This window comes from Neofelis nebulosa, chromosome 1, assembly GCF_028018385.1.
Source record: "Neofelis nebulosa isolate mNeoNeb1 chromosome 1, mNeoNeb1.pri, whole genome shotgun sequence".
NCBI classification, from domain to species: domain Eukaryota; kingdom Metazoa; phylum Chordata; class Mammalia; order Carnivora; family Felidae; genus Neofelis; species Neofelis nebulosa.
The window spans coordinates 44499142-44787499 of NC_080782.1; the positions used below are offsets into that span (position 1 = coordinate 44499142).

The 288358-nt window shown below is 43.3% G+C and overlaps 3 protein-coding genes and 2 long non-coding RNA genes across 8 annotated transcripts; 2 read left to right on the forward strand and 3 right to left on the reverse strand.

Annotated features, from left to right (window-relative positions):
* Positions 1–8444: 8444 nt before the first annotated feature.
* ATOX1 (antioxidant 1 copper chaperone) lies at positions 8445–21548 on the reverse strand. Its single transcript, XM_058720803.1, has 4 exons — positions 21440–21548; positions 14772–14847; positions 10935–11103; positions 8445–8583 (listed from the first exon to the last, which is right to left on the reverse strand). The coding sequence occupies exons 1-3, from the start codon at positions 21443–21445 to the stop codon at positions 10979–10981; spliced, it is 207 nt and encodes a 68-aa protein (XP_058576786.1). The 5' UTR covers positions 21446–21548; the 3' UTR covers positions 8445–8583; positions 10935–10978.
* Positions 21549–26169: 4621 nt separating this feature from the next.
* On the reverse strand, positions 26170–33281 carry LOC131506810 (uncharacterized). The gene is made up of 3 exons (XR_009259153.1): positions 33169–33281; positions 27046–27104; positions 26170–26486 (listed from the first exon to the last, which is right to left on the reverse strand). It is a non-coding gene; the product is annotated as an uncharacterized LOC131506810 (long non-coding RNA).
* Positions 33282–33349: 68 nt separating this feature from the next.
* Positions 33350–70044, forward strand: G3BP1 (G3BP stress granule assembly factor 1). Of its 3 annotated transcripts, XM_058720790.1 has the most exons (13): positions 33749–34138; positions 36785–36897; positions 44513–44625; positions 49921–50002; positions 50466–50639; positions 52365–52455; positions 54113–54206; positions 56396–56597; positions 57848–57949; positions 58573–58684; positions 58890–59018; positions 59705–59814; positions 62942–70044. In XM_058720790.1, the coding sequence occupies exons 3-13, from the start codon at positions 44531–44533 to the stop codon at positions 63146–63148; spliced, it is 1398 nt and encodes a 465-aa protein (XP_058576773.1). In that variant the 5' UTR covers positions 33749–34138; positions 36785–36897; positions 44513–44530; the 3' UTR covers positions 63149–70044. The 3 variants fall into 3 exon arrangements, with proteins under 3 accessions (XP_058576757.1, XP_058576773.1, XP_058576766.1); XM_058720774.1 differs by lacking the exons at positions 33749–34138; positions 36785–36897 and adding an exon at positions 33350–33488; XM_058720783.1 differs by lacking the exon at positions 36785–36897.
* Positions 70045–79971: 9927 nt separating this feature from the next.
* On the forward strand, positions 79972–91620 carry LOC131506821 (uncharacterized). Its single transcript, XR_009259164.1, has 2 exons — positions 79972–80059; positions 91365–91620. It is a non-coding gene; the product is annotated as an uncharacterized LOC131506821 (long non-coding RNA).
* On the reverse strand, positions 83544–168050 carry GLRA1 (glycine receptor alpha 1). 2 transcript variants are annotated; one of them, XM_058720830.1, is made up of 9 exons: positions 167106–168050; positions 133076–133203; positions 127171–127238; positions 106753–106976; positions 103931–104013; positions 101917–102054; positions 99376–99590; positions 90461–90607; positions 83544–84021 (listed from the first exon to the last, which is right to left on the reverse strand). In XM_058720830.1, the coding sequence occupies exons 1-9, from the start codon at positions 167159–167161 to the stop codon at positions 83731–83733; spliced, it is 1350 nt and encodes a 449-aa protein (XP_058576813.1). In that variant the 5' UTR covers positions 167162–168050; the 3' UTR covers positions 83544–83730. The 2 variants fall into 2 exon arrangements, with proteins under 2 accessions (XP_058576813.1, XP_058576804.1); XM_058720821.1 differs by having other exon boundaries at positions 83544–84045.
* Between the last annotated feature and the right edge of the window lie 120308 nt (positions 168051–288358).

The following is a 288358-nucleotide window of genomic DNA, read 5'->3' on the forward strand; positions in this document are numbered from 1 at the left end:
CCATCTCAAATATAGTGATAAGTAAGAAAAAAAAGGCAAGGTGTGGACAGTGTGCCACGTGTGTTCTCATTTTGTAAGTTTTCTCTCTCTCTCTCTCTCTCTCTCTCTCTCTTTTCCCCTAAAGGTCAGAGTGGGGGAGCAGTGGGGGGGGGGGTTTATTCACGTCATAAAGGGAAGTTTGTGACTTTTTGTCTATTTGCGTACCATATCCTAAGAAAATGGCCGGACAGATTTTCACCAAATTTTAAGGATGTGTTTGGGATGGTCTGACTTAAAATTTGGGTTGTTTGGCACCTGGAAATTGCATTCTAGGGAGCCTGAGAAGGACGCTTCAAAGAGCTAAGCAGTCATTCTCCAGAGAAAGCTGACCCTAGTTAATAAGAAAGGCCCACATGAGTCACCAATTGGAAAAGACATGCAAGATGGGTTCAGGTCCACTGACAGAGAAAACAGAGTGGTTTCTAGTGAGTGTCCAAAATCAAGGATCACAAGGTAGACTTTCCAAATGGAAGGCTTCAGTGTGCAGGTCTGCTTCCCACATGGGTAAGATCAGACATCTAGGTGTGTAAGGATGTATGTGTGTATGTATGCTTCCAAGGGGAGCAGCTCTTGCGGATATTACAGCTTGCGTTTGCAGACTGCTCCTGAAAGATGCATATGAAATTGACCACAGCCCACGAGCGTCTCTGAGGAGGATCACAGATATGAAATGAACAGGTATTTATTTTTCATTGCACAGCCTCTTGAACTGTTGGCAATATTTTCCACGGTGGACGTCAAGTCCTTTTTCTTCTAATTTGTGAAATATGGCAAGCGTACAAAGAAAGTATACAGAATAATAAGGTTGATATCTTTGTATCTACCTGCTAGCTTTGACAAATCTTAACATTTTGCCATAGATGGCTGTACTGGACAACCCCACAGCTCCCTTCTTGTGTCTTTCTCCTCTACTTTCACACAGAACACTCTGGACACTTGCGGTCATCAGATGTGTGGGTTTTGTGTGTGGGTTCTTGTTTTTCCCCACAACAAGCAATTCTGTGACACCAGCTGAGTGTCCTAAAATGTAACTCAATTCTGACACTCTCTGGAGACAGCGTCAGATCCCATAGGCCAAGGTCTCAGTCCAACAAGACTCCCCCTACTCAAATGCCAGTCCCAAGTAATAGATCTGTGGTAGACTCCCAGGCTTACCCACAACTTTCACCTGACTTGGCTACAAATTGGAGGTTCTCATTTCTCCCTCCTCTCTAGGTGTGATTATTTATGACAATAGCTCATCGAACTCAGGAAAACACATTTACCAGTTTATTAAAGGAAATGATAAAGGATGCACTTGAAGAGCCAGATGTAGAGATACATACGGTGAGGACAGGGAGAGTCCTGGGTGCAGGAGCTTCTGTCCTTGTGGAGCTGGGGTGCACCACCTTCCTGATACCTGGATGTGTTCACCAACCTGGAAGTTCTCTGAACCCCAACTCTCTTGGATTTTCTTTTTTTAAAAAAATTTATTATTATTATTAGTTATTTTGAGAGCGAGAACAAGCGGAGGAGGGCAGAGAGGGAGGGAAACAGAGAATCCCAAGCAGGCTCCCCACCATCAGCTTGGAGCCCCATATGGGGCTTGAACTCACAAACCACGAGATCATGACCCTGAGCTGAAATCAAGAGTCAGACACTTAACCGACTGAGTCACCCAGGTGCCCCTGTGTACCTTTCATTTCCTTTTCTTATCTTATAGTATTATCAAGAACTTTCTGTACAACGTTGGAAAGCAGTGGTGAGAGGGGACATCCTTATCTCACACCTGATCTTAGTGGGAAAGCTCCAAGTTTCTCACTATTGATTTGCTGTAGGTTTTTTTGTAGATATTATTCATCAGGTGAGCTATTCCCCTCTATTCTAGTTTACTGACAGTTCTTTTTTTTTTTTTTTATCATGAATGGGTTTTGGGTTTTGTCAAATGCTTTTTCTGCATCTACTGATATGATCATGTGATTTTTCTTTTTTAGCCTATTGATATAATAGATTACATTAATTGATTTTCAAATATTGAACCAGCCTTGCATACCTAGAATAAGTCCCACTTGGTTGTGGTGTATAATTCCTTTTAGACATCATTGGCTTTGATTTGCTAGTATTTTGTCAAGGATTTTTGATTCCGTGTTCATAAGAGATGTTGGCCCATAGTTTTCTCTCCTTGTAATGTCTGTCTGGTTTTGGTGTTAGGGTATTGCTGGCCTTATAGTATGAACTAGAAGTATTCCTTCTGTTTTCATCCTCTAAGAGAGATTGTAGAGAATTGGTATAATTCCTTCCTTACATCTTTGATAAAACAACTCATTAATTTTAACAGATAAGAGGATTAGTCTCTGTAGAAAGATGCCCACCATCTACCACTCTTTGTTTTCCTGAAGTATCTGCATGGAACCTTAGATTTCCATAGAACACAGCTTGAGATCACTGATCTAGATCATGAATCAACACATTTTTCTGGAAAGGGCAAGACAGTGAACATTCTAGGCCTTGTGGGTCATATGGTCTCTGTTGCAACTCTTCAACTTGGCCAATACAGTGCAGAAGCAGCCCCAGATAACAGACATTGGAGATGAAGGTGTGGCCAGGAACTATTTAGTGAAAGCAGGTTACAAAACACCACTACTAATAAAATGGCTAATGCTTGTTGAATGGTTTCTACAACCAGCCACTGTAGTAAATGATGTACATGGATTATCTTCCTTCATCGTCAGAACCACTCTGTGATACAAGTGTGATCTCTAATTTACCGATAGGGAAACCATTTATGTTTCCTTATATAGACAGTTGACCTGTGAACAGCTTGGAGGTTGGGGTGCCAACCCCTGCACAGCTGAGAATCTTCCTATAACTTTTGACCCTCCTAAAGCTTTACTAATAGCCAGCTGTTGACCGGAAGGCTTCACCTCTCCCTCTAGCCCTTCTTACCACCTCAATGGCTTTTCTGGCCTCTCTAATTACCAGGAGCATAAAGGGAACCACAGTTCCTGTTTAGAGCAAAAAAGGAGTTAGATACCCACAAACGACTGCCTGGGTTAAGGCTATTTCCAAATTAGACCCTGGGAGGGGCAGTGATCCAGCAGAGTTGGGGCCAGGTCTGCTGTTGGGTGTGACCAGACCAGGCAGGCCCAGCCCTTTTACAGAGTGGTAGGACTCAGGGACACGTCCTCAAAAATGTGAATTTGGGGATGTGGCGGCTGAGGGTCTACTATGCCCTGGGCATTTTGTGCACATTACCTATGAAGTGGGTGCCATCTGGGCCACATCTCCTAGATGAAGGGAGATCGAGTAGCTTGTCCAGATTTCCTCTATTCGAGGAACTCATGCTCTCCCAACTCATTCCAGCTCTTTCCATGCTGAGCCGGGAACCACATGGGCTGGCATAGGATCGGTAGGGTCCAGGGTTCATGTTCTCTTAGCCTCCACTCTCAGGAAGGCATCGATGAAGAGGCTAGTGATCAGGTGGTCTGGTAACTCCAGCTCTGTCCCTGAGGAAAGGTGGAGGAGGGAATTCGGGATACTGATCGTGAAGTAGGCCAGCGAGGAGTGGGAGGGATCAGAAAGGAAAAGCATGTTCTGTCTCTGAGGAGCCACCACAGGGAACGGATAGACTGATGCCCCACATGGCAGGACTAACCAAGCTCCAGTCATGAGAAGTGCCAGGGATGTAAGGGTGGGTTCAACACCAGAATCTTCCCTCACAGGGCTGTCCAGGGCAGAGCAAGCTGCTGGTGGTGCTCCCTCTTAGGGCTGGTGTACACGCTAAGGCCTGGGACCACCCATCAGAGGGAGGGGATGTGGACTTTTGGTTGGATGACCAACCAGGTCTTCTCCTTCCCTAAGATCCTGCAAGGATAACCATAGCCAAGCTGAGCACCTTTGTGTGTGTGCATTACCTCACTTTAAGAAAAAAAGTATTGCTGGGGTGCCTGTGCGGCTCAGTCGGTTGAGGATCTGTCTTTGGCTCAGGTCCTGATCTCACGGTTCATGGGTTCAAGCCCCGCGTCAAGGTCTGTGATGACAGCTCAGAGCCTGGAACCTGCTTCGGATTCTGTGTCTCCCTCTCTCTCTGCCCCTCCCCCGTTTGTGCTCTTTCTCTCTCTCTCTCTCCCTCTCTCTCTCTCTCTCACAAAAATAAATAAAAATATTTTTTAAAAAAGAAAAAGGTATTGTTATTAATTATTTCTATTTTACAGATGAGAAAACCGAAATCCTGGACAGTTAAGCAGCTTGCCCAAGTTCCCAGAGCTGGTAAACAGCCAGGCTGGGACTGAACCCGTTTGTCTATAAAGCCTATGTTCTTTTTCAAGTCTGGGGACCATCATTCAAAAAGGATCAGGATGCCAGGAACCCAAGATAAGCAGACCAATGAGAGCTAGATCCTTATTTCCAGAGACTTTGATATCTTATTTCAAGGCAATCAGGAGATTTGCAGACCCTCCCATCTTAGGTAGCAGATTAAGAAACTCGGCCACTTAAACCAAGTAGCCACAGCCCCTAAGGACATGGAAATCTAAAATCATCTCTACAGACACTCCCCAGAAATTGCAGACTTGAGGTTTTTAAGAGACTGGCACTGATTAAAGGAGAACACAAGAGAGGACCTTGACTCAACCAACCGCTCACAGCATGCTGAGATTTCGTTTTTACTTTGCGTCATCTGACATGGTCAAATCTCTGACACTTTTCAAATTTCAGTTTTCCAACTTCCAATAGCATAACGGTGAAACTTTTCATTCAAACAAAAAGCTGCATTTGTGCAATGCCGTCATCAAGCGTTTGGCATGGGATCATCTTGCTTAAGGCTCACAATAGCCACATGGGGTAGGTACTGTTATGGTTTCCATTCTACAGATGAGGAAACTGAGTTACACAAAAGAATCAGTAGCTTTCCCAATGTTATACGGTTTTTAGGTGGTGGAGGGAGAATTTGAATCTAGATTTGCTGAAGTCCAGAGGATGTAGGAGGAAGCCAAGTTGATAAAACTATGACTTGAGCTCCCTCGGTTTGGGTCTGGGGGTTTTCGGTTGGAAGAGACCTGCCCACTGAGGCTCTCTCTTGTGCACACAGAGCCCTTGGGGAACCTTACCAGCACCAGAGAGCCGTTTAAAAAACTGGAAACAACTCAAATGTCTATCAACAGGTGAACGAATAACCATTCGTGGCTTGTGGTACAGCCCTACAATGGAATGCTTACTACTTGGTGATAAAGAAAAACAAGCTACTGATACCCATAATAACATAGATGAATTTCAAAAAAATCATGTGGAGTGGAAGAAGCCAGACAAAAATGAGTATGTACTATATGATTGCATTTATATAAAAGTCTAGAACATTTAAACTACAGTAATTGTGACAGAAAGCAGAATGGTAGTTGCTTGGGGTGGAGAGAGGGGTGGGGGGGATGGCCAAGGCACCTGAGGAAACTTTCTAAGGTGACATAGTCACTATCGTGGTTGTGGTGATGGTTTCATGAGTGTGTGAAAAAATCAGACATGCAAGGGGCACCTGGGTGGCTCAGTGAGGTAAGCATCCAACTTGAGAATTAAAAAGAAGAAAAGAAAAGAAAAAAAAAAAAGAGGTGAAATAGGGGAATGGGGATTAAAGAGTATACTTTCCGTGATGAAATGAAACGAAATGAAAAAAAAAAAAAGAGAGAGAGCATCCAAATCTTGATTTTAACCCAGGTCACGATCTCACGGTTCATGAGATTGAGCCCCGCACTGGACTCTGCCCTGATGGCAGGGAGCTTGCTTGGGGATTCTCTCTCTCCCTCTCTCTGCCCCTCCCCAACTCTATAAATAAATAAATGAGTGAATGAATTAATAGTTTAAAAAATTATACACTTAGAATGTATGCAATTTATTGAATGGAATTATACCTCGACAACGCTGTTCTTTTAAAACACATTCGAGGGGCGCCTGGGTGGCGCAGTCGGTTAAGCGTCCGACTTCAGCCAGGTCACGATCTCGCGGTCCGTGAGTTCGAGCCCCGCGTCAGGCTCTGGGCTGATGGCTCGGAGCCTGGAGCCTGTTTCCGGTTCTGTGTCTCCCTCTCTCTCTGCCCCTCCCCCGTTCATGCTATGTCTCTCTCTGTCCCAAAAATAAATAAAAAACGTTGAAAAAAAAAAAAAATTTTAAAAAAAATAAAACACATTCGAAAGCAAAAATCTTGTATTTAACAGGAGGCAGAGACAGGGGACTTGCTTGAGCTCACTCAGCATGTGGAGGGGCTCCCTCTGTGGCCCACACCACCATGGGGGTTACAGCCTCGCTCGGGTCCAGCCCCCAGGCTCTGCCTCCAGCACCGCAGCCACAAACGGCTTCTCTGCAACCGTGGGCTCTGTCTGCACTGGACAAACCAAGGCTTTGGCCACAGGATGGGCAGGTTGACGGAGGCAAAGTGGCTGAGAGCTTTACCCCATGGTCCCAGAAACCATGACAATGACAGTTCCTGGGAACCCCCAGGGGTCACTCTAGACTGCCGTACTCACAACCTGGGACCTTGACAAAAATGCAAGCCTGCGGAAAAGGACCAGACTAGGCAACCTTCTCCTCTGAAGGATGAACTCAATGTCAACTGTGCACCTACTGTGTCCCAGTCTGCTTTCTCATGTGGATCAGAGGATGGAGTGACATTAATGTAAAGGCATGGCACTCAGTAAACATCCCCCCAAGGGTACCTATTACACAGCCATCAAATATCCCCAGTGCCTTTTCTGTGCTTGGCCTGATCCTTGAGGGCAGGAAGGACACGTGGACAAAAAGCTTTGTCAAAACACTGAAGCTGGTGGGATAAATGCCGTGAGGGCCAAGAGAAGAAATAAATTACTTCCAGTTGTGGAGAGGTTTCATGGAGGCTGTGGTATGTAAGGGAGGGAAAGGAATTTGTACATGGAGACAGGATGGGGGTGGGGAGGGTGGGGCAGCACAGACGCAAGGGAGACACTTAGGGGACACCTAGGGGACACAGGAGTGGCCCGGGTGCAGCAAGGGCTGCAGGGTCAGGCTCTGGAAGAAGCACCCCAATAGTATGCAGACACATCGGCTCCCCGCTCCCACCCCTGCAGAGGCCCACACTCTGCTGTGTGATTTTACTTGCTCCATGGACGGCCAGCTGGGCTGCTGGTAGGCGTGGCAGCTTCCCCAGCTCCTCTGGAGCCTCAGAGATCGAACCTGAGGGCCTTAGCTGGAAACTGGGTGGGGAAGAACTCCTCCAAGGGCCACTCGTCCTAGGCAGCCACGGCGCCTCAATCCTGGGGTGTTCCCAATGGGCCAGCCAGCCTGAACCTGGTCTCCTGGGAGACCGTGAAAATGGAAAAACCCTCAAGTTCATCCCCCCAGAACCCATAGGATGGGTCTTAAACTCCTGCTGGTCAAGCCCAAATGACACTGCCATCTGGTGGCCAAAGAGCCAGATACCATGAGGGTTGGCAGAGGCCCTGGGCTGAGGGCCACAAAGGCACAAATGGTGGAGACTTGTTTAATAACTGCATAATGGGACCAAAATTTTGCTCTCACACAGTCTAGAGTTGAAACAAAGTCTTATATAAGTCTGGCTACCAAGTTCCCTGAGTTGAAGGCATTATGAGTGTGCAGAGGAGGAAGCTGCCTCTGAGATTAGGTGACCGATCTAAGGTCACAGCTGGGTCTCCTCCATGCGTGCCCCATAAGTGGTTAAAGCCTTTCTCAGCGTGTTACCCAAAACCCTTTCCGAAGGCAAAGGCGGAAAAAACTACTTCCAGGAGATGCCTTTTTCTCTTTCACTTACAATCATATGGTGAAATTTTCCAGAACCTGAACGACATACAGTGGCTTCATCTAGTCCCGAAGGCTAATTAATGGGAGGTGTGCTTGTGTATTCTTAGGTGTCACAAATTTGTTTTCATTTCTAATATGGCACAACGTATAGAGCCAAAAGCTCTCTGAGGAACTCAATAATTTTTAAGAGTCTGAGACGTGTACAGAAATGTATTTTTCTTTTAATAAAATAAAGCTACACACACTAAAACATTCCCTTTGTTTTGACATAATGGCCCAGCTGGGAGGTACCGGAGCTTGGACTCTATCCCAGGCAGTCTGTCTTTAAGCCTCTAGCCACTATTCTAACTGTTTAAGATTTAACATCCTTGAAATGCAATGCACTTAAGGATGGACAGAAGTCTTTCAAAATATTGAAAACAAAGGGAATCACCAATCTGGCCCAACATCTTCACTTTACAGATGAGGAAAAGTGAAGCCCAGAGAGGGGAAGTGACTTGCCAAAGGTCACAGAGCAAAGAATCAGAATCTGCCAGGCCTCTTGCTCCCGGTTGGGAGCTCTTAGAACTCCAACCCAAGAAAGCATTGTAATTACCTTTTCCACAGCATGTGAACGAGTAACATGCAGACATTGCAAGAGACAACACTTCCAACCAAAGTGGCTCGATTTTATTGCAGGGAAGGTAGGGAGGAGCAGAGCAAGTGAGGGTCTCTGTGGGAACCCCCATTGCCGAGTAGGACTGCCAGGCCCCAGGTCTGTCTGGAAGGCAGGAGAGGATCAGCGACCTGGAAGAGAGGAGAAATTAGGTGGGGCAAGAGTGCCATCTGCTGTGCACATGGAGGCATTGCAAAGCAGTAGAGGTTCACTAAGAGGCAGCTGTGGGGGTGCACACCACACCAACTAAGCCTGTTATTCTGGGTTGGCTGGAACCCATTAATCTAGCTCAGCCAATCACCACCGAGGCCTTTCTGGGAAACTTCCAGGGCTGCTGGGATGGAACTCCCTGTCCTGTTTTAATTCACGTTGGGAAGGCAGTGAACAAAATCACAAGCAAACAAATCTGCCAAGGAACAGATAGTCGAGGTGACTTCGTAACCAAGAAATGCTGGGGCGCCTGGGTGGCTCAGTTGGTTGAGCCTCCGACTTCAGCTCAGGTCATGATCTCACGGTTTGTGGGTTCAAGCCCCATGTTGGGCTCTGTGCTGACAGCTCGGAGCCTGGAGCCTGCTTCGGATTCGGTGTCTCCCTCTCTCTCTGCCCCCACCTGGCTCACACACTCTCTCTCTCTCTTTCTCAAAAATAAATAAACATAAAAAATTGTTTAAGAAATTCTCTCCCTGATTCCCAAACCTGGCTTCAAATCCGTCACTGGAGAACCTCTTAAAACAGACTGAGGCAGATGCTGCAGGGATGTGTGGGGCAAAGTTCACCTGACAGGTGATTCTCACCGAGAATCTGTGCATCTGAGTCTTTCCACACTACACGTGTTTGCTCACACACGCCCAGATAAAATTAGCTGCTATCCAGAATTTGCTTCAAAATGGCAGGGGTGGGGGGGGGGGTACAGTTGGTGGAGCATAGCTGAGACAACGATGGCAAGGACTTATAATTGGATCTGGGTGTGGGTAGATAGGGATTCATTTTCCTACTCGTACATTTAAAATTTGCATAATAAAAAAGCAAAGATAAATAAGTTAATTAAAAACTATGAGAATTATTCAGCCACAGAAAGGAATAAAGTACTGATACATGCTAGGGCTCGGATGAATACTGAAAATATTACACTAATGGAAATCGTATGGTTCCCCCCCACTTTATTTATTTATTTATTTATTTATTTATTTTGAGAGAGAGCACACACAGGAGGGGCAGAGAAAGGAGAGAGAGAGAATCCCAAGTAGGCTCTGCACTGTCAGCACAGAGCCTGATGCTGGGCTCCAACTCTCGAACCGCGAGATCATGACCTGGGGCCGAAACCAAGAGTCAAACATCCAACTGACTGAGCCACCCAGAAACCACCCTTCGTATGGTTTCTCTTAAATGATATATCCAGAATAGGCAAATTCACAGAGGCAGAAGGCCGATTAGTGGTTCCCACGGGCTGGGAGAGGGGGCCGTGTAGAGTGACTACTTAATGGGTTTGGGGCGTTTTCCTGGGGTGATAAAGCTTTGAAACCAGAGAGTTGCACAACATCCTGAACACAGTGGATGCCACTAAGTGGTACACTTCAGCGGTGCCCGCGTGGCTCAGGTCCATTGAGCATCTGACTCTTGGTTTCAGCTCAGGTCATTATCTCACATTTCGTGAATTCAAGCCCCGCATCATTGGGCTCTGTGCTGAAAGGTGGAACCTGCTTAAGATTCTCAACCTCTCTCTGCCCCCAGCCCTGTGTGCGCACACGCGCTCTCTCTCCCTCCAATAAAAAATAACTTCTTTTCTGATTTGGGATGCCTTTCATCCTGCCTCTGCCGCGCACCTGTGCGTGGCTGGGATCACGTCACTTTCCCTCTCCAGCCTTGTGTTTCTCAACGGCACTGAGAGCACTGATCCACATCAGGGACGTGGCAATCACTGGAACTGAAACACCAAAGGCACTACCTGGGCAGTGACAGCTAGGGAGGGCTGTGCTGTGGAGGATTCTGAAGCTGTGGCTGGGCACAGAGGGAAGGAGTGTTGGCTCCATAAATCACGTCTATCCTGGTTCCACGGTGAACGGTTCTGGCACAGGGCACGTTACGTGCCTCTCTGCATTGTGTGAAATTAAAGGGGGCATCCAGCTTGGACACGAGGATTGTTTTTGTACTCATCTGGGAAGAGGGCATGGTCAGGAAGCTGACAGCCATTCCGAGTGGGAAGAGAGACCAAGTTGAATTAACTTACCTGGTCAGTGCACAGGAGCATGAGACCCAGGGCACAGGCGTCCTCTCAGATGGGACAGTTTATCAAACCATTGCTCAGAGTCATACACTCTATACTTAAACCCCGCTGATCATGAGATGCACTCCCCAAGTCATAAAAGGGACCCTGGGAGACATCTAACACAGTGCTCTGTGTGCTCTAGGAAGGCTGTGAGGATTCCTGAACTTAGGATTTGCATTAGATAATGAAATATTTTGTACAAGGGGTCTCACCCACCTGCCCCTGTTGGTCCATCTTGGGCCCAGGGGTCCAGGCCCTCATTACTTGGGGCCGAGGTAGGAAACAGCTTTTCCTGTTTTTCCCAGCGTCTCCAGCAGAAGGTCCACGCTGTGCTCAGAGTTGATGCAAACCTTCTTGTTGGGTAGGTCAATGTCAAACTCAACTCCTGCAGGAAGAGGAAGTCGGGGGGTGTGGGGAGGAAGCAGAGATCATCCCAGTCAGAGCAAGAAAGAGTCCAGGCTACAAAATTCTTATTCACAACCGCCTTCCCCTTTCCTCCACACCAGGTGCCAGCAAAATCTTAGGGCCAGAGGACATGTGTTATGCATTTTGGGCCACATGGACTCAGCTGCATATTCTTCTCTGTGTGTATTGCTTTTACAGTCCTTTAAAAATGTAAAAAACCAGGGCACTTGGGTGGCTCAGTCGGTTAAGCATCTAACTCTAGGTTTCAGCTCAGGTCATGTTCTCACAGGTCGTGAGGTCAAGCTCTGCGTCAGGCTCTGCGCTGACAGCACAGAGCCTACCTGGGATTCTCTCTCTCAGAAAAAAAAAAAATAAATAAACTTTAAAAAAATGCAAAAACCATTCAGCTGTATAAAAACAGACTGTTGGCCAGATTTGGCCCATGGGCTATAGTTTGCCAATCCCTACTCTAGATTGGGCTTCTTTCAAGTTTTTTTTCTTCTTTTTAATTTCAAAAGTAAAATACAGGTATGCCTGGGTGGTTCAGTCGGTTAAGTGTCCAACTCTTTTTTTTTCTTTTTTTGTTTTTTTTTCTTTTTAATGTTTTTTTAATTTATTTTTGAAGGAGAGAGAGAGAGAGAGAGACAGAGCATGAGTGAGGGAGGAGCAGAGAGAGAGGGAAACACAGAATTCGAAGCCGGCTCCAGGCTCTATGCTGTCAGCACAGAGCCCGATGCGAGGCTGAAACTCACGAAATGCGAGATCATGACCTGAGCCAAAGTCGGACACTCAACCGACTGAGCCACCCAGGTGCCCCTAAGTGTCCAACTCTTGATGTCAGCTCAAGTCATAATCTCACAGTTTGTGAGATCAAGCCTCATTTTGGGCTCTGCACTTACAGGGTGGAGCCTGCTTGGGATTTTCTCTCACCCTCTCTCTCTGCCCCTCCTCACCCTCTCAAATAAATAAACTAAAAAAATAATAATAATAATAATAATACAGATACACCATTAAAAAAAGGCAAACGTGTCTGAATAAAACTAGAGCGTAAGGCTCCCTACTATCTCCTACCTCCAGAAGTCACTACAAACAGCACGGCATCTACCCAGTCTTTTTTGCAGACAGACAAATGAAAAATAATTCCCCCAAAGGGCATCATACTGTATACACAGGTCTTGCTATATTTCACTTTCCGATGTCCGGGATACCTTGCCCATCTTAGTATACACAGACTTACATCATTTTTTAGCAGCTACACTGCATTCCCTAGTGTGGATGTACCATACACCCACTCGGTCCCCTGCTGAGGGACACTGACATTGCTGCCTCCAATTTTGCACTATTATCACACAATGGCTGCAGTAAACACACTTGAGCATAGCTTATAAAACTTGTCCAACTATTTCTATGCCATGAATTTACAGGATGGAAACTGTGGGGCAACAGACTGGCACGTGTTAAATGTTGATATTGTAAAACCACCCTTCAGAAGGACGGTGCCAATTTCAAGCCACCCACCTCGCCCCCAGAGAAGTACATGGGAGTACCTATAATGTGTTTTGTTGAGACGACAGAATGCAGAGAGAAAGCCCCTGATAGGTTCTAGGCCTGGCTTCATTATTGACTTGTTGGATGGCCACAGGCGGGTCCTGCCCATTAGAGGCCTCAGTCTCCCCATCTGTACATGAAGGAATTGGGGGTGGCCAGCCCCTATGGTCTCTCCGGTTCACATATGCCATTAGTTTGTGAATCCTCAGGCCCAGAACTGTTCATCTAAGACCCCAACTCAGAAAACCCTTCTACCTCACCTCAAGAGGCCACCCAGGAGGGGACAGTAGTGAAAGACAGGGAGAAACCTGTCCCAATTCAAAGGGAGATCCCCAAATGCTTGAAGAGCCTTAAAAAGCCCATGACACAGGATTTTTTTATTCTTATGTTTATTTATTTTTGAGAGAAAGAGAGATAGAGCATGAATAGGGGAGGGGCAGGCAGGGAGGGAGACACAGAATCTGAAGCAGGCTCCAGGCTCTGAGCCGTCAGCACAGAGCCTAACGCGGGGCTTGAACTCACGAACCGTGAGATCATGACCTGAGCTGAAGCTAGACGCTTAACCGACTGAGCCACCCAGGCACAGGATTTTATCATAATGTCTGAATTTGTACTTAATGGATACCAAGGGAGGAAAAAAAAATGCAGTGTGTCCTAGCTACACGCTGGATTTTTGTCTTTCATTTCAGAAGTGTCTACCTCCTCTTTGGAATAAATATTTTGGTGGCATTGTAGACCTGGAGGAAACTCTGGGATCATCTAATCCAGTGGGTTTCAAACTGTTTTCCCTGCAGCCCAGATTCCAGGTCGGGTGTCAAGAGTGACATAGACCCACCCTCCCTTCATCTGGTGTGTGCCTCTTGGTATCCGAGGGGCTTCTGAGCAGTTTCATTCTTAAAATATCCACGGTGAAAGCTGACACAGGCTGACAGGCCCATACCACAGCTGGGGAAACTCAGGCCCCCGGGGAGAAGAGGCCACAGTCACACAAGAAAAGTCAGCAGTCACGTTTTCCCCACTGCTTCAGATGCTTTCAAGCTAAGATTCCAGTTTAGGGGACTCGAAACCAGCCATTGACTCACTTCGGACAAGTCACTTCCCCTCTTGGGCACTGGTGTCAACATCCCCATTCCACAGATGGAAAGGACAGCTCAGAGGAAATGTTCCAAGTGCTAGTGAGAGCACATCCATGTGGAAGCCCTCTGAAAACTGGGTATTATCTAGGGTCATAAAAATGAAAAATCTTATCAAGAAATAAAATAAAACTAATTACCTCATGGAGCCCCAGGGCCAAACCCCAGACCTCTCTGGGCTTCAGTTTCCCCAGCTGAGAACTGAGGAGGCTGGATGAGAATAATCGTTTTCTTTTTTATTTATTTTTTAACGTTTGTTTATTTTGAGACAGAGATAGAACATGAGCGGGGGAGGGGCAGAGAGTGAGGCAGACACAGAATCCAAAGCAGGCCCCAGGCTCTGAGCTGTCAGCGCTGAGCCCAACACGGGGCTCGAACTCAAGGACTGCGAGATCATGGTCTGAGCCAAAGTCGGCCGCTTGCCTGACTGAGCCACCCAGGCGCCTCAAGAGTAATCACTTTCTAAATATGTCCAAAAGGGGTGTGTTAGGAGTTCTGCAATGACTTGAGCCAAAGTTTATTTTTTTTTTAATATTACAATTTTAAAAACGTTAATAGAAAATGACACTCAAATGTATCTTATCAAAAGTTACCACACTGAAGATCACCAACATATTAACTAGTTCTGCCAGGACTCTGAGCTAGATTGTGGGGCCAAATCCCAGCTCTGCCACTTACTGTGTGATCTCAGCCACATTGATTAACCTCTCTGAACTTCAGTTCCTCCTGCTTATAATGGAGATAGTCCAAGAAGCTACCGAAATGGTTGTGGTGACAGGTAGATGACTTGATCCTCAGAAGCCACTAAGCAGAGTATTTGACACATGCTAAGTACTCACTACATCGTAGTTTTACTGTTGCTATCAGCTTCAACTCAAGCTTCTGCCTCACCTCTGCATGCACTTGAGCATGACAGAAGTGCCTCGGTCTCCCCCACCTCGCTCCTAACCCTGGGCCGCTCACTCACCTCCCAGCTTGTTGAGCACCCGACTGACCGCATTGGAGCAGCCTTCACAGGTCATGTCCACAGAGAACTCGTGTTTCTAAAACAGACAAAGGGGACCATGAGCTAAGTCGTGCAGAGTGACCCAGATACCCCAGCAGTGCGCAGGTCCACCCAGAGACCAAGACAAAGGGCAGAGAGGGCAAGATCTGTCATCAGACTCACCAGTGGCCTGGTTCTGAGCCCTTCTAGTAAACTGTAAAGTGGAAGAAGGAAGGGTTTCTCCATCTTACAGGTTGTTGTATTAAATGAGGTAATCCATATAAATCCGTTAGGAGTATCTAGCACACAATGAGTAGAACCACGTGAGAAGCTAGTTTCAAATGCTGGTTTCTAGTCTTACCTTCAAAATCTTGATTCTTGAGTTATGGGGTTGTCTCAAGACATTGATAACTCTGACATGGGGTGGGCCCACGCACTCTGAGCAATGCTGATCTGGTGGTCTTATCTATGCATCGGAAGATCACCTTCTGCATTAGAATCCTTTGAGAACTTCCAAAAACCACCAGTTCTGATCAACAAGTCTGGGCTAGGGCGTCTGTTATGGCTAATCTATGCATCGGAAGATCACCTTCTGCATTAGAATCCTTTGAGAACTTCCAAAAACCACCAGTTCTGATCAACAAGTCTGGGCTAGGGCGTCTGTTATGGCTAATAAGCTTCACTGGTATTCGGATACACAGAGATCACTGTTGTCATCCACATGCCTCACTGCCAGAGGCAGCCCCTGAGTCCTGGGAAGGGAAGGGAAGGGAAGGGATTTGCCTGGGCTCCCAGTGAGTTGGAGGCCGGGCCAGTAAGGGGACTCAGACTCCTGGACTCTTCATACAGGCTCAACATCCTATAGTCTCCAGGGTATCTGACAAACCAAGTGCATGAAGGCAAGCTTTGTTCAGTTCATTGCCGCAATCCAATACTTGAACGGTGAGTGCCTGGCACAGAGTAGGTGCTTGAGTTGAGTGAATGGATGATTGACACGGCTGGTTGAGGGTCTCTGGGTTCTTCCTTTGCTTTCAGACAAGGATTACTTATACCAATACATCCTTTATTTTAAAATCTCTGGAAATAAGATGAGCTTCAGTTCCCAGGTCTAGCACTTACAAGCTGTATGACTAAGTTACTGAACTCCTCTTGCCTTGGTTTCTACATCTACAAAATGGGGATGAGAGTCCCTCTCCAGGTTAGTGAATGGGACAAACATTTTAAGTGTGCTGGCCAGCATCCAAGATGGCTCCAGTGATCTCCAAGTCCTGAGTATTTATGCCCTTGAGAAGTCCCATTCCACTATGTCTCAGGGCTGGGTGTCCAGTAGAATATGGTTGAAGTGATGTTATGTGACTTCTGAGACTAGGTCATAAAAGACATTGTGGCTACTTCCTTGCTCTCTCTCTGGGATCATTCACTCTGGAAGAAGCTGGCCGCGACATCTTTTTTTTTTTTTTTTTTTTTTAATTTTGGGTGTGGGGAGGGGAAGAGAGACAGAAAGTAGGAGAGAATCCTAAGCAGGCTACACACACAGTGCGGAGCCCGACACGGGGTTCGATCTCACTACGGTGAGACCATGACCTGAGCCGAAATCAAGAGTCAGATGCTTAACCCAGGTGCCTCTGGCTGCAAAATCTTAAAGCCCCTCAAGCGACCCTATAGAGAGGTGCTCATGTTGAGGAACTAAGTCTCCAGCCAAAAGCGAGGTGAGGGAGCCATCGTGGAAGCAGATGCTCCTTAAGATGAGTACAGTCTGGGCCAACATCTTCATTACAGTTTCACCAGAGATCCTGAGCCAGGAACACCCCACTGAGCTGCTCCCAGATTCCTGACTCTCAGAAACTATGAATTAATGAACGTTTATTGTTTTAAACTACCAAGGTTTGAGATAATTACTCAGGAGCAACATACAACTAAAACGTGACGTAAAGAGGTTGGAGCCTACCAGTTTCCACGGGGTGAAAAATTAGTGGTTGGATTATTATTTTTAGTTTGTTCCAATCTTTTTTTTTTAACTTCAAAAAAAAATGGCTACATTTTTCATAGAGCACTTCAAAATATTTCAAATTTGTTATCTCAGTTGGAATTCTGGACATATCAATGTTTCTTGCTGGGAGACCCCAGGCAAAAATCCCCGTGCCTTACTGGCCCCAGTCAGGGGTATATAATACCTTATCCATACCAAAAAGGTATTAGCCAACTCAAGTTTTCTCAACCTCCGTGCACACAGGAATCACCTGGGGGCTTGAGGACATGGGACTCTGCAGGTGGCTGCCTCAATCAGCATTGAGGCTCTGGGGTGGGCCCTGGGCCCCTCCATTTTTAACTCACTGGGGGGATACCAGGAGGCAAGACCATACCCCTGCAAAAAATTAGACTAATGGCGGTGCCTAGATGGCTCAGTCTGTTGAGTCTCTGACTTCAGTTCAGGTCATGATGTCATGGTTTGTGGGTTTGAGCCCTGCATTGGGCTCTGTGCTGACAGCTCAGAGCCTGGAGCCTGCTTCAGATTCTGTGTGTGTCTCTCTCTCTCTGCCCTCCTCTGCTTGTGCCTTCTCTCGATCAAAAATAAATAAATTAAAAAAAATTGGATGGGGCGCCTGGGTGACTCAGTTGGTTAAGTGTCCGACATCGGCTCAGGTCATGATCTCGCGGTCCGTGAGTTCGAGCCCCGCGTCGGGCCCCGTGCTGACAGCTCAGAGCCCGGAGCCTGTTTCAGATTTTGTGTCTCCCTCTCTCTGACCCTCCCCCATTCATGCTCTGTCTCTCTCTGTCTCAAAAATCAATAAACGTTAAAAAAAAATTAAAAAAAAAAATTGGACTAATGGCTTCTCAAGCTCTTTCCAAGTCTCAGAACATCTTTGGGTCTGGCTTATCATCATGGGGTCCATGGGAAACTAAGACCAAGAGTTAGGAGTTTGGTTTTCAACTATTTTATTGAGGCCAGATCTGCAAAAACTGCCTTAAAGAAAATGGTCAGTTTTTCTTTTCTTCTAGTTAAACCCCACTCATTCCTTCAGCTTGTTGGAGGACACTATCAGCATGACCTGGGAGCTTGCAAAAACGCAAAATCTTAGGTCCCACCGCAGGCCTCCTGAATCAGAATCTTCATTTTAACAAGACATCCAGGGGGCACCTGGCTGGCTCAGTCGGTGGAATATGCGACTCTTGATCCCGGGGCGGTGAGTTTTGAGCCCCATGTAGGGTTTTACTTTAAAAATAAAAATAAATAAAAATTAAAAAGACACCCAGTTTATTTCTACCCACATTACAGTTTGAGATGCTGTTCTAGAAGGTGGATTGGCAAACTACAGCCTGCCTGTGACCTGGTCTTATGAGGTTTTACTGAAACACAGCTAAGCTCGTTGGTGCACTTTCACATAGGAATGGCAGAGCTGAGTAGTTGCAATGGACCACGTGGTTCATGAAGCCTAAGGCATTTTTTTTTTTATTTAAAAAAATTTGTTTTAACATTTATTTATTTTTTAGAGACAGAGAGAGGCAGAACATGAGCAGGGGAGGGGGAAAGAGAGAGAGAGAGATACAGAATCTGAAGGAAGCTCCAGGCTCTGAGCTGTTAGCACAGAGCCCGACGCGGGGCCCAAACTCACGAACTGCAAGACCATGACCTGAGCCGAAGTCAGACGCTCAACCGACTGAGCCACCCAGGTGCCCCAAGCCTAAAGCATTTTTAAGTGTTTACCTGGCCCTTTAAGAAAAAGTGCGCTGACCCCTGTTCTAGAATAACCATCAGACAATCGATTTATCGATTGGGTATTTACCAATACCCAATCAAAGCTTTAAAGGGTTCACAAGACCAAGATAATACCTAAATCTATTTATTGAGTGCCCATATGTGCCAAATGCTCTTTGTACGGTATCTTGAGTTAGTCCTCGCTCAGCTTGGAAAAGGAGCTAGTCACCCTGTTTTTCTCCTGAAGTTCCCAGGGGTTCACTGAGCTGCCCATGGTCACATGGTAAGTCTGTGCTGAGGCGTGGGATGTGAACCCAGGCTCTCCTGGCTCCAAGGCCATTTTAGCTGTGAAGCAGCCAACACACTGCCAGCTGCCACTCCATGACGGTGACTCTCAGCAGGAGCTCTGGGAGTGGGACACCTTGCGAAAAAGCACAAGTTTATGCTGCCCAAGAACCTAAAGTCAACAAACACGGGCAGCTTTCTGCTGCTGACTACAGAGAGCAGGCCCCCTTTCAGCCTCCACAGTACAGAGGTCAGAAGCCAGAAGGCGGCTTCTGGGTGGCAAATGTTACAATTCAGTGCTCTTCTCCTCTAGTTGGGAGTTGCAAAAGTCGATTTGAGGGTGGGAGAAAAATCTACTTAATGGGCAGAATAATCTATTCTTTACAGAGAAGCCCAAGGCTGGCCGGCCCCCTGTTGCCTCAGTCCCTCAGAGCCTCCCCCCATCACCTCTAAGATGGGTCCTTGAAAGCAATGAAAGAAAGTCTAGTAAACTGTACGACTCCTTAATTGAATCTCAGAACTGGAAGGGCAGGAATGCAGTGGGGTCACATTGTCCAGCCCCCTCCCAGGGAAGAAATTCTTTCTCGAAAATCCAGGCTATTCAGTCTTTGAGCACAATGTCGATAAGCAGTTTACTAACGCTAATATTTGAGTGCAAACTACATGTCGGGCATTGCTCGAAACCCTCTGTGTGCATTACTGTGTTTAATCACCACAATGTTCCCAGGAGATGGCCTCATTATCCCTTCCTGACAGAAGAGGGAGCTTAAGTTCAGACGTTAGGTCACTCACTCAGGATGACACAGCTAGTGAGTAGCAGGGCCTAGACTGAAAATGTCTCTTCCAAGCCTAACCTCTCAACCACTGTGGTCCTTGTTAAGGTGGGGTTAACACTTGCCCGCCTATAGGTCCTACCCTATTTGTCCGATGTCTACACAAGAGCTACCATTTCTTGGGGACTAGCTATGTCCATATTTTATGCTACATATTTTATATTTTACCTGGCATTTTTCCAGGTAATACTAACAATAGTCCTCTGAGATCACGGTTTTTATTCCCATTTTACAGATGAGGAAATCAAGGCACAGAGAGGCAAAGCAACTTGCCTGAGGTCACCCAGTTGACAGGCGAGGGCACAGATTTTTCAGAGGCTTCTGAGATTCCAAGTTTTTGTTGGAGAATCCTCTCGTGTGACACGCTCTTCCCCTCTCAGTTTTGACCACGGATCCCTGAACTAATACCGCCTTCCTTCAGCTGCTCATCTTGTGATATGGTGCCTTCATTCTGATCATCCACTCTGGAGGGTCTTTTGCTTGTCAAAATCCCCAGAAGCGAACCCAGAATAGAGTGATTCTCAAGCTGGCCTTTCCTTCACTGCCAACTGCTACAAAAACCATCACTATCCCAGTCCCAGGGGGATTAATGCTGTCCTCTTAACATTGCTAAAGGCAGATCTGCTCAAGTAGGAGGGCTGATTCTGTCAGGTTCTTTGTCCATACTTTGTGTTGTCTGAGGATTTGTCTCAAGGCACTTGGCAAAACTCTAGGGAAATGACACCTGAGATGTTTGTGGCTTGGCCCAGGGAACTTCTTGCTTACCTGTCAGCTCCCCAAAGCTAGGCTGCTAAGACACAGGGTATCTGTGGGACACATCTGCTATACACTTGAAGCAGAGCCATTAACTAGGCACCCTGGAGGAAATTGGTAAACACCACATGACCCCAACCAGGATCTACAGGATGTAACTGACATCACAGTTTATTCCCAAACCGGTGTGACCACTTTTGTCTGGCACTTCCCAAGTGATCAGGCCGGGAGAGACTGGGAGACTAAAGATAAGGGGCTTAATCCTGGCTCCACCCAACGCCTCCGAGACCTCCCTCCAGTAAGTTACTGGGCTTTTTCTTTTTTTTTTTTTTTATCTGTGAAAGTCCTTAATTCCTTATCTACAAAATGAGGCCTTGAGCAACCACATATGTGCTTTAAGACTGAGTGAACTTCAAAGGCTAAGACCGGCTCATTCCTCCCCAAACTCGGTCATTGAGCAACTGGCAACTTTGAGCAGGTCCCTTAACCTCTCTAGGGCTTGGGGGTTCAGGTTCAGAAAGTGATCCGTAGGAAAGGTTAAAAGCACGGTCTCCATTCAGCGCTGAACTGAAAATCGGCCAGAGTGGGCAGGGGAAGGGAAGGAAACCACGGACCTCTGAAAACCTGCCGCGTCCCGGAGGCCACAGCCACCCTCCCCCTCCCCCCACCATCTTCCCCCCCTCCCCCATTCCCCCTTTCAGGCCAGGTCCGCGGACCCGCACAAGCAGGGTGAAGGCGCAGGGACTAGACGTCCCAGTTCCAGCTCGCCACCCGCTCGGCGACTGTGCCCTTCCCTGGGTCTCAGTTTCCCCATCTATGCAAGGAAGGGCTGGGCTTGTAACCACTGGAGGCCCTGCAGCTCCGATGTCCTGAAGCCTGACTCCTACATAAAACCCCTTTCGGATCGGATTTTCTGGAAGGTCGCAGAAGCTGGGAGTAGATGGGAAGAGAGTGAGAAGAGAGACAATAACTCCGGCTGCGGCCTGAGCCCTTGAAGAGCGACGTGTGGCCGATCGGCGGTGCAGCGGAGGCGCAAGCCGGGGGCCTGGGTCTGCGCGGGGCGGGAGCTAGCAGGCACTTACCGGCATGACTGTGGATGTGGTGGTAGCGACGCCTGGGCTGGCTCTGAGCTCTAGCGCCGCTGTGCTTCCGGGGCTGGGTGCCGAGAAGCACCGCCCCTCACGCGAAACCCCGCCCCCTTCGCCGCGGCCGGCCGTTAGGCCCCGCCTCCCTGGCCGCGCGGGCAGGAGCCGCGGGACCGCCGTTGGCCGCCACTCACCCTTTGAGCGGGCGGGGCTCTGGGATTCCGCACGCTTCTGCAGCCCCCGGGGCCAGCCTGCAACGCCTACAGACCACGTTTAGACCACCTACCTGCTCAGTGTCAGGCCTGTATTAGGGGCTGGGAATACAAGGACCCGGCAGTGAACACGACAAACCCCACACCTCCCTAAAAAGGACAAACATTTCTTTTTTTAAATTTTTTTTTTTCAACGTTTTTTATTTATTTTTGGGACAGAGAGAGACAGAGCATGAACGGGGGAGGGGCAGAGAGAGAGGGAGACACAGAATCGGAAACAGGCTCCAGGCTCCGAGCCATCGGCCCAGAGCCTGACGCGGGGCTCGAACTCACGGACCGCGAGATCGTGACCTGGCTGAAGTCGGACGCTTAACCGACTGCGCCACCCAGGCGCCCCCAAACATTTCTTGACTCAGTCAATATTGAGTTGAGTCCCATCCGTGAGCCAGCACTGTGTGCTAGGTATCCAAGGCGCAGTAGTGAAAGAGACAGCCTGGCAGGGAGCGGAGGAAGCAGGCGATGAAAACGCAGTGTTAAAGGGATGAACGGTACCACGGGTGCAGAGAAAGGATCTCGAACTGGAGCCTGTTGGGGGGGCGGGAGAGGGGTTCTGGCTGACAGTAGGTTTCAGGAGGAGTTAATCTGAGTCAAGGACTGAGAGTACACGTTTATCTGATGAAGGAAGATGAGCTATTTGGGAAGGAGGGAGGCAGAGGGGACAGCAAGTACAGAAGCTGGAAGACAAGAGTGGGCAGGGCTTGAGAGGCAGTTATTCAGACTGAGAGGCAGGGACAAAGAGAGGTGGAGAAATGAAGCGACAAGGATATGAGACCCACAGCCATGGGTGAAGACAGATGGAGGCAGAGATGCTCTAGGACACTAACAGAGAAACAGGCATGGCAAGACTCAGAACTTCAGTCACACACAGCCCTCTGCACACACACAAGCATCGGGGAGACTTCTTGGAATATCCAAGGAATTTGCCAGAGGAGCCCAGTGTGAGTTACTAGTTTCAACGTTTATTTTGAGAGAGAGCGAGAGAGAAAGAGAGCAAGCGCACACAGGTGCACACAAGCAGGGGAGAGGTAGACAGAGAGGGAGAGAGAGAATCCCAAGCAGGCTCTATGCTGTCATTGCAGAGCCCAACTGGGGCTCAATCCCAGAGAGATCACGACCTGAGCTGAAACCAAGAGTCACGTGCTTAACCAACTGAGTCACCCAGCCTCCCCCGGAGTTAGTAGTTTCAAAGCCGTCTCATCAACAGAACTGCTTGGACAGCCTACTAATAACCCAGATTTCTAGGCTTCATCCTAGATTCACTGCCCCTTAATTTCCAGGTATACTTTTAGTACCCCTCCCCCTTTTGGTTTGGGGAACCACTGGTTGAGGAAAACTAAAGTCTTAATACATGAAACGTTTTTGAGAAGGTGTGCTCATAATTTAGTGTCTCACCTCCAACTCATCTTTTTTGGGCTTGCTTTATGAAAATGGATCTGGACCCTTTACATATTTTTTTCCTTTCCCCACTGGCAGGATGTTAAACCTTGTCAGTGAAGGCTCTGGAGAGGCACTGGAAGGGGAAAGGTTTTCCTTCCTGGTTCCAGTGTGTTCACTCACCAGGTCCTTTCAGTGTGTGTGGTTGCCTCATGGCCAGCTTCTGAGGACAGCTTCCTCAGCACCGGACTCCTGCTGTGTAACAGGAATGGGCAGTACCATGAGGCCAGCAGCTTCCCTCAGAATCTGTCCCCCTACAGTGAAGTGCCTCTCTTTGAATAGCTTTTTCCAGTACCCTCGAGGGAAATTTTCCAGCCTAGAGTGTGGCTTTCTAGCAAGTTCCACCTGCATGACATCATAACTACTTCTCTGCCATTCAGTGGGCCACGAGGCCTGGGATCTCAGCCTAGCATGGGGATTGGGGGATTCTCCCTTGGATGCTCTATGTTACTGTCTTGGCCCTACCAGCAGTGGCTGCTCCTTGTACCTGCTGTTTCTATATTCTTCAGAGTTCTCTTTCCTTCTTACAAGCCGATGCCTCATTATCACAGACTCATACTCTTTAAACTCTCCTTGTTCAAATTATGGTGTGGTTTCTCTCTCCTGATTAGACTCACGCTCATACAGGGAGTGGCAACAACCTGCCTACTTTGGTTTAGTTAAGAGGATAACGGATCTATCCTTGGTCTAGGTTCAAGAACATGAAATGGAAGGGATAAATCTAGGCCACTGACTCACACCAGCTCTGAATGAGGAGGTCCACTTCCAGCATGGTGAGTGGTAAAGCATGGAAATTGGAGCCTATGTTAGTCTGCTCAGGCTGCTATAACAAAATATCACAGACTGGGTGGCTTAAACAACACTTATTTCTCAATTCTCATGGCTTTGGAGGCTGGAAAATCCAAGATCAAAGTGCTGGCTGGTTCGGTTCTCAGTGAGATCTCTCTTCCTGGCTTGCAGTGGTTGCATTCTTGCTATGTCCTCACATGGCAGACAGAGCTAGCTCTGGTGTCTCTTCCTCCTTTTATTATTTTTTAAATGTTTATTTTTATTTAGAAAGAGCAAGAAGGCAAGGGGCAGAGAGAGAGGGTAAGAGACCAAGCAGGCTCCGTGCTCAGTGTAGAGGCCACAGGGCTCGATCCCATGACCGTGAGATCATGACCTGAGCCAAAATTAAGAGTTGGGTGCTTGACCAGCTAAGCCACCCAGGTGCCCCTCTTCCTCCTTCCATAAGAGCACCAGCCCTATTGGATTAGTGCTCCATGCTTAGGAGCCCATCTAACCTTTATCAGCTTCTCAAAGGCCCATCTCCAAACACAGTCATTTTGGGGGTTAGGGCCTCTACATGTGAATTTTGGGGGAAGAAATTTCAGTCTAGGCAGACCATACAAAGCCATATAGACCAGAGTTTGAATTTAAGCCCTTTCATTTGCAGCTGTATAACCTTGAGCAGATTTCTTTACCTCTCTAAGCCTTAATACCCTCATTTATAAAACAGGGATAGTTAAGGTGACTTTACAATTTAAGTTTATTTATTTAGAGAAAGAGCATGAGAGCAGGGGAGGAGCAGAGAGAGAGGGAGAGAGAAAATCCCAAGCAGGTTCCGTACTGTCAGTGCAGAGCCCAAAGGGGGACTTGAACTCACCAACCATGAGATCATGACCTGAGCTGAAACCAAGAGTCAGACATTCAACTGACTGAGCCATCCAGATGCCCCAAGTGACTACACAATTTTTTATCCAAACCTTCTGAGAGCGAAAGGGGATACTAGGACTATAGGGCATATACCATGACTGTTCCAGGCAAACTGGGACATATGGGTTCCTCAAAGCAATCTATTTGTGGTATTCTTGGGAAGAATAAGTAGGATTCTGTATGCAAACCCCTAGCACATTACTTGGCACAGGATAGGCATCAAAAACATTAGAATTCTTATAATTGCTGGAATTTCTCCTTGCTTCCCTGGCACTGTCTCTTCCCCTATGGGCAAAATGCTCACCCCTTAGCCCTTCATCTCCTTCCCACCTGCCAGGCATTTCCTTAGGTCCAGTGAAGGCAAGGCTTAAAATCTTGGTAACACTGGGGTCAACTGTGCACTGGGGCTGGGAAAGCAAGATCACTGCAGAGGGGGAAGGGGCAGAGGATATTAAAGGAAAGGCAGAGGAAGACTGAACAGGTTAGAGAATTGAGGAAGAGGGAGGTTAAGCAGAGAGAGCACAATTTAATGACAGGCAACATTATGGAAACTCATCAGATAGGACAAATGAAGGTTGATCAGTGAAGAGGGGAAAATGTACAGGATTATAGTTCTTATATGCAAATATCTGAGTAAATTCCATTTATTTACATACAAATAAGCCTGAAATGCACTGCAGCAAATGTTAATAGAAGTTATCTGGCATGCATGTAGGATTACAGGCAAAATCACAAAATTTGAAAAATTTCAAATAGGGGTGCCTGGGTGGCTCAGTCGGTTGAGCGTCCAGCTTCTGATCCTTTGTCCCTCTCTCTGCCCTAGCAGGGAGGGGCAGAGAGAGAGAGAGGGAGATAGAGGATCCAAAGCTGGCTCTGTGCTGACAGCAGTGAGCCCGATGTGGGGCTTGAACTCACAAACCATGAGATTATGACTTGAGCCAAAGTCGGATGCTCAATTGACTGAGCCACCCAGGTGCCCCTCAAAATATAAACAGTAAAAAAAAAAAAATCCATTTGTAGATTGACATGTAAATGTAGTTATTTCTTTGTTACAAGACCAAGAAAAGCATTTTAAAAAATAACAATTCCAAACAAAGTTTCAAAAAGGAATACATTCAACTATAGTCCTCTTGGAAAGAATATTTTCATTGTATTTTTAAAAGTGAGAGCCAAACACTTTTATACTGTTAATAAAATGTTAAAAAAAGAACAGTGGGTGATCCAGATTTTGAATGTCTGCTGAACAACTGGAAGATCTAGAAACTTATCTGTAACTGGTAAGACAGGCCAGATTAATGCTATTGCAACAAATAATCACAAAACCTCAATGGTTTAAAACAACAGATTTACTTCTTGTTCCTGTCATATGACCATTGCCTGTTGGGCAGTTTGGAGGAATGGCTCTATGCAAATAGTTTTGCTCAGAGACCTAGGTTGAGGGACCCCAAATGGGGTCCCAAATGGATCTTGAATATGGGGGCTAGTGTGCAGAGGGAAGACCTGAGCAAATAATCACAAGCTCCAAAGACTTCTCTTGCTGGAAGAGATATATGTCATTTCCCCTCACATTGTTTTGGCCAAAGCAGGGCCTGTGGTCATGCTGGTCTTTAAAGGGGGCAGGAAAGTACAATCGTGCCGGGCACCTGGAAGGAGGGGAAACAGCTATGTCAGAAAACAACACAATAAAATAAATCATACAAATGAAAAGTACAACATAGGGAATACAGTCAATAATATTGTAATAGTGTTATATGGTAGGTATTTATCGTGATGAGCACTGAGTAATGCATGGAATTGTCGAATCACTGTGTGATATGTCTGAAACAAACATAACATTGCATGTCAACCCTACTTCAATTAAAAAAAAGAACAAAACATACATGGGGCACCTGGCTGGCTCAGTCAGTAGAGTATGCAACTCCTGTTGTGAGTTCAAGCCCCATGTTGAGTGTAGAGGTTACTTAAAAAAATAAATAAAATCTTAAAACAAAAACATAGTCAAACAACCACTAAGGACTCTTTAGATAAGGCACGAGCTCTTTGGGCCACCACGGTCCTCCGCACTCCTTAGTGAACTCCTAGCACTGCAGCCAAAGGTCAGAGGACAACTGTTATGCTGTCCCCTGGTGCCTTTATTCTATGCCAGACTTCTCTGGGGATCAAGGAGTTGAAGTTGTATTTAGTGAGATAATCTAGACAAACCTGTGTTCAATTCCTGGCTATTGAGGGCAATAAACCTCTCTGAACCTCGCTTTCTTTCCCTGTAAGATAAAGATAATAATTAGACCAATCTCATAGCATTATTGTGAGAAATAAGGCAATGTTCATAAAACATTCAGTTCAGTGCCTGGTATATAATAAGCACTCAGAAGCCACTCTTAGGATTATGCCAAGTTAGTTTTTAAATCACATAATACATAGAAAGTTTCTTAATGTAAACATTCAAAAAAATTTGTTTTAAGGTTTTTTTTTATTTTTGAGACAGAGAGAGACAGAGCATGAGCAGGGGAGGGGCAGAGAGAGAGGGAGACACAGAATCTGAAGCAGGCTCCAGGCTCTGAGCTGTCAGCACAGAGCCCGACACGGGGCTCGAACTCGCAAACCATGAGATCATGACCAGAGCCTAAGTCAGATGCTTAGCTGACTGAGCTACCCAGCTGCCCCTATGTAAACATTTTTAAACAATCCAGATAAAGTGAAAGTTTCCTTCAAATCTTTATATTATTGTCTTCCACAGAGGCAGTAACTACTATCAGATTGCTGTGCATTCTTTCTAGACCTTGTTCTGTGGTTTCACAAATGCTGATAAACACATATGCATATATAGGTTTTGGTATATTTTTAAGCATATATACTGTACATAATTTGCAAGATGCTCTTTTTTTTTTAACTTTTTAACGTTTATTTATTCTTTAGAGAGAGAAAGAGACAGAGAGAGAGAGAGAGAGAGAGAGAGACAGAGAATCTAAAGCAGGCCCACACTGTCAGTGCAGAGACCAATGCAGGGCTTGAATTTATAAACCACGAACCATGAGATTGTGACCTGAGCTGAAGTCGGAGGCTCAACCAACTAAGCCACCCAAGTGACCCTGCAAGATGCTCTTTTTAATGAACAACATGCTCTGGGGATTTCTGTTATATGTGTGTAGTCTTGTAATATATATTTAAAAAAAAAAATTTAAATCCTGCAGATTACTAGGATTTCCCATGGATCCCAGAACTCTCAAACCACCTGGAAAGCTGTCTCTGTTGCATTACCTGGTGGCTTGCTTAAGGGCATGAAAGAATATTCCAGCCCTTCAGGGGTGTCTGAGGAGGCCAAACCTCTTTTCCTACTTGGGGCTATATTCTTCTTCCCTGGGCAGTAATGACAAGTAGGTAAATGAACAAGGACTTGAAGTCAGAGTCCTAGTTTCCAGTCCTAGCTGTGAGACCTTGGGCCACTTGTTTACCCTCTCTGAGCCTGTTTCTGAGAAGTGAGAACCGTGGTTGTTGTGAATATTAAATGAGATCATCTTTATAGAGAATATTAGTAAGGTTGCCTGGCTCATGGGCAGCATTCTGTAGAGTTTCAGGAGGTGATATGTTTGCAGAAAGTCAATGTCAAAGAAGGGAGGCATGCATTTCTAAGCCAGTAAAGGGTCTCTTTAGACTTTTATATGGTAAGGAGCAAAAAGAAAAGATGTTAGCAGTCTGGCAGGCAGGCCAATTAAAACATTCAGGCTGGCTTTTCTTTTTCTTTTTTTTAATGTTATTTACTTATTTTGAGAGAGGGAGGTGTGAACGCTGGGGGAGGAACAGAGAAAAGGGGGAAGGAGAGAATCCCAAGCTCCAACTCATGAAGATCGTGACCTGAGCCAAAATCAAGAGTCAGATGCTTAACCAACTGAGCCACCCAGGTGCCCCAGTGACTAATTTTCAAAATCCCTCAAATACCTAAAGGCATAATGTGTGGTATTTTATCCTGTTTTATTTATTTATTTATTTATTTATTTATTTATTTATTTATTTATTTTAAAGATTTTATTTACTTTTTAAAGAGGTATCATTAGTGTACTAGGTTTTTTATTTTTAATGCTTATTTATTTTTGAGAGAGAGAGAGAGAGAAGAGAGAAGATAGAGAGAGAGAGAGAGAGAGAGACAGAGAGAGAACATGAGTGGGGAGGGGCAGAGAGAGGAGACAGAATCAGAAGCAGGCTCCAGGCTCTGAGCTGTCAGCACAGAGCCCGGGTTCAGGGCTCAAACTCACAAACGGTGAGATCATGACCTGAGCTGAAGTCAGAGGCCTAACCGACTGAGCCACCCAGGCGCCCCTAAAGATTTTATTTTTAAGTAATCTCCACACTCAGCGTGGGGCTCAAACTCACAACTCCAAGATCAAGAGTCACATGCACCACCCACTGAACCACCTGGGCACTCCTATTTTATTTTAATTCCAGTGTAATTAACATACAGTGTTACATTAGTTTTGGGTATACAATACAGTGATTCAACAAATCCATATATTACTCAGTGCTCCTCAAGAAAAGTGTACTCTCTTTCCCTGGTTTTTCTTTTCTTTTTTTTTTTTTTAAATAGGCTTCACACCCAGCCTGGGGCCCAATGTGGGGTTTGAACTCATGACCCTGAGATCAAGACCTGAACTGAGATCAAGAGTCGGACGCTTAACCAACTGAGCCACCCAGGTGCCCCAGTAATTTCTGTTTTAAGGATCAAAGTTTCCATATTTGTATTATGGAAAATGTATATGTATTAAAATCTATCCTTAACACTGAATTTCTTTTGAAAAATAATACATGTACATGTTTAAAAAATTGTCAGTACCAAAGGGTACTTTGGATGAATGAAAACTAAGCTGTTCTCCCACCCTGGCCCAAGTTCACCTCGTTAACAATCATTAACAGTTTCTTATGACTCCTTCCAGACATAGACATAACCTGTGCATGTACAGCAAAACCATCCAGATATGTGTAGAGATAAGTAGAGCAATAGAGTATACCTTAATAGAAATAATCGCCCCATGGCATTGGTTCCCCTTCTTTACTCTTTCCATTTTCTGCACTTTGCTTTCTCCATCTACTGGTATCTCTTGGAAATTGCTCTGTGACTGTACACATAGATCTGCCTCATTTTCTCTATGGCTGCTTGACAGTCCACTGTAAGAGTGCATTGTACTGCAGTACTATATCTAACCAGTTCCATATAGCTCTAGATTTGGGTTGTTTCCTCTTTTTCTAGTAGGAGCAGTGCTGCAATCCATGTTATTTCATTAGAGCTTTGTTCGCAGGTGAGAATTTAACAGTGAAAGACACACACAGGCATGTATTTTTAATTGCCCTTCATAAGTGATTAGCTATGTTTGGGAAAAACTGATCCACTTGATATTTTTAGGATCATTCCTTTCCTAATATTCCCTGTTCCCCAACTTCCTCCACCACCACCAGGCTGAGTTTTCTGGGATTTTGCCCATGTTTCTTCTTTCCCTGCTTCTCATAGCTTTGGGGAAAATTGGCAGGAAGAAAGGGTGAGGTAGTGTAGAAGAGGGGTATCCAGCTTTTGCTTGGCAGTGGAAAAAGAAGCAGGAGGCTGGGGACTCTCCCCTAGCTGACTCAGTTGGCCAGATCAGGGTATCTCAGCCTTGGCACTATTGACTTTTTGGTCAGAAAGTCCTTTGTCATGGCAGGGGTGTGGTGGTGGTGGTGGGGTCTCTCTCTTCTGCGTCTATGAATCCCTGGCCTTTGCCCACTGGATGCCAGCCGTCCCTCTACTCGGTTGTAACTAAACCTGTTAAGTCCCCTGGGGGGAAATCTCCTCGGACTCCCTGCCTTGACAGTTCACTGGTGGTAAATCATTCACTGAACATTTACTAAGTATCCAGCACCTGGGGCCTGAGGGTTTCATGATCTGAGTGGGGAGGCTAGCACAGGAGAGTGCCAACTTGCTCTCTCCTTTGGAAGACAGTAACAGCCACTTGAGGGTTCTTGTCTACATTCACCCTCTGGTAATCCGTTTCCTCTTCCTTCCTTCCTACCTCCCGTTACACAACACAGTACATAAATATGGTCTCGTAAAACTTTCACATAATACATTGTCCTCATCGCTCCCAAGCTCGGAGATTCTCTAGGGGCAATAACTATTGTTTTAAATTTAGAACCCTTCCTATGCACTTACATACTGATTTTCACATACAGAAATCAGGAGTTTTGTTTTTTGCTTTGTTTGTTGAACTTGATTTTCTTTCTTTTTTTTTTTCAATTAACAGTCCAAATAACAAATGGAGACCCATCCGTATCTGTGTAATTCTACCTCATTACTTTTTAAACTACTGCATGGTATTCTATATTATGTGCATATCACTAATCACTTTGCCAGTTGATGAGCAATTACATTTTTAGTTTTTAAATATTTTAACAAAGCTGACAATGCTGCAGTTGAACACCGTGGTATAGGCTTCTTTGTTAAAAAAAAGTGGCTATCAACCAAGAAGTGCTATTATTGTTTTGGGTGATACACAATTTTAATAGTGATTGCCAAATAGCCTTACACAAAGAGCAGTTTCACTTAAAATTCCCTCCAAACGTGATTAAGAATAGCCAAGACTGTTATCATAGGCCATCTGGGTTCAATTACAATCTGTAAATTTAAAGTTTTGCAAATCTGCTCTCATTAGCATTTCAATTTGGAGAGTCAATTTGTAAAAGGCAAATCTCTCAGTCCACCCTTTAAGAACTCTTCCAGGGGCTCTTCATTGCCAACAGAATAAACTCCAAACCCTTAGCATAGCTGGCACGATCCGGGCAGAGGGGTGCGGGGGTGGGATGGAATGGGTGGGGTGTTGGAATAGGTGGGTGGGTGTCCTTACTGTAGAAAATTTTAGCAGCTTTTCTCTCTGGGTTAAATTTCATCCGAAGCTTTCTTAGTCCCAGATGCTTGGTTGGGGGCTCCGGGGCCAGCAAAGTGCCCCAGTCTGTTGGATGGGTGACGGAGAACAGAGACGGCATCCAGATCATCTCTGATCCCAGCCCTTAATAGGAACCTCATAAATGCTGAATGAGCTAGGCCGATGCGGCAGTGGGCCCTGGAGGGGGCAGAGGGACGCTCTCACTTGGCTCCTGGGGCGGCCGCGAGTCTCCAGTCTGGGGCCAGACCCTGCTCAGGGAGCGACAGGGGACGCGCCCGGGTCTCAGCAGGCTGCTGCCGGTCCCCTCCACGGAGACGCTCCAGGTGCTCCTTTACCAAATTTTCTGCAAAACTTAACGGGAGACCACATGCCTGGAATGAGAACTGACCGAGGCGTCTGTGTATTGCCTTACAGAATGCTCATGGTGACCAACAGAGGGCCCAATAACACACCGAGGGACGTGGACAGGACCGGGCTGGAGCACCACTTAGCCCCTGAAGTGCTTCGGGCAATCTTTGGGGGGGGTCCGTGTAGGAGTTTGACAAATTACCTTTTAAAGTAGTAACGACACGAAAGAAGCCCCCACAACCCCAGCAATTCGAACACTGAATGGCAATGGGGGTGACGCACAGGATGTTGCACTAAGGACCAAGCCGAGCAGAGACTTTACGGTTCCTTGGCAGCAAGAGAGAGGGAAGACCTCAGCGAACTCCCACGAGCCCGCCATGGGGCCGGCCTGCCGCAGCACTTGCCACGAACAGCAGGGTGGACATCTGTGTTCTCAAACTCGGCAGTTTTCACGGGAGACCTCTTTACACGATCTTAGGTACGCGACGGCCGCTACTTTCCCCTTCGGTGTTCCCTTCACTGTGGTCCAACAATAGTGCTGACTAATGGTGAGAGCCAGCAAGTGCCCTTAGGCGGCCGTATGGAAATAAAAAAGTTGCTATAAGAAGAAAAAACCCAAACAACGGGAACTTTACCACTTGGCTTCCCTGGTACCAAACTGCAGAACAGGCGGGAGAGGGGGCGGGAGAGGGGCCTCAGGGCCAGACCCAACAAGTGAGGGAGAGAAAGGAAAGAGGACGGAAGCGGGGGCCAGAAAGAGCCTCAGGATCTCCCCAGAGGGCACGGAGGCCCTGGGGCTCGGTCTCCTTGGCACAGTCCAACCCCCGCGTCAATCAGCTCCGTCTCGCTTTGTGATTGGCCAGGGGCTCCCTTGGCCTCCCTGGCGCCCACCTCCTAGTTGCTTGGGGTTTACTTCCCCAAAGTACACGGGCCCCACCTTGTGGAGCAACCGCTCCTGCATGGAAAACCGATCTCCGCCCAGGGGAACACATTTTATCGAATGGGAGCGGCCGCACGCACTTATTGGCTACTATGGGTATCGGTTAAAGAACTCCCCACCCTCTTTTTGACGTACCTTTAAGTAATTGGTCTCTCTCAATGCCAATCCGTTACTAGGGAAACGAGATCCTCACAGTCTCATAGGCATGAGTCTAAGCCAATCAAGAGCCACGCCTTCATCCTGAGGCAATACCCAATTGCTGCTCGAAGAGCCCAGAGGACGCAGTCGGGATTGGTCACAAGCCTGCTCGACCTGGCCGCAACAAGTTAGGCTGAGTCGCGGTTATATAGACCGGCGACGGAGCACGCGTGTGTGCGGACGCAGTTGCGTGAGGGGATTTTGCCTTCTGCCGTGCTGTGGAGCAAAGCTTGTTCCTCTCCCGCTCAGCCGCGCAGGTAGTCTGGGGTGTGGGCGGGGCGGGGCGGCCCAGGGACGAAGACGAGCTGGGACGGTCGTGAGAGGGAGGAGAAGTCCGAGCGACGGCGGCGGCCGCGCGAGGCGTGCACACCCCCCCCCCCCCCAAACGGCCGCAGGCGGGCGCACGGGCGCGCGGAGTTTCCCCGCCCCCTCTTCGCCGCGCTCCCACCGGTCGGCGCGCGTGGCCGTGTCCGCGGCCGCCTCGTGCGCGTGCCACGCCCAACGGCCGCGCGGGGCGAGAGCGAGCCGCGGCCGCCGCCCGGGCTCCAGAGCGATCTCGGGGGCCTGGGGCCTCGCGCGGCGGTCTCGCCGGCCTTTCCCGCCCGCCGCCTCCCTCCCGCGCGCCCGCAGAGCCTTCCCTCCCCTGGCGAGGGGCTCCTGTTTGGCCCGGACCCGAGGAGGCTTTTATTTTGGGGCGGGGCGACACGAAAGCGCGATGAGGGTTTTTCCGACTCGGGAAGCAGAAGTGCAGCGCTTCGGCTTCGCAGGGAGTTAAAGGGGGAGCAGCGAATGCATGGATAGTGAGAGGAGATAATAACCCTTGTGTTTTCTAAGCCCCCACTGTGTGCCAGGCACTGTGCTGAGCAACTTGTGTGGCTCTCATGCGCTCCCACGAGGATCCGAGGAGGTAGGTGCGGGGATTTGCCCTATGGCAGTGGATTCGGTGGGCCCGCGGTGGAGAGGCGTGCTCAAAGGCACACAGACGGTAAGAGGCAGGTGCTGGTTGGAACCCGCGGGCCGTCTGACTCCTAGTCCCGCAGCCTCCTTTCGTCCTTGTGCCAGCGCCCTGCGCGGCTCCAGGGCGCCGCTGTCCCCGGAGCCCTGGTCCCTGGGGGCAGCATCAGCCTGGCGAGGCCAACTGCTGCGAAGAGTGCATTGGCGTTTGTACTGGAGCCACTTGTGGGCTTCAGGGAGACGCGGGTTGGAAGTGGGATTATGACAAAGGACACGAGAGGCTTTGGGCTTTCCTTTCTACGTGTATTTGCACGGAGGGACGTGCCGCCCTCCACGCTTCCGGAAAAAGGATAGAATCGAATGAATACGTGCGAATGAACGTGGACAGTGTTCCTCCTCGGATTTGATACTGGTGGTGGGAAAGTCCCGCCAGCAGCCAGTTAGGCTCCGAAATTGGTCTAGACCTTGAAACCTTTTTCTTGTCTTCACCGGGGCAGGCTTTTGAGAAGGACCTTCGGGAGGATCGTTTGACTTCCTCGTTTTGTAGTTGGAGAAAATGCGTGTCAGAGCGATGAGTTTCACATCTCGCCCGCCTGCGTGGGTTGAAATGTGAAGTTGGGACGGAAAGGATGGTGCCCAGTTACAACATAAATTTAACCACTGGAGCTTATTATGCTAGGTGAATTACGGGTGATTGAGAGGTGTTGGAAGTCTTGCCCTTAACGCCAGTCGGGACCTGGCAGTCGGGATCTTCTGCGGATGAAAGCCTCTCTGCATTCAGTTCATGTGTTGAGCGTTTCCTGTTAGGTTCCTGTCTGTATGCTGCAAATACAGAAGAGTCCTTCAAAGACGAGTATAGGTTTGCGATATTTGAAAGGCAGTATGCACCTTGGCTTAATAAAATAGTTGTAGGTCCAGGGGCGCCTGGATGGCTGTTGGTTAAGTGCCCGACTGGACTTGGGCTCAGGTCACGATCTGTTGGTGAGTTGGAGTTCCCCCTCCGGCTCTCTGCGCTGACGGTGCAGAGCCTGCTTGGGATTCTCTCTCTCCCTCTCTGCTCCTCCCCTGCTCGTCCTCACTTTCTCTCTAAACTTAAAAAGTATAGTTGTAGGTTCAGATCATTACTTGACATCACAAATATCTCTACTTGAGAGAAAAAAACTACAATAAAAGTTTTGCGACTAGCTCTTGTGAATTAATTTTGCTTGGAATGGCTTTCAGCCTTCCTTTAGAGCTTTTAGGATTGGTCTTTAAAGAATTTTTTTGTAGTAGGAGGGAATAAGTAATTTACATCCTTGTTAGGAAATTAAAAAACTACAAAGAATCAATATTTGTAAGTGTTTCCATTTCCCAGTACTTTCCATGTTTGTTAACAGAAAGTAGCAATAGATAAATCAAAATACTGTATGGCCAAGTTTTTTGTTGATGTTGCCATAAATAACAGATTGCTTTAGAATGTAACATTGTTTTACTTAGAACTGGCCTTCTCATGTAGCCATTTTAGTTACCTTTATTTAGTTGGGGTTGCCTATTGAGTTAGCATTAGGTTTCAAATGTTAAAACATGACATAGAAACTGTTAATTTTTTAAATCCAGCTGGTGGTATCACTGCTGGGAGTAGAATATATCAGAATGAAATATCCTTATGCATTGAGAGAAACTTTTGTTTCTGTTTCAAGTATTTCTTAACCTGTTCTTTGCCTCAGGCGAATGGTTATCAGTTGGTCAGGAATATGAAAACCGAGGTATTTTACAGATTGGTAGCCTGGTTGATCTCTTGTGCGTGCGTTTATTAGGAACAAACGAAGCAAATTGTGATAATACAAGGCTGGTGAGCCTCCCTTCTTCCCAGCCAAGTCACGTTACTTTTGTTATTAAATCCTGTGTGTCTAAGCTCTTGTGCTTCTAACTGATAGAAAAGTAGGCACTTCTTTGTTCTTTAACTCACATTCAGTTTGCTGTTCTCAGCTGACAGTCTGCTAAGGGTGCATCAGAAGATTTGGTAATGTTTGTTGCTGACCTACTTGCGGTCGTTTTTTCTTTTTTCTTTCCTTGTAATTTACATTATTATTTTGTTCTTTTAGTACTTTGCATAGAAAGTAAAGGGTAGAGGTTAGTTTTAAATTTTTACAGGTTCATGCCTTAAACTTAAATTTTTATAGGTTTACGAATTGTATGTGATTCTTAGGATGGTTGGGGCAATGTTAAAAGATGAAATTTAATATAAAGCCTGAATTTGTGACCAAAACCAATTTTTTCTTTTTGCCAGTTTAATTACCTCCTTGATCGTTCAACATTTTGTAATTAGGTTTTTTTTTTTTTAATGATATTTCAGAATTCACACATGCATTGTGTGTTCTTTTGCAAAGAGAATTGTCAGAGTAAGTAGGTTTAAAAACTGCTTTCCCCCCCTCCCCTGGCTAGTCAGTTAATAGCTAGTAGGAAAAACCTTTAGTTGCAACACTGCCCTTCCAGCCATGTAGTTAAATTTAGATTCAGCAACTGTAATCTCACTTGTAGTTGCTGATCACACTGGTGGTTAACTAGGTTTATTATGTTTTTCAAATCTTAAAAATCACCTGTTTATTTTTTTTTTAAGTATCCTTGGACACCCTGTTTGGCCTGGGTGGGGAAAGCTGAATTGCAAGCCAGGTGATAATGGTGAAGAGCCAGGGTTAATCTGCACATGAAGAGTGGCCTTTATAAAACAAAGTAATTAAGACATTTTTCTCACAGATTGTGGCCTTAGTGTCTTCAGATGAATTGATTTCCCCTTTCATCCTCTGGCAGTTTGTCATGTTGTACTATTGTTCAGCTGCTCAGCTTGTTGTATTTCAGGTATTTAAAAAAGTAAATGCTAGAGATGGTTCAGAGAAAGTGGCTTCCTAGATGGGGCACACTGCAACTCTGGGGATGTTAAATGGCTACTTAACAGCATCATTGTGTATTTGTATAGCCCTTTATATATTCTAAAAGTGCTTTTACATGTCTTAGTAGTCTTATGTTTTTACTTACAAAGGGTCTTGAGGCTCTGAAACCCAAAAAGTTGTCTGTTTTGTAAAGCTTATATGTCTAGCAGTGAACTGTAGAGTGTAGCTATTTCCTTATTCAAAAAAGTTTGTAGGATTCAGAATCTGGAGTCCAAAACCTTTCCAGCCTTTTTTAGGCTATGACTCAAGTATACCCTGTGTTCATGGACTCTCTGAGCCTGCTCTGTGATTTGTGAAATCTAAAAAAAATTCATGTTTTCAGGAATTTCATAGATGAGGCAGTAGTGTTAACCATAAAGTGTTTTTTCACCTCACTGAGAAAGAACGTAGACTGTTGCCCAATTATAAGTCCAGCCGATTAGCTTTTAACTTTGGAGTGGGGAATGGATGGGTATTAAAAAACCAAGAAAAGCTAGTAAATTGTTAGGTTTTTTCAGTTCATTTTGAAGTTTTTCTCTTTTGAGAAAACTTGAGTTTGAGATAGCTAGAAATTGATGTTGAATAAAATACTATTAACGAAATGATTGCCCTTAGATTTCCTTAGTTTTTCCACTAACGTCCTTTATCTGTTCCAGGATCCAATCTAAGATAACACATTGCAGTCTCTTGAGTCTCTCTCTAATCTGTCACAGTTTCTTTTCTTTCTTTGTCTTTTATGACCTTGACACTTGATCTAAATTTGGGTACACTTGGTGTTATAGGTAGACTGAGGTTATGGATTTGGGGGAAGAATACAGAGGTGACTTAGCCTTCTTATCACATCAAGGGGTACATAATGTACTGGTTGAATTTAACCTTGGTCGATTAAGTGGTGTCTACCAGGTTAGGATTTTTCCCCTTGTTTTCTTTGTTAAAAACCAGTCCCCAAGGAAGAGGAGAATCAGAATTTGTGGACATAAATTAGCTATGTATTAAAGCTATTATTGTAATTACTAAATATTTGGGGGGGGAGGGAGACACTTCAAAGTTATGCTAATGTATGTTAGCATATATTAGCTATGTTTCTTAAAGGTTTCTTAAGCATATGTTAATATGTTTCTATGTTTCTTAGCATATGTTAAAATGTTTCTTTAAAGATTCCTTATAGTGTTTATTACTGGATCTTGCTTGTGGCTGTTCTCTTAGTGTAATGGTGATTCTTTATTTCCTTTGTTCCCTCTGTTTGAAATTCTTCTGTAAGGCAGCTTTGTCTCCTTCCCCCTTTATTTTTTTATTGACTTTATTTTCTTACTCATTAAGTTTTTTATTTAGGCATTTATTTTTGTTACTATGGAGCCATGGATATTTTATTCTTTGGTTTGTAATCCAATGTTATCTAAGTTATTTTTGCTTTTTTACTTACTGCTCAAATTGGTGCAGTTTTGGCTCTTGTGTCCTTTTAACATTCCCCTGAGGTTTTTTTTTTTTTAAACATTTTCATTTTTTTAAAAAAAATTTTTAATTGTTTTTGAGAGAGGGAGAGACAGAGCTCAAGCAGGGGAGGGGCAGAGAGAGGGAGACACAGAATCTGAAGCAGGCTCCAGGCTCTGAGCTGTCAGCACAGAGCCCCGAGAGGGGCTCGAACTCATGAACCGAGAGATCATCACCTGAGCCGAAGTCGGATGCTTAACTGATTGAGCCACCCCTTAAAGCATTTTCTTTATTTACCAGTAGTTCAGGCTCACCTTGTATTTTGCCTTTCCCAGCCCTAAAGTCAACCATTTCTCCAAGGAACTATCAGGAAGAATTAAAGGGAGGTGACAGGTGGTAAACGTGTAGAGTTTAGAAAACAGATTGAACAGTAGATCCCGTGATGGTGATACTGCTCTTGCTATGAGTACAGACAGTGGCTTTTGTATTAAAGTTTCTCTGGTTTTGGGAAAACATTTTGGTTTCTCTTAATGCCTTAATTTCAAATGTTTGAATACATAGCATAACCTTGCTACAAAATTTATGATAATTTAATATATATTCATATTAGTGCACACAAACCCTTGGTGTTTTTTTCTTAGTGTTTTTGATAAATTATTAAGATAGGGCAAAAAGACGACTTAAACGTCCTAGTACTTAGAATTGACAGTTAACAATTTGCATCACTTTTTTAAGTAGGACTCCTTGTTTTTTTTCTTTCTCTCTCTCTCTCTCTCTCTCTCTCTCTTTTTGTCTCTTTCTTTCCTTATTTAGAGAGAGCCTGGGGGTGGAGGGGCAAGGAGAGGGGGAGAGAGAATCCCAAGCAGGCATGGAGCTCCATACCATGAACCGTAGATCATGACCTGAGCTGAAATCAAAGAGATGGAAGCTTTACCAACTGAGCCCCCCCAGGTGCCCCCTATGTTTTCTAGAATTTTTATGTAAGCTGTATCATACAATATGTGCTTGTGAAAAAAGTTATATTCTGTAAATACACCACAATGTTATCCATTCACCTGTTGATGGATGTTTGGTTGGTTTCCAGCTTTAGGGTGTTACAAATAAAGCTTTCTAAGAAACTGACTAACTTCTTAAGTGGTTGCACCACTTGACGCTCCCACCAGCAGAATTTTGAGTATATCCTGAGAGTTTCTGTATATCCTGGCCAACCTTGGTCAGCATTTATTTTGGTCGTTCTGACAGGTGTAGTGGTACCTTACTGTGGTTTTAATTTGCATTTCTTTGATTACTAAGGATGTTTAGCATTTTTCATGGGCTCATTTGGCATTCAAATAATTTCTTTGGTGGAGTGTTTTTTCATATCTTTTGCTCATATTTTATGGGATTGTTATTTGGTTACGAGAGTTCTTATAGATAACAAGTTTTCCTATCAGATATATGCTTTGAAATATTTATCCCCCAGTCTAGCTCGTGTTTTCATTCTCTTAAAAGTGTCTTGCAGGGCAGAAAGTTTTAATTTAACAGAATCTACAGTATCAGTGTTCATATAGATTATGTTTTCAGTGTAACTAGAATCTTTGCTCAACCCAAGGTCATGCAGATTTTATAGTTCTAGATTTTACATAAAACCATTTCGAGTAAACTTCATGTGGTGCGTGAAATGAGGTTCATTTTTTCCAATGTATGGATATGCAATTCTTCCACCATTTGTTGAACAGAGTATCCTTTTTCTACCGAATTATCTGCATTTATGTTAAAAATCCCAGTTGTCCCTTTATATGTGGGTATATTTCTTAGCTATTTTGTTCTATGGATCTATTTGTCTGTTTTTACTTCCAGACTATTTTAAAAATAAATATACCAATGCTCTATTCTTTCCATGTCCTTGCAAATGGCAAGATTTCATTCCTTTTGATGGCTGATAATGTTCCATTTTGTGTGTGTGTGTGTGTGTGTGTGTATGTGTATGCACACACCACATCCTTATCCATTCATTAGTCGATGGACATTTGGGCTCTTTCCATAATTTTTTTTATTTTTATTTTGAAAAAGTTTATTGTATATATTTTTTGAGAGAGCGTGTGTGTGCCCACGCAAGTAAGGGAAGGGCAGAGGGAGAGGGAGGGAGAGAACGCTAAGCAGGCTCCACGCTCAGTGCAGGCCCCACAAGGCGCTTAACCAGCTGAGCCACCCACGTACCCTGGCTCTTTCCCTTATTCTGAGTGAAATAAGTCAGTCAAAGACAAATATCGTATGATTTCGTTCAAATGTGAAATTTAAGAAACAAAACAGATGAACGTAGGGGAAGGAAAAATAAGATGAAAGCAGAGGGAAGCAAACCATAAGAGACTTTTAACTATAGAGAACAAACTGAGGCTTGATGGAGGGAGGTGGGTGGGGGATGGTCTAAATGGGTGATGGGCATTAAGGAGGGCACTTGTTGGGATGAGTACTGGGTGTTATGTAAGTGATGAATCATGAAAATACACTTCTGAAACGAATACTACACTATATGTTAACTAACTTGAATTTAAATTAAATCTTGGAAGAAAAAAACGGGAAATGACTGCAGAATACAAATCATGATAAAAACAAAAACAGATGAAGGAAACCAAAAGGGTAGATTGGAGTAAGAGTTATCATAGGTGATGAAGTTATTCCAAAGTACCTCATTTGCAGTCAGACTATAGTTTAAAGCATAAATTAGATAATCAGTTATGCTCCTATGGGTGTATTTTTAAAATTAATTCTACCAAGTAAAAGCATCTGTTTACATAAACTAAGTATCAACAGTTGATGACATAGTTATAGTAAGATTTTTACATATAAGCAGAATAATTTGAATGGTTTTCTTGTCCAAATGGAATTTCTGCTGGGATACTCCATGTATCAGGCTAATTTTTAGGCCTCAAATATTAAAAGAAAATCTGATCCAATGGAAGTAACAAATACTTCAAAGTTAGGACTAAAGTATTTATTGTGTACTGTATATGACAGCATAATGTTAATAAAGCTTTTCATAAGTAGAAAAGCACTATGAACAATATCTAATGTTTTGTGTATACTAAAAACACTTTTAAAAGTTTAAAAGCTATTATACAGTACATATTCAGCAACTGACTTTTCATTTTAACATTGTTTTTGAGATCTATTTCATGCTGACTTTGACCACTATAAATAGGATGACTTTATGTCTTGGTTTCCTAGGGACAGCCCTAATTCACTCCAGTTAACCTGGCATAATTATAAATAGTACTGCTTTTCAATCTTGTCAGTGCCCCATGTGATTATCTTAGATACAGTGTTTGAATGATCTGTATAAACTGCACCCTAATCCATTTCCTGTTTGACAGATAACATAGGTTATTTGTGTTATGTTTCAGAAATAGGGTGGCAGTTAATTTCTCGCTTTATCTCTTGTGCCTATGGGTGTTTCTCTTGTGTATGTGTCTAGAAAAGAATTGCTGGATTCATTGGAGCATTGTTGATTTTATTAGATAACTTCTCCACTGTGGTGGCAGCCATTGACATTTCTTCAGCTTTGCCGGTTCTCTTTTCCCAACTTCTTGACAGTGTTGAACATTGACTGATATTTTAATATTTCAGGGGATCTTCTGTGAGAAGTGATAGGTTTTAATTTGCATTTTATTGGTTACTTAGTTTATCATTTCTTGCCCATTTACTTTCCTGAGAATTGGCTTTTCCATTTCCTTTGCCTGTTTTTCCTCTTGGGTTATTCTTTATTTTAGTGATTTGTATGAGAGTTCCATATGCATTCTTACGCAGATCATAGGATATTTTTCTCTTTTGACTTTGCCTAGAGTAAGCCCTTCCATTAAAAATTCAGGTGGAAGGGCGCTTGGGTGGCTCAGTCAGTTAAGCATCTGACTTCAGCTCAGGTCATGGTCTCACAGCTCATGAGTTCAAGCCCCGCGTTGGGCTCTATGCTGACAGCTCAGAGCCTGTAGCCTGCTTTGGATTCTGTGTCTCCCTCTCTCTGACTCTGTCTCTCTCTTCTCTGTCTCTGTCCCAAAAAGAAATAAAAACATTAAAAAAAAATTTTTTTAAGTGTAGTTGATCTGGTTTACATCAGATCGTAGTAATAGTACCATAGTAATGGGAAATCTTAAAACTTGAAAACCACAAGTTATATGACGTGATCTCACGTCCAACTGTAACTTTGAAGTTCTGAAGAATTTAGGATCAGTAAGAACATCTGAAATTATCTTTTTTTTTTTGTTTTTTTTTGTTTGACTATGATCCAGGGAAAAATATAGCAATTTCTCATTCTGGTTTAGTCTAAGTATATTTGTTTAAGACCTAGGATCCAAATTCTTTTTACTGATATGCTAGTAACCATGCCTACAGGTAAACTACTCTCCAGTATGACTAGGAAGGTATTATGTATTGATCTAGTACCTGTAATCTGGGGAAAATGTGGACTGGCCTTGAACTAATTTCTTAGGTTTCAGTGAAACAGGTAGTAAATTGGACAGATATTCAAGAATAACGCAGGGGTGCCTGTGTGACTGAGTCGAGTGTCTGTCTCTAGGTTTCGGCTCAGTTCATGATCTCACATTCTGCGAGTTTGAGCCCCATGCCCAGCTCTGTGTAGACAGCTTTGGAACCTGCTTGGGATTCTCTCTCTGCCCCTTCCCTGCTTGTGTGCCCATGTGCGCATGCTTGCTCTCGCTCTAGCGCGCGCGCTCTCTCTCTCTCTCTCTCTCTCTCTCTCTCTCAAAATAAACTTTTTAAGATAAAAGGATAATGCAGATGCACTAGATGAAGATAAACATATGTCCACAAATTGTTCAGGAATTAACCAAATTGTTTTGCCTGTCCTTTGAGAAAATTGAAATAAAATGTCTTGCCTTTTTTACTGTAATTGATCTGTACATATGTGTTTGCCTGTATGTTTAATTTGAGGATGATTTTATTCCTCAAATGAAAAGTTGGATTATCTCCTACCAGATATTTTTCCCAAAAAGTTTTATTTTGATAACAATAATTGAGGACTTAGTGTTTGCTGCCTTTCTTAATACTCAAAAGATACTAACTTCGTCATTGTGAGGACTTTGAGGTGGTAGATAATTTTTTTGAGTAAAAAAACCATTTTGTTAGCTCACCCTTTTTCAGATTATATTTGGTTTCATCATGAAATGAACTAAGCATAGCATTTTTAGATTTTTATGGTTTCTCTTAAAGGTACTAGAAGTTTTCCCTGATACTGACTAAAAATGTGATCACATGTGCCTCCTGTATGTCAGAGCTATATTTATCACCCTTGAATCTAGTATTGCAACAAATAAGAATGTGCTAGTAATCTTAGAAGTGGAACACTCTTAATTGGGTTTAGAAATTTAGAGAGGGGTGCCTGGGTGGCTCAGTCGGTTAAGGGTCCGACTTTGGCTCAGGTCATGATCTCACAGTTAGTGAGTTCGAGCCCTGCGTCAGGCTCTGTGCTTACTGCGCGGAGCCTGAAGCCCAGTTTGAGTTCTAGGTCTCCCTGTCTCACTGCCCTTCCTCTGCTCACACTCTCTCTCTCTCTCAGAAATAAACATTAATTCATCAGGCTCTGACAACTCAGAGCCTGGAGCCTGCTGCGGATTCTGTGTCTCCCTCTCTCTGCCTCTACCCCACTTGCACTTTGTCTCTCTCTCAAAACATCAAAAATAAACATTAAAAAAAGTTCAGAGAGATTATGATAAGGTACATGCTGGAAATATGTACCTTTGAAGTTCTTATAACCATTTTAAAGAAATTAATTTTTGAGAATAATAATGAATTCATCAGATTACAATAAACTTGAATAAAAATCTAACCTGGTCTGTGGGGGTTTTATTCTTATGCTTATTTTTTAAAACCAAGAATTGCTAAAGTGTCTTGTCTTTGAGTTGTTTTAGCTAAATAATTCAGTTTTTTCCCCTGCCATTTTTCCCCTGTGTACTTGATCTTTCAAGTTGAACATCTTCAACATTTTTTTCCAGGTTGAATTGACCAAAGCAATGGTTATGGAGAAGCCTAGTCCCCTGCTGGTCGGGCGGGAATTTGTGAGGCAGTATTACACGCTGCTGAACCAGGCCCCAGACATGCTACACAGGTAAAACTTTTTTTTTTTTTTTTTTTTTTAAACCATGCATGATCTAATGTTTTTTAGTATGTAGCTACGTATCCTTCAGAGTCTCTTGTCATGCACTTTGTAGACTTGTTGCATAATATGTGCTTTGTACATAACAGCCAATAAATGATGGCTATTTAAATTTTTAAGTAGAATATACAAGTATAAAGAAATTAGACTAAGTCACCTAAACTTACACATTATCAGAAAAATCATGGCTGAAAATGTAAAAATATGGTATTTATGCTTTTGTTTCTGTTTTTTATGGTGTTTTTTGGTGGTGAATCATGAATATTTTGTAAGAATGTATCAAAGACTATTCCTACAGTAACATTTTTGTGTCCATGTGCTTTTAAAAATTAGGGTAACTTGGAAATGTGGTATAGGCTTGTAAATTAACAGTTTATGAAATAAACACAAAAAGCTCTAGTAAAACCATGTTTACAATTTTTCTTTGTATATGCAAACATTTTTAACATACTGTCTTTTAGTTTTTCACTTGATAATTTGGGGTCATCTCATAAGGGTAGTACATGTATCATATTAATTTTAGTATTCATGTATTTTTTATTTTATAGAGATATATAGCATCTTTTAATCCCCAGTGGTGAATTTGTTGGTTGCTTCCATTATTTCTTCTTACAAACAGTCCAGCATTATACAAAGCTATAAATATACAAGTTGATTTATAGACTTGTTAGAATAATTTCTTACAGATGCCAAAATGTGTGTTTGCTGGACCAGACTATTTCCCTCGTTACTTTGACCAGCTTGCATATTGGATATCACATCCTTATTGGGTGAAAAAGAAAATTTATAAATTTGAGTCCTTGTTGTGAAAATGGAAAATATATATATTTTTGAGAATTTACAATTTTCTGCTTTCACCTGTTTCCTATTGATCTTTATTAAAACCTTTTAGTAAGACATTATTAGGTACTTAACTTTATTTTGCAGGTAAGGATGTAAGCTGTTAAAAATTTGCTGGTGTTGGGGTGCCTGGGTGGCTCATTCGGTTAAGCACCTTTGGCCCAGGTCATGATCTTGTGGTTCATGAGTTCTAGGCCAGCGTCAGGCCCTGTGCTGACAACTCAGAGCCTGGAGCTTGCTTCACAGATTGTGTATCTCCTCTCTCTGCCCCTCCCCTTCTCATTCTCTCTCTCTCTCTCTCTCTCTCTCTCTCTTTCTCTTTCTCTCTCTTTCTCTCTCTCAAAAATAAATAGAAAATTAAAAACAAATCTGGTGTTGACATGACTTAAGTGATTGAACAGGTTTTCACATGTTTTTTTCCCCTTTTTTCTTTTTGTATTTTATGTCAAAATTTGTTTCTGTGTCCTCAGAGATTAGGTAACTTTGGACTTTGAAAAGGAGCAAGGGGTGCCTGGGTGGCTCAGTCAGTTAAGCATCCTACTCTTGATTTCAGCTCAGGTCATGATCTCACAGTTCATCAGTGTCAGCGGGGAGCCTGTTTGGGATTTTTTGCTCTCCCTATCTGCCTCTCCCCTGCTCTTGCTTGCTCTTACTCTCTCAAATTAATACATAAAACTTAGGAGAACTAAGTGAAATTAATATAGTCCTTGTCGATATATTTATTGACTCAAGACCTTTTTTTTTCACATTTTACCTTAAAGTACAACATACATACAAGCGTATCTCATTGTGTTTCACTTTATGGTGCTTTGCAAATACTGTGTTTTTTGGCAGTTATAAGTTTGTGGCAATCTTCAGTCTAGCAAGCTCATTGGTGCCATTTTTCCAGTATTTGCTCATTTTGTGTCTTTGTCAAGATTTTGCTAATTCTCACAGTATTTCAAACTTCATTATTATATTTTTTAATGGTAATCTGTGATCAGTGACCTTTGTTGGTACTATTATAATTGTTTTATGGCATATGCCTATGCATGTAAGACCATGAACTTAATGTTCAATAAATGCTGTATGTCTTCTGACTCTTACACTGATTCATTGTTCCCCATCTCTCTCCCTCTTTGGGCCTTCTATTCTCTGAGACTTAGTGGTATTCAAATTAGGCCAGTTAACTTAACCCTATAATGGCTTTAATTAGGTATTAAGTGGAAGGAAGAGTCACTTGTCTGTCCCTTCACATCAAAAGCCGTAAGTAGCTTGGTAGGGAATGTTGAAAGCTGAGATAGGCCAAAAGCTAGGCCTCTTGGCCTATTAGCTAAATTGTGAGTAAAAAGGAAATGTTTTTGAAATGAAAAGTGCTACTCCAGTGAACACATGCATGATAAGAAAGCAGAGCAGCCTTATTGTGGATATGAGGAACTTTGAGTAGTGGGATGGAAGGTCAAATAAGCCACAACATTCCTTTAATCCAAAGCCTGATCAGAGTAAGGCCCTAACTCTTCAATTCTATGAAAGTTGAGAGAGGTGAGGAAGCCACAGAAGTTTGAAGCTAGTACAAGTTAGTTGATGAGGTTTCAGGAAAGAAGCTGTTTCCGTAACATCAAAGTGCAAGGCGAAGCAGCAGGTGCTGATGTAGAAGCTGCAGCAAGCCATCCAGAAAGTCTAGCTAAGGTAGTTAGTGAAGGTGGGTACACTAAACAACAGATTTTCAATGTGGATGAAACAGCTTTATATTGGACGTGATTCGTGGGAAGGTGTCAAAATATCAAGATGAACAGGAGTTGAGAAGAAGATCCCAGCCCTCGTGGATGACTTTGAGGGGTTCAGGACTTCAGAGGAGGAAGTCACTGCAGGTGTGGTGGAAATATAAAGAGAACTAGAACTAGAAGTGGAGGCTGAAGATGTGACTGAGTTGCTGCAGTCTCATGATAAAACGTTAACAGATGAGGAGTTGCTTCTTAAAGATGAGCAAAGATAGTGTTTTTTAAGATGTTTTAATTAAAAAAAATTTTTTATGTTTATTCATTATTGAGAGACAGAGCATGAGCATGGGGGGGGAGGGGGGGCAGAGAGAGGAGGGACACAGAACCCGAAGCAGGCTCCAGGTTCCGAGCTGTCAGCACAGAGCCCGATGTGGGGCTTGAACTCAACAGCTGTGAGATCATGACCTGAGCCGAAGTTGGATGCTTAACTGAGCCACCCAGGCGCCCCAGAAGTTTTTTTTTTTTTAAGATGGAATCTACTGCTGAAGATGCTGTGAAGATTGTTGGGAGTAACAACAAAAAAGAATATTACATAGACTTGAGTTGATGAAGCAGTGGCTCTCAGGATTTGAGAGGATTGACTCCAATTTCGAAAGTAGTTCCACTGTGGGTAAAATGCTGTCAAACAGTATCACACACTACAGAAAATCCTTAGTGAAAGGAAAAGTTAATTGGTGGAAGAAACTTCATTGTTGTCTTAACTTGAAGAAATTGGCACAGCCACCCCAGTTTTCTGCAACCACCACCCTGGTCAGCAGCCATCCATCGAGGCAAGACCCTCCACCAATAGACAGATTAGGACTCCCTGAAAGTGCAGATGATGGTTAGCATTTTATTTTTTTAAGCAACAAAGTGTTTTTTAATTAAGGTATGTACATTGCTTACATTGCTTACATTGTAGTAGAAATACTGTTGCACGTTTAATAGACAAAGGTGTAGTGTAAACATAATTTTTATATGCACTGGAAAACCAAAAAAGCCTATTTGACTCCATTTATTGCAATATTCTCTTTATTGCACTGATCTGGAACCAAACTCTGATATCTCTGATGTTTGCCTGTAATGAAAAGTGGATTAGCCAGCATTGAACTGATGCACTGGCAGATGTGTAGCCTTTTAATAACTTTAAAATTTGCAGGGTAGACTTAGGGTACCTGTGGGCCCAAAACTGTCCTATTTGAGGGGCCAGAGAGGGACAGAATCAGGATGTAGAATGATATGTATGGGTTCATTTGTGACAAATTGCATATCTGTAGGTAGTATAGGTAGCAAGAAATTCTTTTTTTTTTTTTTTTTTAATTTTTTTTTTTTTAATGTTTATTTATTTTTGAGACAGAGAGAGACAGAGCATGAACGGGGGAGGGGCAGAGAAAGAGGGAGACACAGAATCGGAAGCAGGCTCCAGGCTCTGAGCCATCAGCCCAGAGCCCGGCGCGGGGCTCGAACTCGCGGACTGCGAGATCGTGACCTGGGCTGAAGTCGGACGCTTAACCGACTGAGCCACCCAGGCGCCCCAAGAAATTCTTTTTAATTTGAAAAATTTTTTTTTAATATTTACTAATTTTGAGAGAGAAAGCACAAGCAGGGGAGGGGCAGAGAAAGACAGACAGAATCCCAAGCAGGCTTGGTACCATCAGTGCAGAGCCCGATGGGGGGCTCAAACGCAAGAATTGTGAGATCTGACCTGAGCAGAGATCAAGAGTCAGATGCTTAACTGACTGAGCCACCCAGGCGCCCTGAAATTTTTTTTTTAAGTTTATTTATTTTGAGAAAGAAGATGTGAATGAGCAGGGGAAGGGCAGAGAGAGAGAGAAATCCCAAGGAAGCCCTAGACTATCCGTGCAGATGTGGGGCTCAAACCCATGAACCATGAGATCATGATCTGAGCCGAAATCAAGAGTCCGATGCTCAACTGACTGAGCCACCCAGGCGCCCCAGTTATCAAGAAATTCTAATAGCAGTTATTTCTGGGTTGGGGCACTTTTTGGGATATCTTTGTGTCTGCATCTGGCTTTCCTGATCCAGTATTTTTTTTTTCCCCCCCTGATCCAGTGTTACAATGAAAAAACAAAGCAATTGAGGATATAGGTGAATTCAAGCTATGGGGAATTAAAGTCTGAAGCTCTTAATGCATCAGCAAGAATTGTTAAAAATTACTCTTAAACCTCACCTGCAGGAGTTACTGGTTTTGTTTTTGTTGTTAAATTACTGATTTTTTAATGGAATCCCCTCACATGCATTCTCAGATATAAAAGGTTTAGACTTTGTAAGCTTACAGGAGAGTGTAGATGTCCTCATCTGTATTAAAGCTGCCTGTTTTCTTCTTGAGTGAAAACAGAACTTGTTTTATTCTAAGTAGCCTTCCTGACATGAACTACAAGATCTTTCCCAACACGGTCATCCTACTCTGAAATCTGGAGCTTATGACTTGTAAAGTGTTCTGCCTCATTGACCAAATCTATTTCTATTCAGCAAATGTTGAGTGACATGTAGGGAGTAGATCTATGATTGTATACAAAAATGAAAAAGAAAAACACCTTGTTTCCAAGATTCTGCCAGTGAGGCAAATAGATACCAAACATGAAAAATAAATATCAAGGCTTAGGATGCTTGCACCTGACAAGTAAATTATCTCTCTGTTTTACAGATTTTATGGAAAGAACTCTTCTTATGTCCACGGGGGATTGGATTCAAATGGAAAGCCAGCAGATGCGGTTTATGGACAGAAAGTAAGCATCCCAAGCTTTGTGTAGGCTGTTACACAGCTAGAAAATAACCCATACTGAGGCAGGTACATACATAACAGATTTGCTGATATTTAAAGACGAAGTTTTTCAATTTCTTTTTAGCAGTTTTGGTGTTCAGTACCTATTTGGTAAAGCCACTGAAAAGCTTAGGGTGTCAGATTTCCTTATTTTGAATAATTTGTTCTGAAAATTTTCTGTTAGGAGGTAATTGGTTTTAGCACAGGGATCATTCTCATTTACTGTAAACCTTTTTTAGGTATGTCAATTCAGGACAGTTTTAAAAAGCTCAAGGCGGTCACTGGGGATATCCTGTTCTAAGGCAAATTAGGGTCTGTGTAGTTTGTAATTTAAACATGCAGATTATCTCTACTTGTGTTGTATTAAAAACTTGTTTTTGTTGGAGATTGTAAATTTTAAGTCATTAACTCTTCCCTTGATTCTTTAGGAAATCCATAGGAAAGTCATGTCACAAAACTTTACCAATTGCCACACTAAGATTCGCCATGTTGATGCTCATGCCACTCTGAATGATGGGGTGGTGGTCCAGGTGATGGGGTTGCTCTCCAATAACAACCAGGCTTTGAGGAGATTCATGCAGACATTTGTCCTTGCTCCTGAGGTATGAAGAAACAAACCACGAAAGGTTGTACAAATCTTTTTAGAAAGTATTTATTTTGAAATTTCAAGCTTACAGAAAAGTTGTGATAATAGTACAATACCTCATACATACTCCTTACCTAGAGCCATTGCCCACACTTGCCTGTACATTAGTAATGCTTTTTCTATTTACCTGTCATTTTAATTCAAAACCATTTATAACTAGGTTGGAGACATCATGCCTAGTCATCCTCAGATACTTCAGTGAGCATTTTTCCTAAGCGTTAAGGAATACTCTTTCTTAACTACAGTACCATTATCTATTTGTTTGTTTTTGGCAGAGGGAGCACTTTATAACTTTTGTGGCACAAGATGTTTCAGGCTCAGCCCTAGTCCTAGCCCCAGCCCCAGTTCTAGAATCTGCTGTTTCTTCAGGGAGCCCTGTTTCTTTTCCTGCTTATCATGAAAGGAGCCACGGGTTTATGTTGAAGAGTTTGCACTTGTACTGTCTTCCTGACTGGTGCAGACTGAACAAAGTCAGGAAGCCTATCTGCATACGCATGTGGAAGTGGCTCAATAGGGACCTGCTGATTAGATGTTTTCTTTAGCATTACCCTTAAGATAGTTTTCTGTTCAGGGAGCCTGGGTAGCTCAGTTGGTTAAGTTCCGACTCTTGATTTTGGCTTAGGTCATGATCTCATGGTTCGTGGGTTTGAGCCCTGTGTTGGGCTTCCACGCTCAGCGTGAAGGCTGCTTGGAATATTCTTTCTCTTTCTCTGTCCCCCATAAATAAATAAATGAACGAATGAATGAATGAATAAAAGATAATTTTCTGTTCAGAAATAATGAATCTAAAACCCCTGTCATCTTACTGTTTGAATAATAACTCAGTTGTCTTTTTGAGAAATTAATGTGTTTCATTTTAGTCATGAGTTTTAGAGGATGGCTTAGATTATCTGTAGTATAAAACTTGATGAATTTCTAACTATACAGAGTCATATGGGATATGATTAAGAATTATTTTAAGTTTGCTTAAATTTCCTTTTCCTCTTAAAGACGAAGAATCTAACATTACCTTATATAATGCATTGTTATATGAACTGTCTCATTTAATATCCAAAGCTCCTATGTAGATAGGAGATGTGATACCCCCCCCCCCTTTTTTTTTAAATGTAGATGAAGAGACAGTGTTGGAGCTTGAATAGTTAATGACATAGTTGGATTTACACTCTGGCGTGGTCTTCTAGGCAGACCTTTTCAGCTGTAGCACTGTTGAGTGTTTATATCAATATTCTTGGATACAGATTTAAGGAATTTTAAGTATGTGCTGCAGTTGGTAAAAGTAGTTACTGTTCAGATTTGAGGTGGTGACATGTTACGTACTTTACCAGTATTTGGCTGTCCATCTGGTGGTATTTTAAGGGAGCAATATATTTGAGTGTAGTTTTTAATGGCTATAATGCGGAGCAGGGTTTTTCATTCTTGGTGTTAGTAGCATTTTGGACCAGATAATTCTTTGTTGTGGCTGGCCGTTCTGTGCATTGTAGGATGTTCAGCAGCATCCCTGCCCCCTACTCAAGCAATAGCTTTCAGTTGCACTCTCCCATGTGAAAACTGAAGTATCTTCAGACATTGCCAGATGTGTCTGGGTGGTGCAGTATTGCTCTTAGTAGAGAACCATTGGTGTAGGGTGATTTGGCTTTTGGTGAAAATCTGAATAAATGAAAAGTTTTTGTTGGCATTGCAGGGCTCTGTTGCAAATAAGTTCTACGTTCACAATGATATCTTCAGATACCAAGATGAGGTCTTTGGTGGCTTTGTCACTGAGCCTCAGGAGGGTAAGTTACTTGTCTAAATTTTTTTTTTGATGGTATCAGGTTGACCTGAAGAGAGTATGGGTTTCTTGAGTGTGTTTATTATACTCTGTATTCTTTATTAATAACTTCTAATTGTCAAGACAGGGGAATGTCTGAGTTTTTAACCTACTCGAATCTAACAGGTCAACCTGCTTCATGGAAGACCTAAAACTCCAAAGTCAGTAGTAGGTAATTACTCACTGCAACAATGGTAGATCTCATGAACTGCACGACACCTGCATTGTAGCAGGGTGCATTGCAAGAGTAGAACCCTAAGTTCAAAGATCAAAATCTTTTACAATAGGGAGTAAGTGTGCCTACCCTTTGCTCTGGAGGGAGACGCTTTTCTGAGGCTGCTGTATAAATATTTCTAAAGGATAGTCTGGAGCAAAAGGTAGCGTAGCCATTGCCTTAGTTGTAAGATGTGCAGAAGAAACATGAGAGACACCTGAAGAATGGTCTCTAAACACTAATAATAATTAGTATATCAGTACTTCTTACATGGCTGAAATAAAAATTTAAGTACTGTATATTTATTGTATAATACAACTGCCTTATAGATAAGTACTTTAAGTACTGTTCTCATTTTATAGATGAGGCCGCTGAGACACAGAGCAGTAATTTGCCTGATGTTGTATATAGCTAGTTACGTGGTAGAGCCTGCATTGGATTATGGGCCTCAAAATGGCCTCAGATTCCATGTTCTTATTCTTAACCCAGCCACTACATTAGCCTTAATTCTGTCCTTACAGCTTTTCCCATGATTTTACCAAATTTCTGTGTTTTATTTACTTTCTATATATGTTTTTATTTCATTTTTTCGCTTAAAGTTTTTATTTAATGGCACAAAAACAGACACATAGACCAATGGAATAGAATAGAAACCCCAGAACTAGACCCACAAACGTATGGCCAACTCATCTTTGACAAAGCAGGAAAGAACATCCAGTGGAAAAAAGACAGTCTCTTTAACAAATGGTGCTGGGAGAACTGGACAGCAACATGCAGAAGGTTGAAACTAGACCACTTTCTCACACCATTCACAAAAATTAAAGTTTTTATTTAAATTCCAGTTAACGTGCAGTGTAATATCAATTTCATGTGTACACTGTAGTGATTCCACACTTCCAAATAACGTTAGGTGCTCAGTACAAGTGTACCCCTTAATCCCCATCACCTATTTAACTCATCCCCCCACTCACTACTTTTTTGATGGTGATGAACACTGTAAAAATGAATATAATGTTGACCTTTGAATAATATGAGTGTTGGGGTGCTAACCCCCCCCCCCCCCCCCCCCCCCCCCGCCGGTCAAAAATCTGCATAGAACTTTAGACTCTCTATAAACTTTTTAACTACTAATAGCCTACTGTTGACTGGAAACTACTGATAACATAAGTCGATTAACATGTATTTTGTATGTTAAATGTATTATGTGCTGTATTCTTAAAGTAAGCTAGAGAAAAGGAAATGTTATTAAAATCATAAGGAAGAGAAAATTCATTTACAGTATTGTACTGTATTTAATGAGAAAAATCTACATATAAGTGGACCCACACAGTTGAAACCTGTCTTGTTTAAGGGTCAGTTGTATTTGAGAATTAAGCACAAATTACTTTAAGTTTCTTTACTCATTTAGAATCTGAGGAAGAGGTAGAGGAACCTGAAGAAAGACAGCAGACACCTGAGGTAGTACCTGATGAATCTGGAACTTTCTATGATCAGACTGTCAGGTAAGAAAAACTTTATCTGTCCAGAGCTGCATGAGAACTTGGGTTGTCTAGTCTTTCCCTTTGTTGGAGGGCAGTCGTATATTCTCAGAATTATCTCTGAAAATAACTAGTTTCCTAAAAGAAAGGTTTTGCTTTTGGTATCTCTGAGCTAACAAAAATGTTATAACTTGTTTTAATTCCTATTGCACAATGAGAACTACTTAAATAGTATCCATCAGTTGCTTTTTGGTTTCATTTTTTTCTTGGCCATAAGTGAAAAATAGATTTTGGGATTATTTTTTTTCCTCCAAGATTTTATTTTATTTTTTTTAAATGTTTATTTTTTTTTTTTTTTTGAGAGGGAGAGAGAGAGAGCATAAGCTCAGGGGTCAGGGTGCAGAGAGAGAGGGAGAGAATCCCAAGCAGGTTCCATGCTGTCCGCACAGAGCCCAATGTGGGGCTTGAACCCAGGAACCCTGAGATCATGACCTGAGTTGAAGTCAAGTTGGACGTTTAACTAACTGAGCCACCCAGGTGCCCTCAAAGATTTTATTTTTAAGTAAATCTCCATACCATCATGGGGCTGGAACTCAAAACCTCTGTCAGGAGTCTCATGCTTTACCAACTGAGACAGACAGGTGCCCCTGATTTGGGGGATTTCTTATCAAGTATTTAACACATCAAGGCATTGCATTAAGTGCTTTGTGGGGAATAAATATATTCAAGGACTTATTTAGAGATCAAGCATAAATTGATAGAAATTCAGACATGAATTAAATAGTTTCATTAACTCAGACACTAAATGTGTGACTATATCTTAAACTTTTTTTAATCTGCAACGGAACAGAAATATGATAGGAATAGAAATATTTACTTGTCATCTGATATGAAACTCTTAGTGCTTAAAGGATGTTTTCGTGTTTCTCCAGGTGTGATGACAAACTAACCACATTACTCACCTGGGTTGCAAGTTGAAAAAGATCTGTTGTCCCACCACAAACCTGCCAAATTAGAATTTCAGGGGGAAATCATTTGCAGCATTAACAAACATTCCTTGTGATTTTTCTGGAAGGTTTAAGAAGAAGTCTTCTGAATCATAACTTCTTTCTCCAGAATAACTGGTGTGATTTTTTTTTTTTTAAGTTCTGAGAGGTTTTTTTTGATGTTAAAAACCGCATAATACAAATTTTACCTTGTTAACCATTTTTAAGTGCACTGTGTGGTAATATTTGTTTTTCCTTTTTAAAGTTTATTTTGACAGTGCAAGCCAGGGAGGGAGGGAGGGAGGGAGGGAGGGAGAGAGAGAGAGAGAGAGAGAGAGAAAGAGAAAGAAAGAGAGAGAGAAAGAGAGAGAGAAAGAGAGAGAGAAGAGAGAGAGAAGAGAGAAGAGAGAGAGAGAGAGAGAGAGAGAGAGAGAGAGAGAGAGAGAAAGAGAGAGAGAAAGAGAGAGAGAAAGAGAGAGAGAAAGAGAGAGAGAGAGAGAGAGAGAAAGAGAGAAAGAGAGAAAGAGAAAGAGAGAAAGAGAGAAAGAAGAAAGAAAGAAGAAAGAGAGAAAGAGAGAAAGAAGAAAGAAAGAAAGAAAGAAAGAAAGAAAGAAAGAAAGAAAAGAAAAGAAAGAAAGAAAGAAAGAAAGAAAGAAAGAAAGAAAGAAAGAAAGAAAGAAAAAAAAATCCCAAGCAGGCTCCACTCTGTGAGCACGGAGCCCCATGCAGGGCTCAAACCCACAAAGCCATGAGATCATGATCTGAGCTGAAATCAAGAGTGGGACGCTTAACTGACTGAGCCACCCAGGCGCCGCCCCAGAGTAGTAATGTTAACTATATGCAAATATTTGTACAACAGGTCTCTAGAACTTTTCATCTTGCAAAAGTAAGACTGTAACCTTTGAACAACTCTTTTCCCCTTCCCCACAAGCTGTTAGTCTTTTTGTATGTGTGGTTAGCTAAGTGAATTGTGATAGTTTCAGGATTGTAACAGAAACCATGATTTGGTTCATTTTGATCTGTTTTTGATGTATTTGCTTAGGAGAATTTAGCAAATCTGATTTGCTCATTGAATGCTTTTCTAAGGAGTTGTCTTGTTTTAATACTCAGATCTTTTTTTGGAGACAGGGAGCAATTTTTTGGTTCAGGTCTCTATAGTTAATAAATACTTGGGAGTTTCTTGCTAAATCAGTGGAGGCAGAATGATGTTTCTCAAATTTTCCAAAGCAATGATTTGGAAGAACATTTAGAGGAACCTGTTGCTGAACCAGAGCCTGATCCTGAACCAGAACCGGAACAAGAACCTGTTTCTGAAATCCAAGAGGAAAAGTCTGAGCCAGTGTTGGAAGAAACTGCTCCTGAGGATGCCCAGAAGAGTTCTTCCCCAGCACCTGCAGACATAGCGCAGACAGTACAGGAAGACCTGAGGGTATGTAGTATGTCTTCCTTCTTCCTGTTTCTAGGTGATTTTTAAAAACCTCTCTTCCTTTATAGTACTGTTTGGTGGACTTTATGGGTACGTTTTCATTTGTTCAGGGAAACTTACTACATAATGAGCCATACCTCAGATAGGAATTAAGACGCATATTGTTTTCTGAAAGTAATTCTCCTCCCCACCCAAGGAAACTTGAATACTTATAGACCAGAAATTTCAGGTGCTCTTTTATCACCATATCAACAACCTCACATTTTTTAAATAATTTGTTTCAAAATAATGCTTGTTAAAAACAAGTGATAAAGTACCTTTTAAAAATATATCATGGCACAACAGACTTTTTCCTGCTTTTTTTCTGACTCTAATTGAGGATAACTTTACAGTAGAAGTAGAAACAAATTGCCAAACTACAGCTACTTTTCTAATTAGAATACTTGATTTCAAAGTTCAAAGCTTTTCTGTTACTCCTGAGGCATTTCAGGGTGATGTTAACTGGGATCACAGAACATTTACATTTGGTGTTCTGTGAAGGAATGTGTTTTGTGCTGTATTTATGGGGTCAGGGTTCTTAAGGTTCTTTCTTATATCATTTATTTAATAGTTCAAGCACCTCTGCTGGTCATTGTTTTGGGTGTGGGAGATAGTGGTAAAACAGGTAGGGTTCTTGGTCTCTCCCTAGAGGGCAGTGATTAGGTGAGTAGGAAATGACTTGAGCTTGCAGGGAGAAAAGTAGGTTGGCTGGATTGAGGAGGAATGACTAGTTAGGTGACTGCTATTGTAGCCCTGGAGAGAAATCTTGCCACCTGGGATTAAGCTTGTGGCAGTGAAGGTAGTTAAGTCGTAAATAGTAAGAATTAGGAAGTTTGATACGGATTGAAAAGGTGTTCAAGGGAATTCTAAAGTTGATGTAACAGGGTTGATGTTTGTACCATTAATTGGGAGAATCCTAGAAGGAAGCTGGTTTTGAAGGAGAGAGAATTTTCTTTGATTCACAAACCTGAAATTGAGTGAAAGTAGCTTCTTAGACCTTAAACCTTTTCTTACTTTGCTGATACTTGATGACTAGTCCTAGGGGATTTTAACGCTAAATTTGTAAGTAGGGGAAGAAAAGGAATCTCAAGATACTTAGGAACAACATCCTATCTAATATGAAAATGTGACGCATGTATTATGTACAAGAAATTAAGGACTAATAGCTTTTATATTATTTTGAAAGGGGTAATCAAGTAATGTTGTTCCCTTAGACATTTTCTTGGGCATCTGTGACCAGTAAGAACCTTCCACCCAGTGGAGCTGTTCCCGTTACTGGGATACCACCTCACGTTGTTAAAGTACCAGCTTCGCAGGTGAGTTCCTAAGCTTGTATATTGGGCACATTTACTTGTATTTCATGTAATGTGCTTCACATAGGTTTGGAGAATGTGGGAACTGGTACACAGAGCAGAGAAGAGTACAGGGTGGTTTTTAATAATTTCCTTTTTTGGAGAGCTGTCAGTTTTTATTTTTATTTTTATTAAAACAATTTTTTTTTTTAATGTTTAATTGGTTTCAAGAGAGAAAGAGAGGGAGACACAGAATCTGAAGTAGGCCCAGGCTCTGAGCTGTCAGCACAGAGCCCGATGCAGGGCTTGAACTCACGAACTGCAAGATCATGATCTGAGCCAAAGTTGGATGCTGAAAGTTTATTTTGGGAGAGACAGAGATAGTACAAGTTGGGGAGAGGCAGAGAGGGTGAGAGAGAGAATCTCAAGCAGGCTCCACATTGCCAGCACAGAGCCCAGTGTGGGGCTCAAACCCACAAAGCCGTGAGATCATGACCTGAAACCAAGAGTCGGATGCTTAACCGACTCAGCCACCCAGGCACCCATGTCATTTTCTCTTTAAACCTTACTGTTAACTAAGAAACTTTACAGGAAAAAAGGTAAGCTTGCTTTCTTTTTACACAGAGGTTAACTTATGATTTTTTCAGCCTCGTCCGGAGTCTAAGCCTGAATCTCAGATTCCACCGCAGAGGCCTCAGAGGGATCAAAGAGTGCGAGAACAACGAATAAATATTCCTCCCCAGAGGGGACCTAGACCAAGTAAGAGCTCAGAAGGGTGACTTCTCTGGTTTGGGGGATTTTGAGGTGAGAGCTTATTCTTTAGGGGTGGTTGATATTTTCTACTTTAAAAATAAATTATGGGGCTGATGGAATTACCTGTGTTTGGGGGTGGAGAAAAAAATCATTGAAATAGCCACTGAAAATGTCTTTCTCTTTCATCGCTGCTGTTTTTTGTTTTCTTAAGTCCGTGAGGCTGGTGAGCAAGGTGACGTTGAACCCCGAAGAATTGTGAGACACCCTGATAGTCACCAACTTTTCATTGGCAATCTGCCACATGAAGTGGATAAATCGGAACTTAAAGATTTTTTTCAAAGTAAGTTCCTGAGTTTTTAAAAAAAAAAAAAAAAATTTTTTTTTTTTTAACGTTTATTTATTTTTGAGACAGAGAGAGACAGAGCACGAACGGGGGAGGGTCAGAGGGAGAGGGAGACACAGAATCCGAAACAGGTTCCAGGCTCTGAGCTGTCAGCACAGAGCCCGACGCGGGGCTCGAACTCATGGACCGCGAGATCATGACCTGAGCCGAAGTCGGATGCCCAAATGAGCCAACCAGGCACCCCTAAGTTCCTGAGTTTTAAGTGCTAGATTTACCTAATACATCTATCTGTTGAGATTTAAACAGTAGATTCGTTCATCTAAGTGAATTACATATGTAATTTTAAGTTTTCTAGTGGTTATTTTATTTAATTAATTTTTTTTACTGGTTATATTTTGAAAGGTAAAAAGAAACTGGATAATTTAATTTTAATATTTGATTTAACCCAGTGTATCAAAAACATCATTTCAACGTGTGAAAATAAGAGCTGTTTTACATTTTTCCATATTAAGTCTTTGAAGTCCAGTGTGTTTCACACTTACGGCACTTCTTGTTTTGGATTAGCCACATTACAAGCGGTCTGTAGCCCCATGTTGACTAGCGGCTGTCATTGATTAGTGTGTGTATAATATTTAAAGGAAATGTTCTAAGAAGTTACTTGAGAGTCTTTGTTTCCTTTGCAGGTTATGGGAATGTGGTGGAGCTGCGCATTAACAGTGGCGGGAAATTACCCAATTTTGGTTTTGTTGTGTTTGATGATTCTGAGCCTGTTCAGAAGGTCCTTAGCAACAGGGTAAGCAGTTTTTCATCTTTTTTTTTTTTAAGAATAACTTGGATCTTTGAATATATTCGTTTTACAAATATCTCTTACATGGAAAGTACAATTTATTCCAACACGTTTTGGTAGTGTGTTCCATTGTGATGGGCCATTATTGTTAAAAGACTTGCCTGGGAGTTGAGAGTAACAAAACTTCTTTCTAAATAACTTTATTTTTGAGTCGAATGATGAGAATGAGATAACTAATAGTTACCAGTGCACTGAAATTTATGCAGATTTCTTTCCTTGGTGATTTTTGGTTTAGGAGATGAAATACAGTGTTGCTTTTAACTAAGATAACTTAAGAGCCAATTTTCCCGGGGCAGGTGTGTAGGTTTGGAGTCACCCAGCCTGGAACCAATTTTATTAACAGTACTTCTTCCTACAGGTGCTTTCTAATAATAGAGGGATTTGGTAGATTTGGAATCTTACTACTGTGTGGTTCTTAAGAAACCCTTCCCTTCCTCCACATCTTTCATTAGCACAAAACACTTTCTGGAATAGTAGTAGAGAACAAAAGTATAAATACTGTTAATTTATTGTGATGGGTGTGGGATTTAAAAAAATCTCACTTGAAAAAAAAATTGAGGTGAAATTCATATAACATAAAGTTAATCATTTTAAGTTTGAGAGAGCGCCGGAGGGAGAGGGGCAGAGAGAAAGGGGGAGAGAGCATCCCAAGCAGGCTACCTGATGTCAGCGCAGAGCTCAAAGCCATGAACCCTGAGAGATCATGACCTGAGCCTAAGTCAAGAGTTGGACACTTATCTGACTGAGCCACCCAGGCCTCCCATTATTGTAAAGTATAAAAATTAATGGCTTGTAATACACGATGTGCAGTCATCACCTGTCTGTCTACAAAGCATTTGCATCAAAAGTTGCCCACAACAACTCATCTTTCAGTCTCTGCAGATTAAAACTACACATTGTCTTAACCATGTAATAAAAATCTTATAGGTCATTATTTCCCAGAGGTTCTGTAGAACTTCTGATGTTCTTCAGAATGTTGATTGTTATACTGTCCAGTTTACTGTTGTGGTCATAACATTAAGTGAGCCTTAATCTGCAAATGTGTATTTAATCTTTCAAACTATGTCACCAGTATTTTTATGATGCATCTCCTGCAAAAACACTTAGAAGTAAGGAGAGAACAGTGGCTTTTCTTAGCATAGGCACAGAATACTGAACCTAGAAATGTCCCAGAGTTCTTGTGCATAAATCCATAATTCAGCATGCAGAAGGTCCAGTGCACCTTTGTGGTAGAGCCTTGAATTCATCCTTAGAGGGTAGGATACTCCCAGTGGGCCAAAAGAGGTCAGACCTGATAACTGGCTTTTTAGTTAATTGTCCAAGGTAAGGGGGGTTTGTTTCATTTAATGCACATGGATAAGCCATGGCATCTTTATGCATAAGAACTTTTTGAAATTTTCTCAGAGGCTGTATGTCTGAGACCTTTTTCTCATTCAAATTGCTTCTACCCTTGTGATAACTACCCAGAGATGTCTTCAATCACTGCCTTTTAAAACCTCTCCAACTTCTCTCCTCTTACCTTTTAGACTTTAGTACGGTTTTATTTTCCCCATTGTATGTAGAATATTGCCTGGAACAGTGCATCAGATTCATGTGTGTGAAGTGATTTAATATAGTGTGAATATTAAAACATTACATAAATATATTATTTTAGTGTTAAATATATTTATGAATGTACAAATAGAAATTTATGTATTTAATCAGAATTTTAAATATAAATCAACTCAAAGGGGCCACCCCTCCCCACCCTACCCTTTACGTAGCTTTCCTCATGTGTACTTTCACATCACCCCTTTGTAGTTTGGGAGCTTCAAGTGTAGCTTGTCTTTTGCCCCCTTACTGTATTGGCAGACCTCTGCCATACTCCCTTCAGTAATTTTTTATGAGTACAGAAATAGCTTATGTAAGACTGACCATGGTGTTTGACACGCTGTAGTTTAGCCTCGTGGTTCAAAGCTTTTACTTGCCTGTCAGGATCCCTTCATTTTCTCCTCCTTCCATTGCTCTTTATGTTGTGACCCATTAAGTTCCTGAACATTCCTGGCCCTTAGTTGGCTGGCCTCTAAAGTAGTGTAATGACAGCCCTTGAAGGGTGGTTGTGAGCATTAAATAAATGTGAGGCATATAGAACACTTCTTATCATAGTCAGTACTTTTAGGTATTTGTTTAAAAAAAAATGTCACTGGGGTGTCTGGGTGGCTTAGTTTGTTAAACGTTCGACTCTTATAGCTCAGGTCATGATCTCATGGATCGAGAATTCAAGCCCCATATTGGGCTCCACGCTGATAGCGTGGAAGCCTACTTGGGATTCTCCCTCTCTCCTTTTGCCCCTTCCCCATCTCTCCCTCCCTCTCTTTCTCCCTCTGCCCCCCTCTCAAAAATAAGTAAAAAAAAAAAAAAAAGAAAAGAAAAAGTCACTTAGAAAACCAGTGTGTGCCAATGAGGAGCATAAATTGAATTTGTTGAAATCTCGAGTAACCCTTTGTTTTCTACTTCAGATCTATTGGGCTAAAAGCAAGGCCCAAGATTTAGTGTGGATGTATCTTTTTATTCTTCACTAAGGTCCTCTTTATTATCTTCGGTATTGTCCAAAATTTTGTTAAGGTAAATAGCATTTTGTTACAGTTTTATTTAGATAAATTAATAATGTTTTTGAGATGTATATGTACTTTGCAGAAGTATGTGTAGCCCCATCTTTCCACATTAGGTGATGATAGGGGTTTATTCTAAGCCTTCAAATCCATGGTGAAGGTGGCAATTTTTTTTTTTTTGGCTGTTCTTATTTATATTGTTCTATTTATATAATTCTATGGGAAAATACATTTTGTTCATAGAAGTACAATGAGAGTTACTTGCACTGCTGTGTTGTTTAAATTGTCCTTTTTTTGAACCAGTTTGCATGCCTAGCTCCACCTTTCCATGTTATTTAATGATGTGTTCTGAGCTTGAAATAAAAACTGAGAATGTAGCTGATGTGTAAGTTGCTGCTTCTTTATGATAGCTTTGTTGGTTTTATCTTTGGTAGTTGGTAGCCCATAAGCACTCTTTAAGTCTGCTCTCCTTGTTTCTACAGCCCATCATGTTCAGAGGTGAGGTCCGTCTGAATGTGGAAGAGAAGAAGACTCGAGCTGCCCGGGAAGGGGACCGTCGAGATAACCGCCTGCGGGGACCTGGAGGTCCTCGAGGTGGGCTGGGTGGTGGAATGAGAGGCCCGCCCCGTGGAGGCATGGTGCAGAAACCAGGATTTGGAGTGGGAAGGGGAATTGCCCCAAGGCAGTGAATTGCTCTTCGTTGATCTTCACGCAGCAGTACAAATCTTCTAGCTCCTGCAGAATGGTGAATTTCTTATACCAGCGTTTGGTATCCTGGAGTATGACCCTAGTCTATTATAAACTGCTTAAGTTTGTACAATTTTACTTTTTGTGTTAATGATGTGTGCTCCCTCTCCCTCCCTTCCCTCTCCTCACCTTTTAGTCCTTCACTTCCAATTTTGTGGAATGATATTTTAGGAAAAACAGATTTTTAAAGAAGAGAAAAAGACTGAATTTCCTTGCTTTACTTTTGCATATACAGACTGGATTTTTTTTAACAGCCGTTTCCCCAAAGGAATGTGTCTTACCTTATTACTGACATTTGGTATGTTTCATTCATTGGAATATTTCTTATTTTCTATGTGTTTCAAAAGCCTGTGAGAAACACAGGATTTGATAAACATTTTGAAGGCAGGAAAAATCTAAATTGTTTCTTCTTTGAGAGTCATGACTACCTTCTGGTGTGTAGAAATTGCCATTGGAAAAATTGACAGTTTGATTCTTGCTGGTATGGTTAAAAACTGAATAAAAGGTGTTAGTAGAGTTTTTTTTTTTTCCTTTGGATATATGATCACAAAACAATTATAAACCTACTGTTTTTATCATTTAAATTTAAATTTGTGAGATAGGTTTTAAATGTCTAGGATGCAACTAATTTAGATTTATTTTGAAGTAGGGTTCTTTTATGTTTAATTTGTATTTAAAAAAAAAAAAAACAAACCAAAAAAATGACAAAAAAAGAAACCCCAAAATCCGAAGAACACAAAACCCAGAGCAAAACTGTTGTGCCTTCTATTTATCTTTGATTCCAGCCTTGACAATTGTTTAAAGAAAAATAAAAAAGAAAAAAAAGTCTAGATTTGTTTTACCAGGTGTAGAGTATGTTGGGAATTGAAGAATCCCTCTTTCACCTTGTATGTCTTCTGTTCATTTGTTTTATGCCTTATTCTTAAATTGAGTCTCAAACTGGAATGCCTTTGAGGACAGACATGCTTCTTTAGAGGTCCTTTGACCTAAATAGTCCAGCATTTGTATTTTATTTCGGTATCTATTCAGAATCCTAATCATAGTCCGTAAGAAGGAATATGACTTTAATATTGGACTTTGTGCTTGAGTGTCTGCCAGTTTTTTTCTTAAATCATAGGCATATGGTAAATTTTCTATTTTGTTATGGTTCTCTTTTATTGATGGGCATGCAGTGGGTGTTCCTTGGAAATGGCCAATTTTTATTAAAATATTTCTGGAAGAAAAATTAATCTGGCAATATAGACTAATATTCGTTTTACATAGTATGTTAATTTCTTGAGTGCTGGGTGTGAGGTGGGTGAAGATTTTGTGTACACATTTGTGAAGCAAGCCTTTTTGTGATAACTTGTCCTACTAATCTGAAGGGCAATGAGGTTGTCAAATTTAACTTATTTATTTTCTTAACAGTGTTCAATCCTTAGGACTGTTTGAGGACAGTATATGAGTAGGTATAGGAATGTTTGTTTTGTTGTTACTGGGAAACTCTAGGTTTGCTGAAGGGTGTAGTCTTAAACTAAAATGAAGTTTGATATTATCGGTCCTCAGTACCTCAAATATTTGAAAATTGGGAACATCTCCTTCACATAAAGAAAATTACATAACTGAGTCACATGACTGTTTTTTGGGTCAGTTTAAATAACTATTTGGTAACCACTTCATTTGGGCCAGGCCAGTGATAATTGGAAGACATTCAGCTTGTACTGTTGTAGCTTATATTAAGCCTGTGGTGGAAAGAAAAAAACTTAGCTGGAGATATTTTTGAAAAAAATTTTTAAGTTGTAGTAACTGTAAAGTCATAAATTATGGATAACCTAGAAATCCTTTTTCACAAATAAATGCTAAACCATACATTTCACAATAGGTGTTTTTCCTACTCCATGGTTTAAGGGCACTAACTGGATGCAGTGATTCTCAACTGGGGCTGTTAATACCTCCTAGAGGACATTTGGAAATGGGCGAGATTTTGGGGGGGAGGGGAGAAGAGACATCACACACATCTGGCATTTAGTGGGTGGGGCTGACAACGCTAAATGTTCCATAAAAATGAAGCAACCCCCCATTGAGATCATGGATATTCCTCATTCCCTATAATGCATGGAGGATGGAGGGTGGGGTGGATGAGGACAACTTGAAGACTCGTTCATTTGAAAACTAGTCTTAGATGAATTAAATGAATTATGAAACAGAGATCTCTTTCAGGAATTACATCTGCAGGTAATTAATAATCTCACTTTTCCTTTACCCATGTGTGGGTTTAAAGAAACATTTGGACAGGTAGTAATACTAGGTGCTTTTTGTGACTTGTTGCATAAGCTTAGGAAGAGAAGGGTTGCTTTAGTAATTTCAAGTCCTCAGAATTGGGATGATTGTGGCGTTTTAAGTAGCATTGGACTTTATCAGATTTAGGATCATGGTTAACACTATGAAGAATCCCAATATCATTGTTTACATTATTGCCAATAGAATAAGCACGATACCCTAGATACACATATATTCCCACAGGTAGAAAGTGAAACTAGGTTAGGGCAAGATTGTCTCTAGGCAAGCACCAACTCGTCACATTTAAGCTTTTCGGGTTTTAAAGTACTTTTCTCATCTGTAAGAATGCCCCAATGTACAGTTCTTTTCTATTGAGCTTTAAACCCTTTACCCATGAGTATTTTAGCTAAGTAAGATTAGTTTGGGTCAGTGAGTCTTAGTCTTGTAAGACCTTTTGAAAGCAAGCACATCTTGGGCCTTACAAAAGTACATTGTTTTCTTTTGCTCTTGTATTCCTGTGTTGTCAACTTTGTGAGCTTTTGCTGGGAGCAGTGAAATGGAGAGCCCAAAAATCATTGTTTGGCTTTGGATGGGTAGGTTACTTACCGCAGTATTAGTCTAACTGCACTTTAGTTTCAGATTAGAAAACTAATTTTCACAATTACCCTGTGGATTAGGTGCTATTTTTCCCAAAGTAATAGATGAAGAAGAAATCGCATAGAGCAGTTAAATGACTAGGCCTCTAAGTCATCCAAGTAGCAGGAAGCAGCTTGGCCTCCAAAACTGATGCTTTTTCTCTAGAACCCTAATGCCTACCTATTTTACATTTGAGTGACATATTAAATAAGACATGACCATAATAAGTTACCACAGTACAGAGACCTGAGTCTGTAAAACATTCAGAGAAAGGTTAGCATTACTCTTCTCCATTTCCTTTAAGGTAAACAAGATAAGGAAACATTGATTTTGTAGAGCTACTTTGTTTTACAGACTGTGGTAACAGTAATCATGATTTGTTCTTGGGTTATTTTCTCACCTGAATTTTTGATACACGTAGTATAACCTTGAACCTACATGTGGAAGGTAACAGTAATTTTGTAATACCTTAATCCAGGTGGGTTTATAGCAGTTGTGTTTTGTGCTTGTAACTGCCATCCTCGGATACTTTTCTTCATCCTTTTATTTGAAAATCCTTGTAGAGTTTAATAATTTAGTGGGAAAACGTGGCACTTTATAGAAAGCAATTTGTTAGAATCTATATGGTTGCATTTGTCAAATCTACTGATCTAAAGATAACTTTATATTGAAGTTTTATTTTTGTGCTACTTAAGAGAAATCTCTGCAGGAACTGCGTACAGAGAAGACCTTTGGTTCAGTAGTTATGAACCTTTAAAAAAAGCAACTTCAACTTTTCTTCGAATATGAGGTTTTAGTGAACTGCCTAATATGCCACGGATGGGCAGTGGACAGTTAGAGATAGTCTTCCACAAATGTTTTAGAAACCTTAATGTTTTTAGAGTTTTAGAAACTTAGCAACATTTTGCTAAGTGGGAAGTTGCTGATCAAGTAATGGCCATGTGGCACTAGATAAGTAAGGATTTATGGTTTTAAGATAGTAATATGTTTTAGGATTTGTACTGTGATACTGAGGTTCTGGGGACCATAGGTGGGCTTATGAACTCTTATGAGACTATGTTAAAGGAGAGATGGTAGCACATGTGAGCTGAAACTTATTTACTTCTTAGTGGTTATGTAGCTATTTCAGGATAATGCTGAAATTCATGTGCTTTGCTAATGCTTTCATGAAACGGTCTCATAATGACCTGAATAAAAAGTAAGAAGTTGGTTAGCAGTGGTCTAAAAAAGTCCATAACCAGCTTTGGTTTGATTATACTTCTGTCTTGGCTTAGAATTAAAGTTGTTCACTTTTTGATTATATGACTTGTTTTGAAAACTTGGGACGGTCTCTGCTTCTCCAGTTTCCACTTGAACCCGGTAGCTTTTCTTAGCTCTCTACGAGAGGAAAATAGTATTGGAAATCAATTTCACGGTTACTTCCATAGACCACGTGACCTGGCCAGTTACAGAAATCCATATGAGTACCTTGGAATGTGGCTAGTGTCACAGATTCATAAGGGACTTGCAGTCATCCAGTGTGTCTTTGTCTTTTAAAAAAGCAAATGTTTACCAAAAATTCACTATTGAATTACTTTAACGAGTATTTACTTTTTAGAAACCTGCTTATGGGAAGTTTGCATACATTTCTGGTCGTAAGTTAGAGATGATTATATCTTGTTTAATCTGGATATAAACACTTTCAACTATATGATGTAATTAACTACTTTGGTTACTGATTTTCTCCCCAAGCTTTGATGTCACCTGTTTGAGTTTGGATTTGGTTTAAATTCTTAAATAGTTTTAGGAAATTTTTATGATATCTTATCCCTGATTTTTCCCTTTTAAATGAAGTCGTTATACCAAAAAGCTGGCATACGGAAGTAGCGGAGAAGAACAGGTCTTCCTTTCTCTAAAGATTCAGTGTATGCTTAAGTAGATCATGTAGAACACATCATGTTGAAAATAAATTCATGTAGTTAGATGTTAGATTATGAAGAATGGGTGGAGGTAGAAGTTAGCTGGTGGGATAAGGATCATTGTGATTTGTACGAAAAAATCATAATTTTAAGTGAGACACATCAGAATACTTAAAGTGTTTCTTCCCATTCTGATTATTGCCATAAGAGACAGGAGAGACTCCTAGAATTCTCTGAATCATAGAATGTTATTGCTGGAAAGGACTAAAGTTTGTACAACCTCTTCATTTTTCAAAAGCTAAATGGCTCAGAGAATAGATTATCAGCGCAGAGTCCTACATTGGCTTGTAGAAGTAACATGGATCACCTTGAGGGTCACCACTCTGCCCTAGGTTCACTGAAGGAAGCCAGAGCTGTTAAAGGTCAGGATGTGGGGAGAAAAGGGAAGGAGCCACATTTTATATGCATACTCGGTTGCTTCTGTAGCTCAGTTTTCATACCCACTTTTTCTCAGTTTTCTTCGAACTGTCTTAATGCCCAGTTCTACCAGGGCCTGTTGTCTAAGGACATTATTACCTTGTGCTCCCCTCAGGGATGGGTTTACTACTAGCTGTCAGAAAGCTATTGGGTATCCTAATGTTAATAGCTGAAACTCAGCTGTAATTTTCTCCTGAATCCTTCGGCAGTTTGCGTTCTGTACATTGTGGTGCTTTTCCCACCTTGTATTGTTATAACTGTAAGCTCCTAAGGGGCAGCAATTTGGTCTTAGGCATGTACCCTGTTCAGTGCCTGGCAACGCCACGTACCTGTCAGGGTCCTAATCTTCCTTTGCGGTGATTTCTCCCATTCTTCATGGAGGTGATGCGCCAGCCGTGCTAAACTACTTACGGTTTTTCTAATAAGCCTGGCATTGCTGATTTTCGTGGCTTCAAGTGCCTTCTTTCTTCCCTGAAGATAGATTTGTATCCACATCCCCCTGTCCCCAAAGCTCTTGCCATCGAAATTGCTTTTTTCAAAACCCAGTTCAAGACCATTTTCCTTTTCCCTAAGAGAAAAGATTTGCAACAGGAGTGAGGAACCCCTTTTTTGGGGTCTGGTTTGGCCAGAATTTGAAGTGGGGAGCAAATTCATTCTCATCTCCTTCCCTCCTACGTCGTCCTTCCTGTGTGAGATTCTGTCATTTTTAAAAATGTGTGTTCATGGAGCACTTTTAACCTTTCTCCTCGCTCATATAACTTCCCCTTCAACCTACAATTAGAATGACCTGTATGAGTTTTACTACCATCAGCTCCTCCTTTACTAGACCATAAGCTCCTCGAGGACAAGGACTGGTTCATTATCCCTGTATTTCACCAGAAGGTACAGTGACCTCCATGAAAAGAGTCCTTAAAAGAGGACTCATTGAGTTGAATAAATTAATGTATTTGTTGTTTTTTATTCTCACAAGTAAGGACATGCCTAGAGATAGGACTTAAATTTTTAGGCACTGTCACAATTCATAGTGGAGGGGATTGTTGGGAAATTTTGAGGGGTGGGCACAGGAGGGAGGAAGTCACTGGGGACACTCAGAGGTACTTCCATCCTTGGTCTGGGTGATTAGCCATTTCTTTCTGATTGTGCCCAGTATATCCCAGACACTTTGTTCCTGTGCAGAAGAATTTTATGTGCCAACTTTCATTTCTTTTCCCAGACCTAGTCCATTGTTCTCTCTGTGTCCTCACCCATGCCAAAAGTCTAAGTCCTCTGCCTTTTTTTCTTATTCTAGCTAAGTCCTGTCAGTGCTACCTCAAGGCTTTCACACCTCTTTCCTCCCCACTTAGATGATTTCAGAGGCCTCTCAGCTTCCTTTACCTGTTCTTACCCCCAGCCTACCTTATACACAATATTAGATTCATCTTACTGAAACGTAGCTCTGACCATGTATCCCGTGGATGTGTTCTGTCTCCCCTACTAGACTGTAAGCTCCTTACGGGCAGGGTCTGTGTTGGAGTCATCTTTGTATCTCCCGTAGTACCTATCAATAAATGTTTCTTGAATGAACAACACACAGCCTTGTCTTAGTGAAATGATGTTTTCTAGACTATATGTAGGTTCCTCTCTGGGATAATCACAGTACTTCAAAAGTTTTTTCACAGATAAAGTTGGTTAAATAGTGACAACTATGAGTTGACCACAGAGAAAATTTCAGAAAACTTTTAATTTTTTTCCATTGGAATCAGCGTGGATATGTGTATATGGATGGTTCAATAAATATATTTTTATATACATGTATCACAGAAATTTTACATTACATCTTCAAACTGCAGAAATAGATTTTTTATAAGCCAAAAAATAACTGCCATAACTTTTATGATTCCATGCAAAAAAGGGTGAAGAGTAAGGGGCAAAAGGGAATTGGTTGTTTCAGGTTAAGAGTCCAGTAAGAAGTAAAAATGTTACATTAAGGAAGCGATTGCTTAACACGCTGCTTAAGGTGGTAGCCAGACAAATCCTTAACTGCAGCATTAAGGCCATACCAAGTTTATACATATATACAAAGAAATTTCCATATAAAAGACATACTATCACATTTTCTTCTGGGAAAGGATGAGGAGCTTTGTGAGTAATTCTGACCCAATTTTCCAGGCCAATTAATTGTTTAAGATGCCCCCAGGCTCCTGAAATCTCTTCTACTTTGGCTGTCAGTTGCTTTTATGTGGGCTTGTGACTTTTGTAGTCTTACGTGGAAGTATGAATCATCTTGAACCTCTTCCATTACGGGTGATGAAGCACTTTGTAGCTTAACTAACTCACACTGCCCAGCCCAGCATATTGTACATCTCCCAAAAGTATTGGAATCACAGAATTGTAAATTGTAGTCGTCTTACCTGTATCAGACTCCACAGCCAGTGTTGGCATTGTGACCTGAAGAAATACACGGTGCCTGTCTGTTCTTTGGGGTTAAAATAACTTTGAGTAGTTAAAGTATAATGAACCAAATTGTGAGGTGTCAAGGTAACATACCCTGGACCTGTTGCAAGTTAATGCTTTTATCCCCTGTATGTCGTGACATCCTTAAGTCAGTAGCTACCTTTTTGAAAAAAAAAAAAGGAAATGCAAAATCACTTGCAGAAGAATAACATGGGGTTTGCCCTTCTGTCTGAACATCAAATCAGGCAACTTTTAAGACAAAGGGTACATCTGTTGTGCAAATATCTTAAGTGCGTGAAATGGGGAAAATATAAGGGCAAGTCCTTTGGAGATGACTTCCAGTTAGGCAGAAGTCCTTTGCTTTGGCAAGGTTGGGGTGAGACTCTCGAGAGTGTGCACTCTGGTTCTATTGGCAGAAACTGGCCCACCTTGGTGGATGAATCTTGAGTTAAAGTTACTAAGTCTAAGATAAATTATGTCAATAAAATATACTTTTCCCCAGTGACTGAGCCTTTATTTGATAATAAGTCCCGTGGAATGTTTTCAATCAATCTAATACTGCTTTTTTGTTAATGTTGACGTAGCTGTGAATTGAAAATCCCTAGTGGTCCTGTTTGTCCCCGTTTCTCTGTAGACCATTTTCCAACTATGGCTCCAGCATGTTTACAACAATTATGGCTGCAAGGTAATTGGGTCTCCTCCCATGGGTTCCCTGGGCCAGTCGAGTTTGAGGTGTCTGGAAATGGCTTGTCTTGGGAGAAGACCAAAGAATTGTGATTTGGAAGCACTGGAGTATGTTTGCACACTTAGAAAGTAAGCCCTCACTGTCCTTCCCAGTCATGCCTCAACTGCTCCTGACTGAAAATGCTAGCAATTTCCAACTGATACTTTGCATCAGTTCTAGACAAAGTGATTTTAGCCAACTGGTCAGTTATGATGCCGACCTACACACTGAGACATGGACATCCTTTGTCACTCTTACCTAGAGGGCTGAAAAGTATTAAGCGTCTTGTCTTGGTCACTTTGTGGTTCATTTTGTGCATTTCAGGTCTAATTACAGCAGTTGAAGACCTGTATCGTGTCCAGTTTTTAAAACTTACTTGGAGGCTGCTGAGGTACCTGGTGTATTTGTCTTGAAAGTAGAATTTGGCTGTTTAGCTTTCTTTTTTTCATTCAGGTAGGCATTTTATCTGCATTCAATAGACTAATTAAGCAAGATGCACCCATTGGGGTTTAATTCACTCATCTCACTTTACCATTAGTGCTGAAAATAATGGATTAAGTATTGGAAGGTTGAACCGTGAAAGTATGAAATAATACGAATTTTAAATGTTCTGAGATTAATTGTGGGAACATCAATGTTTCAGCTTTTTACATACCATTCAGGCATGTTGAGCATGGTACACTTTTAAATGAGGTAGAAATACACCTAATGTGGAAAAAATTGAGTTTAGCAAACTACTTACTTGATAGTAATACTTTTGAAGACTTAGAGGGTAGTCTTTGATTTACTAGGGTAAGTTATACTAAACTATTTGCCCACAATATTTTTTCTAATGAATTTGCCTAAGAAAAATTGTTCTGAAAAAAAAAAATCCCACAAACTATTCTTTTTACATACTTCCAGTAGCAATGACTTGATTAAAAACCAGTTACTTTTTTTTTTTTTTTTTCTTTCTGTTCATATTTGGCTTTCCCCCACCTCTATACCCTTTTTTCTTTATGGACATGATCTCATGGTTTGAATAGAGAAGTGCTCTCCAGGTTAGAAGTCATTTCAGGTGCAGCTGAGAATAAAAAGGATACGCTAGACTATATTTTCCTTCTAGGTCAGCTCTGTTTAATATTTCAGACCAACATAAAGGTTATGATATTTGGACCACAAACACTCCTTTAGAAATACCTGCACTGGATTAAGTAACTTTTTCAGAATCACTGTAGAATAGTGAGCTCACTGTAGAACCATGACTTTACTATACCTTTGTTATCCCCCTTCTAGTGCCTACCCAGCACAACTAAATGCTTAATACTTGTTGGGTTGAATTGATGCCCTTGAAGATGTGAATTTCTAGTGGGTACAATAACTGCTTCTGAGATGGAGGAAAAGGTAAGTTCTCCCGAAATAAGTACAGGAAAATCTGACTTAGGCTGGAAATGTCAGCTAATGGAAAGGAGACAGAACGAGCTGTTCTGCCCATGAAGGAATGAATACCTTATTGATTGGTCTTTGAGAATTGCCATACTCAAGAGTCCTGATCCCTTATTCTATATTTAAGGTGGTTACGATATACTCCAAATCATCTTTCCAAACATGTCTCCATTCATTACACTTCAGCCAAACAGATAATCGCTATACCTTGTATATGCCCCTTGGTTTTTACCTCCATATTTTTACTCATGTTGTTCCTTTTGCTGGAAGACTCTCCCCATCTGTCAAAGCCTCATCTCTAAGGTACCACTGTTCAAATGGCCTGTAAGCCTGGAAACATGTTATGGTTTATTCTCTGCCTGCTCTGCGGCGCCCTCCTTTCTCCGTTAACATGTTTTCTGCATTCCACATCAGTGATTATTTTGGCACTTGTAGCATCCCCTCCTATATTGTAAGAAAAGGGGCCGTATTTCCTTCTGATGCTCTGCTTTCAAGGTACACTGCCCTTGCCATAATAGATTTAATAAACAGGTGGATGGATGACAGGCAAATGCAAGGGAGGTTAAAAACAAAGCTGATAGAAAAGTGAAAGAGCGTACATTTTCTAGTCCTGACTGACAATTTTTGAGACCCGTTCCCTGACCTTCCATGTGTAACTCAAACTTTGAAAGGCTGAACTGCTTTCTCCAGGCTGGGACATTGCAAAAAATCATCTAAAGGCAAGTCTGTTGCAGTTGACCTGGACACCCGCTGAATCTGACTTGATGTCACTAGGGTCCATTCAGAATGTTCCTATCCTCACCAGCATTCGGAGCTGCACAGAGGGAGCTGTCCTAGTCCGCAGAGCACTAAGACATTCCTGGCATCACTGCCCTATAGCTCATGGTTCTGTTATGCCAAAGCCCAAGCTTCTGGATACAACTGAAGAGATGTGGATGACGCAAGTGCAACCTAGGAAATGTAGTAAGCAGAGGCCTTGTCCCATGAACTGGTCTGGCTAATTCCTACACATCACCCAGGGGATTCTTAAGTCAGGAACAAAAGGACTTGGAGACAAGCTGCAGCTTCTAAGAGTACTTTGTGTGTGTGTGTGGGGGGGGGGGGCTAGGGAGGTGGGGGGCAGGGTATGTTCATACATTTCCCTGTAATTCCATTGTCACACTTTATTTCCAGAGCCTGGATGGGGGTAAAGGACCATTAGGAGGCCCTCCTTTACTGGGACATCGGTCAGCCTGCCATTTTTAATACATTTGTTGCAATGGTATCTCATATGGAGAGATGCTCCCACTTTACCTGAATACCTGCCTGGAGGAAATGGTTACCTGTGTTAACCCTTTGAAAGGTGGATGAGACTGCAATTGCATAAATCCAGATAGTAAACTGCTGTGGAAAATATTCTTTTGCTTTAGAGTCTGAACTCAAATGTTCTGTTCTCCAGGAGACCTTGGATTGTCCCTGTGAGGTACCATTTCTCTGAATTCTGTCTCTGCCTCCTCCGTCACCATATCATCCTTTGAAAATTATGTATTCATATCCATATCACATCTCACTGCTCTGAATTGTAAGTTCTGTAGTTAGGGATGGCGTTTACCTTTCGTTCCTATGCCTTGGCAATGTTTGTAGTAGGCTCTTAGTTGAGTGAATATTTTAGAGGGATTCTAGACTTAGGAAAGACTTCCAGAATAAGTCTAGTCCTTAACTCTTGATGCTGGCCAAATCCAGGCCATTCCAGCACACAAGTGGTCTCTCATGCAGGACTACAAACGAGGGTGTTTTCACTCTCTTCCAAATGTCATATATTCCCACCCTGCCTTGTTGCTTACTCATTTTATTCTATTCCACAATGCTATACCCAGAAAATGGTACCATATCAAGTCTAAATCCCTCATATGCCCCAAACTGGATTGATTAGTAGACTCTCAACCTCTTAAGGTGGGCTGATAGATTTATATTGTTTCTACCCAAGTTCTTTTTAAAAATTTTTTTTTTTTTTAACGTTTATTTATTTTTGAGACAGAGAGAGACAGAGCATGAACAGGGGAGGGGCAGAGAGAGAGGGAGACACAGAATCCGAAACAGGCTCCAGGCTCTGAGCTGTCAGCACAGAGCCCGACGCGGGGCTCGAACTCACAAACCGCGAGATCATGACCTGAGCTGAAGTCAGACGCTCAACCGACTGAGCCACCCAGGCGCCCCTCTACCCAAGTTCTGAAAAGAAGGTGGCCAAGGATTGTCTGCTTGGTTCTTAATCAAGATGTTTGATTTCTAGCCTAGTAAAGGTAGTATTCCTTGGCATTCAACATGTTACAGGAGCTTAAATTTTTGTGTAGTAGAATGTTACCAAAGTAAAAGGGTCCATACTTTTTTAGCAGCAGTTATAAGATTCATTTAAGTTAAAATGAACTAATAAACACCTGTATGCTTTTTTTTTTAATGACAAAGTAAGTTACCACATCAATGTCTTGATTTTATATTCAATAATTTGGGAAGATAGAGTGTTTTATGGGGAGGGGGGTGGGGACTAAGGTCATCAATAAGGCCAAATAATTTCTTGAAGGTCAAAAACAGGTAAGTGGAAGAGGTAAACACATCATGCCTGTTTCCAAAACTTAGATTCCTGTTGTCTATAGAATCAGGTCCAAACTTTGGCAAGACTTTGACTTGGGCTAATATGGTAAACTTTCCAAGCCTCGGTTTCCTTATGTACAAATTGAGAAGATCAGGGCCATCGTTGAAACTAGATCATGTAATTTAAAGAGACTGACCTAGAGTAGGTGCTCAGTAGCAGTATTGGGATTTGTAGGGTTCATTCACAATCTTACTAGTTTACATGAGTGACAGCTATTTGCAGAGCTATGGTGTGCTTTCTATTTAGGTAATATTCAAATGATACTTGGGCAAAGGGATGCAGATTCTTGATAAGTGAGATCAGCACTAGAGTGTAGGTCCCTTCAGTGGGTGTATAAGCTAGAGGAAGCACAGAGGGGCCAGTCCAGAAGGGTCATAGGCTGCTCTGTTAGGGCAGGTGGATTTGGCCTTTTGGGAGCCAGCTTCAATTCTAAAAGGAAGCTCTTGGCTGCCCTCTTCTGGCGAAAAGAGGAAGAAATAGGAATTTGGGAGAGACGGAGATAGTGACAGTGCTTTACATTGTTTACAGTGGGAGTGGAGTTAATGTGTACTATCTCATTTTATCTAGAAGATGGACGTGTGAGGGGGGCATTATTGTCTCCAAATACATAAAGGAGCTGAGGGGCAGAGAGATAATGGTCTTGCTCAAGATCAGGTGCCTGTGGTAGTTGCGTCTCAGCCTTCTTGGAAGCGAGTACCCTTTCCCCTGCACCAGAAAACCACAAATGGGTATAGAGAGGAAAACTGAGAGGGTAAGATGAAGAGTGGGAAATTCAGTACTCCTGTTGTACAGATAGGAAAACTGAGGGTCGGAGGGGAAAACATGTAAGAATTTTATAGGGACTATATATTAACCACCTAGACTATACAATTACCATTTCCCTGTATTTGTGCTATCACACTTCCATTTTAGAGGTCTTTTAAAATCCCTTATTTGAGTCTTTCAGGGGCAAAGAAGTGGCTTTATGGTGATGGGGGCCAAGGGTAGGAAGTGATTGGGTTACCATATGGTTTCTATTTTATTATGGGAAATCTAAAATTATCTTTTTTAAAAAGCCTGTTAACTCTTAACCTTGGGAACAAGGAAAACGTTTCAGTCTGCAATATTCCCATTAATTCCAGGGCCAGATGAAGACAGAATAGAGATCATTTGTTATAATGTCAACCTATTAATGTTTTGAAGCGATTCCACTGATAGAAAGCATAAATATGTCCTTGCTGGGAAAGATAGGGGCAGTGTTTTCTGATTATAAGCAGTGTTTGTTGGAGCTATGGGAGTGTGGAAGCAATTTCAGAAACATCATTGCCAGGGTGAGGTTTTGTTTGGTGGGGGGCGGGGGGGGATGTGCAATGAGCTTGCCCAACTTCAGCCACACCTGCTGTAATATTTTTTCTTTTTTGTTAGGGTAGCCTAGCTAATGGTATGAATTTAGATGAATGTCTCTAGTGGCCTGGAACAATCCCACTTTTTTCTGCCTGTAACTGCGGCTAGCATAATGTACAAATGGGAAAATATTCTTAAATCTTGCTGGAAGTTTCTCGTTATGATTAAATTGTGTGTGCAGGGAACAGGCTGAGAGGGGACTTGGAGTCATTGCAGTATTTCCCTTGGGGTATTTCACGAGTTCTGCTCTGATTGTGTTTCTCTTTGATTCTTCCAGAGGCTCTGGCGGACAGAGCTCACCTGCCATGGGAAATGGGTTACAGTCTTCATAGGACACACATGCTAAAATACCAGAGTAGAATGTTGTCCTGGCATTTGATGGGATTCTCCGGTGAGAAGCCAGTCTTAGAGGCAAGTCCATCAGTGCCGTGAAATACCTTCACTTTCGTGGCAAACAACAACCACCACAACGAGCCACCAAAAAACTAAGATTGCAACCTCCTTGAGGGCCAAGACTCTCCTCTTAACCTCTCCCCACCTGTCCACCAAAAGGCCTGGGATGGGATTCCAAGCCTGACCGAAAAGGGGGGAATAATGAAATCTTCTCTAACACATGGTATACCCTTTCTTCTTTTCTTTAACCCATGAAAGTATCCAGGGTTTGCCTTTGAGCAATCTCCTTCAACTCCCTCTTTTTACAGGGTAGTGAGCAGGCCTAGAAAGATGAAGTAGCTTACCTGCAGTTTCCATGGTGAGCCTGAGGTGATGCCAGAACAAGGACCCACTTCCTACCGGCCTCTGTCCGCCTCAGAAGGCAGGTGTGTTTAAAGAGGGTACAGGGTTTCTGAAGTTGCTTAAGAAAACAGTGGAATCTGAAGAAAGGCAAGCCAGACACAAGGCAACGCAGGGAAGCATGGAGCAGGGGAAGTATGGGAATGGGAGACCCACTGTGTTTGCATCCATGTGCATCCAGCAAATGTCTTTCCTCCCCACATTAGTTACCTGGTGCTGCTCTGTAGCCGGTTAATGGCCTTATGTAGAACATAATTTTCATCACTGGGTATATTTTTGGCTCGCCATTCTCTAGACTCTGACTTCTCGACCCAATGTTCCAATGGAAATTTTCCAGAGCAGTGAAATTTCAAAACGCACAGGGAAGAGGAAGAATAGAAATCGCAGCCTTAAAACAAATGAGACAGGAGCTGCTACGTCCATTCTAGTCCTCCCCACCCCCACCCCCTCAGAAATAAACCAGCATCTTCTAGAAGAGTTTGGTTTCACCAAATGAGAGGCACAGATGATGAAGCAGAGGAGATGCTGACAGGGAGGCTGTGGGAGGAGGCAGAGAGAGAGTGCGAGAGGGAGAAGTAATGGTCTGGATGCTAACTGAAGAAGCCTTAATGATTCTAGAAATTATTGGGCAATAATATCTACTTCGGAACTCATTTTGCTTTTCTAAAGAATGATAAAGCACCTTAATTATTGCTTTAAATAACCACACAGCTCCATCAAAACAGCATGTAATAGCACCCACATATGAACAAACCTGTCTCCTGCCATTGCTGTCTTTACAGCTTGAGAAATCCCAAAGGAAGCAATGGGATCATAATTTGGTAGTGGCATCATCTAGTCTGGGCCCCCAAGACTCTAGATTACTTAGGTGGGGACGGCAGCATTTCAGGATTTTTCCAAGTTCTTTATTTGAATTTCAACCTATCTAACGATATTCCTTATTCATTGGGATTTCAGGATACTGTGAAACCAAAGCCTTTCCAACGTGTACTGTTCCTTACACAGATACAAGTCGTTGGGCAAGCCAGCTCAAACAAAACAAGGCACGTTTCTTTTAATCCTTCCTTTGGTCAGCGTGAGCTCCTATTTCTGGCTTGTAGAGCTACAGGAAAACAGAAGGGTTCTCAATTCAAATTTCTGAAGCTGGTTTCTCAGAGAAAGGGCTTAGTGGAGGAAAAAAAGATAAATTATATTTTAGGAACATGGTTTCTACTTGCTTGTTTATAGTAAGCTTGTTTTGGTGTCATCGGTTCCTGAATTAAGGATGCTTTATCTTGGAGGGTAGAGGGCCATTCAGCCTTCCTCAGCAGATCTTACCAGCCCTCAATGCAAGCTTTCTAGTCAATCTGGGAAACCTAGCCTGTAGAGAAAACCCCATCTTGCCCACCTCTTCAGAGTTGGGGCAGAGGGCAGGCAGAATGTGCAGAAGGTGCTTGTTTTTGAATAAATCCGATAGCTTCCAGAGTGGTCGGGCCGGGCCGGGATTCTGTCCCCGGGCCGGGATTCCAGCCAGAATGGGGACAAGTAGACCTCAGCTCTCGACCCCAGTCCTCCAGCTGACACAAATGGTACCACCACCAAGCCCTTTGCCTACGAGCTTCTTCTACTAAGGAGGCAGTTGCCGCAGACAGAAGGATGGCTCCCTTCAATTTCAGTGTGTTGCAATTAACTAAGGAATGTAATTTTCACAAAAGACTGATTTATCAGTGATGGTAACAGCTTAGCTGGGACACTAATCTGCTCTGCAATCTAATATCATGGAGGCCCACAAAACAAAATCTCTTTTTAATGATGCCCATAAAAATGTGTACTTTGAAGGAAAGTAACCAACTCCTGTCATATTCATTTGTTTTCTCCCTAGTATGAAAACATAGTCTATGAAAAATATTGATAGGCTTCTTAGAGGGATACATTTCTTATTTATTGACAGTTTAGAAGAAGAAATAATCTGGATTAAATGACTGTCTTTTATCTCTCTCTCCCTCCCTCCCTCCCTCCCTCCCTCCCTCCCTCCCTCTCTCTCTCTCTCTCTCTCTCTCTCACACACACACACACACCCTACCACATCTTTATATTCACTCCTGTCCTTGGGTTACTCTCTATAGCCTTAGCCCAGCACGGACTCTTGAAAGTTTGAAAAGACCAGAGGTTGGCAGAGATGAGCCATTTCTTTTGACTGCTCTTGAAACTAATCAAGGTAAGTTGTAGACTAAGGTGAGAAGTTATTGGCATTATCTGTCTGCTTAATTGATATTTCTCAAATTGGATTCCTAGGAATAGCTGCAGTTTTGGAGGTGCGGGAAATCACCATCTGCTCTATGCCCTGTCTAGTTCTACCTCCATGCATAAATACTGGTCTAACCATGTAGAGGTTGGAAGACCAGTAAGCCACCCATTATACCTTAGTCAGTTTTCCCCCTACCATAGCATTTGGTGTATGTAGTCCCAAGGTATGATATCCTCTGTGTACAGACTGAAGAGGAAATTGAGAAAGTATTGTCCTATTTCTTGGAGCCACCTACAAAACATTTTTGGCCTGAATTATCTAGTTTGATTTTTTTAAAATGATAAAATCCATGTAGTTTATTGCTAAATCCTCACTACATTATACATTAATGACAATGCCTTCTCTTTGAGCATGCTCCATTCTAATTCATGACGGTATTTTTGACTTTACAATGATGGATGTTCTTTTCCCGCCACTGCTCATCTTTGATAAAGTGGAGCGAAAGGAAAAACGATTCCACAAATTTCCCAAAGAAGAAAGGCCATGAGGATTGTGTGGATCCATGTATGTGTGGATCTATCTAGATCTATTGAGAGGGTTCGGAAACATAAGCGGCATTAAGCCTTTCGTTGTGTAAACCTCCCATAGATCGGTTCAAGCACACAGAACAGTTAGAGCTAGAAGAGGTTAGAGGTTTATACCCCTTTCCCCACTGTGTTTGTAGAGGAACTAAAGCTAAAGCATTTATCCAAGTTTCCCCAACATGTTAGTGCTAGGACTAAAATTCAGGTTCTTCCTTTCACTGCTGTAATGCATTCACTCACATTTATTCTCTATGAGGGATACCAAATTTGGAACAGTCGGAGAGAAGATTTCAGCGACATTCCCCCTCTGTGTCTCAAAAGGATGATTCTATTGTTTGCTAGATCTTGTCAACTAGACCTGGCCATTCCCAGTGGGGCCACTGGTTGAATATGGTGGCAGAAGTTCAAGGACCCAGCAGAGGTTGGGCAAACAGCCCAGTGATGTCTTTGTTTCGGAGAGATTCCAGACACCTCATACAAGGAGCCCAGTTTGAAATCTGTAGATATTGCCATTCAAGCAGAGGCAGAATGCCTTGGAACAATTGATACTGTCTTTAGTCCCTGATAGAGGCCTGATGCCTTCGCTGCCCGATCACCTAGACTTTAAGACGTTCTGAATTTAGTCCCGTCATGAGCGAACTAGGGAAAAGGGCTTCTTAAATTTTTTTTATGAAAAAAATGATTTTCCCCTTAAATAAAGTGAGTAAAATGCTAGTAAAAGGGGCAAATAGCCTCTCCAGCGACTCACGCATCACTGCAGGGCTGAGGATTCCCTCCCTTAAATAAAGTGAACATAGTGCCGATAGCAGTTCAAACACTGATATTCCAGTCTTGAACTGGTTGTACTTGTTCAAATCCCTCTGGTTCCCTTTTCCTCCTTTAGACAGTTTGTGGTTGGGAAAAGGATAACAGGATAGTCTTAGAAGAGAGATTCCTACCCAAATGGCTCCCATCCCTCAGGAGCCGGGTTCCATCCCACATCATCCAAGGCTAGAATACAATTTAACTTCCTGGTCTACACAGGCCAAGAGAAAGGAAGGCAATGACTTACAAACCTTGAACCTGGATGTAAACAGTTTGATCATTCAAGCCTCAAAGCCAGATCCTTTTTTGGCTGCTTAGTGCATTTTCTTTACCTAAACACCTTAGATCATTGTCTTGACTTGCTTTTCGGGGGGAGGGGGCGGGGAGGGCTTCTAGAGGTATTAGCAATTGTGCCACAGGAAATGGGAGAAGTTTCTCCGGAAGAAGGGGCTTTAGGGAAGAGTTAGGCTCCCAACATCTCCCCTCTCTCCTGCCCCACGCTGGGGATACTTGAAAGACACATGTAAAACCCCAAGCCTCAGGGCAAACCGATTGGCCACTGTGTCCCACCATCTACCGCTACTTTGATTCAAAGCCAAGACACTGAAGTGCAAAGGAAGAAATGTACCCCAGGACAGTGGTCACAGGCCACAGCGGGAAGCATGCCCCAGAGAGTCGTGCCATCATTACAGGCGTGGCGTTGTTGGCAGAGAGGACAGAGGCAACTCCCGTCTTTAATCCCATGGTCCACATTGCAGACTTCCCAACTGTGAGCCTCTGTGTCCTTCAGCAGGGTCCCCCACCCTTCACGATTCATTTCCTAATCCCTCTCCTTTTTTTTTTTTTCCTGGAGTGCCCTAGCCAACCTGGGATAGTTCTGGCACATCAGAGTTAGAGGGAAAGAAATATTTGTCTAACTTGCCTAAATGTTAAAGCTAAGCAAAGCACCAAAAAGGAAAACAAACAAAAGACTTATAAAAATATAATGGGGTCATCTCCCCATGCTTCCCACATTCGTTGTGGCATAGGAAATGTCAAAATATAATGAACAGACTTTCTAAACATACCATCTCTTTCCACCCGTATATATCTCAGCTGCGGCAGCCTCATTACTACCCTTTAACCTCTTAAAACTTCACTCTGTAGAACCACTCTGTAAGAAGTCCATTTCATCCCACTGACCCCACCTTCCCAAATACATACCCACTTGCAATTCCAAAGAGACTCTCCAAAAAAATAGACGTTTGAAAAAAGTGCATCGGTTTATACTCAGTCTATCTGCATATTATTTCTTGAGATTATTACTTTTTTTTTGTCACCATAAAAAAGATTGCATATTGGCAATATAATGAGAAACCATGGCAGCCATTTCTGGGTGGCAGTGGAGGGTAAGTGGGGTGGGCGTTGAAGCACAGAAGCGAGGGGGCTCAGAGAGGGGCGGGTGTGGTCCTTAGCCTTGAGACGTGAGGATTGCGGTGCAGTTCTCTTGGTTATCAATCCTTGGGCCTCTGAAAATGCCCCATCTCCTTAGTCATTCCCTCTCTTCTCTCCACTTTGCCCCATTTCCACTGCCCATGCCCAGGCTGCACAACCCTCTTGAAGCAGAGGTGGACTGCCTTTTTGGCATGTGTCCACCCAGGCCAGTGTGAAAACAGGCATGGCATTTGGAAGGCCATGGTATAGGACACACACCAGAGCAAAAGCTTATTTGTGACTGTTTCCACTCTGGGAAAAATTGTCCATCACTTCTGTGACTTGAAAAACTTAAGCAGTTACTAGGCTGATAGGTTAAGAAACAAATCCTTTGTTCTTGTGATTTTGCATTAATATTAAGCATGAATATATATCATATATTACATGGCTTTCCTTCTGCTCTGAGGCAGACTGCACTCTCCTTCCAAATAGGAAAACTGCACAGCCCATGGACTCAAGTTTTTGAAAGCTGTTTTTCCTCACTCCCTAACCCCCACCCAGCCCTCCCCTTCCTCCCGACCCCTCCGCTCCTGTATTAGAAAAGCCCCTCCCTCCCCTCCCCCCCCCCACCAGCCCACCCGAGGTTAAATAGATAGTGCCACATTCTAAGATTCATGCATCACTGCATTTTGCTATTGCACATTTTTCAGAGAAAGAGGGAGTTGTGTATGTGTGCCCCCTCCCTCTCTTCCCCTTCTCTTCCTTAGGCTCTCAGATTCCTGTGCTATTTCCATTCTGCCCTCTCCCAGCCTCCCCCACTCCCGCCCCATCCCAGACCCGTCACTGGTTGTGGACGTCCTCCCTGCGGACAATCTTGTAGATGATCCAGTAGAACATGTTGAAGATGAGGAAGGCCATGGGGAAGCCAATGCGGGATATTTTGTCAATCTTCTTGGCCCTCTGGATGAAGAGTTTTCGCATCTCCTCTGGGGACTTAGACGGTGCGGGAGGGGGGTTGGTGGTATTGTTGTTATTGGCGCCTTTGACTGAGATGCCATCCTTGGCCTGCAGACAGGCTGGGCCCATCCCATAAGCAGAGAAGTTGAAGCGGCCTTCTCCGGCCTCATCCTCCTGGAACAGATTCAGCATGGGGCTCTACTTAAAATAAGACAGGGGCTGGGCACCCTCCCTGCAAGGCACTCCCCTGGGGGCCTGGCCTCGCCCATCTGGTTCTCCCTGCCTCTTGGACTCTGCCATTCCAGGTTTCTGAAGGCTTTCAGGCTGGCTGGGGAGTAATGCCTTATAGAGGGGCGCCGCTTGCTTGCCGAAACAGATACAAACCAGGGGATAGGAATGTGGCATAGAGTCTGGACACCTGTGTTCAAGTCTTGGCTCTGTCACTTGCTGGCTGTGTGACCTGAGGCAAGTCACTTCTTTATTTGAGTCTCGGGTTTTTTATTTCATATTTTCCTATAAGTGGGGGAGAAGATTCACCCCGCTACATCAAAAGGTTCTTTTGACCATCAGAGATTACAGATGAGCAGATACTCTGAATGCTGTTTGGTTAGAAATCGAGGAGACAATTTGGAGAGATCCCCTGCTTTGCCTCTGTTGCCTCCTTGCCCTCTTTACCCACCCCATCCCCCAGGTGATGTTTCCTCGAGTGGGTTGGGGGGGAGGGGGTGAATGGTCCAGGAGACAGCAAGAGCCTTACTTCCTTTTCACAAGCCGGGGAAGCTGCAGCTCCTTTCTGCCTCCGTGTTCCCATATCCCTGGCAGTTGTGACCTCAGACATACCTCCGGGTTAAGTTATTGTTCAAAGCCCTTCATCAATTGGCTCCAACTTACCTTACAGGCTTTTGCCCCTCCCCTTACCTTCTGCTTTGCACACCTGCCAGTTGGGTTGCCCTTTGCCAGCCATCCCTTGTGCATTTCTCCCTCCCTGCCTTATGCTCACCACCAACATGCCTGCTGCCCTTATTCTTCTAATTTCTCCCTTTCCCAGCTCACGGGGATCTTTTCCTGATCTGACTCATGGAGACACTGTTGTCCGCTTGCATCATGTCTGGCTTCGTTATCTTCCCGTGTGAGCTCTGTGGTGGCACTGAGAGTCTCAGCGGAGCTGTTGATTCAGTGTGTGGCTCTGGGGAATTTTTACCAGCTCACGTTGCCCTCCTAGGTAGTGAGGGCTTTTAGAGAAGAAAGTCTATCTTCTGTTTGTTCCTGTGCAGGACAGGGCTGGCAGACAGCAGGAAACACAGCATAAGAACCCCTGTCCGGCTCAGTTCTTGCCAAGCTCGCGTGGGCCACCAGGCAAGCTTGTTGCGATGACTTCCAGCCCAGTCTTCCTACCGCCTCCGGTCTGGCCCTCCCAAGCCACCTGAGTTGTCATAACACAGATCTGATTGGTCATCTTTCGCTCGAGCTGTTTTTTAAAAATATTTATTTCTGATAGAGGGAGAGTGTGAGCCGGGGAGGGCAGAGAGAGAGGAAGACACAGAAGCTGAAGCAGGCTTCAGGCTCCGAGCTGTCCACACAGAGCCTGGTGTGGGGCTGGAACTCACAAACCATGAGATCTTGACCTGAGCCAAAGTCAGACGCTTACTTAACCGACTGAGCCACCCAGGCGTCCCTCGCTTGAACTTCTTAATGGGCTGCCACTGGCTTCAGGATGATTAAAATCCTTGCATGGTAAACAAGGCTGTAGATGACCCAGCCCTGCCTGCCTCTCCAGTGTCATCTCATCTTGCACCATCCTCCATCTGGCATTCTGTACACCAGTGACCCTGAAATGTTTACATATATTCAAAAGGGTCATGTTCCTTCTTTTTAACTCTGGGCCTCTGCTCAAGTTGTTCTCTCTTCCTTGGAACATATTCCTACCCCCACCTCTGCTCCTGACTCCTCTTCCACTGAACTAATGTCTGACTCAGAAGCCTTCCCTGAGGGCAAGGATAGACTAGGTAGGTGTCCCTGCTGTGTGCTCCATAGCTCCCTGTACATCCCTCTCTATTTAAAAAAAATTTTTTTTAATGTTTATTTATTTTTGATAGAGACGGAGTGCAAGCAGGGGAGGGGCAGAGGGAGGGAGACGGGATCTGAAGCAGGCTCCAGGCTCTGAGTTGTCAGCACAGAGCCTGACGCAGAGCTCGAACTCACAAACCGTGAGTTCATGACCTGAGTTGAAGTTGCATGCTTAACCAACTGAGCCACCCAGGCGCCCCATCCCTCTCTATTTTTTTTAAAGCTCTTGATTAATGTCTGTCCTCCCATTAGACTCTAAGCTCCATGAAGGCAGTCTTATTCATGTTCATTGTACCTGCACAACTGAACATATGAAGAGTTCCTGAACATAAGCTCAAAACTCAGCAAATATTTGTTGAATAAGTAAATGTTTACCAGTATAGCTTCACTACTCCTAGCTTCCCTTTTTTTAAAAAATTTTTTTTAACATTTATTTTTTTTTGAGAGACAGAGAGAGCGCAAGCAGGGGAGGGGAAGAGAGAGAGGGAGACACAGAATCCGAAGCAGGCTCCAGGCTCTGAACTGTCAGCACAGAGCCTGATGCAGGGCTCAGACCCACAAACTGTGAGATCATGACCTGAGCCGAAGTCAGATGCTTAACCGCCTGAGCCACCCAGGTGCTCCCCTGCCCTTTTTTAAATGGGATTTTATTCCTAGCACTTAGGAGGATTTGAGACATGAAAAATGCTCAAGAAATCTTTGGCAAATGGATGAATCTGGTCCAACACCCTCACTGCGGAAATGGGGAAAGAACATGTATAGTGCCTAGCAAATAGATCTCAATAAATTTTTGTCTGTGAGTAGGGTGGCTGACTATAGGGTGTTTGTGCCAGGGCCAAGGAAAGGAGTTGGGGGAACTGGCCAAATTACTGGACCTAGTGCCTGGAAGGGATACCCAACTCTATTGCTTATCAGTGTAAATCTGCCCTTGCCGTAGGATAGGGTGCTTGAAAGTGTTTTCTCACTGGGCTCTAGTTATGCAGGGGAAGCACCAAATTAATTTTATATACAGCTTTGGGCAAATTATTCTCTGCCTTCCTCATCAATTAAACATAGGAGTGGAAGGGGTGGAGGTGTGGCCTGGAGGCCCCATCTAGTTAGATGATCATCAATTTCACATTGTAGCCCGGAGAAAGGAAATTCCCTGGGAATGACTGGAGAAAGGCTTGCTATTCCTGTTCTCCCCAGCAGATGGCAGGAAATGAAAGCTTGGGGATGGAGCAGGGGAAATCCAGCAGGTGTGATCTAGAACCCAGGGAGGTTGGGAGTGTGTCTGCCCAGCCTGGCTCGCAGGTTTCCTAATAATCTGACTAACGAGGCCGGCCAGGGAATTTGAGGAGCAGATGCTTTGTGCCCAACAAATGAGGTAACATGGGAGGATGGTGGGAGTTGAGGAGCCCGGCCAAGATCACAGGCTCTGAGAAACTCAGGCATGGAGCTAGTTCCTTTTCACTCACCATCTGGGGCTGAAAACCCCCTCTGCAAACATCTGGCTGAAGGGAGGTTTCTGCATCCCAGGCTCGTACATTGCCAACGTACAAGCCACATCCAGAGGGGATTACTCCAGAGGAAGTGCTGCTCTATGGTAAGCCCAGTTCTGCATCCTTGTAGTTTCTGACATTTGAGTCAATTTCAGAGCCCTTAGGAACAAGGTCACCCTGATTCAACCACACACAGGGGCCACGCAGGAGAAATGTAAGGGAAGAAATGAACCAGAGCTGAAAAAAATCTCCGGTCAGAAGGGACCGTGGCAAAGTGGAGAATGTGTTCCCTACCTAACGGCAGTTCCTGTGCCCCAGTATGAGGTGGGATGGGACTGCAGTGGGATCAGAGGCTGTGACTTTTTAACTGAAGATAGAAGTGTGATTTTTAAATGCTGGCCCCTTATTCTAGACTTTTAAGACACTGCTAGTGAAATTAGGGACAGTTGCATGTTGAATTTGATCTCTGGCTACTGGTTTTTGACCTCTGCCTTTGGGTAAGTCTTAGTTCTTATTTGTCATCTAATAAACACAGGGCTATTTTATCCACTTCAGGATGGAAACCATTGATGAATACTGTGTGTGGTCAGTATTTTTGAGAAAAGCCATGGGACCTTCAGCACCTACCCTGCTTTTGCCACCAGTGCCTCTGTGATCCTAGTGATCACTTTGCCCCTCCTCACTGTTGTCATTTGCATGGGAAGAGTGGACAAGATGCCCTCTAAGGCTCTTCTAGCACTAACAAGCTGTGAGAGAATGAGGAAGGAACTGAGCAGGGTTATCTGATCAAATCTGATTGTGGCTTTATTTACACTTCCCCCGGCCCAAGAGAAAGTTTTGTTTTCCTCTAGTGCGTACAACTGGTGAGGATTTGGTGACAGCAGAGGCAGCCTTTGGAGGTCCTCCAGGCCTTCATGCTACATATCTGCAGGGGGCTCCATTTATATTTTAGTCTATGTGCATAGTGCCCCCTGGGGTTGTGCCATGCATAGTCTACTGGCCTGGAGCTAGTCAAATATTTCAGACATAGTCTCCCCAAATAAGTGTCTCTTCAACAAATGTATTAACCCTCTTTTAGCAGAGGAAAATGCAAAAAGCAGTTAGCCAGTGGGAAAAAAAGGAAAAATAGTGAATTCCAAAGATAGTTGTGTTTGGCCAGTTCTTGCTTAGATTAGTGTAATAGTCAGGGGCTCAGTATCCAATGAGCAGTAAGGACTAAGACTAGAGGTCTTTAAAGAAATCCTATTGGGGTGCCTCGGTGGCTAAGTTGGTTAAGTGTCTGACTCTTGATTTTGGCCCAGGTCAGAATCTCACAGTCTGTGGGTTTGAGCCCCGCATTGGGCTCTGTGCTGATTGTATGGAGCCTGCTTGGGATTTTGTTCCCTCTCTCTCTTTGCCCCTTCCCTGCTCAGGCTCACTTTCTTTCTCAATATAAATAAACTTAAAAAAAAAAAAAAGAAAGAAAGAAATCCTGTCTGGCTTACTGCACCTAAGATAGTTTTCTCTTCTAATGCAGAGTTAAAAGGGTGGTTATACCTTAACTCCCACGGACATCTTCTGTCTTGAAACGTCTACCTCCTGCCTATGGTAACCTGCTAGAAGTTAATTGAATCAGATTGCTGATGTTCAAGAAACATACTGATGGAAACCTGTGCGTGTGTAATCATTATTCCCTGGCATTTGTGTGGCAGGAACAAAAACTTAAAGCTGCTTTGTAATCTGATTTAATCCTCACCATAGTCCCCAATTGTGCCAATTTGGTCCATTTTACAGATGGAGAAAACGGGCCCAGAAAAAGGCTAGCTTGAAGTCACGTACCAAACAGTGATAAAGAAACAGAGTCCTCTGCCACAACACATTGTAGCTGAGTAGACAGCTATTCGAAGTGGGTCAGTCTGAAACTTGGAGGGCCTTGGTGTGCGGCAGGTTTGTGGTGTGGCCTGACAGCTCATAGTGTTGGACCTAATCTGTTGCTGGAAAAACTTCTTGGTAGGCTCTCTGACTGGAAAGGCTCCTCTTGGTTCTTTAGTTTATCCATTTGTCCATTTGTTCAGTCCATACTGAGGCAGGACTTCAGAGAAAAGTGTCTCGTGGCCTAGGGGCCCGTGTAGGATACAATCTGTGCTGCCATACTCGACTGTTGCATGAGAACTTCAATACAGGACCTTGACTTTGACTCAGGTTTCGGGGAAGATGCCTCGGCTGAGAGCTGGAAAGCGAGCGCTTGGTTAACATTAAGCAAAGTGCGCTGGGAGGGCATTTCCGGAGAGAACAAGTCCCATGTAAATGCTTGAGCAACTAGGGAAAAACTAGGGTGGTTGGTGCTCAGAGAAAAAAGGAGAAAGCAGTGTAAAGATGAGGCTGGAGAGAAAAGTAGGATTTCTGGTCTCCATGGGAAACTTCTTTTGGAAAAGTAGTTCTAGACCAAGGTATGCAGCCAGTTTGCTCCCAGAGACTGCACACTCCCCAATGGCCTTTGCTGGTTTTGGCACACAGTCTCTGAGTTGGCAGAGGCTGGTGACTTTGCAGAGATGGCCTGCCAAGTATTTCTTTATTCAAGCTGTCATAAAGTGAGAGAACCCACTTTGGGGGAGCATTTTGCTCGATGCCCCTTTCTTGGAAGTAGGAAGCAAAGACCTGGCACCTGGACATTCTACTCAAAGATCTTTACCTTTTGTGGTGCAATTCCATCTGAAACCAAACCCCTGGAAATAATGCAGCCTTGAAGAAGGCACCAATAATCATCTTTTAGCCTGCCAAGCTTCAAGGTCACAGCTAGTTATTATCATAACCCCATCAGTGTTCCATCAGTTCTGTCTTCAGGTGTAACCTGATAATTTCTATACTGTTATTACGATTAGAAGAATAACTTGCCCACAGACTCAATCAAGGCATTGTTTATGGGAGGGGAAGTTAGGGCTTCCAGGAGTTTAATCCCTATTTTGTGTCTGCCTTACTCCCTGAGAAGGATGGTCCAGCGAAACAACTATCATGAGACAAGGCTGCCTGAAACTTTTGTGTTTATCACCAGCTGTCCCTCCTTAGGCAGTGATCCAAAGGCCTACCTTGTGATGTCTTCGCTTCCTCCTGAATCGGAGCAGCTCTTTGTGCTGCCGAGACACAAAGTTGACAGCGGCATACTCAAGCAGGGCTGAGAACACGAAGAGCAGGCACACCGCCATCCAAATGTCAATGGCTTTCACATAGGACACCTGGAGTGGGGGTGGGAACGAACACAGGAGGGTGAGGGCAGAGGAGAATGAAATATCTCAGTATTTCTGCTCCTCAGTAACTCTGCAATTACCCACTGCTATCCCCTTCCTCAGCTGGGGTATTAGGAAGGTGCAGAGGAAAAGAGAAGAAAAATGCATCAGGAAGACAGCATGAAACATTGGAGAAAATAAAATATGGTACCTAGACGAGTACTAGAGAGAGGAGAGAGGAGGATGGTGTATCGAGCATCATCACTGAGCAAAACGGAATGTTGTGCTTAGCTAAGGGTGATAGGAACAGAACGGTGTACCTAACATTAAAAGTAAACAGAGGATGTTAGCAAAAGCGACAGGGTAAGATCTTCAAAAACACTCTCCTGTATAAAAGCAACAAGGACAACAGCAAAAATGGTCAGAATCAACTTTCTCAGAAGCCCTCTTAACCAAAGGCTAACAGCAATCTTGAAAGCATTTACTTAAAAAGTCAGCTGAATGCCAGCAAGAGCATCAAACTTGGTGGCATTAAAAAAAAAAAAAAGAAAACAGCTTCATTGAGATATTACACACTTACAGTGTGTATTTCAATCGTTTTTAATACATTCCAGATATGTGCAACCATCATCACGGTCACTTTTGGAATATTTTCAGCACCTCTAAAAGAAACCTAATACCTTTTAGCCATCATTCTTTTCCCTATTCCTCCAAGTCCTCTCCCCCCAGTCCTAAGCAACCATTAATCTACTTTTTGTTTCTACAGATTTCCTCCTTCCGGACGTTTCATATAAATGGAATCATACACCATGTGGTCTTTTATGACTAGCTCCTTTTACTTGACATAATGTTTTCAAGATTCATCCATGTTGTAGCATATTTCATTCTTTTTTATGGCCAAATAATATCTCCTTGTATGGATATACTACGTTTTGTTGATCCAGTCATCAGTTGATGGACATTAGGGTTGTGTCTACCTTTTGGCTATTATGAATAATGCTGCTATGAACATCTATGTACAAGTTTTTGTGTGGACATGTGTATTTATTTCTCTTGGGGCCTTGTGGTGTTTCAACTTGCCATATTCGCATCCCCCTATTCCCAGCTCTGTGCTAGACTTGAAAACCAACAGCCTGCAAGCACAGTGAAAACCAGTATCCAGGCAATCAGTGGCCGGGGCAGAACAGAGTTAGAGCTTCTTTAAAGCTTCATTCCCAGAGAACTGTCATTATTTGACCTGTCTTGTGGTTCACTGAAAGACCTCACTCACTAGGCAGTCTTTTATTTGAGCTGACTTGGAACTGGCCCAGTGTGAACGGCCTTTTCCCTGGGGGCATTTGTTGAAAAGAGTCAGTGGCAATTGTTGAACATCACATCCTCCTGAGGTAGTAGGTAACAGTTCAGGCAAACAATAGGTTGATCAAAAAGCTTAAAAGGAAAATCTGGGAATGCGATGTACACGGGAGCTTTAGAAAAAGCTCTGACATATACATGGGAACCTGTGTGCATGCACAGGCCTGTGTGGGTACTCAGGGAAGAACTGACTGGGAAGGCCCCTTAGCTCTCAACTCTGGCTAACCTTGACACACTGAGCAAGCTGCAGGTGAAGGGTAAGGCAAAACTGTAAACTGCCTGGCTGAGTGATGAAGGTGTGTTCGAATATATATGTACAGCCCCTAGGAAAAGGCCAGGAGATTTATAGGTTCCAGGCATTTAAGGAAATTTCTGTCCAACTTTAGGTAATGGCCAAGCTAACTGAGCAGAGACTTCAGTGGCCCCACACAACAAAGAATACAGATGTTACAGAATTGGTTCACAAAAGTTACTAAACAAACAGCAAAAACAACAAATCCTGAGGAGGGAGTGCAATCTGATTTCCACAGATGCCACATCACATTATGTTAAGTGTGTAATTTTCAACCCTAAATTATAAGATACGCAAAGAAATAAAGGCTAGCCTTGCAGTGGACTAGATGTTTGTGTCCCGTCTCCCTGTCATAGGTTGAAATCCTAATTCTAATGTGATGGTATTTGGAGGTGGGGCCTTTGGGAAGTAATTAGATCATAAGAATGGAGCCCTCATAAAGGGATTAATGGCTTTTTAAAAAGAGGCCAGATAGCTAGCTCTCTTTCCACCATGTGAGGATATAATAATAAGCTGGCAGTTTGCAACTGGACGAAGGTCCTCACCAGAGCCCTGCCATGCTGGCACCTGACTTCCAGGCTCCAGAACTGAGAGAAATACATTTCTGTTATTTATAAGCCACCCAGTCTCTGGTACTTTGTTACAGCAGCCTGAATTGACTAAGACAGGTCCATCCATAGGAAAAAAAAAAAAGGCGGTCAAAAGAAGCTGCCCCTGGGGAAGCCCAAATGTTGGACTTAATCAAAGCTTTAAATCAGTTATTTTCAGCATGTTCTAAGAGCTAAAGGAAACCTTTAGCTTAAACCTTTAGTATAAATGACTAAAGAAAAGCATGAGAACAAAATCTCACCACATAGAACGTGAGATAGAAATGATAAAAAGAACAAAATAGGAATTCTGGAGTTGAAAATTAAATAGCTGAACTGAGGAGTTCACTAGAGAGGATAAATAGCATATTTGAGCAGACAGAAGAAAGATTCCATGAGCTTGAGGTTATCTTGTCTGAGGGACAGAATGAAGAAGAATGAAAAGAGACTCAGAGATCTGTGAGGAACCATTAAGTATACTAACATGTGTCTAATGAGTGTGCCTGAAGGAGAGGAGAGAAAGAAGCAGAAAGAATATTTGAAGTAATGGCCAAAATTTCCCCAAATTTGAAGAAAAACACTAATGTACACGTCTAAGAAGTTCATGAACTTCAAGCAAAATAAACTCAAAGGGATCCACGCCTGCACACTTCACAAACTGTCAGAAGACAAAGAATCTTGAAAGCCACAAGAGAGACGCAACTCATCATGTACAAGAGATCCTCAATAACAGCTGATTCCTCGTTAGATTGATTATATACTTTTAAGTTGGGGGAGGCAGCTCGAGATTATTAAAGCATGGGGACAAGACCTGTGGGCAGAAAGAGCTGCACTGTGATTCTGAGGAACGAGATGTCTCATCAGATACTAAGCAGTCTAGAAGGCAGTGGAATGACCTAAGTCAATGAGAAGACATCTGTTGTTTATAGACTGGAAGACATGATATCGTTAAGATGGCAATACTCTCCAAATTCATCTCCAGACTCAGTGCATTTTCAGTCTCACTTCCTTTTTTATTGTTGTTGCGGAAATTGACAAAACTGAGCTTAAAGTTCATATTCAGATTCTAATGGAAAGGCAAGGGACCCGGAATAGCCAAACCAATCTTTAAAAAGGACCAAGGTGGGGGACTCACACTTCCCAATTTTAAAACTAACCACAAAGCAACAGTAATCAACTGTGTGGTACTGGCATAAGGATACATACACAGATCAACGGAACAGAACTGAGAGTCCGGAAATAAACCCATACGTTTATGGTCAATGGATTTTTGACAAGGATATAAATTCAACGGAGGGAAAAAGATAGTCTTCCCAACAAATGGTGCTGTAAAAACTGGGTATCCACCTGAAAAAGAGTGATATCCCTCCCCTACACCATATGAAAAAATCAAAACGGATTAAAACCTAAATTCAGGGTTAAACTATAAAACTCTTAGAAAAAACCATAGATAGAAATCTTTGTGACTTTGGATTAGGCATTAGTTTCTTAAATATGATAGCAAAGGCCAACCAACAAAAGAAAAAATAGATACATTTTACTTCATCAAAATTAAAACCTTTAGTGTATAATGGACCCTACCAATCAAGTGAAAAGATAACCCCCAAATTAGGAGAAGATATTTGCAAATCACATATATGATAAGGGATTAAAATCCACAATGCGCAAAGAACTGCTACAGCTCAACAACAAAAAGAAATACCTCTATTATAAACTGGGCACAAGATTTGAATAGACATTTTTGCTAAGATCTAGAATAGGCCAATAAGCACATGAAAAGATGCTCAACATTATTATTAGGAAAACACAAACCAAAACTACAGTGAGATACAACCTCACATCCACTAAGATGTCTGTAATCCAAAAGACAGATGATAATAAGCATTGGTGAGGAAGTGGAGAAATTGGAACCCTGGGGAGATTATCACATGGTGTAGCCACTTTGGAAAATAGTTTGGCAGTTCCTAAGAAAGTTAAGCATATAGTTGCCACATGACCCAACAATTCTACTCCTAGATATACACCCTGTGAGGGTTGAAAATATTTGTCCACACAAAACTTGTACGTGGAGGTTCATAGTAGCATTATTTAAAATAGCCAAAAAGTGGAAATAACCCAAACATCCCTCAGCCGATGAATAGATAAGCAAAATGTGATAGACCCATACAAGGGAAATATTATTCAGCCACCAAAGAGAAAGAAATACTGGTAGAATGTACAACACAGATGGATCTTGAAAACATTATGCTAAGTGAAAGTGCACGTTTTATCTTATTCCATTTATATGAAACGTCTAGAAGAAGCAAATTCACAGAAGTAAAAAGTGGAGTAGTGTTTGCCAGAGGCCGGTCAGAGGGCGGAATGAAGAATGACTGTTGATGAACATAGGGGTTTCTTTTTGGGGTGATGAAAATGTCCTAGAATTAGATAGTGGTGAGGACGTGCACCTTTGTGAACATATAGTCACTGAATTTTATGCTTTAAAAAAAGTGAATGGAGGAATAATGTGAAGTTGAGTATTACTATAATAGCAAATGGAGCAAATAGAAATACTGAGTCTGGTGTTTACAGTGAGTGGAACAGAATGTTGAGTCTAGAGTAAATTATAAGTGAAAGACAATGTGGCATCGACTATGAATAGACAGTGGAGCAGGATGTTGAGTCTAACATAAGGAAAAGAAAGCAGATATATCTGCTGTTACAGTTGCACAGAGCACAGTGTGTTGTCAAGTGGTAACAGGAAACGGAATTTGGTCTCAAGCATCTATGGTGAATTGAGCAGAATGCAAAGTTTGGTGTTAATAGCACAAAGGGCAGATTAGGAAGCTTTGTGTAAGAGTGAAGAGAGGAGACAGTGGTGTCTACTGTGGATGGCAAATGAAGCAGAATGTCTTCTCTCACGTTGAGAGTTAGTAGAACGGTAGAGAAGCTTGGTCATAGAACCAAACAACAGTAGGGAGAATGTTCTAGATTAAAAGGGAAACCACGAACAACATGAATCTTTATTGGATCTGTGATTGGATCCCTCGCCATATTTACTGATGATGCTTTTTGACAACTGGGGAAATTTAGATAAAGTTTCTGTATTAGATGACACTACAGAATTATTTCTAATTCAATAATTATTGATATAAAATTGGTAAATATATATAATTTATATAAAGATAATTATTGAATTAATGCTAATTTTTTCAGATGTGACAAGTATCACGATCCTTATTCCTTACTTAGAGATAGCTTATCATGATGTGTGTAATCATCAAATGACTCAGCAAAGATTTGTCTACTTACTTACCTACCTACCTACCTACCTACCTACCCACCTACCTACCTACCCACCCACCTACCTACCCACCCACCTACCTACCTACCTACCCACCCACCCACCTACCTACCCACCTACCTACCTACCCACCCACCTACCTACCCACCCACCTACCTATCCACCCACCTACCTACCCACCCACCTACCTACCTACCTATCCACCCACCCACCTACCTACCCACCCACCTACCTACCTACCCACCCACCTACCTACCTACCCACCAACCTACCTACCCACCCACCCATCTACCTACCTACCTACCCACCCACCTACCTACCTACCCACCCACCTACCTACCTACCCACCTACCTACCTACCCACTTACCTACCTACCCACCTACCTACCTACCCACCCACCCACCTACCTACCCACCCACCTACCTACCTACCACCTACCTACCTACCCACCTACCTACCTACACACCCACCTACCTACCCACCCACCTACCTACCTACCACCTACCTACCTACCCACCTACCTACCTACCCACCCACCTACCTACCCACCCACCTACCTACCTACCCACCCACCTACCTACCCACCCACCTACCTACCTACCCACCTACCTACCTACTTACCCACCTACCTACCTACCTACCCACCCACCCACCTACCTACCTACCCACCTACCTACCTACCCACCTACCTACCTACCCACCCACCTACCTACCCACCCACCTACCTATCCACCCACCTACCTACCTACCCACCTACCTACCTACCCACCCACCTACCTACCTACCCACCTACCTACCTACCTACCTACCTACCCACCTACCTACCTACCACCTACCTACCTACCCACCCACCTACCTACCCACCCACCTACCTACCCACCCACCCACCTACCTACCTACCCACCAACCTACCTACCCACCCACCCATCTACCTACCTACCTACCCACCCACCTACCTACCTACCCACCCACCTACCTACCCACCCACCTACCTACCTACCCACCCACCTACCTACCTACCACCTACCTACCTACCCACCCACCTACCTACCCACCCACCTACCTACCTACCCACCCACCTACCTACCTACCCACCAACCTACCTACCTACCCACCTACCTACCTACCCACCCACCTACCTACCTACCCACCCACCTACCTACCTACCCACCAACCTACCTACCTACCCACCTACCTACCTACCTACCCACCTACCTGTGTATAGAGAGAGCCAAAGTAAATGTGGCAAGATGATAACAGTTGGAATCCAGGTGAAGGGTATTCAAGTGCTCATTGTATGGTCTTCCAACCTTTCTATATCAAAACAGAATGCTAAATGAGGACTTAATCGGAAATGGTGCAGTGTTGCATTTAGCATAAGGCTGAAGGGAGCCAAACATGGAGTCTGGCATTAACGGTGGAGCTGAATGTTTTGTCTGCTGTTGAGTGATTAAGGCAGAACACAGCACAAACGTAGTAGTGAACGGAGTAGAATGCAGTGTCTAGGCATTAAAAGAGAGTAAAGCAGAATGAGGCATCAAGCATTCATAGTGAAGGCAGCAGAATGTTGTACCTCACGAATGGGTGACTGGAGGAGTATGTGGTGTCTGGCGTTAATTGTAAATGAAGCAGAACATTATGTCTAGTGTTAAAAGTGAATTAAGCAGAATGTGAGGTCTGGTGTTAGCAGTGAAAGGAACAGAATGTTGCATTTATTGTAAGGGTGACTGGAGGAGAATTAGTGTGTGGTGTCGGTAATGAATGAAGTGGAATGCTGCGTCTGATGTTAGAAGAATGGAGCAGAATGTTGTGTCTAGTACAGAGTGAATGGAGCAGAACGTGTATCCGGCTTTAATGGTGAATGGAGTGAAATGCTGTGTCTAGTGGTAATAGTGAACGGAGCAGACTGTGGCTCAAGCGTGAACAGTGAAAGTGACGGGATGTGTTGTTGCACATTAGAAATGTAAGAAATAGGGGCAGAAAAGTGTTAACGTATGAGTTTTAAGATGACGTTGCTATCCTTCGAAAGACGTGCTTGTAAGATTGGCCCTTGGTTGACATCTGGGAACTTGGATTTGGGGAATGTTCCCACTTCCCTTAACTGATCAGGGGGCCTTGCTGTGCAGAGAATGCCTGTACAGACGATATGGTTTATGCTGAAAATTTACTTTCCTCCTGGGAGTCTGGAATTTTCGTATGTGCTAGGCAGAGCATGTGACGAGCACCCAAGAAAAAACACTGATACAGAATCTTAAAAGAATCTCAAAGCAATTTCTCTGCCTCTCTGGGCAGAAACATCTCACACGCGTGACTGCTTTTGTATTGTTGGGGTAAGAATGTACACCGTGTGGTCCCTCTCGTGGGAGGGAGAAAACAAGGAAGCTTGCACATGGATTCCTCCAGACTCTGCCTGTGTCTTTTCCCTTTATCACCTAGCTTATGTCCTTAATACGTCACCGTAAGAAATCTTAGTTGTGAGTACAGTGCTATGCTGAGTCCTGTGAGTCGTATCAAATCTCTGAATGTAGGGATGGTCTTGGAGACACCCAACACCAAGTATCTACTGTTACTGGTGAAAGAAGCGGGGTGTTGCATTTGGCACTAAAAGTGAATGGAGGAGGAAGTAGAGTTGAGCGTTAGTAGTAAGTGAAGCAGGACGTGTGTGCAATGTTGGCAGGGAATGGAGCAAACTGTGTTGTCTGGTAACTGTATACAACATAATGCACATCTGGAGGAGAGGTGTGCTGGATCAGAATGCTGGATCCTAGTTGGGCTTCAACCCCTGATTCATGTCTGTGGAGATGGACCATGGAGTGACCTGTGGAATGACCTACCATTACCTTTCCCTCATTTTAATACTAGAATCTCCACCCAAGGGGGAGCACAAGCCTCATTCACATAATATACATATTGGCATGTTTCCTTAAGGCACATGTGCAACCTTACGCCCGCCTCTACATACAATGATGAGGCTCCCCTTTCTATATGCATCCTGACCCTAAATAAAAGGAACCCATTCACCCTCACTCAGGGACTCATGGCTTTGGAAGTTATTCCCCATGATCTCCTTATTTGCTGCAAATAAGTTTACTGTGTGCAATAACTCCAAAACACAAACAAAAACACCCCCAGAGTGCTGGATCCTGCCAAGTGTAGTAGATACATAGTGACTAATTCCTTGCGCTCTCTTTATCTCAGGCAAGGTGGGGAGATGAGAGTCCTTTGTCCAGGTGTTCTGTGCTCTTGGGCAGTAGGACTTACCTTGGGCAGGGATGCTCGGGAGCCTGAGCTCTGGGTGGTCATGGTGAGCACAGTGGTGATGCCCAGGCCCACACGGGCTGGCGCTGCATCCATGTTGATCCAGAAGGATATCCATGAAAGGATGACAATAAGTAGGCTGGGAATGTACATCTGGATCAGGTAGTAGCCCATCTGTCGCTCCAGGTGGAACCGGGCCTCAATGCAGGTGAATTTCCCTGCGAGAAATTATAGTGAGAAGGCAAAGTCGCCTGGTGGGTTGAAACAAGGCTTTAAGGTCAAAACAACCAAGGCTTTGAGGTCAGCTGGGGCCTGGTTCAGGCTCACACTAGCTGTGTCCTCAGACAAGTGTCCTCAGACAAGACAAGTGAATCGCTCTGTGTCTCAGTTTCCTTATCTATGGTAAAGTAGGGATGGTGATGATGATGATGGTGGTGGTGGTGGTCGTGATGGTACCTACCTCATTTGGTTACTATGATGATGCCTATAAAGAACTTAGTATGGTCCTCACGTCATTAATGCTCAGGAATGTCAGTTGCCATCATCCTCATCAGCCTTATTGTGTTGCTAAGAGTGGGCCTAAGTAGACCATTCTTTTTTTTTTTTTAATATTTATTTATTTATTTATTTTGAAAGAGAGAGGGTGAGGGGAGGAGCAGAGGGAAAGGGAGAGGAAGAATCTCAAGCAGGCTCTATGCTAACAGTGCGGCTGACAACGTGGGGCTCAATCTCACTCACCCGTGAGATCATGACCTGAACCCAAATCAAGAGTTGGACGCTCAACCAACTGAGCCACACAGGTGGCCCCTCTTACTTCCTCTTATAAAACCTTTCTTTCCTTCCTTCTCTCCTCAGACCAGAAAGTCTCCTTTACCTACAGGGAAAAGTTCAAAGTTTTTAGTCCACTCTTCACAGACATGCTCTGGCCTGCTTTTCCATCCTTCTTCCCTTCTTTCTTCACCCTAATCATGACCCCCTCTATTCTATCCCTTGCCTTGAGCATGTCCTGCACTTTGCCACTTCTGAGCTTTGGCTCCTGCTAATGCCTCTGCCTGGAATGCCCAGACTCCTTCCCACAACCAGACAAAGCAAGCACCCTGCTCCTCTGTGATGCTTTGAATGTGGTCTGCCCTAGGCTCAACACCCCCCCCCCAACCCCTAGATTCCTTCAGTTCAGTTCTGTTCACACGGTCATCAGGGCCTTTAGGGCACAATACAGTGAGTGTATAGGCACATCGTGCTCTCTCTGTTCTCTGCACTCGACTGTGGGTAGCTGGTCTCCTCCCTACCTGTGCATCCCTGGAACTGAGACAGAGCCAGTCCCATGGGGGTGTTCTCAGCTCCAGTCCACTGCAGCACAGTTACTAGGTGATTTCCTAGAGGTCTCTGGACTGTCTGCTCCATGGGGCAGGGCCTTATCAGCCTTTCTCGCTTGTAACCACAGGGCCTAGCACAAGCACAGAACTCTGCTCTCACTTCAATAGGAATAGTCAAGAACAAATGAGGTAGTGAATGAGAAAGCGCGGTGTAAACGGTGATGGGTTGTGGTATGTGAGAGTCAGTATGGTTATGTGATTCATGGGAAGTCACTGTTCTCATGGCTGCCAATGGGAGTACCATTACCTCTCTAAGGCTCAGCGTGCCCAGGGATCAAGAGAGTATCTTTCGAGGTTCTGAGACACCTCGGTGGTTACATAGGAAGGGGCAGCTGTCCCAGAGAGCCCAGAGCTCATGCCACCGGCCCTTGCTCTGGGCCTTCTCCTTGCACTAGAGCACATAGTGATTTCTCTCAACACCCCTGCTTCACCTCCTCCTCTCTCTGGCATCTGTCATCAGCCTATTTCATGCCTCTACTCTTCTCAGCTGGGCTCACACAGCAGCCTCCTACCCAGCCCTCCAGCTGGCATATTGACTGTCTTTCTTCCACTGTGCCTCCATGAAGCTCCTTCCCAGCCTGAGGCAGGGCAGGGAAGGCCAGTCCTGGTTTGACTCCAGTTCATTCCTGTGTCTGATCTTCCAACGAAGGCTGTGCTGTGCCTGGGAAACAGAGACCTGAGCAAAACAGTGGTGGTTTCTTCGCCCTCTTGCAGCTCACAATCTAGGGGATGCTTTCCAACCGCACTTATTTATAACCTCAGTGCCACCTCTCAGCTCCCTCCTGCTGAAGTCTGTGTACTTGTGCTCTGTCAGAAATGACAGCTCCCCTGTGACAGACTCTGCTAGATGTCCTCCTAATATCAGCTCTGTCCTTCTGCCTTAGGAGTAGGATTCATTTTGACTGGGCATGCTGCTACCTGGGATGGAGACCGTATCTCCCAGACTCCCTTGCAATGAAGTGTGGCCTAAGCTTCAGTGACTTGCCCCAGGACATCCAGGAAGAAAGGGTCAGAGCCACTTTTCTGGTTTCAAAGCCTATTCTCTTAACCATGAGGTAATTAACACAAAGCTATGTCCATCAAGAACGCCTCTTGATTGAATGAATGTTTGAAATGATCTCTGGCCCTGATTGGGGGTGGGACCTGAGGAGGACATCCTTGCACCTACCTGTGTTGTAATGCTTCGTGCAATATCTCAAGTCCTTCTCTTCTTTCAGGATAAACTGGGGTAGAGTTAGTCCATCTGCCACCTGCACAGCTCCCTGCTCCTGCCACTCGAAGATCAGGTCATTCATGGTATAGCCAACTGGGATGGGGGTTCAGAAGAAGGAGCAGTCACCACCCAGAAGCATTTATTTGAAGCATGTCAGAGTTGGTTTGGGTTAGAGACTAAGAGGCATTGGGCACTAGATGGAACTCATGAGACCATGTTGTCTTGATGCCACCCTCTCCCAGCCCACTTGCAACAAAAGAGGTTAAAACTGGTTTAATTATTTCTAGCCCCCTGCCCTTCTACCGTGCTTCTTACCCCTCCCACCATCTGACACTGGCTTGTCCTTTTGTCCCCAATACTTACCCCCATGGTCATATTCAGCTCACATCTGCTACTTTGCCTGCACACCATCCTTGCAAGCTCCCTCTTTTCCTCTGGGGAATGATTCTATAGAATACTGTTGTAGGACTATCAGTTGGGGGCCAAGGTGTGAGTTAATGACTCAACTATATCAATCAGATCCTCTATGGCAGGACTTTGATTCTATCTATCTATCTATCTATCTATCTATCTATCTATCTAACATTTATTGTCAAAATGGTTTCCACACAACACCCAGTGCTCATCCCAACAGGTGCCCTCCTCAATGCCCATCACCCACTTTCCCCTCTCCCCCAACCCCCACCAACCCTCAGCTTGTTCTCAGAATATAAGAGTCTCTAATGGTTTTCCTCCTTCTCTCTCTGTAACTTTTTTTCCCCCTCCCCCTCCTCCCTGGTCTTCTGTTAAGTTTCTCAGGATCCACGTATGAGTGAAAACATATGGTATCTGTCTTTCTCTGCCTGACTTATTTCACTTAGCATAATACCCTCCAGTTCCATCCATGTTGCTACAAATGGCCAGATTTCAGTCTTTCTCATTGCCACGTAGTACTCCATTGTATATATAAACCACATCTTCTTTATCCATTCGTCAGTTGATGGACATTTATGCTCTTTCCATAATTTGGCTATTGTTGAAAGTACTGCTATAAACATTGGGGTACAAGTGCCCCTATGCATCAGCACTCCTATATCCCTTGGGTAAATTCCTAGCAGTGCTATTGCTGGGTCATAGGGTAGATCTATTTTTAATTTTTTGAGGAACCTCCACACTGTTTTGCAGAGTGGCTGCACCAGTTTGCATTCCCACCAACAGTACAAGAGGGTTCCCGTTTCTCCACATTCTCTCCAGCATTTATAATCTCCTGATTTGATTCTTGAGTCAAGTGACAAAAGGTTCAGAGTCGGCTGGTGCCATTTCCACTCAGAGGTGGTGCTCCAAGGGGCTGCCCCATTGGTTCCCGCTGCCTAAATCCTCTGCCCTGGTTCCTGTGCTTTCAGCTTCTCTTTCAAGTCCATGAGGACCCCCTACGTCCTTCCATTTCTTTCCATCTTTTAAATTGGATTGGTTTCTGTCTGCAACCAAAGAAGGCAGCTACTTCCTCTGGTAGGTTCACTTGTGACCTCCCACATAAAGCCTTCCCTAGCACCCCTTCTCTTTCCCAACCAGAAGGAAGCACTCTTCTGCCATGAGGCCACAGCATTTGTACTTCTCACAACACTCTTACCGCTTGCCGCCCTGTGTTAGAGTTACTTGTGCATCTAGTTGTCTATTTTCCTGTGAGTTCAAGGACTATGGCTTGTTCAAACTCTTCCTGCTGCACTCCTGGAGAGCATGTCCGCAAGGGACATGGAACAGAGTCTTGGGAAAATACTGCTGGCTTCAAAGTTGGGCCTCAGCCAGACAATGGAAGGGGGGTTATATTTCTAATGCATTTTCTAAAGCAAAGCCCCTCATCTGGTATTTTGGGCTAGTGCAGTAATCCCCTGGGGTCCAGCAGTTAGGAGTAGCTGTATGGGAAGTTCTGCTTGTCCCCTGGGTAAAGGGGAGTCTGGTTTTTTCTAAAGCCCTCAGGCAAGCAACTCACAGCTTTCCAGTTGCATGATACATGTCTGGACATCCATGGGGAAATTCTTTAAGTCCATGGGGCAGGCCAGTGTCAGGGTGATTCTGGGAAGAGAAAAGAATTGGATGATGGTAGACCCACAGACCAGGGAAGCTGTGCCTCTGTGCTAGTGATTACCAGAAAATCAGTTAACTTGGACAAGTCAAGGAGGGCAGGGAACTGGCGTGTATTGAAATAATACATGTCTATTTCTATATTCCAGCTATGGAGTGGAGGCTCAGAGAGATACAGTAGGTTGCCTAAACTCACACAGTCAGTGGAATTCATGGGTTTCTTTGGAGACTATCTGGCTTCTAGACATCTGCCTGTAGCAAGCTGCCTGAAGGCCTGGAGGCCAGGGGCTGTCTTCTGCAGAGTCTGGATTTTAAGTTGAGTAGCCCCAGGCCTCAGGTTTCCCAGGTGCACCTGTCAGGTGCTTCAAGTGGTTCTTTGCTGCCTCCCTTCATACACTGGACTTATCAAAAGCCATTTCAAAGAGGCCCTTCTGGGTGTCCAAACAGAGCTGGCTCACACCTGTGGGCTCACGCTGGAGTCAGTTGGGAAGTGGTGGGTGCCCCCAGGCTTCTGGGATAGCCGTTTATTTTGGGTTGTTAGGCCCTTGAAGAGGCTCAGCCTTAGACCCAGAGGGAGTCCCCCTAACAGAGCTGAAGTCTGCAGCTCAGGTTAGGATGCAAGGCTTCAGCTTAAAAGGCTGTGCCAACATCTGAGCACCTGCTGCAGAGAATGGAGAAGAAAGGCTCTCGCAGCCCCAAAGAGCCTTAGATCATCAGGCCAACTCCCTCATTTGACAGGTGAGAAAACTGAGGTACAGAGAAGAATTGGTAGGGACTCATGCAAGGTCACACAGCAAGTGATGGCTCAAAGGCAGGATTCAAAACTTTGTCTCCTGGCCACTGGATTATGAGCTCATGTGTTTGCTTTCCAACACTGCCAGCCTGAAAGGCACCTCACTGGTGGTGGTCTAGTGACACTTAGCTGCTGGCATCTTAGCTGTAGATGGTGAGCGCATGGCCCTGTGTCCACTTCCTCCCTCCAGCTCACTTCCAACTGCTCTGGATTTGGGTCCCATTTAAGCACAAGGTAAGAAGCAAGAGGGGGGAAAGGGAGGTGAGAAGGAAGGGAAGCATGGGGTGGGAGAGGGAAGGGGAAGGTGAAGAGAAAGTGAACACAGTTGAATTTCTGCAGATAAAAGCTCCAAAGTGGGGCAGCTGTCACACTAGGTTAATTTCCTGAAGTTGAATGACCTTGGGAACATCACTTTTTGCTGATTTGTCCTTCTGTCATGCTGCATGGGGCTTAGCTTTGTAGAGATACAAAACTAGCCTGGCAGCAGCAAAATCCAAGCAGGGTAACCTCTTCTGCCCCAGCCAGTCAGGGCACTTGGTGGCTATCATGAGCCCATCACCCTTCCATCTGGATGTGCACTGGCAGGACAGACTCCGGGGTGAGGAAGGCCACATTGACCTCTGGCTGTACCCAGCCATCCCCTCCTTAGTGCCTCCTTTCCCTGCTGAGGTTCTTAAGTACCCCCCTCCTACCTGGCCTGCTCTCAGGAGACACCCTGAGTCCAGTCACATCTGAGGGTTAGGATGTGTATGCAGACTCCCCTATAGTCCTGGACATTTAAAGCTCATCTGCTAATGGAAACAGGAAGATTTCTTCCGCCAAAGAACTGGAGGGGGAGGAGGAGTCATTTAGGCCCAGGGTCCCTTTTAAGCTCTTTGAAATAAAAACATATTCATTCATTCATCAAATGAGTACCTATCGAATGCCCTACACTGTTCCAGGTCCTGAGCAGGCATCAGATTCATGCTAACAGATGAGAATCTAGGCTGACTGTGGGAACTTTGGCAAATGACTTAAACTTTAAGATCGTCACCTGCCTAATCTGCAAAGTGGGCATAATAAAAAAATACTTCATGGGATTGATAGGATTACAAATAATTTATGTAAAATACCCAGTTTAATAAATAAATTCTCAGTGGATGCCAGGTATGTAAGAAGCTAACATGGACATTGGTCATTTTCTCCATGGCTCGAGGGAAGAAGTTGGGAATGAGGTGGGGAGAGTTGGCAGGAGACTCTGAAAGCTTGCCCCTAAACAGCATCTGCAGGATACCTCCCAGCTGGGAAGGGGGTCCTAGCTTCCTAGACCCAGTGCAAGGTATGGAAGATAGAAAGGGTTTGGGGCAGCCCTGGCTCGTATCTGTGAGTAGCACCATCCACCTTTCGTTGGCTGTTGAAGTGGCTATGACTTTTCAGGCTTTGTGCCTTTGCTCCTGCTATTTTTTTTTTTTAATTCTGATAAGAACATTTAATGTGAGATCCAACCTCTTAACAAATGTTTATGTGTACAATACAGCATTGTTATCTGTAGGCATAATGTTGATAATGGCATAATGGCATCTCTCTAGAACTTCTTCATTTTGAGTAACTGAACAGCCCTGCCACTGAGCGCTGCCTTTGAATACTCTTTTCCATTTTTGTTTTATTGAAATGGTGGGTGAGCTTAGGGGCCTAACCTTAACCCCCCTCCCGCTCTTTAGGACGCTTCCTTGGTTCCCCTGGTTATAATGAACCACTCACTCCTAGGATTTCTCAAGGTATTGGATTCTCAGTCGCTGAGTGTCATTTACAGAGCTGGCTCTGTGTATTGTGCAAAGGAGCTGGGTTGCCAGGGCCTGTTCACGCCTGGTTGGTTCACTTCTTAGTATCTGCTCCCAGAAGGCAACGGGACAAGGTGTGTTCTGAGGAGGGTGGGGGCGAACCTGTGTGGAACTCACCTGATGCTATAGAGGACATTTCCGTTCCGGGAGATCCTCAGCAGTTTGTTGTCTGTGGTAATCTCGTGGAAGTGGGCCCCCTTCTCGTTGGCGAAGAACAGGTCGGGTTTCCAGATGGAATCCAACATGGATGGGTCCAGGTCCAGAGAGTCATCCGGGTACTCATTGTAGGCCAGCCGGGGGTCGTTCCACTGCTGCCGCAGGAAGATGTTGACCCTATAGTCCTAGAGCCAGGAGACAAGGAGGTAGAGTCAGGGTCAGGCCCTGGGATGTCAACTCTCACAGGACCCCTGGTGCTTTTGTTCAGCATGCCCCAAAGTCCCTTCTGGAGAGTTATGAGTGTGGTTGTGCCTAATGTGGGGTGAGACGTAAAGTCTGTGCATCAGGAAAAAGTCAGGGGAGTCATTCCTAGAAATCCTCTTAAAGTAAGTACATTTATTTCTGAACTGAGTTATTTAAATGTTTTCTTTTGAAAACTTAAAAAAAATAATAAAGTTCCAACTAGGGCACCTGGGTGGCTCAGTAGGTTATGCATCTGACTCTTGATCTCAGTTCAGGTCTTGATCTCAGGGTTGTGAGTTCAGATCCCACACTGGGCTCCCTGCTGGGTGTGGAGCCTACTTAAAAAATAAAAACAAACAAACAAAAAATAAAGTACTGACTGATGTAATAAACACCTGTTTTCATCCTGTTGACATTTTGCCCTGTTTCTTCATTTTTTTAGGCGAGAGAAATAGTCCATCACTGATAAGGTTGAAGTCTCCCTTTTATTATCGATGCCATCAGGGCAGTAATTCCCATGCACACTGAGGTTTGAGAGTCACTGCTGTAGATGGATTGAGGGAGCAAAAGGAAAGGCCAAAAGCTGATGCCTGAGCATTCACACTATTCTGTCTAAAGAGAGCAATTGATTCCCAAGCAGCAAAGGAAGGATGGGTGAATTCAATGGTCGTAGGCTTCACATCTCTCTGTTTCAATACCAGCCTTCTGCAACCTTCTATCATATATGTTGCTTTATTTCTTTGGGGAGAATTTTCTCAAAAAAAATTTTTTTTAAATGTAAGCTCTACACCCAATGTGGGGCTTGAACTCACGACCCCAAGATCAAGAGTTGCGTGCTCTTCCAACTGACCCAGCCACCCCTGGGGAGAATGCATAGATGTTGTGGAGTTATACCTTCTTAGGTTCTCAACTCAGTGCTTGATTAAGGGCTTCTCTGATGGGACTGTAGTGGAGTTATGTGGCTGAAAAAGTCACGATCAAACCCAAGAGGGAAATGTTGGACTAAACCAAATGCAACGGATTTTTTATTGTAGGACTTCTCAGAGACCTTAATATGCTGACTATTTGTACATATCTCCAAGAAGGGAATAGAATATGCATTATTTCCCCGATTTATTTTGGCCATAGAGCTCTTGTGTTTGTACATGATGCTTGCCTTCTATAGAACCTACGTGAAGAAGTACGGTCCTGGTCGAAACTCTCTCCCCCACCCCCCACCTTTGTTTTTGTTTTTGTTTTTTTTTCTTTCCAGATGGACAAAATGAAGTCCAGAATTAAGACCGACCCGGTATCACTCTGAAAAGGCAGGTCAGAGTTGATCCTGGAACACAAGTCCTGACTCCTAGCAGAGGATTTGATCAATTGGTTCTAGAGGAGCCAAAAGAGTCCATTTAGTTTCCATTCACAGCCTGAGAAGCAGTTAGTGGGGTGGTGGGTCTCTGTGCCAGGAAAGTGGGTAATGAAGTTAAGAAATATTTTCACGAAGAAACGTTTTCAGTTTTGTTAGGGAGGCATTGTAAACATGTGATCTATGAATATTATGTCACTGCAAGTAGAATTTGGGACATATTTGTGCTTTCCGGGAAGAAGAACATGGCTCTCTATGTTGGATTCTCAAAAGGGTCTATAGTTCCTTAAAAGATTAATGACCTCAGTTCAAGTCCAACTCTGAATGCTCTCCTTCACCAATAGTCTCCACACAGGAGCACCTGCTGCTTTCCCTGAACGTGCTGGATAAATGAGATCATGCTACATTTTCTTTTCCTAATCACTCTGGGTCTGTCATCAGCAGGGATGGACTAAAACAATCCTCCTCCCCACCCTCACCCTCACCCCTGCCAGCATCCCCCACAGCACATGCCCCATTCTGTTCTCCTTCAGAAATATCCATAGCTTCATAAAATGTTCCAAGGTATTATATAGGATTGTTCTATAATTTCATTGAGGCCTCTCCCTCCAGCCCTATAGAAAATGACATTTGGTCTCATAATCTCATGTCTTATAAATCCCGTGGTGGAGGGAGACCTCTAGGCCAGACCTGGATGTTGATACTTTGTTTTTCCTGCTGACAGTAATGACGGCTCCCAATCTGGCCCCATCTGATTGGGGAATTAGAACTAGCCTCTCTTTCGCTCTTGGATTTTACGTGAAGTGCGCATGCGCATGTGTTTGCGTGCATGTGTTTGTGTGTGCAACGGGGCACTGGACAAGTCGTGTCAGAGTAAACGAGACTATGAGTGGTTGGGCAGGAAGAGCCTTCAGTCCCCAAACCCCAGCTGCACTTTTGATGTTCTTGCCAGTGATACGTCACGCCTGTTGACGTGACCGGAAGGAAGAAAACAAAGTGGCATTTCTTAAAATGGTCTGTTAGGCACCAGGTGCTGTTCCAGGTACTGTCACACACACTTAATCCTCACGAAACCCCTGCACACCAGACATTCAAGTTCCTTTAGTGAGGGGAAAGAAACTGAGGCTTGTAAAGGTTATGAAACTTGCCCAAGGCCCAGAGCTAGCAAGTGGCAGAGCTGGGCTCTGAATGCGTCAGCCCAGCCCTTTGTTATGTCCCACAGGTGTGACTAGCCAGTTCTGTGCCAGAGATACTGCTCTGTCATCGTCACTGCCTCGGTAAATTCTGTCTGCTCAGCTTAGGTGCTGTCTCCTGCAGGAGTCTCGATGCCTCCAGACTTCCACGATCTCTTCCTTTTCTGATCTCCTTGGCAAGACGGAATCACCAGGAACATTGAATTTAGCACTGGGTGCACCTTATCTTCTCAACTTGATTGGCAGCAAGTTGAGAGGATGAGTCTGACCTTATATTTCTCCTGCACCATCCCACCTACCCATGCAGTCAGTGCACCTACGAGCTACCCAATACCCAGAAGGAGGAGGAAGCAAAGCCAGAAAAAGTTAGAGTAGGAAGAGCTTTCCTCATTTTATAGTGGAGAGACTGAGACCCGGAGAGGGAAGGCATTTTTCTAAGATCACGTAGCGGTTCAGTAAAGGACCTATTTGCTTCTCTAGGCCTCAGTGTTAACACGAGTTAGGATAGGGGAGCCTGGGTGGCTCAGTCAGTTAAGCGTCTGACTCTTGGTTTTGGCTCAGGTCACGATCTCATGGTTTCATGGGTTCAGGCCCTGCGTCAGGCTCTGCGCTGACAGTGCCTACCTCACCTGCTTAGGATTCTCTCTCCCTCTCTCTCTGCCCCTCCCCCCACTTGCACTGTCAATGTCTCTCTAAAAAAAAAAGTTAGGATAGATGGTCTCTAAGAACCCTTCCAAATCGAACAGCTAATTGTTACTAGTTTTATTTTATTTTATTTTATTTTTATTTTTCCATTTAACTGAGCCTCTATTAAGGACCAGGCACAGTTCTAGGCACTGGAGAATCTACCAAGAACAAGAAAGACAGACATATTCTTGCAGTCCCAGAGCCTAAGTGTAATGTTTACACCACACGGAGACAAGGGCTGCGATGGGGATGAAATACAGGGTGCCACGGAGATGTAGAAGACAGGCCCTCCAGCCAGATTTAGGGCAGGAGGCTAAATCTGGTCAGGGAAGGCTCCAGAAGAAGAGATATTTAAGGTGAGGCCAAATAAGATTGAGCCAGAGAGGAAAAGCACTTTGGGCAGTAGTCGCCACATACGGGGAGGTCTTGAGGCAAAGGAAGGATGTGGTACTTTAGGGGCGTCTGGGTGGCTCCGTCGGTTAAGCGTCCAACTTTGGCTCAGGTCACGATCTCGCAGTTCGTGAGTTTGAGCCCCGCATCGGGCTCTGTGCTAACAAATCAGAGCCTGGAGCCTGCTTTGGATTCTGTGTCTCCCTCTCTCTCTGCCCCTCCCTCACTCATGGTATGTCTCTGTCTCAAAAATAAGTAAACATTAAAAAAAAAAAAAAAAGGGAGGGCATGGTCCTTTGGAAAAAACAGCAAGTAGATGTGTTAAGGGGAAGGTGCTTGCAGGGCCTTGCAAACTCTCCTGAGGGATTTGGACTTTGTCCCGAGAGTCATGCGGAGCCTTTGAAAAATTTTAAGTAGGGGAGGGCATTATGACATTTGCATGTTATTACTGATATTTAAAAAGATATGTTAGTTTTTCTTATAAGAAAAGTAAATGCATGTTGATCGTAAAAAAGATAAAGGTACATCACTTAAAAGTAGGAAAAGAAAACAAGAGCGGTGGGGCCTCATTAGGAAATGACCAGTGCAAAGGGAAAGCGGGAGACCTGGAGAATGTATCTGGTGTCCGCAAGCAGCATGACTCCTCCCAGCAGCCCCCTGCTCCTCCCTTCAGAGGCTGCTACCCAAACAAGCTGTTGCCATTGATTTTCTCCTCCTTAGTTGGTAAACAGCAGTGGGAAATGCAGTTCAGAAGAGATCAATGTAATTGGTGTAATAGGCTGAAAGCTAGATGCTGTTTTGCTTACTTAGCCCTGCAACCACACTGGTCAGCGTTCGACATGCTTGGGGTCTCCGTTCAGGGTCAGGGGCCAGAGGAGCAACACTTGAATTCTCCACCCTAGAACCTCAGGTTCTACCTGAGGAACCTGTAGTTGGCCTCCAGTAGTTGGCTTGGAGCAAGCCTCTGGAAGCAAACCTGTAGCAAGCCTCTGGTAGTTGGCTTCCAGGTCTCGAGCTCTCATGGCTGGCCCATCTAAGTCTGGGGTGGGAGGGATTTCCTGAGCTCTCGCTCCGTAGTCTCTAGGATCAATTCACCCATCCTGCCTCCGAGAGTCGCTGATGGTCTGTTTTCTGGTAATGGGGCAACTACCTTGCTTACAAGACCAAGGTAGAACATTCATTCCTTCATTCACTCATTCTACCACTCAACAAACATCTATTGAGGGCTTCCTGTGTGCCACTGCAGTGGGATCTGCCCCCCACTGCCATCCCCGCTGTGTCTAACTTCACGCTCCAATTTTTCCCACTAAACTCTCCTAAACTCAGCACTGTGGTCAATTAGGAAGCATGAAGTATCTTAATAGGAAGGGGCCTGGATGAATGTGGTGGTGAGAAGGGAATGTGGTAGACAGGATGTGCTCCCGTTGCAATCAGAGCCAAGAGACAGTGTCCAAGGCATGGACAAAGGCCAGATTCTCATACCTTCCTAGGTCTCCGTATCCAGCTCTCAAAGGGGTGTCTTCTGTCTAAACTCAATTCTACTCTATAAATATTTGCTAGGCTTAGAGGAAGAACAGTGAGGGTGGAGGCATAAGATCTTGGTTTCTACCCTCAGAGAGTTCAAATTATCTGGCGGGTGATGCAAGATATGGACACAAAAACTACCGCACAACACTGGCAGTGACAAAGGTCAAAGAGGTTCTAAAAAATTGCTATTAGATATTGCTCTCGAGTCTTTGAGATGACTTCCAGCCAGCTTGGGTGAATCAGGAAAAGCTTTCAGAGGGAAGGTGACTTTGGAAATAGCCCCTTTCAGTCTGTTCCAGCCCCCGATGTTAGCACCTCCAGGTCTGGTGTTGTTCTGAGATGGGAACAATATCTAGTTTCAGCTGGAAAGGAGGCCACTGATGTGTGAGGAGGAAGTCCAGGGGTGGGGAGTCAGGCTTAGAGCAGGACAGGGCCTCAGTGTATTTAGATTAGGATATATATATATATATATATATATATATATATATATATATATACACACATATATATAGTTGCAGGTCAAAGGAATCTCGTGTAGAAGGAATAGCAGAGGTGTATAGGTAGGGGCATTCAAACCATTCAGCTTAGCTTAACCACTAGCCATATAAGTAATAAAAGGTCCCCCTTACTGAGGACCTACTATGTTCCAGGTGTTGTGCTAAGCATGCCATGCATTTTGGCTCTTTTTATTTTATTTATTTATTTTTTTTTTATGTTTATTTAGGGTCACCTGGGAGGCTCAGTCGGTTAAACATCCAACTTTGGCTCAGGTCATGATCTCATGGTTCATGAGTTTGAACCCTGCGTTGGGCTCTATGGTGACAGCTCGGAGCCTGGCGCCTGCCTCAGATTCTGTGTCTTCCTGTCTCTCCACCCCTCCCCTGCTCACACTCTTTCTCTCTTAAAAATAAACATGAAAAATTTTTAAAAAAATATTTATGTATTTTTTGAGAGAGAGAGAGAACGTGTGATCAGGAGAGGGGCGGAGAGAGAATCTCAAACAGGATCTGTGCTGTTAGTGTAGAGCCCAATATGGGGCCCCATCCCATGAACTGTGAGATCATGACCTGAGCCAAAATCAAGAGTTGGATGCTTAGCCATCTAAGCCACCAGATACCCCTCAGCTCGTTTTATCTTTAAAACAACCCTATAGCATAGATATAGCCAACCTAAATTATAGGTGAAGGAGAGGCAGAGAGGTTAAGTAATTTGTTCAAATTTACACAGTAATCAGGAGGATTGGAATCTGAGTAGAGGGCACTTAGCCTTGCTATATGAACTGCCTCTTCCTCTCCCACCCCTCCTCTGGGCAGCTCCCTCCCCAGCCCTCTGAAAAGCACCGTGGAACCAGAGTCATAGACGAGGTCTCCAAATGTGAGATGAGTCAGCCCCAGCTCTTCACAGTAAGGACCTGGCTCATTGGCACACGTAGAGTTTACTAAATCCCGACTGAGTGCCAGGGACTGTGTTAAGAGCTTTAGTGAGCCCTCTCACCAAATTCTCACAGTGACACCATTTTATAGATAAACTGAGGCCGGGGGCTATCTTGTGCGTCATCTAAAGTTACTGACAGGGCTGAAGCTTGAATCCATGACTGGCTGACTCCAAAGTCTGCTTTTAAGTAGTATGCTGCACTGGCTTCTTTTATTGATGATGCGTGATTTGGGGTTGCTGCTTTTTAGTTTTCAGGTCACCCTTATGTTAATTTTGTTCTGTGAAGTTTGGCATGAAGAGAAGATTCTTCTCCGCCTTGGACAGATGTGGAATCTAAAGCCCTAAAATCTTGAGTTCCCACCACTAGTTACTGGTAGATCCAGGATTGATAATACTGATATGTAGGCTTGAGACTTGACCACGTGTAAGGAATGATGCCAAGAGCATGATGTGTGTTATTTTATCTTCATGGTAATCTTGCGATGTATGTTCTATTATCATTCCCATGTTATGGTTAGTTACATCAAGGCACACAGAGGTTAAAGTACTGTTCCTACATCACACATCTAGCAAGTCCCAAAGTTGACATTTGGACCTAAGATGTTCATGCCAAGCAATTAACTCCTAGACTACACTGCCCAGAATCTCCTAGAATTGCCCCAAGTGACAGTTTCATGACACTTTAATGCCACCTGATACTATCTCTGGCTGTGGTTATGTAGCTGTGGGTTTGTAGATACCCACAATTATCAGGACGTATTAAAAGGGGCAAGAAACAAAAAGCTTCTGCCCCAGTCCCGCAGTCCACCAGTGCTCCTACTTCATTGCTGATCTGACCCTTGAATTTGACCCATTGTCTGTGCCACACTCAAGTCCAGTGCTGGCAGAATCCCCAGATCCTGACCCATTGTCTTCTTGGTTCCAGATGCCTGCTCTGTGCCTCGAACCTCTCCCAAGTCACCACCCTGCTTGGTGCATTCTGATTTGGATCTCACGCAATCAGAGATACATTTGTTGTAAAGAACTGTAGGTGGGTTGGACCAGTGGAACTGAGCATCTTTGTTTATCTTTAGGGGATCACTAAAACACAGCATGAGTTTAATAATTACATAAAAATGCTAATAGCAGCTGCTTTTATTGGGATTCTGGCATTTGCTAGAACATTATATGCATTGTACCTCTAAGCCTTTCATCAACCTAGCACACTGGGTATTATATTCATTTTACAGGGAAGGAGACTGAAATTCAGAAATTATTTGATAATAATTCTATTATTCAGTAGAGGTCAAGTGTCTTGCCCAAACTCCCATGGCTAGTAGGTGCTAGAGCATGGACACGAACCCAGGACTATCTGGCTCTCAATTTCACATTATTTTGACAATTACATGTGGCCTCTTTATTTCCTTTTTTTAAAAAACCAAGTTCCTACGTGGGTAGGTGAAAGAAATATGGTAGATATAGTATACTGGGACCCCACTAAGCCCATGTGACTGGTTGGCTCATACATGCCTTTATAGTCAATTATCAGGTGGCGAACTTTGCTTTGGGATATTAAACAGTGAGGTGGATTCATAACTGGTTGTCAAGGAGTGCAAATTGAAGGGCGGATGTTACCCTGGGAAAAGGCAAGAGGACAGTGTTGTCAGTACAGGGCACAGTAGTGAGACATGCCATTAGCCCATTTGGAAAAATGGAAAACCGGTTGCTCTGTGTGGGTTAAACTACAGCAGAGAAGAATATGCAGTAGAAGAGCTTGGCAAGGCCCAGAATCAATCACAAAGTCCCACATGTAATCCCAATGATTTAGAACAGGCCTGTGCTTGTAATTTAATAACTGGAACCCTAATTTACTGTATCGTGTCTCATTTAGAGAACTATTTTATAAACATATGGGAGACATTCACTCAGTAGTATGAGAAAAGGGTATTTGAGGAACAAGAATTTGGCAATTGGTAATCTAGCATCATCGGGATGGGGGAACATCAACATTTTCATTCCTGGAAAGAGGGTTTCTGAATGGTAAGGCAGGGATGGTTTCTTAGACCTCTCTCTGGCATGGACAAAATTTCCCTCAGGACTGTCGGTTTTCTTCCTTCTTTTTTGTCCGGTTCCACGTATGTCAAATGCAACTTTTGATTGGCTTCCCTGGTATTCAGAGAATAGCAAGGGAGTGCTTTCACGGAGGACAAGAGCATTCCTATTATTCAAATGGAGAGCCCCACTGTAAATTAAATAACTTGGCAGTCTTATTTACCCACTTTAGTCTTTTCTGGGTTTGACTGTCATGAGTCAGCCTTCCTGAATCTGATCTGATGGAGAGCCAACTCTGAGCTGTCATAAATTCACGATTGCGATGCCTCCCTCAGTGGGGTGCTGGGAGAGAAGCATTCAGCAGAGGATACCAAAGCTGCCTGAAGCCCCATTTCCTGCCTGTAACAGACTCTAATGGCATTTCTGAGTGTTCTATCCTTGGCCTTCTTTAAGTATTCAGTTTACCAAGGCTTTGTGGAGTGTTGAGCCGTATCTAATTGGATGACATTTAATAGACTTTCTCTTGGATCCCCCAAACCCAAGAGTATAAAAAACGACCGAGCATTAGCTGTGTAGAAAGACTGAAAGTATAATGGAAAAAAGCAACAACAGAAAAGATTTCATCCCAAATAGCAACAAACCACACAAAATATCTAGGAATAAACCTAACAAGAAATGTGTGACTTGTAGACAATAAAAAAAAAAAAAGCAAAAAACCACCACCACCACCACCACCACCACCAACAACAACAATTCTAAAACTTTACTGAAAAGGCATAAAGGAATACCTAGAAAAACGGAGGGATGTACCGTGTTTACATAATATTGTAAAGATGTCAATTCTTACCAAATTAATCTATAAACTCAATGCAATGTCAATAAAAACTTGAGGCCATTTTTATCAGCCTCAACAAATGGATTCTAAAGTTTATATGGAAGAGAAAATGGACTGGAAACATTAGGAAAACCTACAGAAGAAGAACAACAGAGAACTTTTCTAGCAGAGGTAGAAATAAAATGTTAAGCCTTAGTAATTAAAATAGTGTGGTATTGGTGCAGAAACAGACAAAAGGAGCAATGGAATAATAAACTGAGACTAGAAACAGACCTAGGCATGATGATAGAAAAATTACTATCTAATCAGAGAAATATAGAGTTAAACCACCACCAAATACTATGCAGAAGACTAAACCCTAACTGTATTAAGGAGGTATAGGTAAAAAGAGAAATCTAGACTATTATTGAAAATGCCCAGTATGCAAAAAAAAAAAAATATGCAAAGATACTCAAATTCACTAGGAATCTGGAATGAAAATTAAAACTGACAATGAGGTACCATTTTAAAAATCCCGTTTGGTAAAATGAAAAGACTTGATAATATCGTGGGTTGGCAAGGATAAGGGGTAAATGAACACTGTTATGGGGACAGTAAACTGGGAGCTGTTTTGGAAGTGAGCTGGACAATAACATCTGTTGAAATAACAAGAAAGGTGCATGTCCTTTGATAAAGGCATTCCACTTCTGGAATATATCCTGAGGAAACACACAGAGTTGTAGACACGACTATCCTTTGGGGTGTTGTTTGTATTAGTGAAAAGCTACATAAACGCAGAGGATCCATCAGGAAAAGAGTGGATCGATACCATGCAATGATGGCATGGGATTGTTTAGGCAGGCCATAAAGCTTGGACACAGATTAAAATTATTTGTCATATCTTTTTAAAAATATTTATTTTTGAGAAAGAGAGCGCAAGCAGGGGAGGAGCAGAGCAGGGTGGGGGCGGGGGGTGGGGGATGGACAGATGATCCCAAACAGGCTCCGTGCTCACAGCAGTGAGCCCAGTTTAGGGCTACAACTCACAAAGTGTGAGATCATGACCAGAGCCGAAACTGGACGCTAAACTGACTGAGCCACACAGGTGCCCTATTTGTCGAATCTTGAATATAGTAATAATAAGCCACTTCTTATATTCCACATTGGTGGTGTGCAGAGAGCTAAGAATGAGTTAGACCCATATGTAGTGATGGGAGAGATTCCAAGGGTTAGTGGAAATGACAAGAGCACAGTCCTATTTAAATGAAGGTCGCGTCGATGTGCATACATGTATGTGTGGTCAGGGAAGGTAGTAGGACATACACTAACTTGCTCGTCTGTAGTGGTTAACACAGGCTAGGACAGTGGGACTCAGGGGCATTCCTGTTTTCTTCCTCTGTCTTTTCTTTTTTATTGGACTTACTACAAAAGCTTGTTTTCATCTGTTACTCATGTACGTAAAAAGATGTTCCAGTGTTTTCTTGTCTGTGGCATAGTGTGAGTGAACACTGTGACATGATTACTTAAACTGAAATGCCTTTTTTTTTTAGAGAGAGAGAGAGAGAGAGGATGTGACTGGGGGAGGGACAGAGGGAGAGAGAGAGAGCGAGAGAGAGAGAATCTTAAGCAGGCTCCATGCTCAGTGTGGAGTCCAATGCAGGGCTTGACCCCCAAACCTGAGATCATGACCTGAGCCGAAATCAAGAGACGGACGCTCAGCTGACTGAGTCACTCAGCACGCCCAAACTGAAACGTCTTTGAAGTGGCATGCATAGAAGTGATTTTAGCGTTCTGAGGAGGTTGCCTGAGGCCGCCTTGGGAAGGCAGGGATTGAGGGAAAAACCAAAGGAGTAAGATTCCTGGCCTCTGCTCCACTTCATCCAGAACAGCCTTTTTTTTTTAAAAAAAAAAATCAGTTTGTCAAAGTGCTACATAAGATTTAGCCTAAAATGAACTGTGGTGGTAGGGCTGCTATTAAAAACAATGCTTTGAAGCCTACTAACCCAGAAGTGGGATAGTGATGGCTCCACTTTGGTCTGCTCTGAGCAGTCCTGGGGGGCCGGGGTTCATTTCTTGACCTTTCATTTCAAGATGGAAGGCAATGGCACTGGATGTACTCTGAGAGAGCACCATGGATGGTAAAGGGACTGGGCACCATGGGGAATGGTTGAAGAAGCCAGGTGTGGGCAAGGGGCAAGCGGACTGACCTCAGTTATTTGAAGGGCTGTCAGGTGAATAGATTGATTCTCTGTGGCCCTAGAATCAGAATGAAAACCATGGGTAAATGGAGATTTCAGAGTTGTCCAAAGGTGGGATTGGCTGTCTTGGGAGACCGGGAGCTCCCTGTCTTTAGAGGTATCCAAGCAGAAACTACTTGGCCACAATGTTTGTGGCTGAGATTCTTACAACAGACGGCGGTTCAACCAGAGTGCCTCCAAGGTTAATTCTTCCCGCCAATATTGATTGGGCTCCTATGGTTCAGGCAGTGTGTTGGGCACTGGAAATATGGAGATGATTGAGAGAGATAAGCCCCCCAACACAAGAGCAAACAAGACAATAAACAAACAGTGAATTTTCACATCTGAGACATCGCTTCAAGGATACTGGAACCTAGTGATGTGATAGTGACTGGAGAGGGGAACGTTTTTAGATAGGGAGTCAGGAAAGAGCCCTCTGAAGAGCTATCTGAGCTGAGACCTGCAGGGTGAGATGGAGTCATTCACACAGAGATCTCTGGGGACAGAGGGAGCAGAACAGAGTAAGAGAAGCTGCTGTGGGGTTTGAAGCAGGAGGATGCTGTGATCTGATTTAGGGCTTAAAAAAATTCCTCTAGCCACTGTGGGAAGCAGTGTAGGGTGTGAGAAAGGGAGGCATGGGGGCTAGTTAGGAGGTAGTTTTAGCCAAGTAGGAAAGAGATGATGCCAAGTTTAACTGGAGTTGACAGCAGCAGAGTTGGAGAAAAGTATATGGATTTAGTTTTATCTTCTATGATTCAAAGCATGTACTTCATTCAATCAGTTGACCCCAGAAGTAGGTTGGCCTTGTGAAATACTGCTGCCCAAACAATGGAGTCACATTTAGGGTTGGACTAAGGGGCATTTCATCTCCTTAAGTGGTAGCTGTTTTCATGTGTCTTGAGGCCTCATTTGCAAATATCCGAAGGGATGGTTGGGCAAGGTCTTGCTGTGATAAAAGTTCTGATAGAATCACACAAATCCTACTGATTAACCAGACCACAGTGCAGGAGACCCATGGCCCATTGTCTCCTTGGCTCCACCACCTTTCCTCCTGCCCAGTGCTGAGCAGGTGAACATGGCCAAGATCAGGGCTCCAGAAGTCAGGCAGCCCGGGGATAGTAACTAGGAAGGGTATCTATTGGTTGGAAAAGCTTGGGTGAATTAAGCCCCTCTGAGCTTTAGTTTCCTTATCTATGAAATGGGATGGTTGGATTACATGAACTAATCCCCATAAGTTGCCAACCGCAGATGCCTGGTTTTCAGTAAAGCAGTCAATACGTGAGAGTCACTGCCACCTCACCTCTTCATTGGAAGAACTGTCTTCCTACTGTCTTTGTTCCACTTTGTCTTCTGCTTTCTTCATGCCCCTGATATCACATTCCCGAATTTCACACACCCTCCCCTTCCCCATCCACCATCGCCAAACCCATCAGACGCTGTTGTCTTTTCTTACTTGACTTGCCCCTCTTTTAGCACTGCTGGATACATGAGTTTTTTTAACCTCTCCCCCCATCTCCCAACCTTTGGGTCATTCCATGACATCATTCTCTGCTGGAAGGTGTTAACAGAGAGAGTACCATGATCAGATTTCCTCTTTAGAAAAACTGCTCAGAATTACACAGCGGCATTTTCACAGCACCCCACACATAAGACGTGTGAGTAAGTGAGGTCTAATATTGCTATCGGTGGTCATTATTTGCTATGTCCCATAGCATCCTGTGCAAACCTCTGTGATCTCACTCATCACACTGTGTTGTTACCTTTGGTTTTGTTGTTCACTGTCTCCATAGAGAAAGCAGAGACCTATGGGGTCGGGGGGGGGGGGGTTGGGGATTATGCTTTTCTTCAGGCAGGGCCACATGACTTCCTTTGGATAGTGAGATATGAGCGGAAGTGGTCTGTGTCACTTCTGGGAGGAAAGCATCGACTTGCCGGTGTTCAAGCCTTCAGTGCCTTTTTCCCTTGCGTGGCAAGTGTGAAATCACACATTGATGTGGAAATGCATCGCTTGGCCACCACATGGAGGGCAGTGGTCTTAGAGAGTCTCCCACATCTGCTTTATACTGATTTATACTTAAGTATGCGCTCATATATTCACAAATATCCATAGCAGACTTTAGATGAGTGATAAATCAATCTTTGTTGTTTGAAGATATTGAGATTTGGGGGATTGTTTGTTGTTGCAGGAAAGCCTAGCCTAATATGAGTAAAACAGAACTCTATTCCTAGAGCTTAATGCCATATTCAGCATGTATAGGATGTGGTTAATAACGGAGGTGGAAAGAATAAATGAATAAAATAGGGAACAGAAGAAATAAACCTAAGAAGGTGTTTCCTTAGGCTTATGTATTGGAGTCCTTGGTTGATTGGTTCAATAGTTAACAATCCTTTAGGGGTGCCTGGGTGGCTCAGTCGGTTAGACGTCTGACTCTTGGTTTCAGCTCAGGTCATGATCGCACGGTTTGTGGGATCGAGCCCTGTGACTGGCTCTGCACTGACAGCTTTGAGCCTGCTTGGGATTCCCTCCCTTCCTCTTTCTCTGCCCTTCACCTGCTTTCTCTCTCTCTCTCTCTCTCAATAAATAAGTAAATTTAAAAAAATAGTTAATAATCCTTTGTATTTCTGTAGCATTCATAGAAGGCTTTCATACCTATTACTCATGTGTTCCTACACACCATTCTTAAAGCCAGATACCTAGAGGGGACTGAGTCTGAGTGGCATTAAATTGTGGCAGAGCTAGAACTCAACTCCTGGTCTCTTGATTTCTGGTTCAGGACTCTGTCCATTGCTCCTTAATATCTACAAATGAGACCAAACTTGTAGACTAGAGTTGGATAGACTTTCACCAGTCACTGGGGGTCATGGACACAGTGTGTCTGTCTCTATGCCAGGCCAGCCCAAGACTTGGCAAGAGAGCCTGGAGCACATGTCCTAATAATGGAAACACTGGGATTCGTGCCCAGACGGTGTCAATACACAAACACACAGACACACATACTCATACACACACACACACACACCCATACACTCTTCTCTCTCTCACGTTTGTTTACATATATTCTATATGAATTCCAGCTATCCATGTGTCCCCACATATACACACTCACGTGTGTACCTGCGCATGTATGTGTGTGGACATACTCACATACCGATACACATTTAAATTCTCTTTCACTTATTCACATGTAATTGTACATACACATATTCATGTGTACATACATACACACATAAATGTGCTCACTCAGATGCTGATTTGTACTTAAATATGTGCTCATATATTCACAGATATCCATATATAATTGCATAGCTGAAGATAATATACTTCATGTGTGTTCACTCTTAAGTACTTTTACATATATGTGTGCACACAGATATGTGCACATCCACACTTATTTACATGTACATTTATCACCACAGAAACAGACTTATGTTCGTATCTGTGCTTGGTCATACACATTTCTCTTTGATGTTCCCTGTTTCATTTTCTGTAAGCTAGCATACACATTTACACAGGCCTCTTTGTACATCTGCACAAATGCACAATCCCACAATATACACATGTGTGTAAATACTACACGGACACATAGATGCTGCAGTATAGGGACTTACATGTGTCCAGACAAGCTGGATGGATCCCTCTGGGTTCTAGTTCCAGATCTTTCTTTCATGGCTTGTCAAAGGGGCTGTTTAGTTCAGGACCCCTCTCCCTCTTCTCTCTTTCCCATTCCTGTTCCAATCTCTACCTTCGTTTTCTGTGTAGACTCAATGAAACTGCCTGGAAAGGTCAGATGAAGGGCTGGCAACTTCAGCCCTCCCCTCATCGGGAATGGATAGAGACCCCTGTTGCTTTCCTGGCTGCCTCTCTCTGCTCTCAGGTCTGCTAGCTCCAGTGAATAAAGCCAGGCCCTGGGAGGCAGACAGTCGGGCCTGGGGACTCCAGCTGTTTATAGAGCTGCTATGCACTCCCGCTGCTCTTGGGGAACAAACACAGGCTGGAAAGTTTCTGGCATGGGGACTATGCTCATATTACCATGAGCCCAGGAAGCACAGTCAGCTCTGTGTGCTTTTGGTGAGGCAGAGTACTGGGCTGGAAGTCTGGGGCCTTGGGCCTGTCTATTCAGTGAAGTTCCCTTTCATCTCTGATTTCCTTATGATGAAAGGAAACAAGCAAGGGCTGGGTAATTCCAAACATCCAGGGATTAAATATTTATATTTGGCTCAGGAGAAGACAGCCTTTGGGGTGAGACAGATCTCAGTTCAAATTCCACCTCTGCCACTGATCTGCTGTGTGACTTTATGCAAGTGACTTAATGTTTCTGAGCCTTGGCTTACTTATCTGTAAAATGGGGATTACATTTCCTGCCTCACAGAGGCTTTTGTGAGGTCTGAATGAGATGATATTGGCAAAAGTGCTCTGCACACTGCCTGGCACATAGTAGCATTTAGACATGGTTGTTGCTCTTGTTATTGTGTTAATATGGGTCCAGTCTTGCTCTGCAAACATATTTTGAGTGACAAGGAGAGAGGCTTGAATGGGAAAGTGGTCCAAAGGGTTTGGTTGGTGGGATCTACATTAGAAAGAAGCTGCGAGGGAGGGGAGGGCTTGGCTACTGCAAACAGCATTAGACCTGGGTTTCTGTCCCACCTGCTCCATGCTGTGTGACCTTGCTCAAGTGATGTCCTCACTCTAACCATCAGATCCCCTCTCTGTAAAATGAAGGCCTGTCTTAGACAATTTCTTAAGGTTTTTTTCTAGTTCTGAGGTATTATGTTTTGTTTTTCCTAATTCATCTGCAAAGTAAATTAAACACATACAGATAATTAAGGACCCAGTGGGGGGAAAAATCACAGTATTGTGGAATGTACAAGCTGAAAATGGTAACTCCTCTTTTAGATTAACTTTAATTACTAAGGAGTAAACTCTGTCCCCTGTGGAACACTCCCAAAGAGGCACATCATTGCCAGTTTCTCATTCTTTGTCTAGAGATTATGTATCTCCACCCCAGGGGACCATGGCCCCCAGGGCCTCCCTTGTTGGTTATCTCGATTTTCATTATTGACTGTTCCCTCCTGAGGCATACTGAGCCTGGCACCATAAGAGGCTGGATTTCTTTATTTTATTTTATTTTACTATTTTTTTAAAATATGAAATTTCTTGTCATATTGGTTTCCATGCAACCACCTAAGTGTTGTCAAACATAGAAATCCCACCTCTTTTAATTTGGCACTTTCAACAATAGCCGACTTAAAAGAGGTTGGATTTCGACGTTTGACGACACTTAGGTGGTTGCATAAGCGTGCTGTGTGGGTCTGTGGTCCCTCCATTTCCTATGTCTTGGCCCTTTGATGTTGTGGTGGTTTGATGCACAGCAGACACCTTCTCTGGCTTTCGAGAACTGATCTTAATCCCTGCCTGGGAGCTCACTGGTTCTGTGATGTGATGCCCCCAAATCTGTTTCCTCAGCTGCAAATTGGGAGACATAGTGTCCACCATGTCTACTGTATAGAGAGTGGTTGCAGGACCAAGTATTTAGTGAAGGAATCTGACAAGAGAGAGTGAGTGTGAAATGTGTTCAAAATTAGGAGGAGTGTTTAAGAGTAATGGCAGACATTCATTGTGTGTACTTTGTGTCAAGCACTGTGCTTAGCATTTTCTATGCTTTGTCTCTTAGTCCTCATAACACGTCACAAGGCGGATGGTACCCCACTCTACAGATGGGAAGGCTGACTCAGGCTACTCTGCCCGAGGTCACAGAGCTGAACCTCAGGTTTGGTCTGGCCATGGAGGGCTGTGTCCTAATTGTTACACTGTCTCTGTAGAGAGCAAATTGCAGCAGGAGTGAAGTCTGGAAAGGTAGACAGGAGACATGGGGGAGGGGGAAACTGAGGCTCAAGATCATATAGCTAATCAGTGATAGCTTTGGGGTCTCCATTATCATCACCATCACCATCAGCATTATCATGGGAAACATGAAAACCACTTACAAAAACTCTTTACTGTGCTAAACACTCTCTTGCACATAATTTCCACCCATGATGTCTCAAGGAAGTCAGTATGTTAGTCACCACTGGGATTTTACAGATGGGGAAACTGAAGCTTAAAGACATGAAACAAATCAGCTCCTCACATATAGTGAATGAGCCTGGGTCTATGTGGCACCAGAGTCTGGCTTTTAACCACCACACAAAATAAAGGCAGACTGCTCTTCCGTTAGGAATCTGTGTCAAGATCTGTGGCCATCATATAGAAACAAGTTGGGGTGGGGGTAGAGAGCAGATATGTATACCTGTCCTCAAATAACCAAGTTCTTTACATAGCTAGGTGGTCCCTGACTTGATCTGATAACTATTTACTATTCCAGAAGAAGAGCAGAAGTGTCAATACTCACCACACAAAGACTGAATAATGCAAATGTCAATGATCTTCTGATTTGGGAGGGAAAAGAAGAAAAGCAGGGGGGCTCCTTAGGCACTCTTAAGACATCCATTCAAAGTGTGGGAAAACCTGGCTTTTTGACCTGGATACCCAGTGAAAAGCAGCTGGATTTGTTCCTAGTCAACAGGTGGGATCATCTCCATTTGGAGGTAAGACGCCTATCAATTTTAAGGAGTTTGATCGTTCGTCCTTTGGATGTGGGCAGGGTCTCTGTGATCCTATGAAGACAGGCCTCTTTACAAAAGGACAGATTTTGGACCATTTGCCCCATGATCTATAGAGCTCAGTGATTTTTGCCAGTCTGGGACTGAAAGATTAGATCTAATCTCTCTAAATGTTTAGGACTGAATCACCGTGTCAATCAACTGACAATATATTTGAGTTGGTTTATTTATTTTGAAAAGTTATTGAGTACCCGTTATTAAATCACTGTGCCAGCTGCTGAGGTTACCACAGGAAACGAGACAAGCTTCCAGCCCAGAATAACTTGCGTTACAGGGAGAACAGGGACGAATAAGCAGACTCTTAATGGTGGTACACGTGAGTGGTAAGGGCTAGTGTGGGGACTGTCAACGTGTCACGAGAATGGGTGGAAAGAACTCAATGTAGCCTTGGGTCAAGCACACATGTGAACTTGCACATGTACACCCATGTTAAGAATGTGAAGTCTGCCTCTGCAGGTAATTCAAGTATAGACTTAAAGGAGAATAGCAGTCAGCAAGGGAAGGGGGCTTAATGCTGAAGCCGGGGGGAGCCACAGGGGAGGTGTGGAAGTAGGGCAGTGGTGTGGTCAAATCTGTGGTCTTAGAAGGGCCAGTGTGTGAGAAAGAAGGATGGGCGTAGGGCAGGATGAGAGTTATAACTCTTTTGCAGTAATGTGAGCAAGCCCCATGGAAGCCTGAATGAGACTAGGGGGATGGGGATGTCCAGAAATGGGTGGCTGAGAGGATTTCCTGGCAGTAACATCTGTCTATAGGACTTGGTGATTGGCTGGCTGCTCTCAGTCTGCTCCTAAAGAGAGGACTCTTCAGGCTGCTTTAATTCTTTTCTCATAGTTAGATCACTCCTTTCAAAACAAGTGCAATTGATTTTTTTTCCCCAAGGATTGAGAAAAAATTTTTTCAAGCATCACTGCATTTATTTATAATCACAAATGTAATGTTTGCTCCTTGCAGAAATTCAGAAAGTAGGGAAATACTGAAAGAAGAAAATTGAAAATTATCCATAAATCTGCAATCCAGGGATAATTGCTCTTAACATTTTGGTATTTTCCCCTCTAGTCTTTTTTTCCAGTATAGCTCGTTTATTTCATTTTGTTTTATTTTATTTTTGTTTATTTATTTAGTTTGAGAGAGAGAGAGAGAGAGCGCGCACATGTGCTAGAGTGTGCACAAGGAGGAGGGGCAGAGAGAGAGAGGGAGAGAGAGAATCCCAAGCCGGGATTCCCTCCGCAGCTGTCAATGCAGAGCCCGATGTGGGGCTCGAACCTATGAACTGTGAGATTATGAACTGAGCAGAAATCAAGAGCTGGACACTTAACACCACTGAACCACCCAGGCACCCCATTATAGTTGACTTATTCTAAACTTGTTACCATGTGAATTTTGAAAGACACACAAAAGCAGAGAGACGAGTAGAATCAACCCAGTATACCCACTGCAGCTTCTATAAGCTGTCTTCTGCTATTGTACAGTTGAGCTGTAAACTTATCAGCAGCTCTTTATATTTTCTTTTCATCTAAAACTTCAGCCTGTTGCTATAATGTTGTTCCTGTGATCCTGGGTGTTTGGCATGTTCTAGCCTTGCCGGCTCTTTGACCATTTTCAGATGCATGTCTTCACCCAAAACATTGAATAGGACAGTAAAAATGTCCAAGTCTGATATACACTAGAGATCTGAAAAAAACAAAAAAACAAAAAAACCCCAAACCCCACCAGATTCCCCGCCTCCTCGGGGAAGCGCAATGCAGAGGATGCCATATTTCTGGAAGAGATACACCCCCCAGCGGGAAATAGCAGCCTGTATTCTGACTCACTCACCATGGTTGTCTCAGCAATGGAGCCGAAGCTGTTGATGAAAATGTTGCAGCTCACATTCACCGGGGGACCTGCCAATCAAGAGAGATTGCTGCTTAGCTCCATGGTCAGGAAGAAACCCACAGGATAGGACCTATTGTTGGGACACTGACTCCAGGGATGGATCCCTCTTGGTGGTGGAGACCCTTGCTTGCCCTCCACCCCACCCCTGAGCAGCTGGGACTACCAGCTACATTGCTATGCCAGATTCCCTGGTCCCCAAGTGAGCACCAGGTACAGAACACCAGAGGCTGAGCTGAGATGTACTTTCATTAACACAGGATGATTCATCATCCTGCCATATGGTTGAAATCCCTTCCCCAAACCCCATCGGCTGTCTTCTAATTTGTGGCTGAAATGCATTTATGGCTACAACATTTGGAGGCCATCTTGGGAATCGCCAGGAACAGCAAGTTCCTCGCCTTGAACTTATGAACCAGGAATGATTGCCTGAAAGGGCGTTGATGGGAATTACCAGCTGAGGAATCCGGAGGGAACCTCCAGGGAAGTCCATAAGTCTTTGTTAAATACTTGCTAGGCAAGCTTTTGAATTCTACTGAAAAGGATAGGACACAAATGGCGAGATATTTGCTCTTTGGGATCTCATTGTTAGGGGACCTCTGTCCAATTGAAGCCCAATCTCTTCATTTTATAGTATTAGTTGTAGCAGTTACCATTTACTGAGCATTACAGGATTCGCTGCTGTGTTAAGAGTGTTACTGATATTGTCTCATTACATCCTCTTGACAACTCCATAAGAAGACATGGTTATTACCTCCATTTTGCAGATGAGGAAACAGAGGCTTAGAGAGGTTATTTGTTCATGACCACACAGCTAGTAAATGGTGGAGCCAGGGTTTGAGTTCAGACTTATCTAATTCCAAAGCTGGTGGCTCGCTATACTTGGAGGAAAGAGGTTCGAGGAAAGGAAGGGGCATGCTTAAGGTTACAGAGTGGCAGAATCCAGGATTTTAAGCGCTGGGCTTCCACATGAGCTGACAAGGGGACCAGTATAAAATAACCAGAGAGGAATGTGAGACTATGGGTTAAGATTGCCATAAGCAATAGGGGTTTAGGTATGAGAGAGGTGCTGGGGAGCAAGTCATTAGGAAAGACTTCAGGAAGGTGATAAACCTTGAGCTGACCTTGAAAATGGTAATACTTGGATGAGAACTCATAATCCTTCATGTGAAGATTGCAATGTGCAATCTGTGAATTTTATTCAGGTCTGCTTTCTTTTTGATCCCCATGAGGTCCTGTGGGAGCTGGAAATTTATCATCCCTGCTGTGGAGCAGAGAGTTTTAATAAACTTCCTTGGGTTTATTTAGCCAGCAAGTGGTGGAGCCAGGGGTCAAATCCAAGTTTTCTGATTGTGGAAAGAAGGAAGCAGACAATCCTTGTGTCCTCTGTTACCCCCTCCCTTCTGTCCCTCTTTAAAAAGTAGCCCAAACATTTTGCCCAAACTCAGCCAAAGTTTCCTTCTTTTCAGAAATCTCGGTGTGTAGGAAGGCACTCAGTCTTGTGGGAATCCAGGTTTTCCCTCCAAGGGAGTGCCAGTCTCCTGGGTTTTCGATAAAGCTCCAATACGCACTGGCTACTTTATTTAGGCATGCCTTTTCCTGTTTCTGGGTAACAATTTCCCCATCAGTCTGGGACAGTAGCTCTTGATCTGGGTAGACACTCTGAGCTTGTTTGGTTTGGAATTCCTTTAAGGAAGCTCTCCATTTGAATGACAAGGTTACAGGATTTCAGGCCTGGAAGGTTTCTTAAAGGTCACCTAATCAATTCCTTCCCAGCCTGCTGTCTGCAGTAGAATCACCTGGGGAACTGGTTAAACTGCAGATTCCTCAGCCTGACTCCAGACCCAGTGAACCCAAATCCCTGGAGATTAGCCCAGACACTCTTGTTTAACAAGCTAACTTGGGTGATTCCCATGTACAGCCAAGGTTAGGAACCATTGCTATGGTGGCACCAGCTACCCTTTCAAGGCTGAGCACTTGAACACTTCCAGTACTGGGGAACTCATTTTGTCTTGAGCAGCCCTTTCCATAGTTGGGTACTTCTGTCTGCTAAAAAATTTCCCTTATGCTGAGAGGAAGCCTGCCTCCTTGTCACTACCACTTCAACGAAGACCCATTAATTTTTTTTTTTTTTTTTTGGTCCTCATTTAGACTCAGACCGGGCTTTTCTTTTCATTCAGTCTCATACCATTAAGATGCCCCCAAAAGTTACTGCCCATGCCTTGAAATGACACACCCAGAGCCCCCACCCAGGCCGTGCAAGTGTGTGGTGCTGTGACTCCCATACAAATTAGATCCTGATTTATGTGTATGAGAGGGTACCAGCCGAAGGGACCCCATGGGGGAGGTGCGGTTCATTGATATAAATCTGAAATTAAATTATCCTTGAGAAAATTACAATCTGGCTGCCTTTGGCAGCAGGATAATGTATATATTTCATTAAATATTAAAGTTTAATTTTGCTTTTGTGTATGTGTTTGTATTAGGCTGTGCCCCTGATCCTGGGAGCCATTATCCTACACAGAGTCTTAGAGAAGATACAGAACATCAGAGCTGGAAAGGCCTAGGTCCTACTGGATCATTTTACAGATGCAGAAACAGAGGCCCAGACATGTCAAGTGATTTTCTCCGGGTCACGCTATCGGGTCGGTAGTGGGAGGACTGGATTCCGATATTAGTGCTCTGTACTTCCATATAACGCTTTGCATTGCCACGGTGTTCTGCAGACTCAGCCTGCTGTTCCCAGCCACCCCTGCCTTCAGGAGATTCAGGAGCAGGCAAAATTTCTGGTGCTTGAAGGAAACTGCTGAGTGATTAATCACTCTGTGCAGTTTTCAAACAATGCAGGCCTCTTCCTCTTGTGTTAGGGTCACAGGGGCCTTATCTACATGGCCTTTTCAGGAGCTCTGCGGTTTGTATGGGGCTGTGGGGAATCTTCTTTGTGCCTGAGTGGGAGTGTGAAGGGACCATGGGGCTCGGGGGCAGGGGACACTTCATGCCAATGTTTCAGCTCTCACCACAAGGGAGAGTGGAGAAATCTTGCCTCCTAGTTCTTGGGAAGGGGAGGTGGGGAGAGGGGTGTTCTGGAAGGATGTACCTTGCTCAGAGCCCAACTTGGAGGAGACTGAAGGGGGGAGAGACACTGCAGGTTTGGAAAAAGTCTAAAGCATTTTCTAGTCCTGTAGATTTGGGGCCCAGATATTCAAAGTAAGGTTCTCAGACTGGGGAGGAGAAGGGCCCTGCTTGATTCAATAATTTTTTTTAAATATAATCTATTGTCAAATTGGTTTCCATACAACACCCAGTGCTCATCCCAACAGGTGCCCTCCTCAATGCTCATCACCCACTTTCCCCTCCCCCCCATCACCCCTCAGTTTGTTTTCAGCTGATTCAATAGTTTTATAGTCTGGGTGAAATTTTACTCCTTAAAAAATGTCCATTGATAGGGGTGCCTGGGTGGCTCAGTCGGTTAAGCGGCCGACTTTGGCTCAGGTCATGATCTCGCGGCCCGTGAGTTTGAGCCTGGCGTCAGGCTCTGTGCCAACAGCTCAGAGCCTGGAGCCTGTTTCGGAATCTGTGTCTCCCTCTCTCTGACCCTCCCCCGTTCATGCTCTGTCTCTCTCTGTCTCAAAAATAAATAAACGTTAAAAAAAATTCAAAAAAAAATGTCCATTGATAGGCAAATAAGTAAATAAATGAATGAATACACAAATAAATTGCTAGCATTAGACAAAGAATTGAGTAAACGTAGCTGAGTTGAAGTCTTGACAGCATCCCTTGGGATGCTCTAAGCCTTAGCATATATTTTAGTTCATTCATTCATTTTTGAAAGGTTTATCGACGGCCATCTACGTGCCACGTACAGTGCTATGCATAGAGGAAAGCTAACACCTGTACTCTGGATGCATACACGTCCAACACACGCTTTCCTCCTTAGGAGAGTTACCCCAGGGCACTCAGGATGGAGTTCCAAGAGAGCCCACCAGGGGGCATGCTGGGCTGGAATTCCCGAAAACCACCAGCGGCGACGGAGGCAACCTGGTGGTCAGGTCTGTAATGTATTCCGTTTGGCCAATGGTATTCCTAAAAGATGTGATTTAGCTACCAACTTGGACAATTTGACAGCAAACTCCAGCCTCAAGTCTTCTCTTGGAAGGCCCGCTGCCCAGGGCCTGCATTCCTACCTGGCAGCTACTGTTAGGACCTGAGAAATGGCTGCTCTTAGGTGAACTTGTGCTAACTGGTTTTCTTTCCTTCTCCCCATCCTGCTTTACTCATGTGCCATACCTGATCCCCCTGGGCGTTTGAAATTGTGACCCTGGTGAAGGGCTTGGGCCCAGACCCTGTGGCCACGACCTTGGTCCTGACTTACCTGTCCCTGAGGGAGGCAAGGTCATGCTAAATGACGCTGGAAGGTATGGCCTCAGAGAAGGTGCCAGGGGAGCCTCACGGTAAACAGGAGTGGGAGGTGGGCCCCAAACAACCAACCCCACTTGCAGAGTACTGTGAGAAGGGTACTTGGAGAATGGCGAGCGAAGTGAGCAAATATTAGGAAGCTGTTATCAGCTGTCACATCCCTTGTTTGGTCTTAACACTTGAGCCAAAAGGAACAGTGCGGAAGGGCATTTGGAATCAAGAATTGATTAGGAGGCTGGCAGTTGGTCCTCGAAATAAGATTTCAGCAGGGGTACCGGGAGGAAGGCGGGCATGCACAGGGAGCCCCTTAAGGACCACACCTGCGGAACTCTGTTCAGTAGTTTGAGATGGCCACAACTTCCCAGGGCATCCATGGACAAAGGGAGCTGGTTTCCTCTTGTAACAGACATTAAGATCTCAGAGGACTCTGAGAGTTAAAAGAAGCTTTCCAGATCAGTTTGGTGAGGATTTGTAAATTGCACACCCCCCTCCCCCTCCCCCCCCCCCCCCCCCCCAGCGTATCTGGTTTGCAAACATGTTTTGTTTGAATTCACATGTTTTAGGAATCAGGACATTTTGCATAAATCTTGATTTCTGGCTCTTCTTAGACTACTGGATGATCTGGCAACACGGGGCCCTCCCTCATTCCTGCAGGTAATTATGGGCTGGGGCTGGGGCTGGGGAGAGGCCGCCCGCTTCAGAGAGGCCTGCACCTCTATTTCTCCAGAATCGCTACAACTCCCTTTGGCCTTCCTCTTGGCTCACCTCACTCATTTAAGTAACCTGCCCAGTCCCTGTGGCCATTTGAAATCATGATTCTGAGTTAGACTAGAACGTCTCAAAATTATATAGCAATCCCTGGGAACTTTCAGCAGATGCATTTTAGCTGGAAGTTTCTTCTCTGAAACAAATACAACTAGAGCTGCCTGTGGGGGGAAGCAAGGGTGGGCTTGCTCGCTATGCCCTCTGCTCCTTTTTGGGGCACATGGCGGGAAAAGCCTGAGGGCTCCGTGGAACGTAGTTTATAAAAACCACAGATCCAGCCAACTCTATCACCGCAGAGATGAGGAAACTGAGGCCCAGGGACAGGAAGAGGCTTATCCAAGTTCAGAGTGTAAGTCTGTGCCTGAAACAAAACGTGAACCCATTTCTCCGCGTTTGTCAATTGTCCATCATAACCAGAGGGAGCAAACAGGTTTTCACGCACATACTGACTCCTGGAAACCAGGGTACTGTCGAGCTGGATTCTCTGCAGCTTTGTTCGGTCCTGGGGGGGAGAAGACAGAACTGACTAACGATGTCTGCTTCTGGGAGAGGAAAGAGTCGTGGGATTCAAACCATGTGTTTACCATCTGCTTATAATACCATGCTGCTTGCTTCTGTAATCTAGGAAAGCAGACCCCTGAGGATCTGGACAGAAAGTTTTCTCTACCTTTGAAGTTGGGCCTGATCCTGGCATCGTATCCAGAGGTTCTCCCCATGAGCTTATCCAGGAAATCCGAGGGTGACATAGGCTTGGGTGCGGAGCGGGCAGCGTCAGCCTCCTTCGAAGCAGCAAGGCTAAGAAGGGAGAGAGAAAAGCAGAGGGTTAATGATGGCCCTGTGATCCTATCCCCGCCTTGCCCAGACCTGAGAACCACCAGAGTGTTCTCAGCCTGGGAAATAGGCAGGGTGGGTCCTTAAAGAGGAGAGGCCAGCTTCTGTGGTTTACTCGGCCAGATATCCACCAATGTGGGATCCTGGCAGGCAGCTGGGTGTCTGATGGCTGCTGAGAAGCTGCCTTGTCTTCAGGCTGAGGTTTTTTTTTTTTTTTTTTTTTTTTTTAATTTTTTTTTCAACGTTTTTTATTTATTTTTGGGACAGAGAGAGACAGAGCATGAACGGGGGAGGGGCAGAGAGAGAGGGAGACACAGAATCGGAAACAGGCTCCAGGCTCCGAGCCATCAGCCCAGAGCCTGACGCGGGGCTCAAACTCACGGACCGCGAGATCGTGACCTGGCTGAAGTCGGACGCTTAACCGACTGCGCCACCCAGGCGCCCCCAGGCTGAGGTTTTGAGCAGTCATGGCTGCCGGGCCTCCCTGGGGAGGAGACTGAAGGGTTAACTTCCCACCAGGTCCAGCTCTGTATTTTAGGCCCCTGCATCCTTCTAGGTGTTCCTGGGGAATAGCACCACCAAACAGAATCTCAGAGACCTAATAGTCCAGCCTTTCCCCAGCGTCTCTCTTCAGAGTCAGAGTCACTAATTAAAAAATAATGTTGCCCAAGTCAAATGCATTTGGGAACAGAAATATAATCAGGCATCTGTACCTGGAGTCTTCTCATAAGCTTTAACAAGCTTAGAAGCCTATCTGTATGGGACTACCATCTCATGAAACATACACCTTAGAAAATGCTCGGTTGGGAGAATTGAGGCACAGTTACTGGAAGAGACCGACATAGGTCTCAGAGTAAGTCAGTCTGCCTCGGTGTCTCAAGACTGGGGGATTTAAGATCAGACTGTGGGATGCTTCACAGTGTTTCTGTCCCCACCCCACCCCTATTCCTATGCGACAAAGTGGTTTCAGGTTCTCATTCAAGCCATAGCATGAACTACTGATGTCTGACAACAGTGGCTGCTGTCCCCCTGCCACACACTCAAAGGTGTACAGATTTCTAGAAAAGTCAAGATTGGAAACTGAAGGGTTAAAGAACAATCACTTGGGTTGCTTTGGGCAACTGAGCTTTCCTAGTCTTGAAATTACACCAGGAGAGAGCTGGGAGCAAACGCAGCCCTATCATGTAGTGCTGGGGAGCAGGTACGTTGAGGAGGTGCACGCATAGATGAGCGTGCGCACGCACGTGTGTGTGTGTGTGTGTGTGTGTGTGTGTGTGGCGTAAGATGGGAGCTTCTGTCACCCAGCCAAGTACGACATTGCGTTCCCCAAGGATCTGCACTCAACCTCTCTCGTTCTTCGCCTTGGCTTGTTTCTGATCTCACAGTTGTAACGGTTTAAGTGATCACCTCTAATGGATGATTCTCACATCTGTGTCTCTGCCTGGCTGGTCCCGGAAGCCCCCTTTCCTCATTTGCAAACACCCGCAGGGCTCGTCTACCTAGCTGTCCTGCCTGTGCCGCAAATTCATCTTCCAACCTCAATGCCACAGCTTCCTCTCTGAACTTGCTCCTCTAGACCACTGCTCTCCGGACGGCACCAGCATTTCCCCATTCTCCAGGTCCAGAAGCTTCAGAGCCATCATATCTCCTTGTGCCCTTTCCTCTCACATCCCCTCCCTCGTCAGGTTCCGGACCATGTTACCTTGTAATATAGTTACTTGTGTTTGTCTTTGAAGACGGGGAATCATGGTGTTTTCATTTATCGTTTATTTGTTCTTTTAATCCCCTACTGTGTCTACCACGGTGTCTCAAGCATAATTGGTACCTAGTAATTGTACAGTGAATGAATGAATGAATAATATGCTACTTTAATTAATCAAATATTCTGGCTAATAGGGTATTCATAAATATTCATATATGGATTAACAACTTTAAAATCATTAGACTATTATCTCCAGCGATGAAGAATACTGAAAGCAATCTGGTATTCCTTTGCAGGTTCAGAGGGTATTTCTGGATTATTTAGACACTCCTATTTAGTAGATCCCCTCATCCATATACTGAAGAAACTAGTTTTGATTGACAGGGTGAGGGACAAATGCATTTTACTGGTTTTATGTGCATGGATGTTTGTGAGTTGGTGTGATGTGGGCAGGTTTCTGGATGTGATGTGTACAAGTGGGGAGATGTGCATGGACGTGTGCGGGGGTTCGGGTGTGATGGAAGTGTCTGTGTGTGCACAGTGGATTGTGTTACATGGATATGTGTGTGCAACCAGATGAACACTGATGTTCATGTGAGAGTGTGTTAAGCATGGCGTTCGTCTGTGTGTATGTGGGGTATGGGGTGTGAATGTGTCGAATGCTTTAGTGGATGTATAGATGTGGCATGTGTAGTGCATGTATGTGTTTCTGAAATGTGAGAGATAGTACAGAATAGTGCAAGAAAAGAGGAAAGAACGGATGACTGGAATTTATTCTGTCTCACTTATTTATAAGCTGTGTGGCCTTGAGGAAGTTACTGAACCTCTCGGAACTTTAGTCAGTTGCCTCAGGTCATGTTAGTTTTACACAAGGAGTAACTGAGAAGGCACAGCTCAAAAACACCTAGGACAGTTCTTGGAACATAGTGGGCACTCAATATTTTGGCTTGCTCTTGCCTCGCTGTGTGTGTGTGTGTGTGTGTGTGTGTGTGTGTGTGCGTGTGTGTTTGAAGCAGTTCAGAGTCAGTCTGGGGGCTTCTTCTGGTCTCAGTGCCGCTTTCAGCCGCACCACAGGCCCCACGTGGCTGGGAAGTCCTGCCAGATGCCTTCCGTGGCCCTCGGTCAGTACCACAGTCCCAGGCTTTTCTCCGTTCAACACCAGACTCCTGGATACTCTGTGGCTGTGGTGTGAGCAAAGGGGACCACAGGCGCGCAACTGGTGATTTACGACTTTTCTGCTGCTATAATTCACTTCTAGAACCTCTCTAGGAGTGGTGGTTATGAAGCTTTCATAAGCTCCTGTTCTCTCTCCTGCCCCTCCTCTCAGATAATAAGATTTGGGAACACAGTACTCCCTCCCAGCAGCTACTAGAGCACCAGACCCCTCTTGGCCCTTAGGCCTTTTTCATAATCCTGAATCCTATTATGCCGTAGAGTGAGAGAATGGATTCGCCCCAAGTTATCCCCTACCATTTGCTGGTAGCAAAATGTGCCATTTAATACCCGAATCCTCCCCAAGCTGAAGAGTCTTCTGGTTCTCCTAGCTCCCACGTCTGCCGTACAGCATTTCAGTCTGGCTACCTGGCAGGTGACTCACTAAAAGCCCTGGCATGCGGACCTGAACTCGAGGGCGTGGAGACTCCGAGAGGTTAAGTAACTGGCCCCAGGTCACACAGCACTTTAATGAGAGAAGGGTTTAGAACTCAGATTTTTTTTAAGGGTTGCTTCATCTGAAGTCTACAGTGTATGGGAAAGGCTTATAAATTGGGAGGAGTGCCACGGGTGATGGCTGCCATTACTCCTATTTGTTTTTGAAGCTTGTTACGTTCTGTGACATGCAGAAACTTCAAAACACGAGTCTGACTTCCAGCCATTCTGATACCCACAACCGAGGCTGCCACACTGAAAAATGGAGGAGAAACAGTCGTGGATTACCACCACACCATCTGTTTTGTCAAGTGAGTCGCAGCGGAATTCTTTGAAATTTTGAGATTTGCGAGTCCCAGCTTGACCATGTATCATGTACCAGTGGGTTCTTTTGGGTATCAAAAATATGGGTTTTTTTTTTTTTTTTTTTTGCCTTGTTTCTATACCACCTATGCTAGTCAGTTACAATGTTTCCTTAAATTGCCTCGCTTCTTTCAAACTTACTCTTTTTAAAAACAGAACTTTATGGGGCGCCTGGGTGGCACAGTCGGTTAAGCGTCCGACTTCAGCCAGGTCATGATCTCGCAGTCTGTGAGTTCGAGCCCCGCGTCAGGCTCTGGGCTGATGGCTCGGAGCCTGGAGCCTGTTTCCAATTCTGTGTCTCCCTCTCTCTCTGCCCCTCCCTCGTTCATGCTCTGTCTCTCTCTGTCCCAAAAATAAATAAAAAACGTTGGAAAAAAAAATTTAAAAACAGAACTTTATATAGTCACGGCTTACAGATGAAAAAGCAGTATTGTTTGCCATAATAGACGCAACCACCATGGTGAGAACAGTGAAAACAAAACCAAAAGAGAAGTCTAAAATTCTAGCTACCTGCTGTGGCTTACCAACATTCGGAGCCCGAGCTTGCCCCAAGCCTCAGGGAGGACCAGTGAATGTTGGGAAAAGGTTGGAGATGTGTTAACACCCGATTGAGACTTTCTTCTCGAGATAATGAGAAGAACTGAAAGAAAAATTTCTCAACAATAATTCACCCGTATTATGTGTGAACCACCCTCAAGCACCGCCCCCTTTTCTTACTGCCCTAGACCCAAATTTCCCTAATTCTTTTCCAAATACAAAGTCTCCAATTGAATGTCAAAATAGCCATGCCCTCCACTTGATAATCAATGGACATTTTGGTCTATATTTAGAAAGCACATTTTGCACAGAATTAGTTCAAGGGCCCCGTATAGTAAATCCACGCATCAAGAAGCCCTTGGTGCACCTTTAGAACCACTACCCCTGGTGAACTTGAACCTTTGCTTATAGACTGTGAGCTACTGAACAGAGAAGCTGGGAATGAATCCGAGAAATGAAACATTTGATTGTTAGGATTTGCTGACCCTATAAGAGTATTTGGAAATGATGCAAATTGTTCCAGGGATTTACTGCAATGTAATGCAGTGAATCAGACTCAGTTTAGACAGATTTGATTAATAGTAATTTCAGAAAGACAGTGAGGTCTTTTGGGACCAAGTATTCTGCCCCTCTCTGAGAAGGCTTTATGGCAAAAGCCACACCGACTGGAAAGAGCGTTAAACTATCACCTTTTAGCCAGGGGATTCGTTAAAGGACCTCAGTTTTGACTCCTAATGAAATGGACCATGGAAAGATCCAGGAGTAGGCGTCCAAGCTGGGGGTCGGGGGGAATGGAGGCAGAGTGACCCGGTGAAGTGGGGGCTCTGTGACCTTCAGGGTGTCACTTCCCTTTGAGGCTTTCAGTTTCCCAAACTATAAAATAAGGGGGTTAGAATAATCTCTAAGAGTCCTTCTGGCCCTAGTGCATCACTTTATTCGTCTGTCATATTCCCTCCACCCCCCCCCCCCCTTTTATACACATCTGGTCTTGGGATCTGCATTTGTCTGGAATCTTTTGGGGGAACATGAGTGTGTTTGTGTCTTTGTTCTTCCCAATCCAGTCTCGAGATTTTTCTCCAGTGGAACAATTCATTTTTCAGGGATTTGTTGGAAGAAAGGCCAGATCAATGTTCAGGTTCTCCTCCTCCTGTTGCAACATCAATTGGACATAGGGAATCCATAGGGAGCTGTCAATCTGAATTTCAAATGAGCTGGGGTTGGCAGCCATACTGGGGAGAAACAACTTCAATTTCACCCTGTGAGGCACCACAGCACCAAGAACCATTCTGGGTTAGCAGAGGGAGCCCCCTCGACAGATTCTGTCTCCTTGGTTCAACATGCACAGAGGAGTCAGTCGGGAAGTCACGGGTGGGATAAGGGGAGGAAGGACATGACGAGGGGCAGAGGACAGCCAAGGGAGAGGTGCTCAGGGCTGGAGGAGAAGTTGCAGGTGCAGCCTGGGAGGGGAGGGGAGTGAAATGGGGAGGGGAGAATGTGCAAGTAAAGGTGTCTGAGGTTTGGCCAGCGCTAGGAGCGAGGGGTTCAGTGAACACAGGGGACAGGCGCGCAACTGCACTTAATGCAAGGCGAGGGCTTTCCGAGAGGCTTTGTGGGGAAAGCGGTTTTTACAGTAGAACTTGAAGGCTGGGTGTAGAGTTGGCCTAGAAGAAATACGGGAGGAAGAGTGTTTTGAGTAGAAGGAATAGCATGTATCCAGTCTAGAGGTGAGAGAGGACTTGGAGAACTGAAAGACATTTAGTGTGTGTGAGGGAGGAAATGAGGGGGAGGGAGAGAGAAAGGGAGGGAAGGAGGGAGAGGGAGGGAGAGAGAGAGAGAACAATGATAAGAGGTGAGGAGGTTGGGAATAGTAGGGATTGGACACCCTGGTCTGTGTGCTTACAGGTGGATTTAATAGTTTAGGGAAGATTACCATCCCTTAATCCCTTTATAGTAGAAATAATCCATCCTGATTTCTCAGCTGGTTATACTGAATTGCAGCCTGGCCAAGCTTGGGAAATGGGCCCTCCAAAAACATCTCTGAATGAGGGGTGTCCGACTTAGTTTCCAGGCAACTTGTCCTCTGACTTGGGTCAGAATTCTATCTCCTTTGCTTTGGCAGGGAGGTTACCAATGAGCTGCTGTTTATTCTGTGCAGAAAGCACCTGGTCAACTAGTCAAAAGTTGTTGGAAAGTCTGTTCTGTATTTCCATGGGCATTTACTTACTACAGGGTTTTAAAGGTCACTGTGGAACAGAGGAAAACAGTAAGGTGAGAGCTGGGGAGCATGGGTATAGTCGTAGTTCCATCTCTAACCACGTTATCTTGGGCTAATTCTTTGTCTTACATGGCCCTCAGTTTCTTCATCTGTGAAATGGCAGTTTTGCATTAGATGAGGCACAACGAACAGTTGTATGTTGAGTACCCACTCCATCCAACTGGTGGTGGCTGCTCAGAGAACAGCTCTGGGGCTTGACCCAGCAGGGAAGGTAGAAGGATGGGTCATCTGTCTGCCAAGGGACTAGACTGTGGAGTGCTAGGTTGTCTTAGTTTCGCAGGCCCGCTTGCACTGAAATCCTCTGACCCTTCTGATTAATTGAGCACCCACCATATGCGTAAGGTACTATGGAGGGGTGCAGGTGAACATGTCACTGCCTACAGATAAAGCACTCCACGTGGGCAGAGTTTGTGTCTGTCTTAGTCAGTGCTTGGCATGTGGTAGCAATCAATAATCATTTGTTGATGACTGGCCTTTGCCCTCTTGTTGTTCATTGTTGAGCAGATGGAATAGATTAAGCACATAAACAATTATCGAAGGTGGCCACCCAGCGTAGGTGGCATAATCGGACTGCTGTGGTGGTTCGGAGGAGGAAGGCAGTATTTCGAGGGAGGTGGGGACTTGAATCAGAGAATTTTTCTGGGTTTTATGAATTTTAGCCTCTGCACCTTTAGAAAGCTCCAACATTTGCCATTGCCCATGTTGCGCCTGTGGAGGAAAGCCTTCTTCCACCGGTGGGCCCTCCTCAGGATAGGAGTGGGGAGAGGTGGTGCGGTTGGCTCTGTGTCCTAGGCTCCTGGGAAGAAATGGGGCTGGCACTTTCTGTCCTTATGGACTGGTCCAGTTTTGTGTCCCTGTCTCTGACATCCGGGAACTTGGGGGTCATTGCACAGTGTGGATCCTGTCGGTCACCCTCAGCTTTCCTGGCTTGCATCCTTAGGCCAACATCTGGCTTCTCATGGCCAGCTGTGCAATTCCAATTTTATTTGATTGCAGTAAGGGGCTTAGGCTGGCCAGAGAGTGCCTGACATTTTATTACTCTCACTTCATGATCTGCTAAGCACCCCTGGGAACAGAATGTCAGAGTTGGCATGCTCTGAGCCCAGTTCTCCCCAGAGTCTGATGCACAAGACATCCTTCCCCCTTCCTGTCCTACCTCTCACAGCTATACCTGCTTCCTAGGAAAAAAAAACAAAAACGAAACCCCTTATCTGGGTGAGAAAGCACATGTATTTGAATATGATTCTCTTGTGCAGTAAGATAAAATCTTGGATCCTTGGAGCTGGAAGGAACATTGAGATTCCATCTGGCTCTTCCCCTGCCCCTAGGGGAGTCGGAATCTCTAGGGATCTTTCATACTCCTTATCGTTGCTTCTGGTCTGTTCCTCTGAATAACCTTCCGTCCACTAACTCTTCTGCTCTATTTTATGTATCTCCATAATGCAGGCAGCAGCAGGGTCAGGGAAGAAGGCACCTAGCGAGACTGAAGGAGGCACTCACTGTCAGGGCTTTGCTGACTGTGCCCGTGTAGGGGCCCGAGACAGAGCACCTTTTTAACTTTTGTGTCTCGGGAGTCTCACTTGCCTCACCCTAGTCTTTCCTGGTCCCGCTACAGTACAGCATCAGAGAACATCAAACCCAGTCCATCTCGGGTAGGGTTTCCTATAGGTAATTGAATACATTTACCTGGAGAGGGAGTCTAGACTTCTGACAGCCTCTCATTTGATTTCTAAAAAGCTTTGTTTTTATTTTTCTTGTCTGGTTGCAAGAAACGGTACTGTATGTTTTATCTCATTTTATCCTGCCAACAGCCTGAGAGGTAAGATGTCTGTCCCATTTTACAGAAGAGACAATTAAGGCTAAACTGCGTGGTGATCCAGCTGCAGGGCACCTTGCTGCATTTGCCTAACTTACGTCAGTGTTTTCCTTCCTCTTGCCTCTCTTCTCCTGACTCCCTGTGTCTGTTTTAAGGCTGGAATCACAGCAGCCCTTGGTGCTTTCTGGGTCAAGCTCAACCTTCCACTCTCTGGCCTTCCTCGTCCTCAGGATAGGGGCAATCAAGGTGTTATGTAGGCAAGACCTTGAAGGAATTTTTTTTTTCCCCCCGCGTTTCTATCCAGGCTCTTAATAAGTATGATTTCCATGAGCACAGAGCCTGGCATGTGGTCAGGGCCCAGTAGATATTCGTTAAATGGGGGGACCAGCAGCTGGCTTTCCAGGGGGAGCAGAATTTAGCTGTGCAGGTACTGGGCCTCCGTGATGTGACTTGAGTGGTGTAAAAAAGTCCCAAATTCTGGCCCCAAAACCTTTAGTCAGTCCCTAGGGAAAATACTGATGTCCTCCTCTGGGAAAATACAAGGCAGGAAAATAGGGGAAGAAGCCACTCATTTTCTTTTGGGAGCATCCCTCCCACGGGGTTGACTCGGGTCAGGGGCCTAGGTCAAACCTACGTTCACGCATAAACCTCACATTTCTGCCCACTTAGGTCCCTGATCACAATTCTACAGCTACCATCTCACTTTGCCCTGACTGTTCCTATATGTCTCACTTGGGGAAATTTTCCTCGCCTCTGACCATCAGTGCCATTCTGCTGTCTGGTTCCATGGTGAAAGAATACTTGACTTAAGCCTGTGTGCATCAAGTAGCACCCCCAACTCCCCTGCCCCAACCTGTCCCCCCGAGTTGAGTTGCAGTGTGAGGAATCCAGGGGGATTCCTCAGAGACATGGATGCTGGAGAATAGGCCTATGGGGGTTGCTGTGCCAGAGTGAAAGCTCTTAGCAGGCCCTGAGTAATCAGCATGCGTCCCACGAGCTGGACAGGAGAGCAAATAGCTCTCATTACCTCCGAGGCAGCTTTCTTTTTAATCAGATGAATCTCACTGGAAAAGTCTGTCTTTGCAGAGAACGGAGCTCAGGGCAAAGACATGTAAGAGCTCCCGTTCACTCCATGCTTATTATGTGCCGGGTACTTTACACGTGTTGCTGTATTTAACTTCCCAACAGTCCTATGAAGATGACATCATTACAGACGAGGAAGCTTGAATTTCAGAAACTTAGGCAAGGTTGGATGGCTTATGAGGGACAAGGCCACCAGTCAACTGGCCTGTAAGACCCGTGGTATTAACCGCTGTACTCTGTTGACTCTTCTAAGTGATAGCGATTGCAAAGTCCCTCTGAGGACCTGCTCTGGTTCGTGATTTTGTGATGAAATGTTTGCATGACTCTCGGAACTACCAGTGGGAATTTCTGGAACTCTGGGAATTGGAAAAGTGTGGGTTGAGAACAGTGTGATGATCGCTGTCACACAAATAATGCTTTCTGTTTATGTGGCACTTCCAAATCCATCACTGCATTGGCTCCCTGTGCCATTCCTGCCACAGCATCTCTGTGTACAGGTGACGACATTGGGGCTCCACTGAAAGAGGAAGAGACCTGCTCTGGGTCTCGGATGGCAGAGCCATAACATGACTGGCATCTCCAGATGTGCTTGGGGGCTTCTTGACTATGTGGTCATTCCCAAAAGACAGGAAGGGGACGGGCAAACCCTTCCTGACCATTAAATTCTCTCTCTATTGGAATGTTTCTGGAATTAACGTTTTCATTTTATTTATGTTTTTCATTTCAGTTCATTCATTTTTAAACTTCTTTTACTTAAAATTTTTTTAATGTTTATTTGTTTTTGAGAGAGAGAGAGAGAGAGAGAGAGAGAAAATCTGAAGCAAGCTCCAGGCTCCGAGCTGTCAGCACAGAGCCTGACGTGGGGCTCGAACCCACGAGCTGGGAGATCATGACCTGAGTCAAAGTCAGCCGCTCAACTGACTGAGTCACCCAGACACCCAAGGCAGATTGTATTTTAAAAATGAATGAACTGAGGCGCCTGGGTGGCTTAGTTGGCTGAGCGTCTGACTTCGGCTCAGGTCATGATCTCACAGTTTGTGAGTTGGAGCCCCACGTCGGGGTCTGTGCTGACAGCTCGGAGCCTGGAGCCTGCTTCGGTTTCTGTTGTCTCCCTCTCTCTCTGCCGGTCCCCCGCTCATGCTTTGTCTCTCTCTCAAAAATAAATAAACATAAAAAAAAAATACAATCTGCCTTTACCAACTGCAGGTGTTGTGTGAATGGCCAAAGGTCCCAGTGCTTCTACAGAAGCTGTGAAAATAAGTTCTTTCCCTTCTCAGGTCAGTCAGCCTTCTTCATTCACCAGGCATTTTGAGGTAATCATCATCTCATTTGAGATAGTATTAATTTATTACTTCATTTATTTACTTATTTATCCCAAATGATTTTTGCAGTGCCTACTGTAAATCAGAGATTATACTGGGTGATGAAGCAAAATAGAAATAATCTAATAATAAGAGCTGGCCTGTGTTGAGCAGTTATAAAGTGCCAGGCATTACACCAAGAGCTTTACTTTTGATATTTAGTCCTTAATATAATCCTATGGGTAGGGGGTCATGACTCCCATTTTACTGGTGAGGAAACTGAGTTTCACAGAGGTTAAGTAACTTCTATAGGTACTTCTGACCTGACAAATTTCTCTATTAACTGTATAGATAGTGAATATGCCATAGCCCTTGCTTTGCATGAACTCCCAAACTAAAAGAGGAAAGCCTACGTGAAGACACGGAAGTGCTTGAATATCCGGGGCTATTAGAAACAGCTTGTCACTTTTCCCTCCCAAGTCCGTATTAGTTCAAACCTACAGTGGAAGGTAGGTTTGATGAAGCCACAGGAAATGCATCCACAAAAAGGGAGCTATTTATCCCAGACTCAACAGAGGTTTTCATGAGTGGAGGGAGTTTGAAGGTGTGTGGCCCTCAAGCATCTGGGAGACTGATTTCAAAGAAGGATGTCGAGAAAATAAACAACCCTCACTGGGCTCTCAGGGAGAATGACCTCAAATTGTAGGAAGAGCAGCTTGGATTCAAATCTGAAGCTGTCTTTTAATAGACTGAGTGACTGGTTTGCAGAAAGAGAGCACTTAACTGTGAGTTGAGAGGGTTTAGTTGAAGTGGGTATTTGTATGTAAATACAGAGTTTTACAGGAAGCTCCAGGGTTCTGAGACTGCTCTAAATAGCCCTTGTTCATTCCCCACTCCCCCTCCCCCAATCCTCTAAGACAGACAGCTGCAGCTATGCTCAGTGGGGTGGATCATCTTTGTCTCACTCAGCAGGTTCCAAAATCTTGGGGAAGAAGGCAAAAGAGTCATAGAATTATGAGATCTGGTCATCTTGGGCATTAAAAAAAAAGACATTTATTTATTGAGCACCTGCTATAAGTTAATGACTACATCTTGCGGCTCTGCAAAGTCAGTAGGGATGATCATCTCCAACTTAGAGAAGAGGAAACAGACTCAGAGGTTAGCTAAGAATAATAACAATCACCACCAATGCTTGAACACTTTCTAGGTGCCACACACAGAGCCAAGAACTTTTCCATACGTGCTTTCTAATTCATCCAGCAACTCTATGAAGTAGGTACTGGTTTCTCCTCCATTTCTCAAATGAGGAAACAGAGGCTTGGCAAGACTAAATAACCTAATCAAGGTGCTTTGATGGCAGAACTGATGCATGACTCTAACTGAGGTGGGATTTGGGCATAAGTTTTGGAGCAGCTGTTCACATGTGCTAAAACAGCTCACTTCACTGGAATATGCACTGTGTTAAGTTCCTGTTCCATTTAGTATAAGCTTCTGTAAGAAATATTCACTGAGGAGAAGTCAGGACAAGAAGTGTCCGTGAAGCCTGTGGTGCCCGATGAGACATAAGGAAGGTAGACGGATGATGAGGGAAGGACAAGGTGTCCTTTCTGGTTTTAAGATGAAGGAGGTTTAATGGCAGAAGGAACGTGAGGGTCGCTGCTGAATCTTTCTTTTCCTTCTGGGTTTTCTTTCCATTCTACCCTGCAGGATCTTGCAGCAGGGTCACCTCTTTGTAGCTCATTGGGGGACCCCACAGGGGGCCAAATTCCATTGCTTCCTGCTTCTTGCTGTGTGTCTCAAAGGCAAAGAGAAACAGCTCAGGAAAATGGGGTAAGCTGTGCATGTTGAGTCAGAAATCCTGGGTTTGACTTGTGCCTGTTCCTTTCTTGTGTGATCTTGGGCAAGCCCTTTATCATATTTAAGCATCATATTTAAGCATCAGTTTACTCATCCATAGAGTATAGTCACCTTCTGTGCTAAGTTGTATATTTACTATTTGAAGTCACATTGAAGAAAGCACGAGGTACTCCACAAATAAAAACTCACTTCTGGACTGAAACAGGGGCAGGCTCCATGGACTGTGCCATCAATTTCAGGCTCTGCCATTTACTGGCTGAGTGGCCTTGGACAAGTAACTTATCCTGTGTTTGTTTCTGCATCTGTAAAATGGGGGTAATAGTAATTGTTGCTCATGGGGGGTGTAAAGAATACATAATTCTTTAGCAATGCTTATTTTAGTGCCTGGCACACTGTGAATGTCCAATGCAGTTTGTATTGATTCAGAGAGAATTGGTTGATCTAGCCTCTATCATGAGGGATAAACAGATGAACTTCTGGAGTCTTCTTTGTGCTTTGCACTTGAATGTTCAAGGACCGCCCATGGTTACACCTAAAGGAACACTCCCGGGGGATCCTTCTACTATGCTGTTAGTAATTTATCTGTTAAGTGGTAAATTAATAGCATTACTTTGGCATTTCAATCAATGGGATTAAGATGATCTGATGGTGACAGAGTAGTAATTGGTGCTGCTTGGATGGAAACTGTCCAGTGGCCAAAACTGTTCTTTACAAGCTGGCTGGCTGCCCTCAGGCCAGATTCTTTCAACCATTTAAAAAAACAACATTTTTCTCTGATGGTTAAAACAACAAATGCACATTGGGATAATACAATGAGGTTCAAGGAAAAAACAAAACAAAACAAAACAAAACCCATCTGGAAATTCCATTATCTAGATACCTACTATTAACACATTAGTACATTTCTTCTGGGTTTTCTTTTTTCCTGTACAGATTATAATTGGTTTCGTTTCCTGCCTTTTTTTTTTTTTACTGAAGATTCTAAATGAAAATTTTCTCTTGTTATTAAACCTCTAGAAACATTATTATTAATGACTGCCTATGTCGGTGTGTGGTTGTGCTAGCATTCATGTAGCTGTCCTTCTATTGATGGGCGTTCATATTATTTTCACTTCTTAGCTGTTATAAATTATGCTGTGAAAGCCTCCCTTGGTCACAAACCTCTGTTCATGTCCTACAAGCAAAAGTGCTGAGTCAAAGAATATGACTATTTCTAAGGCAGAGAGAGTACACCAGTGTAAAGGGACTTCCTTTCTCCTCCAAACCCAGGACCAGCAGGTTCCTCATTGAAAACTCTTCACAAGGTGGAGTCTGGTAAAGGGTCAAGGGCAGAAGGAATTGGTGGGGCAGTGAAGGTTAAAAGAGGAGAGATGACTGCTTCTACCTTTTTCTTTTTTCTCCATATACTCATACTGCCCAAGAAGCCATAGACATTGGAGTGTACTAGAGGGGAGAAGAGAGACCATTGTGATAGTATAGTTCAGAAGTCCCATGTTGCAGGTGTAATATGTCTTTTTTTTTTTTTAAGTTATTTAAATTGCCCTGGCCTATGTCTTCTGCCTGTATCATATCCATTTTTTTTTTTATCCCTGAAACTACTTATATATAATAAACATCCCCTAAATGCTTGGTATGAGAGGTAGTATAGCATGGTACATTCCAATCTGCCACATAGCTGTGTGATCTTGGGCAAGTCACTTAACCTCTTCACAACGGTTTCTTTCTCCCTCTTTTTTTAGTCACTTTTTTTTAGCGTTTATTTATTATTTTTGAGAGACACAGAGAGACAGAGTGAAAACAGGGGAGGAGCAGAGAGAGAGGGAGACACAGAATCCGAAGCAGGCTCCAGGCTCTGAGCTGTCAGCACAGAGCCCGACGCAGGGCTCGATCCCATGAACCGTGAGATCATGACCTGAGCTGAAGTCAGACGCTTAATCGATTGAGCCACACAGGTGCCCCCGAAACTATTTATTTATCAGAAAAAGGAGGGTAATAATGTGCTCCTAGGATTGTTGGGGTTAAAAGAGAAAATGTGTGTCAAATGCTGATGTGGTGCCAGACACATAGAAACCACTTCAAGTGTTAGCCATTATTACAAATAAAAATTGAAGTTTTTGTTTGTGAGAGTCAAACATTCTTCACTAAACTTTTATGCCAGTCTAGGTTACACCTAATCATTCTGAAGAACTTCAGAAAAATATAAAGACTAAAAGAGGCAGGTATGGCAGGGAACATGGGATGTGTGTTGTGCTTCAAATCTTGGCTAATTTATTATATTCCATTGTAGGCCCTGCATTTTAAGAGGGACATTAACAGGTTGGAGCAGGTCCAGAAAGGAACAACAGGGCTGGTAAACAAACTTGAAATTGACCTGTAAGGAATAATTAAAGACTCTGTGGGTGTTTGGCTCAGAGAAGATTTAGGCAGAGAGATCATTTTTTACAAATCTCTGTTGGGTTGTCATGGGGAAGAGGGACTCGGTAAAATAATGTTCTTGAATATTTACTGTTTGCCTGGCACTGAGGTAAGCCCTTTGCAAGCATTATTTATTTTTTCTTCTCCCAAACTCTAGGCGAGGTACCTATTTGTGTTCCTATGGCACAGATGAAGAGACCGAGGCCCAGACGGCAGAAGTGACTTGGTTGAAAGTCACGTGGCTGGGAGGTGGTAGGTAGGAACAGAACCAGATTTTTCTGATTCCATAGCTGAGGTACCTTGTACAGCCCACTGACTTGTTCCAGGTGGCTAGAGAAGATGGATGGGCCTTTCAGAGAGGGAGGTGGCTGCCCGACACATGTGAGGAAAGGCTGTTTTGATCAGCTGGTCAAACAATGCCCAACAATGGAAGATGCAACACAAGTAGGTGGTTTCTTGTTGCTGGAAGTGTTCCTGGATAGGCTGAACTTTGAGCAATGTGTGAAAATGAGCCAGCTGAGGAGTGGGCTAGAATCGTGACTTCACTACTTACTTTATGACCTTGAAAGTCGTGTAACATTCCGGAGCCTTAGTTTCTTCCCCTGTAAACTAGGAATATTCCATGCTAATGTTAGGATTGTTGGGAAGCATAAAAAATTCGGATAAGTTGCTTAGCCAAATACCTGGTGTACACAAGTTGCTCATTGTATGTCAAGCCAACAATGATCTATGGTCTTTGTCTTTGCACCTGTGGTTCTCATTTATGTAGTGACACTGTCTATTCACTTCTTCACTGGGGTCAGTTCCAGATTCGGAGATGTCACCAGCAGAGTGGGTATTCTACCTTACTTCTACAGAGGCAGGTATCTGTCAGCTCTGTCCTCTCAGGCAAATGACAGGTTGGACTTTGAAGCATGCTTCCTTTTTCTTGAATAAACAAAAGGAAGAATGTTTAGACTGAAATGCTAAGCAGCAGGCTAGATATTGTTGAGAGAGAGATTAGAGCCATTTCACCTACTGACCAATTATCAGATGGGTTTGGAGAGCCCACTGGGTGCCCAGAACTGTGCCTGTGGATTAAGGGTACATTTAATCAACCAGAGGCACTGTCTTTGTCTTCAAGAGCCTCAAGGCCTGGGATGGTTCAGACAAGTATGAAAACTAGAGAATAGGACCAAGTGTCATTCTGTGCTAAATTCTTTGGCATGGGGCTATTAGGGAAGAGATGCTTAGAGGCAGGAGGTTGGAGAAGATGACCTTGGAAGATCTCTTGCTGGCCTGGGATATCCTCTGGAGGTTCCCAGGATCACATCCTTGCAGGCACAAGATGATAATGTTGCAGCTGTAGCTCCCTTGGGCACATCCTCTAGTCTTTTCCCCAGGACATGCCCTAGAGCCTGGGAATATGCTAATCATCATTGTCCATTGTCAGGCCCACATGGGAAGGGGCTGTCCTCCTTCCTAGATGTCCAGAACCAGGCAGCCCCCTCCTGCCTCCCAGGGCTGCTTCAGACCCTCCACCACCATCAGTCATGGCCCCCACCAGGGGGAGGCATGGAGCTGACTGCCTGAGGATAAAGATTTTATTGCTTTAATTCTTGATACAAGAGCCTTTCTTCTCCTCTTTGAACAAGAAAGCAGACTCCATCTGCTTTGGGAAGTACCTTCTCTCCTTTCTCCTGTTTCCTTCCCCTTTCATCATTCCTCCTTAGCATTTGCTTTTTCCCACCTACCTTTCTCTCCCCTTCTGGCCTTCTGCCTTCTTCCTTTTCCTTCATGTGTTTCTGAACCTAGACTGTTGGCGCTGAGAGAGATCTTAAAAGTCAGCTAGTCCAGTCCTCTCGTCCATTTTACAAATGAGACTACTGTGGACCAGAAAGGGAGGGAGACTTACACAGGGAGTTCTTGGCTGAACCCGGAGGAGACCTGAGTTAGCGCTCTTCCCTCTTGATCACTTTGTTTGTCTCTCTTTTTCTTCACCCTCTCATTTTGACATCCCTCCCCTCCCCACGTTTTATGTCTTGCGCCATATTATTTCTTATTCTCTTTTGTCTCTTCATGAGACAAATGGTGACGGATGGAAAGGAAATCAGGACTTTCGGGGGCAGAACTGAGGGGAAATGTGTTGTCAAGTTCTCCCCACCTCTTTCCTCATGGGAAGGGCTATGACTTGGGATGAGTCTCTCAGTTTTCTTCCTCTACTCTCTCCACCCTCCCCCTACACCTCTCTGGAGAGGTTTGTGCAATGTCTTCCCGCCTATGAAGACTTTGAAATGGATTGGGCTCAAGGTATCCTAGATTGGTAAAAATCACTGCTTTGGTGTACTCGTCCACAAAACGGGGATGGTAACAGTACCGACCTAATAGAGTTGCTTTAAAGATTAAATGGTTGATGCATCTGGAGCTTTTAGAAAAGTTCTTGGCATATAGTAGATTCTAAATTCATGTTATCAGATAATATTATAAACATTATTTAGAGGAATTTCTGTTCATAAGGCAAAGGGTGGGAGCACAGATGTTTTAACATGAGAAGGGAATAGAAAACTGTAGTTTAAATAGGTCCTTGTTGGTGACCCCGTCCCTGCTATGCATGCGCTGTCTGCTGAGTGTGCCTACTTACTACCCAAAAGTGCCATCTTTCCTTCAACTATTTAAATTCAAATAGCAGCCCATGTCCATGACTCACACTGAGAAGCCATTTGAGACTTAAAGGTAGTTAGGCTTTGCTCAGAACTGACTGGGTTTCACAAGTCCTTCTGGCATTTTCCATTCAATCCAAGGGCAGTGTTTAAGATGGGAATGGTGGAGAACAGCATTCTTGAAACCCAAATGGCTTGCATAGCATATGACCAATTTTGCCCAATTCACATGCTGTTATTTTATTTTTATTTTTTAATGTTTATTTATGTTTGAAAGAGAGAGAGACAGAGCCTGAGCAGGGGAGAGCAGAGAGAGAGAGAGAGAGAGAGAGAGAGAGAGAGAGAGAGGGAGGGAGATACGGAATCTGAAGCAGACTCCAGGCTCTGAGCAGTCAGCACAGAGCCCGATGTGGGGCTTGAACCTACAAACTGCAAGATCATGAGCTGAAGTCAGATGCTTAACCGACTGAGCCACCCAGGCGCTCCAGCAAAATAACCCAGGTACCCCATCAAAACAAATAAATAAACTTTTTAAAAAGGTAAATTAAATAATAGCATGTGAAGGGGCACCTGAGTGGCTCAGTTGGTTGTGTCCAACTTCAGCTCAGGTCATGATCTCACAGTTCGTGGGTTCAAGCCCCATGTTGGGCTCTGTCCTGACACTTCAGGGCCTGGAGCCTGCTTTGGATTCTGTGTCTCCCTCTCTCTCTGCTCCTTACCCCCTTCTCTTAAATAAACATTAAAAAAAGTTTATTTATTTATTTTGAGAGAAAGAGAGAGAGAGTGTGAGTGGGGAGGGGCAGAGAGACATGGAGAGAGAGAGTCCCAAGCAGGCTCTGTGCTAACAGCCCAATGCGGGTCTTGAACTTACAAACCGTGAGATCATGACATGAGCCGAAATCAAGAGTCAGATGCTTAACCAACTGAGCCACCCAGGCGCCCCTAATTTACCTTTGAGTTTTTAGTAATATAAACTACTAGTATTATAATGAAACGGATAAATTCTAGTACTTAGTAAAATAAAATTCATGATTAGTGAAATAAAAGAAAATTATCCTGTACCACTGAAATTTGTCATGCACACTACCAGTGGAACAGTCTTCAGGTGTAAGGGAAAATTGTCATAGTGAAAAGAGACTTAGAGTCCTTGGTCCTTGTCTGGGCTGGGCATCAATTCACTGTTGACTTTAGACAAATCCTTTTCCCAGTGGCCTCTTTTCCTCCCTGGGAATTGAAGGGATTGGGTCAGATAATTCTTTCCATCTCTAACTTTTTTTTTTTTTTAAGGCCATGAGGATTTTATGAAATTACAAAAAGAATTGGTTAGGGCTTCAATCATGCTGATGAAAATATATTCCATCTATCACTGGTTCTAAAAACCCAAGTCTATAATGTAACTCTGGCCTTCCATTTTCCAATGACATCTTACTTCTAGAACAGTGACTTCGGTAGGAAAACCTACTTCTGTTTGCTCAGAAAATTCTTCCAAACACACCAAACAGACTCAGCCTTTAGGTTCATTTTTATTCAGAGAAAACCAATCAACTGGGCACTGGTTCAGACCACTGCAAAAGTCTTTTTTCCCTACCTGGTACATGTGTCTTTTATTTAGGTTGGCTCTAGGTTTGATTGTGTTCCCATTCTCTCTGATATCTCTTTATAGAAAATCTATTTTTTCAGCCTTCAAAAGTAATACATTATTGTGAAACATTCAAGCATTACCAAAATATTTAATGTAGGAAAGAAAAGCCCCCCATAGTCTCATTCTCAAGAGATAATAACAACTATGAACAGTTTCGGGTCCATTTCTCTAGACTTCTTTTTCCCATATGAGAACAATAAAACATTAAAAAAATAAAGATGGGATCTTTTCGTAAACACCATTTTGCTACTCTCTCTGCACTTCTCCCCCCGCCCCCCATTTCATCTTTTGTCCCGGATATTTTTGACTTTCCTGCATGGAATGAGGTCACCTGCCTTTGGCACTTATTGGCCGAGACTTTGGATGAATCACTGCTCCTCTCAGGGTTTCAGTTTCCTCATCATAAAAGGAAGTGGACTTTTCCCATCTGCCCATCTCCCTAGGATGTAAGTCTTAAGGGAGGTGATGTGTGCAAGTGTAGGCAGCCTGGGGTGGACTCCAATGGATTATTCTCTGTCCCATCATCTGACTAACTGGGTTTGTAGCACTGCCCATGATCTGAAAGTCTGTGGTTTCCCAAGCTGTTTGTTTGTAGACCCGTCTAGATGTTAGGCTGCATGAGAGTAAGGACTACGTCTGTTCTGTTCATCACTGTGTCTATCCCCAGGACTTAGAACAATCACTGACTTATAGCAGGAATTCAAGAAATATTTTTTGGATAATGAGCAAATTGTCTACTCTCAGCTGGGCTTCCAGTTGACAAAAGGCCCACTGGGAGAGAACAAAGAATTGCAGGACTGGACTGAGCCTGGTTAACAGTGGACAGCTGGCCCATCCAGTGCCCTTGATCTCCACATCCTCCAGCCTGCCTGTTCGGCAAGCCTTTCCTCTCTGCCTGCGACAGTCTCTCTCAGCACTCATTGTCACCTGGTGAATTAGTCATTCTTTGTGGCCCAGTTTAAGTGTCCTGGCTCCTTCGACTTTTTGCTGTCTTCCTACCTCCAGGCAGAGTTACACTCTTCTTTATGCTCCCACAATGCTTTGCACCTCTCCCCTTGTAATATAGTAATCATGGTTTCCTGCTTTGCACGATTTCTGTGTGTCACACGTCAACACTCTCCATGCCTTCTCCCATTTAATCCTTCAGGTGATTTTTCAGTGTGGGGGGTGGATACTAATCATTGCCATTTTACAGATGATGAAAACTGAGGCTCAGGAGTCCTAAAAACAATCTTTCTCCAGGACATACAGGAACCAAGTAATATAACTAGGGTTCTAGAATATATCTGACTGATTCCCAAGAGTTTTTAACTGCTGGGTGTTCTATGAGCCAACTTAATTTAAGAATTATGCAGGGGCACCTGGGTGGCTCAGTCGGTTAAGCATCCGACTTCGGCTCAGGTCATGATCTCACAGTTCATGAGTTCGAGCCCTGCGTCGGGCTCTGTGCTGACAGCCCAGAGCCTGGAGCCTGCTTCACATTCTGTGTCTCCCTCTCTCTCTGCCCCTTCCCTGATCATGCTCTGTCTCTCTCTGTCTCAAAAATAAACACTAAAAAAAATAAAAATAAAACTTAAAAAAAATTTAAGAATTATGCTGGAAAGACCCATAGTCTTTACCTAGTGCAGTCTTACTTGAGGCAGCATGGGGTTACCCCTTTTATTGAAACATGTCACCCTCCTCTTCAGGAAGTGTAGCTTTCTATATTCCAAGGCCTATTCAACGAATTCCTCCAAGCCCCTTTGCTCTGGATATGATGCAGTCCTTTCTTGGCTCCTGTCAAGAATTGTTCTTTTCTACTAAGTGTTTTAGGTCACATCAAGAAAACTATCTCTACCGAAGTTCATGCTTTTGGCACAACTAAAACCTGTTTTAGAAAGTTTGCCTTGTCCTGTGGAAGGGGCCTCTCTGCAGACCTTGGTCATGGTGGGAAGCAACTTTAGCTGTGATGCCTCAGGTGTTTTTCGGGGCCTGGAGTTAGAACCTGCTCAGCCAGACGGCGAGGATAAAACTGAGAAGCTCACCGCAATGGCTACTGAGCCAGGGCTGAGCTGCCGAGTCCAGCTCCCTCTCACTGTGACTCATTTCTTAGAGGAAAAAGGGATTACGGTGAGACACAGCAGTGCTTCGGGGTTGGCTGGTTGGAAGCCTTCCGGTCCTGGGCTTCTGTAGAACCAACAGGAAGATGATGGGAGCAGGCACGTGGGGACAAAGTAATTCAACTTAACAAGCACCGAACACCTAATATATATGAACCGCTGGGATGATGCTGTCTATGAGGAAGAGGGAGAACAAGGTGAAAATTCTGGGAGGCACCAGGGGATGGGTTCTTTTTCTTGCTGCCCTTTCCACACATACCACAAAATTCATTCAGTTCCTAGCCTTTGAAGGGCTCACAGTCCAGTAGGGAAGTCAGAAGGGCACCCAAATGTATGTAAGGGCACTTTGAGTAAACCGAGCACCAAGAGTAATGCCTACTTCTCCAAGAGGATTTAGGAAGGAGGATCTACACCCATTTAGGGGGCTGGTGGCAGTCCAGGGGCTGCCTCACAGAGGCAGTGGGGCTAGAGGTGGATCTTGAGGCATGGACAAGAACTTAGGGAAATGGAAAAGGGATTGTCCTTTGTTAAAGGCTTAAGTTCTGCACGGAGAAAGTGCTTGAAAGGTAACTTCATTTATCTGTTGGTGAAGTTGTTCTCTTCAGTTTTTTAATTTTAGTTTATTTATTTATTTTGAGACATAGAGCAAGAGAGAGTGAGAGAACATGAGCAGGGGAAGGGCAGAGAGACAGAGAGAGAGAGAGACAGAGAGAGAGAGAGAGAGAGAGAGAGAGAGAGAGAGAATCCCAAGCAGGCTTCACGCTGTCCATGCAGACCCGGATGCAGGGTTCGAACACACCATGCCTGATGTGGGGCTCGAACCATGTGATCATGGACCTGACCTGAAACCAAGAGTCAGACACTCAACTGTGTCTTCAGTTTTTACGATGAGGAACAGTTTTAAGATGAGAAAGGTTGGGTAAATTGCCAAGATCATACAGCAAGGAAGTGCCAGAGGCAGGATTCAAAATCAAATTAGCTTGAATCTGGGGCTGGCTGGTGTGCCTTTCAGGGCTGAAATGAGGGGCGGGGGGGCGGGGAGTTTCTCGATTTATGGAAGGATAGGGAAGAGTGTGAGAATAGTACAGGGATGAGAAGAGTGGGCATATTACAGAGACCAATGAGAAGTTCAGTTTGGGCTGGAATTTGGTTTGTGGGAAGGCAAGGAGCTGGAAGTGGAGGTAGGGGCTGTGTTGCGACAAGCTGAGAGCCATGTCCTGCCCAAACCTGGCATTCTCGGCAAAGGGCAGCGCAAATGCAAAAAGGAATGAGACGCATCTGTGTGCACACTGACAACTTATTGCTGGGTGAAAAAAAGTAAGTTGCAGAACACGGTGTTTAGTATAATCCCATTTTTGTAGAACAGAAATGCTCACTAGTGGAACATGGCAGTTGAAGGCTCTCTGAAGCCAGACTGCTTGGATTTCAATCTTGCACTGCTGTTTCCAAGCTGGGTAACCCTAGGAAAATTATTTAACCTCTCTGTTTCCTCCTCTGTAACCTCATCTATAAAATGGGATGAATAATGCTTTACAGGATTGTTCTGAAGCTTCCATGGGTTAATACATATTCAGCTTTTAGAAAGATGTCAGGCACAAAGCGAGCACTCATGGTTTGGTCATTATGTTATTAAAATCATCTGGAAGGATGAATAGCAAACTGTTGAGTAATTTACCCTAGGGGGTAAGATTTCAGTGTATTTTAGTTTTAAACATATTTCCCCATGTGATTTAAATATTTTATGGCAAACATGGAATGCTTATAATGTAAACAAACCAGCAAGTTTATTTCAAGGTTGATATTTGGAGACTTTGTTTTTATTGTGTTTTTTTCTGCTATTAGCAGCAGGCCTGCTAGGGATACATTTGGAGAAGTCTCTGGTGTCACTCAGAGAGCTGTTGAAAACAGGTGTCTGAGGCAACAGTTTTGGGCTTCCCACAGGCCAGGTCTGGAGTGCAGCTCATGATAGGAGAGCTGGCCCCGTCCTTGCCTCCTGGCCCTGTTCTGCTCCCACCACCCGCCACCCTCCTGTGGCCCTGGGTGCGGTTTCCCCTGCCTAGGGATATTCTTTTTTTTTTTTTTCTTAAGTTTATTTATTTTTGAGATAGAGAGACAGAGCACGAGTGGAGGAGGGGCAGAAAGAGGGAGACACAGAATCTGAAGCAGGATCCAGGCTCTAATCATCAGCACAGAGCCCAATGTGGGGCTCCAACTCACAAACTGTGAGATCATGACCTGAGCTGAAGTCGGACACTTAACCGACGGAGCAACCCAGCCCCTCCCCTCCCAGGGATGTTCTGAGAAGCCCATCATTGGGTGTGCTTTGGGAAAGGCAAATTTGGAGCCTGTGGTGAGGGCTGGAGCTCGGGCTGTATCTCCAACCTCCTTCAGGGAAGGTAAAAGGAAACTGGTGTTCTTGGTCTTGTGTGTTTGTGGGTTAGGATGTGAGGCTTTGCTCTGAGTACTAAGGGCCAGCAATTAACAATTGAAAAAAACAAAAGGGCCAGGATTGGTGCTGGCTTTCTCCTTTTCTTCCCCACCAGGTCAGAAATTCTCTTGCAGAACCCTCGATAGCTCTTTTATCTGAGCGCTTTTAGTCACGAGGCAGGTGCAGGTGCATAAAAAAGAAAAGGCTGCAGCAACCTGTCTGCCCTTAGAGCCCCAACCACGACCCTCTGGAACGCGGGTGGGAGTTAGTGCCATTCCCCTCCCGTGTGAAGGGTGGAGATTGAAAACTCATCTACTTATGGATGTATGTTAACTTTATTATGATCTAGAAAGAGATGGGCCCTCGGAAAGAGATGAGCTCCTGATCATCTAGAGAGGGAAATTAATCTCTTTTCTACCTCTGTCTTTCTCATCCAGTTCAGTCCCCTCTCTCCCCCTCCCGGTTCATTCTGGGAGTAACAGTGTCAGTGCAGTGGTTAAAAGAGTGTTTTATGGGGGCGCCTGGGTGGCTCAGTCGGTTGGGCGGCCGACTTCGGCTCAGGTCATGATCTTACGATCCGTGAGTTCTAGCCCCGCGTCGGGCTCTGTGCTGATAGCTCAGAGCCTGGAGCCTGCTTCATATTCTGTGTCTCCCTCTTTCTGACCCTCCCCTGTTCATGCTCTGTCTCTCCCTGTCTCAAAAATAAATAAACGTTAAAAAAAAAGTTAAAAAAAAAAGAGTGTTTTATGGAGTCAGCCTGGTTTTGAATCTTGATTTTGCCTCTTGCTAGTGGTCTTAGCTTGGGCAAATTACATAACTTCTTTACGCCTCAGTTTTGTCACCTATAAATGGGAATATACTAGTACTTCTGTCTAAGGGTTTTTGTGGGCTTACGAGACGAGGCAAGTGATGTTGCTAGCACAGTACCTGGCATTCGATAAATGTTCAATAAATAGTAACAACTATTATTAGTGCATTGTTATGGCCCAGGCTGAGAGGGAGCAGCACAAGAGAGCGAGGAGGGAAGATTCAGGAAGAAAGGAATGGCAGACTGCAGTATCTATTAGCATAAAAGATGCACATGTTCTGTGCCCCAGCCGTTCCATTGCTTGTTCTTGTTATCTGCCTGGAAAAATGTCACATGTGTTCACAAAGATGTAGGTACACTGTGATTATTGCAGCACTGATGGCAGTGGAAAACTTAGAAAAAAAAGTATAAATGCCCATCAGTGGGGAGGATGGCTGGAAAACAATGGAATACACACAACATGAAATGGTTTGCAATAGTTAAAAGAATGAGGTGAGCTGTGTTCCTCAACAGGTAAAGCTTCCCAAGACCTGTGGAGATGCGAACGAAACGAATTGCAGAATTGTATAGGCAATATAATTCCATGAAATGATAGTCTACACGTATATATTTCAATAGTTATACCCACATGTGTGTATGTATACGTCTACGCATGCACACCCATATGTGAATAAAAATGATCAAGTACAATACCCCTTAAGGAAACATAAAGCTGGGAGGGACCTGGAGATTATATCAAAGGGGGAGTTTTAAGCTTAAGTCTAGTATTAGATTTTTTTAAAAAGAGAATATATGCCTATATTGTACAATTAAAAATGATCAGGAACAGAGAAAGGGAAATCCGTATCTGGCTCAGAATCAGAAAAATATGACTGTTGAACTAAAGGCCTGATGGGAAATTCCCAGCTCTCCTGTCAGGTGCTTCCTGCCACCCTCCCACTGCAGCCCACTGGCAGAGGGTGAGGGCTGTTAGCCTGATAAACGCCCCGGCTCCCCAGGGCTGTGGCTTAGGAATATATATATATATATATATATGACAGTGTGGTGAGCTAGGAGAAAGGAGATCTATATTTGAATCCTGGATTTACCCTGAGAGTAACAGCAGGGTGTTCGGCAAGTCACTTCTCCAAACCTCAGTTTTCTTAACTCTAAAATGGGAATAGTAACTGCTGTCTCGTATCTGTTTTTTAAATTTTTTTTTTTCAACGTTTTTTATTTATTTTTGGGACAGAGAGAGACAGAGCATGAACGGGGGAGGGGCAGAGAGAGAGGGAGACACAGAATCGGAAACAGGCTCCAGGCTCCGAGCCATCAGCCCAGAGCCCGACGCGGGGCTCGAACTCACGGACCGCGAGATCGTGACCTGGCTGAAGTCGGACGCTTAACCGACTGCGCCACCCAGGCGCCCCTCGTATCTGTTTTTTAAAGTGATTGGGAAGCTCCCATGGGATCATGAACGTGAAACGCTCCTTAAACTGTAAGTGCTCTTGTAAGAGAGGGCTGCGCGTCTGCCCGGCAGCCAGGGTTGCAGCGGACTTGCCGCATTCTTCTGGAGCCGGGCAGTGTTGCAGAACTGAGCACACCGCCATCAACACGCAGCTCACAAAGGCCGAAGATCATAGCAGTTACTTTATTTGATGTATACGATCATAATGTGCTTTGCGGAAAGGTTAATAGGTCAAAGGGGGTAGAGAAGAAGGAAAGACGTGGTCCCGAGGTCAGACAGATGGTAGAATGGGGCAATGGTGTCTGAACATCTGGGAGTCCTAAACAATACTCTAGTTATGTTGGGTCATCGTTGGAGAAAGAAACCAGATTTCCTCCCTCTCATCACCTTGATCTACTTCCTCTATCAGTCCCCAGAGACTCGCAGTGCTACGTCCTAGGCCGCCCACCCCCCACCCCCGGTGCCCGGATTTAAAGCCCATTCTTCAGGTGCCCCTTCTCTTTATCCAGCATCACATGGCTAGAGTGCCCGGCTGCGTAAATGGGTGCTTTTGGTGTGCTAGGACTTCAGGGCCCAGGCCACCCACCAGTTAGGGAATGGGGATAGCTGTCTGAGGTTTGTGTCTGTGAGGGAGGACGGCGTGTGAGAGTGCCAAAGGAAGGAAAGTGCAGTGGCAGAGTGGAGGGCACACAGCCCTTAGAGATGACATGCAGGGGAGTAAGTTTGGGGGATGAACATAATCCCACAGGACCTTGGGAGCTCTGCCATTCACGCTGTAGCCTTAAGGAAGTTATTTATCCTCTCTTCATCTGCAAATAAAAGGGTTGATCTATGTCAGGGGTCCCTAGCCAGGATCATTTAGAACCTTACTACTCAAACTGTTGGTCCATGGAAACATCAGCATCACCTGGGCGTTCTTAGAAATGCAGACTCTCACCGCCCCCAGCCCAGGCCTTCTGAGCCTGAATCAGCATCTAACTGAGATTCTCAGGTGATTCATACACACACTAAAGTTTGAGACTCTTGGTAACATTATAGGTTTCTGGGTCCCCCGCCTGAAGGATCCTGTTTCAGTAGTCTGGTACGGTGGTAGGAAACTCTACGTTTGACAAGCCCCTCACTGCTAGATTGGAGAGCTGTTGAATTCTAGAATTGCCTTAAGTTTCCATGATTCTGTTGGTACTTAAGACTCACTGAAGGGAAAGTGTGATTTTCTGGGGGTGAATGGGAAGGAAATTGAGGACGGACCTTGCCAGGAAGGGAGTAGAGGCTTATACTCTAGGTGCCTGTGGGTTGCCCAGTACCTGAAGCAAGAGAGAACGCTGCGCATTTCACGGCTGGGATTAATGACTGTCAGCAGCTTCCTGTTAAGACGGTAAACTCATTTAGCAACGGACACTGAAAAACAGCCGAATCCAAAGGCGGAGAGTGGTAATCTAATTGCACTGAATTAGCCTCGGGAGACTCGGACAATATCAACTTCAGAAAACCACAAAGTGATCCTTTATAAGGAGTTTCAAAGGCTTTGGGGCCTCAGCACCCCTCATAAGAGCTTGCATTACAAAGCATAGGCACTGTGCGGATAAGTCCGTCTCCTCAGCATCTCAGGGCATTGTTCCCTTCTAACGTGCTTTCTGAATGCATTTGCTAGCTGGCCCTATGGGGGGGCAGTTGTGTGTTGGGCTTACCAGAGGGTTGGTTCAGAAGGGACAGCGGGAGTTCGGGGCTGAGAGGCCTTCAGCCATACAGGCCATCGGTCCTGTGAACACGAGCCGTGCCTGTGGACTTGTCTGTAGACCAGTGCATTTTCTAGGGGTCTTTTTTGGCTCTGACATTTTCTTAGTCTGAGGTCCTTCTCATTTCTTAAAACCAGCCTCTTACATAACCAGGTGGTTTCTTTTAATAATCCTTTGTTGCATCGTGTGTGTGTATTCATTGCCCAATTTATTCGTCACCAGTCCATTTTAAAGAAGGAAAAGTTATGAGTGAATGTGTGTTTAGGGTGTACCCAGAGAGCTTACAAAGATCGGAGGGTAATTTGGGGATCAGGAAAAGAGGGAATATAAGTATTGTAAAGATTTGTCCCTGACCTGCATTCATTTACTTTTTTTGCAGTAAATTATAAATCTCAATCCTCAAAAGCAGCTTGGATTTCTTCTACATCTCTCATGGGAGGTGGGTTTCTCTGCCTTCATTCCTCCGGTGACAGGGACCCTTACTACCACTGAGGCAGCCCATTGCACCACTTGACAAATCTGCCAGAAAGTTCCAAATTACATTGAGCTAGAATTTGTGTGTGTGTACAGTAAAATAATTACCCATTAATTTGCTCCAGTTCTTCTCTTGGAGCTATATAGAATAAATCAAATTTAATGTTTCCCAAATGGGGTCCCTGGATACCTATGGGGTTCATGAAATAGTAATGAGGATTCGGAATCCATTTTAAACATTTCAGAGACTCTAACAAATTGGATATTTACTTCTGACAAAGCTCTATGGACTAACTAAAAGGCATCACGTGTCTTTGCTTTTGTTTTTTTTCTTAGGTCAACTCAGTGTGGCGACACTGTCTATACCAAAATGTTTAGTATTTCTGAACATTATCAAAGGCAGTTATGGATGCCTTCGATTAATAAAAATGGGGAAAATAAGTTAATGGTGTATAGGATTTGGTTAACAAAATTTTAAAAGCGTAGACTTTATGGGCGAGGAAAAAAACCGAAATAGAATCCCTGGTAAAAGTATAGAAACTTTTGGTCTCTTTTCATGCTCCTCTTCAGATCTATGGGGACAGTAATCAAACACCATGTTTTCTCATCGTCCAAAGCACTTCCTGGGGGAGAGAGACATAGCCATGCAATTTGTTAATAATCGTATCTAGAATGTGATAACCCTCCAGAGTGAAGTTGCTTAATGAGGTCCTCAGTTCTTTCAGATTTTTGAGTCTGCATATAATGCAATGTCACTACTTCATATAACAATTGAAATATGAGGCAATATTTTTAACCAAAAGCATTCTATCATGGAGATTGGAGGAGGACAATTCTTAACTGGCACAGTTAAAAATGATTTTAGAGAGATTGATGTGTTGATTCCCTTCATCTTACAGCTGGGGAAACTGAGGGCCAGAAAGGTCATGGAACCCTGTCAAGGTCAGGCACTAGCTAAATTCTGGATCCCAGGTCTCCTGCCCTTTGGGCCAAGTCCGCTTTGCCTAAAGCAGCAGAAAACCTGCAGAATAGCGTCAAGATGGCCAGGCGGGAGACAGTGCCATCCGTCTTAAAAATCATTCTGGCTTCTGCCAGCTGATGAAGGAAATAAAGTTAATGACGCCCACATAAATGCGATGCTGTCGCAGGACGCGTACACAGGCTGTCGGGAGAGGAGCTCTGCGGGCCCTCTGAAGAAGGAAAGAGGTTTTTAATGTAGCTTTAAAGGGAGCAGTGTCTCCTCTTTCTGCAAGGACAGGGACTGTGGCATCTGTTACCTCCGTGTCCCCCATAGAGTGCAGAGTTTGGGACTGGACACATAAATACATGATAAATAAATGCCTAGTGAAGAAATGAAGGCAGCGTCAGTGTTGAAGCAAGTTCATTCTGAGCCTTTGTGGGTGTGGGCCTCTGTCTTTCACAAAGACCTTATCCCAGGCTGGAGGCAACATAGAGGTGTTGGAATCAGTCATTTGAGTTGATTGGTAAGCAAACTGAGTCCCCATGATGCAGAGTCTTATCAAAGCCATGCTGCAGGATGGGAGCAGAGCTCACTTTAGAACAGGGGGCTTTCAAATCCTAGCCTAACTGCTTTCTCCACTGCACCACATTTGCAACCTCTTTCGTAGTTAAGTTGGTCTCAGGGATAAATTCCCTAAATATCCCCTGATAGGTCATCACCAGTTTTGCAAATACACAGAAGTTATGCACCAATTCATAACTCTATTTACCAGCCTAGGGGCCGTATCTAAGCTATCCTTCGGGAATAAAAAATGTGATGTTTTCTTTTCTCTTACTCAAGGTTCCTAAGCCCCCAGAAGAGGGTAGACTGACAGTTTGATTGGGCCTGGTGCAAGCTTGCCCAAGGAACTTCTTTCCTCAGGAAAAAAGTCCTTGGCCCATTTCAGAAGCTCTTAAATGCTTTCTGCAGTGCCCAAAACGCAGCAGGTAAGATTTGAGGGAAAATACAGCTATGCTACTGGGAGGAAGAGATCCAGAGGGGGCACCTCAAAAGAAAACTCATTTACCTTCCAACTGGATGGGTTTCCAGGACCCAGATATGAAACAGTCTATCCGCCATGTTCCTCTTGACCCTTGTGTGAATAGAAACATCTTTCCTTCAAGATTTTAGTGACCTTTCTTAACAAATGAATGCCATATTCAGCACAAAGCCCTGTGCAAGGAAGCATGGCAAAACCATCCATGGGTTAGACTTGGTTTATCTCCTCTCCCTTTATTCCCTTTGCAAGCATGAGCTAGGTCCCTTTTTGCTTCATTGGGGTGATTTGTGTGGTTCATGGGGGGCATGTTCTCAAGGAAACTAGACTTTCCTCCCCATTGTAATTAGGACATCGGAACAGCAGATTAAGAATTTGGTCATTCGATACCAGTGGTTCTCAACTGCAGACAATTTTTGTACTCCCTACCCCGGGATTTTTGGCAGGGTCTGGAGACATTTTTGATAGTCATGACTGGGGGGAGGGGATGTCACCGAGGCCACGGTACTGCTGAACATCTTACAATGCACAGGACAGCCCTCCTAATAAAGATTATCCAGTTCAAAATGTCAGTAGTGCCGAGACTGAGAAACACAGTTATATGCTACGAATTACCCAGAAGATAAAAAATGTTGGGGTCTTCCTGGGCCTTTCCAGCCATAAGCTAGAAGGTAAGCGTTCTGTGAATCAAAGCAAGTTCCCTTTGGCTTGCAAAGGAGGTTGAAAGGAATGTGCTTCTACTATTAAAAAAACCCCCAAAAAACCATATCTTTGCTTATTATTTTTGGCCAGTCTGGCTATAAAGCCCCATCTCCAACTGCAAACAAAGAGACAAAATTTAGGTTATCGAATCCTAGGATGTCGCTCATGGTTTTAGAACCATAGGCTTTTAAAATACCAAAGCAGGAACTTCAGCCAAATCACCTCATTTTACTTATGGGGTCACAGTTGATGAGCACTGCAATGCTGTTTGTGTCCCAGTACCCCATGTCTCTCTCCCTGTCAGCTCTTTTGAAGGCCTGAATGCGTTCTCTGTGTTGGCACCATACGAGATTTCTGCCTCACTTCGACTGCTGTTTTGTTTTACTGTTTACTGTCATTATGGCCGTTTCGCTGGTTATGTACTAATGCAGCAGCACCTCTGTTATTGATGGCCTTTCCTTTTCTAGCCCCCAGATTTCCCCCAACAAGGTGAGCAGCTGGCATCATTTAATCTAAGTAGTACCTGGGTGCCTGAGATGATTGGATTGGCTCATTCCAACACGGTGCCTGTCCCTTGGGGGAGAAAGGGTTATTCACATGGAACCTGCTAGGCTGCCAGTCTCCATTTACCCCCACATACAATTCTATTGAGTCCCCAGATTTTAATGCTTCTGTATTTTGACCTAAAATTTAAAAAATGAGAGAGTTAGAAATGAAAGTGCCAATGACACAAGGATAATACTTTCCCTCCTTTTGACCTTTTTTTTTTCCCAATCTCTCTGAAAAATTGCTGAGGGTATTTCCTGAGTTCAATTCCTAGCTTCATTATTTTATGTTTCAGAACAGTTCTGAAACAACATTGACTCCTCAGATGATGTAGTCATTCCTATATTTTGAAAGTGCAGTGGTAACAATCCCTTCCCAGCTCTCCAGAGTCATGACTTTTCTTTCTTTATAAACACAGAATCCCATACACATTGTAGCTCAGATATGCCTTGACACATGTAGGGGAAGGAGATGTAGAGTGATGTTTCCTGATGGGCTACCACCAGTTTACTTAAAGAATTAGCACAGTGGATTCATCACCTTCTTGAAATGATTACAATGCAAACCTTTTAGACCGTGTCTCCCTTTTGTGAAAGACAATGTCGGGGAGAAGAAAATCAAACATACTGTTCATCAATAAAAAAGGAGTCGGGTGTGTGTGTGTGGTGGCGGGGTGGGGGGAGGTGATGTGCTTGGTCCTATTAATTTGCTCTTTAATCTTTCTGGTTCAGTTCTGTCTCGGTAAGCCAAACAGAGAATCAATTTGCATACAAATGTTACCCAGTACCCCACCTCCGCGGCATTTTACAGTTCTATATGTATGTAGGGGAGAAAGGATTTGATATTAAGAGGATACTTCCTGCCCCTTCCTCCATAAAGTAGCTACATTTCACAGGGCCCTGGATTGTTGCACTTTTTCATTCTATCTGACTCCCTGACTATTTGCATTCTGAGCTGTGGGCAGGACTATGGCCTATCAAACAATTATTTGAACTAGAGATTAGAAGCTTTAGCGTTGGGTATCTCAGGGAAGGAGGGGGTCTTTTCTCCATCTCAAGAGAAAGACATGAAGAGAGGTTCACATATAGACCCTTATAATCCAGGGTTGGGGGAGGAGTCATTCATTTAATAAACCAACTGACAGGTTAGTCAAACCAACAATTCATATGCAGAATTCTCCACAATGTTAAAAGGAAAAGCAATAATTAGTTGCTGGTTTATTATGGGAGAGAATAATATTTGGTGGTTACTTATTTTTAAAAATAACCTAGAGTGGGCTTTTCAAATGGCTGTTAATACAGTACCATGGTAAAACATGAGAGGCAGGTATCTAAAATGAGGAAGATTAATGATCCCTGCGGGTCATGGAGGAAGAATAATTTTTTTCAATTCATATAAATGGAATTTATCATAACCATCTCTGACGATGGCTGATTCACCCACTTACAAAAGAACTATCTATTTCAATGCTTCCTGAAGAGGGTGATTTTTCACTTTTCACTTGTACTAACATAGAATGCTAAGCCTGTAGGCAGAAAATTTTAACCTGAAGAGATAACGGATGAGGGAACTCAGCTACAGATTCAGGGACGGACATAAATTAAACAAAACAAACAAGAATTGTCCATCAGTTCAGGATCTGCAACTAACAAAGTAAGAGTTTGGAAAGGTGAGTGGGTGAGAGGAGGGAGTCAAAGTTTCTAAAGGGAAATCTTTCCCAGAATGTGTTCCTAAGTAGATCCACTCTGCACCCAAGTTCAGGGCTTTACAACCTGAGGTCATAACACTATTGTTTCCAAGCACTAAGCCTCAGCCTACTCCCCCCCCCCCCCCGCCCCACGCAGAAAAAGAAAACAACAACAAAAAAGGAGAGAAAATTAAATGTTCTGTGTCCATTGAGCTCGAGTGCAACCTTCCCCGTCACCGCTAGTTGTCACTTGGCTCCCAGACGGGAGAGCTGAGGTTTTCGGCACTGCGGTTAGAGAGAATGCAGTCCTAATTAAACTGAGTAACTCCAAAAGCTTCCCCTTAAAGTCCTCAGCCCAGTGAAAGCCAATATGCAGAGGGGCTGGGGGCCAGTGATGGGGCGGGGGTATAGCAGATGGAAGGACAAACAAATCACAAAAAAACAGGCAAACAGCTGCTAGAGCAGCGACTGTCTCAGACCTCCACGCACAAGCCAGACACCCTGCGGGAGGGGTGGGGTGGGGGAGCGGGGGATGGAAGGACCCGATTGCAGCGGTATACAGCAGCCCCTTCCCCCCAAAATGAAGGGATAACGGACAGAGTCAGCCTCAGTGCTCCTTTCCCCCATTTCCATTACAGCGATGTGGTCAGTAGAAAATTGCATACCTGAAGAATACAATGGTCTCCCAAAGGTAGAGTCGAAGAGTATTGAAGCTGTACATTTTTCAGGTCCTTGTGCTTTGTAGTCCACGAGTTATGAGGGTAAAAAATGTTTCAAATTGGCACTTACAAAACCAGCGAGCGCTATTGAAAAAATAATCCAGATGCTAAGGGGAGGTGGAGAACAGGGGCGCGGAGGGAGAGCCCCAGGGGAAATTGGAACGAGGGGGCTGTAGGTACCACGGACAGAGGCAGCCGTGAAGCGTTTCAGCACCACGGAGAGCGTCCAGCCCTGCTTTTCAGGAGCGCGAAGAGTATTGCTGTTTGTTAAACTCCAGCTTGTCTGTTGGTTCCCTGCGGCGCTGGGGAGGCACGTTTGGGGGTGGGTATATTTTCTTTTTTACCCCTGTTTTTCTGTTTAAACGGCCAGCTCCATGCAAGGGAAAAAAATCTTCTGTGGCGATCAGAGCGCTGGCCTCCGACCGTTAGATTGGGCGAGCATCTTGGGTAGAGAGAGCAGGGCTTTATGCCCCTGGGCTGGCCTGAGGGGGCTAGGGGCCAGGGGAAGCGATTGACGGTGCTGCCTTCAGTTAAATCCCGGAGAATGTGCCAGGCTGGCGCATCGCGACCGAGTCCCGGAATCTCGTTTCCCTGCCTGCGTGCGAGTCTGTTGTCGCCTTGCGATCCCTGTTCTCTGGTCCCCGCCGAATAAGTTATGATCGCTGCAGGAAAGGTGTCCCATTGCTCAGGGCTGCAGGCATGAGAGAGCTCAGGGCAAGTTTCAGGGGCTGTCAGGGTCCATGGCGACCCCGCGGGGCTGAGGAGCCCAGGGTTTCAGATGCATCTCGATTTTCTGAGCTCGCCCATCTTCCTTTGGCCAGGACTCCCTCAGATCTTCAGACTTTCTTACTGCATTAATTTAACAAACTGGCGGCATGGGAGCTGGGAGGGGGGCGGGCGAAGGCCGATGGGAGGGGGTGGAGAGGAAAAAAAGGGGGGAAAAACTCCTTAGTATCTTCAAACCCTCCCACTCGAGGTGCTCATTGGCCCACGGCTGCGAAAACCAGATCTTTTCTCAGTGTTTGGCCAATCGCGTTTTAGACTCTAGGTTGAGTTTAACGCTTAAAGTGCTGGACGAGATCCTTGACTCCCCTTTCCTTTGCAAGCGGGCGGTGGGGTGGGGGAGATTATGGAGTTAATCTCTGGAGGTCTCTTAAAATATTGCCTCGATATTTAAAGAATGTAGTTGTATGTGAGGAAAACAAACACCACGGGTCCCAGTTCGGACCTGCCTCTGGGCTCAGCATACCATCTTAAAAGGGAAGAATTGAACCGGATCCCCGAGTTTCTTTAGAGCTCTGAAGTTTTAATATTTGGTACCGAAGTAAAGGAGAGGTTTCAAAAAGACGTCTGGTCCATAAAAGACTGCTTCTTTTCCCCTGGGCCACTGCAATGGGAAAATACAGGAGAAATTCCTTGAGTACTTCCCAGGGTCAAGAGGGAGCAGTCCTGGCCTCACTGTTGGAGCCCTTAGGGGAGATAAGGAAGATATGCAGTCTTCCAACAGGACAGGAGACAGTTTTGTTTACATTTCACAAGCTACGGCAACAGAGCCTAAGAGAGCTGTGTCTTGTTCCAAAACAATGATTGAGCCAAGCTATACACACAGGTATCTAGTACTTAACCACTCCTGCTTCCTTTTTTCTCTTCCTCCTGCTTCTCTCTTTCCCATCTTATTTGAGTCTCAGAAACCAGCTAGCTATAGATTTCACTCTAGAGCCCAGCTGGGGAGGTGGAGTTAATCAGATTTTCTCCAAGCTCCCAGAATTTAGTGGATTAATAGCCTTGCAGGATTTTCTGGCTGATTTGAACTGGCTGGGACGCTGGGGTCTCTCCCTCCTAGCCTACCAAGTGGGGACAACCCTTCCCTCTTTCTCAGCAGCGTTAGGAATGCCTTCTTTTGAGTTTTTGGAGGTTGATTTTCCCTAGAATAGTTCTTAGCAGTTCAGGTCTCTCCAAGCCCAGGCTTTCTCCCTGAAGAAGCCTGGAAAGCTTTGTTCTCCAGCCTCTTACCAACAGGGATTTCCCCCACCCCCATCCCCCACACCACTGTTACACATCCCACATTATTCTCTTTTATTGGCTTCCACACACTGGAACAGTAATGGGCTGCTTAGAATTTCCATGAGTTTGAGTAGTGACTGAAAAGGAAATTTTGCTTTAAAGGTGGATTTTCATCGGAGTCTGATAAAAATTTATATTATCTATCTATCTATCTATCTATCTATCTATCTATCTATCTACCTACCTACCTACCTACCCATATCTATCACTAACCTTTACTAGCATGCTTTTTACGTATCAGGTACTAGTGTGCACTTCCCATAATGTCATCTACTTCTCACAGTAATACCTTGACGTAAATATTATCCTTGTGAATGCATTTGTGTACATTTGTAAGAGCTTGGGCAAGACAAACGTGTATATTTCTGTGTGTACAAATTGATTCGTGATCCGTAGCCACCCTAATTCTGAAGCAAATGTGTGGTGCATATGTGTATTTACACATTTGTGTTTGTAAATGGTCTCTGTCCACAAAGGCATATATGTATGCACCTATCTGTGACATTTTTGTACCCCTGAAGGTACTGAAACAAACTGTGATGTCACAACTTTGTGCTTGTTCCTTACCTGGCTAGGAAGCGATTGTGTGGGCAGGTGGGATGCAGCATGTAGAAGTTACTTTTTCTTTTCCTTGAAGGGATGTGGGGTGTGTGTGTGTGTGTGTGTGTGTGTGTGTGTGTGTGTGTTGTTGTTGTTGTTGTTGTTGTTATTGTTGCTGCTGCTGCTGTAGTGGGTGTGACTGGCTCCAAGGTTTTGGGCTGTTCTGGAGATGAGAGTAATTATTGCCTGGGGGCACCTGTGTTCTAGTAGGCCCTTACTTTTATTTAATCAGCATACATGAAGTAAGAGTGTGCTGGGCCTTGGGGATATGACAGTATGTAAGAGAAACAGTGCTTTGAACTTCTGAACATGAAATCACTTTGGAGGTTCAGTGGGAAAAGCTCTTCATGGTTGCGAATCTACACTTTTTACCCCATATCTCGTGTATTTCTTATGCCCATAAGCGGTATACTCGGATCTTTCTCTCTTGTTGTAGGTCACTATCGAAACTACCTGCAGGCTTGGAGGTCAGAGATTTATGTTTTTATTTTATCTCTGCCTCAAAAAGGCTCGATGATGTTGGGTAAATGACCAAATCTCTTTGGGCCTAAGTCAAACAGGGAGAGTAACATCCCTTACTTAATCTCATCACAAGAAGCTGCATAGAAGAAATGGCATTCAGATCTAATCTTACTGTGACTACCATGCTATGAAACAGAGATCTCAATGGAATGGAGTGAGTTTGCTTCAGCAGATGGTCCATTTGTTATGATAAGTATTCTGTGTAGCCTAATTCCAATACTTGAGTGGCCCCTTATATGTAGCCAGATTTGAACCCTTCCAAGTATGAATACATTTTGACCTATACTGAGACTTATTACTAGAGTCAATTCATTCTTTCATTAATGACACAAAACATTTATTGAGCATTTACTATGTGTTAGTCACTGTGCTAGGGAATGGGGATATAGCAGGGAACAAAACAGGTAGAGACCCCCATTCTAATGGAGTGTATCTCCCGGTGGAGGGAGACAGAAGATAAAAAAAGGCAATTTATGATGTATTAGGCAATCATAAGGATTAAAGAGAAGAAAGTGGTCTCAGGGCAGAGAGTGATACAGAGGCACTATTTTATATAGGGTGGTTAGACCAGGGCGTGCTTTCTGAAAAGAAGAAAAACATTTGAACAAGTGACTGAAGGAAGTGAGGGAATGAGCCATGTGAACCTCGGGGAGGGGGGAGGGAAAGGAGAGCTTTCCAGGCAGCGCAGAAAGCAAATGTAAAGAGTCTGAGAGGGAAATATGCTTAGAGTGTGCGAGAAATAGCAAGGAGGCCATTGTGCCTGGGTGGAGTGAGTGAAGTTGAGAGGACCAGGTTAGAGAAGGCTCGGGGGCTGGGGCATACACTACCTTCAGGGCATAGTAAGGACTTTGGGTTCACTTGTGAGTGAGACCCATTGGAGGGTTTCAAGCAGAGGAGTAACAAGTTCTGACTTAACATTTTAACAAGATTAGTCTGGCTACTGTGCCTAGAATAAAATGTGTAGGGAGGGAGGGGGCAAAATGAAAACAAGGATACTAGTTAGAAGCTACTGAAAAAAGTCCATGTGAGAGAGTCTTAGAGACTGTTCTTGTTCAACAGTTTTATTTGCAGAAGAGGAAAATTATATCCAGAGAGGTTCAGTGACTCACCCCCTAGACTAGTAGCAGAGTTAGGACAAGAATACAGGTACCTAATTATAGCTGAAGGGTCTTTCCACCATTTTTTGCTCCCACGAAGATGAAGGGCCTGGGAAGGGTAGGTAAAGGAAATCTACAAGGAAGGGACTTTACCTGGCTTCTTGATGATATGTTTAGCACCTGCACAGTGCCTGGCACATAGGAGAAGCTCAGTAGATATTTCTTGCCAGGATGAATAAGTGAATAAGTGAAAGAAGAACAAAAAGATTTAGGCAGAGGGCCTGAAGAGAGAAAGAGGAAGGAATAGTGTTAATCAGGTGAGATTACGCAGGCCTGAACCAGCTAATGTAATTAACACAGTGCCAAGTCTCTGACCATAATGACATTCACAGAGGAAAGGGCTGGGCATCTCAAGACTTCTTTGACAGGCCTCAATGATACTTTGTAAAGAGAGACAGATATTTGGAGCAACTAAGCAGCTTGCCTAATTGTGCTGAAGTATTATGATGAATATGGGTCTTCAAATAGTACTATGGAAAAGGCTTTCCTCCAAGAAGCTGGAGGCTACTGCCAGCTTTTCCCAACCCAACTTAGAGAATGAACTTAGTGCCTTCCTTTTCTTCTTCCTCTTCCCCTCCTCCTCCTCCTCCTCCTCCTCCTCCTCCTCCTCCTCCTCCTCCTCCTCCTCCTCCTCCTTCTTCTTCTTCTTCTTCTTCTTCTTCTTCTTCTTCTTCTGAATTGCAAAGCAACAGTATGTTTTCTGTGCTTTAAAGAAGTGACCTCAGAAGTACTTGGGAGATCTCAGTGGCCCTGGGAGAATTTTTTAGTCATAAGGAGTGGATGCATAAAATATTGAGAGACCTTTCCTTCCATTTTTCTGATTAGTCACACAGAAGCCAGGAAATTGGAATGACTGGCCTAAGGTATCACCACAAAGCAGGATCTAGAACTCAGGACTCCCATCTCTCATGTCCTGGCTCCTAACCCCTTCATTTGGAGACCTAAAATAAAGGAAGAGGAGGTAGGATCAGTGAAGAAGAAAGGCCTCATATCAAGACTGATCAGCCCCTGGCTTTCTGACGAGAGACTCCCCAATTTAGTTTTGCAGCCAAGTCTATATGTATATCCTGGGTTCCAGCAGCTTGACATCCACGTGAGACTTTTCATCATCTCCTTGTGCTGTTTTCCTATCTTTCCATCAAACGTTCTCAGTCCCTTTTTTCCTACTTTCTGCTCTGTCTGTCCTTAACTCCTATTTCATGTTTATCCAGTCAGTTCCTCTTGTTGGGTCTCTCACTGCCTCCACAAGGAGTTTTGGCATGAAAAAGGCTTGGCAGAGGATATACCTTCACTCAGAGGTTCATTTGTTTAAAAAGTACACATATTTTGCACATAAACTGTGTGTGTGAGACACTGTGCTGAGGTTTTGCATCTCTACTAAAAGAGTTGTTCATTTGGTTTTTAACAAATATTGATTAACTACCTTCTCTGTGCTAGGAATTATGGCAAATGGGTCATGATCAGTGTTGGTTGAAGGCGATTCTTGTATTACGTATTTAAAAACCATTTAAAATGGAAATACACATGTATTAGTGCATAAGTTTTGTTAAGTTACTTATAAAATGGATGCTATCGATACAATGATACAGAAGGGTACCAGCACCCTCGAAGCCTACCTAACATTCCCTCCCAGTCATTGCATGCCAAAGGTAGCTGCTGTTCTAATTTCGATTACTTTTATTTTGCTTGCTTTTGGCTAAACAAGGTCATCTTCGTTCATGAGAGGGCATTAACCTATAACTTTCCTTTTTAAAAATGTCTTTTTCAGGTTTTGGTATAAAGATTGTGGTAGCCTCTTCACAAGTTGCAAATGTTTTCTCTTTTCTATTCCTTAGAAACATCTATAGAAGATTTGGTGTTAGTTCTTTTTTAAATGTTTGGAAGTGTTCATTGATGAAGCCATACGGGCCTGGAGGTTTCCTTTTATATATATATATGAAATTTATTTTATTTTTTTTTTTATTTTATTTTATTTTTTTATTTTTTTTTATTTTTTATTTATTTTTATTTTTTTTATTTTTTAATATATGAAATTTACTGTCAAATTATGGAAAGAGCCTAAATGTCCATCAACTGATATATATATGAAATTTATTGTCAAATTGGTTTCCATACAACACCCAGTGCTCATCCTAACAGGTGCCCTCCTCAATGCCCATCACCCACCCTTCCCTCCCTCCTACTCCCCATCAACCCTCAGTTTATTCTCAGCTTTTAAGAGTCTCTTATGGTTTGGCTCTCCCCCTCTCTAACTTTTTTTTCCTGGAGGTTTCTTAGTGGAAAGTTTTTATTTACAGATTCAATTTATTTAATAGATATAGGGCTGTTAAGATTGATACTTATTGTGGTGGTTTTAGTAAGTTGCATTTTTTTCCTAGGCACTAGTCCATTTAATATGATTTTTCACATTTATTTGCATAAAATTTCCATAATCCTCCTACTTTGTTAGTCTCTAGAATCTGTAGTGATGTCTTCTTGTCTGTCATACAATAATTTGTGCTTCTTTTTTCTTGATTGTTCTTTCTAGGGTATCAGCCATTTTTTTGGTCACTTCAAATAACCAGCTTTAAAATGTTTTCTATATTATGTATCTTTGTTTTCTATTCTTTCTTTTCCCTCCTTTTCTTTTTGCTCTCAACTCGCATTTTTTGTTTGTTTAATTTTTTTTTCTGGCTTCTTCTTTTTTTTTTTTTCAGAGATTGCAGTTTATTTCAGACACACTCAGAAGGTGGGGTTATGGTTTCATTATTATTCAGTTCAAAATACTTTCTAGTATCTTCCCTGCTTTAGATTTTGATCCTTAGAGGTATTTGGAAGTGTACTGTTAATTATATCACTCTATTCTTTTCTGTCTAGTATAATATCTTTGAAAAGTCAGCTATAGGCCTTAGTTTTTGTCATTTAAAGGCAATGGATTTTTTTCCTGTAGTTTTTAATATTTTACAGACTTTGGTTTTATCCATTTATATCATGCGCCTATGAACGTTTGCTTGGAGTCAAACACAATTTAAGGAATTATTTTTGTGTGTGTGTGTGTGTGTGTGTTCAATATATATATTATTGAAGTATAGTTGACACACAATGTTACATTGGTTTGAAGTGTACAACACAGTGAGTCGACAAGTCCATATGTTATGCTGTGCTCACAAGTGCAGCGACCATCAGTCACCATACAACACTTACAATGCCATTGACTATATTCTCTGTGTTGTGCCTTTCATCCCCATCCAACACTATTTTAGAACTAAATAGGAAAGATTGAATGAAGTTGTAAGCTGAACTTTCCTGATAGACATTTTCTCATTGAGCTCTGTGTTATGGATTATACCAGTCCCATTAGCCACCTTCATACCATTCACAAAAGATGTACAAATTGTGTGATTTGCTTGAAGAGTCAAGTTTGAAAATAACAATCTTTCCATTCTTTTTGCTTTTAGAACAATTCTCAAAACACATTTATTCTGCTCCCAGCCCATAATTGCTCAATTAAGTGTTTCTTCTAAAAATAACTTGGAGTAAGAGAATCATTTACTTTATATGTATTGAAAAACAGAACTCATCCACTTTCTCCAGTGTTCCATGGAGGAAGAAACTGGTTCAACTAAAGAGGTATTAGTAGAAAATAGGTTTTCCATTTTGGTTCTCTGTTTTAATAACCAGAGAAAATTCTCTGTTGTTTTCACCTTGGTAAAACATAATAGTATCAATAAACTTTTCTTGCTCTGAATCTTGATCTGGCATCCAACATTGATATTTTACATGCAAGGAATGAATATTTCAAAGCTTGGAGTGTCCTTCCTTCAAACACTGTTGATGGAATTTTCCTTCCTGGAGTACACACTCGGAGGGAAGCAGACATACGGCCAGGTTCTCTTCCCGGTCCATCTTGTGCCACCCTCTGCCTGGTCCTGGCAATACCCGGACTGTGGACTGTGCCTCTTGCCCACCGTGGCCTCCACCCCAGCAGGCCACAGTGGCTGGTGAGACTCGGTTTTCTTTGTGAATATCCTGCTCAGACTCACAGAACTCTTCGGGTCCTCTGTCCCCCTGTCCCTTGAATTTGTGTCTTGATGTATTTCATCAGTCGTCAGTATTTTTTCCATTATCGCTCCTTCATTTTCTCTTCTCCATCTAGAATCCCAATTATCCATATGCTAAGACCTTTTCATGATGTTTCTATGTCACTTATACCTATTTCTGCATTTTCTATTCTCCCCCCACCCCCTTCTCTGCATCTATCTGGATCTTTTCTACTCTTTTCAATAATCATCTCTTCTGCTGAGTTTAATCTAGTTTTACACTTATATACTGAATTAATTTAATTGTTTTAATTTCCAGGCTAGCATTTTCACTCCTTTTTTCTTTAAAAAATAGATTGCAGTTCCCTGGAGAAATTATCCATCTTTTCATTTATTTTCTGGAACATAATCATCATAATTATCTTAAAATTCCTGCCTGATAATTCTAGAATCTGAGCTATCTATGGGTATCTTTCTATTGCCTCATATTTAAAAATTGGATTTTGGTCATTTCTGTTTACTGTCATGCCTGGTATTTTTTGCAGTAAATACTTTAAATTGTATATGAAAAATTACACTGGCTCTGAATCATGTTATCTTGTAGAAAGGATTAAATTTCCTTCTGGCTGGCAGAGTGTGGACAGATCACCTTGATTCAACCATGTATTGAGATGATTTCAAGCTCTGTTTCAGGCTTTGTAAGGAGTGTCTATTTCCTACCCCCCTCTTTTTTTTCAGTGTGACTTTTTTTGAGGGATAAAATTATATGTAACATTGTATAAATTTCACTGTATGACATTGTAATTGACATCAGAATACACTATAAAGCAATCACCACCAAAGGGCTAGTTACTATCCGTCACCACAGGGGGGGGGGGTCTATTTCTGATTTGCCTTGCCCCTTCGGCATGGCCCATCAGGTCTCAACTGAAAGGCCAGTACATTCTTTTTGGTGGGTCCTGAACTCCAGTTTTTGTTTTCACACCTCTCTGGGGCTGCCCAAATCCTTACTTAGTATTTTCACCTCTTAGCAGCTTTTTCAAAAACCATCTTTTAAAATTCTGTTTTGTAGTGAATCCCTCCCTGACCATCCTCCCTGAAGCACTACCCTCATCACTATCATTACTTTTGTTTTATTTTGGAATTTACAAAAAAGTTCCCAAATACCCTTTACCTAGTTTTCCCTAATGTTAACATTTTACATAAAATGATATATTTTCCAAAAGTAAGGAAGCAACATTAGCATATTACTATTAGTTAAACTATAAATTTTATTTGAATTTCTCTCCCTTTTTCCTTTTTTGTCCCTTTACTGTTCTGGACTCCGATCCAGAACACCACATGACATTTAGTTGTCACGTCTCCTTAGTCTCGTCTGCACTGTGACAGATCCTCAGTCTTTCCTTGTTCCTCATGACCTTAACCATGAGCAGTCATGGAATGCTGGTCAGGTATTTTGGAGAATGCCAGTCACTTTTAGTGTGTCTGGTTTTTTTTTTTTTTTCATGATTAGATTGGGGTTATGAGTTTTTGAAAGAGTATCATGGAGGTGAGGAGCCCTCCTTGTCATGTGGTAACAGTGGGTACATGATATTCCCTGACTTACCACTGTTGATGTTGACCTTGATCATTTAGTTTAGGTGGCGTCCGACAGGTTTCTCCATGGCAGAGTTACTATTTTTCCATTCCCACACTGTGTTCTTTCCATGTGTTTTTAAGTCCTGCTTTTACTTAAGGAGAGGGAAATTAGCTTCACCTCTTGGAGGAAGTTATCCCCTATGTTTGCTTGGTTTCTTACACTCTCGCCACCTACACCTGCATTTGAGAATTTGGCAAATGCACTGATGAGAAATTGCATGCGGGATGTTGGTCTCACTTCTCTGCGGTTCCTTTTTCTCTAGGGTTGTGGCTCTTCAATTTCTGGCTGCCTATAACTATTTTTGAGGGGCCTTGTACCCCATGGGAACTGCTAAGCACTGTTTTTTGTTTTGCCTTTTTGTTCTGCAGTGAGATTCAGAAAATGCCCTGAGTGGAGAAGGCACTAATTCAGCCCTTCAAGTCATGGCCACCTTGGTTGCTCCAACTTAACATTCAGTTTTATTTTTGACCCAGTTTTTATAGTTTTTCTCAGTGGGATAGTTTTCAGGCACAAATTACTTCTTCATAGTAAAGAAAGGAGGGAGTAGGGAGAGAGTAGAGAACCACTGAAGGGTTCTCACCACTACTCTGCACTATGCTCATGTCTCCCTCAGCTAGCTCATTTATGGACCCTCTTTATCTCTGTCTTAACTTATGCTTTCCTCGGGGAAAGTTACTTTTTTACTTCTATGCTTCCATCAAGCATTTTTTCTTCTCTAGCTCTCACTTCTACTTTTACACCCAACCCATAGTCCATTCTTTACACAGTAGCCAGAGTAATCTTAATTTTTTAAATTTTATTTTTTAAATATTTATTTATTTATTTAATTCATTTATTTAATATAATTTATTGTCAAATTGGCTTCCATACAACACCCAGTGCTCATCCCAACAAGTGTCCTCCTCAATGCCCATCACCCACTTTCCCCTCTCCCTCAGCCCCCATCAACCTTCAGTTTGTTCTCTGTCTTCAAGAGTCAGAGTAATCTTTAAAATATTAAACTTTCAGGGGCACCTCTGTGGCTCAGTTGGGTGGGCATCTGACTTCAGCTCAGGTCATGATCTCACAGGTTGTGAGTTCAAGCCCCACATTGAGTTCTTTGCTGTCAGCACAGAGCCCTGTTCAGATCCTCTCTTCCTCTTTCTCTGCCCCTCTCCTGCTCATTCTCTCTCTTCCTTTCTCTATCAAAAATAAAAATTAAAATTAAAAAAACATTTAAAATATTAAGACTTTGTACTGAATTCCCTTTGTACTTAGAATGCAATACAGTTCCTCGCCACAGACTTAGATGATCAGCCCTGACCTCCCCTCTGTGACCATACCTTGTGCCACATCCCCTCTTATCTCACCAAGCTACGAATTTTTTTCACTTGTTTTTGAGCCCAGATCTTTTTGTCATTCATATCTCAGTTCAAATGCTGCTTCTCAACAAAGCCTTGTGTGACGATTCTCCCTGAGGTACCTCTTTCCGATCCCTATCATCCATTTTGTTTTATTTTTCTTCGTAGCATTTATCTTTATCTAAAAGTTTTTGTTCATGTATACATTTACTTTTTCATTTTAATATTTCATTTAAAGCAGCACAATAGTAAAAACTTTCCTCTTCACTGTATTGCCAGTACACATAATAGTTCTTGGCACATAGTAAAATTTAATGAATGAATCAAGTCCTACAAGATTTATTTACTATGTGACATGCGTTGTGCTTCATGCTCCTGAGAACTCTCTTATTAGATTATCACAATAACTCTATGAAGTAGAGTCTATTATTGTCCCCATTTTACAGAGAAATGATGTTTAAGGCACAGAGAGATCAAGCGTCTTGCTCAGGATAGCAGCTAATGTCATTTTTCAGACTTGTGATCTATAGTGTGCACTTTAGGTTATTTGTTATAATCAGTTAGGTTTTCTATCAATTTTACCTGTGACAACTTTCCCTCAACTAAAGAATGGTTTCCTTGATGAAGAAATACAGCATTTTTGTGGATTTCCTTTTTGGATTTCCACCAGAAGAGTTTTACGAATAGATGTCTTTTGTTTTTGCCCAACTGGCATCCATTTGTCATTGTTCTGGTAACAGCACCTAGATTTTCCTTGAGGAATACCAATACCCCTTACCTCACCCACTGTCAGTCCAGGTAGTTTGGGTGGGGTTAACCAAAGATCCAGGGGTGAGAGGGCCTGGCAGGACTGTATTCTCAATATACTCCAGCTCCTGAGTGTGGACTTGCTCAGGGATAAACGTATGACCCAAATTTATCCAATCACAGCTATTTAGTCTTAATGCTTTGAGGATGTAAACAGGAGAGCCCACACTCTCTTCCCCTCGCCAAAACAAAACAAAAAGGATGAAGCCAATACTGAGGAAATCAGAATCAAGAGTAGGAGAGAGCCAGTTTCCCAGTGATATTGCTAGATCGCCTGATCCAGCCAGCCTCAAATCATGATCTCCTCTGGCTTTTTTAGTTAAACGGACCAATTAATTGATTTTGTGCTTGAAGCCAGTTATAGTTGGATTTCTTTTTCCTTTGCACCTGAAAGAGCCCTGATTTATATAGTGCTCAATATACGCCTCTTGATGTTTGATTGACCATGTGCCTTTGCAACTTGTACCCAACCCAAGTGTGTATCTGTGTAGCTTGATTAGAGGCAAAGGGCCTCTCATGGATCCTTGCAGAAAATCTCACCATGCACCTCTCTCTGCTTTGGCCCCTTGACTCTTCGTGAGGGCGGGCTCTCCTTTCTCAGGTGGTGGTAATAACAAGCCAGGCAGAGTGGTGCCGAGGCTTGGATATCAATTAGTGAAGCTCTAACTGCAGGAAAACCTCTCAGACATGTCCTAAGTGTCTTAATCTCTCAGTGGGCCTTCTCCTCTCAAGGCTTAGGTGGCTGATAATATGTTTGAGCTGTTGATCCCTTCTTTGATCATGCCTTATAGGATTATTCTGTAATGAGATGGTACCGAGGAGCTGAGGCTGTTATTTGGTTACCTTGCCTCACACTTGGGCCACATTTCTTCTCTCTGAATTTCAGTTTTCTTTCTTCTCCTTCTGCTTGTTCTGGATTCGAAGCCCCCCCTTTGGGCTTTCACCAAAGCATGTGTCTTCCCATTCTTCCAGCTCTCACCAAATTGTGAAAGTGTCAGAGTAATCTTCAAATGAGAAAATTGGGTTTACTAATTCCTTGCCTACTCGGAGCATTTTCCTCTCATTAGTGTCTTCTTTCAAAACCGTTGCACCTGATACTCATGGCCTCTTGGGGATAGTCAGGGCAGGTGGCTGTTATTTCCATTTTACAGATTCTGGCTGGAATGAGGGGCAGAGAGACAGGCGCAGTGTAGCAGATCCGTTCCCGGCCCGATGTTTTCGCTCTCACACCAGCCCAGGACCCTCAGGCCACCCAGTTCTTTGCAACAGCAGATGGTCAGTAACATTTCTCATTCTTCAAGACCAGGCTCCAACAGTATCTCCTTTGTGCCATCTTCACATCCTCAATGGGAAGAGATCTCCCTTCTGGATCCGTACAGTGCTTCTTCAGGTATTCTTACAGTTTCATAATTTTCTATCTGGTAATGTAATCATTTGTGTGTATTTTTATCTTCTCTCTTAGAACTTAAGCTCCGTCGTTCCCTCGGCACATAAATAGCAGAGTGTTTGATCTGTGGTCGGTATTCAAACAGTGTTTACTGAGTGTGAACAAGTAAATAAACGCCTTAATTTTTTTTTCCCCCGCGTGGTAGAGAGAGAGGAGGGTGGAATATCTGAAGGAACCAGAATTGTTTTCATGAACATTTATTTATTATTGAGAGACAGAGCATGGGCAGGGGAGGGGTAGAGAGAGGGGGAGACACAGAATCTGAAGCAGGCTCCAGGCTCTGAGCCGTCAGCACAGAGCCTGATGTGGGACTCGAACTCACAGACCGCGAGATCATGACCTGAGCTGAAGTCGGTTACTCAACCAACTGAGCCACCCAGGCACCCCCAGAATTGTTTTCAACCCCAGAGGGCTGTTAGGGGGATAAAGGGTGGAATTTGTTCTGCAACATCTCAAAGGGCAGAAATAAGACCAGTTGGGTAGACATTTCAGTGAGACGCATTTCAGCTCAATGTAGGGTTTCCTGTAGCCAACTCTCTTCAAAGGTGAAAGGGCTACCATGTAAGTTAAAGTCTGTCATTGAGGGTATGAAAGCAAGTATTGGGTGATCACTTGGCAAGGATAGTGCAGAGCAGATCCAAGCATCTTAGGAGGGATTGGGCTTCAAGGCCCCCTCCCTATTCATTCAGTAGTATTCAAGAGATCTTCAGCATGGTTGGCTGTGGGATGCTCTTGGGAGCAAAGCTTACACTCAGGAGGTAGATCCTCAGTCATTTTATACACACAGGCAGTAGTGACAGTGACTAAGAGTGTAGGCTCCAGGGTTCAAATTCTGGCTCCCCTACTTACTAATGTGTGACATTGGCGAAACTACTTAACATCTCTGAACCTCAGTTTCCTTACCTGTAAAATGGCGGTAACGGCACAGACCTACCTCAGTGGGATACTGTGTAGGAACGCACAAAGTACATTTAGCCTGGCACAGGCAAAGTGCCCATCTCTCCTGGTTGTGACTGTTACCGCCACCTCCCTCTCCCATGGTAATCCCCAGGCTGGGTCTGTGACTTGCACTTGCCAAGGGCGGTCTCAGTCCTTCCCTCCTGGTGCTATCTCAGGTCTCAGGCAGAAGAGGGCTGAGCAGGTCCTCTAGGGACCCCAGAGTTTGTGCCCCTTGAGCAGTCAGTTGACAGTTGATTGTGAGACTGGAGAGCTGAGCCTGTGAGGCCTCCGGCCGCTTGCCAAAGCCAACAATACGAGTTAAAAACACGGTATCATCTCTCCAACCTCTTCTGGGATCCTGGCTGCCGGCGCTCATTAAAGGCAGTTTTCTCCTGAATTTCAGAAGCAAGGGGTCCTTTTTTGTTTTAAAAGCTTAGAGTCTAACACTGGGTTCCCAAAAGATTGATGGCAGTTTCTTCAGTTTTCCCCCAAATCCCTGACCTGAATTTCCAGTGCCTGGGTTATTAGTGCATCAACAAAACATGTGCCCTGGGAATGGAAAATCTGTTCTTGTCCTTTGGTCCTTTAGAGAATGGCAAGAGGACATCTCAAGTCCTCAGCCCACCCCTTGGTTGAGAGCAAAGTTGTTCCCAGAGTAATTCTCTGTCCTGCGAGTTCTGAGACTTAATAAAAGTGGAACAAAATGGATTCAAAGACTCTTACATACATTCTTCTTTTGTATAAGCTCCTTGATAAGAAATTATTACACGCACAGGTACTTGAGTATGTTTCACCTACTTAATATCATCTCCATTTTAAGGAAGAGAAATGAGGTAGTGTTTTCACTTCTGCTTTAAAATAAACACAAGCATGTTCCCGCTCCCGCCCCCCCCCCCCCCCCACTTAGCTAATAAGGGACAGAATTGAGACACTAAGGCAGATCTATTTGACTTCAAAGTTGGGGCCATTCATGGTGACCCATGCTGCCTTTGGTTAGGAGGACCCCAGGCAAGGGCTAATTGTTTATATAATAAATTAAACAAAGTAACAAAAGAGTTGTAGAACTGTCAGACAAGATAACAAACATGTACAACGAGCTGATGTGTACTTCTTCACATTAAGCAGTGAGACCAACCCCAAGAGTTTGATGTTTCTATTCTTTTTTAATTCTTTTTTAAAAATTCAAGCAATTTTTTTTTAATGTTTGTTTCTGAGAGAGAGAGAGAGAGAGAGAGAGAGAGAGAGAGAGAGAGAGAGAGAGAGAGAGAGAGAGCGCGAGTGGGGGAGGGGCAGAGAGAGAAAGAGGGAGACACAGAACCTGAAATAGGCTCCAGGCTCTGAGATGTCAGCACAGAGCCCGATGCGGGGCTTGAACCCATGAACTGGGAGATTATGACCTGAGCCAAAGCGGGACACTCAACCAGCTGAACCACCCAGGTGCCCCTGATGTTCCTATTCTTGATTTATAGATAGGAAAAACAGGTGCCAAGAAGTTATGGGGTCTGCCCAAGGAAGCAAAGCTAGGATGCGAACCCTTCTTCTCCTTCTCCTTTTACATTTATTTATTTTTGAGAGACAGAGCACGAGCAGGGGAGGGGCAGAGAGAGAGAGGAGAGGGAGACACAGAATCCGAAACAAGCTCCAGACTCTGAGCTGTCAGCACAGAGCCCACTGTGGCACTCAAACCCACAACCTGTGAGATCATGACCTGAGCCAAAGTTGGACGCTCAATCCACTCAGCCACCCAGGCGCCCGTGAACCCTTCTTCTTGAGCAGTTGGGGGATGTATCTTCCATCATGTCACGGTTGTCGCCCTATAAGAAATACATTTAAAACATCATGCTCCAAATATGCCTTCTTTCATTTTTTTCAAAGCACATTAAGGAATCTTTTGGAGTCCCTCAGTGATTCAGCAAGCTTGGCAGGGCAGGCTTTAGGTACCCTGTTTCAGTAATGATGGGCCTGAGGTCAGGAGGTTTGCCTGATGTCAAACAAGGACACCAGGGAGCAAGATGGGTTTGAACCAGCTGTTCACACTTACAGGAAGCTCTGCTTTGGTTCCCCTTCATTTCATGTTTTTTTCCTGCCTGCCTTCCCAATTCCCTGAGTTGTGAACTTTCTCTTGACCACTCAGTGGCTCCAGTCTGGTGTTGCTTTGAGTCTCCTCTTCCCAGTCATGCATTCAGTCCACTCGTTGTACATCATGTAGTTGCCAAGGGTAGAGCTTACCTGAAAACCGGTCATCCTGCTTCACCACTCACTTCCCCAACCCCATTTATTGGTACCTATCCTACCCCCCAGGGACCTCAGACTTCATGAACAAAATTGCATTTCATAGATGTTTATGTAACCTTGAGTGTGACTTTTGTGTAACAGAGGTCAGCGCGAGGGTGGGAAAAGGTCAATGATAAATGCTTGGAGATAAGAGAGAGCTTGGTATTGAGAGATCAGTCCGAAAATGTGTGTTCAAGGGTCTGTTTGGTCCCTCATTAGCCATGTGACTTTAGGGCAAGTTAATTAACTCTTTTCAGCCTTGTTTCCTAATCTGTTAAATGAGCCTAATTTATAAGGTTCTTGTGAAGATCACAGGATATAATTAATATAAACCGTTTGGCACAAAGCATGTGCTCTTTTATTAGTATAGTAAGTGCTGAATAAATGGGTAGATAAAACATATAAATAAAGGAATTAAAATACAAAGCAGGGAGTGTATTTTAATGGCTGCAGAACCCCAATTCCTATCTCAGGGCTTGGCATAATGTTGAGGTTCTAGGTCTATACCTGTGGGTACCATCTATTGAATGGTTTACTTGCTCTAGTCATGTGCTGAGTGCAGCATGTATCACCTCACTTATTCCTTCCAACAACCCCTGGGGAGGGTATTCTGGCTCTCTTACAGGTGTTACAGATGATGAAGTTGAGACTTGGAGAGTTTAAGTGGCTCACCCACTGTCATATGGGTTAATCTAAAGACTAGTAGAGTCAGAGTTTGAGGTGGGTTATATTTGACTCCCAAGCCTGTGTTTACTTGCTCATTTGATGAGTAATTTATTCATTCAGGCAGCCTTCTCTGAGTATCTTCACTGGGGGATGTCCCGGATCTAGAGCTGGGAATGAAGTGGGGAGGATGGCATAGTTCCTGCCCATGAGGAATTCATCATCTGGGAAACAGACCCCCCTAACATGGGGAGGGGAGGACAAGAGTCCTGGGGAGGGCACTCATGCAGGGATTGTGGACATACTCCAGAGGGACTTGTTGCCTCCTGAAGGAGGTGGACAGCAAACTTTGGGAGCAGACCGATGGTAGATCAATGAGAGGAGAGTGTTGTAGAGAGTACGCTTAATGGGATACAAGGGTGGGAGAAGAAGATGGCCTGTGGACTCAGCCAAGCAGATGGAGGTGACCAGTGGGAAATAAAGCTGACGAGAACCCTCGAGTCCAAATTGAAAGCACTGAAGAACAGTTTATTTTTATTTTATTATTATTTATTTTATTATTTTTTTAATATGAAGTTTATTGTCAAATTGGTTTCCATACAACACTCAGTGCTCATCCCAACAGGTGCCCTCCTCAATGCCCATCACCCACCCTCCCCACACTCCCACCCCCCATCAACCCTCAGTTTATTCTTAGTTTTTAAGAGTCTCTTATGTTTTGGCTCCCTCCATCTCTAACCTTTTTTTTTTTCTTTCCCTTCCCCCATGGTCTTCTAAGTTTCTCAGGATCCACATAAGAGTGAAAACATATGGTATCTGTCTTTCTCTGTATGACTTATTTCACTTAGCATAACACTCTCTCCGGTTCCATCCATGTTGCTACAAAGGGCCATATTTCATTCTTTCTCATTGCCACATAGTATTCCATTGTGTATATAAACCACATCTTCTTTATCCATTCATCAGTTGATGGACATTTAGGCTCTTTCCATAATTTGGCTATTGTTGAAAGTGCTGCTATAAACATTGGGGTACAAGTGCCCCTATGCATCAGCACTCCTTTATCCCTTGGGTAAATTCCTAGCAGTGCTATTGCTGGGTCATAGGGTAGATCTATTTAAAGATGGTGAAGATGAGGTAGGCAATGTTGCCTTAGAGATTCACACAGACCTGGGGCACCTGGGTGGCTCAGTCTAAGTATTTGACTCTTGGTTTGGGGTCATGTCATGATCTCACAGTTTTGTGCATTCGAGCCCCATATCAGGCTCTGTGATGACCCTGCAGAGCCTGCTTGAGCTTCTCTTTCTCTCTTGTTCCTCCCTTGCTTGTGCTCTCTCTGCCTCTCTCAAAATAAGTAAATAAACTTAAAAAAAGAAAGAGGTTAACACAGACCTGGGCCTATGGGAGGTTGCACACTTAGAAAGCATTTGCCAGAACATGGGAAGGCTATGATAAATTTGTAGCACTTTTGTTTTTTATGAGATGATCTTCCATGCCAGGTAGGTGGGCAGGGCCAGAAAGATCATTGGAGGCAGTGGGAGTTTGGGGATCATCTCACATCAGGTAATGGGACTCAGCTGGCCCACTTGTCCTCCAGGAAATTGCGAGTGTGCAATGAGATAAGGTGAACTTTTTGCCAGCCCCAAAGCCCTGTGTTCACGGGGGAGGAGGAGGTGTGAGGATGGCCTTGCTTCTCTGCTGATTCTGCCAGAGGCCAGTCTGGCCACCTCAGCAGAGCTCCTGGGAGAGGCCCTGCTGGGCATTTTCTGCAGCTGGAATGCAGCCACATTGCCTTATGCTGCTATTCCACCGGCCAATCAGGAGGTTATCGAGTTATCGAACACTCTGGGAGCACTGCAGGTGGGAGGCAGCTCCCACAAACTACATTTGCTTCCCAATGATTACAGTGCCATCTGTAAGGAAGGACAGTTCCAATATTTATGTATGGGTTTCCAGAGGGATGTAAAAGCAAGCAACTGAACATACGATGCTCTATTTTCTTTCTTTGTCTCTTTCTACGTATTAAATATTTTTAAAAAATTGAAGTATAGTTGACCTACGATGTTATATTAGTTTCAGGCAGACAAATTAGCGATTTGACAATTGTGTACATTAAACAGTGCTTACCACGATGGGCGTAGTTACCATACAAAGTTACTACAATATCATTGAGCGCATTCCCATTGTTGTACTTTTCATCCCCATGACTTATTTATTTTATAACTGGAAGATTGTGCTTCTTAATTTCCTTCATCTACTTCATCAATTCCCCCATCCCTCTGACCATCATGTATTTATGAAACTATTTGTGTGTGTGTGTGTGTGTGTGTGTGTGTGTGTGTGTGTGTTTGCTTGTTATTTTTAGATTCCACATAGAAGTGAAGTCATATGGTATGACTTTCTCTGACTTATTTCACTTGGTGTGATACCCTCTAGACCCATCCAGGTTGTTGTGAATGGCAAGATTCCTTTTTATGGCCGAGTAATATTCCATTAGGTATGTGTGTGTTTATAAAACATCTTTACCCTTTTGTCTCTTGATGTATACTTAGCATTCTTTCTTTTAAAAAATTACCATTAAGGTTGTCTCATTCCCGTTCCCAAACCAGTTCTGTGTGATATAGTACAATTGGTGGCCCTGATTGATATTCTGTATGTGGCATCAGAGCAGGGCGGTGGTGTTCAGGGTTGAAAGCACTTGATGTGGAACCAGTGAGATTCTTCACTACAGTCACCCAGGGGAGACCATGCCTGTTAATCCTGCTGTCAGAGGATCTCCTTAACTTTGGCTGGAATTAGAGCAACTCAGTGTGGTCAATATCAGTCTCATGGCAACTAGGGAGACTTGGTGAAGGATGCAGAAGAATAATGATCAGGAGTTAAATCATACTGTTGAGATGGGAATATTTTGAAGCCAGGAGTGCACGATGGTGAATGTGAAACGGGTCCTCCGGGGTACAAAAGTCGAGAGCCACCAGTCCCAATTTATTCCCACTATGCTCATGGGCCTGGTCAACATCTCTTTATCTCCCTCACATAGAAGAGCCTAAAAATACAATCGTTGACTTGGGGAACATTTTAGGAAACAAGGCAACTTGTATCTAAAGCCTGTAGCATGGTTCTCCTGACCACTCACTTCATTCAGTGAGTCTGGACTGCTTTTCCTGAATTTGGATCTAGTGAAGTCCCAGGCATTATTCAAAGTCCAGTTGAAAGACCATGAAACACCTTTCCTGTGTTTCACCTGCATGTTTATCTCCTGTTTGTACAAACCTGTAGCGCTTTGCTTGTATTACAGCAGCTCCCAGAGCATGGGAGCACAAGTCCGGAGGATGTCTCACAGAGACGGAGATCTGAGATTGAAGAATGTGGTATAGAAGTTGTTCTCCTTTTGGTATTTCTGACTTCATCAAGAAGAGCTTCTCATGTTGCTGACACTATGTCTTTCACACCTTTTTGCCCCTTTCACTTTCTTTTTTTCAAATAAAGGCAGAGGGCAGAGCAGTCCTCAGGCCCAGAGTCTTTTTTTTTTTTTTTAATTTTTTTTTTTCAACATTTATTTATTTTTGGGACAGAGAGAGACAGAGCATGAACGGGGGAGGGGCAGAGAGAGAGGGAGACACAGAATCGGAAACAGGCTCCAGGCTCTGAGCCATCAGCCCAGAGCCTGACGCGGGGCTCGAACTCACGGACTGCGAGATCGTGACCTGGCTGAAGTCGGACGCCCAACCGACTGCGCCACCCAGGCGCCCCGCAGGCCCAGAGTCTTTGACAGTGGTTGTAGGTAGCTAGAATTAATAGTGTTCATTTAATTATACTGTTTTTGTTTATGTTTGCTTTCTATTTTTGGTAAGTAATATGGGTTTTCCACAAATAAAAGTATTTTTTAATGTTTATTTTATTTTTGAGAGATATATAGAGAGGGAAAGCACAAGCAGGGGAAGGGCAGAGAAAGGGAGACAGAATCCCAAGCAGACTCCATCCTGTGTTGTCAGTGCAGAGCCGGACGTGGGGCTCGAACTTATGAATCACAAGCTCATGACCTGAGCTGAAATCAAGAGTCAGATGCTTAACCCACTGAGCCACCCAGGCACCCCACATTAATAAAAGTATTTTAACATTAAAAAAGAAAATTATTTAAGTCAAGAAGTGAGTTGGTGATGGAAAAAAGGATTAAATAAGTTTCCTCACAGACATGGCCCATATTGTTGAAGTTGTACTGTAGTGATTGAAATTGAGCTGAAACAAATTCTCCAGGAAGAGTGTCGGTTATGCCTTTTTTTCCCTCTCAAGTATGTGAGGGGAGGGGCTGTGCTTCCTTCATCTTAGAGATATTCTGGGACAGGAGTTGGCAAACTAACATCCATAGCCAAATCTGGCCCACTGCCTATTTCTGGGTGCCCACTACCCGCCCCCCCATCCCAGGAATGGGTTTTATATTTTTAAAAGGTTGAAAACAAAATGAAAAGAATAATATTTCATGAACATGAAACTCAAATTTCATTGTCAAAAAAGTTCTGTAAACACCGCCATGCCCATTTGTTTACGTATCGTCTGTGGCTACTTTCATGCCACAACGACAGAGTGGACCGGTTGTGACAGAGACCTACAAAGTAAAGTGTTTACTGTTATCCCTTTGCAAAATAAACTTGCTGACCTCTGTTCTGGAGGCTCCTTGGTCCTGGAGTCAGGACACCTGAGCTTCACCCTTGGCACTTTTGACTGTCATGGGGTGACCTTGGGCAAGTCAAGTCTTCTCTCCAAGCTTCAGGTCTCCATTTATAAAATGGAGCTAATAATAGTACCTACCTCATAGGGCTGATGTGAAGATTGGATATGTGCAAACGCACTTTATAAATGTGCAAGCATTAGAAAACCAAGATATTTTTATTTCCCTTAATAGTTCTAACCTTTGTTTTGTGAGACACAGTGTGGGCTCATAAATGCCAGCTCCGTTCCTCATATTTTCTAACAGATTCTGAAGATCTCTTCTATTTTTTTTTTTTTTAGTTTGTTTATTTTGAGAGAGAGAGAGTGAATCCCAAGCAAGCTCCGCACTGTCAGCACAGAACCTGATGTGGGGCTTGAACTTCTGAACTGTGAGATTCATGACTTGAACAGAAATCAAGAGTCAGATGCTCAACTGACTGAGCCACCCAGGTGCCCCTCTTCTATTCTCTCCTTTCTCTCCTGCTTCTAACATAAGTTCATTATCTTGCTATTTTCCACATTGCTTTCCACTCCTCCCCCACTGGTTACCAAGAAGCATTCTGTCCCCCCACCTTTTTTCTTTTCCTTCCTTCCTTCCTTTTAATATTTATTTATTTATTTATTTATTTATTTATTTATTTATTTATTTATTTATTTATTTAGTGAGAGAATATGAGCAGGGGAGGGGCAGAGAGGGAGAGAGAGAGGGAGACAGAAAATCCCAAGTGGGCTCTGTGCTATATAGTGCAGAGCCTGACGTGGGGCTTCAGCTCACGAATTGCAAGATCACCACCTGAGCCGAAATCAACAGTCAGATGTTCAACCTCCTGAGCCACCCAGGAGCCCCTCCCTCCCCACCTTTCCTTTTGAACTTCCCCATCTTGGCCACTATAATTGATTCCACTGCAACCCCAGGATTCTTCCTCCAGAACAAACTGTACTTAAGGAAATACCATCAGATCAGAAGCAAGAACATATTTTTCTATTCAGTATTGTCCTAGATCTGCTGTGTGCTGTAAGGGCATGCTGACTTCTCTTTGGCTTTTCAAATAGAATTTTCTCCGGTCAGGTAGGGATATTTGAATGAAATTTCAGGTGTGTGTGTGTGTGTGTGTGTGTGTGTGGTGTGTGTGTGAGACAGAGAGAGAGAGAGAGAGAGAGAGAGAGGGAAATAGGACTTGGATGAAAGATGCTAAAAAATTATTTGGCACTTATTGAACATTTACTATGTGCTGGGCACCGTGGTGAAGCATTTTACGCTCATTGTCTCACTCGATCCTTTCAATAATATTAAGCAGGAGATAAGGTTATTATCCCTTCTTAATAGACTGGGAAAATGAGGCTGAGGGTTGAAGTCACTTGCCCAAGTCTCCCAGCAGGAAAGAGGTGGTGCTGGGATGTCTCCACGTCTAACTACACGGGAGCTGCCACGCAGGCCAGGCAAGCACTCCCCGAACTCCTATTGGTGCTCCCAGTGTCACGTGGTCCCCCTCCAGTCTTTGTGACACTACACTGCAGTCACTGTGGGGTACTCTGCCCATCTAGCCTATGAGCCTGAGGGAGGCAGAGATCTCTTTGTTATATCATGGCACCTGGTCTAGGGCTGGTACAGAGCTGGTGCCCCCCAAATGGTTACTAAATGGATGAATGAATACATGAGTATAATGAGCATTTTTATAGCTCGAAGCATTCACCTGGAACTTCAGGGGAAGGAAAATGATATACTCATAGGGCTCACCAGCTGCAAATTCTGCAGTCGCTAAGGAAGCCTTGGGAAAAGAAAGGAAAAAAGAAGTGAGAGCCCAAGTCTGCATTTCAGTTGGAAAAATGAGGTGACAAGATGTATTGTTTAATTATTATTTAATTTGAGAAAGGAGGAAAAAGTCTTCATGTCATGTATTTCTTTCCAGTTAATCCAGAGCTTTTTCAATCTTAATCTTTTGGTGTTTTTTTTTTAATTTGAAAATTTTAAAAATTTAAAAATTTTTTAAAGTTGATTCATTTTTTGAGTAAGATGGAGACAGAGCAAGATGGAGACAGAATGTGAGCAGGGGAGGGGCAGCGAGAGGGAGACACAGAATCCGAAGCAGGCTCCAGACTCTGAGCTGTCAGCACAGAGCCTGACTGGGGCTCAAACCCACGAACCACAAGATCATGATCTGAGCCCTTCGGGTGCCCCCGATTTTAATCCTTTGTATGCCATCTTTGTGATTTTTGCCATACCTATGTACCAGTCATAATATTATTTGCTTAATATTTAAACAAATCAGCCCACTTAAAAAATCATACATGTATTTTTTTTAAAAGGGAGTTTTCAATACTATTCCAATAAATGGGAAGCTATTACCATCTGCTTTAAAAAGCAGGTGATGTGAAAATAAACACAACCGAAATAGAAGCTGTTACCTAGCAGGTACTGTTGTCGGCCGAAGGACCCGAAGCAGGGCCTGCTTTTTGTTGAAAAGGAAGATTAGGAGTGGGAGAACAGGGTTAAAGACCCACTGGTGCCAAACTGAGGCTTTCTTCTTCATAATGAGAAGAATTTAAAGAGAGTTGGGAAGGAAATGACCTCCGTACTACGTGACTCAGTGTGATTGAATGTTGTGTCTGCGTCTTACCTAAAATCATCTCCTGCACTGTGTGAAGTTAGTGTTACCCTGATTGGGAAATGCTGAATCAGGAAGCAGGCCTTTTTTCTTCTCGAGTGGGATATGTTGGATGATTCTGCTAAAAGCGCTCTTCCTTCTGAAAAGAATCGGGATGGTCTATTTCTTCCTGTCTCCACATACAGCTCTGTCCCGAGGCAGGGAAGAGGGTAGAGGGCAGGCTGCCAGTGTTCAGGGCCGTTCCATCCCTGGCCACCTGTGCTTCAGGTCTTCAGAGGCTCACCCCCAGGCGCTGCGGGAGGGCCTGGGGGACAGCTGCAATCCGAGGCTGGAGCCTGCAAATCGAGGGGGTCTGGGAGCCTCTGCAAAAAAAGCAGATCTACTTCAGCCCGGAACATTTTATTCTCGTGAAATCTCTCTCCTGCCCCAATTCACTCACTGCAAAAACCAACATAATTTATCTTCTGGAGGGAAGGGTGCAGACTTCAGCTTGGTGTTTTTTTCTTTTTCTTTTTGGCTCAAGCAACAGCTCAGCCTAAGTCACTTGAAGAAAAAGGTGGGAAAAGGGGAGAGCAGGGGGCCAAATTGCAAGTTTGAAAGTAAACATCAACGTGGGCGTTCTCTGAAAGGTTGGAGAGAAGCGCGGGAGAGGAAGTTTGCACATCCGTGTTTCGTTTGCCCTGTTTCTGTTGGAATCACAGACTTTTAATGATTTTAGTAATGTTGGGATCTTGGAATTCTGCATATTCCCTTAGAGGGAGAGAGGGAGGGAACTAATGTTTGTTGAGTACTTATATGCCCCACAGGGGGCACGCAGTGATACCCCAAAGAGGTAGAGGAAAGGTTAGCCGTGTGTTACGATTAAGGAATGCTTTACCCAAGGTCATCCAGCCTCTAAATAGAAAAGCCGGGACTGAATTGCACTGTCCTGATTCTAAAATCTTTGCTGTTTATACTGCTGCCCTCCACAAATCATGGGAAAAGAACCTGCAACTTGGAAGGGATTTTAAGGCCTCTGTTTAATGTTCTACTCACATAGGATCTGCTACAGGGTCCCCTATGGATTCAGCCCCCCGCCGACTCCTTGTCCTGTAGAGTCAAACCATTCTACTGAGAAAGGACATTAGTTGTTAGTGGGCTTTCATTGAAGTCTCTCTTCTCTGCTTTCCTCAAACACCTTATTCTTCATGGACATCTCATCAAAGACCCTGAGAGTGGGGCTACCATCCATAACTTCTGTAGCAAAGGGATCCCAGGAGACCAGGCACTTTACAATCTCATTTTGTATAAAGGCAGACCAAGCTAGGAGTGTTTTCCTTGTAAACCCTACAGGATTTCTCTCATTCTTCTCTTGCTGTCAGGATTTTAAAAAAGTATTTCCCTGACCAAGGAGGCTATTTATTATAGAGCAGATGAGAGGAGTCCAAGGTGATTTATTTAGGCCATGCAGGGGCTAACAGCCTATGTTAGGTTAGGTCAGAGGTGATCACTTGCTGGGACAGGCAAACAGCTTGGCCAAGACACCAGGAAATCACAGTCCTCTCATCAAGCCTCCATGCAGATGGTGGCATGTGGCATGTTTGTCTGCAGAGGTTGGGGACAAGCCGGAGCAGAGGCCAGATGGCTGGGATTTCCCAGGCTGCCTGTCCAGTGAGTGATGGTCCCCTGTCTAGGGCTGCTGGGTGCTGCAGAAGATGTTTCTGCTGAAGAAAGGCTAACAGGAGGATCTTAGGGGTTTGTTTTGTTTTGTTTTTTGTTTTTTGTTTTTTTGGTGCTAATTCACCCTGTTGTTTGGTCAACACCTTCCCCTTTCTGGACCTTAGTTTTATTTTCTCTAAGAAAGGGATGACTGTACTGACTCTTTGGGACCGTAGCGTCCTGAAAAAGAGAAACACACATACTAAGTCTGAGTCTTTCATTAGGTACTTAGAAGGTACAGCTCTGAGCTAAGCACAGCAACCCCGTGCCTTCCCCTGGGGTGAACAGAGTTGTCAGCATTTGCTCTCCTGGAACCTGCCACCTGCCCTTCCCTGGATCCTGACTTTGGGCTTCAGTTTCCCAGGCACACTCTGGTCTCCTCCCTGGTCCCTGCTAATGGCCCATAACTACAGTTCTTTGGTACTGGTCATACCTCTGGGAGACATCCTGGTGTCTCTCTTACAAGCCTGGCTGAGGGGTCTGTCTGACTGGAGTCCTTTCTTTTCTTCTCCCCCTCCTCCTCCTTCTAAATGATTGTTTATTTTCAAATGCTTATTTTTATTTTAGAGAGAGAGTGCAAGCTTGGAGGGGCAGAGAGAGGAGGACAGAGGATCCGAAATGGGCTCTGAGCTAACAGCAGCGAGCCCAATATGGGGCTTGAATTCATGAACCATGAGGTCATGACCTAAGCCAAAGTTGGATGCTCAACCAACTGAGCCAATCAGGTGCCCCAAAATGTTTATTTTTGAGAGAGAGAGAGAGAGAGAGAGAGAGAGAGTGAGCATACAGGGGAGGGGCATAGAGAAAGGGGGACAGAGGGTCTGAAGCAGACTCCACACTGACAGCAGACAGCCCGATGTAGGCCTCAAAGTCATAAGCCATGAGATAACGATCTGAGCCAAAGTCAGACACTTAGCCAACTGAGCCACCCAGATGCCCCAGTGTCAGATGGGTGCTGGAGTGATCGCATTCCGAGTGTGTTGCTTTGGTGAGTCCCCTAACTGACAGCTTTGTTGCTCTCTTGTAAGACTCCTCCTTTACATCTGAGGGTCTGAACATGAGCTGGAAGGTGAGCAGGCCGTTCATAAAGCAGCATGCAAGCATAAGGCAGGGCAGTGGGCTGTGAGGGATGGGGCACTGACTGGGACTGACTGCCTGAGTTTGGGTCCTGTCCCTGTGTCTTGAGCATGTGACCTGGGAAGAGTTGCCTGACCTTGCTGTTGTAGGGAGGTGCTTCTGGTGCTCATAGGGCTGTCGTAAGGATGACATGTCACATCAGTGAAACATTGAGAGCTGAGCCTGGCATAGAGTAAAAATTCCATAAAACCCATTATTGCTGAGGCTGTATTCATAGTTCTATTGTTAGTGGGGGGTGCAGACTATGTATAGAGTGGATTCAAGTGGGGGCAGAGAGGGATGAATTTAGGAAGACTGCCTGGAGGAGGGAGGCTGTCACCAGTTCTTGGAGCCTGGCTAGAGGACAATTCTGGGTGAGGACAAGGGTGAGGCCAAATGCCAAAAAATGGAAATGGCGGTGGTGGTGGAGAGGGGACAAAGCCCCAGAGGGAAATCTAGTTCTGAAATGCTAAGTTGTTGAGTGTATCTCTGTTTCTGGAGCCTGTGTGAGTGTGTGTGTGTGTGTGTGTGTGTGTGTGTGTGTGTGTGTTGGGGTGGGGGGTGACTTTTTGTTTTGCTCAGTCAGGGCCAGGTTCTCCCTGACCTCACTGTGAGAGATGTGGAGGAGGAAGAGGGCAAGGGCTTCTCATTCACACGGATCTGGGTTTGAATCCTGGCTCTGCTTCTCGCTGGCAGAGGGACTTTGAGCTGAATTATTTAACCTCCTTGAGTCTCTGTTTTCTCACTTGTAGGGATACTGGGAAGTGACTTAAGTGAAGAAATCTCTTCCCTCCCCCCGATCCCATTCACTCTCTGGGAGAAGGAAATCTCCGGGACCGCTGCTACAGCACCTCCCGTGAGCACATCTGGTTGCCAGCTGTGGCGGGTGCCAAGAAGATGGTGCCGTGGGAGAAAGTGGCAGATACCCACTGCAACAGTGGAAGGAGAATTCTGCAGAATTAGAAAGGTCCTAAGTGGCTCCTTAGTGTGGATCACAAACAGGTGGACACGTGAGAGTTTGTTCTGCTGTGTTTTGTTGTTCCCTTCCAGAGTTTGTCAGGTGACAGTATAAGCCGCTTAACATCATTGCCATCTGCCCACTTGTTGTGTGTCTGTGTGTATGTGCCTCCCCTACACCACACCATTTCAATGTGTGCACCCTGATCTAGCTCATAGTTTTCTTTTTAGAGGTGAGGAAACTGAGGTTAAGAGGGCAGAGGTGACTTGCCCAAGGTCACTCGGATCTCAAATCTGAGCTCCATTCGTTGCACAGAGAATGGTGTCCAAAGCTCTTGGTAGTAGGAGATGCTTTGTAGGAAAAAGAGGAAGTTGTCACAGAGGTGAGGTCAATTTTTCCTGGATTATTTTGACGTTCAGGCTAGAATGGGTGTTCCTTGCGGATCATGCTGGTAGACTCCTGCGGATTGGAGGTTTCTCACCAGCCTTTTAGGCTTGGGGAGAAAAGAAAAAAAATGATCACAAGCCCTGAATTTCCCTGAGAACCTGAGGCTTTGGCTCCCCTGCCTCCTTTCAGGGCCCCTCCCTCGGGCAGGTTTTTAAACATGATGAATTGCCGTGGTCAGCCGCGGCCGCGCGCTGTGCCCAGGGGAGTCAGCCCTCAGCTCCTTGGCCAGCCTGCGTCTCTCCAGCAGGCCAGCCTGCTGCATGCGTCCCCGCGTAGACAATGTCACAGCTGCTGCATTCCCTCTGTCCCAATGGAGGCGTCACAAATCACCGAGAGGGACGTGTCCACCCTCTGGCCTGGCAGAGCAGAGAGAAGAGGTGGGTATTGCAGAGTCGGGAGAAATTGCTTCGGGTCACTTGGGGCTTGAATGGCCCCCCAGAGGAGTCAGGTTTTGCAGTGTTTCTTATAGGAATGGATTCAACTGGAGGCTGGGTTGTGAACATGCCTGGGACCCTGGACACTCTGTCCCATGCACACAGCCAACACTTGGCTGTGCATTTAGCTATTGCAGCAAGCATTTGTTGAGGCTGTAGTCTCCTACTGCATGAAATGGGGGGATACAGAGTTGAAAGACAACTTCTGACCTTCGTTTACATCCTGGTTGAGAGGCATGTATCAAAGTTAATGTTACAAGCCTGTGGGAGAGACCTCACCAGGTAGCCTATCACTCCATAGTGTAACTGTTTACTGACTGCCTATTACATGCCAGGCATTGGCTTATTATGGTTGAAATTCTCCGGTCAATGAGCTCCAGGGATCTGGAAGAAGGAAAAGTCTCAGCAGGGTACAAAGTCTCATCATCTAATGGCAACTAATAGTAATTCATCACCTGGATGGTGTGAAACACGCTGTGGGGAAAACTATCATCCCATTTTATAGGTGGATCAAAGGCAAAGAGAGTCTAAGAACCCTCCCCTCCCCCTTCCCCACAGCTCACTGCTTGTATGTAGCAGGGCTAAGACTGAACCCCACGTCTACTTGACTCGAAGGCCTCAATCCTTAAAGACTTGGCTTTTCTGGAAATTGAAGACCAGGCAGGGCCAGGGAGGAAGGATTCTCATGGGTTAAGCATGTTCAGAGGTTTGTACTTTCCTAAATGTTTCAAGCTTCCTTCGTATTCCAAAGATAAAAGAAAACTGGTACCAACATAATCTCATGGCGCCTGGGCCTTCCAGGCTGCCCATTTGTTCAAAGCAAGGGCATTAACTTCTCCATCATTAAACTTATTCCTGTAGAGGAACAGGCAAGAAATGGTTCCATCTTCCCAAGTACATTCTCCCTGTGTCCTGTGATGGCCCTTGGGTTGCCTGACTCCCCCAGTTGCTATCTGCATGATTTTATTGAGACTCAGTTTCTTTATAAATGGAGGTAATAGCAGCTACCTTTAAAGGTTGTGAGGATTCAGTGAAGTATTACTAAGTGGACAGTTTCTAGAATAAGAGTGTAAACAAGCTAGCTTTGCTTAATTATTATTCTGGGCATTCTATTTTGCTTTAATTTTGATGGCTTTACTAGACTCTAATCTCTTCAAGGAACTTCTTACCTCACAGAACCCAATACCAGGCCTGAAATACAGTATGATGCAGAAATGAGTGAATGTCTAAAGAGGTGTTTTTGTATTTATATTGGGCAATCTGAGCAGGAACTCAGTTAGCCATTAGCCTTCTATGCTTTAATCAGTTATATTTTTATTTGCTTGTCCACTTTTTCACTTTTACCCACCCACTGACCAATCATGGACTCATTTCCTACCAGGGACAAATAGTACTTGCCAGGAATTAAAAAAATTTTTTGTTTGTTTGTTTGTAATGGAGATGTTTAAAAGTAGAAAAAAAGTGGAGAGAGTGATATAATAAACTCATTACCCAGTTCTGAAGTTAGTGATATTTTGGTAATCTTGTTTTAACTATCCCTCCATTTTTTTTTTTTTTTTACACTGGAACATTTTATTTATTTATTTATTTATTTATTTACTTTTAACGTTTATTTATTTTTGAGACAGGGAGAGACAGTATGAACGGGGGAGGGTCAGAGAGAGAGGGAGACACAGATTCCGAAACAGGCTCCAGGCTCTGAGCTGTCAGCACGGAGCCCGACGCAGGGCTCGAACTCACGGACCGCGAGATCATGACCTGAGCCGAAGTCGGTCGCTCAATGGACTGAGCCACCCAGGCGCCCCTACACTGGAACATTTTAAAGTAAACACCAGAATCATGTCTTTTTTGCTGTAAATTACTTCATATCCAGCTTTTACTGATAAGGACTTAATTATTGTGCCTAGCAACATTTATAATAACCCCTTAATATCACCTATAGGAAATCATATTTAAATTTCACAGATTGTCTCAAAAATTGCCCTTTAATAGTTGATTTATTGAAATCAGGATTTAAATAAGGCTCACACTTTGTATTCGGTAATTACATCTCTTATGTCTCTTTTCTTTTCTAATAGGGTCCTCTTCTCCCTGACTTTTAATATCATTTACTAGAGAAACTGGGTTTTTAGTTGATTATCCCACATTATGGATTCAGTTGATTACTTCTTGGTGGTGTTCACATTATTCTTTTATCCCTAGTATTTCCTGTAAAATGATATGAAGTCGATAATATAATTATACTCAGCTCAGTTTTTTAGGCTAGATGACCTTGTAGGCATGGTGACAGTATCCTTCCTTTTCTGCCACATCCTGGGTGTGTCATGTCAGGCTGTCCTAGTCCCCACAATGTCAGCCTGGCCACACCATGACAACATTCTCCATCAACTTCTCACCTAGTGGGTTTAGCATCCACTGATCATCTTATCTAGCCCCGTCTTTTCATTAGTGGTTGCAAATGGTGACTTTCTACTTCTTTCATTCCTTCTAGACCCTCTGTTATATCCTTTCCCTACTCTAATCTTTGCAAGTGCATCTAGCAACCTTCAAATGTGGACATGGATGGGGGTGGGGTTCCCGAATTGAGTTAATAAGTCGGAGTTGGGCTGGCTACGTAAAAATCAATGGGGATCTTTATAAAGATGCCAATGCCATTGTTCCACTACTGTAGTTTCTGACTCCAAAGGTCTGGAGAAAGACAAGGAAGTGTTCTTAAGTTTTAGTATTTATTTATTTATATACACATTTATTTATTTATTTATTTATTTATTTATTTATTTTAATTGTTTAAGCTTTTTATTTCAGTGTTTCCAAATGGCCTTCAGTACAACATTCAAACTTTAAGGCCCCTCTAAAATCTATCCCCAAGTGTTGGGATGATCCCTGGGTGTTGTATGAAGTGACAAATCACTGAATTCTACTGCTGAAACTAATATTACTCTGTATGTTAACTAACTAAAATTAAAAAAAAAATTTTAATGTTTATTTATTTTTGAGAGAGAGACAGAGTGTGAGCAGGGGAGGGTGGAGAGAGAGGGAGTCACAGAATCTTAAATAGGCTCCAGGCTCTGAGCTGTCAGCACAGAGCCTGACGTGGGGCTTGAACTCATGAAGGGTGAGATCATGACCTGAGCTGAAGTCGGATGCTTAATCTACTGAGCCACCCAGGCACCCCCTAACCAAAATTTAAATAAGAAAATGTAAATATACATTTTTATACACTTGTGTAAAATGCACATACCCACACAGATATGTTAGTGGAATGTTGTGTTGGGACAAATGTAACATGAAAAAAATATTTTCCATAAAAAAAGTAAAAAATAAAATCCATCCCCAATTTACTGTTCTAACCTTAATATCCTTATCATGGTGGCCAGAGGTCTTTTTTTTAATATTAAATATAATTTATTGTCAGATTGGTTTCCATACAACACCCAGTGCTCATCCCAACAGGTGCCCTCCTCGATGCCCATCACCCACTTTCCCCTCTCTCCCACCCCCATCTACCCTCAGTTTGTTCTCAGTATTTAAGAGTCTCTTATAGTTTGCCTCCCTCCCTCTCTGTAACTTTTTCCCCCCTCTTCCCTTCCCCCATGATTCTCTGTTAAGTTTCTTCAGGATCCACATATGAGTGAAAGCATATGGTATCTGTCTTTCTCTGCCTGACGTATTTCAATTCGCATAATAGCCTCCAGTTCCATCCACGTTGCTGCAAAAGGCATATTTCATTCTTTCTCATTGCCACGTAGTACTCCATTGTATATATAAACCACATCTTCTTTATCCATTCGTCAGTTGATGGACATTTATGCTCTTTCCATACTTTGGCTATTGTTGAAAGTACTGCTATAAACATTGGGGTACAAGTGCCCCTATGCATCAGCACTCCTATATCCCTTGGGTAAATTCCTAGCAGTGCTATTGTTGGGTCATAGGGTAGATCTATTTTTAATTTTTTGAGGAACCTCCACACTGTTTTCCAGAGTGGCTGCACCAGTTTGCATTCCCACCAACAGTACAAGAGGGTTCCCGTTTCTCCACATCCTCTCCAGCATCTATAGTCTCTTGATTTGTTCATTTTAGCCACTCTGACTAGTGTGAGGTGGTATCTCAGTGTGGTTTGGATTTGTATTTCCCTGATGAGGAGTGACGTTGAGCATCTTTTAATGTGCTTGTTGGCCATCTGAATGTCTTCTTTAGAGAAGTGTCTATTCATGTCTTCTTCCCATTTCTTCACTGGATTATTTGTATTTCAGGTGTGGAGTTTGGTAAGTTCTTTATAGATTTTGGATACTAGCCCTTTGTCTGATATGTCATTTGCAAATATCTTTTCCCATTCCTTTGGTTGCCTTTTAGTTTCGTTGATTGTTTCCTTTGCAGTGCAGAAGCTTTTTATCTTGATGAGGTCCCAATAGTTTTTGCTTTTAATTCCCTTGCCTTTGGAGATGTGTAAACCAAGTTGTTAACGTGTAGCCAGTCCAGGGAAGGGGAGCTTTAAATTCACCACCACTTAACATTACAAAGGATGAAGTTTGCCACCATGTATGCATGCCCTTGTTTGATGGGACACCAGATTGGGAACAGAAAGGGCAAGAGAAGCTAACATGAATTGGGAAAGTTCCAGAGGTACTGTGGCTCTCCCATGCTGCCTCTCCCTTGAAGTCTGTGGTTGTGTTTTCCTCTGCTGATCCTGGTCTCCCTCATTGCATAAACCTCAGAAACTTCAAACCGCATTAATATGATTCCTTTGTGCCTCTCCCCAGTCTAGATCTAATTACTCTGAGCTACTGGGACTTGGACATGATGACAGAGGATTTTCTAGGATTATGCTCAACATGTGACATTCAGTTACTACTCCCCAGGAGGGCAGAGGTTAGCCAGGCAGGGAGCTGGTAGGGATGGATAGGATTTCCAGATAAGAATAGCAAGTTTCTGGAGGGAGTCCTCCAGAAATGGTGCTGCCTAAACTTTAGAGCCAGCTTGTTAAAAAGCACATCCTGGGATCTCACACCTGATAATAGGTGTTAGTAGGTCTGGGGTGGAGCCCAGGAGTTGGCATTTTTAATAAGCTCCCAGATGACTTTGATGTTTGAGGCTCACAAACCTTGGAGAGTCATCGCAGTGACTTGAGGGGCCTCAAGAAACTTTGGAGACTGGAGACTCAAAGGCATCTGGAAGAGCAGAGAGAAGTTTAGAGCATGTATTTAGAGCACGTTAGAAGAACATGCCCTAACCTAGCTCTGTCAGTGATCCCAAGCACTTCTTCTCCCCATGCCTAACTTGCCCATGTGTAAAATAAAGGAGTTGGTTGGATCTGTGATTTAATTTTTTTAAAGCACTAGACTGTTTTTGTACTCTCAAAATTACCATGGGTTAAATGGTGGAAACAGGGGTTAGTTCACTCAGCATAAGCAACTGATTCTCTCATTAGACTTTCAGACTCTTGCCTGCCAACATCCACACACAGCTCTAGACTTTGTAGATCCAGTTTGAAAACCACTGGACTGAGTGATGGCTGAGGTTTCCTCGTGCTCTGACATTCAGGGATTCTGGATTTGATCCTTCTGTACATGAACACTGACCTAAATCCCAGATAGTGCTCTTAGGAACTTCATGAGAGAGTGATAATGCCCTCAGTGCTCACTCCTCAGCTGGTGAGGGGTGGGGGGGAGGGACAGGGCTTTCTGAATTCCTACAATACATGTGGTGCTTGGCATCATGGAATGAGGTAGACATAGCTCCCTCTTTTGAGGAGCTTTTTTTTTGGAGGTCATTTTATTTTTTTGATTGAAACATATTAGGCATATAATACTGTGAAAATGTAAGGTGTACAACATGTTGATTTGATACATTTATGTATGGTAATATGGTTGACATTTAGGCGTAATGAGAACCTCTACCATGTCACATAATTATCATTTTTTTTTGTGGTTGGAATAATTATGGTCTAGTCTTTTAGCACATTTGATGCTTATAATACATTATTGTCTATATTCACTCTACAGTGCATTACATTTCTGGGATTTGTTTGTTATTCATTGCAAGTTTATACCCTTAAACATCTCCTCAATTCCCCCTCACTTCCCCGTCCCTCAGCTCATGCTAACTACCAATTTGCTTCCTGTTTTTATAAGTTTGGCTTTTTTAGATTCCACGTGTAAGTGATATCGTAGTATTTGTCTTCCTCTGACTTAACTGCACTTAGCGTAATGGCTACAAAATCCATCCATGTTACTGCAAATGGTAGGATGTCTGTCTTTCTCATGGCTAAATAATATCCCATTGTATACATATTTATTTATCTTATTTATCCATTCACCCATTTTCAGGCACTTAAGTTGTTTCCATACCTTGACTATTGTGAATAATGTTGCAGTAAACATGGAGGAATGCAGGATCTCCTCCATATTGTGTTTTCATTTCCTTTGAATATTGCTGGACCATATGGTAGTTCTATTTTTAATTTTTTGAGGAACCTCCATATTGTTTTCCCTTGTGGATGGGTTAATACACATTTCCACCAGCTGTGTACATGTTTTCCCTTTTCTCCACATCCTCACCAAAACTTCTCTTTTGTCTCCTTGATGATAACCTTTTGAACAGGTATGAGGTGATATCTCATTGTGGTTTTGATTTACATTTCCCTGATAATTAGTAATGTTGAGCATCTTTTCATGTACCTATAGCCATTTGGATGTCTTCTTTGGATAAATGTGTATTTTGTTCCTCTGCTCACTTTTTAATTAGATTAACATATGAAAAATGAACTAATTGACAATACGGGAATGTGGTATGCAAAATTGGTGATATAAAATGAGAGAAGAGAGCTTTGAGTAATACACTGATAGCTTCAAGAATGATTGGGTTCACTTACCCTTGTTCACAAAAGGTAATATCCACACATATGGTTGCATATTAGAAAACATCCATGTTAGGTCTATTACAGAAATCCAGTTTACATTAATTTAAGAAAGGATCTATCAGATGACACAGCTAGGAATTTCAGGGATCAGTCCAGCTTCAGGCATGATTGGATCCAGAAGCTCAAATCATGTCATAAGTGTTCTTTATCTGTTTTCTGGGTCTACTTTCTGCTCTGTCTTGCCTTCATTTTAAGACATGGTTTCTGCCTTAAGTATCATGAAAGCAGGATAATCCGTCTCCCAGCAATTCTTGGCTTATTATGATCTTTTCAGCCTGAAATTCCAGAGGAAAGGTAAGCCTCTCTTACAGTGCTCTGATATTAAGTCTTAGAGGCTCAGGCTGGGCCATGAGCTTTCTCTGAACCATCCACTATGCTCACAGGGACAGAGTGGTCTGCTTGGCTAGCCTAAATTAATGTGACAGTCTTGGGAGTAGGGTAGTGGTGATGAGCATGGGGACAAGAGCACTATGATTGCCCTGCCACAACCGTTTGGGCAGGATGGGTTGTTCCCCAAAGGAGAAAGAGAGTGTGCTAAACCAAACGCTGCCCACCAAAACTATGGAAACAAGAAAAAACAAAAATCACTGGTAATTAACACCGAAGAGGTTCACACACGCAGATGTGTACGCATGTGCAGAAAGATGTTTATGCTACTTCAAGTGAAAAAAATCATGGTAGAAAAGTTCATACAATAGCACTCCATTTTTAATTTTTAAAAGATATGTATATTTTATCTGCATATGCACAAATATATATGCTTTGACAGTATAATAATGAAATGTACTTTTTTTTTTAATAATCATGAACACCATTCCTCGTCATTAAGTATATTTGGGGGCTGTATTTAGTTATATGGTTGTAGAATGAGCCAGTGGATACCTGAGTTCCTTTTGGAGAGCTGGATAGCATGGATAGAGCTGGCATTGGGATCTGCTGCCCAGCTGTCCCTGCTAAACGGTGTTTCAGGTCAGAAGATGTCTACCTACCATCTCCTTTTTGGGTTCTTCCCAATGGGACCCAGACACTCAAGTCCCCAGCAAGCTTGGTGAGTTGAGTGGGACCTTTAAGCAGGAGTGTATTGACTACTTCTGAAATAGGAATGTCAGGGCCCAGGCATTTATATATAGCCTTTGTCTCAGCAGCCTCATGCAGAGCTGGCATTTTTGGGGTCAAGGCAAGAAAGATCAGGGACAAGTAAAAGCTGGAAGAATTTGTTGGTGGAAAGTAGGTTGTTCCAAAGCTGAAGGTTGGGTTTAGGCTTGACAGTAACTCAGCATGACCCCAGAGAAGTCGTGTGCACGTCTCATGTGCCTCGTAGAACCATTGCAGATGAGCCAGCTATGGGTGAAATGGGGGAGGGAAGGGAAACACCTTTTGCTTCAGGCTGTTGGGGGTTCTGACCGGACTTGGTGATGGCTTCAGTGGCAGTGGAAGACCCATGAGGTCACTAGCTTGGGTCAGGCTCATAGCGGGCATAGTTTTGGTGAGACCCTCAACTGGTGGCCATGCAAAAGACCCCTTGTTTCACTTCTAGATAGTGGTTGACCTGTTAGCTGACTGACTCACCTAAGACACAGGCGAGAAGCTTGGAGAGAAGTCAGCTGCTCCTCTGTCTCAGACTGTGGGTCCTTCAGACTGTGGGTCCCTTTGTTCAAAGGAAGTTATACTTGGGTAGGAAAGCATAGGGCTTGTCAGTAGAGGCCCTGTGGATTTGACTTTGGCTTTACTTCTTGCTGGCTGTATGTATTTGGACAAGTCACTTAATGTTTTTAATCCCCAGTTTCCTCATGTCTAAACTGGAAATGAAAATAACAGCTGTCTTATAGGTTCATTGGGAGTATTAAATGAGATAATGTATATAAAAATGCTTAGCATAGCACCTGACACATAGGAAGTGCTCAATAAATACTAGCTGGTGCTATTAACAGAGAGTAGAGACAAAGGTGGAATTTGACTGAAGCAGAGGTAAGAGCTGTTACCTTCTAGAACATTGTGTTTAATATGATACACATAGGGTTACACAGAGGCAAAAGAATGAACATCCCAGCATACTGTAGAAACTGCACTCAATTGAAACTTGTGGTTTCTGCATTCAGCTGAGATTCTGGCCTAAGCTCACATTGAGGCTTCTCTGGGCCTCAGTCTCCCCATTTGTAAAATGGGCTCTTAGATGGCTGGTCTTGGGATTGTTCCCTAGTGTGTCCAGGTTTCAGAGAGGTACCGGTGATTGCTGGGGTTGGGGGTGGGAGTTCCATGCCCCCAAACTCAGTAACAACCAGAGCAGTAGTCCAAAGTTTATCAGTTTGACATATTGGGGTTCCACATAAGATTCCTTTTGAGGATAGGGTTCCACTACTTCTAACTTGCGTTACTGATTGCTTTCTGAGTGTTCTTGGAGCTCTAGCCCTGTACAGTATGAGATTAGAAATGTAAAGGGAAATTCCATCTTTTTTTTTTAAGTTTGTTTATTTTGAAAGAGCTAGCATGAGTGGGAGAGGAGCAGAGATAGAGAGGGAGAGAGAGAGAGAGAGAGAGAGAGAGAGAGAGAGAGAGAGAGAGAGAGAATCCCAAGCAGGGTCTGCACCATCAGTGAAGAGCTTGATGTGGGGCTTGAACCCATGAAACTGTGAGATCATGACCTGAGCCGAAACTGAGAGTCAGACGCTTAACTGACTGAGCCACCCAGGCACCCTGCTACATATTCTTATTACAACGTTGTTATGACTGTGGCTCACAAAACTCCTCATTTCCTTCATTCGTTCATTTATATTTTTTATTCATTTTTTTATTTTTAAATTTTAATTCAATTTAGTTACTTAACATACAGTACAATATTGGTTTTAGGGGTAGAATTCAGTGATTTCATCACTCAGTGCTCATCCCAAGTGCCCTCCTTCATACCCATCATCCATCCAGCCTATCCCCCCGCCCATCTCCCTCCCTTAACCCCCCGTTTGTTCTCTAAGAGTCTCTCATGGTTTGTTTCCCTCTTTTTTCTTCCCCCCTCTCTCCCATAGTTTCATCTGTTTTGCTTCTTAAATTCCACATGTGATAATTCCTCATTTGAAAAATGAGCAAAGTGAAACTCAAAGTGTTCAAGCAATGGGTCCAAAGACCAGCAGCTGATGCCAAGTCTCCATATGTATTCTGGGCTCCCCGCCCCTATTCTAGTGCTCATTTCAGCCCATTGCTTTGCCTTTTGAAACCCTAGGCACTACATTTTATAAAATAGGACTGACACAGGCTAGGTAAATTCAGTGTTCCTGATAAGCTACCCATCTTAAAATATCATCATCTCACTGTGCTCACATCTCAGACACATTTGTCATGAAGGAAGCACAGATAGACATCCAGCCTTCCTTTGACCTTTAAATTACCTCTCTCTTATCAGCTGTGGCTGATCAGCTGCTCTTTTTGAGAGCAGGTGGGTTGACAGGATTGATTGGTTTTCTCTGCAGGGGATGTGACTTTTTCCTCTCCAACCTTCTGACCTGCAGAGGTCCTCTGAGATCTGAGAGACTCAGCTAGAAAGAAGAGCATGGATTAATAAGGCGGGATGGTGGAAGGGGTGTCCTCTGTGCCTGGATCCAGGACAGAGAGACTAGCTGTTGAAGACTCAGAAAGAAGACCACCAGTCTTTGGGATGTAGGTAAGTCCCTTGGTCTCTCCCTTCTTAGGATCCTAAGGTTAAGTGAGAAGTTAGACAAGTAGACAAACTCGGCTTCTTGGGATGGACCAGGTAGGAAGTCTGAACTCGGAAGCCATTGTGCTGTGGTGGAAAAAAATGGATCCAGCAGCAGACTGGATTTGAACACCAGTCCTGGCACTTGTAGGAGAGTAAGTGGTAAGGTGGTTGTGAAAACCTTGGGCAGGTCACTAAACTCTGTGCTCCAGTCTCTCCATCTGGAAAAAGGAAAGAATCATGCCAAACTTTCCAGATTCTCCTGTGTTAGGATACTCAACTTGCCTGGTGTCCACCTAAGTGCTCAAAATGGTAGTTTTTGTTATTGAGGTGAAATGCTTTATAAAACAGACTGAAGGGCATATGAGGGGTGGTGATTATTTTATTGGTTAACAGGATAATCTGTTGCTGTGGGACCAACTGATACCAATTAGTTTCCTCACAAAGGAAAAGCGATTTTGAATGGGACGTGAGCTTTTTTGGTGTTTTTGTCTGGTGGGATCTGTTTGGGCATTCTCCTATGAAGCAACTAATTGTTGAACTATGGCGCTGAGTCATACACTGGCTAAAGAAGGCCATTTTGGAAAAGACGCAGAGACATCTTAGCCCTTTGGGAGCAAGCCCATCATGAGCCAATCTGTGATCTGGCTGCCAATACAGATAATAGGCTCTTGGAGTACATTAACAGAAGTAGCACACCTAGAACGAGGGAGGAGATAAACTTGGATACACTTAGGATACACTTAGAAATATGGGTTCAGCCCTCTGAGAGACTCTTGTCATATTCGAGTTTGTCCTGCACAAGGTGGTTGAGATCGGAAGGGTCTGGAGACCTTGCCAAGTGGGGTATGAAGAAAAGAGTTGGGGATTTTTATCCTAGAGAAATGTCAGGGTGATCATGGACTTTAAATCTCTGAAGGGCTACTGTGCGGAAAAGGGATAGATGTTGGGTTCTGTGGGACGTCGGGTCACAAGCTTGGGAATGAGGGGGGTGGCAGAGTCGGTGTCTTTTGGACAAAGTCACAAGGAGGTATATTCAGCTCAATTTAAGAAGATGCCTTGTAGTGGAGAGACGTCTGCCGTGGAATACGGCTCCCTTATGAGGTGGTACGTACCCAGGCAACAGAGACATTCCAGCAGAGGCCAGCCAGAGTGAAGCTGTATGATGTAGAGTTTCGAGAACAAGATTTGGCATCAGATCCACGTTCAAATCGTGGCTCTGCAATTTATTAGCTGGGTAAGGAAATAAGACTCTCTGGATATAGTTTCCTTAGCAAAAGAAAAAAAAAAAAGAGGAGATCATACTTATATTCCTGGATTGTGAGGATTAAATGAGATAATATGTATAAAGCCCTTAACAGTCGCTGTTACTATGATTTTGGTTACTTGTGGAGAATGTTGTGCTCACCAAGGCTTCCTTCCTGCTCCACGATTCTGGGATTCTATGAATAAATAGGCCACTGCTTCCTCTCTGTCCTCCACTTTGAACCAATTGTTGTTTCATTGCATTTTGTTAATAATGTAATTCCAGTGAAAGCTGGCCTGACGTGATTGTTTTTTTTAGCGTTTCTTCCTCATTAATTTAGATCTTCTTCCCCCGCTGATGAAAATTTTTGCTCAGCAGAAGTTCATTACCGCTCCCCCTCCCCCACTCATTCCAGCAACACAATTGCAGCAACATTAATCCGGTGTTTAGCGAGAAAATGGGGTTTTATAATGGGAAACACTCACTTTGAGAGTTAATCTTCTTTCTTTCCCCCCTCAAACATTTTTTTCTTAATCCTAATTTAATGACAAATTACCATCCCTTGTCTCAGAGGCAGGTTTGAGAGGGGTAACAGGTAAGTGTTAAGGAATTTTAGAGCTAGACAGGACTCTCATCCAGCCCCTCGTCCTACAGATGAGGAAATCGGGCCTCAGGGAGGTTGAGTTATGGACTCCAGGCTGCCACAGAGTAAATGGCAGAGCCGCCGGGACCTGAATCTCTTCCTGCTGTACCAAGCTGTGTTTGTTTGCTATGCCGCAGAAGGCTTCGATCGTGTTCCCTCCACCCGCTAGCCTGCCCTTGGAAAGTTGTTGAGTGCACTGAGGCTCAGTGTTTTGATCTATGAATTCCAGTGTGGTGATAGTTCCTTCCTTGTAAGTTTTAGGGGTAGAATCCTGTATGCAAAGCTGTAACAAACTTGCCAGTGTCTGGTCTGCATAAAAGAGTATTTGTGGAATGAAGGACTAATCATGTAAGGTGCTTATTATGTGCTTATCATTTATTTATCTGAGTGGTTCCTGTGGGCCAGGCCCTGCTCAGTTCTCCCAGACAATCCTATGAGGTAGGTATTGTAATACAGTAAAACCTTGGTTTGTGAGCATAGTTCATTCTGGAAACACACTTGTAATCCAAAGCACTTGTGTATCAAAGCGAATTTCTCCATAAGAAATGATGGTAACTCAGATGATTCATTTCACAACCCAAAAATATTCATATAAAAATGATTACAATACTGTAATATAATACAAAGTAATAAAGAAAATAAAAAATATAAAGACAAATAAATTAACCTGCACTTACCTTTGAAAACCTTTGTGGCCGGTGTGAGGGAGACAAGAGAGAGGAAGGTTATTGTGTAGGGCGACTTTCACTATCACTAACGGAATCACTGCTCTCTATTGGCTCAGTGGAATCTTCTTCTGCATGGGGGCCATTGTATACACTCGCAGGGATGTTGACTACAGTATAGTATTAATAAACTCTTGTCATAGACTGTATCGAATGTAACTGGCAACAAGGCAGCCGAGGAGAGGGTCTCGATCTGCAGGCAGCCTGACCCAGAATGAAGCAGAGCATTCCTAAGCTCACTCTTGTATGGAACAGCGGAGGGCTGTCCATAGGTGCTTTGAAGGGACAAAAAACACACTAGTGCCAGTTGGGGGCACCTTCCAACCTTCTGAAAAATCACTGATTTCTGCCAAACATTGTGGCCTGAGACCCAGCATCTGTGCATGGGAGATGATCACCCACAATCCCACAGTGAGAGACAGAGAGAGAGAGAGAGAGAGAGAGAGAAGAAGAAGAAGAAGAAGAAGAAGAAGAACCAGAAGAAGAAGAACCACCACCACCACCATTGGCTCAGTTGTGATCATGTGACATTCAGCATCACGTACTACTCGTATTGCAAGACATCGCTTGTTTATCAAGTTAAAATTTATTAGAAATGTTTGCTTGTCTTGTGGAACACTCGCAGAGCAAGTTACTTGTGATCCAAGCTTTTTCTGTATGTCTCTACTGTCCGGAGAACTCTGGAACTTCTGTTATTCCCCATTCCTGTCTTGTTTGTTGCTTCTAACACTTCATCTGTTTCCTGCAGGAATGAACAATGAAACCCTTAACATGAGAAGTTCTTGGGGATGGGTTTTAGAACAGAGGAGAGGCAGCTCCTGGAGAGATGTCTCTTATTCCAGAGTCAGTAGCCGAGACCCCTCCCGGCATAGGGTGGGGCTCCACAAGTGAGAGGCAACAGGGAAGCAGGGGGAATCATCAGAGGTCCAGGAAGAGGAATTTGACTAATCATAGTTGACACACGTAGAGCTCAAAAAGGGCCAGCTTTGTCCCCCAGGGGACATTTGGCAATGTCTGAGGACATTTTTTTGCTGTTGCAGCTGGCAAAAGGGGGGCGGTTGAGTGTGCCACTGGCATCTAGCAGCTCCTCACAGCAAAGAATTATCTGATCCAAAATGTCCGTAGCGCTGAGGTTGAGATACCCTTCCTGATACCCATCCTATGATTTGATCTTCATAACAACTTGCGAAGTCCGAGAGGAGGGATGTATAATAAGGGTAATGGGACCTCTTTTGTGCCAGGCATTGAGTTAGGTGAGAGTAGGGAAAATAGATTTTAATCTTCATGTCATGGGATGCCTGGGTGGCTCAGTAGGTTAAACGTCCAACTTCGGCTCAGGTCATGATCTCGCTGTTAGTAGGTTCAAGCCCTATATTGGGCTCTGTGCTGACAGCTTAGAGCCTGGAGACTACTTCCAATTCTGTGCCTCCCTCTTTCTCTCTCTGATCCTCCCCTGCTTGTGTGTACGCATGCTCTCTCTCTCTCTCAAAAATAAACAAATATTTAAAAAAATTAAAAAATCTGCATGCCAGCTTGGTCCGTTGGTAGGCTTTCTTGGGTCACTCTATCAACAGGGATTCTGAATCTCAGCAGGAAGGAAGATTTTAATCAGTTGGCTCCCATTTCTGCCGCTATGCAGCTGTGTGGCACTGGGCAATGACTTAACCTTTCTGTGCCTTAGTTTTCAGTTTCACAAAATACTGTTAGTACCTACCTCATTGGATTGTCATGGGGACTAAATTAATTAATATACCTAATATACAACAGTGCCTGGCATGCTGTTCATTAACAACATCATCTTCATTGTTGGGGACAAAACAGTCTTGCTGTATATTTCTTTGTTTTACTCACATTATGCCCAATATCTTATTTAGGCGGGTAAGACATGTATAATTGCTTCCATTTTGGGGATGAGGTAGTTGTGTTTCAAGTTGGTGAGAGAGTTCAGAGAAATGGTTCAGAGCATTAGAGAGGAGAGCCTGTACAGAGAGTGCCACCCTAATTCATGAGGTGTTTTCTTAGCCAGCTTTATCTCTTGCCCAGCTCTGAAACATGTGTACAGATCCTCAGGGGCCAGTCTTGGCTGCACGTTTGTGTTGTTCAAGTTGTCTTGAGCTGTGTTCTTGTCATTGGGCAATAAAGGGCACTCTCTGATACGACCTGCCTACAGGGCTTCCAGAAAAGGGGAGAAATGGAGTCATTGAGACCAGAGGTTGACATAGAAGTAGCCCACATATAACATTATTTTGTTTGTCTCTCACAATTTTCCAAGTTTGAATTTGTGGTCAATATTTAAAAATCAAAAGATAGAGCATAAAAATTTAAGTCCCAATGTCTTTGAAAATGAGAATATCTGGTTAATCTAAGCTTATATTGCTGTATAGCAACAATGAGCTAGGGTGGCCACTCCCCTCCCTTCAGATGCCAAACTTGCCAATTATCCCCACTCCCCACCATGCCTCATTGCATTCCCAACACCGAGATGGAACGGTCATCTGTTCACTCACACTTGGCCTCCTTCACTTGTTTCTCTACTGTCTGCCTGCACTGCAGGTATTGGAGTTTGTAGCTGTTTGCACAGAGCTCATTATAATAACCCCTTACATTCAAAACACTTTCACATATGTTGATCTCCACCTGTGAAGAAGTCAGGACAGGAATTACTTGTGTCCATTTTCCAGATGGAGAAATAGAGGCCCAAAGTTAAGCCACTTGCCCTCTTGACCATCTAGCGCTTCAGTGCTGAGGTAGGACTAGTTTAATGGATGCTCAAAATTGGATTTGGTTTGTAAGAGACTATGAAAACTGTTGACCTTGGGAAAACCAAAAATAAGTGTATGTGTTTACCTGGGGTCTTAGGCATTGCAAACCAGGAGATACAGAGTCAACCGAAATCCAAAGAGTGCTCTGAAAAGACAAAGGAGGTTAAGTTTTTAAAGAGGAAAGAGGAGAAATGTATGCGAGTTGTTTTGAACAAAATGTGACTGTGTTATAATAATGCTGAGCTGTTAAAATGCAATTGGATAGTGAAATGCAATGGTTGCAGAAGAGTTTTTCCAGGAGACGCCTGGGTGGCTTAGTCAATTGAGTGGCCAATTCTTGATTTCGGCTCAGGTCATGATTCCAGGGTGGTGGGATGGAGTCCTGTGTTGGGCTGTGCTGGGCTCCATGCTGGGTGTGGATCCTGCTTAAGATTCTCTCTCTCTCTCTCTCTCTCTCTCTCTCTCTCTCTCTCTCTCTCTCTCTGTCTCTCTCTCTCCACCCCTCCTTGCTCCCTACCTCTGCCCCTCTCCTTCTCACATGCGCTCTCTCTCAAATAAAAAAAGGGGGGGGGCGTTCTGGCCCTGTGGCCAAAGTGCATGGATGTTTTTTAGGATGATGTTCGCACAGTCCATAGGTTCAGGTTTCATCTGGGTGAGGATGTGCTCACTTTCCCAATGGCTCCCAGCTCTGTTTTATGGCCCCTTAACATGTCTAACTTCGTTTTAGGAATTTCCTTTCCTTTCCTTTCCTTTCCTTTCCTTTCCTTTCCTTTCCTTTCCTTTCCTTTCCTTTCCTTTCCTTTTCTTTTCTTTTCTTTTCTTTTCTTTCTTTCTTTCTTTCTTTCTTTCTTTCTTTCTTTCTTTCTTTCTTTCTTTCTTTCTTTCTTTCTTTCTTTCTGGGACAGAGCATGAGCAGGGGAGAGGGGCAGAGGGAGAGAGAGCATGAGCAGGGGAGAGGGGCGGGGGAGAGAGAGAGAGAGAGAGCGAGAGAGTCTTAAGCAGGCTCTGTGCTCAGTGCAGAGCCAGGTTCGGGGCCAGGTTTGGGATCCCACAGCCCTAGGATCAAGACTTGAACCAAAATCAAGAGTCAGATGCTCAACCAACTGAGACACCCAGGACCCCTAGGAATTTTCTTTCACAGAACACAAAATATTTATATATTTCTATGGTCCTTTGGTCCCACAACTGTCAAAAAGAGAAGGCTGGTTTAGGTCAGTGTTTTCTAGACTTCATGGTTTTCTAAAATTTCCAAAAAATTGGGGTACCAAACACAGAGTTGTCAACTTTATTATCAGTTTTCATTTTGATGATAAGAATATTAAAAACAAAACCCCCAAACCATCTACGGTCACCACCATTTTATAAAAGAAGTGATATGTAGTGACTAGAAAAGAAAGAAGAACATGGTCTCAGAATAAAGGATGGTCTTTGTCAGGAAAGGTGTCTACATACACACACACATCATTAAACATTTCCTTATGGCAGACTCAAGGACTAGTTTTTGGAGAATCATGGGACTGGGAGGTTTTTAAGGCTATGTCTAGCCTACTCCTTCTAGGGTTTCCTTTCCCCCAGTGGTACAGTGAGAGCCAGTTCACTGACCCAGCCTCCAAACACACATCAGAATGTCAGAGTGTCACAGGGAGGTCATTTAGGCATATGCCCTTTTGGTCTCTCCTCTGCTTTTATTTCCAGAGCCTCTGGCTTGAATGACAGGAAAGAAATCACCTTGTCCTTATGAAAAGGTTTTCAAGAGTTCAAAGTTAATTCCAAGTCACAAGTGCATTTCTACCAAGTGGAACCATGCTAAAGGCTCTCCGTGGGGGTGACACAAAAGAAGGTGGACACACAGGGCCTGCCTGAACTCAGAAAGCAGCAGGTCTGAGAAAACAATCTTGGAAAATTTTAGAAAAAGAAAGGTTAAATAAGATGTCAGAGACAGTGAGTTGAGTTACAATTTGGTACCAATTTACTGTGCAACCTTGGACAAGCTCCCTCCACTCTCTGTGCCAGCATTTCTTTCCTTCCCTATAAAGATAAAGCAAAGGTAATGGATGGAATAGTATTTAAGTTCCCTCCTAGTTCTAACATTCTACTCTATTTAATTCAATTCTTAAAATCAAAATGTAAATGTGGAAGGCTCTTAAAGGGCATGTAGCAGAAGTGCCCTTCTGTCTTTTTAGTTAAATGCAAAAGAAAACTTTGCTCCAGTCTTTCAAGGAGCCCTAGGCACCCCTTCCATCGCTTAGAGCAGAACTTATTCCGGGAGGAGTAGGACAGTGGGGAGCAGTGCGCTTGCCCTAAGTGGCTGCAGGGCTGGGAGGAGAGAGGGTAGGAGAGGGCTTCCTTGTTTCAAAAGATTTCCTCCCTCCCTGGGATGTCAGGGGAGGGGGTGAGGGTGGGGAACAGGGTGGGGCAGTGACAGGGGAGGGCGGAGTCTCCCTTTTGGATTGTATTTGTTAAAACTCCAGTCCATCCTTTTATTCTTAGGAGCAACCATCGTGAGTTTGCTTTCCTGCTGAAATGCTCTTTTTGGAGCCTCTGGGAATGAGGGGCAGGAAGAGGTAGGTGGGTCCTGAGAATATAAAGGTTGGAGGGACACAGAGGGACCATCCCGTTTGGATCCCCATCTGGAGCACGTGTCTCCCCAAGTACCATCCTCTCAAATGCTGATCCAGCCTTTGCTTGACTACCTAAAGGAAGCACTCTGTATTTTGGCATAACACTGAATGATGGTCTTTTTACTGAGCTGAAATCTTCTTTCTGTGATTTTTTTTTTTTTTTTTTTTTTTTTTTTTTTTTTTTTTTTTTTTTTTTTTTTTTTTACCAATCATTTCTGGCCCTGCCTTCTGTAGCCACTCAGAGGAAATCTATTTCTTTCCCAGTTTTGAGGTTGGCCATGCATCTTTTTCTCAGCTAAGCATACTCTTCAACCTCACCCTTTTCTTATATAATTTCTAGACTCCTCATCATTCCTTGGGTCCCACTCTAAGCTACTCAGTCAATTACTTGTTCAACAAATATTTACTAAGTGCCTGCATGTGCCAGCCATTGTACTGGGTGCTGATGATGGAGGGATGCAAAGGACCTTGACTCCTGGCTTCTGGAGTCTGCTGGGAAAAACATACGCTGAGCAAAGAATTCTGGAGTTAGGTTGGGTCGTTTTGAACTTGAGCTCCATTACTTACCATTGGGTGGCATTGGGCAAGTTGTTTCCCCTTTCTGGTCTGTAGTTTTCCCATCTATTGCATGGGGGGAAATAATAACAGTAACGGCTTCATGAGGGTTGTTATTAGGAACTAACAAATGAAGAGGGCTTAGGGTCAAACTTGGCACATTTTGAGCACTGAGAAAATTTTAGCTATTGTTACTGCTGCTACAAAGGAGCAGAAGAAGATATTCAGGTGCATAGCCTGAGGAATTGTGGAGTCACGGAAACATTGGTAAGGAAGTAGCATTTAGTTGAAGCTTGTAGGATGAACAAGGGCTGGCTAGGTGAAAAGGGAGACGAGAGGAAACAGCATGTGCAAAGGTCCTGAGGGTATGCTAGGCATATGGCAGGAACTGCAAACCAGTGTAGATGGAGCTTGGTGAGGGAGACAACCTCAGGAGCTATGGGGCTGGAGGGGTGACTGGGGCTGTGTTGTGTAGGACTTCTCAGGTCACTAGGAAGAGTGCATGGGCAGGGGAGAGGGGAGAGGGAGGAAGAGAGAGAATCTCAGGCAGGCTCCACACCCAGCATGGAGCCTGACACAGGGCTCCATCCCACGAATGGGATCATGACCGGAGCAGAAATCAAGAGTTGGACGCTCATCCGACTGAGCCACTCAAGCACACCTGACTTAGGTCTTCTAACAGCAATGGCCAGACACCAAAGTGCTTTGCCTTTTAAGATTACTCTGGCTGCTCCGTGGACTCTGAATATATGGAATTCTTTGAGATCATCATCCTTCTTACCCTCTACTCTTTTTTTCCAAAGTTTATTTATTTAGTTTGAGAGAGAGAGACAGGGGAGGGGCAGAAAGCGAGGGAGAGAGAAATCCCAAGCAGGTTCCACACTGTCAGTGCAGAGCCCGACATGAGGCTTGAACTCACGAACCATGAGATCATGACCTACACTGAAACCAAGGGTCAGATGCTTAACCAGCTGAGCCACACGGGTGCCCCTGCACCCTCTATCCCTATTAGCACAGCCAAGAGTCACATTTGCTCTTTGGGTGGTTTTACAAAACCAGTGGCTCACAGTGAGTCGCATTTCAGAGGCCTTGCTTTCGCTTACCGCTCTTCAAACTCCCTGCAGAATTACGTGATAAAAGCTTAAAGTATTAACCCCTACGGAAGACTGAAAATCCTTTAGGCTGGAAATCATTAGATTACAAGAGCACATTAGATTCCAATAGTGTGGGTTCAAGCATTGTAACAGGTGTGTGTGTGGCGGGGGTGGGGGGGGTGCTCTTCAAATTGTCCTGAAATCCCGAGGCAGTACTAGCCCCCTTGCTCCCCAGGCACGGACAACTGCAATTATGTGCCATTTGGGATGTCCGTGGAGTACAGCAAGGCCTTTGAACCAAGACTCGGGTAGGGAGACCTTTTTTTTTTTTTTTTTTTTAACTTCATTCCTTTCCAAGAAGCTGAAACCCTGCTCCAAGGATCTCTTCCTCTCTTTTGTCAGTGGCACTAAAAAAACAGAGCAAGACTTGGATAGATTGTAAGTGACCTGCTGACATCAGAGTGACAGATCAAATAATTTATTTTCTCCTAAATCCGGATTATGCTGCTGTAAGTCCCAGGAGCTATTTTTAGTGCCCATGGTTCTTGTTCTGTTGTGAGAATTTGTTGAGGTGTGTGCACCCGTGCACATACACACTGTTCAAAGAAACACACACACTCAGATGGAGGTAGGTGTGAGCATATGTACATGAGCCACCTCGGTAACAATAGCTCATTGCAGGCCCGCAGCTTACAACATCTCAACTTGACCTACAGACCCACACGTGCGTGGTGAAATACATTCCACACAGGACTGCCACTATTCTGGAGAGATTGTTTGGCCATCCCCGCATTCTCATGGGTCCCAGTTAACTGCCTGATAAGTGGCTAGGATCCTGGTGTTCATGGAGATGCTGGTGGGCCAGCAGGGTTGGGATCACCTGAGGGCTGGTAGATATGCGGAATCTCAGGCCTCACTCCAGGCCTCCTGAGGCTGAATCTGCCTTTTTTAAATTTTTTTTTTCAACGTTTTTTATTTATTTTTGGGACAGAGAGAGACAAAGCATGAACGGGGGAGGGGCAGAGAGAGAGGGAGACACAGAATCCGAAACAGGCTCCAGGCTCCGAGCTGTCAGCACAGAGCCCGACGCGGGGCTCGAACTCACGGACCGGACCGCGAGATCGTGACCTGGCTGAAGTCGGCCGCTTAACCGACTGCGCCACCCAGGCGCCCCTGAATCTGCCTTTTAATGAGATTCCCTGTTTGACTTGTGTGCATGTTGAAGTTGAGAAGCCCTGGGCTGAAATATTTGCCTTCCTTGGCAAACACAGGAGTGGCTTCAACCAGAGTAGCTCTCCTTTTATGTTTTACATTAATGGCTTCCACAGAGGATTTTACTGGAAGAAAGAGCTCCCCTACTAGAGTGAGTGTGAAATGGCTACACCCTACTGCGCTCATTGGCTTTCAGGCTTGGAGAATCTGTCCTCCTCTGTGGTCTCATTTTTCCACCTGGGGCCTTCTCATATGCTTTTCCTGTTTCTTTGAACTTTCTCTCCCACCTCTTGTCCCTTTGCGTGGCTAAATCCCATCCAGCTTTCTGATCGCTCAGCTTTAACTCGTCCATAGTGGAAGCTTCCAGCCAACAGTGAATGTCCCTTTCCTAACTCCAAGTACACTTGGAATTATGTGCTCAATATCTGTGTTCTCCAAGAGATTGCAAACTCAATCAGGTGAGGAGTCGTTTGTCTTTTTATGTGTATAGGGACACAGTAAATACACACTGAAAGATTACATGACATAGGTGGCTTACTCAAAGAGGAGTATGAGTAAAGGTCATTCATTGATTCATGCAGAAAACATTTCTAGAGCATCTACTATGTGCCAGGCTGTGTACTGAGTCTGGGGGACAGACACAGTTCAGCCTGCGTCCTGATTTCAGTTGCTCGTGGTCTAGCAGGCCAAGATGGACATATAAAGCCCTAAGTACAGGTGGGAGTCCCTATCAGTTGTCATGGGACACAAAGGAAGAAGAGGGTGATTGTACTTCCCATCCCTGAGATAATTTGTTAGTATCTCAGCCAGGACTTTGGGCTCTTCTGTTTCCCTCTCTGTGAGGAATTGACTGTTGCAAAGGAGCTTTCTTAGAAGGAATCCTTGGCCCAGAGGATATTCTGATCCTTGGTTCTGAATTTTTCTTAATTTCCATGGGTATGTTCCTGATGGATATTGATTTTTTAAAGACTAAATCTTTTATTTAACTTCTCTTTTAAATAATGCTTCTCTGTTTTGGTTTGTTGGGGATGGTTCCCTACCCTTCATTTCTTCCCAGAGGTCAGATGAAGAATAAACCCAAAGATAAAGACAAAGCAAGGGCCTGAATAAGGAAAGTCTTGGATAGGTAAGGCAGTTTCTTTTTCCTTTCCCACTTTCTCTCCTTCTGTCCCTCCTTCCTTCCCTCTCCTATCTTAGGTTCTTGGGATTCAGCGTCCTCCGTCTCCACACATGACTTCATCATCTAGTGAAGAAAACAGATAAGTCCCTTCAGTATGCTCTGAAGGGACAGAGAAGTTGCTCTGGGAGCACGTAGCAGAGGTTTCTGTCCTGCCTAGAGTCAGGAAAGTCTCCTGGAGGGTGTGACGTTTCAGTTGAGAGCTGGGGGGGGGGATGCATAAGTGTTAAATTGGGCCGTGTCAAAGGTTGAGGTCAGTGTGCGTGGGTCAGGGCAGTCAGGGAGGTGGGAGTGTTCCAGGTAGGGCACAGCACATGCAAAAGCTCAGAAGCAGAGGGCACACAGGATTCTGGGAGAGCTGAGAGAGGACAAGTAGTGGCTAGAACGTGGGGAGCTTGGAGAGAAGGAGTTTGGGGATGGGGAGAGAGATAGATGCCTCATCACCAGTACCCAGTAAGCCACTTTAAGTTGTTTGGACTTAATTGTGGCCAAACTTAATTGGGCCAGTGTGGGGCTAATGATGGGTTTTAAGCTGAGGAGTGGTATAATCAGCCTGGAGTAAGATCGTTAGTGTGGAGAAGGCATTCATGGGATGTTTTGAAGGCAGGGCCACTACTTAGGGAGAAGTTGTAGTTGCCCAGGTAAAAGATAGAGGTGTTCTGGATTGAGCACAGTAGGCTGGGTGTTCCCGGAGCCTGGGTTTAACGATGCTACAGGCTACCTAGACCCTGACCACCACTCAGGGACTACTTATCTGATGTCATGGCATCATGCCTGTGCTGAGTGCTTCCTAATTTGACTTCATTCAACCCATGTATAATCCTGCCAAGTGTTGTCACCTTCACTGTCAAAGGCAACAAGGATCCATGCCTAGTGTTTCTCTGTGGGGTCTGGCAACTACCAAATAAGATTCTAAAGAGGAAAGGGCTTAGGAAAACGTAAGCTGCGCTCATACAGATGATTATAGCTGGGAAGTAAATTGATGATGGATTACAACTCTTGCCCCGACACGGACAAATTGTGGGTAAGTTATGGGTAGGGATGTCACAGACCCCCAAAGGCCCTCAACGCCAAACTGCTTTCTCTGACACCTTCAGATATCTGACATTCTACCCAGAAAACACAACTCCAAAGGAAACTGCTATTCAGGAACATGAATGTATTCATGCTGTAGAAGGACACGGTGCCTGCACGACACTGGTACTAACGACTTTGGCCTAAATTTCTTTGGCCTGAAATATGAATTTTCATGCACTTTCTTCCCTTCACCTATAGTCCTTGTAAAACCCACAAGGGGTAGGTGGAGAGGTCTGGGATTATTACTCCCATTGAACAGATGAGGAAACAGAGGAAGGCACTGGAAAGGAAGTGACTTGCCTGAGGCAAATAGCAGCACTGACTGTAGAGCCTGGGGCCTCCCCAGGGTAGGGTCTCCTCTGTGCTGCTGACACAGTCCAAGGTTCAAGCTTGGAGTTAGCTTACCCAACCTGAGGCCGGAGGTTGGAGTGAGCAGAGAGCTGGGAAAGGATGAAGGCAGGGAGGGCCTAGGCATTCTCCTGGTGGAAGCCCACCTCCCTGATACTTTACGGCGGATCCTTCAGCTGCAATCTGTTTGGGGGTGATGGGCTCTCCCTCTCCCGACCCTGGGGCTTCCCTGTGTGCTCTTCCACACAGAGCCTTCTGCTCTGCCATTGGGACAGGAAAGTCAAGAAGCATTTACTTTTATTTTGCCTATTCATTTTTTTTTTTTAGATGAGTGAAGAATGGGTATGGATCAAGGGGAAGTGTCAGGCCAGAAGAGGGGAGACAGGGAACATCACTGATCAAATATTGGAAAACCCTCTTCATGAGGCCTGCTAGTTAAAGGAGACCAATAATGATGGCATTACAAATATTTTGTGTCAGGAGAGTTCTCTGTGGCTCAGAAAACGCTTTGGTCTCCATCATCTCACTCCAGCCCTTTCTGGTACTTTACTGGTAGGTTTCTCAGGATAAAATGAGATCATGTTATAAGGTATATAGAAGAGCCCAACTATCACGAGCAACTCTCGTCCCCCTCTCCCTCCTTCATCCCTCCATTGTACTTACTGGGTACGATCTTAGTGATAATGCTCAAAATTGCTTGCATTTATGGAGTACTCACTATAAAGCAAACACTGTGTGGAGCTGGTACAGGCCTCATCCCATGCAACCCTCATAACAGCCCTCTAGGGAAGGGAATATGACTCTTGCTTTGCAGATGAGAACACAGAGGCCCCGAGAAGCAAATGCTTCTTGTGAGTTCAGTGAGCACAGACAGGATGCGGAAAGGCTGGAGTTTGAATCCAGGGTGTCTCCAAACTCCTTGCTACGGCTCAGCACCCACCAAGTATCGTCTCCTTTCTCACCCTCAGATGTGTCTGGGCTCCCCCTGCCAGCGCCCTTTCCCCTAAAACAGTGGCTCTCAACCTTGTCTCCCCCACTTTTTACATGTTGACTCAGTGTTTGCTTAATCACGGGATCTTAGACTCAAATACACACAGGGGTCAGGCAGGTAATGTAAAAACAGTTTGGATCAAGATTAAAAAACAACAACAACAAACTAGTGAATGTGTGCTTTTATTTTTTTTATTTATTATTTTTTTAAGTATGAAATTTATTGTCAAATTGGTTTCCATACAACACCCAGTGCTCATCCCAATAGGTACCCTCCTCAATGCCCATCACCCACTTTCCCCTCCCTCCCACCCCCCATCAACCCTCAGTTTGTTCTGTTTTTAAGAGTCTCTTATGTTTTGGCTCCCTCCCTCAAAAAGAATGTGCGTTTTTAAAGGTAGCTGGCTTTGACCTCAGGATGAGGAGGACATTAGGGAGCAGTGGGGACAGTAGTAAACTTAAGGGCCCTTGCCCACCTAGGGAGGAGTCACTCTACTGTAATCAGTTCCTGCCATCTGGGCCCAGCATGGCCAAGTATTCTTCTCAAGAGAAGATGAAAGTCAGTATTTGTTATGGGGAATCTCCCGATTTTTCAATGTGGACAATCACTTTTAAAATAATGGGGCGCCTGGGTGGCGCAGTCGGTTAAGCGTCCGACTTCAGCCAGGTCACGATCTCACGGTCCGTGAGTTCGAGCCCCGCGTCAGGCTCTGGGCTGATGGCTCAGAGCCTGGAGCCTGTTTCCAATTCTGTGTCTCCCTCTCTCTCTGTCCCTCCCCCGTTCATGCTCTGTCTCTCTCTGTCCCAAAAAAATAAAATAAACGTTGAAAAAAAATAAAATATTAAAACACCATGTGGATTAAAGAGGTCTAGGATTCAGATGTAACTTGTGGGTCACCAGTTCATGTTTTCTGCCTTAATTTTTTTTTTTCCTACAATCTCTCAGAACCACGGTCCTTAGGGCTTCTTTATCAGATCACAGATCACCTTGCGTGGTCAATTTACGTTAAACTTAGAATTTTTAAATTGATAAATGCAATACATGCATTCATTATAGAAAATGCAAAACAGGCACATAAAGCACAAATAAACATTATCTATATTCTTTCTACCCCAAAATAAACATGTCATAGATACTTTCAGTCTTCAGGTACAGATCTTTATATATGGAGCATTTTAAGAATACAGATTCCTGGGTCCACACTTGGGCTGATTCAGGAGGCCCAGGAATCTGAATGTATAACATGTTTGGAGATTATTATGATGCACATCTGGAATTGTGATGTTCTCTTCTTAAAAAAATATGAGCTTTGAAAACATAAGCTGTAATAACATTTTTAAAATGACATTTAATATTCTATACTTTGTGCTTATATAATGTTCCATCATTCAAACATATCACATTATTCATTATCATTGGCCATTTACAGCACAAACAATATTTTATGTAATAAATAGTAACATGAACAATTTCTCTAAATAAATTATTATCTTGTATACCCATTTCGTTAGGATGAATTCCTACAAGTAGAATCGCTGGGTCAAAGAATATGTATATTTTCAGGCTTTTGATATCAATGGCCAAATTGTCCTTGTAGAAAGGACTTAAAAAAGTTAAAATATCCATTTTCTGTAGATAGCATCAATCTCTTCACCTCTGTTAAAACTGGGAATTATTTAAAATATCAGTAGAAGCAAATAGATCTTATTGTTATTTGAATTTGCTTGTTGCATGTTAAAGAGGGTGAACATGTTTTTCTTGTTGTCCCCCATTTATATCTCTGTTAATGATTATCTATTTCTTATTCTTGTTTACATTGAGGGTATTATACCTTTTTCTGTCATGTGTGTTGAAACTACTTTTTCCAGGTTACAAATCTGTCTCTTAATATTTAAAGATGTTATTCATACTGAAATCCTGTTCAGTAGAGTCAAATCTGCAGATATTTTTTCTTTATGTGAATGTGTTTTCTCTGTGTAGATTTTTTTTCTTGATATGTATGAGGACTGATACAATTTGAAATTAAAAAAAAACATTTTCTTCTACCTAAGAATTGCATGTCAAATTTCATTCTTAAACCCATTGCAAATTATTTCTGGCATACAATGCAAGATGCAGTTCAAACTTTTATTTTAGTTTCTTCCTTTGCTACTGGAATAGTCAAGGTTTTTTCTTTTTTTCCTTAAATGTCTTTTTGAATGAATTTTGTTGATTTATTTTCTTCCTGGAAAATAATCTATTTCAATGAGATTTAAAAAATCTATTAGCTTGAATTACGCAAAGTGTTGTTTATAGTGGAAAAGAAAATCTCATTTCTAATATTTTACATTGAAAATGCTTTCACTTTTGTCTCAGATTTTCTAGAAGTATTTTTATTAAATTAAAAAAATTTTTTATTTAAGTTCCAGTTATTTAACATACAGTGTAATATTAGTCTCAGTTTTATAATATAGTGATTCACTATATCACTTCCATACAACTCCCTGTGCTCATCACAAAGTGCCCTCCTTAGTCCCCGTCACCTATTTCACCTATCCCTCACCCACCTCCTTTCTGGGACCATCAGTTAGTTCTCTATAGTTAAGAGTCTATTTCTCGGTTTGCCTTTCTCTGTTTTCCCCCATACTTGTTTGTTTCTTAAATTCCAAATATGAGTGAAATCATATGGTATTTGTCATTCCCTGACTGACTTATTTCGCTTAGCATTATACTGTCTTGCTCCATCCACGTAGTTGCAATCCAGTTAATAAATGGGTGGAAGACACCAATAGACATTTTTCCAAAGAAGACATACGAATGGCCAACAGACACATGACAAGATGTGTCACCATCACTCGTCATCCAGGGAAACACAAATCAAAACTACAAGGAGATAACACTTCCAGAAGTATTTTAAAAAATTTTAATGGACCCTTGGATAATTTATCAAGTCAATTTATCAATTAAATTCGTTAGGTTTTGCTTTTAAAAACATGTTTATTACTTTGACAGAGAGAGAGAAATTGGGGGAGGGGCAGACTGAGTGAGGGGGAGAGAGGATGCCAAGCAGGCTCTGCCCTGTCAGCATAGATCTTGATGTGGGGCTTGATCTCATGAAACCTGAAATCATGTCCTGAGCTGAAATCAAGAGTGGGACACTTAACTGACTGAACCACCCTTGTGGTGCCATTGTTTTTGTTTTTATATTTATTCTTACCTTAGTTTATTCTTTTTCCTAACATCTTGTCTTCAATGCTTAAACTATTTATTTCCACCTTTTCTTGTTGAACAGTGACACATGTGAAGTGATAAATTTTAATACGTGTATAGCTTTGGTTGCTGCATCTCGTATATTTTAATATATAGAAGTATCAAATTTTACTATTTTTGAAATGATTTGTAGTAATTTTGACTTTCACTTTTTCAAGTCATGTAAGAGTGTTAATAATTTCTCAGGGGTTGGTATTTTAAAAACTTAAAACTCTTGTTTTTAGTTTTATTGCTTTACAATCTGGAATGCATTCTATACGTTTAGTTTTGCAGCTTATTGAGCTATTCATTGTGGCTTAATAAATGATCAATTTTTATGACTTTCTTGAGTGCTAGAAGGAAACCATATTCCCTGATTGTACCATACCCAGTTTGTTAAATCAACATAATTAATTTATATTATTCACATCCTTCTTGTCCTAATTTTTGTTCACTTTCCTAGTCAAAGATTTAAGTGTATTTAGTTATCTCACTACTAATTTTTGTCCTCAATATTTATAGAACATAATTTGTTTCAAAGAAATTTCTTGATGCATAGAAATCTAATATTTTTCATTATGCATTTTATCCTTTATAACATGATTTGCTTTATCTTCTTTGAGGCTTCTTGTTTGAACTTTGAGCTCTACTTTCCTGGTAACAATATTGTGATCCTGATTTTTTTCTTAAGCTGCCTGTCCGGTATTTCTCCATTTCTTTCATTTTTAAACTTTTTTGGGGTATGTGTTACTTGGTTTAGACACATCCCTTTTCAATACCATGGAATTTAGTTGTATGTGGCAAAATTATTGAGAGTTTTTGTCTTTAAGAGAATTGTTAAACTCATTTGAATTTATTTTTTAATGCTTATAAAATTTTATTTTATGTTACTTTATACTTTCTTGTTTTATTACTTTCTGTGTTTCCTAGAATATATATTGTTATTTTTTTCCTGATGTTTTTGAACAGTTATATTAATTATATCCCATTTATGATTATTTTAAATGTTTTTGAGAGCAATGTTGGTTCTATATTTATCTAATTTTGTTAAAAGCAAAATTAACTTTAAAACAGTATGCTTTTAGTAAACCTCTGATCTCGTACATTACATCTCTGTTAATGTAACCTTGGGATTTAGATCTAGATTATTTATGCTACATTAGTAATTTTTATATATTCTATTCAATAACAATTTTTCACATTATTTTATCTAGAGTTAATAATCATTGAGGTTCATCTCTCATTCTCTGGTTTCAATGTTTACTGTCCATCTTTTTATATCATCAGGCCTCTATTTCTGAGGTCTTGTCTTTTCTCTTTGGGGTATAGCTTTAAGGGATATTTTATTTTATTTTACTTTTTTATTTCTTTTATATTAGCTTTATTTTTATTTATTTTTAAGTGTAATTTATTGTCAAGTTGGCTAACATACAGTGTAGATAGTGTGTTCTTAGTTTTGGGGGTGGATTCCCATGATTCATCATTTACATACAACACCCAGTTCTCATCCCAACAAGTGCCCTCCTCAGTGCCCATCACCCATTTTCCCCTCTCCCCCATCTCCCCCCCACCATCAACACTCAGTTTGTTGTCTGTATTTAAGAATCTCATATGGTTTGCCTCCTTCCCTCTCTGTAACTATTTTTTCCCCTTCCCTTCTCCCCATGTCTTCTGTTAAGCTTCTCAAGTTCCACCTATGAGTGAAAATATATGGTATCTGTCTTTCTCTGCCTGACTTATTTCACTTAGTGTAATACCCTCCAGTTCCATCCATGTGGCTACAAATGGCCAGATTTCATTCTTTTTCATTGCCAAGTAGTATTCCATTGTATATATAAACCACATCTTCTTTATCCATTCATCAGTTGATGGACATTAGGCTCTTTCCATAATTTGGCTATTGTTGAAAGAGCTGCTATAAACATTGGGGTACATGTGCTCTATGAATCAGCACCATTAAGTGATGTTTTAAAAGAAGTGGAAACAGGGGCACCTGGTTGGCTCAGTTGGTGGAGCATGACACTCTTGATCTTGGGGTTATAAGTTCGAGCCCCATTTTAGGCGTAGAGATGACTTAAAAATAAAATCTTTCAAAATAAAAACAAAAATAGAGGAAGTGAACATGGATAGCATGTTTTTTTTCTGAGCCCTTGCCTACCAAGAATAAATTGAGTGTAATTTTTGGTCATAATTCATTTCAGAGCAGAAATATGAGAACTACCTGATTTTTGTTCCTTTGTAAGAACCCCATTTTTTTCTTTATTTTTAAAATCACCACATACACATAGCACTGCTATCTCTATCCATGTAGTTCCTAAAAAGATTACATTTTTATATGGGGGTGACTTTGAGTTGATCTGCAAACCAGTGGACATTTCCAGTCTATATATATTCATGAGTCTTTTCCATTTAAACACATTTAATTTTCATTTTACCTTTGGTTATTGCTTCTATTTCTTTGTTCTAGTGCCATTTTTAGAAATGCTTACTACCTACATATTAACCTTTTATCCCCTTCCTTCCAATTATCTCATGGTTTTTGTCTTTTCCCTTTCTCTTGGCAGTCTGGGATAGCATCTCATATTGCTGTTGTGGCTTTCTGCTTTATCAATTCTGTTTACTGGATGCCTCACCTGTGTATTTTAATTCTGTGATGATATTTTTAGTTTTTGCTAACTCTTAAAAAAAACACCTCATCCATTTACATTTCATTCTATCCTTTTATGGATCATATCGTATTTGTTATCTTTCCATATTGCCTATCTGTCCTAATGGTTTCCTGCTTCTTTCATGGACAACAGATCTTTGTGCTCTCTGTCGAGGACACAAAACAATTTTCTGAAATTTTCTTCTATATCTTGCAGTGGATCATTTCTGGGGTCTTTGGGATGATCTTCTTCCTCCTCCTCCTCTTCCTCCTTTGTTTTTTTTCTTTTTTTTTTTTTGTTCTGCATTAGTTTTTTTTTTGTTTTTTTGTTCTGCATTAGTTTTTTCCCCCCTAAAGCTTGTAACTCTTTTCCACGCTTTGTTATCCTTCCAACTACCTTAGAACCTTCTGTCTGTCAATATTCTACTGGCTCTTGTCCGGAGGTATTTGTGTGGTGATGGGTCAGCTTTACAACTCGGGGGCAAGGTACTATGAATAGCTCACCATACAATTTGTAGTTTCTTAAACATTCATTTAGGACAGTGCTTCTCAATTGACAGTGGTTTTGTCTCCCAAGGGACAGATGTTAATGTCTGGAGGGGTGTGTGTGTTACAGGTGCCTAGTGGGTAGGGGTCAGGGATAGTGCTACATATCCTCCAGTGCACAAGGAACTCTCAAAAAAGACTGGTGTGGCTTCAGGTGTTAATAGTGCCCCAAACTGAGAAATTCAGATTAATGACACTCTGTTCTGCAAAGGTGGCATTTCACCCTAGTCCCTCTACCTTTTCTTCCCTGATACTCTGAATCAAGGGAACACAGGTAAAATCCAATTTTCAGCATATATTGCTACCAGAAATATATATTTTTTTCTTTTCTAGATTGAATTACTTTATGTGTAAGAAAGACATGTTCCAGGATGCAATTTAACATTTCCGGCTCTCCCTGCTTCATGCCCGCAGAGTTGCTGTCTCTCAAAGGATGTAGAACTCGGGGCACGAGGAGTAGCGGTGTGAGAAAGGGTGGATCGGGGCACGGTTTGTTCACTCATTGTCATTTTGCAGATATTTGATTACTGCGCACCATGGACTAAGCCCTATGTGCCAGCCTCCTCAAAAGGCAGCGTCCGTGTAGTAGCCAGGTGACTGGTAATTTGCTTGAGTCTCTGAGCAGGGCAGATGGTGGGGAGATAGTTTTTAGAGTCTCATGAGAAAAAAACCTGGGCATCTTGAGGCAAGGCTTTGGTATATTTCTTTCTAGCAGCATCAGCTGCCTCACAATTTAGTACACGTTTCTGTCAGATTTTGTTTCTTTCCTTTTTCATTATGAATATTTGTGTGTTTTCCTCTGTCTTCTGAACATTTTAGTGGAAAGTTGACAAAGGCTGCATCAGGGGCTAGTAAACAGATGCATTTTAGAGTTTTGTTTGATTGTTTTTTAACGTTTATTTCTGAGACAGAGAGAGACAGAGCATGAGTGGGGGAGAGTCAGAGAGAGGGAGACACAGAATCTGAAACAGGCTCCAGGCTCTGAGCTGTCAGCACAGAGTCCGACGTGGGGTTTGAACTCACAAACCATGAGATCATGACCTGAGCTGAAGTCAGTCGCTCAACCGACTGAGCCACCCAGGCGCCCCTTTTGTTTGATTTCTAATAAGTACCTATTATGTGTCTGAAACTCTAAGCTCCTCAGAAGGAGGAACTGTATTTTATTTGTCTTTGTAATCCTGACGGAATCCTGTAGTGATGTTTGGCGACGACTTGTTCAATGATTAGATTTTATCTGCATTCAAAACATAAGGACCAGAGAGAATTGACCACATCTGTCTCTCTGGAATTTACAATGTGCTGAAGTGAGGGGTAGTGGTTTGGCACTAAAGTTGGGTGTGTAGACAGTCGGGGCAGTGTTGCCTGTGGGTCTAGTGTGGACATTTCGACAGTCATTGCTGCAGAATGTTTTAGGCTGCGTTCCCCAACATCATCTGCAGAAAAGCTCGTATGAGCGCCAACAGCAGCAGTGGCTATAGCTGCTTCCCTTTTGTATTTTGTTGGATAGAAATATATTAACTCCAGGACCATCTGGCCAATAAGAAGCAGCCAAGGCAGATATCATAAACGTGGGGATAGATCATCTTTTGATAGTCACAGAGTAACCTTTTTCTTTGCCTTGTAGCTGTGTCTGAAGCCCCCCTCCCCTGCCCCCCTTTCCGGGTGAGCCTTGCAGCAATTATACCAATGGCATGGACATCTGGAGCCCCTTAGGGAAGCATGGCATAGAGACATTATATAATTCAGTGGGCAAGACAATCTTTAGGGCATGTCTGCAAAGCACTGGGGCACAGAAGCTGAGAAACAGTAGCAGGGAGGGTGAAGGACAGATAAACCTCTCTCACCCATGTAAAGGGGGTAGTGCACAGCTGGTTGTTTCAAACACCACTTTCCTGGGCCTTTCCCCCTTAAGAGGACCTGTTCTAGAGCCCGTGGGTCACGTCCCTGTGCCACAATTTCCCTTTCTAAGCACCTGGCCTAGTGGATATATCTTGGATTTGAGGTTAGAAATCCTGGTTCGAGTTCTGACTGCCACTCGTCAGCTGTGTGATCTTGGGTAAGCTCCTTTCCCTCTCTGGGCCTCAACCGCCTTACAGGTAAGTCAGGAGACGGGCCAGAGAAGGCACAAAATTCTGATTCAGGGACGTGGAGGGGCATTTCTTCTCGTTGTACAGAAGTGAGTCTTCTGGTCATCACCTTCAGCAGGGCTGTTGAGAATTTTGCCACACTGGCGCGTGGATGCAAGCGGAGGGTCAACCTGGCTGTGGGATTCACGTAGGAAACCAAAGCTGCTTCTCTTGCCCCCTGTGTCTCTCTTTTCAACCTCCTTCCTTATGCCTTACTTTTACCACCAGCGTATCGGGCATGTGACTGAGTGTACCCACCATTCCTTAAGCACTGCCCTGCAAGTCACTTGAAGTCTTAAGTATGCCCCAGTCCCACCCTGTCCCTTTGATTTTTAAGGACCAGAGAATCCTCCCATGGCAGGGTCGCAGGGGCAGTCGCAGGATGATACAGGATGAAACCGTTTTATATTTGGACATTATAGTAATGGCCATCATTTATGGAGTCCTTGCCATGTGCTAGGAATGGTACCAAGGGCTTTACTTAAACAACAATGCTAATAATAGCTAATGCTTATTAATGCTTATCATGTTCCAGGGCCAGGTACTGTTGTAAATACTTTACATATGTATTAAATCACTGAGTTCCCATAGCTGTCCATGGCCGTACACGCTGTAGCACTTTACAGATGACAAACGGAAGCACAGAGAGGTGCTTAAGTGACTTTCCCAAGGTCGTGCAGCTAGTTAATAGCAGAGCTGGGCTTAGACCCACATAATCTGAATACAGAGTCCGTGCTTTTAACTACTCCATTATACAGGCTCCATTGTCTTTTTTTAGTTCTCTCAACCCTGTGAAGCATTTAAAATTTAATTGCCCTAGTATGACAGATGGACAAGCTGGCCTTAGACGGAGTAAGTAATTTGCTATAGGTCACACAGCTAGAGTTAGTATTTAAACTCAGGTCTGAGTGACTTAAGCCCAGGTATCTAATCACTGGATCTTGTTAACAAATTCTCCCTGGATGAAACAGCCCCATGAGATAGCTCTCTCTGATCTTACCATGACCACTGGTCAGATGAGAGAGTTGAGGCCCAGAGAAGTGAAGTATCTTTTTCAAGGTCGCGCAGGACTCCATACTTCCTTCTCGGGTCCCTGGTCATTCCCCCATACCTCATCGTGTGGCCCCTGAAATGACCACCTTCTGTTCCACACTCAGGAGGCGAGACGTGGACATATTTATAGCAGAGAAGACACAATGACTGACATTCTTGCTCTGCCGTAACGGACAGATAGGAGATGTCTTTTCTGAAAGCAGTCTTTGATAAAGGGAGAGGAGGATAGCGTGAAGATGTCACGTCCCCGGGTGGGAGGAGAGGGCATGATGGATTGCGCAGAGTTTGCACCGTAGGGAAGGCGGAGGCTGAGGGGGTTGACGTCAAACCTGCAGCTACGCAATTTTAACTGGAACTGGCTTCGTTTAAAGCACACCTTTTCTGCATTGAATCAATTTTCTCTCTGTAAATTTGGGTTCTTGCAGCATAGCTGCATTTCCAACCCACCCTATTGCCAAGAGTCCAGTTTCCATCCAGGAAGGGGGAAGGGGCTGGATCTCAATCAGGGTCGCGGAGGGCTAGCGAGCAGCCGGGTGTCAGTGCCCTGACAGATGCGCACGTGCGCAGGAGGGGACGCGTGGCTTGGGTGGCTGCGGGGATGCCGCAGATGGGGGTCGCTGGGTTGCAGTTGGGGCCGGGTGGACAGCCGAGTCCCCTCCACCCCCATCTGCCACCCCCAGGCTTGCCTGGAAGCCCTGTAGCCCTTGGTCTGGGCAGACGAGAGCGCTCGGCACTGTTGTTCCCAGTGATGCGTGGATTGGGAGAAGGCGAGAGAGGACCGACGCAGTGCGGCTGAGGCAGTCCTCGGGGCTCTCGAGCTGGGGCGGAGGAAGGTAGAACAGAGGTGTGGGTGACCTTTCAGGAGCTGGACAACTGGCCGGCAAGGGCGATCGCTCAACCCGTCTTCTTTTATGGGGTAGAAGGCAGGTTGGAGATGGCCAGAGCGTTATTCCCAGAGATCTGGGATGATTCAGAATGAGGCAGAGGTCAGGGATCAGGCAGAGCTGAGGATGTCAGCAATGGGTGACTCGATGGCTTGGGTTATTAGGGCAATTTCCAGTCGCCATAGAGATCCTGAGGTATTTTAGACTGAAGGATGGGGGCGGGGGGAGGATCCTTTATGTTTGGTGGCTGGGAAAATAAAAAAGAACATTTGGAGTAGAGAGAATGGGGTTTGTCTTCTTGCCGCTGCACTAATTTGCTCTGTGACCTGTGTGACCACATCCCTGGGCCATCTGTGATGGGGATACTGGTGTATCTGCTTTCCCTGCAGGGCTGACACAAGGATCAAGCAAAGCACATCCCAGAGATTTGTGATAACCTCACAATGTGGGAAATCCCATACTTTGTTCCCTGTGGAGAGCCCTAATGTGAGCTGGGGTCGGAGAAACTTCTCCCCAATTTAGGATTCATCTGGGCCCCTCAGGTGCATTGCCTGGGAGGGCTTACACAGGCAATCACAGAGCCAGAATGAGTAATCTAGGTCATACTTTGTGACGGGCAGTGACTAGAATCTAAACTTCCTGTTCTTGGTGGTAGGGCTGTACCTGCTAGATAACATTGCCACCCTAAGCTATTGAGAAGGTATTCTACACCAGGGCAAACATGTCTTTGCTGCCCCTGACACAATCAGGAATTTTCCTTACAGAGTAGGCTGAGCACATGATTGATTCTCAATGACATTTGGTGGTCATCCACAATCGGCAAACATGACTGACCAGAAAACGGGCAGTGGATCCAGGGAAGAATGGAGATGGAGACTGATGGGTCAGTTGGCCCAATGGTCTCCTTTTCTCCTAACAGTGGCTTCCGTTATTCACTTACTTTGTTCATGGGCTCCTTGTGCTCTTTCCGTGGATTAATCTTGCATAATTCCTTGAAGCTTGGACCTTTATTCTGTCCCCATTACCTTGGAGGAATTTGAGTCATCACAGAGGTCAAATAGGACCAGAGGTCACATAGCCAGAAGTGGAAGAGCCAGAATTGGAGCCCAGGTAAGGGAAGCTGTTGGCCAAGGTTGGCCAGCCAGTGGCAGAGCAGAGCCAGAAGCACAAAATTTCAGAACAAGAAAGAAAATCAGGGTTCCTCAGCATTAATTTCCTCCTTGTGTAGATAGAGATGCTGACAGGCAGAGAGGGTGAGGCTGCCCCACGTTTTCCCAGTGAGTCAAGGCATAACTGGGATGTGACCTCAAGACTCCACTACGCTTTCTTTTACTGAGGTTCTCCAAATCTGGATGAGATCAGGCATGTTTAGGGTGGTATGGCCGTAGACTAGGTTCTCCAAATTCAGATAGGTCCAGATTCGGTGACTTCATCATTCATTCACCTTTCCAAGAAACTAGAGAGTAAAAGAGGACAAATTCTCTCCTTTAAAGACTAATTGAGACAGCCCACAAAGGTGACTTTTAAAAACAAGTGAGTCTTCGAGCCAGCAGTGATGTGAGCAGAAACCTATGACCCACTCTGTCAGTGTGGAATTGTAGCAGAGGTATGTCTTACCCAGAAACATGCCTTTCTGAGACAGAGCAGCCAAAACAATAACTACATGCATGCACGAGAAAGCAACAATTTAAATAGCAAAGGCAGTCCTACCTACCATTCCCTCCAATGACGGAAAGTTATGGAGTAAACATGAGATGGGGAGACATGAAAGACAGGGGCTCAGTTGGTCTTGATTTGTATGGTATCTTGTGTTGGGAAAATTTTTTGCCACACCTAGTGATACGTCAGTGTTTAAGGATTTGAAGTTTGACATATAGCATGGTTGCTGTCTTATACATATTGCCTTCCAGTGTTGATATAAGAGATCACGTTTGTCCACTATATTCTATTTACGAGAGGTTTATGGGCTCTTCAAAGATAAGTTTGAGTAGGCATCGTTTTTACCCTTTGCTCTGACTTCAGAAATTAACTCCCATCTGTGAGCATCCCTGAAAGGCTTATTCTGCTACCCAAATGGCTCCTAAGCCAGACTGCTATGGTGTCTTATATTATTGACTTGTTTAAAGCAGTGAAGACTCATGTGCAGAAAAACCTCAGTAAGTCATTAATACTTTAGTGTGGACAAATTTTCAAAAGAACTCAAAGCCTGCGATGTGGGATATGGTGCAGATAGATTTTGATTATGGAGGATAAGTGAAAAAAGGGATGAGGAATATGAGATTAAGGATAGCAAGCTAACAGATTAGATGGGGGAATACAAAACCAATATCCCCTATCTCCTCGTTTCCCTCAGGGCAGCCCAACCAGTGCCCCCCCCCTGCCCCTCCGCCCCGATGATTCATTTATTTGTTTTTCTTTCTGTCCCTAAAACTAGTAGCTGGTGTTTGAGTCCAACTTCTTTGTGCCATTCCTTCTGCTTTGGGACCTGAGTTACTCCCGGTGGCAGGCAACAATTTTTAATACTCATTATCTACTCCCCTGAGTATGTCATGAAAACCATGGAGCCTTTTCTGGGAAGGATGTATATCTCTCTGAAGTTTTCCCTAGAAATTCAGTGGGTGCTCTGTCCCTAAGGTTGGATACCTCTAAGTCCATCTAGTGGAATGTATAATGGATGTGACGTGAGGGTTAGGTTCTCACTAGTTACCCGCTATGTGTATTTGGGGAAGCCTTTTCCATAGGCATGGAGTTTTCCATTTACAGGATCGGGGATGGGGTGACCCAGTATGATGTGGATAGTGCAGTTCAGGGGCTAATCTTCAGAAAAGCCCTGGGGGAAGCAATTGGAGCAGAGAGAGACTGCTGGTGATGGTTCCTGCTCTCCATTCTGGAATCTGAGCAATGTCTGGCCACTAGAGTTCTGTCTGATCAACGCTGGAAATCTGAAAGGCTCAGTGTTATCTGGCTGGTCCTCTTAGCTCTTTATGGAGTGCGAGTGAGTGGTCGGGCTTCCCTTTGGGGTAAGTGACTCTCAGTGCCCCTGAACATACTTGAATATTCATGTGCTTGCTTCTGCCTACTGCATTGTTCAGTCTTCCCAGCTGGCTTGCCTCCTGGGTTGGAGCCCCCAGCTCTTTGAGAAGAAGGTCAGGCTCTATTACTGCTGGGTGGAACAGCTTGGTTTTGTTTAACTCCTAGAGAAGAATAGTGCCTAGGTTGAAGAGGCAGGAGGCGGGGAGAGACTGGGGGAGGGGTGCTCTAGTTCAGCTGTAGCTCTTTGGAGAGGTGAAAGGAAGATGTATGATGCTGTTTGTCAACTGAAAGATGGATGGAGGTACCCGGACTGTGAACTCCATGTTTGAAGTAGGGGGTTATGGTAATAAATGGAGCCCCTGGAAATGTAGCTGTTGGTGGTAGGGATCACTTCTCTTAATAGACATGGTTCCCAAGTCCCCTCCTTTTTCTTGCTCCCCTGATGGGTATTCTTTGTTCTTCTGCTGAGTCTGTCACTCTGTTTTGAGCATAGTCAACTACTGATTGATTATCTGTCTCCGTGAAGGGGAGTTGTCATCATGCTGAGAAGAAATCTTTCATGTTGGTGTCCGGGCAAAACGAAACAATAGAAAATGCAAAAGCAGTTTATTTTTGGCCCCAGGATTCTCATGCTTTGTGTGAACTATTGGGAATAGCCTATATGCATATGATCCCCTGTATTTTATGTCTACCTTTGATCTCCCCTCAGTTAGCACCATGCCGCCAGGAGCTGGAGGACAGGGAGGAGCCCGAAATGCTCTCACAAAATGTCCCTGAATTGTACATGCGGTACTTCTCCTGGGAAAAGATCTTTGAAAACCAGGACTCCATGATCAAATACTTTTGGAAAATGCTGTATACACGGCTTTACAGAGTTAAAATGCACAGTGGCATGTGAAAAGGTTGGGAAAGTTCGGTAGTAAAGAATACAGTTTTTGTTTCAAGTTTTCCATCATTTATGATCACAGAACTTTTTTTTTTTTCCCCGTAACACTTACTAAACCCCTGCAGACTTAGTGTGATGCAGAGCTTGCTTTGGGAAGCCTTGATGTTAAAAAGGGGACTTGGCAATAACGAATGGCCAAGCCAGCCGGGGAGAATAGATTGGATGTTTTTCAGCCCAGTATTGGTGCAGACTTGATGCGTGACTTTTGTAAGCTTTCGTAGCTTGTTTCCAGAATGATCTCTGTATGTATATTTGATCCTGCTTAAAATGGGCCCTTCCTGGAGTCTGGTTGTAAATGGATTTGATGTGGTAACACCTCTGTTTAAAATCTCTTTATTGAGGTATAACTGGCGTTGACGAAGCTGTACATATTTAAAGTGTACAATTTGATATGTTTTGGTATATGTACACGTCTGTCAAAGGATCCTGAAATCTCTGATTGTAATTGTGTATTTATCTATTTCTCCCTGCAGTTGTAGCCATTTTTGCCTCATGACCTTGAAGCTCTGTTGCTAAGTGCATAAACATTTAGGGTTGTTATGTTCTCTTAATGAATCTACCCGTTTATCATTTTGAAGCGATCTTCTTTATCCCTGCAAATATTCTTTGCTCTAGAATATATTTTGCCTCATATTAGGAACCATTCCAGGTTTCTTTTGATTCATATTGGTGGGATATATCTTTATCCATCCTTTTACTTTTTAATTTTAGAGAGATTGAGAGTGCAAGCAGAGAGAGGGGCAAAGGGAGGGAGGGAGGGAGGGAGGGAGGGAGAGAGAGAGAGAGAGAGAGAGAGAGAGAGAGAGAGAGAGAGAGAGAGAAACTTAGGTAGGCTCCACACTCAGTGTGGAGCCCAATGTGGGGCTCAATCCTATGGCCCCAATACCATGACCTGAGCCAAAATCAAGAGTTGGACACTCAACCAACTGAACCACCCAGGCACCCCCCCACCACACCTAATCCTTTTACTTTCAAACCCTCTGTCTTTATATTGAAAAAGGGTTTTTTGTAGGCAGCATTTAGTAGGTCATGTATTTTTATCCAGTCTTATAATTGCTGGCTTTTAATTGGTAATTTAAACTGTTTACACTTGATATGAATATTGATATCATCAGGTTTAAATCTACTTTGTTACTGACTGTTATCTGATTTGTCCTATATGTTATTTGTTCCCCTTTCCCTGTTTTTTTTTTTAAGTATTCTTTTGCGTTAATTATTTTTTATGATATCTTTATTGGTTTGTAAGCCATACTTCTTTGTTATTTTACAGGTTGCTTAGGTATTATAGTATACATCTTAAACTTATCATAGTCTATCTTCCAGTGAGATTGTGTTATTTCACATATAAGAACCTTACAATAGTATACTTCTGTTTCCCCCCTCTGAGGCTTTGTGCTAATGTTGTCCTATTTTATTTATTCTTGTTAGAAGCTCCATAATTATTTTTGTTTGAAAAGTTAAGGGGCACCTGGGTGGCTCAGTCGGTTAAGCATCTGACTTTGGCTTCATGATACCGTGGTTCATGAGTTTGAGCCCCACATTGGGCTCTGTGCTGACAGCTTGGAGCCTGGAGCTCGCTTTGGATTCTATCTCCCTCTCTCTGCCCCTCTCCTGCTCATTCTCTCCTCTCTCTCTCTCAAAAATTAATAAACATTTAAAAAAAAGTTAAAAAGTCAATTATCTTTTAAAGAGATTTAAACAATAAGAAAATATCACCTATATTTATCCACACAATCACTATTTCCAATGCTCTTTATTTTTTAGTATTAATCCATTCTTCTGTTTGCTATTACTGTCCTCTTGTGTGAAGGATTTCTTTTATTATGTCTTGTAGAGCAGGTCTGTTGATAAATTATTTCAGGTTTTATATGTCTGGAAAAGTCTTTATTTTATCTCCCTTTTTTAAACAATATTTTTGCTGGGATTAGAATTTCAGATTGGCCACTTCCCCCCATCACTTTAAACTCGTTGATCCACTGTTGCCTTGCTTGCATTGCTTCTGATGAGAAATCTGCTGTCATCCTTATTCTGTTTCTCTGTGTGTCCTGTTTCTTTTTTCCTTTGGCTAGTTTTAAGACTTTTTTATTAATTTAATTTTTTAACTTTATTTTTATTGTTTAATTTACATCCAAGTGGTTAGCATATAGTGCAATAATGATTTCAGGAGTAGAACCCAGTGACTCATCCCCTGCATATAACACGCAGTGCTCATCCCAACAAGTGTCTTCCTTAATGCCCCTTACCCATTTAGCCCATCCCCCCATCCAAAGCCCCTCCAGCAACCCTCAGTTTGTTCCCTGTATTTAAGAGTCTCTTATGTTTTGTCCCCCTCCTTGTTTTTATATCATTTTTGCTTCCCTTCCCTTATGTTCATCTGTTTTGTATCTTAAATTCCACATATGAGTGAAGTCATATGATATTTAAGATTTAAAAAAATTTTTTTTTAATGTTTGTTTATTTTTGAGAGAGAAAGACAGAGTGAAAGTGGGGAGGGGCAGAGAGGGAGGGAAAGACAGAATCTGAAGCAGATTCTAGTCTCTGAGCTGTCAGCACAGAGCCCCATGGAGGGCTTGAATTCATGAACCCATGAGATCATGACCTGAGCTGAAGTCGGATGCTTACCAACTGAGCCACCCAGGCGACCTTAAGACTTTTCTTTTTATCATTGTTTTGAGCAATTTGACTCTGATATGCCTTAGTGTAGTTTTCTTAATTTCTTTTTATACTTGGGGTTTGTTAAACTTCCTGGGGCCTATGAGTGTTATGAGTTGAATTGTATACCTCCAAAATTAATGGGTTAATTAAATTTTTTAAATTAATTTTGTTAAGTCCCAACTCTCAGTACCTCAGAATATCACCTTATTTGCAAATTATTAGGGTGGGCCCTAATAACATGACTAATGTCCTATAATTAGGGGAAATTTAGATACACACACACAGGGAAGATGTCATGTGACGATGAAGGCAGAAACTGAGGTGATGTTTTTGTAAGCCAAGGAATGGCAAAGATTGCCAACAAATACTAGAAACTAGGAGAGTGGCATGGAACAGATTCTTCCTCACAACCCTCAGAAAGAATGAATCCTGCCAACAATTTGATTTCAGACATCTAGCCTTCAGATCTGTGAGATAATAAATTTCTCTTGTTTAAGCCACCTAGGTTTTGGTACTTTGTTATGGCAGCCTTTGCAAACTAATATAATGGGTTTAGAGTTTTAATAAAATATCAATATACTTTGGCCACTTTTCAAAATTATTTTTTGTCTCCTCCAACCCAGAACCCTCAGCACATGGATGTTAGGCCACCTCAAGTTTTGTTTTGTTTTGTTTTTGAATCCGTTTTCTATGCTTCGTTTTGAATTGTTGCCATCAATATACAAGTTGACTAGTATTTTCTTCTGCAATGCCTAATCTGCCATTCATCTCAGATAATTGTAGTTTTCATTTCTAGAAGTGTAATTTTTAGTCTTAAAAAATTTTCTTTCCACATGACTAACATCTTCAAGTTTTGCTCTAGCTTTGTGCACGTGTAGACTATAGTTATAATGTGTCAACGTTCTGGTCTGCTAATTCTGACCTCTGTGTCAATATTGCGTTGGTTTCAATTGGTTGATTTTTCTCCTCATTATGGGTCATGGTTTCCTGCTTATTTCTATGTCTGGTAATTTTTTAATTGGATGATAGACACTGTGAGTTATACTTTAAGCACAGAATATTTTTGTATTCCTATTTTTTTTTTTTTTAGCACTGCAGCACTTTATTTTCCTTGCACAAGGACATGCTGTTGGGGCCTAATGTTCTCACATGACAGTAGAAAACCAAAATTTTTTGACATCTCTTTAAGAATTGAGAATTGTGTACAAAAAACTTACATAAATTAAAACGATGAATAAATTTACAATTGTAAATGCAAACCATTTTCCAACCCAAGGCAATTAACAACCCATGGTGTTCTGGCAGGAAAACATGGGATAAGAAAGGAAAGTGGGTCCCACTTCCCAAGGCTCGGACCTTCCCAACCCTGTCAGACCAGCAACACAGAAATGATAACTGGTTCAGGACTCTTGCCATCCTCTAGAGAAATCCTGGAATAGGCAGCTCTTAGACATTAATACCCTGCACAGATCGAGAATCTCATGGTCTCAAAGATTCTCAAACCAATGGATTTTTCTTCCATGAACATGTTTTCAACCTCAGCCACAAAGTGACTTTATTTTGGGAGGCAATAAAGTTACTTGGAAACAGTTTGATACTTTCAGGTCTTGCCATTAAGATTTGTCAGGTGAGACCAGAGCAACTTTTAATCTAGGGCTTATTGTTTCCCACTACTCAGGCATAACTCTTCTGAATTATCTCTACAGTGCCCCATAAATTAGGAGCTTTTCTAGTCTGGCTGGTGAGAATGGCCCTATTCCCACTCTTGGTGAAAGCTTTCAGGTGGTTCTCTGGCCTTCCATGGTTTTGTCACACAAATGTGCTAATCAGTACTCTATTGAATAATTGAGGAAGACCATCTGTCAATCTCTGAATTTCCCTCTTTCTAGCTTTTTCCTTTCCAATTCTCTCACCTGTGAACTCTGGTCTGCCAATTTCTCCACTAAGTTTCCTCAATCAGGAAGCATCCTGGGCTCTGCCTGCGTTGCCTGTGACATGGTCTAGAAATTCTTTAAAGCAATAAGCAGGGGTAATAATAGGGCCAATGTTGTTTATTTCCCATTTCTTGAGGATCATTGTTCTTCATTGTCTAATGTTTAAGGTCTTGAAAACCATTCTTTTTATGTATTTTGTCTAGTGTTTTAGTTCAGGTGGAAGAGTAAATCCAGACTCTGTTACTCCATCTTGGATGAAAGCAGAAATTAGTAACACTTTTTGGTCAGTAATAATCATGTCTTGAGTGATTATCATGGTCCAGGACCTTGAGACTGCATCCAGACTCATAAGAAAGGTGATTTCTTAAAAAAAAAAAAAAGATTGTGGTAATTCTGGATTAAAGGCTTACTGATAGCACAAGGATGTTGAAAAGATGCCATAGATCTTAGATTTAGAACTGTGATATGAAAGGCCTATATACTTGGTGGTTTGGGCATGCGATATAAGGGAATAAGGTTATGAACTGAAGTCCCATCTGACATACTCACTTTTTTCTCTCCAGAACTGTGGCCCTGACTCCAGCTGCCTATCTCAGTTGAGTGGGTTAGGTTGACCCAATACAGTGTATTAGAAAAAGAACAAATCAAAGAATTGTGAGTCAGAAGACATGATTTTGAGTTTCATCTCTCCTACTTACTAGCTCTGTGACCTTAGATGCGTGCCTTCTCATTTGCTGAACTATTTGCGTATCTGTGTGATGGGAATACTAATTTCAGCTTCTGTAATTCTCAGTTGATATGAGCATCCTGTGAGACAGGGATGTAAAAGTGATTTGTTTGCAATAAACCACTAGGGTATATGTTATCATTAAAAATCAGAAATTTGAGTGCATCCTCCTTGCATAATAAAGCTCAAAGGCACAATCTTCTGAGAGGGGTACAAACCACATGAGTCATCTTTGAATCCCTCCACTGCATCCAGCATGATGCTTTGCACACAGCACATTTCTTCAGTGAGGGCTCAGGCCCATTTGCACAGTACAGTGCTGGGCAAGAATGAAAATCTCAGAATAACTCTGGATAGTACTCATCCTCTACCTCAACCTTGAGTAAAGAAATTTGCTGCATGTCAGAGTTGGAGACATTTTAGAAAAGAAATGATAATCTTGCAGTCTGTTGACCACATACTCATGGGCATTTCTGGTATTTTGTTTGTGTGGTTATTTATTTCCTTGCAGAAATTTTAATTTTATTTCGTTGTCTTTTAGTTCAAGATGTGAGGCTTGAGCTCACAAGCCATGGAGATCATGACCAGAGCCAAAGTTGGATGCTTAACCGACTGAACCACCCAGGCATCTTTATAAAGTATTTAAAAGTATTTGAAGCAGTTGATAACGTTTTTAAGATTGGTAGATTTGATACAAAAATACAGATTTCTAATATTAAAATTGGGAGATTCTATACAAAAATACCAATTTCTAGCCTCTTTTGTAAAAACAAATCAGAATAGGAAACATGTCACTGGAAGTAAAGAGCAGTTTCAACTTCTGGGTGTGTTGTGTAGGGACTCCATTCACCTCCATCTTCAGTTTGGTCCTGTCAACATGGAGGCTGAGTGGCAGTGACATTTATTATTTTGCATGTGCTTTTTTGGGTATTAAAGTTAAAAAGAAAACAGCATGTTTCTCACATGCATTTCTTTACCAAGATGGGAAATGCATAATGGACTTGGGAGGGCCTCAATTTTCAAGAAAAATGGGAGAACGTACACTATTTGTGGAAACACGGAGAAAAGATTTAATTTACATTGGAAAAAATATGACTTATGATGTATTTGCAGTAAAACATGGCTACTTCATCCATATGTACTACCTAGGCATTTGAGTTTGAACCATGAACTTTAGAGACTATCTATAGTCTTATGTCCTCATTCTGCTGGGAAAGAAGCTGGACTCCGAGGTTCACAAAGAGTTAAGACCAGGGATCAGTTATGGACCTCTAAAACTTATAAAATATATTTAATATTTGATGACTTTCATGTTTCTAATATTTGCAATCTAAATATTCATTAGCAGTAATGGCACCCCACCTTGTAGAAGGAAACTGAGTCACAGAGTGGTATAACAGCTGATATAAAAACAGGAATAGAAGCTACGTTTTCTCACCAAGGACTGACACACTGACACACCAGTGTTCTTTGCTGGTCTATACCTCTCCTAAGGCAGTGTGTCTATGACTTTAATTTGTACTTCATTGGAAGTGCTCAACAATATGCTCAGCATTATGCAGGATATAAAACATAAGGCCTGATCTCTTCCTCTTCTTTTGGGAACTTGTGTCTGGTTGAGAAGAAACGGTACATGACGAGTGCACAATGAATGGAACTGACATCACATAGTGCCCTGAATGGAAAGCTGTCAATGAACTTAAGTGGTTTGGTGAGTCTTGCTGTAGAAAGAGGTGGATATATAGGCAGAAAAGAGAGAGTCACATGAATAAGTTATGGGAGAAAATTTGGGGGATAGTGAAATGATCTCTGATATAACCTAGTTTAATATGTTCAATTTAGTGATAAATCAAGGCCGAGAGAAAGCAAGTGTTTCTTGCAGACAAACAGTAAGTTAATGCTAGAAGCCAGATCTCCTAATTCCTGCTTCAGACAAAGCCATGCATCATTGCAATAACAGAACTTGCCAGTCTATACTCTGTTTTGTTTTTTTTTTTGCCCTTTTCATTTTCTTATTTGCTGTGCATACTTTCCTACAAAAGGGACCTTGTCTGTCTCAGTTACTACTATATTCCCAGAACTTAAAATACCCCCCTTCTCTGTCTCCAACACAAATATACTTCTTAACCCTTAAAGACAAAATCCAGAGAATTAAATTCTCATTTGATAAATTCTGAAATTAATATGTGAAAAGGTAACCTGTGGAAAAAAATTTTAGGGAGAGGAGAATAAGACAGATTTTTAGGTCATAGCAGGGCAACTCATTTAAGGCAAGTCAATAGCCAATCAGGTTGTTCTTTGGGTATATAGTCAAACAATCTCATTATCTCAAGTATGTAAGAATGAAAGGAAACAAGATTTGTGGGTGTTTGTTGGAAAAAAAAATGTAGCCCATGAAATGATGAATCAAAATGGTGAAATTGTCTATATAGATGGTATAAGGACAGGTGGTGAACATAAGTGTAGAAAGAACACAAAGGAACCAAATATTGTGATTACAAATTAGAATAAGAGTATTGTACTTGACAATATGAAGTGATAAAACTAACAAAAACTTGAATGTGGAGGAGAGAATAAAATAGAAGGGTATGAATTCTAATTTTTTAAAAAAAAATTAAAATTCTTATTTAAATCTAAGTTAGTTAGCATCCAGTGTACTATTGGTTTCAGGAGTAGAACCCACTGATTCATCACTTACATATAACACCCAGTGCTCATCAGAACAAGTGTCCTCTTTAATGCCCGTCACACATTTAGGCCATCTCCCCACCCAACACCCCTCCAGCAACCCTCTGTTTGTTCTTTGTATTTAAGAGTCTCTTATGGTTTGTGTCTCTCTCTGTTTTTATATTATTTTTCCTTCCCTTCCCTTATGTTTATCTGTTGTCTTTCTTAAATTCTATATATGAGTAAAATCATGATACTTGTCTTTCTCTGACTGACTTATTTCACTTAATAGGCTCTAGTTCCATCCACACCGTTGCAAATGGCAAGATTTCTTTCTTTTTGATTGCTGAGTAATATTCCATTATATTCCAGTATACCACATCTTCTTTATCCATTCATCCATCGATGGACATTTGGGCTCTTTCCATACTTTGGCTATTGTCGATAGTGCTGCTATAAACATTGGGGTGCATGTGCCCCTTCAAATCAGCATTTTTGTATCCTTTGGATAAATACCTAGTAGTGTAATTGCTGGGTCATATAGTAGTTCTTTAGAAACCCAGATGATACTATCCAAAATTAAACATGGCAGGAAAAAAAACAGACTAGCTTCTTAATGATCTTCATACTTTTCCTTTCATTTCCTGGAGTAAAAAACCTGTTTTTATAGTTTAATAGTTTTAATTGCTTATTTTTTCTGTTAAATTCAGTATAAATATACTTATTACATTTAATTTTAAAGGTATATCTATATTATAATCATTTTTGTTACAGACATTTTATGCACACAAAGTCATATACAGTTGAAATATCTGGAATTATGCTCATCTAATGTTAATGATTATATGTTGGAATAGTGGAGTAGGATATAGTATTCTTTGGTCATATTTTGTTTCCCCTAGAACTTTGTACATGGATGTTACTGAGGAGCACTATTAAACCAGCTTGACCTTTTGCCTTATAGAAGAAAAAATATAGAGAATATATGTATTACATAATGTTATATGCTATATATTATATAATTTATATATATGCATACACACATATACATTAGCACCTGGATTTTGATACTTGTGCATCAATTTTTATTTTACTGAGGTGTGTTTTTTTTATCATACAGTTATAGTTCTTGCTTCATTTTTAAAGATAATTTGTTTTTACTGTGTTTTTATAGTTGAATATTTTGTAGGGGTACCAGTTATCTTTAAGTTAGATCATCTTTGTCTTCAATACTGGTTATCTTGTAATTGTTTTGATTTTGTTCTTTAAAAAAAATTTTTTTAATGTTTATTTTTGAGGGATAGAGACAGAGCATCAGTTGGGGAGGGGAAGAGAGAGAGAGGGAGACACAGAATTCAAAGCAGGCTCCAGGCTCTGAGATGTCAGCACAGACCCCAACACAGGGCTTGAATCTACAAACCACAAGATCATGACCTGAGCCGAAGTTGGATGCTTAACCAACTGAGTCACCCAGGTGCCCTGTTCTTTTTTTTTTTTTTTTTTTAATGTTTTTGAGAAAGAGAGAGAGAGAGAGAGTGGGGGAGGGGCAGAAGATAAAGGGAGACAGAGAATTCAAAGCAGGCTCTGCACTGACAGCAGAGAGCCTGATTTGAGGCTCGAACTCATTAACTTTGAGATCATGACCTGAACCAAAGTTGGGTGCTTAACTGACTGAGCTACCCAGGTGCCCCTGATTTTGTTCTTTATTTTTTCACTACATTTATATTAAGCCTGTGTTTCATGTCAGTAATTCATTTTATAGTTATCCCTATCTGATTTCTTTTATATGTAACTTACTGAGTTTTATAATAATGGAATCCTGGCTCTTGTTTCCATAGCTATACAATTAGCCATTTACTCTCATTGTTTGGCATCTGAGTTCTTGTTTTTTCTTATTAAAATTTTAAATAAGGGGACCATTTGTAGGGAATTTTCCTTTGTTTCATAGAGCAGCTTTTCTTCCAGATGGGGTTCTTCAACTCTTTTTGCATACCACCTACTACTCTTTTAATATTTTACTGGGGCATGTTTGCACACTTGCCATGCTCTATTTTATTTATTTATTTATTTATTTATTTATTTATTTATTTAAATTTATTTTTTAAATTTACATCCAAGTTAGTTAGCATATAGTGCAACAATCATTTCAGGAGTAGATTCCATACTTCCCCTTACCCATTTAGTCCATGCCCCCTCCCACAACTCCTCCAGTAACCCTCTGTTTATTCTCCATACTTAAGAATCTCTTATATTTTGTCCCCCTGCCTGTTTTTTATTATTTTTCTTCCCTTCCTTTATGTTCATCTGTTTTGTATCTTAAAGTCCTCATATGAGTGAAATCATATGATATTTATCTTTCTCTAATTTTGCTTAGCATAATACCCTCTAGTTCCATCCACGTAGTTGCGAAGGGCAAGACTTCATTCTTTTTGATTGCTGAATAATACTTCATTTTGTGTGTGTGTGTGTGTGTGTGTGTGTGTGTGTGTGTGTGTGTATGTATATATGGTATATATATACATACCATATTTTCTTTATCCATTCATCCATCAATGGACGTTTGAGCTCTTTCTATACTTTGGCTATTGTTGATAATGCTGCTATAAACATCGGGGTGCATGTGCCCCTTTGAAACAGCATACCTGTATCCCTTGATAAATACCTAGTAGTGCAATTGCTGGGTCATAGTGTAGCTCTATTTTTACTTTATTGAAGAGCCTCCATACTGTTTTCCAGAGCGGCTGCACCAGTTTGCTTTCCCACCAGCAGAGCAAAAGAGATCCTCTTTCTCTGCATCCTTGCCAACATCTGTTGTTGCCTGAGTTGTTATTGTTAGCCATTCTGACAGGTGTGAGGTGGTGTCTCATTGTGGTTTTGATTTCCACAATGGAAATTGTGGTTTTGTACTTCCATGATGATGAGTGATGTTGAGCATTTTTTCATGTGTCGGTTGGCCATCTGGATGTCTTCTTTGGAGAAGTGTCTATTCATGCCTTTTGCTCATTTCTTCACTGGATTATTTGTTTTTTTGTGTGTTGAGTTTGATAAGTTCTTTATAGATTTTGGATACTAACCCTTTATGTGATATGTCATTTGCAAATATCTTCTCCCATTCTGTCGGTTGACTTTTAGTTTTACTGATTGTTTCCTTCACTGTGCAGAAGCTTTTTCTTTTGATGAGGTCCCAGTAGTTCATTTTTGTTTTTGTTTCCCTTGCCTCTGGAGATGTGTTGAGTAAGAAGTTGCTGCAGCCAAGGTCAAAGAAATTTTGCCTGCTTTCTCCTTGAGGATTTTGATGGTTTCCTGTCTTACTTTTAGGTCTTTCATCCATTTTGAGTTTATTTTTGTGAATGGTATAAGAAAGTGGTCCAGGTTCATTCTTCTGCATGTCGCTGTCCAGTTTTCCCAGCACCACTTGCTGAAGAGACTGTCTTTATTCCATTGGATATTCTTTCCTGCTTTGTCAAAGATTAGTTGGCCATACATTTGTGGGTCCATTTCTGGGTTCTCTATTCTGTTCCATTGATCTGAGTGTCCGTTCTTGTGCCAGTACCATACTGTCTTGATGATTACAGCTTTTTAATACAACTTGAAGTCCGGCTCCATTTTATTTTTTAAATTTTGCTTACATTTAGTGTGAGGAGTTCTAGTTAGTCTTCTGGTTGTTTGATTGAATTTGAGTGAATTTTCCATGACTTCTTACAAACTATTTGTCTTATTTGAGTATTATTGGATCAATATTTCTACATTGAATTGGCTTAGACGTGACAGATGATTGGAAGCTGGGGCTAAGGGAGTTGCTCATACTTAGATTTTATATTGTGAATAAATAAAAATAGGGTACTTCAAGAATGAAGTGCAAAATAAATAATTATAATAAATAAACAATTGCCATAACACCAGATAATTTTATTTTCTCTTTTTAAATTTCTTCTTTATTTTCTATCTCTGAAGGTCTATTTTAATTGCCACTTTAAAAAAAGTTTTAAGTTTATTTATTTATTTTGAGAGAGAGCAAGCAGGGGAGGGGCAGAGAGAGAGAGAGAGAGAGAGAGAGAGAGAGAGAATCCCAAGCAGGCTCCACACTGTCAGCACAGAGCCTGATGTGGGGCTTGAACTCCCAAACCATGAAATCATGACCTGAGTGGAAATCAAGAGTAGGATTCTTCAGCTACTGAGCACTCAGTCCAATTGCTACTACTTCTAAGAGATCTTCTCTGATATCCTCAGCCAATATAGCTTTTCTTTCCACTGAATATTCACAGCCTCTATTTATTTAAAATATATTTTATTAACTGTTATCATGGGCCAGCCACATTTTTAGGTGGTTGGAATATAATATATGAATACAATTTCTGCCTTCATGATACTAGTATTTCTGTGATTAGAGGTGGTGGGGAGGACTGATCTATCCTCTATTTTAATTATTTGGCTCTATGTATTTTAGCTATTGAAATTAGAGTATTAATTCACTGACGTATCCCCGCTGCAATCACATACAATGTATGGTGCACAACAGGAGCTGATAAATATGTGCTGAATTAATGAATGAATGTTGAATGAATGCAAAATTAATGTCTTATTAGCTGGGATGTGGGAAGGGATTGCTTAAGAGAGAGGCAGGTAAGATTTCAGGCCTGTTTGAGAAGATGCTTGTAAAGGCTATTTTAACAGCTTCTCAGTGGTACCAGCATGGGAAAATAACAAAGCTAAGCTCAGGTGAGTAGTCAAGGCTAAGAAATGGCAGACACAGAGAATATTAATGATTTTTGGAGCAGGAAGAGCCATCCCTGTAGCATTGAAGGGTTTTTGGAACCTGGGGTAGTAAGGTGAAGCCATATTTCAGTGTTCTTTTCCCTCTCCATTCTGTGAATTTCTGACCACATTACTCAGCACAGAAAATTCAAAATCATTTATAACTAACTTTCAGTGGCGGTGGGGAGGGTAGTGGAGAAGGAAGGCATGAGTGCCCAAGAGACTTAGAGTGAAATTCTCACAATTAATTTCATTCTGAAAAGGCTAAGCTGGGAACTTTTTCCTTTTCTTGTTATGAGGCTGCCATATGACTAGCTTTTGGCGAGATGGGGTTGACATTTTTCCCAAATAGGGCTCTTCACAGGCATCTCATTTAGAGCATTAAGTAAAGAAACATCATTCTTTGTAATTATATGACCAAAAGCTAAAAGGTACCTGGCATGGGAAGTAAAGAAACTCATGAAGCTAGGCTAATGTAAATGTTACCTTATATTTTGCTTAAAAAAAAAAGTAGCATCTAGGCTTAACGTAAAGCACTTTGTGTGGGGACAGGCATACAGTTAGTGTTCAGTAAATGTTATTATTTTTTATTGTAAAAGGCAAAGAGTATTTTGTCCACAGGAATTTGCCAATAAAGAGAATAAGAGAAAGTTCAAGGGATGAAGAAGATGACATCTACAAGACCTTGAAAGAAATGAGGAAAGCTGACTCAGGCTACTGGAATGAAGGCAAATTTTTTAAAATTAATTAATTTATTTAAATTGAAGTTAGTTAACATACAGTGTAGTATTGGTTTTACGAGTAAAACCCAGTGCCTCATCACTTACATATAATACCCAGTGCTCATCCCAACAAGTGCCCTCCTCAATGCCCATCACCCATTTAGTCCATCCCTCTACCCACCTCCGCTCCACCAACCCTCAGTTTGTTCTCTGTATTTAAGTTGCTCTTGGGGCACCTGGGTGGCTCAGCCGGTTAAGTGTCTGACTCTTGGTTTTTGGCTCAGGTCATGATCTCATGGCTTCATGGGTTCAAGCTCCATATTGGGCTCTGTGCTGGGAACATGGGGCCTGCCTGGAATTCTCTCTCTCCCTCTTTTTGCTTCTCCCCCACTTACACTGTGTCTGTCTCTCTCAAAATAAATAAATAAACTTAAAAAAGTCTCTCTTATGGTTTGCTTCCATCTCTGCTTTTATCTTATTTTTCCTTCCCTTCCTCTATGTTCATCTGTTTTGTTTCTTAAATTCCACATATAAGTGAAATCATATATTTGTCTTTCTCTGACTGACTTATTTCGCTTAGCATAATACATCTAGTTCCATCCACATTGTTGCAAATGATAAGTTTTTTTGATTGCCAAGTAATATTTCATTGTATATATATGCCATATCTTCTTTATCCATTCGTCAGTTGATGGACATTTGGGCTCTTTCCATACTTTGGCTATTGTTGTTAGCGCTGCTATAAACATTGGGGTGCATGTGCCCCTTCGAATCAGCATTTTTGTATCCTTTGGATAAATACCTAGTAGTGCAATTGCTGGGTCATTAGGTAGTTCTATTTTTAATTTTTCAAGGAACCTCCATACTGTTTTCCAGAGTGGCTACACCAGTTTGCTTTCCCACCAACAGTGCAAAAGGGTCCCCCTTTCTCTGCATCCTCGCCAATATCTGTTGTTGCCTGAGTTGTTCATTTTAGCCATTCTGATAGGTGTGAGGTGGTATCTCATTTTGGTTTTGATTTGTATTTCTCTGATGATAAGTGATATTGAGCATCTTTTCATGTGGTTTTTAGCCATCTGGATGTCTTCTCTGGAATAAGCTAATATATTTTGAAGACTATTTGACTAGAATTGGAAGAGTCATTTAGTCCAGTGTTTTGGCAAACACTTGTAATTTTGGTTAGCCTACAGTTGAATAACATTTTAAAAATTATGCATATATTTTGGAATGTATTAGGGAAATAATCAACTCCAGATTTATTTATATGAAAAAGTAGTCTAATATAAATAAAAGAAATTAATAATAATAATAATAATAATAATAATATTTCCTCCTTTGGATCAAACATTCCTAATCCTCACTATCATTTCTCATTTGACATTGTATTATTTTTTTTATATATCTAGTGATATCATCATAGAAAGATAATGATAGAAGAAAACTTAGAGATCATCTGGTCTGAGGTTTATAAGACAAATACCACTAGAATTCCTTTTCTTATCTTCTTTCTCCCCCTGTCTTACCCCTCCTCTTCCTTTTAAAGAATTTCTTTGTAGGACTACAATTATAAGAGATGAGAAATGAGCTTTCCTGGCTTAAGGGGGTGATGAAGACAGCATAGAGACTACAAGTCAATCTATTTCCCAGTAGGGGTTTTCCTGGGAATTCTACAGTTCTACCAATCACAGTCTGAAAAATATTGGTTTCAGTTATCTATTGCTTGTTGTTTCTGATGGATACATAAGCTATGCAATGTTTAGTAGCTTCAGACAACAATTTATTATTATCTCTTATATTTTTGTATGTTGGCAAAGTTCAGCTGACTAGTTCTTATTTGAGGACTCTCATAAGGTTGAAATCAGATGACATCTGTGGCTGGACTCATTGAAAGGCTTTTCCATTATCATATTTCCTGCCTGAGCTATGATGGTGGGACACACTGTGGGTTGACTGGTATCTTTTTTAACCTGGCTCCTTCACATGATTAGATTGTGCTTCCTCACAGCATGGTAGTCTTATATGGTGACTGGCTCCCCCTAGAGTGAGCATCCCAAGACACCCTGAGAGAAGCTGCAAATCTTCTAATGACCTATCTTTAGAAATTAACATGATATTAAGTTCACAATTTCTATTTGTCAAAGAAATAATATACCAGTCCAAATTCAAGGGAGTGGAGGAATAAATTCCACCTCTCTTTGTGGAAATACCGTGTATATAGGAAGGGAAGATATTAATGGCAGCCAGTTTGAGGTGAGCTATCACAGGCAATATTAAGCTCAGAGAAGGCAAGGACTTAAGACCACAAGGCCAAAAATGGCAGACTCAGGATTAGAGCCCAAAATCATAAAAGATGAACTACACCGTCTGAGAAAGTCTCAGTTCTGAATCTTTCTACCCAATATTGAAAATTAAAAATTTCCCTTGCTGATTATAGTGCAGTCAAGCTTTGTATTAAAAGCTGTCATTATAATTGGTATGGATTTAGATTTTTAAAAAAGTTACAAGTTACAAAAACTGATAAAGAGAAGAAATCATTTATAATTGTATCAGAGAATACCAAGGTCTTGGAAACCAATCTAACAAAATTGTGTAAGAATTATAAAGAGAAAAATATTATTAAATAATTATTAAAAATATTATTAAAATAAAACTTATTAAGGAGATAATAAAGAGTGATGAGATATTTATTTAGGAGATATACAACATTCATGGATAGGAAATCATTTTTTAAAATGTTTTACTTATTTTTGAGAGAGACAGCACAAGTGAGGGAGGGGCAGAGAGCAGGACAGAAGATCTGAAGTAGGCTATGCACCGAGAGAAGCAAGCCTGCTGTGGGCTTGAACCCACAATCTGCAAGATCATGACCTGAGCCAAAGTTGGATGCTCAACCGACTGAGCCAACCAGGCTCCCCAGGAATTCTTAATATCATAGATTCACTTCTCCTAAACTTGTTCTATAGATTCAATGGATTTCCAATGAAAATTACAGCCATTTTTTTTGCTCCCACAAAACTTAAGGTAATTCTAAAATATATATGAAATAACAAAGGGCTGACAAAAACCCGGACCATTCTATAGAATAATACCAGGCAGAGAGGTAAAAAAAATGTTCAGCATAACTGTTCATAACGGCAAAAACCTGGGAATTATTCAAATGCCCATTTCAGGGAGTGTGTTTGAGTAAATAGTGTCATATTCACACAATTGAATCTTATACAGCAGTCAGAGCAATGAGGGACAGAGATGTGCAACAACATGGATGAATCTTAGCAACTTAATATATAGGATTTGAAAAGCAAGTACTAACATTTCATCCAGCTTGATAATCATTTTATAAAACAAAAACTACAATAAAAAACTTTAAAATAATTCATATAGCTATAGCAACACTATGCAAAAAGGAAAGCAGGTGACATAAACACAAGATTTAGAATGATGCTTATCTCAGATGGGGGAAAACAGTGGAATGAGATGGGGGCTCCTATGATCAGAAGATATTATTAAAGGTGTATCCTGAGGCAGCCCAAGTGTCCATGGACTGATGAACGGATAAAGAAGATGTGATACATATATGCAATGGAATATTGCTCAGCCATAAAAAAATGTAATCTTCCCATTTGCAATGACATGGATGGAGCTAGAGAGAAGTATGCCAAGCAAAATAAGTCAGTCAGAGAAAGACAAATACCATGCGATAGCACTCAGATGTGGAATTTAAGAAACAAGCAAGTTAAGGAAAAAGAAAGGGAGGAAAACCAAGTAACAGACTCTTAACTATAGAGAACAAACTGATGTGGAGGTGGGTGGGGAGATGGGTAAAATAGGTGATGGGGATTAAGGAGTGCACTTGCTGTGATGAGCACCAGGTGATGTATGGAAGTGTTGAATCACTATACCATACAACTGAGACTAATATTACACTGTATGTTAACTAATTAGAATTTAAATAAAAAATATGAAAACAAATAACCAAATATTAGTCTTTTACCTATTTTAAATTTGAATTTTTTTTTCTATTGAGTTTTGTGAGTTCCTTGTATATTTTGGATGTTAACTCTCTTATTAGATATATTGTTGACAAATAACTTCTCCCATTCCTGAATGGACATTTTTCCAAAGAAAACATACAAGTGACTAATAGGTATATGAAAAGATACTCAGTAATCATTAGAGAAATGCAAATCAAAACCACAATGACATATCATCTTATACTGTTAGAGTGACTGTTACCAAAAAAGACAAGAGACCAATGTTGGTGAAGTGTGGAGAAAAGGGAACTGTTGGTGGTAATAGAAATTGATGCAGCCACTATGGAAAACAGTATGGAGATTCCTCAAAAAATTAAAATAGAACTATCGTATGATCCAGCAATTCTATCTAGATATATGTCCCAAGGAAACAGGATCAGTATCCCAAAGATACATCTGTACTCTCATGTTCATTGCAGTATTATTCACAGTAGCCTAGATATGGAAATGACTTAAGTGTTGATAGATGAATAGATAAAACTATTGGAATATTATTCAGCCATAAAAGGAAAGAAATCCTGCCATTTGCAAAGATATGGATGAACATGGAAGGAATTATGCTAAGTTAAATCAGACACATGAAGACAAATGCTGCATGGTTTCTCTTACATGTGCAATCTAAAAAAAAAAGCTGATTTCATTGAAATAGAGAAAGAATGGTGGTTGCTGGGGGCTGGTGGGGAGGGGATATGGGGAGATGCAGGTCACATGATACAAAATTTCAGTTTTAGAAAGAATAAGTTCTGAGGATCCACTATATAGCATGGAGACTGTAGTTAATAATATGGCATTTGTATACTTGAAAGTTGCTGAGAGAATAGATCTTAAGTATCCTCACCACACACACACAGAATTAACTGTATGAGGTGATGGATGTGTTAATTATCTTGCTTGAGGTAGTCATTTCATAATATAATAAATATGTATATCAAACCATCATGTTGTATAGCTTGAATATCTACAATTGTATTTGTCAATTATTCCTCAATAAAGCTGAAAAAAATTTACCGAATACACAAAAGCAAGTCTTGCTAGGCAGAGTGCTGTGATCTGGTATTAGGATTAAAATTAATTATTTGCACCGAAGGTCTGATCAGACAACTTAACCTTGATAAGTATTGTTCAGCCTAGGTATTCTGTTGTCTGAGCTGAAGAAGGTAAACTGGCCTTTGGCAACGTTATGAGATTGGTAGGTTTCTCTTTCTTACTGGCCCATTGTCAGAGATTGTACCTCTTTTTTTCTATCTCACAGGGTGTAGAATGACTGACATTTGGAGTTGGCACTTTTCCAGTAACACTCCTTGTTCTCACCAGGAGTAAACCAAGGATGTGAGGGGTCATGTGGCACTATGAGGCAATCATGCCAGGAAAAGAACACGTATCACTCCCTGTATCACTTCATTGTTTTCTTATTAATCAAGTTTTAAATCACTGACATACCATCACACAATTAACCCTGTCAATTCTATGTACTTATTTGTAGTAGATAATGACTTTATTTGCTGGTATAGTTTCTCAGGATCAAATTCCAGTGTATCTATAAAGTTATGATTGGAGTACCTCAATTCTCTCTCTCTCTTTACACACACACACACACACACACACACACACACACACACACACACTTTAAAGACTGATTAATTACTTATTTGAAAGTTTCAATTCAAGTACAATCAAACTTGATAGGATCCATATTTATTCCTCTCCCCCTCCCATATTTAAAGCAGGTGCTAAGATTTAGAAGCACAGCTGTTCTGTAGAGATTGAGATGTTAACTTTTGTTCATGATACGCATTAAAGTATGATACTGTATGATTTCACTCATATGTGGAATTTAAGAAACAAAACAAAGAAAAAAGGAGACAAACCAAGGAACAGACTCTTAACTACAGAGAACAAACTGGTGGTTACCAGAGGAAAGGTGGGTAGGGCGATGGGTTAAATAGATAATGGGTATTAAGAGTACACTTACCATAATGAGCACTGAGTAATGTCTAGAATTGTTGAATCGCTATATTGTACACCTGAAACTAACACTGTATGTTAATTATACTTGAATTAAAAAGCATGATTGCGATCTTCTGAAAGAGAAGGCCAATGTTTGCCAAACTCGTGTTGCTATGTTTCTAGTTTATCTATTTGTAGGTTTTGTCAGTTTGGAAGTAGAAAGTCAGGTTGACATTTGATAGAAGGAACTGGAGAATAATTTTCTCCTTCTGTAACTGAAGCAGACCACAGAGGGAGGAGATAAGTTGGGGGTAGTCTGGGTATAGCTCTCATCAATTAATTAATCATGGGGAGGATGGTGGCCTGACTCACTGTGACAGTTTTGTGTGTCAAGGCTCAATTTGCATGTCTATTCAGCTATTGGCGAGTATCAGTCAAATGCCAATCTAGGTGTTGCTGTGAAGGTATTTTGTAGGTGTGGTTAAACTCTACAATCAATGGACTTTAAGACACTTTGACAGTGTAGATGGGCCTCATCCAATCAGTTGAAGGTCTTAAGATCAAAACAGGTTTCCAGAAGAGGAAAACACTCTTTCCTCATGAAAAAGACTTGTAGTCTTGAGACTACAACTCAGTTTCTGCCTGAGTTTCCAGTCTGTTAGATTGCCTTATAGATTTAGGACCTGCCAGCCCCGATAATCGCACAAGCTATTTCCTTAAAATAAATCTTGAGACCTAGATATAGATATAGATATAGATAGATACATAAATACACACACACACACACACACACACACACACACACACACACACACCTTATTGGTCCTGGTTCTCTGGATAACCCTAAATGATGCTCTTGCCTAGCAAAGTGGAAGGATACTGGCAAATTGGAGTTGTCCTGGCTTTGCCATTAACCAATGTGGTGAAGTTGATCAGTGTATACACTCTTTGAGAGCAGGGACTTCATTTTCCTTATAGATGTTTTTTGCCACCTATGTAGTACCTGGCATACAGAGATGGTCAGTTAGTATTTGATGGGTGAATGAATGAATACATGAATGCCCTTTTCTGGGGTACTGTTGTCATTTCTATAAAATGAAATTTTATATGAGGTTGGTCTACCTAAGTTCTCTGAGACTTTTCTAGAAATGTAGAGAGGCGGTTATGAACATGGGGTCTGGATTTAGGGCATAATGGGTTTGGATCCTAGCTATACCACTTAATGACCTTGGTTCAGTTACTTTAACTAGTCTGGGTCTCTAGTTACTCATCTGGAAAACTGGAGTTTTAACACTGTATGTATCATTGGATTATGGTAAAGATTGAAAGAGGGAATGCTTAGTGTTGGGTGCTGTGCCTGGCACAGAAAATGTGTCCCTAAGCTGTTAGATACTGTCTCGCCACTGCCACTGTCACATCATGTCATCTACCCATGTGATTCACCATCTTTGGGCACCTTCTCTAGTCTGCTTCTCTGGAGAATGTTTTGACTGGGGTAGATGTGGTGTATATACAACTCCCAAAGGTTGGAAATTGAGTCACAGGGTCAATCTGAAGCACCCAGCAGCCCAAGGAAGTTGCCATTCAGTGTCTTAGAAATCTGGAGCTATGTTCTGGAAGTGTGGGACTGTCTTTAATAAGCCTCCTACTATAGAGGGAATTCAATTCACTGTGTGGTTGGCTCTGATCCTGTGGATACATAAACACCTGGATGAGGAGGAATCAGAGCGACCTCGGCGGTTTGCCGAGGAGTCTGGTGTGGTTGAATTGAATGTACAGAGCATGTATACCTAGACCTCGCAGTCTTGGGACAGTGTCACCATAGTCCCTAGCCATTTCTGTATGAGGTAAAGGACCTGGGTGTGGAGGAGCATCCTGGCCTGTCTCAAGTTACACAGCAAGAGCAGCTGGTGCTTTATGTACTCTGCTTTGTTTAGCCTGTGATGCTGAAGCCATCCACTGCAAGGCTGGGCTTTCTCTTTCTGGAGAAGCTCTAGGAAGGCAACCTGACACGTAGGAACCAGGGGTGGAGGGTTTTTCTTCTGGCTCTCCCCTTGTCTATCTCTGGGCAATCCTTTCTCATCTCTGGGCCTCAGTTTCCCCATCTGTTCAGTGAAGATGTGGGAATAAGTATCCTGTAAATTTCCTTCCAGCTCCAAAAGTTTAAGCTCTTGGGTGACATGTGTGCCCTGACACTCTTAAGTGCTTTAGACGTATTATTTCACTTTATTCTCACAACACACTTGACCGGTTAGGTATATGCATTACTCCCATTGTATGGGTGAAGAACCTGGGTTTAAAGAGTTAAACAACTTGCTTGAGGTCACATGGCTGGTTAGTGGCAGGGCTGGGTTTCACACCTAGGCTTGTATGATGTCCAAATCCCTGTTTGTAAATACAGTTACCCCAAAAGATTTGTCTAACAGAAGTGTGAAGGACTCTGGATTGGGGTTGCCTGAGCTGTTTAGGCTGGAACATTATTGTGTTTATTCTCCTTGGAGCTCATCCTGCTCTATCCCAGTATACTTCAACCCTTCTTTTCTGGGCACAGCGGATGAGGGGCAGGAGCATGTGTGTGAGTGTTAAACACTGCAGAGATATCAGTGCTTCCTCCTGTTCTCCTGGCTGGTCTGGGTCACAGCCAAGTGTGCTGCCAGAGACACTTGGCTGACTAACCTCCAGTTCAGTTAGGGATATAAAGAGTAAGTCAGTAGCTCAATGGGGCAACCCAGCAAGGTCAAACATGTGGTCTCAGCCCTCAAACGTATTACATCCTGTGTAATGGGATTTGGCATGAAATGGAGTCGGGAACATGATGGCCTGAGGATCTGGGCCTCCGGCTTGGTTTCTTGTCTATGATAAGGAGTCAGATTGGGCTAAAGCATTCTGGTGAATTCCCACAAGGAGGTACTGAGCACTATTCCAAAGGGAAAGCCATGAAGTCTGTCTAGATTTGAGATTAAGTCAGAACCAGAGCGGGGAACCAGGTATCTGAAATGCTCTGTACTACATTGTCCTATTTGGCTGTCTTCTCATCACCTAACATTATCTGACATTATTTTGTTAATTTATTCATTTCCTTATTTGTCATATGCCTCTCTAACCAGAATGTAGGCATTTGAGAGCAAGCATTGTATCTGTTTTATTCACTGTTGGATCATCAGCTTCTAGAAGAGTTGGTTCATTATGTACTTGTCAAATGAATGAACAAATGAAAAAAAAAATCTTTTCTTCAGAGGACATCTGAAAGGCTCCAGGTAACTGGTAGAGATGTAGATCAGTTTCGTTCTTTTTCTTGGCCACTGCCCAGACACATTTCAAGATCATGAGATTATAAGGGAAGCAGGGAAAGTTAGATTAAAAATGACTACGGTCCTTCCCAAGCTAAGCTCCAATACGCTATGATTTGTCTTCTACAAGCTCCCTTCTTTGTGCTGGTCAATGATTTTACAAGCTTGAAGTTTCATGCTTAAAGTGTATGAAGTATGGCAAGTGGCCAAGAAAAAGAGGGTTACATTCATCAATCAGTAATTTCAAAATGAGCGTAGGTGGTTTTGCTCAGCCTATGTGTCCCTCTGCCTGCAATCGCTTGGACCCAAACAACCACCCTTAACCAGTGTATGGTTAAGAAATCTCATCCTGAGCCTTGTTTCTGTCACTGACTCTCTAGATGAGCTTGAGAAGCTTACTCTGCCTCTCTGGATCTCGGTTTAAGTTCATCCCCTAAACATTTGTTGAACACTTATTACATGATACATTTCAATCTTGGTGATGGGGTTACCACAATGTGAGAGAGGGACCCAGTTCCACGTTCATTGAGTTTACCTAGCCAGATTTGAGGATAGGTGAAGTAGAAAGTAGAAATGTAAAGAAATAAGAAAGTTTAATATAATGATCTTCCTAGATAGATAAATCAACCAAGATAAAGAAATATGTGGGCAGATAGGGAGTAGGTTAGGGAATACCTCTCCATGGAAGAAAAGTAAAAGCTCTGACACTTAAGGGACAAGTCAGTTGTAAAGTCTGAAAGAAGATCTCTCCAGACGAGTCCACAGTTTTGAATGGAGAATGAGTTTCACTTATTTTAGGGACAAGATGAAGTCCACTGTGGCTGGTGCTTAGTGAGCAAGGGAGAAGTCAGGGGATGAAGGTGGAGAGAGAGATGGGGTTAGATTACCTAAGTAATCAACGCTGTAAACAAGGTGTTGAGTTGTTTTCTACTATGTAGAAAGTTATCCATCTTCTTTCTCATTGATTCTCCTTTTCATCAACATCTCTTAACTTCAAGGTAACCCAGAGCCCAATCTGTGAGCCTCTCTCTCCTTTTTTCTAGTCAGGCTTCCTTTCCAACTCATCTTATTCAGTCCTCTGACTTTAAAGAACAGACTTCTCTGCATTCCAGACTTGCATATGCAATTGCCTACTCAATGCCTCCTTTTCATGTCCTAAAGGAAACTCAAACTTAATGTGTGAATCTGAATTCCTGATCTTCTCCTACTGTCCCACAGACCTACTTCACCCAGTCTCCCTTGTCTCTGGGAAGGGTGAATCCTCTGTCCAGTTTCTTGGGCCAAAATACCTGGAGTTGTCCTTGATGACCCGGCCCCCAGACATGTACTCTGTCGGTAAACTCTGATGGCTCTGCCTTGAAATTTTATCTAGGGTCTGATGCTCATCACCATGCTCATAGCTCTTCTTAGTTCAAGCCCCGTAGTTCATCTCTTGCCTGGCTTTATTGCACTAAGCTCTTACCTGATCTTGCTGCTGTAACTTTCTTCATGTATTCTCAACACAGCAACCAGAGTGTAAGCCAGATCACCTCACTTTCAAATCAATACCCTTCAGGTTCTCCCCGTCTCACTTGGCATAAAGGCCAGAGTCCTCCCAATGGCCGACATGGTCCTGTGGGACCTGGTCTTCCCTCACCTTCCTGAGCTCCTCTCCTGCTGCTCTCCTCCTTGCTCACTCGGCTGCAGCCACATTAGATTCTCCTCGCTGGTTTTGAACATGCCCCACATGCTCCTGCTTCCAGACCTTTGCCCTGGCGTTTCCCTCAGTCCGGAGAGCTTTCTCCAGACACCCACATGGCTCATTCCCAACCCCCTGCCCCAGTTTCTGCTCAGATGCTGCTGCCTTCTCCTTGAGGCTCTTCCTAACTGCCCACATAAAAATCGCAACCCCCACGCCCGCACTGCCCCTTCTTGCTTATTGTCCGCCTCCCCCCGTCGGATGTAAGCCCAAGGGCAGACATGTTTGTTCGGTGTGTTCGCTAGGACGATCTTCGTAACAGCTTAGACCGTACACCAAAAATGCTGACTGTTGAATGGATGAGAGAGCTTTAAGCAGGGGAGTGAGAGGATGTATTTTACAAACATTGTCTGGCTGTTGTATGACAAGCGGCGTGTGAGGGAGAACGGGAGGCAGCCAGGACATCCGTTAGCAGCTACTGGAGTCATTAAGGGACGAGAGGATGGCAGCTTATTGGAAGATGCTTCAGGGGGAACCCCTGAGAAATGGGCACACTTGAAATACATTTTGGAAGAGCTGACAGGACTTTCTGACAGACTGGATGTAGATTGATAACGAGGAAGCAAGGCCGACTCTTAGATGTTTAACCTAAACAGGTGGATAAGGGTGGTACCATTACCCAAGATGAGAAATACTGGAGGCAGCGCAGGCTTTTATTTATCATTCACTTACTTGAGGGTGGATTGAGAGTTCTTTTTGGAACATATTCAAGGCTCGTTTATCTACTTATTTGTATTGAACACCTAGATGAAAACACAGATTAGGCAGTTAGGTACAGGAGTTAGAGCCCACGAGTGTGATCCAGGCTGGAGATAGAAATTTGGGAACATTGGCATGTTTAAGGTAAAGGAAAGGGGATGAGTGTCATCCTATACTCCAGAGGAGTTCATATTCTTGGGGCAGAGGGGGGAGGGGTGGGGAGTAAAAACTGAAAAGTAAAGCGAGTGACAGAGGAATGGTACTGTCGGTAGACCAGGGACCTACTTAGGGAACACCTATCACGTGCCATGCACCGGGCCCAGGGCTGGTGTTCATGGGGTGAATGAGATGGACACGATCCCTGCCCTTAGAGAATTTACAGGCTATAAATTCTCCTGCTTCCTCCTAGTTCAAGAGCCATTGGAGTATAAGGGAAAATAAGCCTTGCTCATTTATTTTGATAGAATGAAAGGATTTTCTTCCCATCCTCCAGGCTAGAGAATCCTGATGATTAAATTAGGGGTACATCCAAAATTTCTCTCTGCGTACATGCATGTGGATATGCAATGATTGTAGCCGGGATGAAGGTTGCACTCAAATGGGATAAAATCCTGGGGTCATCCAGATTTCTCTTAAGTCTTATAAGGAGAGTAATTGTTCTTATCCTTTGGATAAAAGAAGGAACAAACATTTACTGGACCCTTAGTGTGTATTATGCAGTAAATACTTTTTACTTCCATTAATTTAACCCTACATTAATTTAATGGGATTGGTGGCATTATTCCCATTTCACAGGCCAGAAAACAGAGGCTGAGAGACCTAATAAATCCTCCAGTGTCAGAGAGTGAGGCACTGGCGGATCCCTTACCCTGAAGTCTATGTGAAACATTGTGCTCTTTCAACTGAAAAGCCCAAAGAAACACAAAATAAGCTTAGTATTTCTTTCACATTATAGCGTGTATTTAAATTTCAGTTTACTTTACCTTCCCAAGCTGCCTTTACTTGGGCTAAAACATCTTCAGTTCTTTCAAGTAATCTACATATGGCATGTTAATTGTTAAAGTGCTTGGCATAGTGCCTGGCTCATGCTAAGTGCCTAATAATTACTGGTTAATATGATCACACCATTTGACAGCTAAGAAAACTGAGTCTCAAAAAGGGAAGAACTTGACCAGTGTCTCACATTTAATCATCTGTTCTCCTTCCAAGTTCAGGCACATTCTACTTTTATTAGTGTTTATTTCTTTTTTTTTTATTTTATTTTATTTTATTTTATTTATTTTTTAATATATGAAATTTACTGTCAAATTGGTTTCCATACAACACCCAGTGCTCATCCCAAAAGGTGCCCTCCTCAATACCCATCACCCACCCTGCCCTCCCTCCCACCCCCCATCAACCCTCAGTTTGTTCTCAGTTTTTAACAGTCTCTTATGCTTTGGCTCTCAGTCCAGCTAAAATAAAGCCATTCCTCTCTCGCCTCCTTTATTGAGGACTCTATACTTCTTTTAATATGATCCTGATTGTTTTAGTTTTCAGAGAACTCTCCTTGTACCCAAGGTTTGTGTCTCCTCACTTGGTTTAGTGCGGCAGTGTATTTATTCATTCATGTTCTGAAACTGAAGCTGGCTGGCTGGCAGAATTTAATCAGAAGATTGTGTTACATGGCAAGAGGCTGTCCAAATCCATAATTATAATGAGAGAATGGATGGCAGGAGAGTTGGGTGAAAATGCAGCTTGCTTTGCATAGGGGGAAACTCTAACTCCCTCCTCCCTCATCCCTTCCACTTTTGACTACCCACCCATGAGAAAAAGAACCCAAACCAAGGGTGAAGGTGTGTGGAAGAAGATCATTCTGGAGTGACCCCAGGGAATTTCTTTCTTTTTTAGTTTATTTATTTTGTTTTTAAATAAATTTTTAAATGTTTATTTATTTTGGGAGAGAGAGAGAGAGAGCGAGTAAGCGGGGGTGGGGGGGCAGAGAGAGAGAGAGAGAGAGAGAGAGAGAATCCTAAGCAGGCTCCGAGCTGTCAGCACAGAGCCCAATGTGGGGCTTCAACCCATGAGTTGTGAGATCATGACCTGAGCTGAAATCCAGAGTTGGACCCCTAACTGATTGAGCGCCCCCCCCCCCGGGTGCCCCAACCCCAGGGAATTTCTAAGTGAGGACTTTAATCAGGCATGGGGAGTATGTTTCATTCGAGTGGTGGAATGTCTGAAAAAAAAAAAAGAGAGATGGGCATTACAGTCAGATTCCAGGGAAGTGGAGTCAAGAACCAGTGACATCCCCAGATGCTTTGAGAAGAACCCCAGTTCTTCCCTGCATGCTCCCACCTGCTGTGGTATCTGCATTGTATCCACTTGGCGTTTGTTGCTTTACTTCAAGAGCTGCAGCAGTGTGTATGCAACATTTCAGATGACGAAGTGATTTTCTTATTTGAAACTCACAGGAGCTCTGTGAGGGAGGGGTGAGGGGTGCAGGACAAGGGAAGATGGTCTGGTGCGGGGGACATGAGCCCAAGTTTTCGGTCAAGAGGACCAGCTTGTTAGGGGAGTCTTTCACGGTATTAAGCCTCTCCAAGCTTTGGTTTTCTCATCTGTAAATTAGATGTAATAGTACGTATTGCTTGGGGCTTTGGCGAGGATTAATGACAATACAAGTAATAGTGCCTGGCATATATCAAGTACTCAGTTCACGTTTGCTATTACTATTATCCCCATTTGATGGATGAGGAAATTGAGAATCAGCTTCTGAAAGTGACCTGCTCAAGGCTGCGGGAGCTGGCCGGGGTCCCATGTCTCTTGACTTGCAGCCAGCTCTGCCTGCTCCAGCCCATTGAACAGCATCAATTTGTCTCCCTTCGCAGCAAGGACAGTGCCCTTGGGGTGAGGGTGCTCTCAGGTTAGAAGGTAAAAGGTTTAAAAAAATTTTTTTCCTAAACAGGGTTTTACTTCAGGGTCATTAAAATGCTGCTATGGTTTGTAGGCTCTCTTGCAGTTTTTTAAGTATCTCTTGATTGCTAAGTTTGCTCCAGGGTTCTAGGGCCAAGGTGTTTGGGTTTCTTTTGTTTGTTTTAAACACAATGAATAAGCAAACAAGGAGGAACGTGATGCTGGATGAAGAGGTTGGACGGGCTGGGTGCTGAGGTCCTTTATGCCCTGACATTCGGTTTGTCTTACCGCTCACCTGTCACTTCCCACCACAAACCTGGTGCAAAATTGATAAGTACACAGCCACACCTTCTCACTTTGTGTTCCCAAACATCCCAGGGAAGAAAGCATGTCTTGGGGCCGGGTGCCAAGCTGGCTTTAGGACTGTGCTCACTTCTCAGCAGGGTCCTTTCAGGAGGATGCAGACAATCTGGGGCGGTTTGACTAAGATCCTACAGAGGAAAGTTGCAGAGGCAAGGTGTCCAAGTTCTCAGGTGGTGTGCCTCACAGATGTCCCAGGAAACTTCTGAAGAACTGAGTGTGTGTGTGTGTGTGTGTGTGTGTGCGCGCGCAAGGGGGGTACTGATACAGGAGTGGGGGAAGAGTATGTTGTGTGCTCTCTCCTGCTCTCCCTTCTAGTACATGTGTGTTCAAGGAACACGGCATAGAGGAGGCATTGGTGGCAGCCTGGGGACAGGATAGATACTCCTAAGGAGAGAGGCTCCCCCCTCCCCCCACCACACACACAGAGGTGGGACATCTCCATCACATCATCTAGGAATTTGTTCCCCAAAGTGTGGTCCCTGGACCAAAGGCAGCAGTGACACCTAGAGCTTGGTAGATATGTGGCGTCTTGGGCCCCAACATGGATCTACTGACGAGAATCTGCATTTTAGCAAGACGCCAAAGTTGACTCATAGGCATATTAAAGTTTGAGACGCACAGATGACGAGATGATAGGAGCTTCTGGTCTGCATGGGAGGAAACAATGTGTTTATTCCGTGTGCAGCTTTGATTGAGAATTAATCGGAGCCCCTGTTGAGAAGTATTTATACATCACGGTCAATCAGTGATATCTGCCATGGGTGGGTATGGAGAATTGGGTCCTGAGGACTAGGGATTAGCCATCACCAAAGAGGCTACCTCTGAAGGCTCTTTCAGCTGTGACATCCTCTAGCTTTAATGCTGGCAAACCCTCTTGGACCAGAGACTGGATGATGACGCCTTTTGGAAGTCACATTGGTTCTGTTATTAGCTAGCTCTCTGACCTCGGGGAAGTCACTTAGCACACCTAAAGCCTCAAATTCCACATTTGCCCCTGCCTAATTCTTGGGTACTGAGAAGCTTAAATAAGGCACAGAGAGAATGCCAAAAAGCTCTGTGAACCAAAATGCGCTGTAGAAATAAAAGGTATTCATAATGATAATGAGAATGATGAGGACAATTAAGAAGGCCCAGAGAATATCAGTGACATTTCCAGAACATAGTGAGTTAACGGCCAAGTCAGGGTCAGAATTCAAATTTTCTGCTTCCAGTCCTAGGTTCCATCCCTAAGCCCTTGAGCAAAGAAGTCATGAATATGAACATACCCACACTTAGCTATGGTGATGCTGATGGGGTAACTGTTAATATTTATTGAGCACACATTTTGTACGAGGTGCTCTGAGAAGTTTACTACACGTTTTCTCTTGGTTCTCATGCCAGCGTTTTGAGGAAGATGTTTTGCACACTGCCACTCTGCGCAAAGAAACTAAGGCTGAGTGTGTTACTCGCCACTGAATGTTTTCCTGTTTTAAAGGGGGATGATGCTTTCAAAGTTAAAGGGAGGGTGCCTGGGTGGCTCAGTTGGTTAAGTGTCCCGACTCCTGATCTCAGCTCAGGTCTTGATCCCAGACTCCTGATCTCAGCTCACTTGGCATGGGCTGAGTTTGTCACCTTGTAGCAATGAGTGCATTCTTGGCCCCTCTCAGCCTGGATACTGTGTAGCTGGCCGTGCTGGGGCAGGGAAGTGCCCGGCCAAGTCGGAAGGCAAGGCTTAAGATGAGATGACTGGCAAAGGTGGGGCCGTGGAGCTGGAAACAGCCAGGCTGCTGTGCTTTGTGTTTGCTGAACAGAGCCTATCTCCAAATTAAATCTCCTGGTATTGTCACCTGGGGAGAGGTGAAGGAGAGCAAATCAACAGAACAGAGGTGAGAGAACATGACCATTTTTCCATCCTCGATAGCTACAGGCCCTGTAATCCTGGGAACAGTGCATTAGCTCTGAGTTTAATCTAATAAGGAGGGTCCATAAAAGGATTTTCTCCCACCATTAAGCAAAGTGGCATAGTGGTGAAGTGTTTGGGCCCTAACTCACTGACTGAGGTTCAAGTCCTTTACCATCATTTGCTAATTGTGTGACGGTGGGCATGTTTATTACTTGCTAAATCTCCGTTTTCTCCTCTGCCATGTAGAGATAACAATAGAACCTGCCTCACAGATGTGTCTGGAAGATTCAGTAAGATAATGAATGTATTTAAATTCATCCCAGTGCCTGACACAGCAAATACTCAAAACATGATAGCTTTAAAAAATTGCTATTGTTGGTATCATTGTCATCGTCATGACTGTTGGTGTATGAGGAGGTCCAATAAGGAGCGATTCTGTTTCCTGCTTGAGTTCCGAATCAGGTAAGAAATAAGATAAGGGGGTGAGAATAAAAGGTACAGCATTGGGAATTGGGGGTCAACTCTACTTAAATAAAAAAATTAAAAAAGAACCCCCACTCTCCCCCGTTCATGGAAAAGCAAACAAAAGGAAACAAGATAAAGGAGCAAATCTAAGGGGAGACCAAAATGTCACCTTGGAGGATGAGGTTTGCATGGACTACAGAGGATTATAGAACCCTACTACCCCACTCTGGCCAGGACAAGCATCTTTGGGGAGCCTCCTTCTGTATGATTCACTGCCAAGAACATGGATGTGAACTCCCTACAGGTCACCTGGCTCTCAGCAAGGAAGAGAGAAAAGCTAGAGCTCTGTATACCTTACACCCAAATAATTACTCAACATAGACCACTCCTCCTGCTGGAGGTGGGGATTAGGACTGGGGAGAGGGGATGGGGAAGGCTTGGGATTTTACAACAATGGAGGCTGCTCCAAATGGAAGGAGTATCAGGAGTGGACAAGAAGGGTTTCCCCAACCTTCAGCATGTAACAGAAACAGTGGTATGCCTGGCATATTTGATGCTCGGAGAAGATTGGGTAACATGGCCCCCATGCTTAGACAACAGACTTATTTTCAGTAGTAGCTATGTAATGATCGGAAATAATCATTATTTTCTTGATTCAATCTTCAGTTTTCAAACAACTGAGAAAACAGAAGAATTTTTTTTAAATGTTTATTTTTGAGAGAGAGAGAGAGAAAGAGAGAGACAGAGCACGAGTTGGGGAGGGGCAGAGACAGAGAGGGAGACACAGAATCTGAAATGGGCTCCAGGCTCCCAGCTGTCAGCACAGAGCCCGACATGGGGCTTGAACTCATGAACCGTGATATCGTGACCTGAGCCAAAGTCGGACACTTAACCAACTGAGCCACCCAGGTGCCCCCCAGAATTTTATTTTCAATGGCATTATTCAAACTCAATAAATATTTCACATCTGAACCAAACTTTTCACTTCCCAGACAAAAGTATTACACTTGCCTTTTTTACTGTTGTGCTGTTTTAAACCCAAATAGAACAATAGCCAAATTATAGAAAGAGCATAAATGTCCATCAACTGACCAATGGATAAAGAAGATGTGGCTTATATATACAATGGAATACTACTTGGCAATGAGAAAGAATGAAATCATGTCATTTGCAGCAACATCAATGGAACTGGAGGGTATTATGCTAAGTGAAATAAGCCAGAGAAAGACAGATACCATATGTTTTCACTCATATGTGGATCTTGAGAAGCATAACAGAAGACCATGGGGAAGTGGAAGGGGAAGGGGAAAAAAAGTTGAAGAGGGCACTTTTTGGGATGAGCACTGGGTGTTGTATGGAAACCAATTTGTCATTTATTTATATTTATTTAAACCCAAATGGAAGCTTCAGTGGTCATATAGAATGACAGAACTGAATTAGCCCAAGCTCTATTTCTCCTTCGAGGTAACTTTGTGCTATCATTGTTTATTTCTGATCTACTATTTAAATGTTTCTTTACTTTTGTCAGAGAGAGCACACACAGGGGAGGGGCAGAGACAGAGGGAGACAGAGGAGCTGAAGTGGGGGTGGGAGGGCTCCATGCTGACAGCAAGGAGCCCCATGTAGGGCTCAAACGCCTGCGAGATCATGACCTGAGCTGAAGTCAGACAGTCAACCGACTGAGCCACCCAGGCGCCCCTCTGATCTACTTTTAAATGCAGGAGACTGTAACACAGCAGGGCTTGGAGACCTCAGCTGGGCCTGCAGTGAGCTCACATGATTTGTAGTCACAAACTTAGGCTTGAAAACAGTGTGTGAGGCTGAGACCACATTTCAGACTTACATATTATCAAAATTCGGCAATAACCTCAGCAACTGTTCAGAACTTAGACCAACCAGAGATATTTTCTTTTTCTGGGAAAGGGGTGTATATTTTATCACTAACGTTGTTTGGAATTTCAGGCACATGGTGATGATAAAAGGCAGAATGATTTCTGATGACTTGAAAAATTACGGTTTTAAATTCTCTGCAGACAATGCACATCCTGGTGGGCCACACCCCGCACACGGATTGCTCCCACGGTCTGGGCCCTGTTACACCACTGAGTAAAAACCACACTGGGTCGGGAGTTAGCGTTTCCCGGTGCTAGTCTTGTTGCTGTCTGTAACTGGCGATTCTCATTTTCCAATGGGGTGGTAACTCTCATTTGCTTTTGGGGCCTCAGTTTTTCTAACTGTAAATTAAGGGGACTGGGCTGGGTCATCACTAACTTTTTTTTTTTTTCTGCTCCAAACTCTGGTTCGAAAAGTCATCTTTCACCAGGGAGAGGGAGACTGGAAAGCACATTTGGAATCTGAATTTGTCTCTGTTCGGGGAGCTGCTCTGATTTATGGGGACGAGTCAGTGAAAGGAGATCATCTGCCTTTGATTTATGTCAGAGCAAGCTGTGCTCTGGCTCCTGCTATTCTGGAGGAGCTGAGTCTGTAGTAGAGAAAGTTTCTGTGTGTTGGACGAAGAGGAGAAGGCTGTGGCCCGGTGGGGGCCGTGGTGATGGTGGCAGCACACATTTACTGAGGCTTATTACCTGCTACGCCTGGTGGTTGTCCTTATGTCACCACGAGGAAGAATCTAATATCTATCCCTACTTTACAGATGAAGAAACTGCAGCCTGCTCAAGGTCACACAAGGTAACGAGTGGTCGCAGAATTTGAACCCAGCTTGCCTGGCTCCAGGCGCCATTTTTCAACCGACGCGGAAGAGAGTTGGAGGCTTGAGTTGCTATCCTCCCCTAGATTTTGTGTCTCTGTTCACAGCTGGCCATGTCCCGCGCGGTCTGTTACTGGTACTGGCTTTATAGGAAGGGTGTATGAGACTCTGCTGAAGGCGGGGTTTGGCTGAATTTCAGGTCTTCCCTGTCTCTGCCACAGTGTACAACCACAAATCATTACTGTTCAGGGGGGCCTTTGAGTCTGATCTTGCATCAGATTTGTCTCTCATCTGAGGCTAGAGAGATTGAAGCTCCAAGCAGGATGAGTGGATTGTTGAAGATCACCTAGGTTGAAGGGCACAGGTGGATCCCAGGACCCTACCATTGGTGCTGCCTTCAAGGCAGACTGGTCCCTCTGTGCACTAAGGGGTCTGGCTGGGCTATGTCCCCTATCTCCGTCTATGACTTGAAGGTTCCCAGGCCACATCCAGGGATTATCCAGGCACGTGTCCTGAAGTGGTACCTGGCTGCCGTCATGGTTTGTCCATGGACGGTCTCTACTGTTTTAGTGCTAAACTGTGTTTCATCAGGGTTTTGAGATGTATCTATTTTACAAAACATTATTTCTCTCTCTGAAGAACCTGAAAGGCTTACGTTACACGTGATTATTCCATTCATTCAGCAAATACTTGAGCATTTATTGTATCTCTTCTGGGTACTGAAGTCATAGACACAGTCCCTGCCTTCTTGGAGCTTATACTCCTACTGGAGGACAGATGCTACATAAGCCACGAAATGATGATTTAATTGCACTTGCCGTTACTTAATTTACATTTGCATGTGAGGGTATGGGGGCCTGTTTTCTTTCTAAGTGTTATGGGTAGTCCAAGAAGGGCTATGAGCTCTTTTCTAATCATAGCTTTCCCCTGAAATCTTATATTTCATTTTTATTATATCTCACTTTGTTTAAAAAATGTGGCATATTTTACAGTACATTGTCAAAAGTGTCACATTGTTCTTTATCCAAAACAAATGAAATTTACCTTGTAACCAGGTCTCTTTCTGAAACAGCTATAGATCTGAGCAGACAGCAATAGAAGGTAATACGTCTTCTGCGATTGCCTTAGCATTCATCATTTTTCCTCAATGTATATATTTTTTATTAAAACCAAAAGGTTAGAAAGTCCATTTTGTTTGTATTGCAGTCAAAATTCGTCGAAGATTGCAGCCGGCTGGGGGTTCTCTATATCTGCGCATAATAAGTTATAATACCTGGTATGGGGGACAGAACTTTCTATTTTCTCTCTGGATGTTTCAGGTGTGCTGCACCAATTTTCCCATTCAGCCTCTCTGTACACCATGGGAATCCCACTTTACAGAGTACAACAGGTGAGGTGATGCCTCTCACATAACACGGCCAAGAAGAGAATTGAGAATTTTCTCACAGGTGATATTTATTCAGAAGTTTAGAATTCCCCTATCTCTGCTTCCATCCATTTATTCATCCAGCAAATATTGATTGAACATCTTCCATGAGCTGGGCACCGTAGCTACTGGATGCTGAGAATACACAAAACACACCAAGTCTCAGCTTCCATGGAGCCTATATTCTAGTTGGGTTGACTCCTGTGAATAAGTAAATCAATAAACAAGGTAACTCCAAGTTGCAATAAGGACAATGGCATAAGACACCAGGGTTATGGGAATACGACTAACTGATGGTGGCAGTGGTGAGGGGCACAGAGTTTTTGAGAAAATGACATTTCAGCTGCATCTTAGAGGAAAAGAAGAAACCCGCCTGGTGAGGACTGGGTATTACAATACATGCAGAAGCTTTGAGGCAGGAGGTGGTTTGCTATATTTGAGAACTGGCAGAAACCAAAGGCCCTGGAGTCCAGAGAGCAGAGGTGGTGGTGGGGGCAGTGAGGAGATGGAGGGCAAAGAAGAAGGAGGTCAGACCATCTGGGGGCTTTAGGGCAGACTAGGGCGTTTGGACTTTATCCTAAGTATAGTTGGGAAGGCAGGGAATTGCTTACAAGGGAGTGATAATTACATCTCAGCAAGTTCAGTCCATGTGATAGTTTACTCCGAGAGCAGCACTAAAGGAGCGAGGCCGTCCCAGTGGTCCAGGCAGAGATGATGGTGGCCTGGCCTACGATGCTCGAATAGAAATGGTGGGACAGAAGGGTTCAAGAGAAACTGGGCTGTGGGGACAAGGGGAAGAAAATTAAGGTTGTTTCCCTGACGTCTGGCATGGGCAATGTATTAGTTGTGTGGTCTTGGGAGAGGGTCTTATGTTCTCTGCACCTGAGGTTTGGTTGAGGCATGGCAGGAGACACCGAGACTGAAGACCTAGGCAAGATAAGTCCAGGGGACAGTGAAGGAAAGGTGGGAAAATGGTTCAGGTGTCTGTGGCATGCAATGAATTGCTCCCTCTGCCAAGCGTCACAAAATGTCACTACCTGAAACTTAAAATGCCAATAATATGGGGGCGCCTGGGTGGCTCAGTCAGTTGAGCGTCCGACTTCAGCTCAGGTCACAGTCTCACGGTTCATGAGTTCGAGCCCCACGTCAGGCTCTGGGCTGACGGCTCAGAGTCTGGAGCCTGCTTCCGATTCTGTGTCTCCCTCTCTCTCTGCCCCTCCCCCATTCATGCTCTGTCTCTCTCTGTCTCAAAAATAAATAAACATTAAAAAAAATTAAAAAAATAAAATGCCAATAATATGTTTGCTTTTATTTCCCTTGCCTTCAGAGACATGTGGAGTAAGAAGTTGCTGTGGCTGAGGTCAAAGAGGTTGTTGCCTGTTTTCTCCTCTAGGGTTTTGATGGTTTCCTGCCTCATATTTAGATCTTTTATCCATTTTGAGTTTATTTTTGTGTATGGTGTAAGAAAGTGGTCCAGTTTCCTTCTGCATGTTGCTGTCCAGTTCTCCCAGCACCATTTGCTAAAGAGACAGTCCTTTTTCCATTGGATACTCTTTCCTGCTTTGTCAAAGATTAGTTGGCCATCCATTTGTTTTCACTCATATGTGGAATTTGAGAAACTTAACAGAAGACCATGGGGGATGGAAAGGGGAAAAATAGTTTCAAACAGAGAGGGGGAGGCAAACCATAATGGACTCTTAAATACACAGAACAAACTGAGAGTTGATGGCAGGGGAGGGGGAAGGGGAAAATGGGTAATGGGCACTGAGGAGGGCACTTGTTGGGATGAGCACTGGGTGTTGTATGTAAACAATGAATCATGGGAATCTACTCCTGAAGCCAAGAGCACACTGTATACACTGTATGTTAGCTAACTTGCCAATAAATTACACTTAAAAAAACAGTAAAAACATAAAAGAAACATTAATTTTTTTAATAAAATAAAGTTTAAAAATACCAATACCAGAAATTAGCCAGGAAAAATGACTGATATGTGTTGCTTCTGCTTACACCCACAATTCCTAGTTAATAGAAATGAATAAAGACTTGTTTTCTGACTACAGTATATATTATTCAAGATTCTTTTGGGTTACAAATGAAAGGTATGTAGCTTGAGCTCACTCAAGCAACAAGGAAAATTATTGGTGACATAATGAAAAGATGTGAGTGGAACTGAACTTCAGGCATGGTGAGATCTAGGTGCTCACGTCTCGTTAGTAGTCATCTGATTTTCTCTGAGTACGGGATCTGCCTTCCTTTGTGTTGGCTGCTTTCTTTGGTCAGTTTTCCTGCAGTAGCAGAAAAGATTTCAACCCCTCCTTCCAGGTTTATATCCTAGCACCTGCAATAGAAAGAAAGCATCTGTTTGATAGTAGTTATTGCACGTCCGGGCAATAGGTTCTCTTTGACCGGGTTTGGATTGCCTGTTCATCCCTGAAACAAGCTCAGCGACCAGAAGGTGGATGGACTAATGTCTGGCTGGTGAGTGGAGTCACCCCTGCCTAAACCATAGGGAGTGAAAGTGGGAAATTCCCAAAGGAAAACCAGGCTGCTCTTGCTGGAATATATAATGCATGCTGGGAAGGCAAAAACAGCAGACTCAATGAGTCCCCACTAACTCCATGTCAGAATCTCACCTGTTGAAGAGGTCAGCCCTTGTGTCTCCATTCATCCGTTGCTTTCCTTGGAGATGGTCCGAGTGGGGAAGCATACAGCCTTAAAACTCTCAGAAGACAGAAGCAGTGCTGTTCATTGTACCTTGTGGGTTCAAACCTGCAGGAAAAGTAGGGTGATGCTATGGAAATCAAGCCAGGTATGGGAACCATTGGAATCGAGTGCGGTAGCCCCCCTTTTTTGGTGGGTGTGGGAGCAGGTAGTAGTGGATGGCACTGAGACGGTTTTACTCAGCTCTTTCCCGATGCGGGCATTTAAAAATTCTTCCCAGTGTTCACCAGCTTCCTCAGAAAGCATTTTATCACAGTATCATAGACTGTCCAATCTGGAAGGCAACTTAGACATCTTTCAGTCCAAACTGGGTCTCTATTCAGCTAAGAATACTGAGGCCTGGGGCACTGTATCGAGAGGAAAATCTCAAATCCAGGCTTTGTGGTTTTATTTCTGCGAATAGTGTACTGAGTTTCTTGTTGCTTCCCTTGCCGAATGTGCTTCACACATGAACTGTCTCCTCTCTTTGCCTATAAAGGGCGTCTGTTTAGTTTCCCGTGGGAAAAGTCTTGGCCCAGATTTCACTTGGTTTTCTAATTCTTGAGTTTAAAAATCCCTCTGAGAGCCAAGGGTTCTTTGGAAGATGATGGGTAGGTGGCCCAAGACACCCTTGAGGCACCCTGTGCCCAAAGACCATTGGACCACGGACAGCCCTCTTGGTTCAGTGACAGACCCAGTCCCTGCCTGACTCTTTGGGCCCCCAGAATTCATTTATATATAGAAATGTCTGGGAATGTCTTTCTATGAAGCGTCCACTCAATATGGCTCATGATTGAGGACTTGCCAGGCTGGAGGAGGAGCCTGAATAAGTGTCCTGATAAAGATTCTGAATGCTGGACTCAAATAGCCTTGCATGCAAATCCAGGCTGGAACGTAAGTTGTGTGAGCATGACCAAATTACTAAATTGTGCTGAGCCTCAGTCTCTTTATTTAGAATGAGCAAATTCGTGCAAGCCTACCTCATCAGGCTGAGAGGATTCAATGGAATTAATGCACAAGAGTCCTCAGTTCAGTGCCTAGGAGATTCTAAGCACTCAGTGTGTATGTGAGCTGGTCATGTTACTATTAATTTTGTGATTCCAGGTAATGCTGGACGAGAGCTTCAAATACTGTATAACTCAAGGTATGTATGTGGCCATTCAGAGTGAAGCATGGGCAGTCTGGACTCACTGAAAGATGAACTCCCCTTGGCCCAAATCCCACTTGGTATACCTCTCTTTGGAGTCCCCCAAATGTAGATATTCTGCAGTTTCTTCTAGCACACCCCTTTATGGATCACTTAGTTTTGGTGACTTGTACATGATTCCCTGAAATCACTGACTAACTTTGATACCTTTCGCTCCATCAATGCCATAGATTGTTCCTCTGATCAATACCGCTTGCTCAACCAGGACTCAATGAAATGATGCACATAAAGCACTTAGCCCACAGTGGTTGGCACATGGTAACTAATCAATAAAACGTTAGCTACCAAGATTACTCTTACGACCACTCCTGGAATTATTATCAAGCACCTGGCACAGGAATAGTGATAAGGACGAGAATGATAAGGGATGTCTGGGGCCACCAAGATACACTTCCTGTCTTTTTAAAAAGGCCAAGCCTTATTCGCATTTATCATCCTATTTTTTTTTCTGGCAGGAGAAATAATTTATTAGGTCAACCTCTTCTCATCCCTCTTTTTAAGGTCAATTCATGTCATTTTTTTTTTAACTTTTCTCATAGATCACATTCGTTACCTGCTGTTCCCAATCATTTCCTCTTCACTAATCTGTTTTGGTGCTGGAAATAGATCTGAGAGGCCAAAAGTCATCCATTACGGAGACAAGATTTGCCACATAGGAGTTTGATTTCATCATCATTGTCAGTTTGCAGGGCACTTTCTCAAATATGCTCTCATTTAATCCTCAAAATAACCCAGGGTGGAAGCCTATTACTGTCCCTGTTTTTCAAGGATGGTGTCAGCCAGGAGTTAAGTAACTTGTCTCGTGCCACAGAGAAGCAAGTGTTTGATCTGCGGATCGAAATTTGTTCGGCTGCATCGCAGGGGCCCTCACGGGGTTTGGTGTAAATTGTTTCTTATAATGGGGCAGCATGGGGGTGAAGTCATTACCTCCATTCCTCATATGGGCCTGGGGAGGAATGTGGGGAGCAAACAGGGCATAGCAGAGACACTGATGTTTGCCAGAGGCTGAGCATGTGGGCTGGACTGTCAGCTGGAGGACTAGAGTGGGCATCTTTGACCTCTTACCTCAAGGGTCCTTCCACTGGCTAACCTCTCTGCCTTGTATTAATCGGGTTCCTACGAATTGTACCTCTGGGTTGCGACTCTGATGGACACAGGGAGATTCCACACTATGAGAAGTATTTCTGAAATCTGAGCTATCTAGGCATGGAACCAACCATTTGCCACCTATGTGACTTTAGGCAACTAAGATATCTCCTAAACCTCCATCTCTGCATCTATAAAATGGAGACAAGAATGCCTGGGCCTTCTCATCTGCATTGTGGGGAAGAGTCAGTTAAATTAACTGATTTGCATAAAGTGCCTAGGAAATCATCAGGCTGGACAAGTGCAGCTTATGGTCATCACTGGCTTTGTTTTATTTATTTATTTATTTATTTATTTATTTATTTATTTATTTATTTATTTAAATGTTTATTTTTGAGAGAGAGAGAGCGAGAGAGAGAGCGAGAGAGCATGAGCAGGGGAGGGGCAGAGAGAGAGAGGGAGACACAGAATTGGAAGCAGGTTCCAGGGTCTGAGCTGTCAGCACAGAGCCCGACACGGGGCTCGAACTCACAAACTGTGAGATCGTGACCTGAGCCAAAGTCGGACACTTAACCAACTGAGCCACTCAGGTGCCCTGGCTTTGTTGTTTTAAAAAGGAGAGCCCTGACGCACAGAGGTGAATACGAAAGTGTTAAATTCTGCAAGTCCCATCATAGGTCCTTACGTCCCACTTCTTGTGTGATCTTGGCATTGCCCTCAGATTCAATTACTCACTTTGCATTGATAACGTCCAAATGTATATTTTGAGCATATATGGTTACCTGATTAACATCTCTTCTCAGAGGCTTCAGATGTGCTACAAATTCAGTATGTCTAAAACAGAACTCATAATCTACTCCAAACCTGATCTTCTTTAGGTGTTTTTCTTTCCCAGTAAATGGCCACCTGGCCAGTTTTGCAGGCCAGACGCCCAGAGCTGTCCTTGAAACACACTCTCTGATCTAGTTCATGAGCAAGTCCTGTCTGTGCTTCTTTTTCCATAAACTTTGAATCTGCCCATTTTTTGCCATCCCCAGCACCTTCCAAGTCAAATGTACCATCATCTCTTGCCTGGACGGCTACAGTAGCCTCCAGTTGGCTGCCCTGTGTGTACTTCAGGCTCTTCCAGGCCATTCAGAGTGATTGCTTTGGATGGCAATGTTCCTTCGTTGTCCTCCATCCCCGTCCCCACCCACCCCCCCAAACTCCAAACACCTCTTTGGTGGTTTCCCATTGATAACGTGCTCAGGGACATGACCTCTGAGGTCCATCACAGTCTGGCTCCTACACATCTTTCAGGCTAATTTTCCATCATATTATCCCTTGAGTTTTCTCTGCTGAGACTTACCAACTGCCTGGTGATACTTCCCATTCACTGTGTTTCTACCACAGGTGTTTTGACCACGGTTATCCTTCGGCTGGGAGCATTTTTCCATCCCATTTTCACCCAAACTGAACCTACTTCTTCCGTCTCAGATGAAGCTTTCCCTAACTTCTGAACTAGTTCAAAACTCCTTTTTGTAGGCTTCCTGTTACTGCGAACCTCTCATTCATAACACTTGCATAGTTGCAATTATGCGTTTGCTTGTGTGATTTTTGTTTTATATCTGTCTTCCCAGACTAGACTACATCTTCATCTGCCTTGTTTGTCACTATTTTCGAGCACTCAGCACAGTGGCTGGCACACAGAAGGTGGTCAATGATTTTGTCCCTTGAATGAGAATCCTCAAGAAGGATTCATGTTTCTGAACCATGGATCCAGAACCATCGTTCTAGTTCATGGATCGCTAAGCAGCAGTTTATATGTCATTAGGTAATTTGTCCTTGCTAGTAAGTGTCAAAGCTGGGTTTTGAATCCAGGTCTTCTATAGGAAAAATAAACAGTTTTGTGAGTCCGACTTGCTCACAGGGCTCCCTCTTGAATTCTGTTCAAAAAGGGATAGAGGTCTTGCCCTGGGAACAGTTGTGCTCCAAAGTCAATGATCTAGAACTGTAGGTTTAGAAATGTGGATGAGTAAATGATTCATTTGGAAATGACTCAGAGCCTCCCTGAAAACCTTAGCAACCATATTCTTTTTTACTCCTGGCTGGTCATGCATAGGACTTGGAAACAAATGGAATGATAAGGAATATATTTTCTACTCTTGGTTGACATCACCTGAGTTTCAGTGAAATCTTGTCTTCTGTGTTGGGAGGAAGTAGAATTTATAGAGTGAGGCATAGTCTGATCTATTCCATCCACCAACCTAGATTTATGTTCCTATCTGCTTATTAAGTTTTGATGAGAAATGCCCTGGGCGGAACCTGCATTATATGTTTCCTTGATGTTATCTTTTCTACTGCATCCTTACTGCTGTCATCATACGATCCTTGTCACTTCAAGTGTTGGTCCTGATTTGAATGTTGATAATATTTGGGTTAGAGCATCAGGCTCTCCCTCAGCTGGTCTATTACTCTAATGTGAAAGGCCTCCCTGTGCAGATGAGCTCAAGAAACTATGGTGGCTTCCCAGCGTGAAGCTCTTCTCCTTGGTCTTCAAGGAGCTTCTTGATATGATTCCATTTGTTAGCTTTCCTAATACTCCTTATCATGTGCCATCAGGATGCTTTTTTTCCCATTGTTCATCTACTATTTAATGCACATATAAAAGATACTTATCTAGTCTCTGCGATGTGCTAGGCACTGTCCCATACACTGGAGTGTGGCAGCAGGAAGATAGTCATAGCACCTTCGCTCTAAGACCCGTGTCCTGTCAGGATAGACAGACATTTTAAAATTTTTTCTCAAATTTTTATTTAAATTCTAGTTAGTTAACTGCAATGCAATGCAATATTGCTTTCAGGAGTAGAAGTTAGTGATTCCTTGCTTACATATAACACCCAGTGCTCATCATAACAAGTGCCCTCCTTAATACCCATCACCCATTTAGCCCATTCCCCACCCACCTCCCTCTATCAACCCTCAGTTTGTTCTCTATCATTACAAGTCTCTTGTGGTTTATTTCCCTCTCTACCGCTCTTTTTCCCTTCCCCTATGTTCATCTGTTATGTTTCTTCAATTTTACATATGAGTGAAATCATATGGTATTTGTCTTTCTCTGACTGACTTATTTCGCTTCACATAATACATTCTAGTTGCATCCACATCATTGCGAATTGCAAGATTTCATTCTTTTTTGATGGCTGAGTAATATTCCATTATATATATACCACATCTTCTTCATCCATTCATCCATCAATGGGCATTTGAGATACCTTCATAATTGGGCTATTGTTGGTAGTGCTGCTCTAAACATTGGGGTGCGCGTGCCCCTTCAAATCAGCATTTTTGTGTCCTTTGGATAAATACCTAGCAGTGCAATTGCTGGGTCATAGGGTAGTTCTCTTTTTAATTTTTTGAGGAACCTCCATACTGTTTCCCAGAGTGGTGACAGACAGACATTTAAATAACTCCATTCACCATCACTTGTTTAATGAAAATGGTAACAAGTGCTTGAATGGAGGGAGAGGTGCTTAAAGCGTGTTGGAAGGGACCTTAACTTAGGAGAAACATGGAAGATTCTTTGGGGGAAATGTTGCTGTTTAGTCTGAAATCATTCCCTTTGTTCACTCCCATTTTCTTCCTTGTAGGAAAAAATATTTTTGTCTCTCCCTATTCAAAAGTATACCATTCCTATAGTAACAACTTGTTAGGCTAAAACAGCAAACTTTAGAGCTGAGGTACTCAAATCAGACAGAATTGGAGGCAAATCCCAGCTCCACCCAATTCCTGGCTTGGTGTCTTTATGCAAATTATTCACTTTGCTATGCATAGTATTTGCTCAAAGGTCAGATGAGAATTATAACGCCTTCCTCTCAGAGTTATTCTGGGTGTGAATTACTTAGCACAGTATTGGCACTTAGTAAATGCTCAGTTAATATGGCCAAGACTATTAAAAAGATTAATTACTGGATTGGCTACCAGTACCCACTTCTTTCCGTCTTTTTCTTTCAATTGTTCTTTTTTTTTCTTTCTTTCAATTGTTCTACAGACATTAGCCAGGTATTGTGTCAGATGTTAGAAGTGAGTCAATAAACACGATGGCCCTGCCCTCTTCCTTGAAAGATCCCTTTGTTCTCAGTGCCACCCCCATCCTCAGGGCCAAGCCCACTCTCAGGATTGGATATGAGAGCAGCCCAGGCCCCAAAGTAGTGTGACTCCCCCATCCTCTCACCTGCTCTAGAGATTTGGTTCTGAGAACTGATAGTGCTGGGTGCCCTGTGCCTGGATCCTTCTCAGGCTTTCCTGCCTCTGCCTGGATTTCTCCCAGCCTGGCAGCAGCCTTTTGTTTCCTGACACCTCCCCATGTCACTCCCCATATCACCCCCAACATGGCTGGGCTCATAAAAGTTTCCCATGAAAGACTGGTTCACTAGTTATGCCAAGAACCCCAAGACTGATGTCAGACCTCAGCCAACATTCCCCAGTTGAAGGATCTGTTTGATGCCTGGGATTTTTACTAAGCATCTCACACTGACTTTGTAGCTGTCATTCCCCAGGATGGGGAGCACCACGTGGATGCCAGAAGTGCTGGCCTTCTTGATTAGGCAAAACACACACATTGTTCTGTTGTCCAGCTCAGGCCCATCGTTCATGTGCCTGGTCCTCCTCCTCATCTACTGATGAAAACTAACTCAGTGCAGAATCTTTCTTTGTGGGGGCAACTCCCATAGAGCCTGGATTCTGTATGTGACATTCTGGATTCTGTATGTGAATCAAAGTGTACAACAGACAAAATGACTCTGTTCTGAGTGAAGGAAGGCAAATTCCAACTCTGGACTCCCAGATTCTACCTCCCTTCCCAAGCTTAGACCTGGATTTGAGACCCATCTTTGATATATGCTAACTTAGGACTTGGGGAAAATATTTCCCTCTCACTTGACCTCAGATTCCTCAAATGTAAGGTGGGGATTCATTCATTCATTCATTCATTCAGCCACACACTATTTTTTTTTTTATAAGTTAGACTCCAGATCCAATGTGGGGCTTGAACTCACAACCCTGAGATCAAGTGCCGCATACTTTACCAACTGAGCCATCCAGGTGCCCCTGTTTAGCCACTCTCTTAATACCTGATATGTACCAGTCATCATGCTTGAGCTAGAAATACTGTGATGTGCAAAGCAGAGATGGTCCCTCGCTTCACAGGGCTTAGTGGGGTGAGGGAAATGCAGACATGAAAATGAAGCTGGTGACAAATGCAGTGAAATGAGTTTAGCTGTCCTGAAATAGGTGTGGTGTGGTGGGGGTGCTGGGGCTGGGGCTTGAGGCAGAGCAGGCCCTGTAGGCCACCAAACAGAGTCTTTGTCCTGACAATTCAAATGGGGGCCAATGATACTTCCCTTCCTCACCTTGCAGGTATTGTGTAGCAAAATGAAATGATTCGGGAAATTTTTGGCTTCAGACACATGCAAAAACTGTTTTGCAGCTCAAATGTCCCTTCCTCAAGACAGCTTTCCTTCATTTACCTCATTCTCCTGGAACTCATTCTCTAGGCTCTCAGGAGATCTTGCCCTTTTCCTTTAGAGCTGTAACGGTGATGATTAATTAGGTATCTGTTTAGCATCTGCTTCTCCTGCGTCAGTAGGACAGGAATTACGTCCATCTGCTTTGTCTGTCTAACCTCAGCCTGCATATATCTTAATAGATGCTCAGTAAACACCTATTGAATGAATCAATACAATGATTAGAGATGACACTGAAGTCTAGTATATGAGAAAGTAAGAGTATTGTATTCTGCAGATTTGTGACTTGTCCCAGTGGGGGCTTAGAGACCATGAAATCAACCTCCTCTATGACAAGACCCAGAGAGGGGAGGTGACTTAGCCAAGCAACACAGCAAGTCACTAGCCAAGTCCAGGTCATTGTTCTCTTGGTTTGGGCTCTTTTTCCTATAGTTACGGCTGTTTTGTCTGAAGCCAGATGAGCTCTTAGAAGCAGCGTCTCCTCATGCAGAAGAATGAACCTGGACCACTTTCTTACACCATCCACAAAAATAAATTCAAAATGGATGAAAGACCTAAATGTGAGGCAGAAAACCATCAAAATCCTACAGGAGAACACAGGCAGCAACCTCTTTGACCTCAGCTGGGCAACTTCTTACTAGTCATGTCGCCAAAGGCAAGGGGAATGAAAGCAAACATGAAATATTGGGACTTCATCAAGATAAAAAGCTTCTGCACAGCAAAGGAAGCAATCAACAAAACTAAAAGGCAGCCTACGGAATGGGAGAAGATATTTGCAAATGACATATCTGATAAAGGGTTAGTATCCAAAATCTAAAGAACATATCAAACTTGACAACCAAAAAACAAATAACCCAGTGAAGAAATGAACAGAAGACATGAATAGACACTTTTCCAAAGTAGACATCCAGATGGCTAACAGACACATGAAAAGATGTTCAACGTCACTCATCATCAGGGAAATACAAATCAAAACCACAATGAGATCCCACCTCACATTCACCGGAGTGGCTAAAATGAACAACACAAGAAATGACAGGTGCTGATGAGGGTGCAGAGAAAGGGGAATGCTCTTACACCATTGGTGGGAATGCACATTGGTGCAGCTGCTCTGGAGAACAATATGGAAGTTTCTCAAGAAACTAAAAATAGAACTACCCTTCAGCCCAGCAATTGCACCATCAGGTATTTACCCAAAGGATACAAAAATACAGATTTGAAGGGGCACATGCACCCCAATGTTTATAGTAGCATTATCAGCAATAGCCAAAATATAGAAAGAGCCCAAATGTCCATAGCCTGATGAATGGAGAAAGAGGATGTGGTGGAGGGGTGCCTGGGTGGCTTAGTCAGTTGAGCGACCGACTTCAGCTCAGGTCATGATCTCACGGTTTGTGAGTTTGAGCCCCACATAGGGTTCTGTGCTGACAGTTCAGAGCCTGGAGCCTACTTCGGATTCTGTGTCTTCCTCTGTCTCTGCCCCTCCCCCACTCATGCTCTGTCTCTCTCTGTCTCAGAAATAAATAAACATTAAAAAAAATTTTTTTAAAAGATGTGGTGTATATGTATATACACATACATACACCCACACAAAACAAACAATGGAATATTAGTCATCAAAAAGAATGAAATCTTGCTATTTGCAATGACATGGATAGAGCTAGAGGGTATTATGCTAAGCAAAATAAGTCAGAGAAAGACAAATACCATATGATTTCACTCATATGTGGAATTTAAGAAACAAAACAGATGAACATATGGGAAGGGGAAGAAAAGAGAAGAGAGGGAAAGAAGCCATGAGAGACTCTTGATGATGGAGAACAAACTGAGGGTTACGGGAGGGAGGTGGGTGAGAGTTGGGCTAGATGGGTGATGGGTATTAAGGAGGGCGCTTGTTGGGATGAGCACTGGGTGTTGTATGTGAGTGATGAATCACTGAATTCTACTCTTGAAACCAATACTGCACTGTATGTTAACTAACTAAAATTTAAATTTAAAAAAAGGGGGAAGGGGGAGCAATGTCTAAAGGTATAGGTCATTGCCTCTGCATTAGGACTCAAGGCAAGCTGAAGACCTACCCTTGGGTATATCTGTCCAGTGGCCCGCCATTAATGCCTGGAATGCTGCCATTATGGATTCATCACATTGTATTCAGTTTTGCCCTCTACAACTGTCTGTTTGAGAAGGTGTGTATGGTTGGGAGATGTAGCCAAAATCTCATTTGGCAAAACCTGTGTCTAAGTAATGTGCTGCTTGGAGTACAGAATTAATATAAATGTGAATGTTTGTTTGGAGAATGCTAACACTGTAAAGACAGCAGCACACAGAAGCGGTCACGGGTGGGGAGGGAGGAGGCCCAGGGTACATGAACTTGGTGGGGTGAAGAGGGGGTGCCAAATGGACACAAAGAACCAAGGGAAATGTCTGTTGCAAACGTGTTGCTTCAAGTTGAAGGAGTTGCTCTGTGTGGAGGAAGGGAGGGCTTTGATGAATCAGTGACAACTCAGTCACTTCATTTTTATATTCTCCAGATTGTTGTTGACTATTACAAGGCCCCCAAGCCTTGTGCTAACTGCTGGGACTGTGGGGAGAGCAGGAGAGGGCTGATCCCTCTTCTTAGTGCTTGTGGAGTAAAGAGAGAGACAGGTATTAAGCAAATAATTACTGTAATGAATGAGTAAATATAAACTAAGATTTGCAATGAAGAGTCAATCAGGTCCTGGGAAAGCAAGGAATAAGGGAAACTTACCCAAACTGTGTGTGGGGGGGATGGAGGGGTAGGTTTGTGTGCTTCTGTGTGTGTGAGATGGAGGGATAGGGGTGTGTGTGTGTGTGTGTGTGTGTGTAGGAGATGGGGTATGTTTGTGTGCATGTGTGTATACGTGTGTGTGGGAGATGAATGGGCAGGTGTGTGTGCATGTGTGGGGGGAGAAGGAGGGGTAGATGCGTGTGTGTGTGTGTGTGTGTGTGTGTGTGTGTGTGTGTTAGGTGAGATGGAGGGGTAGGTGGGTGTGCGTGTATGTGTGTGGATGGGTGATGGGAGAGGTAAGTGTATGCACGTGTGTGTGTGAGATGGACGGGTAGGTGTGTGTGCATGTGTGTGTGTGTGTGTGTGTGTGTGTGTGAGATGGACGGGTAGGTGTGTGTGCATGTGCGTGTGTGTGTGTGTGTGTGAGATGGACGGGTAGATGTGTGTGTGTGTGTGTATGTGTGGGAGAGATGGAAGGTAAGTGCATGTGTGTATGTATGTGTGTGTGCACGTGTGTGTGGGGGGGTGGAAGGATAGGTTTTTGTGTATGTGGGAGATGGAGGGGTAGGTGTATGTTTGTGTTTGTGGGGTGGGGGGTAGGTGTTTGTGCATGTGCATATGTGTGTTTGGGGGGGGTCGAGGGGTAGATAGAGTCATATGTGATCAGAGCAGAAAGATATCGTGTGTGTATGAGGGGGGAGAGGTAGGTAGGCTCATGCGTGTACATATGTGTGGGGGGTGGTTGGAGGGGTAGGTGCACATTCATGCATGTGCACGTGTGGGTATGTGTGGGGGACAGATGGAGGCACAGGTGCAGAGCAGGCTTTCCTGAGGAAATAATCTATGAGCTAAACTTTGAAGGGCCAGTTGGTGCTAACTACAGGGATGGGCTATGAGGAAAAGGGAGAGAGCTCCGGACTGAGAGAAGAGCATGGGTAAAAGCCATGAGGAGTAGAAAGCCAGCAGTGGGAAGCAGAGGAAGGCGAGTACCATGGCCGTGAAGGCAGGGAGGGGGAGAGTCCCATGCAATGAGTCTGGAGGGGCTGGCGGTCGGGAGAGGGAGATCACCCCAGTCCTAGATGCCCAGTGCTACGCAAAGAGTGGTCTCTACCCACGGATCCGTGATGAGACAGACACAGAATGGGGAGTCAGCTTTTACTGTAATCTGATGGTTATTTTATGTCTGTTGAATCTTGTAGTTTGAATGTCTTTTAAATTTATTTTTCAAGCAGTTCTTATTTATGTATTTAAAACTTTTTTTTTTTCAATGGATTCAGGTGAGGAGGGATCTAATTCACTGCGGGATTTTGGTTTCTATCTGAAAAGCCCCTGAATGATTTTGCAGAGGAGCAAGACAAAATCAGATACCAAGTGTTGAAAGGAAGCCTGTGGCTGTGGCAGGAGCCTGGAGAGGAGGGGCCGGGAGGCAGCAGGGGGCTGACCCAGGGGTTCAGGGGGTGACGGTCCTGAGGATGGATGTGGAATATTGGGCAGCACTTGAAGCTGAGGGAGATTTGTTGGCATGGATTTTGTCAAGGCAGGCAAAGAACACAGAGGGCTTTGCTTGGGGAGAGTTTGGTGAGTTGGTAGTAGGAAGTGTCATTGCTAGGGGTACAGGGGGACCTAAGTGTCCCAGAGAGAAGGGCCTTCATTCTCTCCCTGACCCAGGGAGGGTACCCTGGGTGAAGGGGGCATCCCACTCCAGCCGTGCCTACAAAGAACCCTCACTGAGATCCTTCGTTTGGATCCGAGGCACTCTTTAGGTGTGTTCCAAACAGAATTCTGGGCAGAGGACAGGCAGAAACTGTGGCTACATCTGAATGCCACTGCCCTGATCCAGACCCAGGCTCCAGGAGACTGGGTTCCCTGAGCCTTCCGCAGTGAAACCTCGGCCCTTCTGTGGCTTCCACCCCACTCAGGAGTTTTCATTTATCAATCATGTCATTGCTATAAATCAAGTTCGCTTCTGGTCACAATCCTCAGGTCGTGGAAGCTGGGAAACCAATTCGGGTCCTTGCCAGTTTGATCTCAGATCAGATCTGGTGACAGCAAAGCTGAGAGGGTGACAGAATCACAGGCCATCTCCAGAGCAGAGGGGGACTGGTCCTATCTGGGAGGAGTTGGAGGCATTGGTTGGGGGGAGGGCATGGGCCTCTGGCCACACTTCCCCAGTTCCAGTGTTTTTACTCCTGGTGGGGCCTGTGGATTCTGGATGATAGAGTCATATGTGATCAGAGCAGAAAGATACCATGATGATTAAGGCATTGCAAAGACAAGGCCACGACTCCCTTCTCTCTGTAGGGCAGGGTCATGAATTAATCCCTGTATTCTTGCAGCCTCAAAATCCTCAGCACCATGCTCCAAGCAGATCCTACCGATAAACTGGGGTTATGTACAGTTCGAGGAGGCCTGTGCTAGTCCCCCAGTGGCGCCATAACAAAGTACCACAAACTGGTGGCTTGAGCAACAGAACTCTTCTTTCACAGTTCTGGAGATGATAGCTCTGAAATCCAGGTGTTGGTAGAGCCTTGCTCTCTCTGATAGCTCTAGGGAAGAATCCTTCCTTGCCTCTTCCAGCTTCTGGTGGTTTTTGGGAGTCCTTGGTGTTCCTTGGCTTGTAGATGAATCACTCCAGTCTCTGTCTTTATCTCTGTGTATAGCCTCCTCCTTCCTGTGTGTCTGTCCCCTTTTGTAAGGATATTAACCATGAGATTAGGTGGGATATCAAGCCACCCTCATCCTGATGCCATCTTAACTTGATTACATCTGCAAAGACCCCATTTCCCAAGAAAGTCACATTTGCAGGTTCCAAGCGAGCATGGTTTTGTTTTTTTTTTAATTTTTTTGTGGGGCTGTTCAACTTAGTACAGGACCTATTGCTATTCAGATCCCAGTCAAACTTCTTATTTTGCAGATGAGAAATTCGAGGCCCAGAGAGGGGGAAGAGACTTACTATTACACACGGCTATTATTTCACACTTATTATTATTCCAAGATGAGCGCCCAGAATTCTAGATTAGGCTAGTACTTTTCTTTTCTTTTTCTTTTTCTAAATTTTATTTATTTTGAGCAAGAGAGAGAGGGAGAGAATGAGTGGGGAAGGAGCAGAGGGAGAGGGAAGGAGAGAATCCTAAGCAGGTGTCATGCTTTCAGCACAGAGCCTGACCTGGGGCTTGATCCATGAACTGAACGTGAGATCATGACCTGAGCCACAATCAAGAATCAGATGCTTAACCAGCTGAGTCACCCATGGCCCCTAGTGCTTTTCTTTTGTGTGGTTGAACGAAACATTAAAATGAGCAGTTCTCCTTTTCCCTGTGAAACACTTGAATGATCCAGTTTCATGGCTTGGTTCTGTGAATCTGTATCTTCAAGGGTAACCCAGCGGAGCATGTAGGGATGGTGATTCTTGCTTTTAAGTTATGATGCATTCCATGAGACTGAGTCTTAAAGGGATTGTTGTAAGGCAAAGTCCCACATGCTAAATGTCCCTAGCCTGGGTCCCAGTACCAGTCGGGACATACAGGAATAGATACTCAACAGATTTTTGGTGAATTTGATGTGTAATAAATGTTTGATAAGTGAAAAATCCACGCATCTGTTTCGTTCATCTATTTTGGATTCAAGTAGAACTTTCGAATAGCCACACGAGTTCAAGAAACGTGTAGAGAACTGAAGTCTGTCTACAAGGTGTGGAAGATGCAGATCAGGGAGAACTGTGATGTGGCAAAAGTTAGGAGTGCTTCTGCCTATTTCATTCACTTCATGCTTGTTATAATTCCCGTTTCTGGGAATTATATTCCCAGAGGAAATAGGAATGAGGAAGGAGGAAAGAGAATACAGAACACTTCCTGTCGTGATTCTGGGCTTTGCTTTGTGCAAGGGATTGTGCTGGATGCTTTGTAAACACCACCAATTGGATGCATCTCAGTGAGGTCATTGTTATTATGCCCACTTTGTAGGTTAGGAAAAATAATTTGTAATATAAGAAAGTCTTAAAGTTAATACATTTTGGGGCCTGGATTGAAACCAATTCTTTCTGACCCAAACCCATTTTATTTTTAAAATTTATACCCAAAGGGCATCTGA

Bases quoted from the DNA above. Each gene is read 5' to 3' on its own strand.
- ATOX1 (XM_058720803.1), bottom strand. The intron at 11,104-14,771 runs GTGAGTGAGCGG...CTCTTCCTGCAG, and splicing joins GGTGCTCAACAAGCTGGGAG to GAGTTGAGTTTGACATTGAC.
- G3BP1 (XM_058720774.1), top strand. From the start codon at position 44,531: ATGGTTATGGAGAAGCCTAGTCCCCTGCTGGTCGGGCGGGAATTTGTG. The intron at 44,626-49,920 runs GTAAAACTTTTT...TCTGTTTTACAG, and splicing joins GCCCCAGACATGCTACACAG to ATTTTATGGAAAGAACTCTT. The intron at 58,685-58,889 runs GTAAGAGCTCAG...TGTTTTCTTAAG, and splicing joins CCAGAGGGGACCTAGACCAA to TCCGTGAGGCTGGTGAGCAA.
- GLRA1 (XM_058720821.1), bottom strand. From the start codon at position 167,161: ATGTACAGCTTCAATACTCTTCGACTCTACCTTTGGGAGACCATTGTA. The intron at 106,977-127,170 runs GTGAGTGAGTCA...TCCTGGCTCTAG, and splicing joins CCATTGCTGAGACAACCATG to GACTATAGGGTCAACATCTT. The intron at 102,055-103,930 runs GTGAGTTGCTTG...CCCCCATCCCAG, and splicing joins TATCATGCAACTGGAAAGCT to TTGGCTATACCATGAATGAC.